This window comes from Melozone crissalis, unplaced genomic scaffold (assembly GCF_028551555.1).
Source record: "Melozone crissalis strain CALT ecotype California unplaced genomic scaffold, PUWL_Pcris_2 ptg000018l_1, whole genome shotgun sequence".
NCBI classification, from domain to species: Eukaryota; Metazoa; Chordata; class Aves; order Passeriformes; family Passerellidae; genus Melozone; species Melozone crissalis.
Window position 1 is genome coordinate 39,169,351 of NW_026535796.1, and position 288,358 is coordinate 39,457,708.

The window sequence follows — 288,358 nt, forward strand, 5'->3', positions numbered from 1 at the left end:
TGGGAAGGAACTGGGCATGAGCGCCCACGCCCTTGTGAGAGTCCCGCCTGCCAAGGCAATGCAGCGCCAGGGCAGCGGCACCGTCACCTTGTGAAGGAACGCAGCAGCAGGCACGGAGGTAGAGTAGCACACAAAATATCCAGAAGGGGAAAATGAGAGGCAGCAGATGAGAGATGATCAATATCAGGAGCATAGGCAACCGTGTTAGTGGGGAGGTCAGAAAGAAACAGGAAAACCCCAACACTTGAAATACAAATGAAAGATCAAAGAATAGATGACTTTGACATGAGAAGGGTAACGATAAATAGGTGGAGAGACTCGCTAGCTTGAATACAGAACGAGGAATACATGAGTGGAAGAAATATATTAAACCACACCTTCACATGCAAGGTGCAAAATTGCACTACTTGAGTAGAAAGGAAAGGAAAACAGAGCCAAACTTCTCACAGTTTTATGTATATGCTTGTTGCACTAATATCCCTTTGTTTAAAGCCTTCGGATATAAGAAATAAACCTACAAAGCTTTGCACTTAGAAGACACAGAGATCTTGGGTAAGAGTTTAGATTGTTTTCTGTGTTGCTGCCTAGCCTGCATATTTGCTTGTTACTCAGCAGGAAGAGTAGAATGAATGCAGTTACATGGAAGAACAATCCTGCACTCTGACCTTACCTCCCACAGGCCTGACAGTGGCCTCATCAGCCAGTGGGGCAGGACAGGGGCCATCCACACCAAAGACATTAATGCTGATCTCAGAAGAAATGTCTTACCACCCATTTGGACTGAAAACTTTCACATTTCTTAGAATCAAGTATTCCACTAACAGCAGCTGTTCCTTTCAGTGTTTTGCAATGCAACATATCGTATCAGCAGCCTATTAAATGTGGGGATTAATGCAGCTATAGAACAGTTGAAGTAGGGAGGAACAGTCTGCACAAACACCATTCACTGTGACCAGTTCTCCTATAGCTTTCAGTTGTGCCTAATTCTTTTCTACTCTCAACAGAAAGAAGCTATACTGAGCATTTGAAGGGCTGACTACAACTCTTGCATTAATCATCATCACTTTTACAGTACTCAGAAGAGCTTTACTACTTTCTAAATTCAGTAACATATTTCTCACATGGCTCGAGTAGTAAGAAGCAGTTCCCAAAAAGTGAAAGCAATGGAATTGAGATTGGATCTGTGGAATAAGGAATGAGATGAGGCTTTCTATTGAATTTCACTCCAACACTGTCCCACGTTTTTCCTCAACCTTGTAGTCCTGGACATGCATTTTTTCAGCCAGATGTAGAACTTTTGCAATCACTAGTTTAGCCATTGTTTGGAAGGTTAACACTGGGATTTGCCTGTGTCCCCTTATCTGCACACCATTGCCACCTTCAGTGCAGGAGCTCTCAGGGGAAAATTGCTTTAAAACAGGATGATATTTCAAGCAAAATCAAATCAATAAATTATTATTCTGTTGTAGGAAGAGTGAGGGCTGTGTTCTGAGTGTAAGTTAGAAATCATCAATATTAATAGTAGGAACAGTGTGTCAGGCAGTATAACAATCATGAAAACAGCTCATGACTCTCTTAATATACTCACAAGGAAAAAGCTATTTCTGTATTTCTGAAGATGCAAAGCCTAACAGTAGGTGCATCCCAATTTGGGTTTCTACACAAATTGTGCATACACATGCATCTAGAGTCACAAAAAATCCCAAAACCAACCAACCAACCAACCAACAAGAAAACCCCCAATACAAATCCATTAGGGGAATCTAGTGCATTTGGTAAAAAGAGAACACTGAAAAAATTGGGTTCATCGTAATACATAATGTAACCTTCTGGAACAATCACCATTCTCCATTTCATTGTATTTTGTGGGAGAAGACGTAGTGGAATTACAACAGTTTAGATGCAACATGGCAAGATAATGCAGTGTTATTCACACATGGCATATTCTCAGCAAAGTGAGAACCTCACTGTGAATCAACCCATAGGCAGTGACTTCTCACAGTTAGCAGATCTGCTACAGCCTACAGACCAAGAGGTGACATGCATTTCATTCAGCTACCCATCTAAAGAAATGTGTCACTGTATATAATTGTAATAATGTTCTGGACCATTTGTATTCTGGTAATATAAAGGCAAAGAAGAGTTTATGTGGTTTGGGAGCTATAATGTATCTTAGAAGATAACATATCTTCATGCTGAAGAATGGAAAAATGTAATGTATATTAATTTCATAAGCTAACATTTGCAGGTTGTCTGCAGGCAGCCTCCTTTATACATTTACATTTTGAATGAACATTTCCCTCAAGCCTTTACCGGAGTAATTCAGGAATGCACCCTTACAGCTCTAAACCAGCTGCAGTTACTTCTGTATGTAATGCATAGAAAAGCCTTGAGATTTTCTGTTTAAAAGGAACAATATAAACCACTAAGTATTTTTACATCTTTACATTGTATTTGTCTATAAATATCTCACTTAATAATCCTAATCTGCCTTTTTACTATATAAACTAATGTGATGTGGGCAATATCTAGATCCCAGAGACTTAACATTATTGAACAGCCAGATAAAAATTGCTTGCATTAAAAAAGGCATGTACAACTCTGATAAGCAGTCTGAAAGCACTCTGGGTATTTTTTCCCCTTCTTTTTTCATTATCTCAAAGAAATAGTTTCACAAGTTCCCAAACTTGTACTTAGGCAAGCAATTCTGAGTCAATGACAGTTAGGTAAACATCTAAATATCTTGCAGATCTCTTAAGCACACATCTCCTAATGCATCAGTACTGTAACCAAGCTAGTGGAATTAAAGGAAAGAATTTAGCAGAGCACTCTATTGGGCAGCGTTTTGAGTAAAGAAAGATGATGGAATGAAGGCTCTGTCACCATCATAATTCTCTATGTGAATTACAAATTTGTAATGGTGGACTCCACTGTCAACAAGTTCAGAAGTAGTGCACAGGTGATAATTTGACATACACATAACTGTAATTATCATTTTGCTTGATAATATTACACCTATTATTCCAGCAATTTATTTAATACTAAATCTTTGCATAAAACCACTCTCTCCCTCAACTACCACAAACCTCTATAAATTATACATGCTAGCAATTTCATATCACTTTATGGTAGAATAGCATCATCTTTTAATTATAATAAATATCTCATTCTTGATTTTTTAGCAGTCGAAAAAGAATAAATCACAGAGGCCCTTTAATTTTTCATTTTGTGCAAGAACAGAAACTTATACCTGTCAATTTAACCTCATGCCTCAACATTTTTTTCTGACTTCCATAATGCTCTTTGTCTTTTTTATCTTCATTCCACTGTCTTGAGAAGCAGTGGTCAAAACTGAATTAAACACAGGTATGTTCATTAAATACCTATTTCAACTTTATCTAATTAGAAAGCAAATTTTTTTTGCACTATGCTCAGTGCTTTTAAACATAATATTGCTTCTCCAATATCTGGTTAAAGACATTCACTCAAGGTAAACTACAGAAATGCTGGAAACCTATTGTTTCCCCATTTCTTGCAGGAAATTGCCAAAAACACTGAAGGCAGTAATCACTTAAGTTGTGACAAGCTCTAAAACAAATGAGGTGATATTTAGCATTTGTCTTTTAAACATATTTTTTTTAATCTTCAGAGTTGTAGCATATTCATAGCACATAGAACCTCGTTGTGCTTCACTGACTTGGGATGGATATTTAAACAAGTGGGTTTTTTCTTTGGTTATCCAACTGATTTTGAGATACAGGGACTAGGACTTTGTGCATGAATGTTCTCTAAGATTGCAGTTCATTGTCATGAATTTTCCAAAATGAGTAATATTTCAGTTTTGGCTTTAGGGATGATGTAATTAAAACAAACACATAGTAGTAGGAGGAAATCCAGCTGTTGCCACCATTGGGTACAGAACAGTCTGCCAGCTGATGCCATCTTTAGAGCTGGAGAGGCTGCCATGGGAACTGACAACAGAAAACCAATATAGCTATACATTTTATTTATGACAAATGAGTTTTCAAATCAGTAACACATCAGCAGTCATAACACAGAAAACATGAGTTAGTTGCCAGTAATGTATTCTTCAAAATCTTCTGAAATTCAACAGAAATGGCTAGTCAAATCTTCAAATGAAAATTGCCAGTATTGCCCACTCCCCTGCAAAAAAAAAAAAAAAATCCAATCTTATTTTATTTTGACTTTAGTTTAATTTTAACTCAAACATTTTTATAGGCTCCAAAGTCTTACAAGGAGCCTTGCATTCAATTCCATTTTATTTTGATCATGAGTGCTTTGTTTTATATGTTATCTTCCTTCTCAGACATTTTATTCCACCTCAAAAATCGCTTCTGTCACTAAGACCAAGAATAACTAGGGCTACTTAAAACTTGCATTAAGCTTTAATCAGTCAAGCAACTTGTGTCTTAAATTGCTATCTCTGAAACTCCTTTTCTTATGAGATGTGATTAGAACACATTGTTTAGAATGAAATTATTACATCTGCAGTAAAGTGAACAGTAAAGAAATTCTTTTCCCATAACTTTCACTGAGGTAGAAAGAACCTCCTAATATTTTCTAATCCATGGTATTAATGTATAATGTACTGGGTACTTACTGAAGAGTCTGTTGCCTTGTGGTTGTCAGGTGTCTTAGCCCTTCACAGATGAAGGTCCTTATCTATCAGACATAGCAAGATTATCAAGTTTCATAACACAACAAAGATTCTCCAGAAATCCTTCCATAGTCCTGAACAAACTGAAAAGAGAAAACTTGGGAGAGAAACATGGCTTGCCCAAACAAAGCAACCAAGCTCAAGGGGATATTAAATAGCTGGAAAACTCTGAACACAATATAGTTTAGAAAGGAGGAAAATTAATCAGGTAGGGAGGGGCCTGTTGGTTTGACCTCAGTACTCTTCAAGGATTTGTTTTAAAGAAAGCAAAAATAAAGAACTTGCAGAAGTAATCACTAAATGCAATAAAACCCAATAGGTTTATTAATCAAATAGAACCTGAGGGGTTTTTAGATGCACTTAGCTAAAAGGCACACAAAACATGTTTTCTTTATAGGCAAACTACAAGGATTGAAGTTATTAGTGATGATACTGGAAAACCAATCCTGAAAAACTTTTGATACTATCATAGTATATTCTGTAAAATAGCTAGTTGTACAAATTATGGGGTGTGGGAATTACAGAAACTTAAAGGTATTGCCAATATATATTGTGATTTGAAGAGTACTTACTAATACTGCAGATTTGTGTGGTACAAATTAGAAAAAAATTGGTATTAGCAGTATTAAGTGCAGAAGCATGCCTTGGATGAGAAAGAAGAACTGCTGTTATGAAAGGCAGATGACACAGGAAGAATGGGACATAGGAATATTAAATGAGCATGGAAAGTTTTAGAAAATAAAATTTATTTCAACCAGGTTGAAATTTCTAGCACAGATCTTACTAGAACATACGAACTGGTGGAATGGGAATGCTAACTTCTGAAAAGTGAACAGAAGAGCATGAGACTGATTCCACCTGAGACTACTACACAACATTAACTGCATATACACTGATCAGGAATATAAAGGTTTTGTATTCCTCTATGGAACTGAATTTTTGAGCAAACTTTTAAAGAGGGCTGCAAGAGGAAATACATGCAACTTTCAAGACAGAGAATAATCAGCTTATAGAAGAGATTTAATGATGATGTCTTTTATTAAATAAATTGTTATAACACAAAAGAATTTCCATCCTAATTGTGCTTTTCTTTCTTTCTGTATTGTAAAAGTGATTTGCTTACACAGACTAAATTCAACTTCTTCTAGTCTTATGTGGAATTGCTAGACTCCACTACAGATATTCATCTTTAATATTAAAAATAACAGGCCCTACTGGCTTCTGTGACATTATCTTAGGGATAAAAATTATTCTGTGTTAAGGTCTCACCCATATAATGTAATCTGCAGTTCTGATATTTATTATTCAAAGGATAGATGTAATTTCTGTTCCTGTTGATCATAAGCATAGTGCAAAAAGGCATGTATCAAAAATGCAGACAAATGCAGTAACTCCAAATGCTTCCATTTTTACTACCAACTATGAATTAAGGTGATTTGGACTGAAACCTACTGAGGCACCCAAATTGCTCTACACAAGGTCACACGTGTCACTGACAAAGCTATAAATAGACCCTGAGCATCCTGGCCCTTGGGCCTGTGAAACATCCATCAAACTGAAGCTCCTTTCTTTTCTGATACATTTAACATGTTAATGAACAGAGGGGGCAAAAAACAGTGTATATCAAATTTTAAACCAGTAAATGTCAGGTTCTGTCTAAATCAGAACATTGGGTATTCCTGAAATTTTATGATGTCAGTAAAAATATGTAGGTTTAGTGTGTAGTAGATGTTTTCCTTGGAACATAACTTTTAGATGAAAGGGAGTCCTAAAGAATATAACAGAAAGTATTTACAGTAATTTTTCCAAAGATTTTTTCTTAAGTATTAATAAACTAAAATTATTCCATAGAAAAATTACTCAAAGTCTTTCATTGCAGTAGTTAAACTGCACACATTCCATTTTGTTTCTGGCCATTTTCTTGCCTATTGCTTTCTTTCACACATAATTGGAAGTTGTTAATATGACTATAATTGCTATTACTTATGAAACTTTGCATGCCTGCTATTTTTGCTATTTTCTTAAGCTGTTTCCTTCATCTTCCAGTTTGTATAAACACACAGGCTTTAATGAAGTTAATGTGTAAATATTACAGTACTTTTTTATGGATAAATAATACCCCCAAACTCTTCTGAGCAGGAATTTAAGTCCATTTCTAGTAAAACTGCTTTTCCCACTCATGCAGATATTGAAAATTATCAAAGGGCTTTGAAAAATCATAGTATATCTGTGTCTCCTTTTGTAGAAAATTCTAAAGATACCCTTGAGAATTTCTCTTCTTGACCTTGACAAAGCTGGAAGAACTCTCTTTAGCACAAAGGATCCCATTTATTCAAGCATGTGTATGGATTAGTATGTTGCCATGTAAGCCTGATCATGCTGTAGTAGAAAGTGGAGGGGCCACACAAAATGCCACAATGACATCCTTCTGTCTGCCTGACATGGGCTAAGGAGACATAGATGATCCATCCAGCCTAAGCAGGAATAGCTTCACTGAATTTACTGCAGTTGTAGCATTTATATATGTCTAATCTGGGTCATAAGTTTCTGATCTTCACTGAAATATTTTTTTAAAAATCATTCTGTCTCTCATTAATTAGTATGAGTAAGCATTTCTATGTATCACAGTAGGTAAATCAATTAGAAAAAAAATAATTTCTTTTGGTCTAGACAACTCAATTATGACATTTACATGGGCTTTTTTCCCTTTAAAATTCCAATATATTTCATTAGTTATGCCCATCTACATTCTTTAATACCTAAATGAATTAAAGTAATGAGAAAAGAACAGCCCTCAGTAGTCAGCTCTACTAAAGGACAGTTTTTCACCTAGAAGCCTTCCATCTGCACACTTGCATGGGAAGAGTAGATAAACAGAAAATGACACAATAAAAGGACAAATATAAGCAGATTCTGAGTCACCCAAGCTACTAGATAGTGCATTACAGCTGAGAATAATATCTCATACAATTTATACAGGTTTCTTCCTTGACACATCTAAAAATAGACTTGTATGACAGTATAGATGCCCTATAAAACTCTGTAGAGATCTAAAAAGAAAGAATGGCTGTATAGTGCACATCTGCACAGCAGCTTCCTGAAGGAATTTTTGTAGCAGTTATTCTATAAATGCTGCAGGGGAGACTTTTCATTCTAAACTGATAAATTTTATGGAAGTTTAATACTGCATTCATAGAAACTTTACATCATTATATATTCCCATAGTTGCCCTCTGATTTTAGGCTAGCTCCCTTATTGCATTCTAAATCACAAGGTATTAAAAACTATAATTTTTAAGATATGAATCTTCTCCTCTGAAGTTTTTTTGCATCATCTTTCCCACTGGAGCCCTAGCTTTGCTACAATCTATAACTACTGCTGCCATACAGAAAACAACAGAACAACTAAATGCATTGCCATGAAGAAAGCAAAGGAGTCTGCAGCCCTGCCAAAACACATAACTCTCCATCATTTAGAAAGCTGCAATGATATTTCAAGACTGTACATGATTTTAAATAACTTAAAGAACCACATGACCAAAGAACATGCAGCAAACACAAGACAGAAAAGAACTTACCATTCCTCCTGGAAAAGTAATCCTTAAAAAAAATCCAAAATAAATCAAAACAAGCAAATAACATATTTCAGTAGCTATTAAATCCTTTTTTCCCCTCACACCAGTGTCTGAAAGCTACTTCAGTTGTTTCAATACAAGAATTTCCTAAGTAGGTAGCAAAAGAAAACTGCTCAGCCAGTCTGTTTAAATGCATTTAGAAGGTACCACGTCCTCTAATCTTTCAGGTAAATGTTTTTATTTCCACACAGTTGTAGGGGAACAGACTTCAAGGCTGATGTCTGAATGTGCCAGCTGGGAATTGCTGTGACTCAGTGACAGCCCTCTGAGAGCTGCAACGAGGGACTTGGAACACTGACACAGAGCCACAGGCAGGTGACAATCTGCACTGAGATAGGGCACTTATGCCAAATAAATACTCAAGTAAACCCAGGAGAATTATTTCCATGATCAAGTACACATTGTGATGAATTTAGGACTGTTCTAGAGTACTCTGTGAATAGAGTGTGCTATCTTGTTGGGCTGTTTCCTGCCTGCATATGTATGCTCATTTGACTGCTGTAAGGAAAACCAAGCATAAAAGAAAATCAATGGCTTGAAAGAGGAGGACTCTCCAAAGAACTGCAGATTAATTTTCCAGGGTACACACAAACTATTTTTCCAAGAAAGCCAAATCCTACAAAAGCAAAGTTGTGACATTATAAACAGATCTCTTTCCCAAGTGAGCAGGTAACTGTTTGAGATCCTGCCAGACACACCATCTTTTTCAGACGAATGGAAACTTGTCTGGGCTAAGCATGCAAAAGTGGACATCTCATGGGGTATTTCCTTTTTTTTGGACATATTTCTCTCTGTGTTGGTTTGTTGCTGATTTATGAGCTGAACATTTTTAGAGCAGTTAGGTGTCTACACTGGATGATGCAGAGGGCAGAAGTAATAGACAAGGAGGCAATTGTTCCCTAAGTCCATGCCAGGGTGGGAACAGACGCTCACCTACACTTGCAAATGTGACTCTCATGTTCCTGGTGCTTTCCTTCCCTCCCAGTGAAGGCACATTTTAAAACCATGTTCTGTTGTAATGCATCCTAAGGAAAAGGGGAAAATTCCTGCTGCTGACAAACAACAACAGTGATTGCCATGTTTCCTGTTTTCAGATTGGGAAAGGATGAATTTTACAGGTTCTCACATGTTACTCTTCAACAGTGGTAAGATCTCTGCTGTGATCTATGTAACTTATTTTTGTACTTTTTTGAGCAGATCAAAATCCAGAATTGATTCCATTTTTGTTAAGGCTTTTTTGATGTTGTTGTTGTTTGATGCATATTATGGTACTTAATGTGTACACCATTATAAAATGGCATTACTTTTTAATTACACTCAAAATATATATACTCTCACAGACCAAAGGAGGCCAAAAGCCACTCAGGCCCATAAGTGAGACCACTTAGAAATACATAAAGCTTTGGGATGTGTTGGCACTGGTGGTCAAAAATTTCAGAGACAGGATAACTCTATGATGCTGTAACTGCTGACTGAAAGGGAACAAATGGAAATCTCTACATTCCCTCAGCGTTGCCTAGAAACCAGGGGAATATTTCTAAAAATGCCTACTTACATTTATGTGTTTTAATTATCTATGTGGTGGGAAAAGCATAGGAATAAATAAGGAAGAGACTATGAGAAATCTGTCATATGGGTTTGTACAGAACAGCCTAACACTGTATGTTGAGTACTACAAACTGAGTATTTGGGAAACTTATATTCAGAAAAAGAAACAAACAAAAAAGTCTTTTGAAAGTCTAGAAAAAACTATAAACAGGTTTATTTTGGGGTATTTTTTGTTTTGTTTTTGAAAAAGCAGAGACAAGTGTTTTCTGTGACATGATCTCTGTAGTAGAGAGTATTACAGCCAACCACATAGAGGTGAGAATCTTGTACACTTACTTTTATTCTCTCCAGTATCTTCAGGTATCTGAAATGGAAACTGTTTAAAGACTATCTCTACCTTTAAAATCTACAGATTTAACAATCTGAATTGTATCGAAGTATAAACCAGAGGTTTATACTTTTGTGTTTCAGAGGCCCTGAAACACAAGAACAATGGTAAATAATTTCCTGAAGCCCTTTCCCCAAATCTCTAATTTCACACACAATCTGCTTCAGAGAAAAAAAAAAAAAAAACTACCAAAAATAAACAAAATAAAACAAAACAAAAAATAAAACCACAAAAAAAAATTGACAAAAGCTAACAAACAAACAAAACCCACACAAAAACTCTTTGGATGGTGGTTTTTTTTGGTTTTGTAGCTTTTTCCTGGCAGATATTTTCCAAGAGATTGACCTCAAATCCAAGAGACATAAAGGAAAATGACAAAATGCTATACAATTATTTTGATTTGACAAGAAAGTAAGGTGCTTGTGACCTTATGGTTGACAGTAGTTGAAATGCCACAGGAACTGACGCTTTTATATAAAAAGCAGTCTGAAAGAGAGAGGGCCGCCTGAAGATGGAGGACCAGTGAGTTTCCAGGGTATATATTTCTTTCCCTGACCTCTCCCAGACAAATTTGACACCAACTACATTTAAGGAAGATGTAACAGAAAACAAACTGCCAAAATGATAACTACAACATGAATCACAGAAACTAAGGCTACATCAAAGGAGTACTTCATAATTGGTACATCTAAAATTAAAAGGGACATCACAACATTCAATAGTCAGAACCCTACTGAAGAGTTTTTTTGAAGTATTTGGTAGAGTCTACACAAAGTACTGGGGCAGATAAACTACTGATTTAAACCAGCATGTATGTTTGTGTGACCAAGTGGGAACATTGACTGAGGTAGAAATAAGGAAGAAAAGTTGTTTTTAAGTAACATCCACTTGATTTTGCTATGATTTTGAGCTACATTCAAATGAATTTTTCTAGCATGTAAGGAAGTGTAGCAAATAATATAAAACACTGTCTTTAGCCTATAATTAATACTTATTTCTAGATAGTGAAGGGGAATGTCCTTCCATCTGGGACAATGTGATCTTGTGATGTGTTAGGTTATGGAAGGGACTGCAGTACTGCTGGCTGGTCAGTGAGAAAAATCTTCACACAAAAAGCACAAAAACCCTCAGAGATTTCCCTAATTAGTGTGGTGGTGTTCGCAGGGGTCCCAGGACGAGAGAAGAGACGAGGACCTGATTTCATGTTTCAGAAGGCTTATTATTTTATGATATATATTATATTAAAACTATTCTAGAAGAATAGAAGAAAGGATTTCATCAGAAGGCTAGCTAAGAATAGAAAAGGAATTATAACAAAGGCTTGTGACTGACTGAGACAGTCCGGACAGCCGGGCTGTGATTGGCCATTAATTGGAAACAACCACATGAGATCAATCACGGATCCACCTCTTGCGTTCTACAGCAGCAGATAATCACTGTTTACATTTTGTTCCCGAGGCCTCTCAGATTCTCAGGAGAAAAAATCCTAAGGAAAGGATTTTTCATAAAACATGTCTGTGACAGATTAAGGAAAATAGCAACCTGTCAGACAAACTGTAAATATCACCCTATTGCTTCTTCACAAAGTTCAAATTCAGCATATCGGCATGCATACATTAATCAGTGATGGGATCAAAGGCTGCTTTTTAAAAGGTTATTTTGGGGTTCATTTTTAAGGTGCAGTTCGTTTTCAAAGACATTGAGATTAACTTCTTCAGTGTAAAGCACTGGCAACGCTCTAGGCTCTCGCTTTGTTACTCGTTCTCTCAAATATCAGTAAATTCCTCCGGGGCATTCATTATTCTTCAACTTCCCGTCAGGTTCCGAGGAAAGGCTTGGTTGCTGCGGGCCCGTTACGGCCGGGGACAGCGCCTCCCCGCTGCAAGGGCGTTTCGGGCCCGAGGCCCCGCCCGGCCCGGCCCAGGCCCCGCGCCGCCGCCGCGCGCCCGCCGCCATGGCAACGCCGAGCGGGCCCCGCCGAGCGCCGCCCGCCCGCGCCGCGGGACGAACCGCCGCAGCCGCCGAGCCCGGCCGGCGCCGCCCCCTCGGGCCCGGCCGGGAGCATGGGGCTGAGGATGCAGGGCGGCAGCAGGCGGAGCCAAGGTGCGGGGGGCTCGGTGGCGGCTGCGGGAGGAGCGGGGAGTGCCGGCCGCGGCGGGGCGGCGGCCGCAGCCCGGGGGACGCGTTGCCTTCCGGCCTCCCCCGACCCTGCCGGCCGTGGGGGTGCGGGGCGCGGCCCGTCTCGCCCGGGACTGGGGGCAGGCGGCGCCTCCGCCTTCCCCGCTGGCGTGTGTGAGTGAGCACGGAGCCCACGGAGCCGGGACGGGGCCCCACGGAGCTCGGGGGCCGCCCGAACTGCGGGGCTCGGGGGGATCGCGCCTCGCTCCTGCCCTCGCGGCCGCCCCGAGCGCTGCCGGCCCGGCCGTGCCGCGCGGGGAGCCGGCGGGGCAGGGAGCCGGGTGCCGCCGCTCGGGCAGGGAGCCGGCAGGGCAGGGAGCCGGCAGGGCCGCGGGGCAAGGAGCCGGCGGGGCAGGGAGCCGGCGGGGCGGCGGGGGAGGGAGCCGGCAGGGCCGCGGGGCAAGGAGCCGGCGGGGCAGGGAGCCGGCGGGGCGGCGGGGGAGGGAGCCGGCAGGGCGGCGGGGGAGGGAGCCGGCAGGGCAGGGAGCCGGCGGGGGAGGGAGCCGGGTGCCGCCGCTCGGGGAGGGATACGTACGGCCCGGGACTGGCTGTAATCCTCCCAGAGTCGGGCCTGGAACTGTGCGCGCTACAGCCGTCTCCCCACGGTGCCTCCTTACGGTACCGGCATCGAGTGCTGCTGGGGCAGCGCTTCAGGCTGCCGGGATTTCTTTGCCGGCATCTTTTCTTAGTTAACTTTCGTCTTCTCCAAAGCTGTTATTCATGGGTTATATTGGATTGTACTCTGTGTGTACAGCGTCCCACGGTGTTTAGCTGTAGATCAAAGTGTTTTGGTTTGGTGGGATTTTAATGCGAGTGTAGTTGAAAAATAAAAGACTCAGAAGTTTTGAAGGTCCTATAAAGTGATTCCTTACCCACATTTAGCCATCCGTGCCCTGTTCCTATGAATAGTCCTAGGGGCACTTGTCATTCATGATAAAAAAGGGTGCAAACATGCGAAAATGCTTGCATGAGCCAACTGTGGCTTTTGGAAAATACCTAAAATATTTTGAGGTATAAACTTGATTACGTGCATAATGTAAAACAGTGGTAGGAATTATTCAGTGCTGCGTTGTAATGTCAAGATCATACATGGCTGCATAAAATCAGAGCCATTTGAGATAACATTAGGCTGTTGTGTTGTATCTCAGTGTCAGTTCCAATCTTTGGAGACAGTGACAGATGCCACTTCAGAAGATGTCTGATATCAAAGTAGAGTTTGAACATAAATTATAATACTATATAGGAATATAAAATTCAGAGCAAAAACTAGTATCTTGTACACCAAATTTTTATGCTGTCTTACATAATATGAAGAAAGTTTTATGACAAATACATCCTTTTTCTGACTATTCTTGCTATTGTCAAAATGCTTCTATAGACAATCAGAAAGCATGCCAATTGTTGACTGTGAAAAGAGAATAAGTAGGAGTCAAGATCTAAATTTCATTCAGGTTGCAGCAAGCTTTACCTGAATGACTTCTGTTTAGCAAAAAAAGTTCAAAAGTAGGGAAGAATTACTGTGTGTCTGTTAAATTGGGAAGCCATTGCCTGTCTGCATAGGAGGTCACAATGGAGGCAGAATTGTGTGGCTGAACAGTCCATGTGGGGGTTCTCAGGCTCCTTACAGAGAGCAAGGATTAGCACAGGCAGACAGACAGACTAATACACTGAGCTGAGCGGGAAATCTGTGTGCCTGAGCAAACTTGGCAGAACAGCCGCTGGGTTGCTTGCAGTTCATGAAAGGAGGAAAGCACATCATATTTATGGTTTCCCAAAAGAGTTGTATCTAAAACATTAGTACAGAGAAAGTGGGATACACTATTCCATGTCCTGGTTGTATGCCATGCAAAGTTTCTTGTTCAGTCTTAGCCTCATCATTTTAAAGAACCAAAATGTGGCGCTTGTTTGTATCAGGCCTTGTTTTGTCTAGCGAGAATACTGAGAAAATAGATATATTTTTAATATATCAGAGTATTTAGGATTTTCGTGTAGGTCTTGTCAAAGTTCAAATAAGGCTGAGATTTTTTTACCCTCCTAGAAATACCAAAGAATTAATCTGCTGTGTTTTTCCCTAATTCCAGGTATAAACCTTGAAGTTATTTACTGTTGTATTTTCAGGAGTTAATATACTCACAGTTAATATACTCACAGATTTGTAGTATGACCTCAAATAATCTGAATACTGTAATTTTAAACCAGCTTTGTTGCTTAAATCCAGTCCCCTGCCTTGGGCTGTTTAATGCCCATTGCTGTTCAGGTATGTGTTCAGGAACAGCAATACCTGACAGCACCGTGCACTTACTGTTAATCAAGGACACACATTTGGGCCACTTCTGTCTGACAGCATAAAGTGGGGCTGAGTGGGGAGCTCATCATTACTGCTGCATGGAGGCTGCTGTTAGCTTTAGGCAATTTGCACAGGATTTTAAAACAAAATTTAAATGCTTCACATGTTCATAGACAACGTCATCTTATTTAGATTTTTTCTTGCATTGTAGGAAGTCTTTGCATTAATCTGACTAGAGCTGAAAGGGTGTTAACACAGAGACTTGTGAACTATTTTTTTTTAAATTCTTTTTTTATTTATCACTTGAACAAATAGCTTATTAAATTTACTAAATTCTTTTTTTGGTAGCACCAGTTTTTAGAAGCTGAAATTTCCTTTGGCCAACAAGAAAGATGGAAAATTATCTAGTTATGTCTTCAAAGAAGGAAGGACATTTACAAGTTTTATTTGAATCATAATAATTTTAACTGAAATTACACACTGATTGGGTGAAGAGTCTGATACCCACCTCATCACAGCCTCCTTCCAGGTAGTTGTAACAAACTGACATAAATTCATTTTCTTTTGCCTGCAGTTCTTATCACAGTTGTGCTACTGACACACACAGCTGTTTCTGCTTTTGAAGTGTGAATAGAGCAAGAGTTTGCATACAGAACTTTGCTTGCTGAAGCCTATTGCTAGAAAAATTTTAACAAATATTTTTCCAGAGTTATGTAATCAGATATGACTCGAGGCTACTGTATTATTTAATTAGGTTCCTTAAATTTTTCAGAGGAGGGTTTGACTCTTGAAATACAATTTTGGTTGCATGGTTTTAATTAATACAGAATACTCTAAGATTATTAATTCTAAAGGTCTGAGAGACCTAACTCTTAGGTATTGAGAGTATGTGTATAGAAGAGCTTTTGTGTAATCCAGCATAGTAAGTGTATAAATAGCACCCATCTAATTAATGGCTTAGGAGGTTATGTATAGTGCTGGTCAGGAGATGTATAATTTTTATCATATTTTGCCTGTGACACTAATGATCCCATGCAGAATTCAGATGGAAAATTTGGGACTTTATTTCATAATTGGAGTGTTGTGATTTCCTGGGTCTCTATTCTTTGAGTTTTGCTTTAGGAAGTTTAGATAATAATGACTATCCTTTCTGCTGGTGATTTCTGCTATTTATTAACAAATCTTAAATGAGATTATTTTAAAGATGACTTCACATGTGAGGCTTTATATTCCCACGACTGATAAGTAAAACCAGAAAGGGGTCCAAGAGGCTTTTGTTTCACTTGCATGAACAGGAAAGAAAATACAGGTGGGATTATGACATGCTTGTTTTGCCTCACTGTAACTTTCAAATAAAATGGAGCAGTATCTGCATTCAGTAAGTGGCTAAATCTAAAGCCATGTTTGAAGGCCTCTCATGGTTGCATAGGTGCTGCAGAAAAGCAGTGGAGACTTGCCATGTTTGCCCCTGTGTTCTTCACCTAGAGAAGGAGTCTGTGAGTGGGTCACTGCTCTCTGCTGGCCTTTTTGTCTAACCACTTCTGCAGCTGTTTGCCACCTTCACCCATCTGTGAATAAACTAGGAGCATTGGTATTACCCAGGCTGGGCAGGAGAAAACCCAACAAATTAATGCACATTTTGTAGAGAAACTCATTCTGTTCTGAGTTCATTCCCAGATATGTAAGTAGAGGGTAAGAACCAGGCAGCCAAGGATAAGCAACCAGAGAAGCTTAAACTAGATGAGCAATTGTTCCTGTAGCACCTGGTCGGCCACAGCTGAGCAAGTAGGGAGTGTTTGAGGGGAGGAATGGCCACAGGTAAGGAAGAGGCAGCAAATTGGGGATATTGAAAGGAGTTTAGGGGGGATGGTACAAAGATGTAAGCTACATGAATAGGAGGCCTGGCCTCATTAGTAGTACTAACAGAATATGGGGGGTTTTTGAGTATATTGTGCTAATGTGAAGGGAAAACAGTTAAAAATAGAAAAAATTAGTTTCTTATTTAAATAAAGTTTAAATCCAATGTGGATTTTCATAACTAGGTTAATCTTTTAATGTACTCGGAGCTATCATCTTTCCTCTGTGTATTTCTGTGTTGTATTCATATATACAAAAATCTCTGTAGCATAAAGAATTAATGGATACTCTGGTTTGATAATTCTCCTAGTAACAAAAGGCAAGGAACATGTATTTCAGGTTATAATTCAATTCTTTAAGTATGACCTTGTCAGACATATTAGATAAAATTCTTAAAGGAGTTTCCATCACTGCTTGAAGTAATTTCGGATTTCACAGAGATTATTTAAACCAGTTTTGTTCTTTCCTCAGCATGTGTGCAGCATTAGTGTTGTTGTGTACTGTTAGTTGTATAGAGTTAGCAGAGTTAATTCATAGCAGGAAGCCCACTGAAGAGGTCATAAAACTGGTTGGTAGAATAAGGGTGGTAATGGCAGACATCCTTGATGTGTATGAAATTCACAGCACAAACCGTCTGCATGTTGTTGCCTGAATTACTCACTTGTGGAAAGGTGTCTCTTTAACTATTTCTGGTTTAGAGCATTGAGATATTAGGGAAGTAAAAAAGGAAGAAAAAGAGTAGGCAGTTAAAGAAGCAAGAATAGCAAACCTTTATAAATCACTGCAGTAGCCGGAGTCTTTGCAAAGCATTTGTCAGCTTGGGTCCTTATCAGTCTCAGAGGGATCAAATGCCCAAATCTCTTGCAAATGATGCAATTCTAGTCTGTTAGAGGCAGAGGTGTTTTGCATTGCCAGCTGAGAGGAGGCCACTATAGAGCTAGGAATGCAAGAGTGCTGGAGCCCCCAAAACCAAACTGCTGCACAGAAGGGTCAGTATTGACAGTGATAAGCATATTCTTCTGGAACAGCTGGGGAGACCTGAGGTCTAAATCCACCTGGGGCTGAGGGTTGTTTGAACCCAGGCTAAGGTCTGGGAGCTGCCTGCTGGAAATTACAGTGTTCACAGGTCTCTAGATAAGGTTTGATGTCTTGTAGTGCTGGATTTAGATGCCTATATCCAATATCCCCTCTAAGATCTCTGTATTTTCATGGATTATCTTTAAAGTAGCAAGTCTTGATGGGTAAGGGTAGCATGATAGATTGCTTTATTTATTTAATTTTCATTTGCTATGACTGAAGTACATGTTTGTTATAAAAATAGTAAGACTAATACTTGTGTTTAAAATCTTTTCTGGGAGAACATGGTAATGAAAGACTGGGCTTCTTTCCAGTATGTATTCACGCTCCAAATCTGAAATGGCTTTGTGGAAAAATCATTTCTATAAATGATGCCTATCCACTAACAACCAGGAAACAAAATAAACTGCTAATTTTTATAACTTTTAATACTGTAAAATCAGAAATTAGGATAGGATGCATTTTAAATTAAAATAAAACTAGAATTTAAACAAATATCTTTCTGTTTTCTTTGGAATAATGTAGTTATTACTTACGTTAGATACCAGCTGGAAAAAATATTAGAGAAAGCTGTTTTAGTTTTTTCTTTATTGTTGCTTAGTGTCATAGAAGGATCTAGAAGATCAAATAAATTTTTAGAAGTATTTCATTTGTTTGCTGTCTGTACTTTAGGAGAACACAGTATGAAAATCCTAATTTTATATTCAGTGAGGATGGTCCACTTATATCTATAAGGAGATTTACGTTTAGATCAGATAGTTACATGTGTCATATATCAAAGATTTTTTTGGAGTTATCCTCCCATTGTTTGGTTTATATTTGATTAGCTGTAAATTACTGAAAATCCCACCTTCTTTAAAATTCTCTTCATATATCTAAGCCTTCAGTTTGTTTCTGCTGTTGTGCAAATAACTGAAAATACAGCTGGAATCTAAATAAATACCTGTTCAAGGGAAAAGACAGCCTGAAATGATAGCTGTGAAACTTTTGACCATTAGCACTTTCTGCCTTCAGGAAGGTAAAAAGAGCCTGCCCATACCAAATTCTCCAGTTTCTTCTCTGACATTAGCAACATGTGTTTTCACCATAAGAGTGATTTCTGTGCCGTCTCTATGTCCATAGTCCAAGTAGAGGATATAGAAATGTTCTTTACTTTTCCCGACTGACACTTTTTGACAGCTTTTTTCACCTGTGAAATAGTGATGCCAACTCCTTTTTTCCTCTCTGCTCCTTCCCCGGGTACAAGCCAGGTACAAATGAATTGTAAAGGACCGAACCAGCAGACAGTTTTTCCTGTAGAATTTCCGCTGTGCCATCTGCTGGTGATGCAAAGCAAGTGAACCTTGTAAAGTCCAGTCTTGCAGTGCTGAGCAGTTGTGTGTCCAGCTGAAGACATAAAAAGCAACAGGTTTCTGAGTGTCCCTGATGGTGTTTAATGTGGGACAAAGTCATTTAGCTTACCTGAAGAGAATCAATTGTAGAGAGAGCAGTGTCTGTTTTTTTTTAAAGTGATCATGTTTGCCCTTCTAGGATTCTGTCACATAAGGGTGAGTCAGTGGTACTGTAAGCATTTACCTAACAATACCACAGATTCTTCCCTCTGGAATTATAGCCAAGCTCTGAAGCACAAAAAGCAGTAGAATATTTAGGTTATTTAAGCAATTGTAAATGAAACACTTCTGATTCCCAGTTGTCTGCTGTAATCCAGATTTCAGGTATATATGCATGCAGGTTTTTATCACTAGAGAAAATTCTATCAACTAAAATTTATAATCTAATATTCAAGTCCTCCCAAAGACTTGCATTCTTCCAACAACTGCATGTTGTAAATTCTGGAAGTCATGGGTTTCGGGGTGGATCCAGCTAGACTGTGGATACATTACTGTATGTAGTAATGTATGGTAGAGAAATAAAATATTTTAACAGGACATAAATGCTTTATTGGAAAAGGTTTGCAGTCATTGTGAAAACATTCTGAATCTAATAAATATAATAAATGTATGTTGGAATTTTAATATTTGAAAAATAATTTATTGTTTGTCCATATGTATCTCAGTTTAAATTACAAACTGAGATAAGGAAGAGTTGTGCCATGAGGGGAATGAGCCATTTGAAATCGATACAGATGAGCAGGAGTGTTGTCCTTTGTATTTAAAGATAACAGTAAAAAGTTAAACAAATTGCAGGATAGTGTTGAAAAAATCTCCAAGAGCATTTTCTTCTTTTTTTTTCCAACTGCTGATCTGGCAACTTCACAGCAAAAGAAGTGAGAGTGCTGTTACTGCAAACACCACAGCTACTACTGTAAATACACAGAAGCCTGTACTGTATAAAGGCTGGCTTTTCAAAGTATGAAAGTAATTCAAGATTGCCCTTGTATTTTCTGTGCTTTGTAAGAAAGGTTGAATCTGTTGATCCAAATTTAGTATTATTTCACAACAGGGGAAAATTATTTTAATTTTTTTCTTAAGATATTTTTTATAGCCTCCTATACTAGCAGTAGTCATTCAAAATTTAGTACAGTATGGCTTTTTTATAAGGCCTTGAGTAAATAATGTTAAAACATTGTTAAATGAATGGTTTGTTTTGCTGCAATCTCTGCTAATTAATATTTAAGACACCATGTTCACCATCTTGTGCAACACGCTGTTGAACTTAAATACAGAGTTACATACCATGGTAGTTATATATGTAATTGCAATAGTACTTTACCAATCATGATATAACAGTGGGAAATGAAAAAGAAGCCCTGGAGAGCCAGGTGCTGGGCATGCAGGAGGTGAGCTGTGAGAGGTGGAATGAGGGGCTGTTGCCATGTGTGGCATGGCTGTCACCATGGCTCCCTGCCCCCTGGTCAGTTTGTAAAGGTAAACAGCCTTTATCACCCCAGCTGAGGTTACTGGGAGGAGATTCCTGCTCATACTGGGAAGGTCCAGTGCGCTTCTTCATGGGCTGAAAGGGGGAAAGCCAGAGGTCAGCAGGAGCAGTAGAGCAGTTGAGTTACCCACTTCACCTGCATGGTGGTTGCAGAGCCTTGAAATGACAGCTGAGAACTACAGTGGGGATGGGAAGACCACATGGACTTTGATAGTTAATAGTATTAAATTTGTAGAACTTGTCTGTACAGTTTTAGAATTGATGTTAAGTAAGTGTGGTTGGTATACTTACCCTGTTAAAAACATCCTGTTTGTTTTGGTTACATTTTATATAGCTTGAATGCCTTAAAGCAATGCACTGTATGCACTAGTATTTGTAGTCCTGGCATTTCTCCTGTCCAAATTTGTTCTAAAACAAATTTGTTCTAAAGCCAGTTTTTAAATCTTAGGTTGCATGACAGCCGCAGGTTTTCAAAGAGGAGATGCAGATCTTTTAATCCACGTTCTCTCAGTTTCCAGAGCAACTGGTTGTTTAAGTTTTAAGAATCTCCGCTTGTCTGTGGAATTCCCAGTCTATCAAAGTGCCATGAACTTTGAAACAAACTAGAGGTTAGCATAGAAACAGAATTGTGACTGTATCTCTGTAGAGTTTAATGACCAGTGTTACGTTCAGACTAAAGTGTTCTGATGGTCTGTTCTGCTGTTTAGCTCACTGAACCACTGAGAGCGCTATCATTGCATCTTGGTGTTTAGATTAAATTATTTAACTACATTAATAGTTCAGTGATTATAAAATGATTGAAGAAGATTTTGAAGAACCATTCTTGCATTTTTTGGAGAAAGACTTTATCTAGTCTATAAAAATATGCGTGGGGATTTTTTTCTAACTTTGGTTTTTGTTTCATGTTTAGTTAAGATGAATGAATGCTCAGGTCTTGTCATTCCCAGATGTGGTCCAGCAAGTCCATTTAAAGGACACTTAAGTAATAAAAGTAATGGTAAGTAACATGTACTTTCATCAGGTTGACTTGGTTCCATTTATGTGAATTCATTGATTTTGTGCTTAATTTTTTCTTAAAACTTCTGTATCAAGCTTATTTGGAGTAGTTTAATAGTACTTATGTTTAGTATGCATTACTGAAAATACTTTCAAGGAGTTAGTTTTACCTTGACTTTACTGCTGACTACAAATTGGTAGCAAGATGAACAAATATATAAAGATCTCCCATCTCTGTTAGCTGTAATATACTTATATATATAGACATATATATATAGATATGTTTACCACATTAAAGAACCCCTGAAGTTAAATGCATTCCTTTAGAGCCAGTAGTTTACATGGGCTAGTTTGTGATTCTGTGCTATACTGACACCTCAGACACCTTTTTTTCTAAAAAGAACATAGAGTGAAGAACAGGAAGTTTCCATGTTAACATTTTTGTAGTACAATTTCAGCTACTTTTGCAGCTATTTATTGAATTAATGGCTCATTGAGGAAAGAAAAAGGAGACATGATGATTTCGTGTGATAGTAACTGATAAAAAAAATACTGCCTTTGAGCAAAGTTAAACAGTGTCTTAAAGTTTGTGAGTTTGAATTGCAGTTAATAACTGTTTAAAATTGTAGTATTCTTTTGCTTGCCTTTCCAATGTTCAAATGTATTTTAATCTTACAGCTTTCTGCATTTGCTCCTCTCGAAATCTAGCTAGCCAATACCTGATCAGAGATCACATGGTGGTTCATTATAACAGAGTTCTTGCAGCCAAAGGTAAAAATGTGCATGTATGAATGAACTGTCTCCCCCTAAATTTACCTCAGTCTCTCAGAATAGCCTCATACCAAGATGGGATGACTGGATTGTAGAAAATTGCTTTTTCTTACCCATACATGTGTCAGCAAGGAGAGATGGTTTCTACTTAATAATACTTATGTATGATTGAGATGGGAAGTCTTGTATGAAAACATTTTCCTTAAATGTTACCAAAGATTCTACCTTAATTTTAGAGCACTTTGTGCTGTATTGGCTTCATTCTGCTTTTGATGAAATAATGAATTATGAAATAATAGGCTGAACTGAAGGTCATAGTGACAGTCATAACAGCAAATATACAGAAATTATTTTAGGAATGAAGGCAGAACATTTCTACTTAAACTCAGATCACAATGTCTTTTATTATTTTTATTTCAAAAACTTAATAATCTTTTGTTCATCTTGCAATGAATAGTAATAACAAGTTCTAATGACTGTGAAAATTGCCCTGTGTAAATGAGAAAATCATGTTACTGACAGAGTCCATCCTCACAACTACAATACTCACAATGTTATGTCTCATGACATTCTCAGTATCCTCAGGGATGCAGGTAAATGCTATCAGAACAAAATGTACAGAAACCTTTTGAAAGGAGTCTTCATTTAAGTGATGATTTTTCCTTTAAATATGTGTTTTACCCAGAGAGCTTTATCTCAAATCCTGTGGCCATATTAATGACAACCTAATACTTTAGGTACACAGTAACTAGAATATTTTAAAATAAACAATTAAATTAGTCTTTTTCTGTGTTGGTTTGTTACTCCATTTTTCTAGCTATCACATATACTAAGTAAATATTGAGTCACTCACATTTGGTGTTTTTCTTATTTTCAGCAGCTGTAGACACTTCATTGCCCAAAAGTAGGTTGGCCAGCATCAAACGTAAGTATTTGTTATATATTGATTCTGCAAATGCTGCTGTAAAACTGACTTAGCAAAAGAGCCAGTGAAGAGTAACAATAGCATATAACCCTTAACTGAGCATTCATGTGTCTGCTTGTTTATTCAGCTTTCACATCCTCCTTCAGCTACTTGGAGGTAGCTTGAATCTGCATCAGTGGAATGCTGGAGAGATGGATCTGGGCTGGCAGGGATTAGCTGTGCTTAGCAGGACACTTCATTTGTCAATGGCAAAAGTGTCTCAACTGCAAGAGATAGGATAATCTTAAGTATATGGTACAAATGCATAGCAAAATCGTGGACCTTTCTTAACAAAAACCTTTGAGGATTTCTCTCACTGCTCAATGTGTGCATGTAACTGCTGTCTTTTTTCTGACCTGCATTACTTTATATGCTGCTCCATCTGACTAAGATTCCTTCACAAATAATAAGAAACTCTGCCATTTAGGCTGAAAGTTTTGTAGTTATCAAAGAGGTAATTCCATGAGAAACACCTACTTCCAAATTCATCATTTCTGGTCTCACTGACTTCTCAGTATTTAAAGTTAATACCACCCAGGTATATCTTGTTCAGTTTCTGCACTATCCTTATAAATTCTAGGTTTTTATAATAAAATTTAAAATTATTTCAATTTTATTTCATACTTATAATTAGAGTGACTGCATTTTTTCCCTGCAGTTCTATGCATTGTTCATCAAGAGATACACATTTCTGTACTGTAATGACCTTGCAACCAAGTGTGACATGTTCAGGTGTTGAGCTCAGTGCAAGGTACCATTTGAAGAGTCTCTGGTAAACCCTGGAGAATCATTTTTCTTCCTCCATTGTTCTGTGAGACAGATTACATGGAGATGACAGCCAATAGCTCAGACAGGAAGAATGTTGCAAATATGCTGAGGAAGAAAAGTAATAAAAAAGGGTTTTAGAATATTTTCAAAACAATTTCTTCTTTCTTGCTCAAGATGAGACACGTGATTTAGCCAGGCACAATTTTAACTTCAATGTGGTTGAATATCAGCAGTATCTTTAGTGTCACTGAGGATGAGGGGTTTACACCTTTATTCTCACAGTAGTTCACTGTGAGTAGTTCTCTCAGTGGTATGTCATTGTTTTAACTGAAGCTTATTATTACTTTTTTCTCTTTGTGTTCTTTGTGTAGTTATTGCATTCCAAATAAAGTTTCTGTTCCCCCTCTATTTCAGGATTTGGGCAAGAGGGTAAATTTAGATCAAAATTATAAGATTTATTAATAGCATAGAGTTACAAAACAGAATTCCTGCAGATAGTGTTAAAAAATACCTCCTGAAAATGTGCTTTATGTACTGCTAGAATAGCAGGTGAGTATTTCCCTTTGGGGTTGTTGCCATGCATCAGTCATTAGTGTTTAAGAATCAAACATGATACTGTAGTTGGCATTCTCCCTGGCCAACTGAATGTGTTCTGTCCTTAAAGTGGATTTAGTTTCCACTGTTCTTTTCCTGGTATCTTAGCTGGCAGCAAGGCAGGCAAGGTGCCATGCCCCTGGGCTAGCAATGAGCATGTTCCTGTGTATTCGATCAGGCTTACTGACTTAAAATAGTTGTTAGAATGTGAAACTTCTTGAAATGTGAAACTTCTATGTTCAGAATTAGTCCAAGCATGTTGATTGATACCAGTGGCCATTAGAAGCCTGTGGTTGTGAAACTTGTGCCAGAAAACTTGACAAAGGCTATGCCAAGTAAGACAGCTGCTGCTACACATGCCTGGTTTCTAACAGTACTAACTTTTCAACCCATATGTTTAGAGGTTTTTCCACGAGGCATATTGATAGTACATCTTGAACTTGGTGATTAGTGTGCTTAGGAATGCAGGTCTCTTTGATACTGGGGCAGGGGGAGAAGAAGAAGAAGAACAAATATTCTGAGAGGTTACCCACCATAGATCTATTCTAGCCTGGTGGAAGTTGAATTCTTGGAGAGAGGGCAGTGAGAGAAAGGGAGAGGTAACAATTCAGACTGATAGTAATGTTGGTTTTCCACCCTTTAAAGGGGTGAAGTTCTAGCAAAAATATTAAGAATTAGATATTTTTATGTAATTCTGTATTTAAATGCTAATTTTTCCCATGAACACATATATCTTTACACTTTTTGCACTTTACCTTATGAAAAAGAAGAGATCTATGAAAAGCTGTTTTACATGTTTTGTTGTTGCTGCCATTTTACAAGAAGCTTTCACAAAACCACCCTATATCTCTTTTTGTTCTGTTAAATCCTGTCCTTAAGTATGTATTTCTGAAAATGAAAACTGTAAGCGACTAAAATAATCTCTTTAAATTCAAACACTCGGGTAATTCTAATACCTCTGTTATGTCTTTGGAAAGGTGTCCTAATATATTTATCAAGTCTGAAATTTAGTGAGCAGGAAAACTTATAGAAAAATTTTTTTATGAATCTGTACTTTTAACTGTAGTGATTTTACTTTTTTCTCCAGAAGTTATTTACTGTAAAGTTTCTTCTATAATAAAGGTGTTGGGGTTTTTTATGAGGTAATTAATTTTAGATATGTACATCAAAAATACATTTTTCACAACTTGTAGTTGTGAAAAGACTTTAGATCATCTAGACTGACATCATGAGTTAAGCAAACCAGAAGTTCAATCCCGTTGTTCTAATATGAAACTTAACAGCCATATTGAATGTGGTAAATAAAGCACATAAACAAGAAAAGCCTGCAGTCTTGACTTGTGAAAGTCAGTAAATAGAGAAAACGTAACTTCCTTTTGTAGATGTTTCAGTAGTTACTCATCATAATTACTGAAAATGTGTCCTTGATCTTTATTCTAATTTACCCAGCTTTACCATCTGTTTGCTGGTGGGGAGGATTGTTGTTTTTATACAATTGTCCATCATTACTCAGGATTACAAAATAGCCATAGCATACCAGAGAACAAGAGTAAGATTATGCATTTCACTTATTTTCAGCGTTATCTCAGTACAGTGTGTCTAAATTGTCCTTGTGGGCCACTGGGGCCAGTGGTACCTTGAAAACAAAATCACTGTCAGGGGCCACCTAGAAGCCTGCTGGACCTCTCTAGGGTGCACAAATGGAGGTTTACCTGGGCAGGTTTAGATGTGCCCTTCAGGGCTGGTGCAGCATTGCACAGGTTGTGTGCAGTCACTGTTGCAGGCTGCTGTGTTCTTCATGAGGCTGACAGAGGTATGTAGGAGATGTCTGCTGGATGAGGAGCATCAGAGGTGCATGGATTTGGGATAATCCAGTGCTTCTAGCCTCTTCTGAAATGCCTTTGAAGGATTCATATCTCACTGCTAGGCTTTATTTCCAAGTCTTAGCAATGACCAGGTTTCACTATTAGTACCTTTGCCAAGTAGTATCAGATTTCTGGAGTACAAACCCTCTTATAGCTGTTACTTTGTATTTGATGCAGGCAGGGCTTTACTATGAAGCCCTTAATAAATGCTTTGTCACCCTTTTTAAGGTGATTCCTCCCTTGTTTGATGAAACAGTGCTACTGATACCTGATGTAAAGAAGGACTGCAAAATCATCTCTTAGAGTTATGAAAATTAAAATTTCTGTGTTTGACTTATAAGGAACCTGAACTTCATAGCTGGTGGCAAAATTCAGTTTATATTTGATAAGATCTCACCCCAGGTGCTTAAATTATGATGTACTGGAAGTTCATGTAGAGCTAGGAAACTGATAGTAAAAATTCTTAGAGAAGAAAGTGCTTGCTTGCAGAAGTAATATCACCAACTGATACACTGGACAGTTTAGTTATGGTCACTAGGTACTTCAAGCTCAGCTGAGATGTTTGTATGATTTATGTAAAAAAGAATTCAAAAGGGAAACAATAACTCCAAGTGTGTTATTGCAAAAATAGCTCATATAAAAACACAGTAGAGAAATTCTGAATGTTGGATAATTCCTTTGAGATACATTGTTCTGTAAGCTGAACTCAATTTACATCTTACTTTGTATTTCATTGTTGCCATCAATTATTTACATCAAAAATGAAATAACTTGAAGTTTAACTGCAAGCTGTTTTGTGATGTGATAAATTTAGCAATTGGAAATTCAGAGCAAAGGACAACCACTGACATTCCAGATCATAGTGTCCAAGTGCAGAGCTTTCAAACTGACTAGGACTGTGATATATATGATTAGTGTGTGTCTTCCAGATTTATGACATTTGTTTTATAAGTCTTGAAATGCTGCTGCAGTCTAGACTTACAGCAAAAATAATTAAGCCTATAGAGGGAGTATTCTAAAAGGGAGGTAAAGTGATGTGATCTCTGCTTTGAAGTGTGATGTACTCTGGGAAGAGTATTTGCCTAGGCAAAAGTGACAGATTGATCAGTGTCTTATAGGTGTCTCTTTATGAGGAGTGCTACAGTTTAACATCTGAAATTCAGTCTTTCTTATGCTTCCTTTCACTGACAAAAAAAATAAGAGAATGGATTCATGGAGTTGTTGCAATAAGGTATGGAATGTAGGTTCACAGCCTGAATTTGTTTGATCTACAGAATCACTAAATAGTTTATATTCTAATACTTTTTCTCCTACTATACTATGAATCTGTGGGGTTTTGAGCGCTGTAGTTAATGAGATACAATTAATCTTTAAAGTTCTCATAAGATTTTTAAAGGGACTCATTATTTGGATTTACAAACTATTATTTTATTGCTGCACATTTTGTCTTCCCCTTTTAAAAAGATAAAAAGATAAGATAAAAAGATAAAACCCAGTAATTTTCTTTTTTTTTTTTTTCATTTATTTGTCACAAGATATTTACTATTATGTACTTTTCCCATATTTAACTCTGCATATGTGACATGTTCCTGGAGCCAGTGTTCAAATAAAAGCTACTTGCAGTGAAACTGTTTAGGTATCTGTTAACAAATGCAGTTTATGTTTACTTTCTATTAGTCTATGACAGTATGCCAAGGGCACTTCTTTCATATTTAATTTATGGACCTCACTGAAAGCTAAAGAAGCTTTATATCTGTAATGGGTTTGAAGCAGAAGATAACTTAAACAGTGAGCAATGTTTTCAATTAAAAGCTAAATCTCTCTTCTGAAATTGGATGTCTCTTGAATGCTGGTCTCTTTGTTTCTGTGTTTAATATATTTGCACTGCAACACAAGTGGTTATATATGACAGCCTTAAGTATCTTCAGCTCCTCTTAGCTGTAATACTGTAATTAGTGCCTCAGAGTTCCAGGCAGGTTTTCTATCTGGCTTGGAGTCAAAGCATAAGACTGGATTCTCCTGTCCTTGCATGGGTAGTAGAGGACATGAACTAAGGAGAGGTAGGGCAGCCTGTTTCTGCATTTGTGTTACTTGCTGACTGCCTTAGAGCTGTCCTAACTTACCTCCAGCTGTTTACATCTGCATCAACTCTTTTTAGAAGGATCTCTCTATCTCTTACTTTGCTGGTTTCAAAATTCCTAGCTTTTACCACAGATCTAGCCTGAAAACTCCTGATTTGGCAATAAGATAAGCATATTACTAGAGTTTTCTGACATTCTGTTTTGCATGTCTGTGCTGCCTTTCAATACACAAGTGACTTTATGGATTTTGGAGCACACTTAATGAATGGATTAGCTGAGCTAAGCTCACTGTATGGCAGGTGTGAGGCAAGGACTCCACATTTGCCCTGCAGGGGATGGTAGTCCCAGTGGGTAATTCTGATATCCCAAGGTAGTCTTAGCTGGAATCCTTACTGTTCTTTATTCTTGGGCATAAGCCATGCTTTGGGTGAAATGTCACAGCACCAGTCCTGGAGGAGATTTTTAACAGCTTTGAATGCCAGTAGTAAAGGCTTCCATGTATGCCAAATTTCACAGTTACTCCTGTGAAGAGCAGAATGAGGACAACGTGGGAATTCTGTTTTGCAGTAATGTTCACACTGCTTTGCACTTTCCCCAGATACTCCTGTTAAGCCATGAGGTGAAGGTGGAACATGCAGTAAAATGTTAAAGCTTGTATTGTCGTGGGCAAACCCACTTTTCATCTAAGCACCTGAGTGTAAGGAGTTTGCTGTTTCAGACACCTACTCACCCTTACCCATACTTCTGTATGTATTGCATTTTTGCTTTGTAGGGCTCTCATTCACCCATTGTTTCTCTAGATATTTGTTCAATCAGCCATCACCATTTTACCTGAGCAGTAGGCAAGATGTGAGTTTTTGTAGCCTCCATGGATGTGCACACACAGACACGCTGTATTGGCCCAGAATAAGTAATTATTTATCTCAAATATATGAAATGTCTAATCTGTAGCTAATTTTTAAGTGCTTCCCTGTAATTTTTAAGACAAACACAATTAGAAATAATACTAATTTAGAACACACACAGTAACTCAGTATAGAAAGAAAAACATTCAGTTTTAATTATTTAATGGTACAGCATATTTTATCATTCTGTTAAAATGTATATTTTTAATTCAGAGTTGTATAATGTAGCATTTGTTAACTTCAGCTAATTTTTTCCCAGTAATTTAAGCAGTTTCATATTGGAAGTATTTAATAGCATATGATGGATAAATCAGCAGCCATAAAAGAAATTGCTCTATACTTTACATATCAATTGTAAGAATTAAAAGAAAGAGGGAGTTTCCTGAGCAATGAGAGCAAAGATTTCACATCTGAAAGATTAAATTCCATCTTAAAAGGGGATTAAAATGTTTAAATGCAATGAATGCACTTACTTAAATATTTCCTGGAGAGTAATATGTGTGTAGGGTACAGAGATGAATGCACTTTAAAGGTTGATTAAATGTTCTCAGATTGCTGTAGGTCTCAGCTGTGTAGAAGAATGTACCACACCAATCCCTGAAGTTTTTTACATTTCCATGCATTAAATATAGTAGTGCATGTGCAGATTGGGGTCTCCCAGAGTATGATATAAATATATTATGAAACCAGAGAAGAAATCCTCAAAGGCCTTTGTGTGTCTCTATCAAACAAATGATTCATACACTTGGATATGTGTTAAATGCATGAGAAAATTTTCATTTGGTATACAGACTTCAAAAGTGTGTTTGCTTAATTTTTCCCTATTTGGGAATTAAATTATTAATTTTTTCATCAGCCTCACTGTGATTTTTCAACTTTGCAAATTTTGAGTGTTTTGTTCCAGTTCTGGGCAAACAAGACATCGAGGTGCTGGAGTGTATCCAGACAAGGGCAACGAGGCTGGTGAGGGGTCTGGAGCACAAGTTCTGTGAGGAGTGTGTGAGGGAGCTGGGGGTGCTTAGCCTGGAGAAAAGGAGGCTCAGGGGGAACCTTGTCACTCTCTACAAGTGCCTGAAAGGAGGCTGTAGCCAGGTGATGGTCAGCCTCTTCTGCCAGGCAACGAGCAACGGGACAAGAGGACACAGTCTTAAGCCATGCCAGGGGAAATTTAGGTTGGACAGCAGGAAGAATTTCTACATGGAAATGGTTGTCAAGCATAGGAACGCCCTGCCCAGGAAGGTGATGGAGTCACCACTTCTGGAAGTGTTTAAGAAGCAACTCAATGTGGCACTCGGTGCTGTGATTCAGTTGGTGAGGTGGTGATTGGTCAAAGGTTGGACTCACTCTTGGAGGCTTTTTCCAACCTGAATGATTTTGTGTTTCATCTCTGAAAACTGGCTGCTCATAATCTGCCAAAACTTTGGACTATATTGTGTAAGATTTAGGTGACTGATGGCAAACTCACACACAGAAAATTTACCTGTCTTTGGGCTACTTTATCTGATTACATAGATACCTGACTCAACTTTCTGCACTGCAGAGGAGGTCTGGGACTGCAGACCAGTGTGGACTGATAAAAATACCCAGCTTGGATCTGACAGTAGCCCTCTCAGAGCTGGCCTTCATTTTTTCTTTAAAAAATTTGCTTGTCCTGCCCTGTATTTCTGTATTTAGGAAATTCAATGTTGTAAGTGTGGATTTTTTTACCAATAAACACAGGGGTTTTTGTGAAGTACTGGATGAGAGTACAGTCAAAGGTGTCCTAGTTGTAAAAAACTGATAGAAAGCTTATAACTTTTTGAGCAAGATGCTCTGTTAGCAATCCTGATCTTGGAAGTCTTGTATGCTGGTGTTTGTTGTGAGGTAAGAAAATTTCAAGAAAGTTAAGGCACAGCTTCAGCTACCAGTATGCTCTACTAATAATTTTTCTTTTAAGAATAGACATAAATTTTGTAACTGCTGTGAGTTGGAAGTGGAATGTATCTCAATAGTCTGACTTTACTGAGCAATTGGACACCACTACAGTGTTTTCAACTCACTTAGGGAAACAAAGAATATTTCAGTTTGGATCTGACCAACTTTGTCTCTTCCCGAAGTTGCTGACCAGCAAAGAAGAGAGAAACTGAAAAAGAAGATAGCCAGGTGTAGAGAGAAGTTAACTGTGTGTGAAGCTGGCTCTCCATCCCATCCAAGAGACAGAGGAAAGGCTCAGCCATCCTCTTCTAGAAAGGTATGTATTTTAATTCTGTTTAATGGATACTATCATGTACTTCCCTCCCATAGTAACAGCTCATCACTGCTGTGCAGCAGTGAGGGCTGGCATCTTTAAAGCAGCAGAAAGTAGACAAGGATCTTCTGGCATGTGCCCAACACTGAATGCATGTCTTGACCTTCTGACAAAGATGTCAGGTATCTGGATGAAGAGTGCTTGCAGTAAATACAAGGTCTAATTGCCCATGAATTCTCTTGCTTTCACCTCACCTGAAATTCCTGTCCTCTGTCACTCCAGAGCTTTGTACCATTTCCTAAGGCAGAGCTCTTTTACCTCTGCCCTTCCAAGCAGAAGTATCAGGAATCTTCATTTTTTTTCTCAATGAAAAGTCCTAGTTGGTAATACATTTTTCTCTAACAGTATATTAAATCATTCAGTTGCATTTCTTGAAAGCAGAAATAATGCTTTCAGGACCAAAATATGCCATTCTGTATGTATATATTCTGCTTATATGCATAGACTCACCTAGTTTGACTGGCATTTCATGAACCTATGTGGTGTATATTTCTAACTAATAAATAAATATGTAAATAGCACAATAAATTACATTCTTGTTCATCACTGTAAATGAGCAAATGCATTTTGAAATAGAATAATGACTTAACTCTGTGATTCTAACAGCATAAGCTTCATACATTGTTTAAACAACTGTGAAGCCAGAGGACATTCCCAAGTAGTACAGCAAGCACTGTCAGTTTCTTTCTGTGTGACTGATTTTTGTAGCAGGCAGCCTCAGTGTGACCTTATTGCAGTGCAGAGAAATAATGCTTTGAAATTCAATACATGGCTCCTAGTTATGGATGAAAGCACAGGCATGAATAAGAAAAGGGAGGAAATGGGATATTTAAATCTAAATTTTATTTTTATTAATACCATTTTTGTCCTTCCATGTTATTTTTTTGCAAACTTGGAGCAGGCAAAGTTCTTTAAATTCTTTCATTGCAAAACCAAGTAACCTGTCTCTCTTAAATACTGCGTGAACTCCCAGCTTTAAAATGAAAGGATGCACTATAACAAAGTGCAGCTTTTTTCCTTTGTTTTTCAAAATAAGATTTTCTAAAATTCTACCTGAATTGAGCTGGCCATGAGTAAAAGCTCTGATTTGAACAAGACTTGGTATTTCATATCTCCTGTTCAAGTAATCCTATTAATAGGCATTTCTGGCTGCTAATGATTTTTTTAAAATAAATTAATCCATGCCAAAAGTCAGTTGAAGGAAGGGTGCTTCGTAGGAGGTTAAATTTTCTCTTTTAATCATTTGAAGTGTGCCTTTGCCTTGACCTTTCAAGATCTCTTTCAGCCTGTTTTTTTGAGATTTTTTTTTCTGAAGAATGAAAGTTGTGGCCATCTGCTTGTGCATATGAAATATAGATTAGGAAACACCATTAACTGATTCTAGTCTCTTGTTAATTTTGTATGCAACGCACATGTGACTGTGTGAAATGCCTACTGAAATGCTTTATATTTAAAAATTTATTACACTCTTATGATACCAGCAATCTGAACATGTCTTGTGCTTAAATTAATTCTGTCATAATGGAAGATGTCAGTGACTAAACAAAGCAGAAGAACCTTCTGAGCATCAAAGAAAGTTGTTTTCATTAGGAATATTCAAATTTCCTTTCAGACTTCATAGTGATAATCACCTCTTGTGCTGGTTCTTTGAATTAATGCACACTCAGTATTACTCCTTCTTGATAACATCACAATATTTGATAAAAGTAGGAACCTACTACATTAAAGAATTGGCAACCACACACATGCACAAAATGAAAGAGTGTACCAGGACCATAGTTTTGAAAAACAGTGATCCCAGGATACAAACTGAATATATTTATAGAAGGTCCAATTTGTTCACATGTTTTTATGAATTTTCTGTAAAGGCAGCTTGTCACTTCCTATAGGAGAGTTTTGCTCTATCCAGACAGCAGAGAGCAGGTGCTCAGCTGACTTAGAGCAATATTTAAATGGCTTTCTCAAGTTACAAGAATCATACACTCATTTATTGCAAATTTGCAGCTTCTGTATCCTGACAGTGCAGTTCATAAGGCATCTCTTTGATCTCATTTTATAATGGTATATGAACTATTCTATTGGAAGACGTTTTCATACAAGAACAAGTTAAATTCAAGATTAAACTAATCTTACTGTAATTTCAGTGACCCCAGTGAGAGCTGCCTTGGACCATTTATGTGAAAAAGTATTTAGCAACCTTTCTTTTCAAAGTTTGGTTTTTATAAGGCAGCTGATACTTTAGTGACTTTTGAGCTGGAAAACTAAACTTCTTGTAGAAATTAAAAGTAACTTATAGAAAAATCTGGATTCTTTCTTTGTGTTACTACTTTTGCCCATCAGATGACAGCAGGATGCTTTAATGTATTTTTACTGAATTTTCTCTTCCACAGAGTCCATGAAAATTCAGAGGTCCTCTCTCTACAACCTTGTTGCAAAATACTGCTCAGTTTACCCCAGTTTTGTGACTAATAAAATTGAAGCATAGATACATACGTTATGAAACTTTTTTAAGGAATTGCTGAAATGTATCATTGAGTAGATTTGCATCTTTCAAAACAGATTGTACTTGGTTGAATTAACAGAATATAAACATATATTGATAAGCAAGATACAAGTCAAGATTTTTTACTCCAAATTACATTAGTTATAGTTCTTGATAGTTCTAACAGCTAAAGTTCATTTACTGTACTAGAATTTCTTTAAAATTTTATTTGAAGAATAGAACTAAGTATATTTTAATAAATTTGCTATTTGTAGGCATGTTTTTGGTCTTTTGTTTTTGTTTCCTACTTAAACATCTGATGTTTTTAATGGAAAACAGAGCAGCAAGTGAGCACACTTTCTTACTTTTTTTTTTGCAACACAGGATAATTTTCTAAAAAAGAGACAAATTGCAGACAAACAGCATTCTCTGACATTCCTTAAAATCTTTTGAAGTGACATTGTTCCTTGTTCATGGTATTGTTTCTTTGCCTACTTGGAGTGTACTTCTCCCTGTTTGAGTGGTAAAGTTTTGCCTCAGGATAAGGGCTTTGACAGACATTCTTTTCTCAGTGTTTGGATGAGTACATCTCACAGCTGGCGCAGATGCAGCTTTGGGTTGCAATTCTCTCTAGTCACGAGTGAGCTACTTGGTCTGTTCTACTTATGAAATATTTGAGGAGAAGAAGATAACTGCCCTAAGCTTCCTCATACATAAGGAAATTAGGATATTTCCATGTCAACCTTGTGCTTTTTTCTTGTTTTGTATCAACTCAACTGCTTCCGAGGAAGGGAGCGTGTAATTTTCATGAGGTGTAGGTAAATAATTGGCTAATATAACTTCATATCTTTTCATAATAATTATTTTGCATAATGCAGGGAAACAGTTCTTATATGCTCACAAATGCTTCTACAATACAATTTATATTGCAGCTCAATGAACTGCTTTAATCACTGAGAGTAAAGCATTTACAAGAATTAAGCTGTTTAGAATATACACTGAAGGGTATGGAATTAGCTTTTATCTATATAGGTGGATGCTGAAACTTTCCAGTCTTATCTGTTTTCTATAATGCTGAGCTACCACTGCAACCACTTTATATGCAAACAATCACACTGGTAAGCCTCATTATTCTGCTTGCTAACACAGGCATTTGTTTGGCATTGTAACTGCATGTTATCAGTTCAGCATTTAATTATGCTGTAGTAGTAAAATGCAGTTCACTCACATGGGACACCATCAAGAAGAGCATATTTTGCCTCAGCTAAGTAAAAGAAAACTTTTTTGCATTACGTACCAGCAACTCTGGATATTTAGGGCTACTGGAATAGTTGAGATAGATCTTAGTGATGTGAGATAAAATTATAAAGGAAATATATGGTATGATGGCAGTGTGATCTGTGACTTAGTTTTCACAATGAAATACCTGCATTTTTAATATTCTTGTAAATAGCATTTACTGCATGGGACAAAATGTGTATTCATAATAATTGAGCTTTAATTTAAAATATTGTGTTTGAAAAGAAAAAGAATGAAATAGTGTAGATTTTAAGCAATAAAAGTAGCAGAATTATGAGAAACTGGAGCATTTATACAGTAAGAGTCTATTGCTAAGAATTTCTAGAAACACCTTTTTTAGGGTTGAATGTTAGAATAGAAAAATCTTTGTATATTTACAAGCTATACTACCAATTATATAGGTTAATATACTACACTATATCTTACTGGTATACTAGTAATATATTACTATCTTACACTATCTATTTGTGGGTTACAATGTCATGAATTTTCAATAAATGCATAAAGATTTCCAGTTTTAGTCATTGGGGTTTTTTTTCTCCATGCTCACCCCAGTAGGAAACTCCAGAAGTCTCAGGACAAGTATTGATTATCTTGCAGAATCTCCACATGCACTTTATTTTGCAGTTGTTTTTGTGAAAAAATCACACATCCAGCCTTCAATCCAAATCTTAATCAGCTGATTATTTTCAAAATGTGTTCTTGAGGATTTTCTCAAGGTTTATATTGTGCTCAGGCAATGCAGCCCTATTGGAAATGTACTGGATCTGTATTTCTGTCTTACTCCCTCAAAGCAGTTTCCACATAGCTTAATTGTGAGATCAGGATAGGCTACTTGGTGAATCTGTGAATCTTCTCAACTGGCATTGTGGTTGTATGTCATAAATAAATGTCACAGCACATGTACAGGTCATACCATACTGCATCCACCCTTTCTCAGGCTTCCCATGGGGCACATGTTCCTTCAGTAACTTCAGTAATGTAATGCTTCTGCTTAATAGTTTTTCCTTGGCTGATAGAAGTATAATAGAGATGAATGAAACACATCTGGAAATCATCTTCCTTTTCTTCCTTTTGTCACTGCAGAGGTTATGGTCTGTACTGGTGCCTCCTTGCCTTCCTGTTCCTTGTTAGGTGGTGGAGGTACATGAACAAGTTAATTTCTGTGTTAGCCTATCTGAACTAAACTTCAAGTTTGTTAAAAACCTCAGATGGCTTAGAAATTTAATTTTCTTCTTTGGAAACACCTCTACTTGTATACATTCTCTTAACATCTTACAACAATTTATTGCTGATGATGTGGACCTATATGAACTGCCCTAGTGTTAGGAAAGTATGATAGTAATTTTAGAAAATTAGCTGTAGTCTTTGAATTGGGTTTTCTCAGATTTTATAATTCAATTGTTGTTTGGCCTTGCTGATTGCATGGCATAGCAGTGAGATTTTCCAGAATAACACTATCCTCAGCTTGTCTCCCTCACTGTTGCACTGTAAGTCCTGTCTCTGGGAGTTGCAGTGCTAGACAGTTAGAGTACACACAGTGGGAGTCATCTCTTCTGCATCACACAATTGTTGAATTTCATACACAGTTATATGTGTGGATGCAATAAATTGGTTTATACAAAATTTTGTTTGCTGATAGGCTTCTGGTTTAATCTTCCAGTTCTGCAGCATGCTTGCCCATGGAGATTGTAAAGTGTCATACATGATTTTCACTAATAGACAGAATATTCGGTGGGTGGCTGTATCCTAGGTAGGAAAAGAACATACAACATCTCTTTCCATAAGGTGTTTCAGACACATTGTAAAGCAAAATTAGTTGTCCAGGTATTTATGCTTTGATATTGCAAGTTTTTCAAAACTTTATGGCTGAAATAAAATTTCTATTTAATTGTTCATTCTAATTTAACAAAACAAACAAAGAAATGACCAAACCAAAAAAAAACTCCACCTTAAAATATCACTTGAATTTAGTTGTGTTTCTGTCTTATTTGTCTTTGCCACAGTGTCATAATACAATTCTGGAATAATCTTGAATTTTTCAGCATGGGATAATTATGGGTAATGTCTGCCTTAGCTTGCCCAGGTGGTATGAACAGGGGGGAATATTTTAACTGTTCCAAATTATTTGACTCAGTGGAATGATTTCTTGACTTTTAAAAATTTATTGATTAAACTCTTGGTTTGATGTAGCCATCAATATTCTGTAACAGACCACCAATGTTTTGCTACTGAAGTAAACCATTTCTTTATTACTCTTATTTCCACTGACTAGGTTTTAAAATCTGTTAGCACTGAGGCTCTAAGATGGTAATTCCCAGTTACCAACTGGGTAGCTCCCAGTAATAGCTGGGAATACCATCATAAGCAAAGCAGGTAACTTGCAAAGCAATCAGAGGTTGTTTTATTTTTTCCAGAGTGCCTTGGAAGCAGAAGATGGTGTCTCAGCCTCTGCTGGGCAGGCACAGTACCTCTCAGGAGCAGCATCTTCTCACGGCGAGGAGTGCGCGGTTCACTCCGGCGCAGGGAAGTGCGCCAGGAAGCGCTCTCGGCACGCAGCCGGGGGCTCGTACTCCTGCCTGTGCGTGTCACGGGCCGGCCGGCGCTCCGTGCTGCCCCGCAGCCACTCCATCGAGAGCTTTGTCAGCGTTGTTGGCTGTTCCCAGAGCTGCCATGGAAACCACCTCCAGGCCAGCGGCGGGGACCTTCTAGAGCGGCACTCGGAGTGCTTCACCAAGAGCCGGAAGCCTTTCACTCCACGCACATTAATATCGGATGCTAAACCTTTCCTGTCAGACTACAGGTTTTACACTCCTGCTCAAAGGAGGAGGAGATGTCACCACCACCACAGATCATACCTTGTGGAAGCTCAAACACAGACTGATATGACCAGGTACAGAGAGTGAAGTTTTATTTTGAAGCTCTGGAATTTAGATGTTATCATAACATCTTCATAAAGGCGAGATGTTTTGTTCTCATTACATTTGCATAAAACCAGAATAATTATACTGATGTCTTACTAGAACTTACAACTAGAATAATTATTCTAGATGCACCTTAGCAAAAGCCAAAAAAGAATGTGATTTTCCTTTTTTCATTGGTGTATTTTCCTGTCTTCATTCTGGAACAACTGTTTTAATTTATACAGATTGGATACAAAGTGCCACTAAATTCAAACTGTGGAATCTCTCATCTGCTGAGAATAATCATTCCCTCTCTCTTCCCTATGCTCTCTGATGTATAGTTCTGTCTTGTAAAGAATTAACCAATATAAGAATGCAAGTAGTTCCCACTATTGTCTCTGTAGTCTCATGCTTTCCAGTCTGTTAATTAATGCATCATGCAAACATCTTTTTTTAACTCTTGATTGCCACTCTTCGTTGTTTTTTTAATTTAAATACCTTTGTACATACCCTGTATAAAATACTTGAAACAAAATTAGTGTCCTCTTGCATTGAACTTCTTAGCAAGTTGAACAGTTCTGACTTTGTTTCTACCGATACTACCGTGTAAAGAGAAATCTTTTCCCTTTTGTGGCCTCCATGCCTGCATGTCCAACTCCAGTTTTGTCATAGAATAAATTAGGAATTTCCTAAGACTAGAATTATGGTATCTTTGACTCTGCATTGCAATTGTAGATTTTCTGTCTGTGGCTTTTCTATTTTCCTGGCGCACTTTTAATTTTAGGATCATCTCCATTCTTAATTCTGAACAATTATTTTGAATAGTTCAGTTATCCCCTGCTAATATGCAGCTAAAAACTTGTATTGGATCACCTGTCTGGCAGAAATTTTCTGAACTGTTTGGTACTACAGTCTTTTGAGGCCGATGAGACATTTCCACAGTGGCACTGCTATTCTCATCCTACATTTTTTGAAAGTAGTCTACTTGGGAATCTAATGCCTCTCTAAATTTTGTAGCTTTCCACCTGAAGACAAAATGCCTGTGAGAAAAGTTGTGAGTGAAAAGCAGAAGGTCAAGTACAAGGTAATGATGCATCTCTCAGTCATCTGGGTACTCTTCCCACCACCATCACTGTGGGGCAATGCACTTCATCACTGCCACAGCAGTGAGCAGCTGATTCAGGTGTTCTTCTCTCTATTGCCATGACATTACTTAGTTCCATGGAGGAGAGAGAATTTCAGAACACTGAGTGGAAACTATAAGAAAAAACACTGAGTCACCTGAAGAGATCTCTTTGATTTTATTTTTTTTTATTGTTTCTATAAGTGCACTATCAAATATCTGCTAAGGTCATGGATAATTGGTACATGGCTTTCCAGCAAAAGGTGTCCCATTTGTCTGTTTACCCAGAGTTTCTCAGAAAAGATATGGAATTTCTAGGGCTGCTTAATCACAGAGAGTTGTTAGATTCATTTTAATGGTGAAATTTGCTGTATATTTGCACTGATAATAAAGATTTTTGTTTCTGTGTTGTAGGCTGAAGATAAAAGATATACTTTGGATGAGCCTGAGAGAGGAGTAGATAAAAGATATACCTTGGATGAGCCTGAGAGAGGAGTAGATAAAAGATATACTTTGGATGAGCCTGAGAGAGGAGTAGATGATTTTCAACTCTCCATCCCAAGGTGCCTGATTTACAGCAGGAGGGAATATTTGAAATGTCCTTAGCTGGTCCTTAGGCCATAAGTCTTCACTAGCATTTTTCTTTGTATCTTCTTCTCATAGAACTTTTATTGGGTTTTTTATATCAATAGCCTTTTCCAACTTCAGAATTCATTCTTTTCTTGTGATAAGTTCAACTGGGAAGCCAATTAAGAAAGAGAGCTCTGAAAAATATGAGCATTTTTGTCCGAATTGACTGATGAGACATTAATACAGTTGTTAGTTCTGTACATCTGAGTTCACAGACTGTTTAGTACTATAGCTAAATACTGCATTGCAGGAGCATTTCCCACATCTTTTTCTGAAAACTTAATACTGGGATAGCTGTAATACAAGAACAGTGCTGGAAATCAGGCCAGAGCCCAAGGGCTCCAAGCTGATTCTCCTCATTGCTGACCTAAGTGTCCACGCATGACTCGCTGATTTGCTCTCTGGCCTTTTCATACAAAGGCATTTTTATCTGAGGTAAAAAAATGTACTCTGAGCTAAAAAAGCATTCTTACAGATAACAGAGATTGAATAGCATCTGGAGTATCACCAAGGTCTTCTGAGCACTGCATCAATGGAGGTGGTGTAATACTCCTGAACTGTAATCTTTCAGGTTTCAGTGCCACCAGGGGATTTTGCTCCTGGAGCAGGGTTTAGGGGTGTTATGGTGGGTTTTTTGTGAAAGGGAATCATATAATGACACTCCATGGCTCCAGAAAAAAAGTAAATGTAAGGTAGTATAAAAGGGATTTAGAATGTTGTTTTTGTCTTGCCCCCTGATTTTCTGATTAGAGAGACATCATGGTGTCCTCAGAAGTCTTCATCTTCACCAGAGAGAACTGACGATGCTGAGTAAGTATGCTTTCAAACCATTTTTCTTCTCATTTACAACATCAAACTAGAAGGCTTTCCTCAAAACTGATGAACTTGAAAAACAAAATACTTTAAAAAATTTATGTGAATCAAAAAACAAAGAAAATTTATTTTATCTTCAGAAGATTGTACAGTGCCTATAGTTTGTTTGCATTTCTTTTTAGGTCTGTAATCTCTGAAGCAAATACTGGCAAATGAAGCACCAAATTGAAAGGCATTCTTACCACATTTCTGCACTGAAATTTGATGAAAATTAGTAGAGTTTTGAGTTATATTTAGAAACACTACAAAGCTTCATCAAGTGGCCTTGGAAATGTCATTTAATTCTTTGTGCTTTAGGACAGCCTTGTGTATGCCTAACTTAAGGCTTATAATAAAGGTCTCAAATACCAGCTGTAGGCAACTTCCTTGACTACAGAGGGAACCAAAAATATCATCTTTAGGCACAATAACAAATTGTATATAATGAAAATAATGCAAGATATATTCAATTTTTTATTTTCTGTTTATTAAGACTGGAGAATGACTCAGAGTTTGATTGGATGCTTTGGGAGACTTAGAAAGATGCTGTGAAAGAGAAACTGAAATATTTTCTTTTGGGGTTTTCTTTCCTGTTGTCTTTCAAGCAGAACTCCAGACGTTTTTACTGTCCAATTTAGAGTAATTGGCATCAACAACTCTTTTAGAGGTACTAAAATAGAGATAAGAGGTGAAAGTCACATCTCACACTAAGATTTTATCCATCAAGGAGATATGTTGAAATGAGTGGATGCTGCAAATAAGCAGTTAAATCCTTTTCGGCTTCCATTTACAACCAGGAATTTTCAGAGAAAATTCTCTAGAAGCTCCTTTGGAAGCCTATACCCAGAGCATCAAACTGCAATTGTTCCCTTTTTTCCCAGTTAGCTCCCCTTTCTTGAGTGCAGTGCAAGTTCTGAACTCTTGCCAAGATTCACTGATTCCCTCGCTTGGGATCTCTCTGCTAATTTATTCTCCAGCAGAAAGTTAGCATAAAGGCAAAGCCCTGTGACCACCTTTCTAACAGTCTCATACTTTACAGTTTTTTATTATCCTGATTGAACAAAAGGTTTAGCTTGTCGTGATAGCCTTACCTTTTATGAAACATAACTGCTGATGTAAGAACTATAAAATCTTCTTAATGACCTTTCCAGTGAAGGTGATTAAACCTACTAAAATATGTCATATGTGTTTCTATGGTAGAACATTTAACATTGGGGTTTCTATTCTCCCTGCAGAGAAGAGGAGCTTTTGTATTTAACTTTCATTGAGGAAGTAACAAATGAAATTCTTCAATTTGGCATATTTTCTAACAGGTAGGTTACAATTGTTTTCAATTTTGCAATGCTATGTCAGAAACCCATGGACTCCATGAGTAAGGGAAGTAGTGATTAGTAATAATGTCTTTATACACACATATACACAGTTAGCCCTTGCTTTTGTTTTGTTTCCTCTTCTTTTTGCTTTATGTAAGAAAGAGGAACTAGGAAATACCTTTGGGTCATCGACTTTGATCTGCTGCTATGTACCATGAGATAAAAGCTTCTGTAAAAACTGACCTGGAACCCTAGGTGGAAAAATACTAAGAACTCATTTTAGTCTGCAACATCTGTTTTGTTAAATAAACTGAGTTACTAATCTTTTACACAACAGGTCCTTTGTCCCCCTTCTGTCCTTCCAGTTCCAGTATGAATTCAGTCTTCAACATGAGTTACAGGGTTACATTCTCTTGCAGATAAAAGTTCACCAACTGCTAAATCAGAATTTTTTTCAATATGATACTGGTTCTTTCTAATAAAGAACTCTCTATTTATGCAAAAAAACCCATTGCAGTATTTCTATACATACACAGAATATATATACAGAATCTTAACCCATTTTTGAAAATCTGCATTCAAGGCAGTCTAATTTCATATATTCTGATCTTGCTTTGGGTTGATAATGTTCCCAACTGGTTTTGCTATTCTGTGTGCACTTATTTTTTTTTTTATATGTCAAGGCTGTCAATAAGAATACTAAATACACCAAGTAAAAAAATTCATCTTCAAGAAATTTTGAGAGCAGTCTACCTCTGGCTCTTTTACAGTAATTTTTTCTTCCACTAGAACCCTTCTTACACAATTTTTTTATAATTTCACATGTAAGCTAGATTAAATTCACTTGACTTTCTAGAATTCTGTTCCAGTGACTGTGTACTTTAGTTGTCACAGAACACTTTCTTTACAGAATCTTTTTTCTCATTCAGCCTAAGAAATGGAAGAGAGCTCTCAGGACTGAGTATTTTTCTCTGGATTTTTTTTTTTTTACTGAAGCTGGATTTTATTCATTCTTTTTATTTATTCTTGTGCATAGCAGCCAAGAGATTTTGGATGCTTCAGCAGGCCAGTAGAGTCACCACTGGATTGGAGCACATAGGCACACCAGTTGTACTGCAAGTCACCCCACAATTGCCATGTGCTGCCCAAAGCCATGTCTGCCTGCTGAGCATGTGTCCAGTGGGTTGCTGACTACAGGTAGTTCTCTTTGTGACACAGTGGAATAGAAACAGTCTTAGAGGTGCCATTCAGCTAAGAAATGGAAATAAAAACATACTGTCATTAGGTTATGTACATCTGTTAAAAGTTGGTTTTCCTCCTGTGAAATAATTTGATTTCTTATTTACAGGGTTCTGGATCAACTATTTAAGTTCCATATAGAAGAAAATAAGAACCGCCTTGATGAGGTATGTGCTGCCCTTACCGTAGTCTCTGCATATGGTTTAGGTGACATTTCCAAAGAGCTGGGCAAAGGCACGGGTATATTGGAGGGTAAAGGTAACCAAAATATTCAGAATACTCAGTGGGGAGCCTCTCTCTCTCCATGAATGAGATCTGTTCACTCATGGGTCACAGCAGATCAGGAGTCACAGGTACTGTGACAATGAATGGACAACAGTCAGTTCAGTTTGGTGACACTCAGTGTTTCATTTACTCACTTGATTGGAAGCAGCCTCCCTTTCCTTCTGTCAGAGTCCAGCCCTGTGTGAGCAGTGCTCAGGTGCCATGGGGCTGGAGAAGTGTCACCCTTTTCCTCCCTCACCCCTTAGGGCAAAATGCGCCAGATGTTGGAAGTGCTGAAATCAGACCTTGGCTGCGACCAGGACAGTGACACAGAGCAAATCCATGCAGATCAGGAGGCCTCGGGCCCACTGGAGCAGCACAAGTGTGGTACAACAGAAGAGCCTGAGTTTGACAGTAAAGGTCACAGGCTGAGGAAAGCTACAAAAAATGAAGAATTCCTTGAGAGCAGGGACTTGTCATCAACGAAACCACACCATTGTCGATCAGTGTCCTGGAGCAAAAGGACAAGGGAGACGCAGGGCAAGGAGGACTTCTCAGAAGATACCACTGAAGTGATGGGTGCTGGGAAAGAGTCTGATTTCTGTGGTGTGGTGTTTGAAGAACACCCAGACACTTCACCCACCTGTGAGGCAGCTTCAAATTGCTTTGGTTGTTGCAGTGATTATGACACCAATAAGGAGCTTGATGAACTTGATGGAAACTTTGCAGAGGCCCTTCACATTTCACCTAAGTATTCATAACTGTACCCAAAACTTACCTGTTAAACAGAGATAGAGCTCCTTCTGTGGTGAACTGCCATTTGTCAACCAATAGTAAATTGTTAGGTTTATTTTCAGTTATTTCTGTTTAAATACTGGTACGATCTCTGTAGCAGGATACTATTAATTGGGCATTAATCTCTGTGTAAATTAGATCTTAAAGGATAAAGGGTCAGTTAAGGGTCAGTTATCAGAAGAATTTTTTGTATTTTGCCCATAATTGTATAACTCAAAACAAACTTGAGAATATTAAAACTAGATTTATATTTTTAGAGCTGTAATAATAAGTTATGAAATATTTATTGATTTAAATAAATTAATTGATAGCGCATTTATGATCCTGCTATAAAGATCTGAGATGTTCTAGTCTGCAAGAATTCAACAACTTAACATAATCTTAACATCAAACTATGTCCTCTTCTGGAATGGACAAGCAGTTCCACCATGCAGTGTGCTTTGTTACCATTTGCAGAAGCCCATCAATGAAAAATCAAACTATTTAACAAGAAGAAAATCCAAATTTTAACAGATCTATGTAGATTAATGGCTGCAGTTTTTTATTTTTAGTTCTTTACTAAATGCAACTGCTAAGTTCAATTTCTTGCACTGATGACAGCCATGGCATAGCATTCTGCATCAAGCTCTGGTTTTGGAAAATGATTGAATTGCTTACTGTTTGTTGACTAGAACTGTGTAGAAGAAAACACATCAGGCACCTCATACAGCAAATGGAAAATAGGTGGTGTATTTTCTGGTTTAAGTTTAAATTGAAGTTAGTGCATGCATTGCACGAAATCAACCCAAATGTCATTGTTTAATCAGAGTACAGCTATTACCTGACATTCCTGTTGCTGCAGAATGAGTTTAACAGGTTCTGAGGAAATGCTGACAAGTTACATTGTCTTGTTGTAGGTGAGGAACTAGGAGAAGTCTTAGGAACCTGGATTAAGCCTGTCCTCTGATATCTCCTAGGGTCAGTTTCTAACCTCCTTCCTCCAAAAACAAGCCCAAGCTGTGCCAGTCCTTACATAACAACTGCCACCACCTGCCTCCCCTGTGCCTTGACCAAAGTCTGTGACTCCATCAGCCAGATGACCCATTGCAGCTTAAAGGAGCTGAACAGACACAGACCACTGCTTCACTTAGGAAGCATAAACTTTTAGACAAAAAAGAAATTTCAAAAAACAGCTAAAGGAAGGCAGTCAGAGAAAAACATCTGGCATTATCACAGCACTGCAGTGCAGAGCACAATTTCAAAGAAAGCAAAAGGCATTTTCCTGGGTGCCTTGTCCACAATAATAAATGGCACTTGTTGACAATGAAAGGAGACAGAGTTTATTTTAGCCAGGTACATGTGGCTGGGCAGATGGGCACCAGCCTTTCATCTGCCACGCTCAGTTGGTTGCCTTGTAAGCCTGGCCTGCAGCGTGAGTGCTCTGGCTCACTGAAAAGCAGGTGAGATAATGTGAGCACTTCCACATTCCCCCATCAGAGCCTGTCTTGTTGAAAAGATGTGACCACAGGGCTGAGTCAGTGCAGTGCAGGGAGGGTTTGTCCCTGCACAAGTGATCACAGACCTCCTCCCATCCTCAACTCCCTCTCTATTCCTTACCCAAGGGAGCTGAACAGAAAGGATGCCCTAGGAAAACTTGTTTCTAGTCTATGAAGAATTCTGTCCCACAGGGACCGGTTCAAAAGCTAAAGAACATGGTTTGATGCATACAAGTATAAAGCCTCTTTGCTCCTCGGCCAGGACTTCACCCACTCTTCAGGCCCTCCATTCCAAGTTCTCCATTCTTGGTCAATAATAGGAATTTAGGGGTTTTTTCCCTTCCTATCTCTACACTTGTGACTTGTACATCATAAAAAATGTCACTCAGCAAACTCTGGCTTCTGGTCTGCATGAGTCTGATTAAAGATTAGTAAGAATTTCACATTCAGATTTCACATGCAAAAATACTTTAGGAAAATCACAGAAAGACTCTAGTGATGACATACTCATTTCCTGTAATACAAGTAACATAAAAACAAATAAAAACCTTGACCATATTTCCTATTGATGAACTGTCTCAACATCAATGACATTTTTTTCTGAGTAACTTTTTTTTCTGGGTAACAGCAACTTAAAAGAGGAAAAAACTTGATTAAGAGAGACCTTTCACAAAGAAAGCACCTGTCTTCCTAAACTGTAAGTGTGAACATTTATTGGATTCACAGTGACATGTCTGTTAAAGAAGCAGAGAATTACACACCCCAATATCCAGCAACTGGAGCAGTGAGTCCAGTCCACCAAACTGGTTTCTCTCATTGTAGAGGCACTCCTATAAGATAGGCACTCCTATAAGTAGGGAAAAAACATTTTAGATAGATGCTACCTGTATAAAATCAGTTTATGTGCAAATCCAAGAGCAAATTCAGGCTGCCTTGGATTTAAAACTTTCTCTCTTCTATTCACATTTACTTTTAAGATAGTGCTTAAAATGTAAGTTGTTTAAAGACCCTGATATGCAAGCCTGACCCACAGCACTGTTAAGATTAATCAACACTGCAAGGTTTGGGGATTTTTCTGAGGGTTTCAGTTGGTTGGGTTTGAATTTTTTTCTCTTGTCAAATTTTACTTTGTGTTGTTCTCAAGTCTTGGCACAAGCAGTAGCAGAACAGGGCATCACACACCATTACATGCCTGAATCTTAAGCTTGGGAGCAGTCAGCAGCAGTGATCTGCAGTGTAAAGATTTTTTCTGCCCAGATTCATGTGGGTCATGAGTACACACATCATAACATCAATGTTTTTTCAGATAGACAAAAGCCTGCTAGTGTTACTTTGCTGTAACAAAACAGCCCCTTGTCTATAAAGCTATAGTTTTGTCATCACTGCTCTTTGCTTCAAAGGTAGGATTCTGTTTATTTACAAAGCAAAGTAGGGATTTTGGTCATTTGAAGTAAAGATTAACAGGATCAGAGAATAAAGGTGCTCACATGTCTTAGGGCTGACCAGAAAACAACCAGCTTTGAGCCATCCTTTTATCCTTGATCCACCCAGTGTTTAAAGCTCCTACAGAATTTTCATCTGCTTAGCTGCAGAATGACCTCAAAATTTTGTTTCTCTGCATTTCTATACACTTTAACATTTATAGCTATGCAAGAGTAGTTGTAAGAAGGATGCAGCTCAACTGACAGCATTTAATGATTCAAGTACAAATGGCTCCGCTGGACAAAGGGGAAAAAAGGCGCTACTTGTTTCCTCAGCAATGTTTGGGCAATGTTTATGAGTAAGAGAACTAGAACATCAGCATAAATAAAAACTAGTCCCAGGAGTTTAATTTGTAGCCCCTAAGGCAGGCTGTTCCATCGTGGTGACAGCACAGTTTCTAACCAACAAGATGTTCTAATAATGTCCTTTAGTGCACAGCTGCTGTTCTGGTGTCTGAGTACCCCGGAGAGGCAGCAGCCCCAGGCCACAGCCTGGAATAAGTAGAAATAGCAATGGAGAATGAATGTTAAAGAGAATACAGGAAGAAAGGACTGGCAAAAGGCAAATTGTTGCTGGTTCCATATTTTAAAGTGAGGCCTATTACTGGCTAGAACACGGGTGCAATGTAGAGATTGAGGTGCCACTTGTTAACATTGGCTTTCAAATGTATTTTACCTTCCTGTGTATACCTAATGCATGATACCAGCTTTGTATCATAGAGCTTGTATCTGAGACTTAAAAATTTATGCAAAGGGGAAAAAATACAAAATTGGAACTCAAGGTCTACTTCAGTATCTCACTTTAATTTTGGACCACCCAAGGCAGGAGCATACATTGATAAGCAAGTGGAGGGCACTGCAGCTGTGGGATGTTCCAAAACCATCATTTTTTCTCTGGCCCTTCCCAGGCACTTACCCTGCTGTTCTCAAGAGCTGACACCTGGTATGTACACAGATTACAAGGAACGGAACAGCAACCAGTGATTTTAACAAAAATCATTTCTCACTCTCCAAAACAACCAAACCAGATACAAGCAGTCCAATCTTCCTGTTTCCTTTAGTGAAATCTGCTTCATTCAGAAACAACCACCTTCAGTTTGTATTCCAGTAGTAAAGCAAGTCATATGCAAACAGGTGAGCAGTAAATTAATCTGCCCCAGCCACTGCCCCAGCACGGTCACAGCCAATCAAGGGATCCAGTTACAAAACCTGTAGCAGGTCGTGGGCCAGGGGAAGCTGAGCATGTCACAGGGATAAAGCATCACTGGGAAGGGAAAAAGCTGAAACAGCAGTTGCAACTAGCTCAACAAATCATCTGAGTTGTAGAACACCCACCTTATCTCCATTTTAAAGCCTAGGAGGAACTCCAGGGCAGTTGAGGAGTAGCAACAAGAATTGCTATTTCAATTGAACGGTACCAAAATGAAGGATGAAGTACTGTGCATGGGACTTTCTGTTCTCTGTAGAAAGTCTCCAGAATATCTGGGTTCCTAATGGTACCTTTTAGCTCACCCACTAAGGTAATTCTAGCTGACAGCAAGGGCCAGGAGGTGTGCCCCACAGCCAGGTGACAACACACAAAACTTCACTTGCATTCATCTTTGAAGCCGTGACACTGGCCTGCAAAAAGCACAGGCTCTCAACCCAACACCATGTTTTAGGCTGGAGGAATGCCAGACTTCCCCACAGGCACCAACACAGGCTTGCTGCTCTTGTAGATCTTTAGCACACACAGGTTCCTCTGCAATCTTTCCAGCCCTCCCACACTGGGGGAATGAAATCAGACCTTGAGAGGGCAAGGAAAGGCTACATAAATGGAGTAGGGAGGCCTCTGAAACCTGAGAGAGAGACTCCAGCAGAGCTCAGGCTGGCAGGCAACAGAGCTGTGCTGTCCCATTCTCGTAGGGGACAGGCAGCGTGATCTGTAGCACGAGGTGCAGAGCTCTCTGCAGTTATCCCAGGAATTCAGCAAGCCTGTAGGACTCCCCTTACAGTATCTGTGTGAGGGCTGCAGCATACCTTACAGCTCACAGCAGCCAGAGACTGGGTCCAGATGAGTAACACAACTGTGAGGTGACCCCAGCTCTTCCCAGTATCCATTTCTCTCACTCATGAGCATGCTCACATGCCAAAGAAGTGAAGACACGTGTTAAAGGCCATCAGCTCTCCTGTCAGCCTGAGAATTCCTCGCAGGACCTCAGAGGTGCAGCCTCTCCAATCAGAAATTCAGCTCAGAGGCATTTGGCACCTTGCTTTTTCCCAATGTTTGACACAAGTGAATCCAGAGATGACACAGATAGCACAGGTTTGGAAGCTGGCTCTGAGGCTTCCCAAAAGCTGGGCACAACATCTAAGATAACAGTGGGTTCTAAGAGAAAGACAGAAGAGCTCCTGAAGCTTTCATCTTGGTTTTCCCTTCCCCAGACACAAGCTTGCATAGTGGCTACTCCCATCCCACCCTGACAGCCTTTATCCTTATACAGGGAGTTTCAGCCTGAGCATCAGTCTTTAAAGGCCCTTGCTATGGGTTTCCATAGGGTGTGTTTCTCCATGGCTCCTCCTCAGTATTTGAACATCTTAGAGTCTCTGTTCAATTCTCTTAATGGTGCTATCTGATCTCCCCAAAGGATTCTTGGGCACATCTCCCCAGCCAGCTCCTTGTTTCTCCCTGTACCTGAGGAAGCAGCAGGAGGTGAGAGCACAGCCCTGCCATGAGACACCCGTGCTGCAGTCTCAGACACACTCCAGTAACAGCTCTGAGGGGCAGGGGAGTGGTAGGCTGAGCCAGCCCATGGCCAAAGTTACCTTCCCAAATATCAGGAAATTCAACCTGAAGTATTTGTGAATCATTTCCTGAATGTCCATTACTCTCAGTTCGGCTTATTTGTCATTATTAAAACACCAGCACTGTGCAGAGAGATAAGGCTGACCTTTTGTCCTGAAAACAGGCTCAAATGGAGCACTGTACTTCCAGCTTGATGGCACATACGCACTGAAAATGCTAAACTCACCATGGCAGCCCTCCTAACACCATGGCACTAAGGACAAATTTGCTCTGACTGCAGGGAGTGCATACACTCAGCAATGCTCCTTATTTTGGGTAGAATGAGCTTTTTTGCAGTGCAAAGCTACTGCATCTGATACCTGTCATTTGGATTCCTTTTGTTCTTCTGGGTGAGCCAGAAACTTCTCTCATCAGCTCCCATAAGTTTCTCATGTACCAAGTCCTGGAGCTCTTGCCCAAGAAAGCTCCTGAAGTGCCAGATGAGCCAAATCCAAGCATCAAGCCGTGTTCCTGTCAACCAACTCTGACTACCAGAAATCTCTAATGGGAATTTTACAGTGGCTGGAAAAAACCAACTGCGGTTTAAAATCATTTGGATTTAGAGGAAATTTAGGTTTCTGAAGATACCTTTGCCAGAGGTCTAAAACCAGTATAAATAATGTGTGATAAAAACTGCTGAATGCTTCACCATAAGCCTCAGGTCCCAGGAAGTCTCATTTTCCTCTTTTGGTTTTGAATCCATGTCTAATAAAAGAGCTTTGCTTACAATGAGCATCACACAGGACATTCCCTGGGACTTGGAACTGCTCTGACAAGTACAGATGGATCTGTGGTTTGTAACTGTCTTACCTTAAGCTGATTAATGCCTTCAAACTGAGTGTACCTAGAAGAAAAAATTTAGCTAAAAGCCTGATTGTTTCAGATGGAGCTAGGTGGACAATGCTCCAAATAAAGCAAAGACAAAGGATATGCACTTGTCCAGTGTGAAGCTATAATGTCCAGTGTGCAATTCTTGTATTCACCTCACAAAGCCTCATCCATGCTGTACCAGGTGTGTAGAGCAAGCTGCTGCATCACCTCCCTTTTTAACTCAATGCCAATTCTAGAATGCAAATAACTTCAGTGCTTGTTGTTGGCAGCAGCTCCAATCATAGTAAGCATACAATCAACTGTTTCTTCTCTCAACATGCTTTTAGAAAGGGTTTTCCAAATTTCAAAGGCTTTTAATCCCTCCTACACTTAAATGTTAGAGGGAAACTGGAAGTTCAGTACCAAAAACAGCTTTAGAAAATGCAAGACATTGTGAAAAAATATGTCAGAGCAGCAGGCACAAGATTTTCCTGCCACAAAGATGACACCTATTAATACTTGACACAAATTTTATACCCAGTACTTGCAGCACATTGAAGAGGGATCACACCTTTGTGAACTGAAGGCAAAGTCCCATCTTAGGACTACACATGAAGAGTAAGTTCTTGGATTTTTCCTTTAATAATGGAACTATAAAAACTCATAATTGCTTCAAATATTTATTTCCATGGCAAAAATAGACTATAATATATTCATTTCACATATATTACATTCAGTAATACAAGCTTTTCTGTCTATGAAACACAATTTATACATTGTTTTACAAACCAATTTCAGTTTTACAAGAATTAAAGCTGGTTTGATTATACATTTTTACAGTATTGGTGGCAAGACAGCAAAAAATAGACATGTTAACCACTAGCTTAGTACTAGAAAATAATACTTCATGTTTGCTACTTTTAAACAAAGTCCCATTAAAATCCTTGCATACTGGCTCAAGTGAAAACTGAAGGAAATGGAGCCAGATCCTGTGTTCCTCTGACACTAAGGACTCAATCCTACAAAACTGCTGACAGGATTTCTTTGCTTTTAATGAATGAAGGGATTCCAGCAGTGTGCAGGAGTGTACATACTTGCTGATTTGCCAGGTAAAGCCTCTTAAATTTCCATCCAAGTGCCCCCAGAACAGCCACAAAAAGGACAGATAAGTTGGGTATTTCAAAGCAACTTAAGCAAGTATCTTTGTGAAGAGCATACACACCATGTCTGTCAGAATTATCCAGCATTAGCAAGGTGACAGACTGGAGGATTTTACAGGGGTTTTCTCCATCAAATTTTCTACCATTCTAAAAATTAATGGCATTTGCAATGTCTTTAAAGTATATTAAAAGAAAGCCTCCTAATTTCACCTAAATATTTCCAAATGGAAAAACAGCATTTAATTCCCTTTATAAAAGTTAGGCACCTTCTGAAACTGCTCATAAAATTAATAAATTAATTTGGTAGTTTTGATTGCTGCATATCTGAACCAAAGAACATTACAGTATCTGCAGCTTTGCTCTTTGACTTGTCACAGGCTGGATATGTTGTAAACTCTGTTCATTAGATTCTTTACATTTGATTTCTAGCTTCGTTCCCTAAGTAAAGCTGAAGAATAGACTTCAACAAAACAAACAAAATAACCCTGGAGGTTATTCTTCACCACCAAACACAGCATGATGTGGAAAATAGCAAAGAATAGAACCGAAGGCTATTTAGCAACAGGTTCTTGAAATGCTCATTGAAGTTAACAAATCCTTTTTTTTCCGCCCAGTTAGATCTTAAGGTAACATGTGACGCCAACAGAGTGCACCAAGTTAGCTGCTCCCAAGCAAGATCATATTGAGAATTTTTGCTTCTTTAACTTTTCTTTTTACAGATACATTTGCAACAGCAGTTTAAGATTTTTTTCCCTTACCTTAGCACAGTGTTACACTGTTTTAATGTCACTGTGTTGCAAATGCAGCACTGCAACAGAACTTCTAAGTACGTGGTAAATTCCACATTTAAAGAGTCTCATTGTTAGCCCAGCCTTAACTTGGTGCAACTCACACCAACTGCAAACGCGTGGCTTCATTCAAAACATAGTTAGAATTTTGAATTATCTCACCTGCATCCATTAGAAATTATCACTGCAAAATTGCAAGTATGCCTATTCCCCCTGTATTTTGTATCTGTAAAACCAGAGACTGTTTGAAAAATCTGACCTTTAACAAGTAAACAGAAATTAAGCTGACAGATTGCATTCAATACATTTGGAAAGGAAGATATGTAAAAATAACAGAGCCTCTGAAAAAGTATTTGGAGTTTAAAAAAAATCACATTTTAAAAAGCCAGTAAAAATAACACCTATGACTACATTCACTTACCCTACCATGCCATGAAAAACATACCATATGACTCAAACCCTGCTAGCAGCTCTACTTTGGATACAAAACATTCCAAATCCTCCTCCAAATCCCTTTTGCCACTCCTCACATCCTCACTCTCTACGTCCAAAATTTTGTACTTGCACAAGAGAATTTCTTTTGAACTCTCATCTACTTTTCCTTTGAACGCTGTACTTTCCTGTATGCATATTCCTGCTGCATTCTTTTGGTTAATTCTTGTAATCTATATTTGAATTTAAAGCAGAGGTGCATATTCATGCTTCAAGGGCTCAAGCTTTCATTGGCAGTAAGCCCATGCTAATTCCTACAGTATCATGAAGAACTGCAAGAATTTTGCATCTTGCAGGGCTGGACTCTGGCTTTCCACAACTTTGCCCTATCAGAAAAAAACCCAACCCTAAACACTAAAGCACTGAGTTCTTAGCAACTGAAGCATTGATTCTTTCAAATTGATAGTTTGAACTATTGAAATAGAGTGATGGGTTCACTGTTTTTAAATCCCAGGGATTTAGTGATGCTATTGATATTAAAACTGAGGTTTCATTACGCAGCTATGATAAACAAACCTGCAGTTTCCAAATTTGGTCCAGAAGCCATTGAAATCTATGAGCCACTCAACTTCAACAGCTGCTCCAGCACAAAACATGCAGCAGCAGCAGCTGGAGCAGCAGCCTCAGCCTTACTTATTACATTTAAAGGAGCCATTCTGGAGAAAATTGCTCCAAGCGTTGCCCATTTCAAAAAGAGATACACAGGATTACAAGAGAAGCCAAATGTAAAATGTCAAGAATCTTTTCCACTTTAGTAAAAATTTGTTTTACTTTTATTTGTTATTACTGTATTTGCCTTTTTTTCTAAATGTTGGTGATAACTTAGAGCAGCTTTTCATCCATAGAAATACAGGAACACTGCCTTGGTCACCTTCTTTGAATTAAATGTATTTCTACATAGAAACTGTAGCATCCTGCACCTTGTGTGACAGGTATTCCAATGAGTGAAATAAAGACATAAAGCTTTTCCTGCTCTTCCTGAGGGGCAGCAGAAAAGGGGAGCACTGCTGTGCAGGCTGCAGAGGCTGTGCCAAACTCACCTTGCACCTCAGAGCTCCTCCCTCACCAAACAGGGCCAGGAGGGGCTGCAGCCTAAAGTTATCCCAGCCAAGTCAGTGGCATCTTTGCAATGGACAGGGCTCTGACTTTTGCTTCTTAGAGAAGAGGTTTTTGCCCAAGACTACAAAGATTCACTGGCCAAAAAAAAAAAATCTCTCACCAGAACAACCAAGAAAGAAACCAAATATGCAGATGTCCTCGCTACAGTTTGTATGTCCTTCTCCTGTCTCTTCATATAATTTGATCCTAGAAAGCATCTTCTACCTAGTCAACAAAAGACCATCAAATCTGTCTCTTGACAGTATATAGCACCTTTATTTGTCCCTGAGAGCTCTGACATCCCTAGAGATCAGCATCATCTTTGCCAAGAATTCTTCATGCAACTTGTCTTACTAAACAAACTATTCAAATCTTGCATAATCATCTGATTTCATCCCCATAAAAACAGATACACATTTGGCAAAATTGGACAGGCTTTTAGAGAAATTTTAAGTTTTTTGACAAATAAATCCACCTCTGACTCACACTGTGACTGGATTTGGACAGTGGATATTGTTATAACATCCAGAACTTGATGAAGCACCCAGCACAACTACATGTAAAAATGCATCCCTTTTCAAGGCTCAGAACAAAAGTGCTAAAAACTGAATTGTCTTTTATAAGTTAACTGAAAGTCTAAACAATGGTTTAAAAAATAATTTTTTTAAGAAGGTTGTGAAGTTTAATTTCATTTGGTATCTAGAAGAGAAACTGCTCATTTTCAATGCTCAGTCAGAGCCATATGCTTATAAACAAAAGCAATCCTACAGCGTTCAGTAAAAAAACTCACATAAAGTCAAGCCTAATAAGGTCAAGTCTATCACTGCAAAAACAGACTGCTGATGGACAGAACTGGAGGCTGAAGGGGAGGAGGTAGCAGTGGTACACTGAAAAAACCAAGACTGTGACTACCAGATTTGAGCAGAGCCACCTCTAAAATGAACACAATTTCTTTTAGCTAAACATAAAAATAAGCTAAAAGACACACATTTCCTCACCCACCTTAGATAATCCCATAAATACTGGATTAAATTGCTTGTTATTACTGTTCCTTTTAATGCCTCAGAGCTGATGTTCTGTCTCAGAAACTGCTGCTTGAGGTTCTGCTTGTCCATCATGACATTAAAACTGCATCTATCAGGTGACAAAGACCACAGTGCAAAGTTAAGAAATGGAAAAGGTACAAGCTACATTTCAGAGCCTGCCCTCCCTTTCAATAACATTTCTGCAGATAGAAGTGAACTGTGGCAAAAATTAACAATGTTTTTAAAACCGGGCATGATAAAAATAGCTAAGTATGTTTGCTTCTTTCAATACTTCTGTCAACACAGATATGTCAGATTGGTAAGTCTGCAAGGTTTATGTGTAAAGAATCTGTCTTCAGCAACTGGTTTCCTCTGGACTTCCAGTTTTATGTTTGGCAATTAACAATTCCTAGGCATTTTATATAAGAACAACGTTTCTTTTCCCTAGTCTGAAATATTCAATCTAACTTATACTGAGAGTACAACAAATCAGACTGCTTCCAAGCAGACCTGAAAGCACCAGATCAATATTGTGTACCTAAAAGAATATCTTTTGTACAAAATGATATATTATCTCAATGCCATTTGGACCATATGTTTAACTTCATGGAAGCAGCTTATTACAAAGGAAATTGAGGCAACCTATTTATAATACTTAATTCGTGTTCTGGGACACAACTATTGTTTTGAAGGAGTTTTAATAGTTTCCAAACCCTTGTTAGAGCTCAGAAAAATAACAATTTCAGCACTAATAAACCTGACTTTTAGTTTCATTTCATTTCACTAAGCAGGTATCAAGGGAAATGTACATTTAACCATGCCTGCAGAGTGGTCTACTATACAGAGTTTTTAATTAAACCAGACATCAAAAAATTCTCACTCAATTTGGAACAGGGATTTTCAACTCAGCATCTCAAAACACTTTGACAGGCAGCTAAAACCACACTGTCCCCACTGAAAACCACAGAGGATTATTTAGGGATATCATCATTTGACCAGTAGTCTGTACCTGCCTACTTCAGGTCCATGCCCAGCCACTGACTCAGCCACTTACACAGCCACTAAATTACCCCCATCCCCAGTGCTCCCTCTAAGAGCTCTTTTCTGCAATTTCTCAAATGTTCCTCATTGCAACGCTGCACAGCATTAGCAAAATTTGCTCTAGCACCAATAAAATAATCTGGAGGATTCTACAGAAAATTCCAATGCTTTACTGGCTTTCTTGGCTGGAACATTAACTTTTTTTAAGGTCATCTTTGCACTGTATAAACCAGCAATCATAGCTGCCACACCTCCTCCATTACACTTCAGACAATCATTTCCACTTCACCACTCTGCACCTTCTTACTCCCATTTTGGTTCTCTCACTTCATCAACTTAAAAAGCTCTTCTTAAAATAACAGGTTAGTAATGGTATATTACCAAATGAAACAATGCATGATTATAGTCTCTATATTTAGCTACATAAATAACAGAGCAAAAAAAGTGCTTAAAACATTTGCATCCGCTTTGATTTCAGCCAGTAAAATCAAACTGTCCTCTAAATATATGAATAATACTGAATATGTACTTTCTCTCATCCATTTGTTTCCAATAACCTCACAGATAGTTAAAATATTTTTCCCCTGCCTGTTGCAGGAAATGCCTCCTCTGAAATGAAAGTTATCAACAGTTGCCATTATCTTTCACTTTCACTATCACATGGCACTACAGCTAACTACCAACAGCTTCCCTAGGACTTTCTGCATAATTTTTGAAAAGTTGGTTCAAACATTGTCAGTCTTCTCCTATGAAAATATTGTTATGTTTAAAAGTTTTCTGTTGTGGTGGTTCATTTTCTTTTAAATTTAAAAATCCCAAATATAAAAATAACTGTTCTTAAAGCAACCGCTTAAAATATCTAAGAGCTGCTCATTTTGCTAAGTAAGCCAGAGGAAACCAAATGTTCATTTTAAAAAATATAGATGTATTGTTCTAAATATAAAATTGAAAGCAGAATCAAACTGCATAAGACCTTGACATTCCCAAGGGGCAGGTTTCTGACCCCATCTGCACCTACAGATTTTAGTTTTTGCACAGTCAACAATTATGTTTCAAAACATAGTGTCAGTAAAATTGTACTATATACCTCCATTCCATAAGATACTTATTTTGCTCAGAGTAACACCACTCTAAAGAATGTGTGCAAGTACTACAGAGCAGTACAAGTAAAATCATTCCTTAATGTGACTGTGGCTGAACATGGGAAGGATTCAGTCCAGCCAAGATCCTGCTGTGCAGGGACTGTTGCACTGACTCGCATTTAACAGTCCCATGGCAGCCCCAAATGGTAACTCTGGGATCCATCAGTGAGGAAAACACCAGTGAGAACAGGTCTGGACAACTCCAATTTTCTTTCTGTAAACTCTTGCAGAGTCTCTTAGGAAGTGGCAGGGGTTAGATGAGTCTGGAGCTTTTGAGAAACTGAATGAGAACTCCGTAGACGAAAGTGTACTGCGAAAGAGTCTGCACCATCATCATCCTCTGCTGCCTCAACATATCCAGCACGCGTGGGATGTCCAGCATCTGCACGAAGGGAACAAAACATTACAAGTGACTAGTGAGAAAGGAAAATGGCTTGCATTTTCCCAGCAGGAGGTTCAGAGCAGTACCTTAGTCATCTAAGGACAGAGTCAGCTGCTCTGATTTCATATCTGACAATTCATTGCCCCTGCCTGCAGTAGGGACTGCACTACACCACTGACCATCTGGGAAATGTGCATAATGGGAAAGTTACCTGTCTCATGGGGTATTGGTCTTCACAAATCTAATGGCTGAAAAAGTCTGTTACAGTGTTAGGAGAGGGATGCACAATGAAACAATAAGTTTGTTGAGTTTCACTTGACATATTATATTATATATTAAAACAGCTGTCCACTTCTGGCTAGAAGTTGATAGGACTGATTTTATTCTATTAAACTACCACATTGTCCTCTACTGAGACTGATACTGCAAATACACTGCACTTAGGAACAAAATAGTAACAAGTACAGAGACTGGCTACAAAGCATGTTCTTGAATATTATCGATTCTAATAAAGGCAAGGAGCAGTAAAGTCAGGATGAAATCCTGAAATATGCTCAGTGGGCTAGGGCATACCTTGCTCTACTCAATGACTAAATATCTTAGGGAGTCAAGAATCCAAATGAGCATTCCCGAGCCTGGTGTGTATGTGGGCAGCTCTAGAAGATTATTAACTTCTGCTGAATTCCCAAGAGCCATTTCTAGCACAGTTGTAAGGCCTTTCCCAACAGCTGCTCAGATGAACAGCCATAACTCATTCTAGGCAGGTTATTTATTGCCCCTTCCAGTACCTGACATGATCTGAAGCGGCAGGAAGAAGAGGAGCTCACCTCGTTGTGTTCCAGGCAGGCGATCATGATCTCGGCCAGGATGACCACCCCGGTGCGCCCCACGCCCGCGCTGCAGTGCACCAGCAGCGGGGGGTTGGCGCTCCGGGGCTCGGCCGTGCTGTTGGTGTGCCGCCGCACCGACTGGATCTCCTCCAGGTACGCTACACGTTCAACAGGACACTAATCAGTCATTAGGAGAGGAAGCCACACAAGCTATGCTATTGTGCTGCATGACCACCAGAGAGTAGTAATTTAACAATGGACATGCCACAGAAAAAGGATGCATTGTACAAATCACAAACCCTCTCCCCAGTTTTAACATCAGCCATCGGAAGATGCATAAAATGTAAAACAACTGCAACACCACAGAAGTAGGAGCCCATTGTGAGTTATACCTGCCCCATTTTTTAGCTGCATTCTCGTCACATTAGGTGCAGAAGTCATACCCCAACCATAGCAATACAGACGTACAAGGATCATCTAGCTTTTGAAAGGATTTCCTTGCCTTGTTCTCCTATTCCTACTAAAGACAGCTACGGCTGCAACATACTCGAATGCGTAGTATGCAGTGCAATTATGTTTTATTCTATATGGACTTCTGATAAATTATTTGATTTAGACAGAAAGAGTCACTTTAATAAATTTGTATATTCCTGCAAAAAATATAATTCAGTATCTCTTGCTGGTGTGAAGAAACCTTTTACAATGGAATGCTTGGCTTACTTGTCCAAAGTTACTTCATATGGGCAGCCATTTCAGAAGGTATTAATAGAACACCAGAAACCACACCCCAAACCAAAGCTATTAAGTACTACTTACATAAAAATCCCTTTAAATCTTCTGGACAGCCATGCTCTGGCCAGTCAGTATACTGCAGATGCCAAACCGTTCTCTCCTGTCCTGTGAGCAGATGTTTAATCTTCAATCCTGTCGTTGCGTAGCAGCCTGAGTCGGTGCGGAATCGCGTGGTAATCTTAAATCTTCCATATGTCACAGTGTTGTGTCTTGAACCAAGCCGTGGCCAGTATCTGAAGCTTTTTTCTCTCCCACTTTCCTTAAAAGCAGAACACTTGCTTAACAAGAAACCTAAGAGCATTCATACAACTAATGTTCCTGTAGTAACAACTGTATCTCTCCTCTACTAAGCAGTACTAGCAAGTTACAGCCTCTTACTGGGAAAACCAACTTTCCATCAGAAAGAGCTTGCAAATTCATTTTTCTGCCAAAGGAATCAAGACAGAAAGGGGTCACTAGAAACTTATCTTCAATCAGTCTAGTTGGTGGAAAAAACATCCCCCTCCTCTAACAGATTATAAAAAAAATCATTGTTGAATTTCTGGGAGAAACCTGACTCAATTTATACTCACTTCCTCTGCTGTCACCATAGCTATGATGGCAATCCCTTGTTCCCAGATCATCTGCCAGAAATCCTGACATGTGTTTTGCAAAGGGCCCTGCGTGGCAATGTAATCCCACTCTATGCCACCAACAGAGATCTGTGAAAACAGACATTAGATTAGTAATTATTGAAAACCCTCTCCCCAGTTCTAACATCAGCCATTTGAAGATGCACAAAATGAAAAAAGACTGCAACACCACTGAAGTAGGAGCCCATTGTGAGTTATATCTGCCCCATTTTTTAGCTGCATCTTGTCACATTAGATGCAGAAGAGCCACAATTGTACAGGTTCATAGCTAAATAAATGTATTTTATATCACAAGCTTCATGTCAAACTGAGAAAATAAAATTGTATTTCTCCTTTGTGAATTTGAGGTATTTTAGAAAATTCATGTTTAGAGAAGCTTTCTACTCTAGTGCCGTAAATATTATTACTGTACTAGTTGTTCTTTCCTGAAAAAATATTATCTTGCTTGAGAAGGATCAATATTTGTGAATGTAGCAGAGAAACTATGATGCCATGTCAGTATACAAACAGATTTATTAAAAAAAGACAGCAACACAAGTGCTGCTTTGACAATCTCAACTCTTCTCATAAAAAACAACTGTAGTTGCACTTAGAGCAGATAAATGTACTGAAAAATGAACTGCCTTCAAGGTTCTTGAAGACACCCTTCAAATTCTTTTAAACAGAGCTTAAAGAGTTAAGGATGGGGAAAGACGTCAGCTGAAGGCTTTGAAAAAGCCAGTTTCCCCCTGGCTCTGGTTCTATCCATCCTAAAAAGCTTAAGCTAGGAGCAAGCCTACTGCCCATAGTGGATAGTCTGAGAGTACAGAAAAGGAAGAAACAATGCAGCTCAAAAATATCACAGTCATTGCAGAGGAACCCAGTTTGCTTTAAACCTATTTGCCTCTTTAGCTCTGGGCAGAATGGAGATGCCTCTTGTTAGCAGCAATCCCCAGAGAGGGAACACAGAAAAGCAAAAGTAGATCAAATCAACACAGAATCAAAATGCAGAAGATCCCTCCAGTAATTAACCCTCTATTATTCTAGGTGATTAGGAAAACAGGTTCCTGCTTTCCCCAAAGAAACCCTAGAGAAGAAAAGAAAGAGAGAGAGATGGAGGGATTATCACTGATTTCACCAAACCAAAAACTGATAGGCAGATGCATTTTCAGCTGCACGTGAGCTGGGAAATTTCTCTCCGAGAGCATTTCTCTCACCTTGATATGGGATGCATTGATGTAACCCGTGTTGTTTTCTTTGGTTGGGACCAGCTCCACCCTGGTGTCATCGTAGGGAAGGACGTCCTGGAAGCGGTTCCTCTCGGCGTTCTCGGGCAGCCGGGCGATGGAGCACTCCCCATCCCGCAGTCTTTTCTTCTGGACGCGCTCGTACTCCGTGAACACCATGCCCTGCTCCAGCCGCTGCTCCAGGGCTCTGCACTGCAACACAGCACACAGCCAGGCACGGTCACACTCTGAGGGGAGCCTGTTTACACAGAGAGCTCGTGAAATGTAAAATGGACACATTTTCTTCTCCTCCATACTTCTGCAAGGCTTTTCCAGCTATTAGTGTTTCCACAAGCATACCAGAATAAATTAGAGGCAACCCTAACCAGCAGGAATTTTGTTTAAGTGGCAACTAAGCAACCTGTTATACTTCACTAGGTCACAAAGTTTTATTTGGATACTGCTGGTAAAGGAAAGATTACTTCATGGTTTCTGTAAAGACAGCCCATCTGGGGAGAAAAAAATTGACCAACCAGACAGATATACCATACTGCATGCTGCTTCAAATACCTTTGATCCACCTGCTCAATAGAGCAGCTAGGTGACATCATTTTAAAGGTGTCCTGTAACCTTATAATAAACACAAAAATAATAATAAAAAACCTCACAAACTTAGTTTTTTGGATGGAGGAAAACTATTAGAAAACTTCATTTTTGGATCGAGGAAAAGTATTAGAAAAAAATCTAGATTTATACTTTAACTGCAGCAAGTTTCTAAGGCAGAAAAGCTGCCTTAGAAACTTGCTGCAGTTAAAGTGTAAACCCAGAATTTTTTTCTAATAGTATAATTCAATCTTCTTTATTTAATAAACTACTCCCTCCTCCCCTTTATTCTTCCGAAACCAAGTTGTTTCTAAATCATAAGACACTTCTGGAATTTCTGTATCGCTCTGCCAACAATAAGGAGGAATAATATGTAAGATTTCAGCCAGAAAATTTCATCTATGTCACATGTCCCCAGATTCTTACAGCAACTGCTCTGTGGTATCAGGTCATGGAAGTGTCTTATATCAAGTAAGTATGCCAAATGTTACAGAGGAAGGTGTAAACTTCCCTCATATGCAATTTGCACAACAATACATCAACTGCACAAACTCATTTATTATCTTTAGGCTAAACTCACATATTTAAACTGACAATAGCATGAAGCTGAGCATTTTTTTGCTAGTTTTTACTTCTACATTTTTTTATCCTGACACAAGCTGATGGAGTCTTATATTTCTCAAATAATGATCCTCAAATTCTAGAACCTGCTGTCATCTCATTGTTCTGACATCCTCTACTGAGTTTAAAATTTCAGCACATCAAACAAGTTCTATCTATATTTTTTGGGCTCTACCTGAACAAAACAGATAAATACAATCCGCATAAGTTGTATTCTGGGGACGCAATTTAACTGCAAAACTACACCTCTTACTCAACTGCAAAACTCTAAACACCATATGAATTATTAATAATTGCAAATAAAATAAATCTCACACTCAGAATTTTAAAATTCACACCTTTTCACTCTGGAAAACCCAAAATTAAGAGAGAAAGCAGGATGAGTTGCACAAAAAATATATCAGTAGGTACTAGTTAATTCATTTCCTGTATGTTCAAAGGTAAACTACAATTGAATCACTATCATGTTAAAGAAAAATCTGAGTTACACCCAATACTTCTAGCAATGACTTGTCAACCTGGAATCTTTTTATTTTGTTTCTCTTCTCAGCATTTGAGTTGCCTTAATATGAAGCATTTTACAATCAATAAAATGTACCATTCATAGTCATGTAATTTGGAAAAATTGCTATTGTAAATCAAGCATTAAAAGACTTCAACATACTCGCTCATCATTTGTTGCTCTTGTTGATTCTTCCTTCCCCTCATCTGGCAGAGGCATCCTAGTCAATGCCAGTCCATTTAGGGCAGCTAGCTTCAGAGGCCCCATTTTTTTTGCATCATTTTTATTCTTTTTCATACCCTGCAAAAGAAAAGCTAAAACTTGTAAATACTCATAAATATCTGATGAAGTTATAAAGCAGAAACCAGATGAGTTCAACTAAGCAAAAGATCCTTCTCTGGCCCCTTATGTGAACAGCTCTGACCTTTTTCTTTGATAAGCACTGCAGTGAGAGATTAGGGTGGTGGGACTACATTCCTCCAGGGACACAGCACAGGTCTGTCTTCATTCCAGACAGGTTAATGAAACTGCATGAGAATGACAAATATTGTTCTCTACAAAGCTCACCACTGAGGGTGTGAGGTGGCAACTGCAGATACTTAACATTCTTGAACAGACCTGGGAACGTTTCCCAAACCCAAAAATACATAACAATGATTCCTTACTAGACTATTCGGTTTGCAGGCACTTTTCTTCCCTACAATCAGGCAATGACCATATACCTTTAAGATATTTGGTTGTAGTTAAATGTTTTACTAAGTTTGCAACACACTTGACATACAAAACATGAACACAGAACTGCAGACAGATTTGAGTCCTGGACTGGGCCACGAATCTAAATTACAGAATTACCATTAATTATTTGGTGAAAAATATCAAAGGGGGATTTCTATGAAGGAATCAATTCAAATTATTCCTTTAAAATGGGTAAGAGGAAACTTCATCATTCCTGCCATTGCTAAGTTTAATTGTTAACAAAAATACACAGAACATATGAGCACATGTGCTGCTTGAATGATAATGCTTTCAAAAGTTCAATGGTGGTAAGAAATAGGAAGACAAACCTAACAGGTTGAGACTGCATTTAAAAGTGAAGTGAACACAAACACAACAATGAAAGTTCATTGAAAAGCAAAATGTGCAAGCATTGGTTGGGGCCAGCTTTGTAACTAGGATATTCATCTCCATTGTGAACACAGAAAGGTAATGTTCTGTATTATGCAACAACACTTAAATGTTTCTGAAGCAGAAACTAAGTTACAAACACTTGAAATGAAATTTCTGATATTAATTTAATTTAAAGGTTGACAGGAACATGCCACAACTACGTAACTGTCAAAAGGAAAAGCAAGGTCTGATTTTGGTAGACACATTACTGTCTGAAAATGTATCTTTTGGAGAACAAACAGTAACTATTTCAATACATAGCTTTTGCATAGGTTAGTTTTTGCAATATCTGCTATTACCACAGAAGTACAGTTTATATAGCAGTTCCCCTGCAGTCCAGCTTGTGCAGAAAACTATTAGACACTAACTCAGGTATCAATCAAATTTAAAAGGCAAAATAATAATATAAAATGGTCTTCCTCTATTAGCATCTGAAATCTGCCACAAACTGCATAAAACTGAACAAAATTTTAAAGTAAAGTGGGCACTAAGGAGTGCCAGTGAAATTGTTCATTCCACACAGACTTTGATGTTTCTATGAGGTGGGAATTACTGAAGAGGTGAAACTTGCAGTTTTTCACTATTTATGGTGTCCTAAGATTGGAATAGGAGAAAGAGATATGGCAAACAAGAAATACCTTCAGTGGGATAAAAACAGCTTGAAGAGAAGCAAAAGTGAGAGGATGTGAAAAAAGGAAGGCATGAAGTAAAGAAGAAAATGATGCAAGGAAAGAATTTATTCCTTAAGGTGTCAGGTTCCCTCTTAGGTCAGAAGAAGCAGGTAAACAAATTTTTTAAAAAGTAAACATTTCAGCTACATATCATTTTGCAGTGAGAGAAAGATAAGAAAGTTGAATAGAAAGAGTTGCTTCTGCTCCGGATAAGAAGTAGGGCAGAATAGGGATCTAGAACTGATTTTAAATTAGCTCCTTCTAAAGTTCCTAGTCAGGTTAGGTTTTCAGATGGATAGAGACTGCACAGCTGGATTTGTGTGAGTGGATTAAGCAAACAGAACTCAGACATGGCAGAGAAGGGACTAAAAGACAGCTAAAGTTAACCAGGGAAACAGAAATACAAAGGTCAAGCTTAAGGTGGCTTTAATTCAAATGCTTTAAAAGCATCTCAGACTGACTAAAAGAACCCCAAACCGCAAACAAAAACAACCAACTGCTACAGACAACTCAAAACAAGACAAATAGTATCGACTTACACCTAGAGGGGGAAGGCCTTCCACAATATTCTTCTTCCCAGACAAAAGATCGGACACGGGTCTCTTCTTTACTGAATCTTTCCTTACTCTGTATCTGCCTGATGTTGTAAGATCAGATTCTGACATAGATGGAGTAAGCAGTCCTTCCCCTCTTCTCTGTACCTGGCCTTCTACTAGTAAATGAACAGGGCTCATATCTTTCATTCTCTTCTCTGCCTCTGTGATGTGTAATTTAGGCTCAAGGATATGCAAAGGGCCAGCAGATGAAGCAACAGAGCTATAAGGGTAGTTCAATACTGAATCATGAGAATAACCTCCCATAACAGATGAAAGCTGGGTTTGATCTTCAGGGAGAGGAGAAAGACTCGTACTGGCCTTATTCTCTTCTTCAAATTCTTCTTCTTCCTCACTACTGTGAATCAGCATAGTGGCATCTGAAAGAGTTTTCTTGTGATCACAGTTCACACATTCTTCTTGCTCACCTTCTTTTTGTTTCGTTCTCTCCATCAGAATGTTGGGCTGTGATCCTTCTGAGATAACTCTTGGAAGAGCCACATCTGCTGCAGAAGCTGACATGGTCCTCTCTTTAATTCTCATTCCTTCAAAGCTGGGAGTCAAGCCAGCTATTTCAATACTGTTCCTTTTCTGCAGCTGAGCGTGGCGTGCCGATGTCAGAGGTTCACTGACCTCCTGAAGGGAATGAGCCACAGGCAGGCTGTCCTCCTGGAACGTCTGCACAGAGTGGTGCACTCGCCTGGTGATGAGATCCGGGTTGCTGCTGCTGATGTAGATGTGCCGGGAAAGGTCAGGAGTGCTGTTGGCAGGCCTGGGGTACGGGTACGGCGGGGGCGGGCGATAGACTTGAGTCTTCATTATGTTGGGTGCTGGGTAATCCTGGGACTGCAGCTGCACATTTGTCAGCTCAGGCACACTGACTGCCCCAACAACTGGGCGCTTTTCAGCAGGATAGGGGTAGGGGGATTGGCTATGGAAGCTGTAGTTCAGGTTAAATGGATAATGGTTAGACTGTGGGGCAGCAAAGTGGGCATGCTCTCGAATTTCAGGCTGACTGTAAACTAAGGCATCGGGCCTGCTGTAAGCATATGTGTTGCTGATGTTAAGATTTCTCATTGAATGACTCTGCCTGTCTGTGTGCACCATCCCCCTGTTGAGCTGTCTCATCACAGTCTCATAGTCCGGCGTGGGACGGTAGGAAGGTGGTATTAGTGCACTGTGTCTGTGTGATGGGACATAGTCAGTTCTGAGCACATCACTTCCAGTAATGCTTGGGTTAGAGGACATGGGGGATGGCTGCAAGTAATGCTGTGGATTGTTCAAGGAGTTTGTGCTGTGTGCACTATAGACACTCCCATTGCGGATCCGACCGCTGTAGTCGTGAGGGGCTCTGTCCAAGCTAGTCTGAGAGTGACAGTAGTATCCGTTCTGATTGCTCACAAAGAGGTTATCTGAAAGCAAAGTGTAACAACAATCTTTATGTCCAGGACATCAAACAAAGTTATCCTCTATTAAGATAAGGCAATGTTTGAGATTTTTAAAACCTCAGTTATTTTTAGCTATGTATTGAAATGTGAAGGAAAAAAACCCAAACCAAAATCCCAGCTTTTCTGTTCTTGTTGATACCCAAGGTATATACACCAGAATAGCGTATTATATTTATTTCAATCATGTAAATCCCTACGAGAAAACACCATCTGTTTATGAATTACTTTCCTCTCTTTAGGATAGGCTTCCTAAGTTTAAGTCCAAAACAAACAAAGTTCATATCAATCTTAAGCCACACCACTGAAAAAATTAATGTCTACGCTAGGATTTGCACTAATGTACTCAGTTTGAACAGCAAAGAAAGAAAGAAAGGGAAAAAAAAAACACAACAAAAAACCAAAACAAAACAAAAATACCACCAAAACCCTAAAAACAGCCCCAGACAAGCAGACAAAACCCCTTGCTCTTCTCTCTTGTACTCCTTCAGGATGTATGTAGGCATAGCACAAGACCTCAAAAAAAACAAAATTAACTTTTCTCCAGAAATTTTGAAGGCAGTATAAACTACCCCCATATATTGTTCACATATATATACACCTACACTGTAAAGAAAATGTTCCAACAGTTTATACATCCAAGACATATTTAATAATTTTAATTACTACTTCATTGGATGTACAATTTGCCAGTCTTCAGATTAAGCCATTGCTGTAGATGCCTTCATGATTTAAGTGTTTGAGTTCACCAAAATAATTGCCACAATTATGTTAATGAATTTGCTGAAAACCAAAAATTGTTTTATGAAAAGATGTTCAAAAATAGGACACTTGTAGTAGTGAGTACCCAGCAATACTTACAACACTAAACTGCAAAGAATTCAGTTACATTCTGAATGTAGCTGAATACCTGCATTTCATTTAGATTTGTGTAACTGTTATGATAGAAAATGTGCTTATTCCCTTCCCAGTGAGCTGGCCTTTTAGAGTGCTATTTATCCAGCAGATTTGTAGGTCTGGAAAGTTCCTATCAAAGTTGAGGAGATTTTGCAACAGATTAGATTCAGCCCTTCAGGGCAGCAACTTTGTTAATTAAAGACACAATGTGTAACAATCAAAATAATGAGAGTAAGCAGCCATGACTCTTCTGTAAAGTGCTAAGATAAGGAGTCTAAATAGCTTGAGAATGTTAGGGTTTGCTTGGGGTTTTTTCTTTCTTTGTTCCAATCAAATATATACCAAGTCCATAACCTGCAAACTTCTTTAGCCTTTGAATTCCTCAACACCTTGTAATCTAGCAAACTTAGACAATTGTCTCTCTTCCTGCATTCTGGATTTAACTATTTTTTAAAATTTTTTAGTTGTGTGAATTGTCTAGGGGAAATCTCTTTGCAGCTATTAAGACCAATATTGACAATGATCTCACAATGCCTTAACATACCAGTTTGATACATGGACCAAAAAAAGCAATGGTCAGCTTAAACACACACAACACCTCAGTCTACAGTTGCTGCACATGCTATCCTAACCAGAACTGCCCATCTCCCATAGGAGAGCACGTGGAGGAGGAACAGTGGAGGAAACTCTGGGTGTTTGGCCTGGAGTAAAAGAGGCTCAGGGAGAACCTTTCTGCTCTCTACAGCTTTCTGAAAGGAGGGTGTGTTTGTGTCCTCCCGGGTAACAAGCGGCAGAACAAGAAGAATGGCCTCAGGGAAGTTGCATCAGGGGAGTTTTAGATGGGATATTAGGAAATTTCTTCTTGGAAAGAGTGGTGAAGCATTGGAACAGGCTTGTCCAGGGAAGAGGTGGAGGCACCATCCCTGGAGGTGTTTAACAGACTGGCAGATGTGGCACCTGGGAACATGGTTTAGTGATGGATTTGAGAGTGCTGTGTTGATGGCTGGAATTGCTGATCCTACAGGTCCTTTCCAGCCTAAACAATTCTGTGATTCCATGACTGTATTTCACATTAGCCTACGTGTCTAGAGTAGCAGCAAGCACCTCTATGACTGTTCTAGTACAAACCTACCACATGTTCACCTATTAATTTATTCAGCTATAGCTAAAATAGCTACACATATAAATTAAGTTTTTACCTTCTAAAATTGTGTAGTGTGGCCATGGACTTAATGAACTTACCTTGGGAAGTTGCATATGGTTCACTGTAATGACCATTGTAATGCAGCTGAGGTGGTGGAGGCATCATATAAGGCTGAGGCTTAGGCTAAGAAAGCAAATATCTTACTGTTACTTAAAAACTGATTATTCATTTTTAAAAAAATTACTGAATTTTTTTTAATACATAATGTATACCACTGTGAATATATATATAATATTATATATAATACTATACACATAGTAATAATGCTTATATTGTATTGTATGATAATATAATATAATATTATATTATATTATATTATATTATATTATATTATATTATATTATATTATATTATACAAATAAACACATACAAAGCCTTAGTCTTAAACCATTTCTCTAAATCCGCAATGTAAATTTGTCCTTTGAGGTGATACAAAAAATAATTTAAAAACTAGGAACAAAACCTCAAAATTACACTGCACTAACCCAAGACTGTATCTTGCCATCTGACATCTAAGAGAGTCTCCTAGAGACAGTGTTCAAACTGAAACCAGAAGTGTTTAAAATATTTTTCATTGCAATTGTTTTAAGTTCACTATTTAGATATTACATAGCAGCTCCTCCTACAAGTCAGAAACAGTTCCTCACATACTAGACTCATCTTTTTCACTGCTAATTTCATTTCTCTAAGGGGAAGTAATATTTGACTCAAAGTCAACTGAAATCCATAAAAATGCAAACATAAATCTGTTTGCTTTCCTTACCATGGACATCCTGGATGAAGATCGTCTTCTAACAGGATTCACTGTAACTGGCTGAGTTTGTCTACAGAAGGAATTTAATGATAAGAAATTATTCTTAACAATAGCAAGACCTATTTAAAAAATCAGAAAGCACTCCCAAATTCAATTAAAAGTCACTCTTAAATCACATTTCTGGGAGGCAGGCATGTGTTAGTCTTCAACATGAGCCTCAATAGGAAAGAGCTCTGTGCATTAGCCACCATCAGAAAGCAAAATCAAAAACCCAAGATCAAAAATATCTCAGTTAATCTCCTGTTCTACAAGCTGCCTGTTCTAAAAGTCAGACATAAAACTGTTTGGGGACTGTAACATTACAAATGTTACACCATCTGTAAATCATTACTATAATGCATTAGCATTTGTATGTTCTAACATTGATGTTAATGGAATGAATTTTCATAATTTGTTGGATTGGCTCCAGGACAAAGTTCAGAAGTCTTAAGTTCCTTTTCCCCCGACCCTGTGCTCTGCATGTCATAGCAAGACAGGTCAAAAGACAGCATGATACAAATGCAGGAACAGGTATTTTTTAGTGAGAAGGATGTTTTTAAGCTCACCCTTTGGGAAGTGAAGGACGAGAAAGGATTGGAAAGCGTGGAAGGGAAAGAATGAGGGAAGATTTCTGAGAGCCCTCCTCAGGTGGAGAGTCCAAGGAGTCTCTAAAGACAAGGTATGTACAGATTTAGAAAAAAAAAACCGTGAAGTTGATACCGGCATGCAAAAGACAGTTTTCAGCTAAGGACCAGATGACAAGAAATCTTAAGAGAAGAAATAACCAGAAAAGTTTTTTTGAAGACTTAACCTGACATAAAATCACATTGTGGTTACAATAAGTAATCCTAGAGACAGACATTTAATATAGAACTACAGCTCTGACATTATTTAGACAGAAATGCACAAGTCCCATGAACACACTACTTCTACCAATGCTTCTTATCACTCTCAAAAGACAGACAAGTTTACAAGCTTTGAGGTATGAGGTTTATTCTATTTCAAATTTATGTTACTTCTCAAATAAATTAGCATTAAACACGCTAATGAGTCATCTGTGGCACAAAATACTTGATTATCTTTCCACTGGCCTCAGCAGATATCAAACATCTATCTTCCCATGTATGAAGAGGAGTGAAACATATGGGAACCAAGTTTTTCCAATGATAGACTGTTCACTGTGTCTAATTCTCTACACTTTGACTGAGGAAACTAAACTGAAGGAAAACTGCTCTAGTAAAGTAGCTCAAATTCCAGCCATTAATTTACAAGTTGGCGGCCAGCCCATTTAAATTTAATTTGATGAATTGTATTAAATTTGCTTTGCACTGGTGCTACTTGAGCTATCCAGATTCCATGGATACCTAAAGAACCTCATACCTCTGAGCTGTCAATCCAGCACATTTCAGGAGTGCTTCACATACACTGCCCGCCCTTTTAAAGCCTCTAGTGTCCTTTCAGAGCAGCTCACCCAAACACAGGCCAAAACCCTGCTGCTTCCAGCAGCTCACCAGCCACAGCAATATTAGACCCCAAAGCAACTGAAGTCTCTCACAGCACTGTGATCCAGAAGCAAAGGCCAAACATTATTACTTATGGTGAGATTTCAGCACTTAATATTGTCTTCTGTTGTAAATCACGAAGTATTTCAAAAACTGGTGGTAACTATCTTCTCAAAAAGTATTAAGAAAATGAACCCAAGTAATCTAAAAAAGACAGTAAAGACTTTACAGAGGGAGTGGGAGATTTCACTTCCCAACGAAAGCTGCAAGGGCACCAAGAGTTCTGCTAATGTATTCTACTTACAGGCTGCATTTATTTAGTCTGTAAAATTTGTGTCTAGCCACACACATCCTCCACACATATTTTGCTGTTTCCATATCTTCCTGCCAAAAAACAAAACCCAATATTTGCATTAAGTCAAACATTCATACCCTTTACTTGCTTTCAGAAAAGCCACTGAATTTTTTAAGATTAAATTACCATTGACCGACTTAATTTTAATGTAACTTTATTAATGTCATCAGGTTTTCCCTAAAACTCTACTTTGCAGAACCAAATATACACTCTAGTCTAACAATTTTCCTAGACTTATGAAATTTGAAAGTAGAAGCCTTTTGTTCAAGATACTTATTAGCTGTAACACTAATACAATTTATAGTTTAGGTAAATACAATAAGATTGTCAACAGCTGCTCTTTGACAAAAGCAACTGGTAGATGCTGAATAAAATGAATTCTGCAAGGAATGCCATGGCCCACTCCAGCAAAGCTCTAAGGCTATATTTATCTTTAATTGCCACTGACTCAAGTCAAAAAAGCATGCCAGAAATTTTGCTGGAATGGATGAACATTTTTTATGACCACATAACTGGACACTTCAATGTACTCAACATAAAAAATCAAATTTTTAATGCCTTCCCATGGAAAGCTGGCCAAAGACAGTGTTATTACATTTGCCTCACTCATACAGCTCAAAGATGCTAAATATATAGATAGTAGGTTTTAAATTATCAGTCTTAATTTTGGGGTTTTTTTAATGATGACTTAGAGAAAAAAAAAAAAAATGTACTCACAGTTTGGAACTGAATTGTCTCTTCTTTGTTTGCCAGTTCTAATGCGAAAAAGGATTTATTGTGGGACATGTTGGCAATATCATGCCACCTGCAGACAAAAGGGACAGGATATGACTGGACAAGCTCTGATTTTCAAACCTCAAAAAATGCAACTGCAAACCAGAACCACCATCAAGAATGTGGATAAAGAAGAGGGGAAGAGGAGGGGCAGACACTGATCTCCTCCATCCCATGACCAGTGACTGGAGTGAGGGAATGCCCTGAGGTTGAGTCAGGGGAGGTTTAGGTTGAATATCAGGAAAAAATGTTTCACCCAGAGGGTGGCTGAGCACTGGAACAGAATCCCCAGGGCAGTGGGCACAGCACCAGCCTGACAGAGTTCAAGAAGTGTTTGGACAATGCTCTAGGACAACAGGGTGTGATTCCTGGGGCGTCCTGTGCAGGGCCAGGAGCTGGACTCCATGGTCCTGATGGGTCCCTCTCAAGACACTATTTGCTATAAATCTATGATTTTGTTAAATACTATTTTATGATTCTGTGAAAAAGCTCATTAATCTATCTGAACAAGTTGTAGACCATCACTTCCATACCATTAACAGCTGCTGAAAAGAAAACATGTATGTGACTAACTCTTGGTAAGATGTAAATATGAACAGTAAGATTATTACTTGTCTTCCATTTGAAATTCTTCCAATTATTGCAAAAAAAAAATCTAATTTAGACAAATTTAGTCATCAGTAAATTATAATGTCCAATCTGCTTGAAACCAAACCCTACATTCCAGGGAGAAAAAAATCAAACCTCCACTAAACAAAGCCTTTAAGGCATTATTATGGATATTTTCTAGAACTCCTACCCATTGACAGATGAAAAAAATTTAGATTGCATGAAATATATTTATTCTTCTTCTTTTTAAATGCAAATTTAGCTTGAACCATTAGTATTATGTTAGTGTAAATAAAGTCTGTATCATAGATTTATTAAAAGAATATTCTGCAGTAAACAAACACATCGAAAAAGCATGACCTGCATATAGGGCTGTCTCTAAAGGTGTTTATATGATTCCCATTTTCATTACACAGAGGTGTCTGTTGGCATTTTCCATAGCTATTGCCTCATGTATATATGAGGTAGAGAAACATTAATGTCTCCTTTCTGATGTAGAACAAAAATCCCTCAAATTTAAGGCCTTGGTTCATAAGCCTTTGTGGGAACAACTATGAAATTACCAGCATAATCCAGTCTTTGTAAATCACACTAATGGGTCATTTGTCTGTGCTTTACTGCCACCCAAATAACATGATATTGCTACCCATGATGGAATTGCCCATAGTCATGCAACTAACAAGCAAAAAAGCAGAAAAGTGGATCCTGAAATTGGAAAATAAATACTTTCTGATGCTTCCCAATGTGCAAATTTTTCCCATGTTTACAGACCCTGCATGCACAATTCCTTGAGAATTTATGTGAAATGCATGCACAAAGCTTTATTCCTCTCCCTGTGCATTTGGTAAGTACAATTGTTGCTTAATGCTGTAGGAAAGCAGAGCAGACAATTAAAAAGAGCGCAGCATCAGCTTTCCTATCACAGCTGAGACAGAAATTCTTCTGAAGGACATTTAACAGTTGTGAATTTCTAAATCCTGCTAAACAAAACTACTGACAGAAAGAAGCAAAGCTGCCTACTTCCTCTAATCCCAGAAAATCACCAGTAGTGAAGTTTCAGCAACTGCTGGACCATAGGATTTCAAGATTTCTGTTCATATTCAGTCAAAAATTCAATCCTAGAAGATAAAGTTCACTAAGAATAAATCCTTTCTTGCTTTAATAAAAACTAAATTGTTGAGACTCATTTTATAAAAAATCTCTTTTTTTTTTCCAATTTATTCTGAATTCTGCCCAAAGATGCCCAAGCAACAAATCAGAGTCAGTGGGAAGCCATTTTATGTGAAGACTGAATTTTAAGGGTTTAGGTAAGTCAGAGCTCTGTCTACAATTTATAAGAACATTCAATAATAAACTAAAACAATGTATGAATCCAAAAGAATAAAACATAATCATATAACTCTCCACATATAATATATGAAAAGAACTTCTGGGCAATTTCACAAATCAATATTTGTATATGAATTGATGTGACAATCTCAGGATATAAGATGCCCTCAGTGCAGAGAATTTCTCCTTTTTGATTCAATAAATATTTTGCAATGTAACTGTATATTAAATATTCATGTCTTAGAATTAATCTGTCTTAAAGAGATTCATTTTGCAGTTACTGCATTGAGAAATTCTCAATGGCTTCAGTATTCATTGTAGCATGATGACTACAAGATTGTGTTCAGGTTTATCAATGCATAAATACACATCATATCTAAGAGTCATTGACACTTGTGAGAAACAGACTTAAAATGTGAAATTCACTAAGACATTTATGAAAGAACAATACTAACCTAAATACAACAGGAGGACGACCATTTTTGTGTTTCACAAAGATACCATCAAGACATGCTCCAATGAATATGTCACTTCCTTGGCTGTCCTGTAAAAAGTTGCAAAAAAAATTATGCAAGTAGAGAAAAAAGTCTTCAAAAGCAAAGTTACCTAAGAAAAAATTGCTTTTATTAATTCTGGAGCAGAAAATTATGGGTGGTTTGGGGTTTGGGTTTTATTTACTTTTGGCAGGAAGTAACCACTCTAAACTGGGAGAAAAGGGCAATTATACAAAGATCAAAACCTCATTTACCTTGGCAGGATAGGTCTCTTCACCATAGCCCTCCATTCTTTCCACTTCTTGCATATATAACATTTCTGCATCAGGAGGAGTAAGGCCTCTACAAATAAAAAAACAATCAGCTAATACTGCCACTAAGAAAAAATAATCTTTGTTTTACTCTGAAGGACAACGTCAAAGCTTGAAAAGCATCCCCAGGACACCCAGGCAACCATCAAATTGTGCTGTTTCTATCTGTACCAACGGCTGATGCATTTGGCTCAGCCTCAGAATCAACACTTCAATTCTAATAACTTCTTTCTCTCTGGCACCTTTAGGGATAAATGGCAACAAAGACTACTAGTGAATATTGCCATCTCTACTAATGGCAGACAATTATCACATTCTTGATCAAATCCAGCTCTGTCTCCACATTTCCTCGCTTTACCAGAGGCACACATGTTCAAGACATGAATGTCTTCTACATTGCTATAGGGAAAAGAGGAAGTCTGGCACTTTACATTTCAGAAAAGACAGTTTCATCTTCTAAATGCTGACTATTTTACTGTAATACCTTGAAAGCATGAGGACAAGATCTGTAGGTAAAGGCAGAATTCTTTATAATTAGTCCAACTGACAAAGACAGCTTTCTCACAGACTTGCAGTAGTTTCACAGGGTTTAAAAGCTTGTGTTTACCTACCCACCAACATACCTCAGTTACCTCACAAAAGGCATAATTTCTACCTGAAAAATCCTGTCATGCTCATTGTTATGTCTCTCAATACTTTTTCAATCATAAATCTCCTAATTTCTTCACTTTTTCCTAACATCATGAAGATTAAGTTTTCTTTGCTGAACTTGAGCCAGGCAATCTTGTACCAAGTGCATTTTAAACATAAGTGCAACTGCAATTTTCAAATTGTTGTTTTAAAACAATGCAGGGGAAAATATTCAGTATTACTCACATAGTCACAAACATTTTTCACTAATGAACTGATACAGAGAACACAACTTTCTTTTGTCCTGGACTATTGCACCTTAGCCCCCTTCTACCTAAGATCATAACTGTACTTTCTGGCACAGTTACTGTCTCTGCATTTCTCCTGCCTTTAATATTTCCCAAAGTTGTTTATCAAGAAACATTCTTACTGGGGTCAGAAATTCACATGAACAAGAGTCAGAAACATGATACAGGTGAAGTCACACCTATTTAATTGTGTCCCGTATTCTTTTCAAGATGAATGCTCTAATTTATTTTACTAAATATTCTGTTCCCTTTGTCATTTTCATTCAGCAAAAGCTCTTGTAACTTTAATACAGATGTATCAGAGAAAAAACTCATTCAAATGGGAAGTGAAATTAGTCCAACTGCATTTCAAGATTCCCAACTTTCTGAGCTACAGAAGCTACTGAAGACTGAAATTAAGCATTGAAGAGCTTTAGATATGTTACCTGTACTTCTGATGTAACAAGGCAACTTTCTGTGTTGCTTCTTCCAATATTTTTTCTTCTTGTAGCCAACCCTTAAGATAAAATAGCATTTGTGGAATGAAATGCAAAAAAATTCTACAAAATCAAATGGTTATAGTTTCTTTACACGTGCTGCAAATCAAGCCTTGACTCTAGCCTTGGAGCTTAGATGCTGTAATATGCACAAGTATACCCCAAAAGCATAAGCACTGTTTTGAAGTGGTTTTACTCTCTCTCCTATTTGTACCTTAACCTTCTTTTCAGTGTAATATAAAATAAAATTGAAAAGATCTTACTACATCTTTGTTTCTGTGTAATATAAGGTGTCATATCTCACTCCAATCTCAAAGAAAACCTTTACTTAAATTTGACAGCCCAGGGAGCAGTAAGAAAAATGGATCATGGAGGTTTCCTAAAAATTATCTGCATTTACCAATTTTAAGAAGGATTTAAATTTGCCAATTTAGTAATTTAAAGGCACCAATTTAAAGAATGTACTTACCACTGGAAACAAAGCAAATCGTTGTAGAAACTCCTGAGATTCATACTGATCATAGTCTCCAAAATCCGCTAAAAAAAAAAAAAATAAGTCTTGGATTCAAACACTTTTAACAAAATTATTCAAAACCCAACTAATTGCAGCAGGACCTCCAAGTAGCCAACCTCCATCCCACTGAACTGTAATCATAAAGCAAAACAACAGAACAAACCAACCAATAATGTTTATAATGTTTAAACCCATCTTTTTACCTTGTTCAGAATGATTGGTAACACTCCTTGTGGATTGAGAAGAAATGATAAAACAATGAATTTGGAAGCTCTTTCTATGAAAAGGGAGCACCTCTGACACACTACACCAACACAGCTCTTGAATTAAAGCAGTGTTTAGAACTAACCTATTGTACAGATTTTAAATACAGATCATTCTTGAAACAGCAAGCACTGCTTCTGCTCATTCACCAGCTAAAATTACTAAACCTACCTGGTATAAGCTACTTCAGTAATGGAAGCATATAAATTTAGAACCTGTGCTTTTTTTGAGGTATTTTTTCCCTGTGTTATCAACATATACAGTTCATCTCTTATACAGGAGTAAGAAATGAAGGTGAAAGATAAAAGGATGAATATTTTCCATCTGGAAAGAGGGTTATATTGAAAGACTTCTATAAACAACTCACTTGAGCAGAGAGATGTTTACATTGTCCAAATAGATACAAATAACACAGCAAGATTTTTTCAGTTGAAGGCCATTAGAACCTGGCTTGGATTAAACAGATTCACTGTTATATAAACAAAGTATTAAAACAATTTATCCTACTCCACTGGTAACCACATTTTCAAGAAAATATAATCACCATCTTTATTGAGATGCAACCAATGCATATAACTAAATACATTTTAAAAAATCTTTGTATATATGTTGTATATACTGCCAGTGATTTAAAGTCCTGTTCAATTTTGGCAGTTTTACAATTGCTGTTAGATGTACTGAAGTGGCATTCACTGTGAATTATATACAAATAACAGTATACAAACACACTAAACACAGCTGTGGCCATTACAAACTTTTGGGAGATTCAGTATCAGACAAGCACGTTGCAAGGAACACAAACATGATTAGTGCAGATCAGATACAGCCTCACGACTGGTGTAGACTCCATCCCATCTGAGCCTGGCCAGGAAAAATGAAGCTGCCTTTTCATACAGGTATCACCTGTATGAAATGTGTTTTCAGGAGTGCTTTGAACGCAAGAACTGCTAACAGTCTTGCACACTAACTTGAAATATTCTTACGTGATAGGAAATTTTGGATAAAAAGTAGAAATACAAGTACATTCAAAGTTGCTTATTTATGAAGATATGTCAGAATAAAGAGTCTTCATTAACAGGAACAGAGGAAGGGTTTGACAGCTGAAGCCTTTGCCTCCAAAGGACCTCCAATGTCTAATTCAAATCCAGCTCCTTAAACTGCATGTTAGATGCCCAGGTACATCTCTGAAGAGTGCAGAGAAGTTCAGAGCCACTGATCCAACTGCTGATCTCCTCAGCCCATATGGCAAAGTCCAAAGGAGCAAACTTCTTTTATAACTTAATGAATTGGATCTCTTGAGTGGCATCAAGAGAACAGGCAATAGAAAATATATCCCTAAAGCTTCTAATGCAACATTAGCTAGTTGGCACTATTTCTTACTTACCCTGAACTGCCAAACCAGCCAGATGTATTGCTTGTTCCAGTGTGCAAGGAATGTTGCCTTCCAAGATATCTTTCTTTAATTGCAAGTAATACTGATACCTACAGGGAAAAAAAAAAAAAGAAAAGAAAAAGCTAACATGGGCTTCTTAATTTTTAAGAGAGAGTAGAAGACTATGCCTGCATTTCCTATTCCTCTCTGCATTCCCCAGTTTGAGTAGACGGTAGTCTTCTTCATCATTTGGGCTCACTACTTCAAGGCTTTTTCAAACTCCTGCCTCCCTTAACTTTCATATATCATTCTAGAATCAGTGATCTTAAAGAATCTCTACAATTTCTATCTACTACCAAACCCTCTTCTCTTTTTTTTTCCTCTTCCTTCCTTAAAATTTTTGTTAGTGTCTCTTTAAAACATTCAGTAAACTGCTGCTGGGTTGCTGCATTCTCTTCCAATAGATCTAACAATGTACATTCCCTCAATCCCAGTAGGGATTTTCATTTCTGCATTACAATTTCTGAGTACATTTTGTTCTCACTTTCAAGGCACTTTTTTTTTCTTTTAATCTATGCTTCTCCTGCATCATCTCTCATACATGCAGCCACTACTACCTGTACTGTTTGTCCACAGTCTGAGCCACTATGTGCCATATTTTTTCAGCCTCTTTCAGTCACCCGCAGAACTTTATATCTGGAGCCCCAAACACTTCAAAATTGCCAGTACAGCTACACCAACTTGGCCACAGAGGACATTTGTCCTCTATAAATCTAGTTTTAAAAAGTTCTTCCTCATATTGTATGTTAACTCTGGTAAAGTAAGGTTATTAATAGTGAGAACATGGAAGTATGTGCTGTAATTCATAATTCATTCAGTGATTAGAAAGGTCAGGTAAACTCCACATAAATTTTATTCATGTTATGGATAGCTCTCTTCCATCACTGCTACTGCCCTGTTAAATACACTGATAATTTATAAATATTGTTTAGAGTCTTGGGCATTCTACTACAAAACCCCAGTATATCATATGACAGTACACAACACACCCAAGAGCAGCTGGAACTAAACTCAGACCTTCAAAAAATGGAAAAGATAAAGCCCAAGGCATTTGGGGAATGAGTCTTCCCAGTCAAGAAGCAGAAGGTAAGCTCTTTCCATAGAACTGCTATTAACACTACCTCAACAGAGCACATCTCTTTATCTCTTTTTAGCTATAGCATTTCCTGGTGTACATTAAACATACAATTTGCTTGAACATATTCAATCTCATTTATATCAAACAGGCATGAAAAAATCCACAGATTTCTGAGACTAACCTAGACTCCTACTATCAAAGTAAGTACCGTCCTCTAAGACACGAGCATAAGACTGGCACATAAATTCCTGCTTTCTACCAGGTAGCACACTGCCAAATTTTTGTTAAAGCTCTAGCATAAACACCATATTCTTTAAATAAATACCAGAGAAGGCTTTTTAAGGTTTTTCAGGTAATTTAGCTTCCCAATGCAACACCTCGATCTTACTCTAATGTATTCTAGTAAACCAACACAGAATCTGAACCAGAGATTTTTGAGCCACTAAAATTACCAAGAAATAGCGCAAAAGTTTAGAGTTTAAAAAAACCCTCCAAAAATTACACATAAACCCAAAAACTAAACCTGCTAAGCACTGAGTAGTAACAGCAGCACCAGTGTCTGCACCAAGAGGTCTGCAACTGGTGACCCTGAAAAGCTTTCTCATCACAATTAGCAGGAAAGGTGTCTGGCAGGGTATTTCAGGAACAGTTTCATGTAACCACAGAATAAATTAAGATGAAAAGGACTCAAAGCAGGGCCAACTTAAAGTTTTAGCTTAAATGGGTTAGTTAACACAAGCACATATTTTTGAAATAACAATACTTGTTTGTAATCCAGCTATGGGTTTTGTACCCAATTGCCAATTTAAAATAATCCTTAAATCAGAACTGTACACATTAAACCATTAGCAGCCAATGTACAGGCCCATAGGAATAACTGGCTAGTATATATATATACGCTCAATTTTACTTTTCCCCCTGCAAGGCTGCAGGGGGAAAAGTAAAATTGAGCATATATATATATACTAGCCAGTTATGTATATGTTTCTACTGTGAAACTGGGGAACATCACATTTATGTGATGTTCCCCAGTTTCACAGTAGAAACATATACATAACACCAGAACTAACATACTAACATCCATATTTATGGCTCAGTGATATGCCCAAAAAAAAAAAAAAGAAATCATAAGCCAAAGTAGCCTGTAATGCCAATGTACTGTACTAGAAGAACAGAAAGTACTGAAAGCAAAACAAAGAAAGCATAGCTTAATAAAATCTGCAAGTGCTTTGTTCAGGATAGATATCCATGAAAGCAACATATGGATCTTCAAAACAAAACAAAACAAAAAAAAAAAAACAAATTAAAAAGTCAAGCAAATTCAGAACAAATTCAAAAGTTAATGAAGGGACTAAAACAATTAAAAGACTGACCATGCAGGTATGCCTGTTACTTAAAACAGGTTTGAGCAGATTCCTAAGATCACAAAATAGTTACTTGCTTGCTTAGTTTATCACATATTTTAATGATTCCAAAGATAAATTAGAATACAGTTTGAACATAAATTCCGCCTAAAATTGTCTTCATTTCTATAAAGGTAGGGGAGTGGAAAGCAGACAACCTTTAAATAAACTATACATTTCAGAATGCTGAGAGCAAATTTGTAAACACATAGAAGTTTATAATATGAGGTTTACCTGGTAATCTCCTGCTGAAGCTGAGAAACAGTAGGCACATAGAACACTACTCCAAAATACACAGTTGGCTCCAAGGCATATTTGTCCAGCTGCTTTTTCAGAGGCTTGTCCAAATCTACCCATCTGCGCTGATTCTGCTTATTATAATACCAGAGACTGAAATAGGTAATCTGAAAAAGAGGTGTTTCAATGATGAAAAAAAGTTAATATTGTGATATTAGATAAAATATACTGTATGAAAGTCTTGCTACTTAGAAATAAATGTTTTAAAGCACTGAGCAAGGCTATGGGTTATTGAAAACTTCAGGAACTGCAGAGACATTTGCCATAAAAAGCAGACATTACCTCCAGCTAACCAACCCAGGTACATAAGGTCCCCCACCTAAAACAGTACCAGAACTACTCTTTATTTGGAAACAGTTCATAACTCATAACTCAGTTGTGGCCATTCACAGATGCTAGCAGTAGGCATTCATGTGTGACAGGAAATCTAGGGGAAATGGGGCAGGCAAATGGAAAATGTCCTGGGACAGCAGTAGGGCAAAGCAAGGCTCCTCTGGGGACCTGGTAGGCTCCCAGGGGATGCTGAAGGACAAAAGAGCCCAGGACAGAGTGCTGTGGTTGTTGCACACACAGTCAGCCATCAGAGCTGTAGGGAAAATCTGAAATCCCATGAGTGGACTCTTCATCCTGTTTAGACTGGAAACTAAGATGTGTGTACAAGAATTTTCAAATGTGTACATGGGCGAGTTTTGCAGGAATGTACTGAAGTGGCCTTTTTCTCCTAAGAGCTGTAGCTCCCCAAAAAATTTCAAATCTGTTCTCCACAATATAAAAATGCTAGAGCTTTTGGGAAAACAGCAGTAAATACTTTTTTTACTAGGGAGGCAATTTTTCCATGACTAGTTGACAGAAATGATTGATTTAGAGAAATCATGATAAATATTCCCTCTGCTTTATAAAAACTCTATTAAAAACTTTGTGTTACTTAAAAATGTCTGAAAATATCTAACTAAAAATATTGGATTAAAGGTGTTGGCAGTTCTACAATTTCTAAATACCTTAACATTTATGTAGCAAGGACTTGGAGAATTTTCATGTAAATACCTACAGACCTAATTGGTAATTCTTAACATTCACTTATCTCTCTCCTTCAGTTAAAACTCTTCTAATTATGATATCTAGTTTTGCTATGATAATGACATGAGTATTTTCCAGTCCATATCTGTTGGCTGGATCAGAAGTGAGCTAAATAAGTAAGGTGGGAGCAGATTTTAGTCAGTTTAAACATAGTGGAGAAATTTAAATTTTTGTGGGTGACTCTGCAGTATGGATTTAGAACTGTACTGTGGAGCAAGAGAAAAATGCTCTGATCCAGACTCCTTCTGAGAGAGTCTAATAAAAATGAGGTTGTGTTGCTCAAGATGCTGTCCAGTGGGATTTTGACCTTCCAGGGGCGCCATCCCCCAGTCTCTCTAGGAGGTCTGTTCCAGTGTACTCAGTATTTTGTGTTTTGGCTTGGTCAGGAGTGGCCCACTCAGGCAAGATATCATCCTGCTCTGCTGTATCTGCTCCTTTTCCTGCTCGTACAGTGAGCCATGCATACACTTTAATGAGCTCAGCTTTTGCTGGGCAGCTGTCCTGTGCTCCTTCAGCATCTCCCATGAGCCTACCAGGTCCCCAGAGGAGCCTTGCTTTGCCCTACTGCTGTCCCATGTCATTTTCCATTTGTCTTCCCCACTTCCCTTAGATTTCCTGTCACACATGAATGCCTACTCCTACTAAAAGAAATATGGCTCTGAATATAAATAATATAAACAACACATTTGTTATTTCCCAGTCCAGGCACACAAAGTTTGCTGACACCATAAACAACATTTTATTTCTATTCTTCAATCCCCCAATCATTAGGTGACCACCATCACCCCACAAGGCTATTGTGAAGACAGTATCTTCAATCCCATAAAGCACTAGGGGAAAAAACCCCAACAGTAGAACCACAGAAACACCATTACAAAAGAAATATCATGTTCACTGCAATATCATAAGATAAAAAGGATAAAATGTACTGAATGACTGACTCCTTCTTGCAGACTGAGTAAGGAAAGGAATGTGTGTAAAAAGGTGTGTTTCTCTGTCATCCCAAGACTGTTAACAGCATGCAAGCAGTCACAGGAGCCAAAGTCAGACCAGGATGCTGACATTCTGCTCTGACCCAGCCCAGTTCTCTGACAGGACAACCACATCAGCCTCGGGCTGGGCACTAAAATGTGGAACCACAACATTCTGGGCAAGGGCAATGGCCATGGCAGAGACTGGGAGCAAAGGGTAAGAGCTACAGCTGAAAGACTTCTATAGATGATATCACACAAACATATTTGTAAACCAACTGAAAATACACCCAAAAACAAGTACAGCAATTGTTTGAATAAACTCACTTGCAGCCTTGGTGTACTTAAACCTCACAGAAGCACAGATGTATAACAAAGGTGAAGAGAAGACACCACAAACATTGCCACTGTTTCAAACTCTCTGATGTAAAAATACTCCTGGTTCTACGCCCTGAATTTAAACTGAATGTATAAACTATTTTTAAGGCATGATGATCACTTGAGTTGATCTATTTCTTGGAAACATTGACCACTTTTTCTTGCCTACACACAACTGAGTATAACAGACTAAGAAAAATGTTTCCACATTTTAAAATATCCTCTGGAATCCAGCGTATCTTTATACAAGCCATGCAAAATACTACAGACCAAAGCTGGTCTTCTGACTTCTATGCAAACCTTTCACTTCACTTCAAGGGCAGAATTTGATCCTGCGAGTTTTCAGAGGAGCTTATGCACCCTGGAATATTCGCACTGATTAAAATAGAACCCACTTTTATTCATTGCTAAAACATTTTATTATTAGCAGCTCAGGACAACATCCAGTGCTAAAAAGAATGTCATGACATAATTCTTAAAATATGTTAAGCTGTTAAGATTAACACTACTTTGAGGTTCGTTTATTTTAGTGACTTATTCATGACCCAACCCCTCTGAAGAAAATCAAACAGAAATAAAAGGAACATATAATTTCTGCACAGTTAATTTTTACCTACTTGCTTTCTGACACCAGAGACAGTAAATATTTTTGCATAAAATTTCAAGAGCTATCAAGAACACAAAAGTACCAAAAGCCCCACAAGTATCCACAGCTCACAAGCTGGAGGGAGTGCCTTCATCATTGAGGTCACCCAGACTTCCTCAGCTAAGCAGAAGAGTTTCTCCAGGTATGAGTGCCACAAAACTACATTACTGCAGGTGACTACATTAGATCCTCTGGCATGATGTACAGTGAAAGTCAGAGAAGTGGGGCTGATCAGCCTTAGAAGAGATACAGTAAAATCTTACTGTGGACTTCAATTGCCTAAGAGCAGGACGCAGAGAGAGAAGATAGAGCCAGGGTCTCCTTTGAAGTAATCACGGCACGTATGAGAAGCACTGGGGACAAACTGCAATGTGGGAAATTCCAATAGATCAGGAAAAAAATTTCACAACAAGGCTAGCCAAACACTGGAACAGATAGCCCAAAGAGGTGTCAAATCTCTATCCTTGGAGGCACCTGGGTGGTAAACCCAGGCAACCCCTGAAGCACCTGATCCTCCTGAGCACAGGTAGGACCGCGCAACCCTTGGAGGTCCCCTGAGGCATGGCAGTGTTCAAAATTTACTTCAACCTTACATATTTAATAATATATTTTCCAGGTTATTTCCATATTCTGTACTATAAATCTTACAAAATATGTCATAGATTACCAAGAGACTGGTCAATACAGTGCCTTCTAATTAATGCATTTGGTTACCTGCCTCAAGGGCACCCGAGGAATTCCCATCCTAAGATCTGAGGCAAAAAATCAGAAAAGACAAAACAGTAGTAGAAGAATGCAGTCAAAATGTGTTTCCAGGCTTTTCCTCTTTTACACTGGCTTTACCTCTTTTACAAACTGTAAGACTTCCCTGATCAGAATGCTGAAAACACCTTTCCTTATTGAAGGAGAAGCACTGCAGTCAAACTCATAAAATCCCAGTTAGCCCAAGGGCTCCACCACATCTAGCTTTATTATATGCTTGGATACAGAACAGCCCCTGCTATCAGGACAGCACAGTTGAAATAAACCACATGCAGGAGGACTGGGTATCTTGTACTAAGCACAACTGGCAGATACCAAGTGAAAGTTTTTCCCTACGCCCAGTGTTAAGAGCTACAGAAGGAGACAACAGGCCTTGAAAATTCTCCAGAAACTCCATTTTTATCACAACAGACAACCTCCTCCACCTCCTCCTTTCCAGTCTCTACCTAAAAAAGGACTTGGAGCAGCCTGGACCAGCCAATGTACAATATCCAAGATTTCCTGGAAGTGGTGGAGAAAAAAACATCTGTGACTCCCATCATGTAGCAGCCACTAAGGAGAAAGTTGCACTTCTCTAATTACTACCATGACCAATTCTTCTGGCAGAAATAGGAGGATCACTGACATAAATCCCTCCCTTTCCCCCCACATTGAAGCTATTTACTGTAGGGTACTTTTGTCTATACCGTTTTTGTTGTCCTAGCACTGACAAGCTCTTCAACTGTAGCTGTAGGAGGGAATATTTAGCAGAGTAGCTATATGAACAAAGAGACAATTTATTCTTAAATCTTAGTTCTTTCGTAATGGAAACTTTTTTCCAACACTCACACAATTATTTTCTCCTAACTACTCTAATATGGATTTCTCAAATGCTATTTAAACAAAGTAATTGCCAACTACAGCTTAAAGCAAAACAGAAGGGATAAAAATAAATAAGCAAATCAATATATTGCAAGGTAATCTGATGCATTCTAATTTATTCTAATGAAACACTGTGCAAATCACAATACACTGTGTTTATTCAAGATATTTGAAGGGTGTGAAACAATCTTCTTACAGGCATACTCATCAGGACATGACAAAGGTAAGCTGACTGATTTACAAGCTAAAGAGCCATACCTTCCTATTGCACAGAAAACATTATGTCCAAGGTAAATTATAACCTCTGGCAGAGATAAGTCAGTTATCAACATAGCTCAGCAATGCATAAATATACTTTTTTGAAAAAAATCATGTTACTTTTGTTCAAGGCTCTGAGAAGGATGAACTCACATAATTGCTTTTGACTTCACCTTACACATCAGTGACATTAGAAGAAGTATCATGTTCCCATTCATCAGAGGTTTAAGTTCTGATTGGTTTACTAAAAGGAAAAGCCAAATTTCAAAAAAGTCTAAAAATACTAAACAATAAGCTAATGCCTTTGCTTCAGAAGTAAAGAAAACATCTTCCGTCAAAATTGGTATAAAACTGTACAAAATTGATATAAAACTGACATGATGATAAACAAAATGCAATTAAGTGGCATATTCAAATTCTGACTTAACTTTATAAAAATGCTAAGGAAATCAGGGGCAGGGCTTCCTAATTGCCACTATTGTTTTCATGGAAAAACATGTTGTGCTGCTCAGTATATGACTGACTGCAAGATTTACCAGAATGTAAATCTTCTTTTCTTCAGAGGAAGGAAGAACTACAATAATTGAACTGAGGCAGTTACTGATTTTTGCCTAACTGCTCTGTCCTTCAATTTGCCTTGGTTCCTAAATTACAATTATCACAATCTTATAACTAATATTTATTTTACATGGATTCAGATTTGCTTTTCAATAAAGCAGCACCTTTTAAACTAATCAGATTACACATGGAAGACTGTCATCCTTATACATATTTCTCCATGTCAATTTTTCCTTTCCTAATTATAAGGAAAATCTCGTTGAGAGAGGCAACCACAGAAATTCAACTACAAGCACTGCTTCTCCTCCCTATTTCTACAAGCATCAGCTAAAATGTTGTCAGACTTTGATACAAGATATAAACATAATTATGTTCATGATCCCTCCGTCATGATGTGGCCCAACTCTCATTTGTCAGTCAATATGGTTACTGATACATAAAGGCATAAGAATATTTATGGTTGCACTTGGTCTGATTTTAAAAACACTCTTTTTATATGCAAAATACATTTAAGAAACCACCACAATGAATTAAAGGTATTTTTTTGTGTTTTCTCCAAAGGAGAACTGATGTTTTAGAATTCAGAGCAAAGTTTTACAGCATAGTTCAAGCATTTCCCAAGCACTGTTTCAGAACTTTGAAGTTATTCAGGATCCAGATAACCTTGGTTCCTTTTCCTCTGCCTGTCCAAAACAAACACAGGAACTTCCATATGCACAACACATACACTCCACAGAAGTTCCCTGCCATTGGCTCTTATTCTTGTACTCTACCACATATCTGTAGTTAAGTCAGACTCTGCTTGTACACAGTAGCAGAATTTGCCCCTTCTCTCTGGTTTAGAAGTGCTGTGGTGTTTAGAAAACAACATCAACAACAAAAAATCAACAAGAGAAAGACACCAATTATAACATCTCCTGCCAAACCTAGCTAGCTGATGTACTAATGTAGCTATATTACAGTGTTTAAAAAAATCTCTATATTTTCAAGGATTTAATTTGCATACTCATTGCCTTAGATGCAAGATAAGTACTGTTGTACATACTTTTTAAGGTAGTTAACCAGCAAAGATCTCAGCATTTTTTCAAAACTTGTGATTCCAGACTGGTTTTCTGTACCACCCTTTTGCATAAATCATGTTTGGTTATAGTTCTCTCATGGGATAAAAGACAGATTGTTCTGCAAAGGTAAGTAACTTATGTTCACTATTCCCTTTGGCTTCTTTCCCCAGTTCCTCAGTTTAAGAGAGCTGGATTACATTCTCATGCCTGATGAGTCACATTCTAGGAATACCAGAAGATACTCAGTTTAATGAATTCATTTCACTTTTCTATAAAGTTTACCCTTCCGTAAAAAAATAAAGTTGTCAACATATGTAAATCTTCCTAAATGCTAACTATGTGTCCATACTAGTATACAACTTGGAAATTGACAAGTACTAATTGGAAAATCAAAAGAAAAACAGTGTTTAGCCATGCAATGCATAATTTGAAAGTTACTTATTTACATAAAGATCTGTTAAAACAAATATCTTAAAAGATGGCACACCCTTAAAAATAGTTCAGTTCAGCTGTCCAGATTCAGTAATTCCAGACTATACCAGAGAGAAAGAGGTATTTACAAATGTTACCACTGAATGTGTAAAAAATGGTAGAGATTCCCCTAATGCCTCATGCAGTAAACTGTTTTGAAGATGCTTGGGAACTGCTTGTCCTAGTTGTGGAGCCATATACAGTAATCTGAAACTGATACCTTGGATGTGAGAATGGTCCCCAGCCTCAGTATTTAAATAAACAGTCATACTTTCATGTTGAACACTTAGAATTCGACTTCATGCTCTAAGGCTGTTCAGTTAACTAAAAATAGGCAACTTCTTACAGAAATACTTTATACTTTACTGCATCAAAGACTAAAGTTGTTTTTGGAGGTTTAATGAAAGTGCTGAACACATTTTTCTTTCTGAAAACTCTCTACTGAGCAAGCCATCAGGAGTGATCCAGTACCTGCTTGGCAAATCTGACTATTTAAAGGCAGAAAAACTTTTTCTGAATGCAAGCTCTGGAAAGTAATTTATATCCCTACTTTCCATTCCCTTTTATTGCAACACATTTTCCTGCCAAAATAATCCATGCAAGAATGCATGATTGAAGGAATCTGCTCAGAGTTCAATAGTGTACTGTCAACTCCCTTATTCTGATATATGATCCTTAATTGAGGGAATTGCTTCTCTTGCTCTCTTTTTTTGTGTGTGTTTGTTTTTAAACAGATATTTAGGAGTGGTTCCAAAGAACGAGATAATGAAGAATAGCTGAAAAAGCTGCATTTCCAGCACTCTGTGACTGATTCAATAGAAGCTAGTAGTCATCAATCAGGAAGACAAAGCCTTTGCATTTTGCAAACAGTAAAAATTCTATACTTTCTGTGACTAAGAAGTTACATCTGAAAGTAGACAGATAAAATTGACAAACTCCATTCACACAACAATAATTAAATTCTAAATATATGATATCTGATGTGTAAACACTAAGGCTACAAGCATAGCTAGATTCTCCTTTTGTTAGGAGAAGAAATATTAAAAAAATAAGGCATACCCTTGCAAAGAACTGCATTTTCCAAAATAACTGTACACTAAAAAAAAACTTGGAGACTCTACAAGAATGCATATTGCAATTGAAAACAACCACAATAAACAAACCCTTATGGCTTCACATCTATTTTGTTTCTTATTATTCTTTAAACAGAAAGAATAAAAAGCATTTTTGAAAACAAATGACTATATATAACATTTCCCACTGAGGAATCCTACAGTAAAGCATGCTTGCTAAAGTAATAATGTTTGCAGGATTGACTTCTAAATATATTTGCTCAATATTTGAGCAAAGTTACCAACAGTTGCCACTGCTTGACAATAAAAAGGTAATATTTCAAAGGATCATAGTTATAAATGCAAATATTTATTACTAATTATTTTCACAGTTACTCATATTTTGGTTACCTAAGTCCAGGGTTTTCATGTATTTGAATTCCATAATCAAAAGGTCATTCTATGGCAGACCACATAACAGAACAAAAGGGTATTTTTCAGAACAATGTTAGCAACCCTAAACTTGTATCACTAGTTTTCTCTCTCCTGCCCCCCAGAAGTGCACATGCTTTCATAGTTCAATGACTTCAAAATCAACTAAACTAAACCTTGCAGACTCTAGGGGGAAATGTCAGTTCACCCAGGACTGAGAGCATTCAAATACTGCCTTCAAACCACCTGTGCTCAACAATTTTATAAAATAATGACATTGGTTCATATGTTGGTCATCTATGTAGATTTCTCTGAACATTTCAAAGCTTAGCATTTCAGAAAGAATTCACTCAACACAGAAGATGTAGAAATAATCATTAAATGTGTGGAAGAGTAAATTTCAGTTCCAAAAACATTCTTTAAAATACCAAGTAAGGAGATTTTGGGGGGAAACAGGTTGAGCAGATATTTACATATTCAACCACCACAAACCAAGTCTCTCCATTAGGCCAGCACTCAATCTATATGACTGTGTATGAGCTCCAAGACAGTGTCTGCCAATATATTTGTGGTATTTAAACAAGCAAGACAAACAGTTGGTAACTGGTACACTTATCACATTTTGTGCTTTAGATTCTTTTTAGAGCACTAATACATCAGAAAAAAAAAATACATGCACACAAATAAAAAGCTGTCTTATGACTCAAGTCTTGCTGTAGTTTTTAATCATGTTGCTTAGGTAGAAATTATTTTCTTCCTTTGTGGGTTTTTTAAGTAGAATTTTCAGCAATGTCATGTTTAAAAAACACTTGCTGTGGTTTTGCTGCATTCTAAGCTTTTATTCACTGATACTTCTCACATTTCCTCCCCTTGGACATTCCCTAAACTATGTAACAACTTTAACAACTGTTTAGGAGCAACCCAAGTCCCCATAAAGACCAGAAGGTGAAGAAACAACGGGAACACAGGACAGCTGCTCCAGTAGCTGATCACCCTACATGGCAAGGAGTTACCACATAGCACCAAAAACTAAAGTTACACCTTCACTTGACAACTCACTTACCTCCCGCAATTCAAGCCTCTGAGCCACTGCTTCCAGACTTTCCTGTCCTGTGCTTTCCACTGACAGTGTGAACTCCACAAATTCATTGTTGAGCAGCTGGATACGAGCCACCAAGCAACTCTTGCTGGATACTGTGTAACGTCGAGTTCGTTTCAATTTTAACCCAAAAGGAAGAGGCATCTTCTTTTCCCCCCAGAGATGGTTAGTGATAAAGAGCCACTACCACTGAGACCTTGAGAGGCGACGAGAAGGCACCTCCTCTCAAAAGGTAAGGAGCTGTAAAGTCTCCAGAGATCAACCAGCAGCAGCAGTATCCATTAAAGCCAAGCAAGTTTTCCACCAAGAGACAAGGAGAAGAGACATCCACTGGAGTCCTAGTAAGGAACGAAAGAGAAAAATACAAGAATCAGAAAAGGTTTGACTGAAAAGGGAATGGTAGCATGGGAAAAATAACATGTATATTTTTTTCTAAATCTAAATAATCAGCCTACCTTTCCAAAATGCAGGGCTATTATGTATTCAAATAATGAAATAAGTACCAGAGTTTCTGGTTTTTCCACAAATGACATTGGGTTTTGGCAAGTTGATCTCTTTTTTTTAAACTCACAAGTGAATAATGAATCTTAATCATGCGTGACTGCAGTGTCTTAAAATAAGTATTTATAAACTGAATCGCTATTTAAATAAAATATGTTTATGAAATCTGAGTTGCCTAAGGTATTTGTAATACTGAACAAAGACGTTTTCTTTATGAGCAAATCCAGCAAACTGGCTTGTTTTTCAGAGCGTTGTGCAGCCTCAGCCACTATCTGCTGTTGGATTAAACACAAAATCAAGCCCCATAAATGATAAAGGGGAAACAAAGAAAGGCAAGGGAGGCCTTAAAACTCACACCTTACCAGACAATTAAAGTGCAATTCCTTTAATCTTCCATGGATTACAGCAAGTTGTACTGCTCATTCCTTATGCTAAACTCCTGTATGATGCTTCAGGTTATGCTTTGCCTCACCAAGACAGTATGCGAATTCTGAGAACCTTTTATTTCCTAATTTTCCCTTGAAAAACATACTCTTACCCAGACAACAGGTAGCCACCCATCTCCCCGCTTTTTGCAAACACCTTCATGCATCTTCTCCTGTCACCTCTATTCCATGCTTTGCCTTCCTCCTTTTCCAAGTGTCTTCTAAGCACACGCAGCCCAGTGTGTGAAATGTGTCACAGAGTCACGGGCAGGTCTGGGCTGGAAGGCTCCTTAGCTGGGTCAGGGATGCCATTCCCTCAGCGAGGTGGCTGTGCCCGGGCTGGGCTGGGCTGGGCTGGGCTGTGCCGGGCTGGGCTGTGCTGTGCTGGGCTGTGCTGTGCTGGGCTGTGCTGTGCTCTGCTGTGCTGTACTGTGCTGTGCGGGGCTGGGCTGTACTGTTCTGTGCTGTACTCTGCTGTGCTGTACTGTGGTGTGCCGGGCTGTGCTATGCTGGGCTGGGCTGGGCTGTGCTGTGCGGGGCTGTGCTGTGCTCTGCTGTGCTGTACTGTGGTGTGCCGGGCTGTGCTATGCTGGGCTGGGCTGGGCTGTGCGGGGCTGTACTGTGGTGTGCTGGGCTGTGCTATGCTGGGCTGTGCGGGGCTGTACTGTGGTGTGCTGGGCTGTGCTGTGCTCTGCTGTGCTGTACTGTGGTGTGCTGGGCTGTGCTATGCTGGGCTGGGCTGGGCTGTGCGGGGCTGTGCTATGCTGGGCTGTGCGGGGCTGTGCGGGGCTGTACTGTGGTGTGCTGGGCTGTGCTGTGCTCTGCTGTGCTGTACTGTGGTGTGCTGGGCTGGGCTATGCTGGGCTGGGCTGTTCTGTGCTGTGCGGGGCTGTGCTGTGCGGGGCTGTGCTGTTCTGTGCTGTGCGGGGCTGTGCTGTTCTGTGCTGTGCGGGGCTGTACTGTTCTGTGCTGTGCGGGGCTGTGCTGTTCTGTGCTGGGCTGTGCGGGTGGCGGCGGGAGCGCCCCCCTAGCCGCCCGGCCCCGCCGCGCTGCTGCCCCGGCCCCGGGCAGGAGCTCTGCCCCTGCTCCTCCAGCGGCAGCGCCGCCCCGACGGAACGGGAATGAAAACAAACGCCTACTTCTCTTCTTGATTTTTTTTCCCCCCAGGCTGGCATGTATTAGTAGCATATATTAAAAGGCACGATTTGATTTCTGAGGACTCTTAGGATGACCAGACAGGAGGAGCGTGAGGATATGTGTTTCTTTGGAATGGGGGAACAGGAAGAAGTAGTCTTCCTAGCACACCTGCTTTTAAGCTCAAAGGAATAGCTGTAAACACACAGAAACCACATTCTCTTCGGACACTGATATACCCACCTAGAAACTTATCCAACGTAACCACAAACTTTTTAGGCTAAAAACCCCATATCAGACTCCCTACTCCCCAGTCAGCAGCACTGCAAAGAAGAGAGGAAGGTGGAAAGACATTAGAGGCCTACAATGGAAAGAAAAAGGAGGCAGCACAGCATTTTTTCTCAATGACATCTTTGCAACCCTCCAAGAATGACCAGAAGCATATTTCATGACCTTGTTTGTGATAATCTTAAAGCAGTTCTACACAATCACCGTCCTCAACAGATACCGCCTAAAATCTCAGCTGAATGAGAAAACAATCCCCACCCAAACACCAACAAATTCGGTTTTGGGTGTAGCTGTAGAAGAAACAACAGATAGCAACAGGTTTCCATGAAAAATTTAGGGATGCAGAGGGAATCCTCATGTTATTACTCCCTCTGCACTTTGATCCTCCAAATCCAGCCCTGCTTGAACAGCATGCAGGGAATGCTCTACAGACAGAAGCTTTTAGCTCCCTGTCCACTGCCAGCAGCGTCTTGCACTGGGTTTATTCCTGACAGAGTAACTTTTAGCTGGCTGACCTTAGCTCCTGTCCCCGAGGTCCATTTTCCAATACATTCTTTGCACAGTTAGGTGTCTTCTTTGCTGCTACAGCAATGAGAGAAACCAATTTACTCCTCTCTGAAAGCTACAGTCAGAAATGTAGAAGTGTTTTAATCCCAGGTTTTATGGAGTACCACTGAGTACTCCATAAAAGTACTCCATTGAAAGTGAAAGACTTAAAGACTTTCAATCTTTTCTGTTCATATCAAGGGTTAGAAAAGTATTTTAAGAGCATGGGGGGGGGGGGGGGGGGAACCCCAAAAAACAAAAATCACTAACCAGAGGCTAACCTGACAGGTGAAATTTCCAAATCATCTAATGCTGGCATGAGGCAGCCTCAGACTTTCAGTTATTTCACTATGCAAACAGGTAGCAATGCAAACATAGGAAGGAAGTTTAGAGCAGAAGTTTCAAAAAGTGCCAGCCAGGAACATTCTCCAGGTTCTGATCTGTTGTTTACACTGAATGCTCCACTGAGCATTTACCCTAAATTATTTCATTTTTGTACGCCTGACATAATCTTCATGACTTCTGTAACCCATTTATAACAAGAAAAAGTCAAGTAATTAACTTCCAGACCATGTTATAAAGGTCAACTAAAAAAAGATTCCTCACATACAATTGTGTAGAACTAAGGCAAGTTTGCTGAATAGCAAACAAATGGGATATCATTCAGTATCTTCTACTGCTAGCCATGTGTAGTTCTTGCAAACATTGCTGGTTTTATTCAACAGCTGTGCATTCTGCAGTCCTAGGTGTTCTCAAATTTGTCTGCTGCATTACTTTAAATTCAGAACTACCTACATTGTTTTAAGCTACTTTAGCAAAAAAACTCACGGTTACATACTGCCAGGAGTTACAAATCCAACTGACGACCTTTACAATAACAAGCTTTTATTTACCAAGCCTGGAATTTTCGTGCAACAGCTAGCAATGTCTTTAGTAGCCAAACTTTGTACCTTTATACTTCAACAGCAACCTGTAGCTTCAAAAGCGCTATATTAGAATTTCAGCAACAGGGCCATGACTAATGTGTGATTACTGAGCACTGTGGTATCTTTCTCCTTTACCTTCACATCCTACTCCCCCCTCAATTATTACCATTTGACTTTATAATTTTTTTTTAAATAGTCTGCATTAATCACAGTAATCAAAAAAAAAGAGCAACATATCATGGTGAAGTAGGGTTCCTATTACTTCACATTCTTGAAATACATATATTTTTATTTCACAGATATTTGGGAGCCAAAAAAGTAATCAAAATACTCCACCCTCTCCTTGTTTTACCAGTTAATCTTTGACATGACTCTCGGACTATCGGAGAGAGCAGCGGTAAGCGCATATCTCAAACTTAGCCCATCTCCAGAAGCACAGTCCCATTTACAACCATTTACTTTTCAAAAAGTAAGTGGCTGAAACTCTTCAGCCTTACAGCACACAACAGAGATCACCCGCTATGTGTTTACCGTGCCCGCTGTTTTTCCCTTACCTTGCACCGCGATCCAAAGACACCGGGTCTCCTTTCACGTACGTGTAGCCGATAAAAACCCCGAGCGCTCCAAAGCTGCTTCTGCCGGAGCCATCTCATCTGTATTCCTCGGGAACTGACTTACTGTGTTCCTCCCGTCCGAAACAGCTGCTAGCTCGGCTAACCCACCTTCTTCTCAGATCACTCATAGTGAAAACATTCCTCACTTCCTGTCTCAAAAAACTTGCTCTGGATATCATTCCACTGGGTAAAGAGCTGGGGGGGTGGAAGAAAATACTACAACAAAATAAACCTGTGCCAGCCGGCTCTTCGGGCGGCCTCTTTCATGTGACGCTGTGCCGCATGAGCGCAAATTGCGTTCTCAGAAATATTTTCGAATCGGCCGTCCCTGGGTGCCTCTGTGTGTGTGCATTTAATTTCTTTTCCTGGAGGCGTTCCCCTCGCTCTATCCATGCGGAAGGATACGCTGAAAGAATTAAAGCGAAGGCCCGTATGCTTGTAGCCCATTACCTCAGAGAGTTGGAATGCCTGGCAGGGAGAATGTCAGCAATGAACAGCTGCTTCTCTGGCTACAGGGGCACTACACAAATAGGGGTTACAACAAATAGCAGGCAATCCTTGCTTTTTTTAATCATATGATCATTTATTTTAAGCCTTTCCAATTAAGGCAAATGTCTTACCAAAATTCTGTTGGTGTTGTTTTCATGCAGCTTGGAAATATTTTCAAGGTTTTAATCCCTGTGTGCTTTATCAAATGACCTATGCACATACATTTATGTCCTTGCAAAGCTTCAGCTGTTAGTGAGATACACAGAAAAAAAATGCAGACTAAAGGCTGATCTTTCAGCCTGTCTGGACTTAAAAACTCCCAAAGGTGTCAGTAGAAATTATACCCTTAAGAACAGCTGTCTTAGCAAGCTTTAAATGCGTATAAATTCAGGACTATTTGTAGTGTTTAACTAATACAAACACCACAAGAGGGGCTGTGCTCCAGTCTCACAAGTCTATGAAGACCTCCTTGTGTTTGTGTGCATGTGAAATCAACAATTGTTGTACACAATTTGGAATATTGGCTCTCCACATTGACTGCACTGGGCAAAAATTTATACAAATTTGGAACCAGTCAGGGATGAGGAAAAAGGTAAGTGAGTATGTGAATGCTGACTAATAACTGTAAAACCTAGAAAGTGTTTTGGTAATGTGAAGTGCACAAACATGCTACTGTCTGAGCAGGTCCAACCTGCAGGTCAACTATGCAAATAGCAAGCTGCTCACGAGGGCACTAATCTCAGCTGAAATATGTAGGTAATTTTGTACTAGAATGAATTCTTCTGAGTTATCCCTCCTGATCATCTTCTCTGAGATCAGAGTATCACTTTTTTATTCCCCTCCACACATCAGCCATAATTATGGTGAGCAGTCCTTAAGCAATATATAAACCATTAGTTGGGGGAATCTTATGTTGAGTAAAATAAACTAACCTTGAACTAACCCAAATAGATACTCTTTGCTAAAGGTGTCTGCTAGAGGACAGAACTGCAGTTACTTGCTGGAGAAAACTGACTGATACAATGTATGAAAAATCCAAGTCATGAAAATTCAGGTTTACAGAGGCAACCCCTCCTATTTCTAAACAATTCATACTGGAAACAAAGTCTCAGTTCTCATATCTGTCACATTTCCTATTCTAATTCTTCATCACACCCTTTTCCTGCCTGATCGCCTGCCTAGAAATTGCATTTATTAGACCTTCCCTGCCTTTCCACAGCTGCATTTTCCTTCTTTTCTTCTTCATTAAAGACAACACCTCATCTTAAAAGAGGCACCTATGACACTGTCAATATGTTCCTTTGCAGCTTACATCTCCTTTTGAAGCTCATCACATTTGTATTCACAAATATTTTTTTCTTCTGCTCTTTCCTTCTTATAACCCCAGTTTTTGCCAAAACTTTGTGGTTTTCCACACTTTCTCCATATTGCCCCACCTCATTTTTTTTAATCTCACCACCTCTGTATTACCTGCTTTGCTCCAACTATTAACTCTAATGAAAGGGACAGAGATAAAGGCATCCATGAACATGTTATGGACTCTGGTAAAGACACATCAATAAAATGTAGAGTGATTACCTGAGGGCACAGTTCGGAGCTTCTGCTTCCCCATTTAAGCCCCAGCCAACACTCACAACATTGGTGGTTCTTGACCTCATCTTTGCTGTACTCTTTATTCTGTTTTTGAAGTTTATGTGAGGAAATTAATAATATCCCAGAGCAGAATTTTGCACCCTTTTTTCTATAGGTGCAAGGGAAAGTTTCTGTCCACTGGGTTGAAGATAGCCTGCTACTTTTTTTTTTTTTCTCAGAAAAAAGAAGACATCCTCCCTTCTGGGACAGGTTTTTGGAGGGTTGGTTTGGTTTTTTTAACTTGGTTCAAACATGTGATTGCAGCTTGAATGTATCAGGCAATAGGTGGAAGTTGATGCAAATATTCCCCTTATTTCAATTCCACAGGAACTCTCCAGCATCTGGTCTTTGTATTGACTTAAAGTAAAACAGAAAGTTGGAAGCAAGCCAAACAGGAAGCAGAATCAGGCAGCCTCCAGGCAGAAAAGGGGTATGCAAGTATATACTCCTCAGCCTAGTGGAAAGCTACCCATTTGTGATAAAATTCCAGCAGGATAACCCGGAAACTGCTAGTTAAAGGGGCTTTCCCACAGTGCTGAAACAACGAAGAAGTCTTGTGGAAAAATATCTTAATTTACACCATGAAAAATAGTAATGTCATGAACTGAAAAGTCAAAATACCTCTAATTCTAAGTCTGAAAGCTGTTCTCTAAAGAAATTCACTTTATTCGTCATGTTTTGGTTCTGAAGCAGTCCTGTTTTTTCATCATTCTATTTCTTTGTGAGAAAGCAAGAGATGGCTAGGTCTTTATGCATCATTATATATTTTTGATGGTAGTAAAGAGGAGTGCTAGAAAAATGACCATACCATATGTCTATTACATGCTTGAAGCCTGCAATTTCATGTATACAAGATTCATGTATACAAGATTCATTTTTACTTAGAAGGCACTGTAAGGTGTTGAACATGTTCTACTAAGTAACTAATTAAGGTTATAGAATTTTCCTATTAGAAGAAAACATGCAGTTTTCCTACACAGAATGTAGTGCTGAACTTGAAGAAATGAGCTCCTGCTATTAGTTGCAAAGGAAACTTTCCTCAAACACAGTAGCTTTTTGTAGAGTAAATCCTTTACTGATTAAATAAAATTAATTCTTGTTTCTGTACTGCAATAATTATTTTTCTTTTTCCAATACTACAACACAGTACAACATAATTGAAATATTAAGAAAGCAAAATGTGTCTCTTAAAGGTTAAAATGGAATGGTGTAGTTAAACTGATTTGTTATTGGTTCTCTCGCGCTGTAACACCAGTGGAGTCAGGCAAACAGCTCAGATCATTAGCAATAATTAGTGTAAGCTATCTCTGTATGATGTTTGATTTATATTAGGAACAGTGATGTAGAAAGGGATTAATACAGCTGTTAACTACAATGCCTGGAGTTTATTTTAATCAGTGGAGTTACTTGGAAAAGACCCTTTATCTCTAGGCTGGGCTTTCTATAATACGACCACTCATTAAACCAGCTGAAATGAATCCAAGGCATTGGTGCAAAAGATAAATTGTTTGCCTCAAATATTACTTCTTTTTTGCTTACTATTATGCTTACCTTGTAGGCTTGTCATCACATCATTCTTCTCTCCTCTGTAACTAATCCCTTGTAGCAGTAAGAGATGCTTGTAGTGGGTGTAGATGTCTGTGCCGGGTGTGTGTGGTCGGTTTTGGCAGTGGAGAGGCTACAGGGGTGACTTCTGTGAGAAGCTGCTGGAAGCTTCCTCCATGTCTGATAAGGAAAATGTCAGCCAGCTCCAGGATGGACTCTCCACTGGCCAAGGCCAAGCCCATCAGTGGCCCTGGTAGCACCGCTGCGATGAAGGGTAGAAAAGTTATTGTGCACAAGCAAATTTCAGCCCGAGAGAGGAATGACAATATACGATAGGAACAGCTCTGCAGAGCCAAGGTCAGTGCAGAAGGAGGGGCAGGAGCTGCTCCGGGCACCAGAGCCAAGATTCCCCTGCAGCCCGTGGTGAACACCATGGTGAGGCAGCTGGGCCCCTGAATCCTATGGAGGTCAACAGGGGAGCAGAGATCCACCTGCAGCCCATGGAAGGAAGACCCCACGCAGGAGCACATGAATGCCTGGAGGCAGTGGATGTGTGGGAAGCCCGTGCTGGAGCAGCTCCCAGCAGGACCCATGGCCTTGTGAGAGATGAGCCCACGCTGGAGCAGGTTTGCCACAGGGACCAGTGACCCTGTGGGGGAACTGTGGGGACAGCCTGTTCCTGAAGGACAGACTGACTGTACCTGTGGGATAGGGACCCGTGGCGAGGCCATTTGTGAGGAACTGCAGCCCGTGAAGAGGATTCCCACAGCAGTGAGTATGCAGCCTGTGTGGCAGAGTGTTTCTGCTGGGAGCAGGGAGAAGGAAACAGTGTCAGAGCAAACAGGTGATGAACTGACCCCAACCCCCATTCCCCGGTGTTGGGGGGAGACAGGCAGGGAATCAGAAATAAAATTAAATGCAGGGAGAAGGAAGGGATGCCGGGAAAGTGTTTTAAGACTTGGGTTTATTTCTCATTATCCTACTCTGTTTTGATTGTTAATTAAACTAATTTCCCCAACTCTGTTTTATCCATGACAGTAATCAGTGAGTGAGGTCTCCTGTTCTTGATCTCTATACATGAGGCTTGTTGGTCTATTTTCTTCCTCCTGCCTTGATGGGGAAAGGAGGTGATAAGAGGTTGTGATGGGGACCAGGAAACCTATATAGCTGTCGTGTGACATTAAGAGTTACTTGAATACTTTTTATATAGCTATACCATAATTTATTAGTTTTTTAACAGATAACAGAGTATTCAATTTGTGTAATTCCCGAGAAAGAGCATAATATAGGAACAACCCCGCAGTTGTGTTCCGGCATTCAGAGTTACGCGCTTCCCTGTGGGGCGGCCCGGAGCCGGCCCTGCGACTCCTCAGCCCCGGCTCCGCCCGCCGCTCCCCCCGCGGCCCCGCCGCGCTGCGGCCGCCGCCCGCCAGGGGGCGGTGCCGGCGGAGGCCGCGCGCAGAGCCCGAGCGGCGCTCGGTACCCGCGCGGGCGGCGGTGGGAGCTGGGCCCGGGGCCGCGGGGATCTGGCCGGAACGGACGGGGGCGGCTCGCCGCGGCCATGGAGATCGGCACCGAGATCAGCCGCAAGATCCGGGTGAGACAGAAGCAGCCGGGTCGCTCCCTCCGCCCGCGGCAGGAGGCCGGGCCCGCGTGTGGGGCAGGCCCGGCCGGCGGCTGAGGCACCGGGCTCCGGCCGGCCCCCCCGTCACTGCTGCCGGCCGCGGGGTCCTTCGGCCTCGGGACTCCCCGGGAGGGCGGGAGCAGGAGAGTCGTTTTTGTGGGAAGCGGAGTGGGGGCACCCCTGTGCCCCGACGGGCAGCTGCCGGGTGCCGTCGGTGTCCCGGGGCTGCCGCTGTCGCCCTGCAGAGCCCGGCCGGCCCCGGGGCTGCCCGGGGGGCGCGCAGCTCGGCCGGGTGGGAGCCCCCGGTACCGGCAGGGCCTGTCAGCCGCTCACACTCGGCGGTCACCGTTTGGAAATCCCGGCAGGTTTCTGTTTCCCTGCTGAGCTGGGAATTACCTTTTATCAAATCAACTTAGATTTTTAGGTTTTTTTGCACTTTATGAGTCCGGGTGGTCTCTGCTCAAAAAAGGCCAGCTGGGACGCGGAGGTTGGATGGTAGCGCAGGCACTGGTCTGTACGGTAGAGAGAGTGAGATTCCGTTACTCTGCTGTCAGCCCCTCGCTGTTAGAACGTTCCTATCCTGAGAGTAGAGAGTAGGAAAAGTTTAACATGTTAAATTAGTATGCTCAAACAGTAAATGAAAGAAACTTTGCTAAGCCTCCCACATCTTTAAAGTTAGAAATACTTTGTTGATCCATCCCTTAAACAATATTTCATTATTTTTTAGGGTGCTATAAAAGGAAAGTTACAGGAGCTGGGGGCTTATGTTGGTAAGTTTTGCCATGTGTTCAGCAATCTTTAGATCATTTTTGTTATGTAGGAAAAAACCCAGCTTAGCTAATGGAACTTACTGTTACCTGTGTTATTGCATACAGAAGCCTTAAGCATGAGAAGAAATATCTGAAGTGCTGGACTAGTGAGAAAGAAAGACATATACTTGACAAAATATTATAGTAAGCATAAGAGGAAGCAGTAAGTGAACATCAGTATATGAAGAACTAAAAGAAAACAACTAAGAAGTCGGTCTAATAATCTTCCCTTTTATAAATGGTGGCAAGGGATTTGAAAGAAAAACAAACCATGATGTGAATATCTAAGGAAATTTCTTTGAAGCATTAGGAGAAACATTATATAAAGCAAGAGCCTTGGAAATACAGCAGCAGGTAGCTGTGACCACTCTGAGATGGAATCAGTCTTTCTTAGGCATATTTTTAACAGCTCTTGAATTCAGAGTGAGGTGTCTGTTGAAATTAGGAGGGAGGACAAAGATGAGTGAGTGGCTTAGGAAATTAAAAGGCCAGGTCAGAAACATTATGTGGGACAAACCTTTAAAATGAAAGAGCTGTGTTGAGCTAATTCTGTTGAAATACATGTATCTGAATCTTAGAGGCAGGGGGAGATTTTATTTTGGCTTGTGGCAGGAGGGGTGAGCCATGTGAACATCTGTGGTCTTATGGGTTTGTTTTTTCTGAACCTTGGAAGAAATGGGTGTTGCACTTCAGAGCAGCTCTTTTCTGCAGCAGTAGAAGTTGGTAACTTAACACAGCATTCTGTTGGAAACAAAATACCTCAGTCCTGAAACTGCATTGTTGTTGTCTGTCATGCTTCTTGGATTTCAGGTGAAGAAAAGGAATTGAAAGCATAATTTAGTGATCCTGTGAGTTGCAGGGCCAAGTTCAAAGTTTGTTTGAGCCCAAATTCATCTTCTTTCCTGTTTTAAGGGAGGCATTGTATTTATGGAAAAATTTATGGACAAATGTATTGGCTCCATAGAAGGGAGTTACCTATGAGCTGATATTCTGAACTCAGTTGGTGCCTAGGAACCATGTTTAGAACTTTTTAATTGTAAAATCATCTTTTTCACCATCTCAAAGCTTTTTAAGTAACTAATTTTTTGTTGTTTGGTTGGTTGGGGTTTTTACCATCATTCCAGGTTTCAGTTTCTCAGTCCTTGATTCTTTGCTTTCCTCTGTATTTCTGAAATAAAAGTCTTTCTTGTCTCTAATACTGAGATGCTGGTAGAATACTAGCCATGATTGATTCCAGCTGTGACTCTTCTTTCTTTGTTTGCCTTCTGTCTCTGTGTTCAGAGGACAGGTTTCCTGTATTCCCTGGACCAGCAGACAATGTCTGCAGTTTCTTCTCAGTCAGCTTCTGAACTTCTTTAAATAACTTTGTATTCTTTATTGCTAAGTCTGTCTTGCCTTGGCCTCTTTTTTCTTTTTAAACCACTGTTTCCAAACTTCTGTGATTTTTCAGGTTTCTTTTCTTGACTAGAGTATTTTGAACAACTTTTAAAGTAATCTTTTTCAAAAACTGTCCATGTCTTCTTTCAGGTAACCAGTAAAAAGTTGGTTCTCCATTATTCTAGCCTCTGCACAAGAACCATGCATTCTTTCTTTCTGTACCTGCTAATTCTTTTCTCTTGAAAACTCTTCTACAAAAAGATGTTTTGAAACTAACTTGCTGTGTAGAGCTTACAAAGGAAATATTCATGTATTTAAAGCAAGATGAAGTAAGTTAATTCTTCATCAGGTAGGAAATTTTTCAAAAGGCTGTAGTTCCACGTGCAGTTTAAGTTGGCATAAGCCAACTAAATTACTAAGTTTCCACAGTTACTGAGAAAGTAGTAACTTACAAAGTAGTAACCTCCTTCTTCTATCATACTGTTACAGGTAATTGTGCTAACTTATGCTTTTATCTATACTTAAAGTATCTTCTTTACTTTATCATGTGTTGAACCGCCTGAAGAACTTATGTTTAAAAGTAGCTTGGCCAGTAAATAAAATTCATTCTAAGGTCCTAGGTCTGAACATTGGTCCGCCTTGTGCAGCTTGTAGTTTGCAGTGAAAAAGAAACCCAAACACAAAGCAACAACAACAAAAACTGAAACAAACAAAAAGCCCCCAAAAAGAAGTGAGGGTTTAAGCTTGGAATGGGTTATGTTCAGCCAGTTGAGTAGTGGTAGTGCAGGTACAATGTGTGAATTGTGTTTTTGTAGTCTAGGGGAGAGGGAAATTATTTACAGTGTACATAGGTATAGAAGAAAGGCAATTCCTTTCATTTGGATTTTGATTTGTATTTTTCATTTTTTAGGTCTTTTTAGTGTTGTGTTCTGTCTTAGCTTGATTAAATAAGCACAGCTGTATCAGTACCTTGATTCAGATTCATAATTTGAGGTATTTCCCAGCTGTTTGCACTTACTATTGTTATGATCACATGATGCCATGGAGTGGGATTGGAGAGCATGAGATGTTTGATTAAACTAAATTGAAGTCAGTGCTCAAGAAGCACAACTAATGCCTTTGAGCAATAATTGTGGCAGAGGCCAGAGCTAGGCCAAAGCAAAATACCAAACACCAAACTCCCCATACCCTTAATGTGGTGATGTTGGGCTCTAAGCACCTTCCTGTGCATTCTGAGGAGTGGGAGTGCCTTGTATGCAAGGGAATGGATTTCTCACAGTGTATGAAATTGCATGTATTAGAGAGTAGAAGTTCAGTCTTGAGCTTGCTGGGATTTGTTTTATTTTTGTAGGTAGAAAATGTGGTAGTTAAATCTGGAAGTTAGTACAGTTTTGATTTGTTCAATGCACATATCAGAAATGGATATTTATTTGTTTAGTTTCTGTAACTAAAGGAAATTTAACAAGGGGAAGGTGCTGTATTTGGCAATATTTGAGGTGATGAATATTGTAGATTTTTTTAGTTTGCTGGTATTCAAGAAAAAGGATATAGGCAGCGGAATGGCTTTCTTTTATTTTGTTCTTCTTTCCATTCTGTTTACTCCCTTTTTAAATACACTGATCTTCAGCTTATGCTCTTGTGGAGCTGAGGGTCTTTTATTCCTTGCTTGTAGATGAGACTTGTATTGAATCTTATAGGAAATGGAAGACTTGTTAATTTGCTTCCCTAATCCTCTGCACAGTCTTTATAGTAAGATAGAAAGAAAATGGTTACTTGTTTAAAGATGTTTGTTATGTCTTCCATGATTTATTATACTTTAAAACAATGTGTTTCTCTTTCTATTAGATGAAGAGCTCCCTGATTATATTATGGTTATGGTGGCCAATAAGAAGAGTCAAGAGCAGATGACAGAAGACCTTTCCCTTTTCCTTGGAAACAATACTGTCAGGTTTACTGTCTGGTATGTTTGCAAGCTGCTTGTCACACTTCTTATCAGTAGTGCACGACTGCTTTCTATAAGTGACACCTGACATTTAAAAAAGTTATTTATCTTCCCATTATGTAATTTGTATTAATAATAACTTCTACTTTGCATGTCTAATAAGTACATTAGTTTTAGTCTGTCAGCAGTTAGGCTTTTGAGGTGATAGTTAGATGGAAAAGGGCTGGAGGACATTTTTGTTTATAGGCCAGTCAGATTTGTAAATAAAGTGCTCAGATAAGTAGGGGCTGTATGTTGACTTAAAATTATTCCTGCAAAAGCCCCTGTGAGCATGAGAGCATTGTTCACTGCAGTTAGATGTGAAGGACCAATCTGTTTGCTTTTATGCTAACAGTGCTTCAGGTTGCTGTGCATGGGAATTACTATATCAGGGCAGATGAGCAGTGGATCTAATTCTGTGTGCTGTCTTTGACAAGGCTTAGCACCAAATGCTTAGGTATTCCCACCTCTCAGGCTATTTATTTATTACCACCACCCAAATCCAAAACTCCAAAGTAGAACCTCAGAATTACTGTGAACAGGACAAGTTAGCAACACTTCAACTCTGCTGTCAGCTCCTGACAATGTAGATTAATTTATTCCATGTTGCATGACAAATTTAGGCATTATATTTCTCATGCATTTTCTAATACTGAATTTATTCTACAGTAGAAACCTGTAAGTAAATCCACATTTCAGACATTTGACTCTAGTGATTTTGTTGCTTTCAGAGTTATGTATTTTTTCAAGTTAATCTTATTTCTGAATCTCCTACCTGATAGAGCTTTGAAGGTCATTATTTGATTTTTGTGTACATGAGAAAAATACTACAATTTTTTCTCTTTTTCAGTTTGCTTTCTTTGACATATTCATACTGACATTACATTCTGTTCCAATATTTCTTCTATGTAATTGCTTCCTATGAGTTTTTCTGTTATTGAATAGCAGAGAGAAACATTTTAGAAGTTGGCTATGTTATGAAATCGTAAATACTGACAAAAAATGAAAAATAGTTCCAGCTATTACAATTCACTGTATTAGCTATTTAAACTGATGGATTTTCAGGTGATAATGTAACTTGTGTGGATGTAGTTTGATTTTACTTAGGTTTCATTTTTCTCCTGGCATTTGTCAAAAATATAATAGAGGAGTACAATTAAGCATGTACCTTTTTTTGAAAACTGCACTGGCATTTCTTTGCTGCCTCTTGTGGCCTGCCTAGGTGCAGCTTTTGGGTTTCAGCGTATCAGGAAATCATACAGTTGTCTTTCTCGTGGTAGTTTTGGGAATCAGATGAATGAAATTTACACAAGTGGATGAGGATGTAGCTCCTGTATTATGGTCTTGACTGAATCCTGATATACAGTAAAAAATAGTGTAGCAGAAAACACTTTCAGGGCTTTGTAAATGAAATGAAAAAATAATAAATATGTAGAGAAAGCAAATTTCATCAAAGAAATCAAGATCATTTTATATATTTATATTTTAAATGATGTATTGACTATATGCACATATACCACCAGCTGGTTCTGACACCTGCTTAAATTTTAAACATAGTGACTGTTTTAACCCTAAGTCAGTATTCTTCAGTATTCTTATTTTATATATATATATATATAAATACAGTGCTAAGACCTGTGAATAAGCTATAAGGGAACTGGTGGAAAAGTGTTACATAGCATTGTAACTGTGAGTTTTATATGCTTTTACTTCTTCTAAAGGCAACTCGGAATGTATATGTTCTTAAATGTTGGTGAAATGCAGTACTCAGCAAGATCTGCCTTCCTTGGTTTGTCTCTAGCTGGTAATTTTGGGCCGTCTGGCAAAAGTTTCACAGCAATTGTGACAAACCTGGCAATCCTGCTGGTTGGCCACCACTTCTTACCCTGACAAAGTGTCAGATCAGATATTCTGAGGTCAGTGTGAAAACTGATCTGCATCTCCAGAGCTCAGCTGACAAGTGTTCTGGTGAAAGCTCACAAGGAGAACAAGTATAAGCCTTCATTATACCCACATGCAGCCTTTGCAATTTGTTCTTGTCCCTTAGCTCATTTCAAATATTCAGCCAAAATTATAGACTTGCCCATTATCAGGTTTAAATTCCAAGTAAGATATGAGTTTAAGTGTTGAGGTTTTTTTCTTTCTTCTCACTGTAATACCTGTTTATTTTTGAGCAGCCTTATTGTATTAAAGCCACATAATTTTTTGTGTTACTTCAGCTTAGTGCCTTTTTCACAGGCAAAGGGCAGATTTGGTACTTGGCTGAGATATTTTTGCTCACCAGCACATCTCAGAGAGTATGTTGGTATATACAAAGCATGGTGGGAGAGTCCTGAGAATCTTACATACTATGTATATATATATGTATATATATATATATATAACAGTTATATACTGTTTGAGTTTGTATTTTCAATTATGTTTAACTCTACTGTGTAATTAAAGTTTCATATACAAAGTAAAATTTTAGGCTATGCTTTAGGCTTCTAACTTAGGTTTTTTGAATCAATCTTTTTGATACTTAACTCCATTGATTGTAGTGAAAAGTGGATAGTACTGGCTTTGAATAACTAAATGCCAAAAGTAGATGATGTGATGAATACTCTGCCTGCATGTGCATGACATATTGGAGGCAAGGTACTTCAAGCCTCCCTTTTGAGGTTAAACATACTGTGGTTGATGGAAAGTAAAGTCTTAAGGGTGGAAAGGCAGTGGGTTTCCAAAAAATGATCAGTTTCTGTCTATCTCTAGACAGATATCTCTGTCTTTATCAGTCTGAATGTAAGTTAAAGTTTTTTAATTCTCTTTTTTCTCTTTTGCTTCCTTCCCTGTCTGCTGTCTATTTCAGGCTCCATGGTGTTTTGGATAAGCTGCGATCTGTGACTACTGGTAAGTAAGAAAATTAAATTTTGAGTGAAGAGAGGCTTATTTTTTCTGTGCAGTATTATATGTCTGAGTTGTAAAAATATCTTGTCTGTTTCGTTATTTTTTTGGTTCTGTGGTTTAATGTAAAAGTGAAAGGTACCTGTCTCCACAGAACCAACCAGTGTAAAATCTTCAGAATCGAATATCTTTGAGAGCAACCTGCCTCCCAGCAAAAGCAGCTCATGTGTGAGTGATGAGAGGAGACGGGAGGATATCTTGCCCCCTCTTGCAGTGTCAAGCACTCGGACTGAAAGAAATGACTCCAGAGTTTCAACCAGCTCACAGGAGCAGAGGAATGCTGCTTCCAGGTGAGGCTGCTGGCTACTTCCTAATACACCTTCAGACACCAGTAGTTGTGTGAGTGTAATAGCCATTCTAAAGAGTACAGCCACTTGGAAAGATACAAGTAATTTTGAAGAGTGAAGCATTGCTACAATTTGTTGTACAAAGAAACATTAAATCAGAACTCAGTTCTTTAAGCAACGTAGCTCAAAGATTAGATTAGGGCTTAGATTAATTACCCAAACTGAAAAATATCAGTGTGTTAAATTTGTATAAACAGTACTACATTAATGATTCTTGATTAAAAGACAATTCTCATTTTCCAGGACTTGACTTGCAGATAATAGTTGGTGATTTCTTTTTTAATCAGGCAGTCTTGCGAAGATGGTTCTGCATCCCGCTTAACGTCTACGGTCAAGCCTCTGAGGGAATTGTCACCTTCTGAAGCTGTTATTGACATTAAACCTGAACCAGATGATCTAATTGATGAAGACCTAAACTTTGTGCAGGAGAATCCTTTGTCACGGAAGAAACCCATTGTGACTGTGACTTACGGTTCCTCTCGTCCCTCGGCCGAGATCTACCGGCCCCCAGCTGTCAGGAGTGCAGATGGAAACGTTCATGTGCCCAGATTGTCTCAGCAGGGCAGCCTGCAGGGGAGCCGCCAGTTAGACACACAAGGCTGCAGGTCTCTGGAAACAGGCCAGCTGTGCAATCCAGAAGCATTTGGCAGCTTAGCAGAAGGTCACAGACCCACCTCCAAACTCGGTGCTGATAAAGTGGGCAGTGAGGTTGGTACAACCTTAACTATTGCGAAACTCTATTCTTGTTAGGAACCTGAATTGCTATGTATGCTTCAGTAAAATCTTCACCTCAGAGAAATCAAAAGACTTCTGTCACTGGTACCAGGTTTGAGATTTCATCCTTTGAGTCCACTGGTAAAAAGAGATTGCATAATTTGACATCATTATCTGAGAGCTTGCTGCATTTCAGGGTTAATTACCATATTCATCTTCATGTCATCCTGACTTGGACTAACAGGTTAGCACATTATTGAGGTTCATATGATGAATCAGAAATTATAATTCTGATCTTAAGCTCATTGAATAAGCGATATGTATATAGCCCCAGCTTTACACAGTCTTGTAAATCAGGATTTTTGGCACGCTGTTTATTAACCCAGATACATTGATGATGATGAGGATTATTATTACTATTCTCTTTAGAACCATGTCAGTTAAGAATTCTTTGGGATGGATGTTGGACAAGGATAAACTAAAAGATGATTGCTGCCCTAAGTACTTTGGAGGCCAAGCTAAGCCAGTCAGGGTGGTAGTCCTAGCTGATAGACTATCTGTGTGAATGAAGAGCCTTTTTTGAGAGGAATGAAGATAGTTATGGCTACTAATGTTGTAATGATTTTACAAACCCTGTGTTGCAAGTGCATCTATGTTTATTGCAGCTCATAAAGTTCTCTGTCTTTGCCACTGCTTAATTCTGTATAAAGGATAATGAATTTTACTTGGAAATCTAGAATGCTTTACAAAGATACATTCTGGTGTCTTAGTTTTTGAGAATGGAGAAGAGCAAATGAGAATATAGTGATTTATTTAATGTACATAAATCATTGATCAATGTCAGGAACATCTCACCTTGGAAAGGTCTTGTGATACTTTTCTTCTGTTACTCTTGCATGAATAATGTCTAGAAGAGACAACAGGGACCTTGCACTATCTAAACTGGACCATTCTGACTGTGTGTAACAATTAGCATCCTTTGAAATATGTAGTTTTCTTGCTTAAAATGAGTCGTTACACCTGTCTGAAATTAGAGTTGATACAGAGGAAGAAAGTAATTTTTACTGATTGCACTTTCCTCTTTCAGTCTTTCAACATACTCATCAGATGAGTGCTATAAATTTCTTTGGAAAACCCTGGTTTCCTGTAGGCGTTGGATAATTTTTCTGTACTTGAGAGATTTTTTTCTTATTTTTTCCTAAGTGGTGTTTACACTTTCATTTCCAGTGAGATGTTTCAGTGTAAATGTGTCTGATTTTCACATTACCCAGAGCAGTCACTTGTCCAATTGGAAGGGAAGTTCTCCATCTCCTGGCTCCAGGTGGAATTGCAGTGCTTTCTTTGCTGGTTTCTACTAAATGAGCCGTTTTGCCTGCTCTGTGCGTTGTAGGAGGAAAACTCCAGGAAGAGACGGCTGCCTGTTGTAAGCTCGGTGGTCAAGGTGAAAAAGTTCTGTAATGATCGAGAAGATGAAGAGGAAGAGGAAGACTATGGATTGCGAACAGGAAGCATCTCCAGCAGTGTGTCTGTGCCTGCAAAGCCAGAAAGAAGGTACTGAAGATCTCAGTGTTTGAGTTTTCAAGAATTAATATAACAAATGAAAACTTTGTAAGTGGGGAAAATCAGTTTGCACTTTCAAAAATTGACAGACAAAATTTAGTAAACAATTTTAGTATTTTTTTTACTATCTCACAACTCTGTGGATGAGATGCCTGTTTATGCCTATGATTTTGTAACCTCTTTTCATTATTGCATGTAAGATGCAATAGAGTGTGATTTTTTACATTATTTGGGTGAAGCTTACTGGCAAAAGAACATGAATGTTGACATGTTTCATACCAGGTATTTATTGTGGTAAAATGATTTTTCAGTAATTTGATTTATTTTCAGGAATTTTTTTCAAACCAGTTATCACTTGTTCTTTAAGGTGATTTTAGCTTTTCAAACAGTCTTCAGAGGTTTTTCCCTTTTTTCTGCTCCCTAATTCTATCCAAATGTCAGGCATTAGTCAAAATACATACCTTTTGTATCTGATATTTAACAATAGAGTAAGAGCATATAAACTAGAGAAGAGATGGTTCTACTGACCTACAGTGATAGTTGCATAAGATTTATTGTAAGTTAATATACTGTATTTAATTTATCTTCAGTTCCACAGCACATTGGTCTGATTTAAGATTCCTTACTGTTGATGTTAAAGACAGGCAGAAAGCCTCTTTTTACAAATAATATGTTTTTGATAGAGTCATTCTAATTATGCAGCTGGATCATATTTCTCAGGATGGCTGCATAGTTATTGGTGCCAGCACAAACAGCAAGAGATAAGTGGTGGGCAGAGGTGGAAAGAAATTAGTACAGAGAGTGCCTTTCATATGTAGCATGGTTTTACAGCAGCTTGAGAGGTGAAATCACACATCTGGACTTCCATTTTTTAGAGCATTTTGTGGATCCTCATCTTCTGAGAAAATAGATTAACTGAAAACTGTTTTGGATAAAATAATTGTAGATGATTTCTGTTAATATATTCCTGTTGAAATAACTGTCTTTAACATGGATACTGTTGCTGTACAATCCGTGTCCAATTAATTTTTTTTATTTCCTTTAGGCCTTCGTTGCCGCCTTCAAAACAGGCCAATAAGAACTTAATACTGAAAGCAATCTCTGAAGCACAGGAATCAGTTACAAAAACAACCAATTATTCCACTGGTAATTAGCATTGATTTTGCTTGTGTTAATCTGTGATATTTCCAAATTCTCTTGTATAAATCCAAGCTAAAGAAAGCACTTGGAGATAAGACAGAATGCTAAATAGCAAGTCAGTTATACTTGAGGGATTTACTGTGTCCTGTTTCATTGCATTGATGTTCAGTGATGAATTATAAAAACATAAATGAGGGAGAGGGTCTTTTTGAACCTAAGTGATCCTATGAATCTGCTGCCATTTCTTTGTTCTATTCTATTTGCAAGCACTTCAGCAAAGGGTAGCTAGCATCATATGAAGAGACATATTGATGATCCATGATTATTTATATGAAAGATGGAAAAGTGATTTCAAAACTCTCAGAAAGTACCATGTTAATTATATGTAGAAGTGGATGACTGAATGCTTTGCTGTTGTCACTGTAATCCTTCTCATGCTGTTTTGTCTTACAAGTAGGAGTTCCGAGGTGCCACTCAAGGTGCTCTGTGCACATGCACAAATACACTTGAACAATAAAAATTTTACAGGTAGCCAAAGGTGCTTTTTGTGGAGACAGATGCTTGGGGATTTTGTGTGTGTGTAGGAATTTGTGAGAGTTATTTTAGCACAATATGTCTAAAAGCAGTACTATTGTGTGATCGGGTAGTATGTAAATGATTTACCATTGTTTCTCTATTTAAAGTTCCACAGAAACAGACTGTTCCAGTTGCACCGAGAACTCGAATTAGCCCAGAAGAATCACAGTTAGAAGTAATTCATGTGCAAAGCAGACTGCCTGTTCTGAGTTCTCAGCTTCAAGTAGAAGAGTCAAAGGAGCAGACGGTTGAAGAAATTCAAGGTCATCTGATAATATTTTTCAAGAATTTATACTAGGGAATATCATTTTACCAGCTGAGCAGAGAAAAGTAAAGGAATGCTTTTAATTTTTAAATCTGCATCAGAAGTTGCATGCAGAACTGCCCTGAAGACCATGCAGCTTTCAAAAGCATGGCTGTCAGATAGATCCATGTATCCAAACACACACACAGACAACCTCAGGGGATTTAATCAGTAAGCAAAGAATGTTACAGCTCTGTGGCATGTCACTGAAGAATAATTTTGCATAAGCACTTACATTTGGATAGCTTCTCTTTTCCTCATCCTTTGCATATTTTCCTTAGTATCTTGTAGGAGTAATTCTGTCACAAAGCTTAAGTGAGAGTGAAGATACTCCAGAGTATTTGGAACAATTTTCCAGCATATGAAGTCTTAAAAGATTCTTTCAACACATGGTTTCCACACAAATGGTTATAGTGTTTTATTTTTCAGTTTAAATATAAGAATACTCTATTTGCTCTTACAGGGCAGCTGATACCAGGCTAACTGTGTCAGCTTTGGTTTTTACTTCTGTTTTGAATTTCCTAAAGGGCATAATACTTAAAGGCAGTCAAAGTGCCTTTTCAGCATGGTTTTCTTATAGACGATGGGGGATTGTCTTCGTTAGTCACAAGGAATCATAGAAGTAAGGCAGGAGAAAAAATATTTCTGTAACAAGTACTTAGTTGATACTTGCTAACTGTTTAGATATTTGGATAATGAATCAAATTTGGTTTTGAGTAAGATTTTTGTTACATCATTCTATGATCATTGTAAAGGAACGGTAAATATTCATTATTTTAAAAAGATTTTTGCAGCTGCTTATTCCTAATATAAATGTATTTGGAATCTTTCTGCCACCTCAAAGTATGTGAGAAAAAGTTTTATCAGCCTTTGAATTAATGCACAGAAAATAATTATGCTAAATATTTTCACTCTTTTGCCATTGAAATGGAAATGGCAACTTGCTTAGGAAATGTACAGAAAGCAAAATTAAATTTTTAAGCCATATCTCAAATGTAGAACAGTGCTGCTCTGATTTGCTCTTTTAAGAAGATTATAAAGTAGTCCCTTGCTACTTGCTTTCCTCTGTGTGTGTTTTCTAAATGGCCAACTCTTCTACAAATGAGGAGGAGGAATTTGGCCTTCATCAGTTGCTGTGCCCACAGACCTCATTTGTACTGAGCAGCAATTATGGGAACGAGTAGTGTCCTACAGTGCTTAGATTTTGCCATGTTACTGTTCCTGAAACAGTGGGAAAAGGGTTCATCATAATAATGAAAATGACTTTTAAAATGTTAAAAGTGTGAATGTTTTTGTTGTTGATTTTTTTTATCAAAAGAATTAAGAGAGTGTGCCTCAATTCTCTAATCTATAGTTTCATGTTGACATGCTGTTAAATATGCTTCTTATTGCTGTTTTTTTTAGGAATTGAACAAAAGGAGCTCTCTTGTCGGCTTCAGATTGATCCTATGATTGAAGATGCCTTGCAAATGTCTCAGGGTTAAGTCTCGTTATCTTTTATTTTCAAACCTAATATTACTGGCCATTGAATGTTAAGATACTCCTTTTCAATTAATTATACTGATTTCTACAATTACCTAGTTTCTGCATCTCTAAGGAATGAGTGCATTACATTAGTAGCTGTTCAGAGGATGAGAGATTTAGAGGGGGAGGGGAGTTGTACCCTGTTCAATGCTGTTTCAGCATAGCCATTCCACTTATAAAATTTCCTGATCTGACCTAATATGGCTTATGACTTCTGTGGATCCACCCCTGTGAAATTAACAGGAAAGTAAAAATGTTTACTGGAAACTACTGGGAAAAAATTAAAACAAAGTAAGATTAGCTTCGTGACCATGTAAATTGATATTAGAAATATGCTATAAGAGTACAACTGCCACCTTATTTTACTCTTTTCTATGTAATGTTCTCCCAATGCAGATTACTGTGACCCAGAGTCTCTGGTGCACTCAGATACTCGCTCGTTCATCCTGAAGAAGCCCAGGCTGTCAGAGGAGATGGCGCCACAGATTCAGCAGCTGGGGAAGAAGGGCACAGAGGCCGTGCGAGTTCACTCAGCACGTCTCATACAGACACGGTGAAAAGCTACTGCATTTAGGAGGGTTGCTAGTCACATTGCTTGTTTGAGGTTTAGATGGAGCCATTTGGTCAGACTTGTGCTTTGTCAGGTCAGTCAGGAGGTGTGAAATCATGCAAAATGGATTGACTTTGAATAGTAGAAGAAAAAAAGCAGGGGCAAAAAGCCTCACAGGAATCCCTCTCTAGGAAAATAATTGTAGGGTCAACTGTAGCTTGAGCATGTCTGATTTGCAAGAAAGAAGAAGGAGCTGAAAGTACTGCTCTTCTGTTCTGATTTCTGAAATCTTAGTCAAGTAACCATTTTGCTTAAATTGCCTTTAGTTTTATACCTGTTTCACCCTTGGATTACATTTCTTAAGAAACATCTTTATTTAAACACAATATTGAGTGTGGTGAATCCTGGACAATGATTTAAGGCTCCTTACTGGAGAGTTTGACCAGGAGAAGCTTCAAGTTCATGTCAGCTTCAAACAAAGTTCCAGGTAACAAATAGTCCTACCTGTTACAAGTTAAAGCCACTCTGAACAGCATGATGAACTTCATCACCTGGGCTGCTGTGCTTGAGAATCTGCTGGTGTTTCCTTTCTGTGAGTGGCTTTCAGCAGCCTGTGTTAATTGAAAACAAAACCAGTACTGAGCCAACAAATCCAAAAGGATAACCTGGCAATATCACAATTGAAAGCTGTGACTGTGCTATAGGAGAGAGGTACATTTTTGTATGTGAATAGTCAGTTTCTGACTGCTTCAGTCTGAAAGTTCTAGCTCACGATGATATTCATGTTCTGGTTTCTGTCCTCTTAAAGGCATTCTACAGTGTAGTTGCTTTTAGCCTCACTTCATAGGGAAGCAAAGGTTATCCCATTGCTGGTTGTCCAAGATGAGAACTCCACAGTTCTCCAATTCTTAGAATCACTTGTCATTCAGGAAATCCTTCAGGTGAAATGGATGGGATGGTGAAAGACTGGAGAAAATGTATGTGTTCCCTGTTTTAATGCTGCTTCTTATCCATGCTGACTACAGATACAGGACGCTAGGCTATTGGTGTCTGACCTTTTAGTCTGGCTGAGTGTCAAGGTTCTTAGTCTCAGTATTGCAATTCTCTCATCCTAGTTCTAAAAACTTTTACACCACTTGTTTCATAATGTGCTTTTCAGTAATTTTGAGGAGACACGTTTGGTGTGTTAAAAGGTTTGTAATTCCAAGAGTGGTATTTGCTCTCTTTTTCTGCCTCAAAACTGCAAATTCCACAGGATTGACTGTTTGTAAATGAGTTTTTGGATCTGTCTGTTGAGCAGAATGCAGCTAACTGAACTTGTACCTAGAGCTGTAGTTCTTATTAGTGCCTCAAGGGAGACCAGAAGTCCAACTGCTAACTGGAGTGCATTACCAGTAATTGCTAAAAGAAGGTCTGTTACTGCTTGACTCCCCATTGATTAGCTTGTACTACTTTCACTCACTACCACAGCTCACATTCACTCAAATGTCTTGAGTCAGAAAATGTAAATTTACTGCATTTCTTTGTTTGACAGAGACCAGCTTGCACAGCCAGAGAAACCTGCTAGTCCCAAGTTCATTGTGACCCTGGATGGTGTGCCCAGTCCACCAGGATACCTCTCTGATCAGGAGGAGGAAGAGATGTGTCTAATGGAAGGATTGAGGCCAGTTACCCAGCACATGTGTGCTGGCAGAGGATTGAAAGGTCTTCGAGCACAGCACATGCAGATTGTAACCAGGCAGCTGGAGAACTGTGATGGTAATTACACTGACCAACAGGGTGTAACCTTGCCTGTTGCCTGAGCATGGCTACACCTCCTGGATATAGAAACCAAAGTGGTGGTGTTTATTCTTCAAATTAGAGCATTTTTTAGGCAAATGCAATCTGGGAGTTCATCTCTTCAGAAGCCTTTGTCTTGGAATATTAGAACAATTCGGCACATGGTAGTTCTTGACACATCTCAGTATTGGTAAAAATTTTGTTGGGTTTGTTTAGTTGGTTGGGTTTGTTTGTTTTGGGTTTGTTAGTTTGTTTGTTGTCTTTTTGGTTTTCTGCAAATGTAGTTGGTCTTCATTGTCAGAAATCTGCCCTTCTGGTTGACCTGTTATAATTTGTCCCTGTGATGTTACAGTTAACACACTGACAATGCCTTGAACCTTTAACTATATGTCAGATGGTATTCATGTTTCTGTCAAGGGTTGTGGCACCAGAAGGAGCCTGGTAGTGTAAGGTGTTGGTAGAGTCCAGTGGCTAGCACCTGAAAGAAGAACTTAACAGTGCGTGATTTTACAGATTTTTCTATATTTTCTTTCTATATTTCTTTTGAATAACATAGGAACTTGCTTGCTGAACCACATGCTTGAATTGTTTAGAATGCTGACATGGTGATAAAAAACACAGAGGCTACAGTTCTGTCATAGGCCTCTTGAATACATGCCTGAGGGCTGTGCTTGCATTCATGTTTTTTACTTAGCTTTCTTAAGAAAATAAGGATCTTTATTTAATGTAGTAGCAGTGTGTCCAAATTTCTGAACTAAATAACGAATACTGTTTGGTGCTGTACTGAGAACCCTTAAATTGCATGGATCCAGCTGTAAATGTGTAATGCAAATATGAGAGCACCATAGCAAAAGATCTTTTATGTCCTTTCAGTTCCCTGGCTGCAGAAGTACTGCACATATCAGGCAGCCTTAAAGATTAAGGGAATGTTGTGTATTCATGCACTTTACTGGCACAGAGAAACAGAGTACTTCTTGCAAATCCATGCTTTGCTGTGTGTAGCCTCAGACTCCTCACCAAAGCTATTTGGTAGAGGAGCGTGTTGCCAGCACAGTCCTAGCTCTTTTGAGGATTCCTGTGAATTTTCAGGGGTGGCACTGGAGCTCACACACAACCAGATCCTTGTGGAAGTGATCTGCATGAGCCAGTGTGGTCCTACTACAGGATGGCATTATTTGGCTGTGGTGGGTTGCAAGGAGAAGGCATAAATGAGGCTAAGGATGGAATGAAGCTGGAGCAATTTGTGTCATCAGTGGGATCAGAGAACGAAGTCTAGGCAGTGCTGGAAAACTTTGAAGAGCCAAAGGTTTAGGCAGATTTGGGAAAATAAGACAACAGCAACCTATGTACAATTGTCTGAATTTGGAGAATAAGGTTTTATAAGCAATTTAAATAGGAGAAAGTCAAAGTCCCATGTTCCTGTAAGGGTAGTGAAGGTGTGGAATGTTTCAGCTTAGAGTTTCTTAAAATACTTTTTGGATTAGAGTCTGGGTTCAGGTAACTGAAGTGTCTTAACAAATTACATAGAAGTGGTTCTCTTTCAGTATATGCCCCCATAATAATAAATCTGATTATCATAAAACTTGATTTTTAGCTTTCATCTCTTGAAATAATTTTCTAGAGTAAAAAATGTCTTGGAGAAACATGGCTATAATTAACTCATGCTCAGCAGAGCAGTCATAATTCAGGTTCAGTTGGGATCATTGCCTGTCTGTCCAAGTCTTAAAATCAAAATTCAGATTGAAAAGGAAAACTGATTTATTTTGCTTGTAAACAGTGCTAATTTGATCTTTTATGATCAAGCTGCCAAAAGGCAGCTGTCAGTCTAGTATTATGACTTTCCATTTTATAGTTTTGGAAATTTTCTTCAGAAATAATGATGTACTAAACTTTTACTGTCATAACTTTTTTGATTAAGAGAGAATAGAAGTACAGTGTATTTTGATTATGCTAGATTGTTTACACCAAGTTGCATGTAGAATTATAAAGGTCCCAGCTTAGGGTTGTTTTTTTTTCTTCTTTCTTACCATCCAGTGGAAATGGAAGACTTAAGTATGCTACAAAAGCAGGAGAAGGTGCTGGAGCGCTGCAAGTACTGGCCTGCCTGTAAAAATGGGGATGAATGTGTGTACCATCACCCCACACTACCTTGCAAGTGAGTAGTACAGAGCTCATCCACTTGCTATGCTATTTTGATTTTCATACCAGAGCTGCAGACTTCTGCTCTGTGTCAGAAATATTCCAAGGCAGCACAAACCTGTCAGGACAGGATCAGAGCTAGATTACCACACTGTTATTCCTTCTGTTTTCTGCCCCTCTCCCAAGTGTCAGGACACAGGGATGGCTGCTGACCCTTGCAGAAGAAAGCTTTAGTTTACAGTACAGGCTGGCGTTCATGAGTTGCTTGAAGATGCAGGAATTAGCATCTTAAAAGAATAGGCACTTTTCTGCCAGCTGTTACAGTGCTTTTGAAGGTTAGGTTATCTTAAGTAGTAATGCAGTGATTATGGGTTTTAAATTTGAAAGAGAAGGTGAACTCTTGAATGTGCCCTGTGCCTTTGACTTCTCTTCCATAAGCAGGAACAGTCCAGGAAAACAGTGCCTGTTTTGAGGTAACTCTTACCAGATTGGGTAACTTCAGTTACTTGGACAGATGAATTACCTTATAAATTCTGGTGTAACTCAATTCAAAATAAAACTCTTCAGAGAAAACTGAAGGAGACTGTGTTACTGGGGAACACTGCACCCCTCTCTGGGGAAGGTCTGATTTCACATTGCCTTTGCCACTCTGCCACACAGTTGGAGGGACATGTCCTGGCTTGCACCAAGGAGTTTGGGACCAAACTGCCCTGAGAGTGAGGTGGTTCAGTTGTTCACTGCATGGAGGGGGGGTCTGCAGGAAGAGCAGCTGAGTGCAGCTGGGTGGGTGCACAGCTTGTGCACTACACCCTGTGCCCCACTTGGGAAGGAACCAAGACATGCCCCAGCCCTGCTGCACCTCTGACTTTCATGTGCAAGAGATGTTCAGGGATTTTGCTCCAAGTATGAGGTTTTGACTCAATTTCTTTTCCCTCAGAGTTTTTCCTAACTGCAAATTTGCTGATAAATGTCTGTTCATCCATCCAAACTGTAAATACGACGCAAAGTGCACTAAGCCAGACTGTCCTTACACTCATGCCAGTCGACGAACCCCCCATCCATCTCCTAAACCAGGTGAGCACATCTTGTTTTCTGGGCTTTCAATGATAGTGCTGAAGGAACAACAGTATTTTTGGAAGCAGAAGCTGATAGTGATGAATTTTTTTTTTTTTCTTGAGTTAAAGTAATTTTCTTACAACTCTTAGTGCAAGATGAAGAATAATAATCCAGTGCTACTGCAAAAACTGTTACCAGAAAAATCCTCCAACGCTTTTATGCAGGAGTTCCTATGAGAGCTGTTCAAGGCCAAAGTGGTGACTTGCATAAGTTGTCTGTTTCTCTGAAGGGATTAGCCAGCACTGCAGTTTTGCTCAGATTTTTTTCTTAAATTGGACACATGTTGTACCAAGGCCTTGTGACACACACTGAAAACAGTCTCCTGCCTATGAACATTTTATTCTTTAATGCCAGTGTAGGAGTGAAGTTAGTGTAGTGATGAGATGACTTTTGGGATGAGGTTACTTGATGAAGGCAGTAGCTATGTTTGATATGGGTTGGTGTTGAGCCTTTGAACCATGCTGAGGTGCAAGGACTTTACTGCATGATCTTCTGGAAGTAATTTAGCCCCTAGTCACAGTTCATGCAGTTTGTAACCTTGCCAGACCCCAAGCACAATGTGCTTGTCTCCTGTATCATTTCCAGCAGCTCCTCCATATTCCTGGAAAGTGCAAAACTCTAACAGGCTTCCTGCTGTCTAAATTTAACATCTGAGATTCTCTGCCTACCAGAATCTCTGTGATGGGAAGAACTAAGTTAAATGATTACCTGATAGCCTTGTTTTACTCCAGGATCTCCTAACTGCATTGGGAAATGCTGTTTTTATTTCTTGCTGAATTTTGGTGTAATATAAGATGGAATTTTTAGCAGAAAGATTGATATATTTAAGGTTGTGCAGAGCTGTCTTGAAAAGGCAATTTATTCTGATCCAGACTCACTTCCTGTTCTTTTTGTTTCTGCTGTTAGCACCCCTGCCCACACTGTCCGTACCCTCCAGCAGTCCGCTGTGCAAGTTTTTTCCAGCTTGTAAGAAAATGGAGTGTCCATTTTACCACCCAAAAGTAAGATATATCTCCTGTCTTCCTTCCTTTCTAGAAAGAGACTTAAAACATGCTACTTTGGGACAGGAAATGTTACTAGGATTTAACACTTTTTTCTTTACTGTTCACATTTTGACTTTGCCTTATAAGAAGAATACACAAAAGTAGTGATTTAAGGAATTTGGAAAATTATACTTTCAGTTATCTTTCTACCAAATGCTGCTGGGGAGCTTCAAACAGGACAGAACTCTTCAAAATATACCCAGCCAGGATGCTGGGGGCAGAGAGGAGCCTTTTGGGAAGGAATATGTCTCAAGACTCTTGACTCTTCCTTCAGATATGCTGCAAAATACAAAAACTTTAAAGATTGCCCAGTTACCCTAAAATTTATTAATGTAATCTTTGTACCACAGGAGTCTATTACTTGGCTACTTGTATAGAATTGTGTCCCTGCATGTAATGCCAGGAGGTGTAGTGCTTTTTCCAGCCCTAATAATGCCAAAATACCCATGCTCAGATACTATTAGCCAGATACTCTGGCTTTTCTCCCCCCTCAGGTAATGCTGTGTCATGCTCCCAACTTGTACACAGAGATCAATTTAAGCTGAACTCTGTAAACTCTTGCGAGCAAAGGAATCTCCACCAGTCAGTGCAGTGGCAGTTTTGGAGCATGAAATTCATAGTTGGTCCTTCTTGAAAAGGATTTTTTGTCACTGGGTTGAGCTGGTTGCCCTGGTGGAGGCAGGTGTTGGCTCAGTTGCAGGTGAGAAGTGTGACACAGCAATACCAGGGTCACAGTGCAGCTCAGCATGTTCAGGAGTTCAGGCAGCCAGCACTGAGCAGCCTCTTCTGAAATACTTTTGGTTTCAGCATTGTAGGTTTAATACACAGTGTACAAGACCAGACTGCACTTTCTACCATCCCACTGTTGCTGTACCTCCACGCCATGCCTTGAAATGGACTCGAACTCAAGCCAGGTGAGAAATACTCTAAACCTAACCAAGAAAAATAAAAGGTATGTTATGGCATTACTAATGTAGTTTTTCTCACAGAAGTAATGTGTGAGAGGAACAGCAAAGATGTATGAAGAAACATACCCCTTATGGGCAGCTTTCTTTTGAAGACAGCCCTGTGCTGTTGTTTGGTAGTAGTTGTATAAACATTAACTAATGTGATGCAAGCCTGATAAACAGGTGCCCTGCAGCTGAGACACAGCAGTCACTGGAATCCTGACCTGGACAGGGCGGTGTTTTCTGAGTTGTAGCTGAATAAAGCTGAAGATCCTTTTACCATTGTTTGATCTTATGTCTAAGCTGTCTTTTCCACAACAGGTTCAGCTGTTTTCTTGGAGTGTTTCTGGCAGAGCAGCTCCTTCCTGTCCTCTGCCTGTGCTTTCATAAACAGTAGCGGACTTCCCAAAGCTGCAGCTATGGGCCTGCCATAAAGGCTCATGTGGTTTAATGGTCCAATCCCCTCTGCAAAGGTTTTAACCATTACAGGGATGGGGCATGGAGCAGTTCTCAAATCATCTTTACAGAGGGGCAGAATTGCTTCTTATGGAATTGTTTTTTTCTTCCTCCTCAGTGAGTGAATATGATACAGCCTGGGACTGAGCTTTGCCTCCTCTGGACAGTAGAGGACAGGAGGATCGACCACCAGGACACAGGATGCTAGGAAAGACTCATACATTTTGGACTTTGAATATACATTGTTTTCATAAAACGAGATTGATTGCATACTTGAAATGTCTCTAATTTTCCAAGTTTGTAAGTTTGGACAATTTTACATTTTTTTTACGCTGTAAGAAAAAAACATCTGTGTAAGAAAAGTTTTAAGTTCCATTAAAAACCTTCAAAGCACATTTTGTGTTCTGTTTGTGTAATGTTCCTTGTTTAAGGGTTGGTGTGTTGAAGAATAAAGTATGGCAGCAGAAGCACTTAGAAAGCTTATTCCTGTGTTGGGATTGTACTGGAAGTACTTTTTGAGCAAGTGTTTGGTACAGTGCACATGGCTGCACTGCTGTCCCAGCACCCAGGGACTGGGTAAAGACAAGTGCTTTGTCTTTTGGGTGTTGTTCAGTGCAGTGGTTTTGTCACAGTCCTTCTGCTCTTTAAAATGGGGACAAAAAGACAAGGGAAAAAAGCAGCTTTATAAGCCAGAACAATTAAAGAATTATTGATACTGTTCTCCACTTAAAAACCCTATGAATTGCCACTTCACTTGAAAATAGATACTCTGAGATGTCTCCATTTATACCCAGAAGAAAGAACCCTGAACTTCTAAGGAATTCTTTTTTCCTTCTGTGCACACTGTGGTTTTCTCCTTCTAGAAAAATAATGCACACACATGCCCATAAATACTGTTCAGTGTTATTAAAATGATGAAAAGTGTTGAACAGTAACATAAATGCACTTTTTTATTAAATCTTTTTTTATATTTTGGGGAACTACATTTTCACAAAAATATACAAAAGAATTTCTTTTTACAAATATTTACATTCAATATCAGAAAACAATGATAGCTACATATTTTAAACTTAAATTTGACAAATATAGTCTTGAATTCCGAAACTTAACACTCCAGGAAAAGTATTTTTAATTTTTTTTAAATAAAGTACTCAAAGTTCATATTCAAATTTTAAAAAATCTTAATTAATGCAAAAATCTGACATTTAATTTGTATATATATATATATATATATATACTTTAAATAAACATACAACATTGTTACAGGAATTAGATGTTCATGGTGGAAACCAAAATGGAGTACACTTAAACCCATGATCCATATAATATATGACCATACCTTTGGACTAGTTTAAAATACCTTTTTTTCTTTTTTTTTCTTGTTAAAGCAAGAGGGATTATCTGACACACTCCATAATGAAACAACAAATCTGAACAGACAACCGCATTTTAAGCTTAAAGAACTACAGTAAAATATTTTTGTGAGGTGACCTGACAGGGGGCTGGAGAGGAGAGGATGTGCTCTGCTGTTGCACAGAGCACTGCTGGAATGGGTTTCCAGATGAAAGACTGCAAAGAACATTATTTTTTCTACAGAATTTCCCAATGCCTTCCTTAGCTGTCCCTTGCAGAAACAGCTGCCACCATGAAGCTATTTTCCATGTGAGATGAGGAGACAATTTGTAAGGGCAGCAGAAGACCAGGACCATCTCCATTGCTGCATTTCCACTGCTGTGCTGGGCTGTCACCAACCCACAGTGTTCAGTGTGAGAAAAGCTTTTCCTCTGCTAAAAACAGTGAACAAACCAAGCTACAAAGCTAAACTTGCATTTTTTTTAAAAATTAAATGATTCTAATGCATTTACTTAGTTTGTTACATTTTCAAGTTATCATTTTGGGCTGGAGTGTATTCTAATATGGAATTTTACATTAAAAATGCTTTAGCTTGCTTCACAAATCAGTAATGCAGCTTTTCCATTACTTTATTCTGTATACCTGTAACTGAACTAAAAAGCAGAAATTAAGCTAATTACCAGATACTGCTTAAAAAAAAAAAATCAAGCTATTTTGCACCTGAAACCACAACACTAGGGTACATAGTAGCAAGAAAAGGAAAAACAGACCAGAAATGTGTGAAGTACTACCCAACAGCACCATTTCACAAAAGTACAGGAAACCATTTTTATTTCATGCAATGTGTGTCTGTGTTCATGCCTGGAGTTCCTTTAGAAAGGATATTTACTGGATTCCAGAAGAATACAGTGTCACACATGTCCTGGGTGCAAATGGTGGTTGAAAAAATCATGGTGTTATGGCAGTACCACTTCCAGCTCCATTGCATGGAGAGGTCCATGGAATGGATCCAGTGGATTCCCCCTTCTCCCCTGTCTCAAGAATTTGCAATTAAGTTAATAGAAAATTAATTTTCAGCAACAGAATGCTCAGGATTGGCTTTAGTCATTACAAATGACCACCAGCAAATCTGTGGTTAAAGTTGGCCTTCTCAGCCACTGCATTGGAAAAATAAACTTATTTGGTGGCTGGGAGGGGGGAGCTGGGACAGGGGCTTCTGTGGGAAGGAGGCAGAGTAGTAAGAGCCAAAGCTAATGAAGGAATAATGGAGGATATTACATAAACATGTCCTTTTTTACCCTAAAGGCTTACAATCCTGCAGAGGACTGAAACTAAAATACCCCTCCACTACAGCCCTTTTTCAGTATCCACCAATGCAACGGTTAGCTACAATAATTTACATTTTATTCTTATGGCCTCATCCTCTTCCTCGGCCTCACTGAGAGCAGCTGAAGGCAGCACCAGCTTTATGAGCACCACACACAATGGGACAGTGGCAATTGTCCCTTCATCTTAGAAAACTGCTAAAGCACAACTGGCCTTAATCCTCTTGTTTCACACACCCATTATGTGGGTGCCACTTAGTAGTTAAGTGGATACAACCTGCTTTCCTTTACAAAAAGTGTGAGTCATACAGATCACATCACTGGAACATGACAATACTTTGGGGGATAGCATTATAAAACAAAAAACATTTGAGGTTTTGGTTTCTTTCTGTTTTTCAATAAGCCCTCACATGACATCACTGCCCAAACTAAGCAAGATATGTGCTGGAAAGGGCAAAATCACTTTGTAGGGTCTTGAAGGTATCCCACAAACAGCAATAGAAACAAAGGAAACACCTACGATGGCTTCTGGAAGAGAAACCAAAACATACCAAGCAATAGGAACATCCTGCCTCTCATGTCCCAAACACAACTGCCCTCTTGCAAGTGGAGAAGGATCAGTCCTACTATTCATGCACAAATTTTGTGTTTCTTACAAAGAGTTGCTGTAAGTCCAGTTGTCTAACCAGCACCTATAATGGGCTTGGATTGTTTTTTACATGAAGTTTACCATAATTATTTCCCTTTTTAATAATGGTTTACTATGGGATAAAATAAAAAATTTTGTACTGATTTATTTCTCTGATATATACTGATTTATATACTCAGATGTATTTGTTGGGTCTAATTACATTCACCTGACTACCTCTATATTTGAATGCCCATGGCATGGAACCACTGAAGGAAAATTTGGCTCAGGTAGGATCTGAACCACCCTCTGCAGATTCCTCTGGCTGTCACACCTTGAGTTAAATGTAGAGCCCACAGCTTTCATGTCTGTCATCTTAAATGTTGTGAATACCTGGGAACTGAATCAAGAACTGCTGAATAGGAAAGAAATGAGAGGCATTAATTGCAACAGCTTGGTTAAGAAGAGTTTTCTGAAGTATAATGTTTCTTTGGTTTAATATTTTTTATTTGAATAACATTTCCAGAAGAGGCCTATTAAAACAATCCAGGTTTGGTTTAGGTAGAAAGATAAGTAGCCTTTTAAAATACATCCTTCAACTCTTTTGCCTGAGCTCTCAGTACTACAGAGCACTTCTGTCTTTACAGCACTTTCTTTGTTCCACTGTATCCAGTGCAGCTGTGGGTAACTTGTGCTTTGCTGCTGCACCTCAGCTCTGAACAGGAGTCCCACAGGTAAGGGAGTGGGAGTGGCTGCATCTTCCCAAAAACAGAGCAACCAAAATTCCCTGCAGCCTTTCCCTGAGCACTCTGCTGCTCTCCAGCCCTTACACTTCCCAAGCAGCCACTGGATGCTTCCCACCTGAAACAAGATGTTGGCCACTCACCACCACCCATGTCACTTCTTCCATCTTTTGCCTTTGCCTATTTTTGAGTGTTCCTTTCTCTGCTTTCCTTTCTTCTGCCTTTTCTCCATGTTTGTTCACTGGTTTCCTGTTACTGCTTCTTCCACCCTATGTTTACTGGTTTCCTGTTACTGCTTCTTCCACCCTATGTTCCATAATTCCAAAAATCAGAGGAAATTATAAGCATTATGGAAATTAGAAGAATTGCTGACTGTCGTCATGCTAAGACCTTATGCCTTTTGTTGTTTTGTTTTAAACAGAAGGGTGGAGAAGAGAACACACATTCTGTGATTTTTTTCCACTTCCTTTCCAAAGAAGTAGTGAATGAGTTGGATTGCTGATTTCACACTTAACAAAAAAAACAGGTCAAGGTATCAAGGTTGTGACGGGTTTACTGATAGTAAACGGAGAAAAGTATGGTGAGTGTTGACCTGTTCTAGCATCAAATAGACTGAGAAAACCATCTAATACTTCTTAGATGCAAATGATTTTGGCAAGGAACCTTATTGTGGCTTTTATGCATATTAGACACCTAAAACTATTCTGTTTGTATTTCTAAAAGGAGATATCTCGAGTTTAAGTCTGAAGTCAAAGCTAAGTGAAGAGCAGAAGGCAGGACCAACAAAATAAATGGGTTTGGTGTAATCACCCAACAGTGAATGGCATGAAGAATGACAGCAGGCTTTGGCAAGCACATGGACCTATCCACATGAGGAGAAATCAAATGCTGCTAAAAATTTTAGAAAAACAGAGCCAGTTGCAAGGAAGCATAAAAAACCACTCAGAACAAAAAAGCACACAAATGCAATGCAATTAGGGGTGTTTACATCACTGATGTGGCAATTCACTTTGTGATTTGCAGTGTTACTTCCCCTTCTGTAGGGTCTACAGGATGCTCCTCTTTGTCCAAAACATTGACAAGATGACTTCTCTATAGCTTATGTTAACAGAATTATTAAAAAAAACCACTTTCAGGATTAAGGCTGGTGACTGACACTGACAATGAAACAGGGAACATGCCACCTTGCCCAATTAAATGCTGTATTTGAAGCCAAGATCCTTTGCTGGTGACACTCTTACAGCTTGCCCAGCACACTCAGCCCTGGGCAGGACCCCAGGGCAGGGGAGGTGCTGCATGGCCGTGCTCAGGGTGGCTCAGGGGCACTGGGGCTCTTGGCAAACTTTCCTTCAGCTCAAACAGTGGGCTCAGGTGCTTCAGGCAGCAGCTGAGAGAACTGGATCATGGTTTTAAACTAAGCCACTCCTGAATGCTATCCAAGTCCTGCTCTTGGTACTGAAGTCCTTTGTTTTGGTCTTGTTTAAGACTGAGGAGATGTCTCACCTGCTGGACCTGCTTTCTGATGGCACAAGTGCAGGTTAGCATTAACCTGATTGCACTATGGCAACTTTCAGTTCTAAATGTGTTTATTTTTTGTATTTCCTTGCTCCTAGGGGCTGTATTTTCATTATTATCTTTTTTTTTTCTAATTATGTTTATTAGCTTTAAGTGCATAATTATTTTATTAACTGAAATGTTATTTTTACTCAGTTCTCCAGTTAATATATTTTATTACCAAAAATATTGCTGACTAAAGATCCCAAAGATGTACGTTTGCTGCTAACCAAAAAGACAAGCTACAGTAAAAAATCATCCACTGTAAGTTATTAAATTATACGAAGACCTTTTCCTTCCCCTTCCCTGGTGCAGAAGAGGTTTTCTCCAGCTTCAGGCAAAGCCCTCCTGCTCTCAGTTCTCTCTGATGCTTCCACATGAAAGGCTGTCACTGGTCCCTCCACATTCCAGCTTCTTCCCTGACCTATTCTACAGGGTTCTGTCCTTCTCTGACTTCTCAGTGGAGCATTCAGCCTCGAGATCCAGTGCCTATCAGAACAGGCAGCCTGTCCCCATGTACACATGCTTCAAGCATGGGTGGCAACAATTAGCAAGTTACTACAGTAGCATTTAATGTAAACAGCAAATGAGGCACAGTAGCAAGCACCATCACAGACAAAAAGACCAAAACCACCATAAAGCTGCCAGCTTGGGCCATGCTGACAGCCAGCTCTTCCCTTCAGCAGAGAATCACAGCTACAGTATGCTCCAAACTGCGACCGAGGCTCTGCTCACTCTCCTCAGCATTTGTGACCATTCCCAGCTGGCTGCCCCCATTTTTACCCGGCAAACCACAGAGCAGTTTTACCAGGGAAAACACTGGCTACCAATGCAGGCTGCAGGAGGAGGAGAAACAATGCTGGCAGTTTAGTTTTTAAAGAGCTCCTAAGCTTCCAGCTCCCATGCCAGCCCTTTAGAGCAGCGGTGAGGTTTGGAGGAGAGTGAAGCAGGGAGACCTGGAGGCTGCAGCCCTCAGCCCGGTCCCTCCCACCCCTTGCTGCTCATCTTCAGCTCTGGTGTGGCCTTTGGGATTCCTCAGGGGAAAAGCACCAATGGACAAATTATCAGTGGAGAGGCACAGCATTCATGAAGGACATAGCGGGAGGGAGGAGAAGAGGATCAGTGACAGGGATTGGAGGAACAAACCCTCTCGATCCACACACCTCCTTCACTGGGGGAAGGCCTACAGAAGAGCTCGCAGAGCCTAGGGTTTTGTGGGGAAAACTCAGACAGAAAAATATGGACTTTGATCTGGCAGTCTGAGCAGGACAGACTATGAGTGAGCTCTTGAAGGTCATCCATCTTGATCCAACAAAAGGCAACTTTAAAATAGAGGCAGGACAAATCTTACTTCAAGTGCGAAAGTCCTGCGCAGATGTGTTTAATAAGGGATAGAATCACAGCCATAAAAGAGCACACTGCAAACAATTTCCCTAGTAAAGAGAAGATATAAACACCAGAGACTAATTTTCACGTACAACAGACAGACAGGAAACAAGGTTATGAGACACATCAGGTCTAATCACAATTCTCATATGCAATTCCCCTAAACTCAAAAACATTACTGCCAAAATCTCCCTGTATACTCATGACCAAATCCTCAGAGTTTTTGCTCCTGTAGAATAGCAGCTGCATGACTGGCAAGACTTTGCTAAGAACCAGCATGCTGAGAAACCTGATAACTGTTTAGTTCATCAACTTCTTTAAAATAAATATTCACTATAGATTGATATATAAAATATATTACCTAAGACAGTTGGGTAACCAGTTTTGTATAGCACATAACAAGGAGAGCACAAAAGTTTGGCTCTGTAACTTTTCTCCTCCTTCTCTTCTACCTGCAAGCCCTCCCATTCCTTCTGTAACCAACATGCACACAAGATGATTACAAGAAGAAATGAGGCTTAATTCTTTTTCATCTGGCATAAGAAAATGCAAGAGTTGAAAAACACCAAAGCCTCTTGACTGACCTAAACAAGTGCCACTGTCAAAGCAATGCTGGCTTACACAGAAAGTTTTCTGTGCACAGCAGAATGCCACAATGGAAGCAGTGCTGATAATTAGTGATTTTTGATCCCTGCTATATTGCATGAAAATTAACTATCTGTAATGTTTCTCTATGGCATGATTTAGACAAACAGTTGATGAAACCTTCCTCACTTGTACCCAAAACACAGCTTTGTTCAGGATTTTATTATCACTGAAATGTTTTTCCAACTTAGAATCTCAGTTATGTTGCAGGATAGAATAAATGCTCGAGGCGACAGCAGGTCCATTCAAAGAAGCAGATGATTGGACATTTTTACAGTCAGAAGAGAAATCTGAATAGAGACATCTCCCAGCTAGTCCTAACTCTATTAAAAGTTCAAATGTATAAAATATAATGCTCAGAAAGTTCTCTCTGAATCTCCCCTATGATGCTGAGAAAATAAAATCAATTCATATTGCTCTGAAATTCTATTTTTGCCACTGCTGACATCCCAAACTTTATCGACAAGAAGACTACAAAATCCTCACCCTGGTCCTCATTTCCAGCAGAGAGGCTCACAGCCCAGTCAAGTAACACAGCAATAATCTCTCTTCCACTGAGAATACTTTTATTCACAAGGCAAAAATTGGAGTTAGACTTTTAGGTAGTGGGCAAGGCACTCGCAAAGTGAGCAAATCTATTTTTGCTCATAGAACTAATTTAATGTTTAAGTGCAACAAAAACACTAAATTAGCCATGAAGATCATGCATATCCAACGGCTTTCACCAGACATGACTGTGACCCAGGCCTCTAAATACAGAAATATTTCAGTCACAAGGAATCAACTCTATTATTTTCTGCTTCATCAGATATGATGTTTCCCTTTGACCAGCCATAGAAATATAATTTCTATTATAATAATTAAACATTTATTAAAATACTATATATTTAAGAGTTAATATATGGTCTCTCTCTGTAATAAAATATGGAATACTCTTTTTATCTATGCTATTTAGATCTCAAAACTTAAAGGAAAAACATTCATGCTGAAAATAGATCAATGTACAGCACTAGGTCAGAAATAGCATCTCTTGATTAAAACCCCAAGAACTTGCTGTGAAACTGTACATTGATTAACAATTCGCTTTTCCCTTTCATCCACATATTTTGTTTTCAACATCTGGCAGTGAGTGGAATACAAACCCAGATTATCTGACACTGAAGCAAAACTAGCAGCCTCAGTGTGTCCATCCTTCTGGCAGACTCCAGGTCCCGTCTGTCAGAGACAGACTGCTCTGTGTCTCGGGTCATTTCTTACACATGCAGGGCACAGCAGAATGTCACATTGCAATCCTGGGTGTTTCATGCCTGGTACTTCATGCAGTTTCCTCTTTGCAAGTCTCCATGTCTCTGTCAATGAGGCATATGCACACACTTCCAAACAAATAAGCTGTGTTTTCAAAAAGATATTAAATATGAGATATAGAAGACTACAGTGTTCTTAAAAGAAATGGCTGACACAGCCAAAAGAAATTCCTATTAAAAGTATGATGTTCTGAATATTCATGTGAACATTCTAACTTATTAAATATTAGCTGTTCATATTAACATTTGGTATATTTATTTTGTCACAAATATGTTTTCCTCTGTGTATGAACAGGAAAGCAAGCACATGGACAAAAGGTTGAAGGCTGAATTCAGCTTTGCACTGCTGGAGACTGTCCACGTGCAGTGCTGAGCAGATTGTGGCAGCCATGGCTGGAACACCTACCTGCAGTCGTCCCCTCCAGCACTGACCACGTATCTGTCTCCACTTGTGAATCGAATATTCGTTAAGTGGGCAGAGTGACCTAAAAATCGTTTGTGTTTTGCCTGGAAAAAAACCCAAACAACAGAATGAGAGAGTCTTAAATATTCTGTACCCTCCTAAATCAGAACAGGCATGCATGTTTTCATCTACCTTTTTATTTCATCACATACTTATAATGTTCAAAAGTTATATAGGTTAGCAAATGTGAAAAATCTCCTGAAGGAGAACTACCATTGAGCTATAATGCAGATTAAACTGTCAGCCAATAAGAGAACAATTGCAAATTGGAAAGAATGCTCAAGATAACAAAAAAATATTAAATATATCTTGTCACATGACTAACTAATTGTTTTTCAGTTTTAGGAATTTTACACAAAACTTGGAAAAGTTTTGTGTAAAATTCCTGACACTGAAAAACAATTATTTTCATTGCAACTCTGTGAGCAGTTTACCCTGTGCAGTCTCAAATCCTGATAACTAACAGTGAAAACAAATTTAAAAACCATTATAAATTAAAATTATAAAAACCAGTGAAACAATTCAACAGTGTTAGTGAAAAATATGTAAACTTTTCATCCATGAAGATCCACAGATGGGACTAAAATCACCATCTATCTTCCTCATCTATCAAATGGATCAGAGATGTGGAAATTACTAAGGGCTTTGAGACTTTTCCTTAGGCAGGCACTATGCTAAAGCAGACTGGCAGACAATATCAACACCTTCAAGAGGTTATAGCAAGAGCTCCTGCACAAAATGGTGGGGAAACTCTGATGTGGAGCATGCCATGAGACTGTGGAGATAAGGAGGTACTAAAAAGCTACAAATTTAGAGAAGAAAATATTTCCATCATATGTCTTTTAGAGAAACAAGACAAGATCCTAATATCAACAGTATGTGTAACCATGCAAAAACAAGTTCTTACAAATTTTTCAGGACATGGAAAGTCAAACAGTTTGACCATGCCAAAATCATCGCCTGTTACGAGATTGATTCCCGAGTGAGAGACACAAGCACAGTTCACATCAGCTTTTTCAGCATGCCTGGACCAGATTCCAATTACTTCATCCCCAAGAACACTGAAACAGAAGACCAAGAAATTATTTTGAAAACCACTGCAAAAACAAGAGTCAGGTAATAGAAATCAGATCTCATATTCTAACTGGTTCTATAAAAATGCAACGTTTACATTTTATTTTCACACATGCATACCTTACATAGCTTTTATTCTGTAATTAATTTTTGAATAATTCCATAATTGCCCCCCTGTGTACTGAGGGAATGTGCTCTGTACTGCCTTTTGCTGTGCTGCATTTAGGGAGCTGCTGCCAGAGCAGATGGGTGAGTTAAAAGAAAACATCTGACTGAAGGGATTAAATATACTTTTAAATAGTAGGTGCTTCTCCTGGAAGTTCCAGGTGTTCTAACAGGTGTAAATACATGAATCATTTACCTTGTCCAAGTAGCCCAAGTTATTCTGTCAATCACAGCCTGGTCCACAAGCTGCTTTCCTGAAGGCACTTCATACACTTGCCTTTTGTAAGACCCCGTAGAGACCTTTGAGGTGACCACAGAGAATTTACAATACATTAACTTGTTTCAAGAGATGAAAATATAATTCCAGAGGGTTTTGAAAAGCATTTTTGTGACAGTTACTTTTTACTCCATAGAGTAACAGCTATCAAGAAAACTTAGTCAATGAGTTGAAAAATCTCAAAAATCTATACAAGCAGAAAGCAATAGTGAGAAAGCATAAGGGATCTTAACATTTAAATGTCTAATTAGTAAAAGATAACTGAAACAACTCACATTTTGCATGTATGTGTTAGTGCATTAGTATATACAAATAAGGCAAAATAAATTCCTATCTTTAAAACTGACACACAGGTGTTTTCGTCTCAGGCTGTAAATATTGATTTGATAATAAGAGAAGCTTATTTCTCTTTTCCGATGCAGATAAAATATAAAAGGTATATTATATTTAGTTTGCTTTTATTTTAAGAAATGTCTTCAGCCCTCCTATAGCTGGAATTTGTAACACCATGACTTTGGTGCTGCTCCACAAAGTCTAGCACTAAAATACCTGTAATGCCATCATTGCTGGTCAGAGAGACAAAGAATTTATAGATCCTCAGGCCCTGCAGAATGACAGACTGTATCCTTTCTCTTGTAAGATAGCCCATCAGCATCAGATGTTAAAAAGCAGGGAGACACATCACAGGAGGTTTGAAACCTGGCTCTCATTTCTTGGCTTATTTTCTGTATTTGATCTCCAGGAAAACTGTTCAAAACTAAAAGCATCCACTTACCACTACAACCAAGTAAGTCTAGTGGCAGCAGCATACTCCAACACTTAGCTACAAAACTTAGAAGTTGTCAAAGGAGAATATTTGCAGAGTATCTGTCACAGGTATGTTTCCCATTCAGTACCTTGAACCATTAATGACTGATACCTGGAGATAAGAGCTATCAGCAGAGAAGTCCATCTGGATCACAAAACTTGGGATATCCTTGCAATAGCTGATCCGATTTAGCGTGGGACCCAAAGTCAGATCATAAAAATCCACTGCATTCTCACTGGAACCAACTGCCAGGTAATGGGAATCTGGGCTAAACCTGAACAGATAAAAGGGTTTCATGAGCAGAGGCTGGCACTTACAACAGATTAGAATATTTGAGAAGCGCAGAAATTTGCATTTCAAGTCTCTGCTATCCAGAACTGGAGGGATGCAGAGCATTCAGTCTGCTAAGCAAAATAACTTTTGAAATTAAATTTTCAGAGAATGCATATCCAGCAGAAGGTGGCAATAATTTTGGTACAGATTACACACATAAGTGAACTGGTAACATCTCTTGAAAAACTCTGTTCATGATCTGATTTCATGACCCCCTCATGGTCTAACAACTGGTGACATCTCCCTGATGACTCTGACTCCCTTATGCTATACTTACAAAGTTAAAAAATGGAAAACTGAAGTGCTCTAACTGAAGAAAAGTCAGAACTTCTAGATGAAATGTACTGAATAAAAAGATGTAAATTAAACCTTTTGTTTCCCCAATGTAGCTTTGCACACTGGTTTCTTTCTTCCAGTTTTTCTTTCTAGTTCTGAAACTCTGAAACTCAGTTCCTGAGCTGAACAAATCCCTCACAGCCACTTGTGTTACTGAGGAAGTTTTATTTCTATTGTCTCTGAAACATACCTTGGGACAGGTGTTCAACTCCAGCAACCCCCTGACTCCTAGCAGAGCTCTCCTGCAAGGTCTCTCTTTGCTTGCATTTCTCTCCTATCACACTTTGCTCTCCAAAACTTTCCTTAGCTGATTACAACCAATTTATCTCATACAAGAAACAGCCTTTTCCTCCACACAGGAAACAGAAACAAAATTTTACTTCTAACTACTGTCTAACAAACACAACAAAGTGCAAACTGACAGACTGGCATTTCCATTATCTCACAATCCAGTCTTCATCTCTAAGTGTCTGATCTCATTTTACCTCCTAGGAGTCCCTTCCCTCAAGCATGTGGATCACACCATACCCTCACAGTGTCACTGGCAAACCTGCTGAGGGACTCAATCCCACTGTCCCTGCTGCCACCAAGATGTCCAACAGTGCCCATCACCCCTGGGGAACACCACTCCACTCTAGAGTCCACACCCCTTGTTGTTTTGACTGATGCTATCTCTTATCTCCATGTACCTCCTCCCCTTTCTTTTTTATTCCCGGTATAATCCCACAAACTCCACAATTCACTCATTGATTCCAGCTCTCTGAAATATCATTGCAATGTTTCCCAGAACACAGAGTTGAATTTTTAAAAAGCAAAGTATTAGAGATTTCTAGCATACTACAATAGACCAGGAATAACATTTTCTGACCTGATATCTTGAATTGCTGATCTTCTGTCCCTTTTCTTCCCCCAAATTTTTAGAGAGGTGACAAGCAGGATAATAAATTCTCCATTTTTCATGCCAATAGCTACCATATCACCTTCTGGGCTGTAACAAACAGTACGAGCTGCATGTCCTAAGCTGACTTTGTTCAGCATCTTCTGTGAAGAAATAAAAACCCAGAATAGCAACTGTTACTATTTGTCCATATTTTAAAAGCATCTTCTGCTAATAGCTTGTTAACATGCTAACAGCATTACATGGATAATTTTCAGAATACAATAAAAAACAAGTTTCAAGTCTGCAACAGCATCACAAATCTATTTTTTTCTCTCTAAACAAGTATTCTCTAACACCTACCTTTTCAGCAATATCCCAGAGTCTTACAGTGCCATCTTCTGCAGCAGAAAGGAAAAAGTCTCTGGATGGATGTGTTGCTAGGCCCCAGATGGGTCCATCCATATGACCATTAATTAGAATGTTACATGCAGCATTTTTCTCTCCAACTTCAATTATTTCAGCATTTCTTGTCCCAACAAGAATTTTGCCCTTAAACAATAGTGAAAGAATTATCTCCGATCAAATACATTAACATCTCATGATGAACAGTAATTAAAATATTATCTAGAGCTTTAGTTCTGTCAAGAAAGTTTCCTTAAGTCAAGTTATTAAATATTCAAAGAAAATTTATTTTTTAAATTCCTCTGAGTTATTAAAGTACAGAGCTCTGTAGATATCATGATGCTGGCTGAGTTAGTGCTTGTCATTTGATATTTGATATCAAAGTGTGAAAAGAAAATAGAAAATAAATTCTTAATTAGTCTTCAATAAAAATATATATGGAATATTATCCTAAGAATGAATTAGGTCTCACAAACTAGATGTTTTTCTGCCACAATACCAGTTGCAGACACCTTCGAGCTTAGCCTTTAATTTCAAATGCTAGCTAAAAGAGAAAGCAGAACTAATTTATGTGATACTCAGAAATCCACCCCAAATGATGAGCTGTACTTTCCAGCCAGGCAGTTTGCTTACCTTGCCCCTGCAAACAGAGCGAACGCAGTCTGTCAATTGTCCTGTCTCTAGTCTGAAGGCACGACATCGTTTCAGCTCCTGGTCCCACAGCTTGACTGCTCCTCCTTCCTTTGAACTGTGAAGACATCAGGAAGAACCATGAGTACAACAGCTGCCACAAAAAGGACAATTAATGGATGAAAGAACTACATTATTTAATGCACTGCACTGCAAATGAGGCATTTTAGTACATTTTAAATTGTTAAAAGACTCTGTTTGCCTGAACAGTTGATGTTAACATGCTGAGCCTCACAGCTCAGAAAAAAAAAAAAAGATTCCAAATCCTCACTATTCTACTTTATAGAACAAGTTGAAAGATGGGTGCTGTTCAGCTTAGTCTGAATGAGTAGCTCTGAGGGAATCTGTCTAGCCAGAACAGTTAAGCAGTTATCTTATAGTCAGACAGGCAGAGATTTTCAACTTAGAGCTGAGAGAAACATAAAAGGTATGTATTTTTCTTCTGTGAAATAAATGACAGATTATTTTCACTTCTGTGAAAATGTCACTGTTTTCACTGCTGCAAAATAAATTACCCAGATATAGCAGATACAACTGGTAGGTATTAATTATGCAAACACTAAATATATTTCCCTCCCACTTGCAAAAAAACTCCTTGTATTTCAGTACAGAAAACAATGAAATTATAAAAGTTTCTAAAAAGAAGATAATGTTTCTTGAAGCAGTGATAAATCTGGCATCTTTAGTTGAGCTGGGACATGTCTTGTCTGTCTTCAATCTCCCCTAACAGAAACAGAAAAACAGAAAAACAATGTTCCACAATATCAAGCTGCTTCTGTTACAGCTTTGATTACTGAATAATCTTACTAAAGAACTTCAGAATGTTTAATCACAATTACTGATTTGTACTATTATTACTATTATTATTATTATTAAAAGAACTATAATGAATTATAAATTGGTACTCCTGGCAGTAGTATATTCTTTGCTTCCCACTAGCACTGTTTTGACACATGATTGATCATTATACTCAGCACGAAGATTTTGCCAAAATAGGCTGGTGAACTGCAACTAAGGCAGGAAAAAGCATACAGTGCTCCTAAATGAAAATTTGTTTTCCATACTGTCAATACTTCTTTTTCCCACAAGAGATGAATTCTGGGTTCTTGTTGTTATTCAATACTATTTGTTTCAGGTCAAATATCAATGATTAAGAGCCTCTGAAGCTAAGTGGTAGAGAGAATACCCTCCAAATAAAATCACAACAACATTTATAAATAGTAGAAGGAAATATTTCAAGCACAGAAGTAAGTTTTTAGTTGGGTCTGAAAATATAAGTGGCCTGTGTCCTGCCAAATGGGGCACTATCATGTCATCAGATGGACTGTATTACAGCTGAAGCTTTTGCTTATCACTAGGAAGGCATAAAAAAAATTTAAATGCTTGAGGAGATATTTTGCTTGCAAGCCCAGAAAGAAAGAATCTTGCTATATCTTAGATTTGAGAGAGGACAGCTTGCCTCTGCCATCATAACTAAGCAGATATTTCCTTTGAAAGAAGTTGTGCATCACACTGCTATAAAATTTATGACTCATATATTCAATCACAACTGTGCAAATCCCTTGGGTTAACAACCTCAGTACATCTTCAGTGAAAGAAGTAACCCACAAGGACTAGGTAACTTTCTAATGCTTAAAGCTAAATGGCTGCTGGAGCTAGAACATCTATAAGAAAATCTAGAAAGTCTAACCATTCTATGATTCTAAATTTCAGACTAAATGCTTTCTCTTATAATAAATGGGGAAAATAGCTGAGTTGAAGCTCATATGGGATTACCTCCACTTTGGAGGTGGTGGCTGCTCTTTTCTTAATACCTATCAGGATCTGAAAGGGACTACTCTCTACCTTTAATATCTCAAATAGTGTTGATGGGATGAATCCAAACCATTTTTAAAGTGAAAATATGCATGCAGAAAAAAAAGAAAAAAGAAGACTCACGGCCTTTCCTTGCCTCCTGTAACAATCAAGCCATCCCTCAGGGTGGTGTACATGGTGAACACAGGTCCATTGTGAGCCTTGGCCACAATTCGTATCAACACATGATCCTTCCAAACACAAACATCTCCACTGATAGTACCTGTAAATGTCAAGTTATTCTGAAAAGGGGAAAAACATACTCATCATCTGATTCTGAGCAAGGTAGGAAGAAAAACATTAAGAAATCAATACCATTTGCATTTAGAGGCTAAATTGCTTTTATTTGCTGCTGCAGAAGAGGAAACTGTGGGGCTGAACAAGCTTCTTCTGAGACAAAATCAAGAAGAGAACTCCCAGAACTGCTCCCTACAGAAATATGGAAAACCCCCCAGGTTTGGCTTTATTCACTTTGCACAGCTTTTCACAAAACCCCTGGAAGCTCTGCATCCTCCAACCTCACACCAAACTTCAGGCCACGCAGCATACAGCCTGTCTCTTCCTAAGAAAGTTTACAGAGGTTTCCCAAACCCCTGACTAATGCCTGGGTTGGGCACCAATAAGTTATCATTTGGAAAATATCTTAGTTTTTTGTAAGACCTTCATATAAATCAGAGAGACACCACTGTGTAAAAGAGATACTGTAGCAAAATAAGGCAACCATAGCCCAGTTAGAGTTTCAAAGATCAAAATCAGTGTAAATTCAGTTTGGACCAAACAGTCAGATGGTCAAACAGGACAGAAATGCAGACAATCAAAGCAAAGGACCACTTCACAAAAGGAATCTGTGCCTTTCTGCCCAGCTGAAGATATGAGTACTGCTCATGCAGAGCAACTCCAGACACAGCAGTGCTGTGGAACTTTGCAAGATGGCCTGCACATGCCCCAAAACCCCCAAAGCAAAAGAAACCTCTAATGCAGTTGCCTAACAGCATCTGACATTAATGAATGCCCCAGGACAGTGCTGCTCTCTAATCACCCATGAGTAGTAGCACATACAAATGACAAAACCGTCACTTTTGGGTGGGCAGAAAATCAACCTCATTTCTACTGTTTGGTTCTTGCACTCTAAACTCAGTTTTGTTTTACCTGGATTAAATAACAAGCAGTTTGTTATCAGTTCAAGGCATCTGTGGTTTTTTTCTAGAAAACATACAAACCTGTAGCCTTTTCTACTATAAAGAAAGCTGGTAAGTATTAGGAATGCTCAACTGAGTTTAGTAAAATAATTTATATACTCATTAACCAGGTTATAAAATCTCACTGAACTGAATAAAGGCAGAAGGGTAAAAAAAGTTTGGTTCCATGCATTTTCAAGTGGTTTGTTGAAGTACGTACCGCTCCAAAAGCTACAGACAGCATGGTCTGCATGCGGGCATCTTCTATGGAGCTCAGCAGCCCTTTTTTACTGAGGAGAGCTCTTCCAGCCAGTGTCCAGAACCTTACATGTTTTACTCCCACAGAAACAAACTGTGTATCTGAATCTGGCCTGAATTCTGCTACAAATATACGCTGGTTATGACCAGCTCGGCTGGCAATTTTGGCACCTGGCAGAAAGAAAATGGACATTTTGACTTTGCTGAGAAAAATACACATTTCTGGTTAAAAATATTAAAATAATTTTGACCCATATGAAGATTCCTCAGTTGGGATCCTTAGCTGCCATTGTGAATGTGTATCAACCCTTAAAGATGAACACAGGTATGTTCTGACCACACATCCTTCATCCTACCTAAGATTGTATAAGATGGACATTGCATCCATCCCCACAGGATCTATTAGACAAGCTATGAAAGATCACTTGTTATTAACTTAATAGCTGATATTTAAAATTCTGACAGTCACTAGTTATCAACAGCAATCCCCAAAGAGAGAGGAAGTAAACCTCTAAGACTAGAGAATCAGCTCCATAATCTGGGCATGGCTTTGTCAGGCAGAAAGGAGACAAGGAAAGGAGCTCAAATCTCTTTAGCCTAAATCAGAAATATAGATCAAAGCTGATCTGAAAACATGTAGCATAGCTTAAGGCAATCATTATATAAAATGCACAGAGGAGTTATCCTGGCACCCTATCTCTGCAATTTGCAACTTTTGGGAATAATTTCAGGAGTATGACAACCTAGGCAGTAATCAGACTTTAGAGAAGAATAAAGTAGTAGTGATAATAATGATGATGATGACAGTTTTCAAGAAATCCCTACATTATTCTTACTGGAAATCAGTGAACTATCCTGATCTTTACACAATAGTTTCAAAGGAGATATATTCAGCAGTCACTAGAAAGGGTAAACACATCTATTTGAGATCTTGTTGTACAGAGCATAGTGCACAGCATTTATTTAATAATTTTTGATCGGCTGATGCTTTAAAGTTACACTTGCTCTTGACTCAAGCCAACATACCTCTAACAATGTAAACACCCTCTGCAAAAGCAGTATCTTTCCTACCTTCCTGCCACTTCCAAATGGTAATGGTGTGTTCAGGATCCAGCCCTACGGACAGCAGCAGTTTGCCAGTGGCACTGAAGCTGACGGAGCAAACGCCCTTGGAATGGTAGCACCGCAGCACCGACAGCGTCTGCTTGTTCATTGCATCCCACACGTGAATAGAAGGAGCTGTAGCTACACAAATAGAAAAACACGCCATTAGTAGTCATTTTGAAAATGTGTAATGATTTACTTATTGAAGCAGTTAATACTTTTTTATAAGACAAAATTGCTGTGATCAGATGGGGGAAAAGATAGGAAAGAAAAGAGATTTTGGCCTCCATTTGGAAAACAATTTATGACAAACAGGATCATTATGTAGGATGAACAAGTTGGCTTTATTACATTACCAGAGATGCTAATTTGTTGCTTAACTTGTTATGGGACTTGTGAAGCACAGCAGAAGTTTTAAAAGCAAGAGCTGTCTTCTGTTTTTCTCTTATTAAAACATAGAGCACCATGCTAACTCAAAAACCTTCATAAATAAAGCTGCTCATCAAGAATGTAACCTCTCCACAGGGCTTTTGGACAACTGATGGCTACAGAGAAATCAGTTTACAGTGCAGGGCCAAAATCTCCTTTCTACAAAATGGCCACCTGTCCAAAAGTCTTGCCTTCTTAGGAGAACATCAGCTGAATCGTCAGCTTGCTTACTGACATAGAACTATGGTATTGAGTCTGCATTGTTTAGACTGCGAGCTCTCTGAGTAAAAAATGTCTTTCCATGCTACTAATGTATGTGATCATCTCTAACATGATGACAGCTGGCTTTTCCCAAATGCAATGCCTGCTCAAAAGATCTTGCCATCCACATATATAGTTTACAACCTCTGAGCAGCATCTAAGGCATTTCCAGCATAGTAAGATTCTCAAACTTCTTCACTTCTGATCTCTAATATATTTGACTGCAGAGTCCTAAGGTTACTGGTTCTTGCCATAGATCCAGATTTACATAAACTAAATTCGCTTTTGGATTAATGCTTTGTGTTTCTAATAGATGAATCTAGGCCCTCAAAGGCATACATGTGATGGGAAACATTAGGCACAGGGACTTAGGCAAAATTTCAGCCACATGAAACTCAGTTTTTGAGCACAATTCCACAGCTGTTCTGAAACAGTCTGAGAACATACTTCTGAGAAAATAGTTCCTCATTTCTTTTATTTCCCATTTGAATTTCCTCTCATGGCAGCAACAAGATGTTATCATTACCTTTCGAGAGGTACCACAGCATAGTATGGCCATGCCATTAAAACAGAAAGGGCAGGAGTTGACAGCAACTAGCACTTCCCAAGAATTGTCAGCACACTCCTTGCTGTTCTTACAGGAAGCTGAGGGAAGGGAAAGCTTTATTATGGCTCTGAACGGTTTTTCACTCTTCAACCCTCCTCTTGGTAAAATTCTCTATTACCCTTGAATAGTGCACCTGCTGTATAACCTTGGCCAGAAGTTTTCTTTTGGGTGGCAGATAGAAATTCTCACCAAGTTTTTCTGAATAAGATCTGACAAAATCATTCAGAGCAAGATCTGCAAGACAGAGAACATGGACTCTGAGGTCCTTCCATGTGATAGAGTCCTTCTGAAAGGACTCTGTCCTGACACTGAATCCTGCCTGTGTACTCAACACTTTCATAACAGAGATGTTCTAAGGCATCATCTCCTTCTGGGAGCAGTTAGACAAAGCTACCATGGGCTGGCAGGACAGAAAAAATCTTTAGTAAGGTGGACCAAATCTACACCAAATAATTAGGAAACCTTAATTACCATTCCAGCCTAGTACAAACACTACTGCTACAAGAAAACCTGCATCACTGTAGACAACTGAAAATTTGAACTAGAAAAGCAAAAGTTGTTGGCAAGGATGCCAAAAGCCATCAATAAATTTTAAGTAAAATTATTCAACTTTCCAATGAAAGCAGGCAGCAGCTTGGATTCCAGACTAATGGTTCCAGAAAGAAGAAAAAATTTAAGAGTGCTCGTTTCAGGCATTAACAACAGAATTTAGTAATATACACAAGCTCAAACTGAAGTTGCAGAAGGAAGAAGGCACATGAGACAGGGAAAGTGTCCAGCCACCCTAAACAGTACTATAGATGTTCTTTCATATAAATATCCATATCATCATTGCTTTTTTAAAATACAGGCTAGAAGTGTGAGAAAAAGTACCTATACTCTTCCTGCCATCCTTAGAGCAAGCACCATTTGCCATATTTAAGAAAGTCAACACACATTAAAGATGTCAATGTACATTTGTTCTTACAGAACACGCTTTAGATCCACATAAAGATTATTACACTTTCTATTACACATGACCACATTTATGCATCTCTGAAGATTCTTCACAAGACAATTATGGCTACTCAACAATGAACTCATTCGCACATGATGGTGATGAGTTTTAGAAATCACAGTTGAAAAAAAACATATTAATAAAAAATATCTCAGTCAAGACTGTCAAAATGTCAAAGATCCAAAATGATAGAGGAAAAATTAAATTGACATCACAAAAAGCATTCTGGATCAATGGTAATAACTGCATGACAATTGTACATAAATGTGAAAGGTGATTTGTTTTTTCACTCAGTCACCTAGGCCTCCTCAGTAGAATTTAGCTTAGAAATGCATGTTTAAAATTACACTCAATTGAAGGACTAAACCAAATATTGTCAGCCCCAACATGTCTACAAAACTGGCAAGCATACCCAGGAATGCTACAGCAGCAGTATGTATTAGAACTCACTAATCACTAAGCAGCAAGAAGGGAATATGCTTCAACAAGACTAGTTTTTAAGCGTGCTCTAACATTTTTAATTTTTCTATATTTACAGTATGCTGAGCTGTTTTGACTTCTATTCAGTGCTGACAGTAATATGACTGATACATGGGATTTAATAAACTAAAAATGAATTCACACCACTTATGGATCTAAAAAGCTGCAGATGGCTACTAGATAGACTAACTACACCTGAAGATGTCAAAATTTTGTTTCCCTTACCTGACATATCTGCTGAGTCTCCTGTAATGGAAAAGCAGCAGAAAAATAATTAGATCAGAAATAAGATAAGTGCTAAAGAAAATATATGCCACATTCAGTGTAATTTCTGAACACACACCTTGATGTCATCTTTTTGCATTGCAGCAGCACCAATATTGCTGTTAAAGATGAGTAATTACTGATAAAAGGAGGTCACATCAGAAATAAATCATAGAATGAATATATTGAATGAATGAATATCTTTTGATTTCCATTTCAAGCTACAACACAAAAATCTAGTTTTGGTGTATGTTAGGTCGCTCTCAGCCAAAATAAATGAAAAACATATTTTTTCATGTCATTGATATTTGAAAAAAATAAGTGAGAAAAAATATTAAGAAGTAGCATGTGCGTACCTGAAGCTTCAATAAATCTTTTTAAATCATGATGGTGACACAATTTGTGCCAACCATATGAGTAGGAAAAGTAGCAGCAGTTCTTTATAGAGTCTATACACTCCTCAACATCCCTTCAAAATCAGAATATAAGTGCTGTTTTAAGATATTTCACTTCCATTTAATTTTCTGCTTAAAAGTATATGTAATTTCTAAGTGTCATCTGCCTCTGATTGGTATGCCTTAATCCACATTACAAAACAGTTAATAATTATTCTACTGCTAATTGATGTAGAAATGATTAGGAAAATAAAAAAAGGATTAAGTCCTGTGTTTTGTCTCAGGTAAGATGAACACTGTAGAAGAAAAGTTTTCACATTCCTCCACTACAGAAAGGCAAACAGGGACGGATTAAGAAATATGATGAAAAAGCAAATTCTTAAAGGCAATAAAAGGTTTGTAATTCTGCAAATGTTCAAACCATAGACAAATATCTGCTAATGATTTTTTCCATTTAAATAATCTCCATTAAAAATTTGTTTTAAATTATGTGAGGCAAGAAACTCACCAGGAAAGAAAGTTATTTTAGCTAAGAGGCTACTATTATCAATGAGTCAATTTTAATGAGACAGGCACCTAAAAATCCAAAAGACACAGAAAAGCAGGTAATAAACTCTGCAGAACTGATTTTATTTATATGAAACTTCTAAAACAGACCTAAAGGAAAGAAAAAGTTATTTAAGTTATTTTGGCTGAAATCAAATGAGAGGTTTTTTTTGTATTCTATGCTGTGAAGAAAATAACGTGGGTTTGAATCTGCCGAAAACCAACAGAAGATATGAAAACTACAACCAGATTGTAGGGCTACAAAAATCACTTCTACAAAATCTAGAAACAGCAATTTCTACCAGCTATGCCAATGCAAAATGTGGGGATTTTTGTTCTTTTTTTTTTTTTTAACCTGGTTAGTTCATAGACCTTTATGTCACTATGAAATATATGTACCTTTTCCCTCTATATCTCAGTTTATCTGTAGGGAACCCCATTAGGGTTTTGGTTCTGCCTTTAATATTACAGCTATAACATATCCAACCACCAAGTAGGTATTATAAATCTATCTGATGAGGTAAAACCTACATAAGACTGACATGTATTCTAAGAAATGAAGGTTAGCTCTATTCAGCTTCTTTGGAAGGGCAGTGACTCTTTGGAAGGTCTAACACAAGCTGATAGTTCAATACAACCAGACTAATCTAATGGGGCTTAAGATTTCTGAAAAAATAGTTTTGATAATACTCCAAACAAAAGATAAGTTTAATCTTTCATGCCTCAATATTTTTTGTCATCTTCATTCAATTACACTCAAAGGAGCATATATAAAGAGGACAGGTAACTGAGTAACACTCATACAAACGGAGATAGCATAATCAAATATTTTATGATTTATCATGAATTTACAAGGTCCTGATTGCATGCTGTTAATTCTTTTTACAAAAATACAAACATACCTACTTGGCCAGTTGCCACTATGTTGGTAAACTTGGGGTGCTGATTCACAGTGAGGCACAAAATATCATCATTGTGTTCCTGGTAAAATGACTGAGAGCCTAAAAATAAGAAAAAAATAAATCAAACCATAGCTCAACTTTAATTAAAACATTTATAGACACATAGACATGGCTAATGTTTGAAAATTTCATAGTATTTGTTAGAAAACAGCATTATGGTCATGTTGCATTTTGAAGCTTAAAACCAGAAAACAGAAACTCCACATTATTTATCTGAACTTCAACACACAGCCCTCAGTAACTCCAGACATTTCCCTCAAGTTTTCCACATGAAGTTGCTTAACTATCTTCAAATGGCATTGTGTACTTTTTTAAAGGTCTAAGCTATCTTAACTAACTGGGTTATTGTGAAAGAATATACATGATACAGATGACTGAAAAGAAAACCAAATCAAAACGTTAACTTGTTCTTAGAAAAAAAAATTACAATTATTCCATTGTTTAGCTCTTTTTGTTTCTGTGATCATTTCAACATGCAAATTTCAGAAAGCTAATACCAAAAAACCCAAATCTTCACTTCCTTAAAGCTCAGCCTCCAGGAACATTTCAGTACACTTTTTTGTTTATATAGCTATTATGAATATTCTCTACAGACTGAAATTTTAGGAACAAATAAATTTTTTTTCACATACTTTTACAATAATTGAAGTATATTAATTACTTTATAAACTGTAACTCCATGAGTGTGAAGAAACATTTTCCCTCCAGTGGGTTTTCTCCTACCTGTTGCCACATTATACAAGATGCCAACAGATGCAGTGTGATAAATTACATCAGCACCATCATTCAAATAGTGCACGTTGTTTCTGCAGTCCTTGCCTCGGTACCCAAATACCAGCTCCAAAATTAGGTCCTAAAAAGATATTCACATCAGTAGATTGAGCAAACCTTAAAGCAATTATGAATTTCTTAAAGCAGTTATGAATTTCACATTCTTCTGTATGATTTAATTTTTTTAATTATGTCCTTTTGAAGTAAGTGACATTCAAGGCAACAGAAACTGGGCTGGTGCCTCCCCTGTCAGTTTACAGAGCTGCTCATTCTTGTCACACACAGCTGTGTCACCCTTTTCCCCTCTCAGGGGGATGCTGCAGAATGTGCATATAGTACTCACAGCCATATATATACACTGAAAGAGATACTCATACACATGAACATAAATAAAATGCAGTGAAGAATAAAGTTATTTTAATGCAGAAGACACTAAGAAACAAAGAATGACAAACACTGGTCCACAATTTAATTCCAGCCAGCAACTAGAAACCCAAATTACAATCTAAAACTTCTAGAGCACTGATGTCAAAAAGCCGTTTATTATGCTACACCAAATATTTTGCAGAATCAACAATATTTGGATTGGTAAAGAACGGCAAGGTTAGATGAAATTTTCACTTCAGATTAATCAAAAATTGGTATGTTTATTTGCAACTGCCATGTAATGAAAAAACAGGTGCCAAAGCTAAACTCATCATTAATAGAATTTTTAAAATTATTCTTAAAATCTTATCATGATGAATTTAAATGGAAGTTTTCAAATAAATTCTAAGAAGATTGGAATTTAAAAATGCTTAGTTTTATTAGCAACAATACACCCTTTAACAATCCAGTTATTTATACAAGGCACCCTGCTTTCTATAGCCAGTTCTAAGATTTCATGATTACTAAGAACTGAGTTATACTCCATTTTATTTGCAAGAAAAAGAAATAGTCTTTTTTTTTATTCACAAGAAAAAATTATTCCCCACTTTTTCTACTCTTTACCTACTATTCAGTATTTCCACCTTTGATATATTTAGAATAAAACAATCATTTAATGCGTTCACAGGTGTGTCAGTTTCTGGCAAAACAAAATCCTAAAGGAAGAAGAGAAAAGCACCCTTTTTCTTACCTCTATGGGTCTCTTTTTTTTCCCCACATTGTTTGTCTGCAGTTTCTCCGGCTGAGGCAATGCCCTACTAACTGGAGGTCTGAAACAAAGAACTGTGAATAAGAGAAGGCTGTCCGTCACCCATTCCATGCTAACAGCAACCTTCCAACCTGCTAAGGCTTTGGGAAATCTTACAGCCTGTCCTACTCAACTCATATGCATATTCATCTTCAAAACAGAAATGTCTGTCAAAGGAGAAGGACAAAACCTAAAAATCCCCTGTTTAACATGCTAGGTTCTCTAATTCTTCAACAATCCATGGGGCTAATGCAAAAGCTTGTTTTAAAATGACTGAGCACTTTTAGAATCTTCTTCACTTTTTCAAACTATGTTTTTAAGGTACTTTCATCTTCTCTGCAGCAATTTTGCTGAAGAGAGGCATGGCTGATTAATCTAATAATGCCTGTTCCCACATGCCTTCAGCAGACCCGTAAGTTTTCCTATTTTTGTAATAATTTGTAAAGAACTCTAGAGGCACCTGCCCATCCACTCCTACATCAACTGAGATGTGATGTTTATCAAAGCTTAGGTGGAAAATATTTTCCAGAAGAAACCAAGACCATGCAAATGCAGGAGTAACTACCACAACCTATGTTCCACTGCTCTGAATAGCCCAGATTTAATTAAGATATGTTTAACAAATATTAGATATGTTTAACAAATATTCATAACATCTCTCACATTACATTCAACTGTACCTGTACAAAGAAAAACAAACAAATAAGCTTTATTTATTAAATATATTCAGCTATTCCTAGTAATTTGCAGGAGCATTGATTATTGATTCCATAGATACAGTATTTGTGGCTGTGATAACAATCCTTTCAGCTTGATCTTTAAGAGGAACAATTTAGTTTAAAATAAATTCTATGTATAATTCAGTGATATCCAGACTAATTAGTCCAGTAGGCAGTGTGATACACTAATATCAAACATGAAGCAACAGGTTGCTATTTCCTTTTTAGTATGAAGTACTTCTATTCCTTTTTAATATGAAGTACTTCTAATTTCATCTCTGATCTTGAGTGATGACTTTGATTCAAAATAATGACTGTATTTTCTCAGAATGATAGAACATGATTTGTTTGTACACTGTGTAGTTTGAAGGACACGTGAAAAGCATTTTTTCAGTTATTCTAATAAAATACCATTTTCTTGGATTTATTTCTTCATTGTTTCTGCCTAACTTTAGAACAAATGTCAGGCATTTGTTCATTTGATCACTCCAGCGTAGACGTCTTTGAAAGACTTTATGTTTTTAATTTCTCATTTGTCATGGACAATTCTGCAACAGTCTCATCACTATTCCTCTAGAAATTACCAAAACATAGCATTAAAAGCCCTTCTTCCACTTGTCAGCCTCATACTTGACACAGAGCACTCAAACCTCATCTCTTTCCTCTTCTCCTACCCTGGCCCTAATTAACTTCTGTCCCTGAAACAAAGAGGGAAAAATGAGTTGGAGGGAAAAAAAGGGAAAAAAATTAAATACAGCAGAAGAACATATTTGAGATTTGATGAAAGCAGTAGAAATTGAAAGGACATGATTCCTCTTATAGAGGTTTACTTTACTGGAACTTAATATTTCCCTGCTGTTTGGTTCTAAAATATGACATTTTTTTTTAACATTTGCTGTCTGTAAATCCCTTGTGATAGAAAGGGAGAAGAGGTAAAACAATCTCACATTTCACAACTGCCTGAGAAGACCATCTATACTTAAAGGCTCTACAAATACAAATAAACACAGGTTGATATCATCCTTAAGTAATCATGAGAGTACCTTCATACATTACCACTCAACAGAATAAAGTGAATGTATATAGGTCAGGAAAGCTTGAGAACTTTCACTCAGCTGCATTATCTCACAGGTCACCTAAACAATTTCTCTAAGGATCTGGCCAGGAAAGGGTAATTCTGTACTGATCGAGAACAGTGGAACTGGACTGCAAATTACAAGCATATATGGACTCTCTCCCCAGTTAAGTTTCAAGATAACAACTTCAGGATTGAAAAACAGGAATGCTGAAGGATATGAGAATACGTTTTCCAAGTAATTTTTTGAATGTGTGAGAGCTGAAAATATTTTTAATTTGTTGTGTAATGTGCAGCAAAGTGACTAATGGCATATAGAACACACAGTGGTCATACACCTGCATGCATAACTTGCTGCATGCTCAAAAACTGTGTGGAAAAGATGGGAAAGAGAGCATGAATAACATGTTGGGATGAATTCAGGTATGGATAGGGTCAGCTTTAGCATGGGGAAGGAGAATTCCAGCCATCTATCATAGGGGAAATAAATACCTCAATATTGGCAATTTATTTTCAAAATTAATATATATTTGGTGTATGTATTTTAATATTTCTTGTTATGAAACTATAAAAATCAAGTACAAGCGTTTTGAAGTAGTTTCTGAAACAAAAAAGTATCTTGTTCACAGTTTTAGACATAGCTTAAATATTACTGCCCATTTTTGTATGATGTATTTCATTCCATATTTTCCTTGTTGTTACTGAGTATCTAAAGTTACTAAGAGAACAAGGAATGATTTTTTTGCTATACAGCATATGTAAATTACCACCAATTATTTTAGTTCTGTGGTAATTTATAACAGTGTGATTTACAATATTTATTTCTGTTTTAAAAACACAAGTATTATTTTGGGCACTATTTGATAGGGCAAATTACAGTAGTTGGCAAAAAAGAAAAAAAAGTCCCTTCCTGTGCAGGGCAACAGAATTCCACTTCATACTTAGGGGGACTTGCAGAGAACTTAGCAATTGATTTTGCACTCTTCAGCATGAAGTGTCTTACTCTGCCCTCCCCAAAAGGTGTTGACAAGCATGAAGTAGAAAATTAATTTTAAGAGCAAGGAGGAATTCTTTCCATTTCTCTTGGCAAGTTCTTCAAAGTCATTTGTGAAGCTTCACACAGGTCTGGTTTCCATTAGAAGACAATGAAGGCTGGTAGTTTTTAAGTACTGCTTCTGGACAAAAAAATGACTTATAATTATTTCATGTGTTCTGTGAGCAGTAAGAGCCAGTTTACACTCACTAATGCAGACAGGGAATCTGACGCTCAAACAATTCAGTAACACATGCACCTTGGCAAATCAGGTGAGTGTCAAATCATCACATATAAAACAGTTGCCCACCAGGGGGCTGGAAAAAGTACTAATCTTTGTACTTTAATAAGTATTACTGAAGAATACTACTTGTGAAACATTGGAAAGTATAATAGTGCATGGAGTTGGAGTTCATATTAGTAGGTAAAATGAGCATCTAGCTCATTGTATGAAATAGAACTACAATGCATATATTTATATATCAGATTTTTCATACAGCAATATTCTGAAGAGTGATAGGTGCATGTTATGGCACCCAACATGACAGATGGCTTTTTAAGGAAAATGGGAGGTGGCAGTAAAAGATGAACTAGATAGGAAAATAAAAGCATTACCTGGAACCTCTTTTCAGCAGCAGATGGGAAAGAGAAAAGGATTACTTATACAAGTTTGGCTAAAAGTTAGGTGCCAGTGAATTATTTGTATAGATAATTATTGCTGACTTCCTGGTTTGTATACTCCGTTTTACAAGGGGATGAGTCACTTCATAGACTAGATAAATCTATTATTTGTATATAAAACTCCCATTCACTTAAATGGGAATTACGAACATGTGTTGGCATGAGAATATAATTCTTTGGGATAACTCTGCTGTAAATAGAGAAAAAAAGCAGAAGTAGAAAAAAAATCCCTCTGAACTATACCAAGTGTTCAGAGTCAGCAAACACAACACCTGAATAACTCAAAGAAAGGCTGTGCAGGTTTAACTTCCTGAAATAAGCTGATGGATGGAACAGTCAACTTGCTATTAAAGACAGATGTCCAAGTTTAGTCACAAAAATACATTAATTTATACTAAAATAAAATTATCTCAGCTAACCAGAACATGTGGGGTACTGAGCACTACTGATATGTACTATTTTTTCATACTTAATTCAGTTTATGTTTATTGAAGACACTTTGCACTGGATAGGTTTCCTCAGTCATGTATGATGGAATACTCCTATTATTTGGCCAGCCAAAACCCCTTATTAATAATTAAAGCATATGGGCATGTACAGATTATTTCCTAATATTTGTAGTATGCATGGGTACCTTACAAGAGTTTGATTAGCTGGTACACTTCCACTGGTTTGAGAAGCTCTTTCTTTAAGAGCCACTAAACAACTTCACTAGGTGAACACTAGGTTAGTTTTTCTCACTTATAAATTAAGCAAAATAATTTAGGGAATTATTTAGGGAAAAAAATCCTGAAAATTAAGAACACAATGTTAACAACTCACCAATTTACAGATTGATTTTTTTCCCATTCTGAAAACAATGGATTTTACTGGATGTCTTCTAATTAGTTTGAACTTTATTTTTCAGTGCAAGATTGATGCACTATTTATTCATATAGGAAACAGCTAAACCTTTCCCACAATAAAATCCAAATGTAGCTTGAACAGGCTTTGCAGTCAATAGCATGCAATTCTTCAAATTAAAATACTTCCAGATATTTTTCACAGTAAAACAGTGAAAAATAAACTGAAAATTTATTTAAAATTAACTGAAATTTCTGGTTATTTAATTTTGAGATCTCTTGGTACAGCCATTTTTCTGTAAGGTACATTAAACACAGCATTGCCCCTTTCACAGGCACAAATAGCCAGCTTCAGGCAGTATAAGAACAGAGTAAGAATGGAGCATTATCCTCCAGAGGCATCTCCCAACCTTCAGTGCTGTGCAGTTCAGGGAGCAGCAGAGTCAGAAGCACTTTCAAAATCAACCATGATAGACTTTTTTCTGAGTAATTTACCTAGCACAAAAACATACTAGGAAAGAACACTTAGCAAAGGATAGAAACAGTTTTCAAGTGTGTTTTGTGCTGCTGAGTAGCCATAATGTTATTACACAACCAAATTAGACACACAGTACACATCTTTTCACATTAAAATATTACCTGTAAACATTATTATTCAGAAATGATAAATAATTCAAATTACCAACCTAAGTGCTGCCTCACAGCAGTGCCATTTTGTGTTTCCAGCAGAACTTAAAATAAGTACTGCAATTTCAATGATATAGCTGGTAATTTCACTGCTAGAGAATACTATATCATTAGTAGAGCGGGCAGTTAGCACTGCAAGCAAACCTTAAACCAATTGAAATAAATCTGGAGTTCCAGTCACAGAGGCAGCTCATTCTGCAGGTCTGAAGGGTGGTCTGACAGCCTAAGGATTTATTGTGCTGCCAATTTAACAGCATGTTTTTGCATGTGCACATGGTGTAAACAGAGCAGGTGCAGAAGTTGATAACCTCATGCAGGCACCTACACCAGAGCCTGCTGCATGAGCAGGATGGGGAGCCAGCAGCTCAGACCCTCAAGCAGCACGGGTGCACTGCCAAAACGCTGCAGCCAAGGCAGGGGTGCTCCCTGCACCCCTGAAGCTCCATCAGCTCCAGCCGGGTGCTGCTCTCACAGAGTGCAATGTGCTCACTGCTCTGCTCCAGCCTGAACCTCCAAGTGTGTGCTGCAGACATCCACAAACCCCTGGGCAACACCTCTGGCTCTGGCTAAGGGAAGTCAAGCTGTTCCTTAGCCTCCCCCAAAATATTGAGGAAAGGAGGATGAGCTTTGATCACCTCCTCCAAGAACACTCTACTCTTCACTCACATCAACTCAGAGTGAGAGTGCACTTATGTTTTGTCCCTTAACCCTCTTCTACTTATTGACATGCTACTATTTAATAGTAAAGAGGTAAATCCCTCACTTCTGTTGCAAATTGTAACTACTTTTCCAAGCAGCTGAAGTTATTAAAATCCATTTAATCCTGGACTTCAAGTACATGAACTTACCTTACTACCCCCTGCCTTCATGGGAAGCAAAAATAGAGAGTAGCAGAAATAAAATAAAAATTAGTGTCTATGACAGATTTCTGAAACATTTACCAATCTTATACAATATTAACATCAGAACAGAAGTCAAAATACATACAGTAGCCACAGTCTGGTTTTATTGTTCACCAAAAAGAAGTCTTTGAAGTTTTAAGGCTCCAAACTTTTCAACAATGCAGGTAATGGAATTCTTTTATGATCTTTTTTTGCATTCTGAATCACAATTTAATTACCTTACTACAGAATTAATTCTCTTAGTAATTTATCTGAAACTGAAAAACACAATTCACTCAGCTTCCAGAAACAGCTTTTGAAAGAAACACAAGAGGCTTACAATTTCATTAAAAGAAAAAAAAAATCTTTAATCAAAGCTTTCATGCCATGCACATTATTTCTTTTTGATTTCCACATCAAGTACAACTAATTAAAAAAGAGAGACCATTTCTCATAAATGCAAGACAGGGAACCACAGCTTTATACTGTGGTTATCCCTGGTTTATCCCTGGTTATCCCTGGTTTATCCCCCCTACAGTAACACAACTTAAAAACAAAAAATGATATGAAACTCCCACCAAAGTCACACTGCATTTCTCAACAGGGGTATCACAGACCTGCCCAGCTTCACTGTGGAAAGAGGCTTGAGCATTGCCACAGAACTCCTCACATTCCTGCAAAACTTTCCACTTCCCCATTTCCCCTGATCCTCTCACCCCCTTATACCCTGCTGTTTTCCTCACTTCCCCATCTTCAGTATCAGCATTCCCCAAATGCTGTATTAGGAATTCCTCCTTCCTTTTTCCTCACATATACTGTCCACATCAATTTGGTGGACAACAAACAACTTTCAGGGTCCCATGCTCAGCTGCAGATTCTACAACAGATAACATGCTAGAGGTTATAAATTGTTTCTGTCATTTTGCATCTACTTTATTTTCTGGGTTTATTGCAGTCTGCTCCCCACCCTATTCTCTTCCAAAGCATACAACAGTGAACCAAGATCTAAAACTAATACTCTAAAGCAACCAATTCCATTTTCCAAGATTCATTAACAAAAACTGCAGAACCACTGTGGACAGAACTTTTCAAAGAAAGGTAGAAGTTAAGTGAAAACTGAAGCAATGCAAGGAGCAATTAGAATTTAATTCAGAGCTGTTCTTGGCAGAACCAAAAACATTAGAGCTGTCCTTCACTAAAACAATTGTACAGGTTCATGCCTATAATGCCATCACTAACTACCATTCCGTATTTCAGTTTCAAAAAAACATATTATTAAACACCAGCAAATAAGTCAATCATCTCAAGGAACTCCCCAAACATAAAAATATGCATACATAGTTTTTAGTCTTTTGTGCTGTATGAAAAGAGGTTCAGCCTAGTCCTTTGGGTCACCTTTCCTTTTTTCTTCAAAGAAGTATTTAGATTCTTTTTATACATATACTTTTAAGTTGAGAATCATATATTCCAATATAATTTTGTTCTACTATTGTATTTTCACATTGATTTCTTGGCTAGAATTGTAATTTAGTAATTACCTTTCATCTAACGTTGGCTCCTTTTGCTGCAGATGAGGCTTAATTCCAAACATTGGTCTAATGTTTGTTGATAAGGCTTTGATGGTGTAATTAATTTCATTTTCCCTTGTCACATCACTGTCATAACCTAACAAAACCAGAGGGAAGAGTAGCAAACCAAAACAAGGTACAAGAACAACCACTTAATTTGTGCAGATTTCAACAATGTACTAGATTACAAAAACAATTATAGCATCGATTATTAATAACATAAATACACAACAGAAAGAAAGTAGCTGGGAATCATGAACATTGTTAATAAAAGGCATTCAAAGAAAAAGAATTCCCTACCATATCTTTGTGGAAAAAAAATTATTAATGAGTCAAGGGACTTCAAAAGCTACCCCATTTCTGCTTGGTTGGCCTTAACTACAGTCACTAACAAAGAACCTCACTACCTGACACCTGCTCTTAAGACCTGTAAGATTCAGTGCCTGGTTGTTCTCAATTTCAGGATCCATCCATTACCATGGAATCTATAGGTCTGCACGAGGTTCCTACACAATGCTAAGGGCCAGCAAGCCACATCAGGATGATGTTTACTATAGCAAAATAAACATGTTGGAAAAGTTAAGTTGTGACAGGGCTGTTAATTACTCTCCATTACTTTGTTTTTCCAAAGATCAAAACTACCAATGCCAACAATGTGATGGTGAATACTTCTTAACTCTAACTGAATTAATAGCAATTGACCTAGAGAAACTTTTGTGGATAAAGATGTCAATGTCTTTTCTTGTAAATCTTCACACATCTCGCTCTCTTTTAGAGTACTTTTGAACCCACAGCTTAAGAGGGCTCTGCGTAAAGCAGCAGAGGCTTGGGGAGATCATAGGGCTAAGATGTTCTAACAGGTCTCAAGCAGAGGCTGAACAGAAAGTCTGAAGATGGCAATTTTTGACTAAGAAAGTTAAAAGCTGACAAGTCCTCCTATAGGCAATTAAATTACTCTGTGTATTCTTCAGTACTTTTGAGAAGAAATACAGTGATTAAAAATTCTTTTCCAATGAATGTTTAATATGTCTTTAATATTTAATGTATTTCTTTGGTCATTTATCTCGTTTTAGTGACAGCTGAAGTTAATTTATTACACAGAACTATTTAATGAGTAGCAGTGATAGTTTAAAAATTCTTGAACACTGAGGAATTGACAAGGACGAAATGCACACTTGGGAGAAAACAAGTCTGGAGGCCATAAATTCTTGGAATAGTAACATGAAAAAGAAAACATAAGTATGGAAAAACCAGCAGAAGTTAATGCTACAAAATAGAATTAACACTTTATAACTACTGATATTGTGACCTTGAAATAGGTACATAAACATCAGTCTACTTCAGTGTCCTATGTCTCCATGTTATGGAAGCAGATGCTACAACATCAACTATGGTCTCACATTATACAGATTTCAATATAATTTCTTAAGAATTGGTGACCAAATTCCAACTGTGATGATTCTATTTTAAACATAGATTTTGGGTAGCTATGTATAATTGATGCTTAATATTCTTCATTTAGAAGATATCAAGAGTTTCTTTATGTACTCTGATTCAAAGCAGTAACTCAAACACTTCATTATCATTTTCTTCACAGCAGTTTATCAAAACCAAATTTTATTTAACATTTTTGAAGAGTATTTGCTACTTAAGATAGAAGCAATCCATAAATTATTTCTAAATTTTCAGCTTTCCATTAATAAAGTCTTCTTGAAATAGCACAATCCAGCTAGTTGTGTAAATTATTACTGACCTCCATCTTCTTCAGAATCCAGATCAGACTCCTCACTGTCACACTGCCTGCTGTCCCGATGTCCTTCCATCTCATAAGTCCACAGCATCAGGGAGGTGTCAGCTCCCCCCACAGTGACCAACAAACTGTCGTCGTAGGTCCAGCGCACGTTTGTCACATGGGTGCTGTGAGCAACATACCGCTTAAATTTCCCAAACTTCCCCTGGAAAGGGGAAAAAGAAGGCAAAGAGCAAATTTACCCAGTCTGCCAGACAAAACTGAAATAAATTGCCTGCACAATGGCATCATCTTAACTTCTTCGCAGTTCCTGCTTCAGCTGTTTTGTAGTTCACATGATTTTAACACATGATTTGCCAAGTGCCCCTCCTACAGCAACTTCATGAAATGTTAACTTTATCTTCATGTCAAGCATGAAAGAGTTAGTCTATAAACATATTCCAGCAATAAACACTGGATCACTTTTTCTAAGAGAGACAATAATCTGAGCTGGAATAAAATTCACATAGAATATTTTGAGTCAATACTTGTGCACTGTTACTATCCTTAGCATAGCAACATTTCAAAATTGAAGACACATTTTCCACCAAATATACAGGAGAACAGGAGGTACTTGAAGAGCAGTAAAAACACAATGTACTTCTGGAATGGCTTTTCTATGATGTGTGATTGAATACTATTAAAGGTCTTTGTCTTAGAAAAAAAATTGCTAATATTGGAAAGAATTAAGGTCCTTAAAATCAAAAATGCAATGTAGGTGAAAAATACATGTTGATTGCCTTCCAAAGCATTCTCATTCTTAAAGTTGTTCCTATTCATTTGTCACAGTCAGCAGCAGGACACTGCATGAGATGGCTCTGCAGTCTGACCTGGAATGATCATTCTTACTCACTGGAAGTTTCATGCACTGCAAACTGCAATGTAACACTAAATGCTTTCTTTGATCAAAATGAGAAAAATATTAAAGCATTATTTTCTTCTGAGTGATGAATTTTCGCAGTTTTAAAAAGGCAGATTTATTAATAAATACTTTCCATAAACAGCTGAAAATTACTTACTTTAGCAGGGTATCGAAACAGTTTCACAAATCCAAAATCATCTCCTGTGGCTAATACTTTACTGTCACTAGTGAGGCATGAAGCAGTTACATCTGTGACTTCACCAATTATTGGCCAGATCCCTTCACAGCAAGAGCCCAAAACACTTGTCCATGATGCCCAGCCAATCTTTTCTACCTACAAAAATGACACATTTGAGACAAAGAATACTTCTTAGGCATTTTTCTTCCACATCCAATTTCAAGAAAAATTCCTTGCATTGAAAGATACATCACATCTAAAAGACAGTATTTAAATATATTAATCAGTTATTTTTTTGCCATTCAGAATTTCATCTGAGACCTGTAATTTTACCTCTATGAACTTTCAATTCCAAAACTTAAATAAGTATTTTGAAAATTTTTACCTTAGCTGCCCTTTCAGGCTAAAGAAAACAAATTATGTTTTCCAACACTGCCTTTCAATGCCATGGAAAATATAACTTGGAAATTATAAATTTTTGCTCTCTGCCCTATGACAATGCTCTGTATCTGAGAAAACAAAAGAATTAAAATATACTAGTCTTGCCTATATGTATTATGTAAACTGTATTTCATTGTTCTATAAAAACAAACATGAAGTTTTCTATAGCAAGGTTTAGTAATCTGCAATAGGTTTTCAAAGGTGTTTAGGTACCAGAAAAGACACACAGAAGTCTAGTGAGATGTTCATTACTAAATCAGCCAAATGTCTGCTTCTTAATAGAAGAGAAAAATGTGAAATCCTCTACATATTATATTATTTTAAAAGTTTAAAATTACAGTTTTATGCATCATTCCCTCTTATGTAGTATAGGTGGCTGCATAATAAGTTTAATTTGCAAGCAAGTTAAGAAGGCAGTACAGTTCCTCACCTCCAAACTTGGGATAGTCTGCTTTTTCCCCCGAGGGGCTTCAAAAAACAGCTGCTCTTTAGCACCAGTGTTGACTTGCAAAAGTTTCCCTATAAAACATATGACATAGATATTGTCTGTTAACATAGGAGATTCCATTTTGCAGAAGGAAGAAAGAAAAGTTAGCTTAAATTTTTTATTGCTAACAGCATTACATCAATTATTTGTTTCTATTGGAAAAAACTGCACACATAAATAATGGATCTGGAAGTATGGTCTTCTAAAGAAATCTAAGTCCTTTGGCCCCTTAAATTCACAACCCTTTCTCCTCTCTTTGAAAACTCTATGAATGCATCACTTTTCTCTCCTTGTTATGGCTGTCCCATCAGATGGTAGACAAAATGCACTGGATGTAGTTCAAAGCTTGTTTATGATTACTGGCTGCTGATGCTCTTGGGATGGAGCAGCACAGATGCTGCCTGGCCACAGGCTGATCCCAAGCAGATGACTTCTTTACAGCTTTTTACTACTTCATTTCTGAGGAAAATTCTCACCAATGCTTTTCAAAATCCTCAAAGGAAGCTAACTTACAACATTCTTTCAAAATAAATCAGACTCTGTCAGAAGTTTTTATATAGAGGAATAAGAACATGAACAAATAGATTGCACAATTGCACAGCCTTGCCTTTTAATGAAACAGGACTAAATTTAGCTTTTTAATTAATCACATATTAATACCCTGGAACAGAGGAAATCCAGTATTTTTGCTATGTGACAAGGATATGTACTCCTGAGCTACAACCACATTGTAAAGTATTTTATTAAAGGAGTAGAAACATGGAATCATAGAATGTTTGGGGTTGGAAAGGACTTTAGAGACCACCTAGTTCCACCCTCCTGCCACTAGACCAGGTTGCTCAGAGTCCCATCCAGCCTGGCCTTGACCACCTTCAGGGATGGGGCATCCACAGCCTCTCTGAGCAGCCATTTCCAGCGCCTCACCACACTTACAGTAATGAATTTCTTCCTTGTATCCAATCTAAACATGCCCTCCTTTAACTTAAGGCCTTTCTCTCTTGTTCTATCACTAACTGCCCTTGTGAAGTCAAAAGATAAACAGGAAGGATTTTTTTAAAATCCAAACAAACCAATAAATAGAGACAAACCATTTTACTTCAAATTGTAAAATTTCTAAATATGTGGCAGTAAAAACCACATACAAAAATATGTATGTGGCAGTAAAAACCATGGGTTTAATATTTATTTGGATGCTGTCAGAGCATACTCATAAGCTGAAAAATCAAATCTGCCAGTGATAACACAAATCCATACTATACATGCTCTTAATTAGTCTATAATATAATCAGTCTTCCAGTTCTTTTTACAATGAATGCAGCTTACCTCTTATGTCCCAGTCCATGTGTGTGATATAGCTGGAAGCTCCCTTGCAGATTCCTACTCTTTTACTGCTCATTACATTGTAAATATCTACAAAGTTGTCACAGGATGCCACAGCTAAGTACTTTCCAGCCCCTAAAACACATCAGTACAAGCACAAAATATTTTTAAAAAATTTTAGTGATCTTTGTATTAAACACAAGTAAATTCTGGAATTTAGCCCTACGCAGTTTCAAATTCTTTGATATCAGCTTGCTAATCTATACATATTCTCTGGCAAACTGATTTTCATATCACATAATGAAACATAAAACTATGGTATCATTACATTTTCAAACAATAAAAACCATTTGCTGAAATTTTAAGCATTTATGGTATTCAGAGAATGATAAAGCTTAGGGAACCAGAAAGTAATGTTGTAGGGGAATTGGTATCAGTAATTTGCATCAAATTTCTCCAACAGATGAGTATTTTAACTAAAGTAGGCTATGCATTTTGAGTTCCTAAAATATGAGATATAATGATGGGAAAAAATACCTAGCCTCACTGAGAGTGCTAAGGGGGGAAAAATAGAAAAAAAAAAGTTGCAAGATGTTTTTGACACATCAGTTTCAAGTATTCTTATTAGATAAGAGAAACATCAGTGATGTGCCAAACTTACGCAGGTTATAAAGAGTAATCCTAGGGAGCTGCTGGATATTCACTATTTCAAACTGGCTGTTGTATTCAGGAGGTCACTATAGGCAAACATATTCCAATAATCTCATCCTTACACAAGCAACACAGGACTTCACACCATGGTCTTTTAAAATGTTGGTATTAGTTTTACTGATCTATTTTTTACATCTAAAAGTACTACAAATCTTCACTCCTTTTATCTCTTATGTGATAAGTCTTACTTGAACAACCTTGGTATTAAAATTTTCATTTAAAAAAGAAATCACTCACCAGGAGAAAATCTGATTTCTGAAATAACATCTTTCCTATGCTGGAAAGAGACCAAATCCTCCAGGGTATCTGCATTAACTATCAAAAAACTTCCATCATTGAGACCAACAGCTAATGCTTTTCCATCAGGAGAAAAGCAGCAACATCTGCCTCCTATGAGAAATAAAGAAATTGCATTCAGATACATTTACAGTGCATTATCCTTCTTTCAGATCCATCTTTCCATTAGTAAAGAAAAGCTAATATTATCCTAGAAAACTTCCAAGGAAGCTTTCCATATGCTGCCAAAATAATTTCCAAGCTGTGACAGCACACAAACAGGTACACAGGCCCAGAATGTTAGAATTTTCATCTTAATAGATATCTGCTCTACATCAGTAATACAGATTAATCACTATGGTCTGTATATTTCTAACTTGATCTCCTTCCTTGTATCTGGTGCTGCCTGATTGTTACCATTTGCTCTGATAAGGAGAACAGGAGAACACAGCTGGAAAAGACCATCTGGATTCATAGAATTCAGTCATTTGCTATCACAAACAAGACAATAAGTCATAGAATCCTTCCAATAAACACGTCAGTGTTGTTTGAAAAACAGTTTTATTTCCAATTTAAATTTATGTATGGTCAACTTATATAGATTTGTTCTTGTGCCAGAATTTTCTGTTAACTTACATATTTTCCCCTGCTATTTGTTCGTCTGATTAACCTGTAGACAGCAATCCTTTACTTAGATGGCTTCACCACAAGGCTTTGCATTCATTATCCTGTAGTTCCTTTCACCATTTTCAACTTTTAGCTTAATTGCATTCAGCTGAACACAGATGAGAATTGCACACCAAAAATATCCTGATTTTTGTCTTGTAATTTACATGAATATTGCACCATGTCTTGGGGAAAATACCTCACTATCACATGTAATTGTCATTCAACAAGATGCTGAGCCTTCTGTTCAAGTTACCCCTGACCTACACAGACATTTTTCTCACTGTCACTGATCTGCCTTTTATCATTAACAAGTTGTATTTCAATTCCATTAGTCTGCAAAAGCATACATCTTTTTCTGTACAGTACACAGGAACTTTTTAAGATTGCCAAAACATCTCAAAATGTGTATCATCAGCAAATAGTCATCAGAGACTTTTTTTGCCAAAAGTACTCAAACATATTAAGAAATATCAACTTTAAGACTTGAGCAGAGTTCACCAACTAGAAACTTTCTTGTTTAATCCCTGCTTATGTGAGCTTGTAACTCTTCTACATTCACTTTGCCAATCTAAATAATCTTCAATTAAGCTTCCCATTATGTTTGAATCAAATTGCTGAATGCCTAAGAGATAAAGCCCACTGTATTCTTTTATCTAGCAAAGCATACATAGAATTAGAAGCTTGTCAGGGCCAGTCTCATCTAATCCTGAAAAATCACCTTATATGAGGTCACTTAAAACAGATTTTCTATCTGTCAAAATAGAATTTATTTATATCCTAAACAACAAGTGAAAATTTTATGATTTCTCTTTTCTTGACATTCCAGATCCTTCAAACATTCACAAAGAAAATTACAAACATTTATTCTAAGATTTCTTCCAAAAAATTCTACATTCAAAGTCTTAAAAAAGCCTTGGAATATTATAAGCAACATAGCATTTATGTAATTGACTCAATTTTATTGTTAATTCACTGACTTAAACAAGTTGCAATTGCAAATAATCTAAATAATCTTCAGAACAGCACTACATAGAATTATTTGTGCAGATTCATTAGCTTAAGGGCTACATAACTAGTGAAGATAGCATTAATAAAAAAATTTGAGCAAAGAAAGGAATTTATTCTGTTCTCAAGTCCTGTTTTCAAAACATTCATAATGCTTGTAAATGTCAATTGCATCAGTAAATATTTTTTCATACTAAGCATCTTACCCTTTTTCAATTTGCGAACAGCTAACATACAATGGCTAGGAGATAAATCCCATATTCTTAAGGTTTTGTCATCACTTACAGTGGCACAAATGGGTAAATGAGGATGAGTAGCTAGACCCCAAACTTCCCCCTCCATGTGACCCTGAAAAAACACAATTAATCAGATTTCTTTTTATTTTAAATTGAAATATTAAAGTTAAAAAAAAAAGAGAGAAAGAATATGCATTTTTTAGAGGATAATAAATATCTGAATAAAACCATAGAACACCTGGAAAAATTCACTCTGCTACTTGTGCAAAATTTTAGTAATTTGTGCTACAGAAAGCTTCTGCAAAATAATCCTCATACACATGTCAGTGGCAGGGACAGTGGGACTGGGGGCACCCTCAGCAGGTTTGCAGGTGACACTGTGTTGAGTGGAGCGCCCAGCAAGCTGCAGGGAGGGCATCCCACCCAGAGGGGCCTGGGCAGGCTGGCAGGTGGACCCCTGCCATGGAGCCCACCAGGGCCAAGTGCAAGGTCCTGCATGTGGGTCAGGGCAACCCCAAGCACAAACATAAACTGGACACAGAATGGACTGAGAGCAGCCCTGATGAGAACTTGGAGGTTTTGGTGGGCAACAAACAGGACATGAGCTGGCACTGTGCACTTGCAACCCAGAAAGCAAATTGGATCCTGGGCTGAATCAAAAGAAACAGCAGCAGCTCAAAGGAGATGATTCTGTCCTTCTATCCCACTCTGGTCAGACTCCAGTTCTGCGTCTGTCTCTGGAGTCCGCAGCACAGGAGAACATGGACCTGTTGGGATGGCTCCAGAAGAGGGCCACAGAAAGGGTGAAAGGGCTGGAGCACCTCTCCCATGAAGTCAGGCTGAGAGAGGAGGGGGTGCTCAGTCTAGAGAAGGCTTCAGGGAGGTCTTGTCTCAGCCTCTTCTTAAAGGGGGCTGATGAGAAATAGGGGAACACTTTTTAGTTAGGTTTAGTAAGGTGACAGGACAAGGGGTAATGAGTTTAAAGTAGAAGAGGGTAGATTCAGACTAGATAGAAGAAAGAAATTTTTTATGACGAGGGCAGTAAAACTGGAAGTGCTTGCCCAAAGATGTTGCAGATGCCCCATCCCCAGAAACACCCAAGGTCAGATTGGATGGGGTTCTGAACAATCTGATCTATTTGAAGATGTCCTTGCTTACTGCAGGGGGCTTGGACAAGATGACCTTTAAAGGTCCCTTCCAACTCAAACTATTCTGTGAACAAGTTTTTTTCTTTATATTAGGTTCTAACATTTTCTTTAAAAAAATACAGTTCTTTAAGTATTGCACTGGCCACTTAGAAAGGAGAAAGGAGAGAGTCCAGAGATTTTTACTTAACTATGAAAGACAAAAAATATGTTGATGCGATGTAAAAATCTGTTTTAAAAATGCAGTTATTTGGTATGACAATTTTTTTTTACATAATTACAAGTAAAATCTCAAAACAAACAACAAGGAGACAACTTTTATTTAGTACTCAAGAGAAGTTAATAATGAATTTGGAGGAAGATCCACTATTTCAGACAGTTTTCTTATTTTTTCAAAAAATATCTATAATCTTGGTCTGTTTGGAAGGATAAACCCATTGAACAAACTAATAATGAAATTCTGTGTTCTGTCTGGCTCATTAAGGAGTCCTACTGATCTAGTCTAACTAAAAGTGATAGTAACTTATTAACTTCATTAATAGTTATAGTGCACAAGTCTTCACTTGAGAAATAAATCATATTAGTGGTATGACATATTTGAGTGCTATTTAACACATACCTGAACCAGCAGAGTTATTGGTCCACTCTTATCTACCTCCAATATTTCACCATTCTTTGTGCCCACTAGAATATGACCGTGTCCTAACGATATGGCACGTATAGAAGGATTATCTTCTAAGAGGAGACCTAGAACATTAAAATGTTAGAAGATAGGATTCTCAATTATGTCTCAAAGAGGATTTTTCACACTTATGCACAATAAAATCTCACTGTAGAAAAATCTCACTGTAGAAAAATCTACTTTCTTACTGTAGAAAACATTGCTGTAAAAAACAACATCTGGATTCAAGTGTGAGGAATCAGCAATACATCAAGAAGTTTAACATGCCTGACTCTGTACATGTTAGTTACCAACTATAACACTATTTACCTCCAATTTTGGTACCTCCAATTCTAGCTTCTTGTAAACAAGCTATGAGAATAAGACGCAAATCTCATTCTCATAATGAGAATTTCATAAAGAAAATCTCATTCTCTTCCATCTCATAAGGGAAGGAGATGGAAGAGAAAAAACTATCCAGAATGAAAATACAGGGAACTGTAAATTAGCATTAAGATCAAAAATAAGTGGTAGAAATGGGAAAAATAGGAATGAAAATGTTCTTTAATTATTTCAAAAGACATATGCGTTTACAGAAAATTAGCTACTCACACCTTGCAAAACTAACCATAATTCCGAATTCCTTCCCTTTTCCCAACCAAAAAAGATCAGACAAGATAGGTCATGATCAGAAATATAAGAGGCTTTTTGCTTACCACTTTAATAAAACAAATCAAAGCAAGAAAACATCTGCATGATAAGAAACAGCTAGATCAACTAATTTAGGCTAATAATAAACTAAATATTATGACCTGAACCCACCAAATGTGCAAACTGACACCCCAAACACACAACTCCAGTCCCAACAGAAGAATTACTTATTAAGAATCAATAAAGCTTAAAAAAATTTATTTTAGTATTCATTATGTCAAATGTGGATTACCTCTTACTGTGGAAAGCAATTTCACAAAGATTTCTAAAGAATGTACTTTAAAAATAGAACAAAACATAGGATAAAGTCTGTGTTACCTTTGGATCCAGGAGCCAGAGCAGCCCTTTTGATGGCATAGGTTTTGAGACAGCGTTCAAAGGTATCATCCCAGAGAGCCACCACCCCATCCTTTCCTCCAGTGACAAATCCCTGGGGGAAAAGAAATAAAGATCACTGGTTATATTTGATTATTATCTTTCCTTACTTTTTCAGAGATTTCTGCCAATACTGAAAATGGTCTATATACAACACTGCAATGCACAGAGGTACAGATGTTAGAGATGAAAGGAACAGGAGCAACAGAATGAGTGATTTCTCCTCCTGATGAAGGCGCCACAGTTCTGTACAGTGCATGTACATGGGCTGGATTTAGAAGTTCTAGCCTGTATGCTTCTACCATTCTAGAAAAATAAGAACCAACATATTATAGTATTTTTCCTTGATATTTAGCCTCCATATCCCTTTGGCATTTCTTCTCATTGCTCAAAACAAAACTTAGTACTGCAAAAATTTGATTGGCAGTTATAATTTTGAAATATATGTGCATTTGAGCCATTCTGTCCTCAAAAATTATATACAGGTATTTAACAAAGCAACGGGTATGGTTAATACTGAAATCATTAGTTCTCTCCTTTGGAGCACTCAGCTCTTGTAGTATGAATAACACATACTGTACAATGCTACTTTTCTGAAATGCAAATATTGGAAGGTTGAGTGACTTGGTCTAACACAGTATAACACCAACATAACATTAAAGACACATAACATTAAAGAAAAAAATAATCTAACTGGAACACTCATGCATATTTAAGTACATGCTTAAAGTTTTTCCTGGGCTAAAAAGAAGCCAAGAATCTGGAGAAAGTACTTAATGATTTGCAGAACGAATTTATCTATTGGTACACAATAATTACACTACAAAATAGTACAAGTATGATCTTCCTCTCTCACAAGCTCACATATTCCATTGGACATACTGATGCTTAAATCAATTCCTGCCATTTTTTTAGTAAGAGCTTATGAAAATTACTGAATAAGGTGTCACTGACCACAGGGGTTTGAGAAACAGCATGCTACATAACAAGAATAAGAAACTGCATAAACACTATTTTGCACTAATGCATAAAACACTGTTTTGAATCTGGACCACACAAGGCTTTTCTGTAATGAAAATAAGGACATGGACTCCTGGATCTGGGAAAGATTTAGCTTTATCATAAACTCTTTGTCCAGACATAAAAAAAAGCAATGAGCAGTTTATTTACTTTTTCCAATGCGTGCATGCTGAACACAGGACCATCATGTGCTTTGACAGTTTTTATGAGAAACACATCTCTCCAAATACACACATCCCCCGTGGAGGTTCCAGAGAATGCCATCTCTTCTGTCCAGCCATACACTGCACACATCATTGTGTCAGTTCTTCCCAATGCACCTATGCAGCCCTTTCTCCCAATTAGTCCTCCTCCTGGTTCAGACCAAAAACAACTCATTAGACATCTGCTTGGAACTATAGCACAAGAACTACATAACCACACCCACAGCAACAAGTCCTTTTCTTTTAGTCCACCCATGCTCCCCAAAAAAATGAGATACAATACTATAGTAAACAGTTATACTGTCAGTAACAGAATATGCTCTAATTCTGAAAAGTGTTCTTACCTGCTCTCCGCCAGAATTTCATGTGTTTAATTCCAACTGTAATCAATTTATCAGGCATGTAAGGATTAATCTTAACAACAAAAATCTTATCTTTGCTTCCCCTGAAATGCAAAGCAAAATCATTTAAATATAAGTGTAACTCTTAATATTTTTAAATAGGGTTGGGAGCAGTTTTTTGTTTTATTTTTATGTATACCTCCTCTATCTTGCTAAGATTTACTTTCAAATCATTACTAATAGTTTATAATGAGGAAGTAGAAAACTAAAGAAGCAACATACTGTGTCCTGTTCTATTTTCATGACTTTTCAGTTTCCAAGGCAGGTGAGTAATTATGTTACTTCAAAGAGGCACAAGGAGGCATTTTCTTTGCAAAAGAAAATGTATTTGCATTAAGTTTGGGTATATGGCATCTAGATCTTTGACAGCTCATGATACTTAAAGGAGTGAAGTCAAAAATCTTATTTTAAGTTTGTTTACCTTGGAAACAAACTGCCACTGTCATTCGCCATTTAGCTGATTTTTTCTGTTTTTGTTAGAAAAAAATTATGCTGCTATTACATATTTGATGGAAATTACAGTTAGTTCTAAAAATGTTAAAACCTTGTGTGTTCTAGATTTCTTACTACGCTTCTATAAAACTAATGCTTTGCTTCAGTCCTACAGTTTGAAAAGCACCTTTCAACTATGTTTGCCATCCATGCAAAGCAATCCTTATAGATTGTTTTTCTTTACTTAAAATGCAGAAGAGCACCCAATCCCTAATTTTTGCTCCTTGTTCAAAAGGGGCAATAATCTTTTATTTTCTGTCCTTTCAGACCACTAGATGAACTAGTAGCTGAATGCATTAAACAGTTTCTTTCCAAACTCACAGTCATCTTTAAAGTACAGATGCTGTTCTCAAAAATTCTAATCAATTCCTTCAATTTGTGAGCGGGAGAATTGAAAAAAAAATAAATTAGGTGAAAGGCAGATAAATATCTTCAGAGAAGCCAAGCTGCCTGGGCTTTGGACAAGTAAGTGGGAATGGAATATCCTTCTTTATCTACATCATCTATTCAGAATTATCATTCTTTAGTGGATAAGAAATTCAACATGTGTTTAAAAATAAAATGGGAGTCAATTAAATTAAACAGTAATAATGGTAGAAAGGGAAGCTGAGACTTTTTTAACTGTACTGCAGAGAGTAATAAATCTTTTTAAAATCTACCTAGAACAATGTTTAGAGTATAAGCACTGAATCCAGACAGAATGGAACAAAACCCACTCACACTACAGCTTTATCTAAAGCAATAGATCCTTAGGAGAAAAGAAAAAGTCAAAGGTTTAAATAACATTACTCACAATTAGAAATAGGATCCTATATTGTAGATTAAAACTATTTAATAAACACATATTAAATAATCTGCATAGAAACAAAGAAACTTTTGAAACATTTAACCTTTGGATGTTACTTAGACTAATTTCCTGTTCAAAGCAGAGCTGAATTCTAAGTTAGATTAGGCTGATCAGGACCCAGGAAGAAAATGGAAGGAACCCTCAAGAAAAAAGAACTCTGCAAAGCAACTGCAAATGACTATTCCAAGAAAGGTGTAACCTCTGATGAAAAAGATCTGAACATGCCATATATCGCCATCTTTAAGAGGGCAAACACAATTGCATAGAGTTTTAAAGAATATTTCAGAACACAGCAATGTATCCTGTGCCATCTTTCCTCACCAGTTGAGCACTGTAATAGTTCTTGTTGACTATCAGACCTTCATTTACTTCTTCCACAGAAAGTTTTTAACATGACATAAATGCTTTTGCCTGCATCAATTAGGTAACAGGAAATGCTAATTTATTAGAGAACTCATATTTTTAAATGAATATATTTTTCTTACTGACATTTGATAGTAAATCTAGGTACAGATTTTAAAACATAGTTAAATTCCTACCTTACTGCTGAAAGTTTTTCTCCTTTCTTCCAATCCCAGAGTACAATAGTGTGATTATCATCTATGCCAACAGAAGCCAACCGTTTCCCATCCGCTAGAATAATACATTTATTATTAAGAGAGTAGATAGATAACTATGTTGCAATAAAAAGAAACCATATTAAAAATATTATAACTTCACAAATATTATAAGAATGTACAAACAAGTAAATAAGCATATGATGTTTTTAGAGGCATGCTTTTTCATACATTTGCTTTTAAACTTGGATGAAGTGTAGCACTTTAAATTATCCTGTCTCAAATTTGAATTTAGAAGCTCTGTGCTCATATTAAATCCCTTGTTCTGTTAGCTGGTGACATAGCTGCACAAAAACGTTCACTACAGGTTGTTCTTGTGAAAATTTCATGTTCACTCTGAAAATCTCTGTTCATTTCTGAACAGGAAAGCACTGAAGCCATATCATGAAATTTGTGAAATGCCCTTAAACTTAGTAGTACTATGAAGTCTTGGAAAAGTTTGACACATATTCTACATAAACTTTCAATAAACAAGCTGTTTGTGCTCACTCTAGATCAATGACTTTCTGACATGTATCCGTTTTTGGAATTGCTATATATCCATGCCAGAATTTGAGAAATGAGATTCATATCTTGAAAAAGGAGAAACCAAAGAAAGAGGCATCAAAAACCTCAAACCATTCATCTTTGCGATCTCACATTGTCGCTGTGAGTTCAGAGATTTTATCCAGGAAATCCAAGCAATTAAAGAATTAATAGAAGTTAGTGGAGCAGAGGAAATTTAATATTGGTAGTGGAATTCAGTGTAGGGGGTGTAAAAATCTCAAGGGATTTAACTGATAGTCTTATGTTAGTTTAAGGCGGAGACAGAGCCTGTGTTTCTGACCAGAACTCCCTGACTGGACTTCCTGAATGTACCAGTGTGCTTTCAACATGGCTTTCAAGATTTCATTTTAAAAGGAAAAAACTGCACACCCAATCAATTTGCTCAAAAAAGCTTCTTACACAGTTGTAAAGCAGACACCACACTCCAGATCTGGGCATCTGCCCTATGCAACCAAACCAAATTCTGAAGTGCTCAGCTCAGCTGTTAAACAGGACAGTAGCTGTTCTTGCATTTCCTATGTGCAAGACTCCAAAGGAGGTTTTTCTAATGAATGTTCATTATAACACAGCATCTCTCTTTTGACATTGAACACTGGAGAATATTTTTAATACAAAATTTGCAGTGTAAAGGAACCCCCAGTTTCTCAGTAGAACTGATTATCTTGTATTTTCACACAGAAAAGGAAAAGTGTAAATAAATAAATAAATAAATAAATACTTATTACCTGAAAAATCAACAGCACAAACACCATACTGGTGATAGCCCTTTAATACTGAGAGTGGCTTTATTGTTTCTGTATCCCAAATGTGTATCGAGGAATCTCGACCAACCTGAAAGTATACATATTCATAGCCATTTTTTTCATTTCTCAGTTATTTTACACAGTTTTTAAAAAAGTATTAAGAATACTTCAAAAAGTATTTGAAAAAACATTACAGTGATAGAATTTTCCTAGTATTACTGTTGTCTGGATGGCAGGATATTATTCCTTTTGCTGCTTCCCAAAGACCATTTCCCAGTTGACTTAGGCACATTAATCACACTTAACTGAAGTCCTCCTATGGTGGGGGAGGGGAGAAAAAAAGCCCTTCATTGATTGCAGTGTAGCATATTTATTCCATCAATTTTTCATCAATCATTCCCTGTCTAAAAATAAAAGGCTATTTTTATTGCTAGTATGTCAGCTTCTCTACGTTTCAGAAATCAAGGTGACTTCTGCTGCTCTCAGGTGTCATTACAAGGCAGATTCTAACACACTGATACCTGTGGCACAAAAATGCACTAGTGTAGGCAACAAACCTGGTAAGAAACACAATATAACTTATTATTTTCAACTATGTACAAAAGCACTATTGGCCAGCCCTTAAAAGATTATTTGCTACTCCAAGGGTTTTGCACCCCACTGCATAAATAAAAGGGTTGCAAAACCAGAATAAAACTCTCTTGCATTAAGGCTCAGCAAAACTAGGATCTATTTCTGGTTTTGTCACAAACTTAACATTAAGTATTTGTAAAGTTTTTCAGAATATCCACTATCAGGAAGCTCTGAACCAGGGTGGTATGAGGAATTTGATTACTGCATTACTTAGTTTCCTCATGTAACATAGTACACAACAATATGGAATGTGTATGTAGAGAACAGCGTACAATGGAGTGTATCTTTCTGCTGATAGCATAAGTTATTGTAAATTCAGGGACGTTTTTATTCACAGCCTTTACTACTCCAAAATTAAATCAACACAATTCTTATATTTAGGACTAATTTCTTAACTGATCCACAGAGTTATGTTAATCTCAACATTTTTCTAGAAATCAGAAGCGTAATAAACAAAAGTTTATTTCTAGTAAAAAATTCAGTTCACGTTTTCCAATTTATTATACAATAACAAGAGCAACAGTGATAAAAATGATAAGCATAAATAAAAAACCATGAAATATCAGCTCAAACCTTCAAGTCCTAGTGTATAAATATTTACCAGAAGAATTGTTTGTTTGAAAACATGACTGAAAATAATTTATCCAAAATACCTATCTAGCAAAAGACAAAATTAACTATTATTAGTATTATAAAATGAATTCAAGCAACATACACTCCTTTGTTGTATGCACAATCAGTACACAGTTTGTGTAAGGAGATGATGAAAAACATAATGCATTAAAATGGAATGCCAGACTGTAACAACAACTGCTCACTTCATACTGTAAAATAGTGAATGAATGCAATGTTAATATAGATAACTTCACAAAGCAAATGCTAAAAAAATACATTTTATCTGCACATTTCCTCCACCTGTTATCAAGAAGCTGCAACATAATGCCGAATAAAATTATTAATCTATTCTTAGTTTTAAATGATTTTCAGAAAAACTATGGAGAATATACTCTTACCATGATACAAATAAATGTAAAAAACACTTCTGCATCAGTATTTTACCACTATTCCATCTGCAACAGAAATGCAGTCCTTCATCCGAATAAATGTAGACTGGATGCTCTTTCCCCAAGACCTTTCTAAATTCAGTAGCAACAACTCAGGATCGTTATTGCAGACAAACATGAGTCCCACCTGGCCTGTTGCCACGTAGTCCTTCAGGGGATGGATGGCAAGGCAGAGGATGTCGTCGTCATGGCCCAGGTAGAAGCGCTGCGTGTTCTGCTGCCGGTTGTACACCACCCCCACGGCTGCCACGTGGTACACGATCTCGCCCGTCTGCGTGTAGAACAGGTTGCTCCGGCAGTCGTAACCCCTGTAACTGAGGCAACAAAAAAGGTTTGTGCACCAAAGCCGTAAACATCTATACTGAAACTGACATAAAGTCATGATGGTGAATTTTGTGCGTGTAAAACTCACGTTACTTACCAATTACCATTTTAGGGTTATAAAATTATGAATATGCTTTCCCATTCTTAAAGGGACACCAATTTATCAATCTAATTTACTACTCAGATGCCAGTACTACAAGCACTAGTTTAAAAGTGGCACTTAATTGTTACTTTCCACAGCTAGTTTAGAACAGAAAGTAATAGCTAGCAATTTTTTCAGACCACATGGAGAAGTTGGGCATGCAAGTTAAGTAAAGTAGAGAATGTCTAAAGTATTAGTTTTGGGTACTTCCTACTGCTCAAAAATCAGGCAGCAAAACATGACAGCTTCTGGAAACTTGATAAGAGTTAAAAAACCCTTTTTTTTACGTAACAGTTTCTTTTTCTGAAGGAAAACCTTTCTGCTTTCATAGTGGTACAGGAACTGGCATGAGTAAGCCAATTCCCAACTAAGGTCTGTACACACTATCTCAGTACACTCATTTCTTCCTAGGTGTGACTAAGACCATGAAGTTACATCCATCTTTCCTTATGTACACAGTGCAACCATATGCACTGGGGAAGTAATGAATCCATAAGGCAGCTGACCAACTTCAGTTTAATGAATATTCCAAATACCACAAATCCATGTTTGTAAACACTAGATCTGTGCATCACTGGAAAACAACAGAGCACATACTTGGAACAGATTTGAATATAATGTATTTCAGTTGGTTCACCTACATTACACACAGTGGTGTTTATGTCATTGCATGTGATTAGAGAAAAATTACTAAGATCAACACACAAAGTTCTTAAACAGTCCAGGTCCACTGCTCCCTAGAAGAAGAATATTGTATTTCATGAACTTGCATCTCAGACTTTTGGAAGATCACGTAATTCCTCCCTGCCCAGTTCTAACCTGTCCAGGTCCCTCCAGATGGCAGCACAGCCATCGGGTCTGCCAGCCTCTCCTCCCAGCTTTGTACTGCCTGCCATACTGTGAAGTCCAAAGTTGGATCTCATTAGATCACAAAAAAAGAGAAGTGAACTTCTTAAACCGGTGAAAACTGTGATAGCATAGAAATAAAGCATTTAAATAGGACTCCCTTCAACTCACTGTTTAGATTGGTATTCACGGGCAGATTCTTAATTACAGATTTGGTCCTAGTCCAGCAACTTTTCAGCAGCTCCTGAATTACTGTCCCTTCAAGGTCTCCAGCAGAATCTCTCCCCACAGTTGATCTGAGGCTCAGCTATGTCTGCTGCCTGCTCTTCTCAAAGTGACCAAAAATTTAGACTCAGAATACAACTGCAGGCTCTTCAGTCCTGCTGTGCCCTTCCTCCACCTACATCCTTCACTAACACCCTTCCCTCACAGCAGCATGTGCAGATGTTGGGAAGCTGATTTCTGCCTAACCCAGAGTGCTGTCTGCTTGCAGCCTTCTCAGATATACAGCCACTAGGTTTTTGAGGAGCAGAATTTTTTCAGACCACATGGAGAAGTTGGGCATGCAACATGTAGTTAAGTGAAGTAGAGAATGTCTAAAGTATTAGTTTTGGGTACTTCCTACTGCTCAAAAATCAGGCAGCAAAACATGACAGCTTCTGGAAACTTGATAAGAGAAACAATTACCTATAGAAACTATGAAGAAAAAAAACAAAAATAACATATCATAGTATGTAACATCACCATTTTAGGTACTTGGCAACACTCTGTGAGGGGCAGGGATTATAAAGGCAGGCACAGTGCCAAAGAAGATACCGGAACATATTGCTGCTCAGACATCATTTTCCTGTGCTTCACTCTGCACTGTACTCTACTAAACATGCTAGATTTTTTTTGCAAGCAAAAGTAATTTTTAAAAAAGGTCAAATATTCACCCTAAAGGAAAATATTAAAAACACAAACAAACAACAAAACCCAACATCTAGGAAAATATGCATGCTGAAAGAAATACTGGACATTGAGGTATTTCTTGCAAGCTTAGCAGTCACCTATAAAAGTAAGAGGTGTGAAGCCAGCAAAAGGGTTTTAGTTCCTCCTACACGCAACCCAGAAACTCAGAATTTTCCCAGCTCCTCAGAACAATTGCCTATATACCCTAAATTAAACCTAGTGAAACTGAGTACATCAGTCCCATGTATCACAGGACTACTCAAAATATCCAAAATGTATCTAGGATGCGGGAAAATAGTTCTTATTATTCATAACTTCTTGTGATAGAAGTTAATTTTCGTTAATTTCCACTAGTTATTACAAGAATTAGTACAATCAATTTTTTACAATTAGAATACAACATATTTTGTCAAAATATCAAGCAGTGCCAACAAAGACTCTTTGTCACCACATTAAACACATTTGGTCTTTCCCACGGGCCAGTTTACTAACTCCTTGACAATAAAGGTACTTTTTACCAGAGGAAAAGTGATGGGACTAAGTTAAACAGCAATGAAAAGAAGCATATTGCAATGTAGAAGATAATTCCTCAAGAATATTCTACACTGTTCCAAAATACTTACATCTCCATATTATTAAACCAATTTAGAACTGAGATTACTAGCTAATCTCTGAAAAAGCATTAAGAGAAATAATTTATTCACATGCAGAAAACAAACCAAAGAAATTTACGAGGCATCTTTCTTAGCAACTATAAATTAAATAATAATAAAAGCAAGCTCTGCATTGTAGTTACTGAATAATATATAACAAGGCACAATAAAAGTAAGAATGCATTTTGTCAGAGTTAATTGTCCAGGATTGATTCAAGTTAATGTGACAGTAACTATCAGAAGAAGATGTAGCTTCCTAAGTGGAAGGGAAAAGAAATGGCCATTACCAAAGTCATGAATAGCAGGGTCCGCATTCAATTGGAGATTCAGACATGTAAACATAGTGCTCACATGTTTGTTAGATACATTAACTCCTACATTTTAATCAACACTGTTGCAGTCAACAGAGTCAGTTGAACCTGCAGGGCTGCTCAGCTGGCCAACCACCAGCATTGCATTTTACCTGAGCCAAATCACTCCTCGTGCTCCACTGATTACTTAGACCGAATCTCCAGGGACTGTGATGGAAGTTTAGATATACACATAAAACCATTTCCTTTTGGGCACATCACTGTGAATAACCTGAAGCTGAACCCTACCCACATGTACAAGTTACACATCTATATCCAGCTAACAGGCACCTGCACAAGCACTGTCCTCCCTGGGAAAAGAGTCAATGTCCATTGCTTGACTAATGCTGTAATAGTTTCAAAATTTGCATGTTACTCCTTAAAACATATGTGGGAAGCTTCCCCATGTAGTCCAATCATCCCTCAAAATCTCTAGAAGAACCAAATATCAAAACGAACATGATTGAGAACAGAGTCTTTAGTACAAAGGTGGAGACTTAATTTTTTTAAAAAATGTTCTGCATAGCAGTAGTTTTCTCAAGAGGACCCACTCAAAGGCTATTCCCTCTAGATGCTATTTGCAGGTATTTGTAGGAATCCATGCAAGATGTTATAAGGCTCTCCTTATAGAGCATTCCCATGTCATCTTGAAGCTGCTACCAAATTTGATCTTCTGGTAAAGTTAGTTTATTGAATATCCTGAAATTCAAACTAGATTGTGCTTAAATACTTTGCATATTGAAAAATAATTCTGTGATTCTATGAATATTCAAAAATATAAAAAAAACATTCTTGTGAAATCAACAGCATAGCTCTGAGAGAATACAAGGCATGAGTATTACATGTGCATCTTTATTTCCTGCCAGCAAAAAGAAAGCAAAATAAGCATCGAGTCCAAGAAAAAGGTTCTTCTGATTAGTGCATGTTTCTGAACCACCACCTTGCCAAATACATGGCAGAATTAAAATACAGGAATAATAAAAAAGAGGCCAGATTTGTACACCAATTTAACAAAGTGTGTCTGATCATGACTGAATCAGGTCTCTTAGAGAAAGACACAAGTGACCCTCTTAATAGAAGTTCTTTCCTCATCCATATTAGTCAGAAGCTGCCTCACATACTCTGAATTTCATTCCCTTCCAAAACAGGAAGTAACCAGAGGTTTAAAAGATTTCTTACAGGTTATCAAGAGATTTTTAAAACTTTGTCTTTCACGGCAGTTGACAAATGTAAAGCACAACACTAACAAGCTCAAAAACAAAGAAAAGAGAAAAAGCTTCCAGTTCCCCTGATTTAAAAAAAGCACCACCTCCTAAATTTTCTAGGAACATCCAAGACATTTTCATTGCAGCTAAAGAAAGATGAAGCAAAGCAGACTTCCTGAATCAGAGAATATGCCTATTACTCACTTGGATGTGGGTCACTTTAAAGTTAACAGCCTGGACATTGAGAAAAATCTGTTGTTCAGCATGGATTCTTCATTAGTTTTCTTGATGCCCATAGGGTAACCAGACAGAACTCAACAGGACATTCTACTTCTGGTCATTCCTGGATATTCTGGTCAAGCTTCACTTCTGTTGTGAAGGAAATAACAATAATACCAAAGATCCAGGGCCCTTGCTTGTGCTACATCTTCGTCAGGATCATTTGGTTTTATTCTTAGACCAACCTTTAAAGACTACATACAGCAGCTACCCACCTTAATGCATTCTCTGTGCAGATATCAAAACCTTCAACTGAGAATTTGGGAGCACCAAAAAGAGAAATTAAAAACCCCAGCTCTGTACCAAGCTTCCCAGTTGTCATAATTTTCAAAGCTACTATATGTCTTCTGCAGACAAAATTTCTGAATTTCTGATTTGAATATTAACTATTCTTAGCCAATTACTTTATTAAGCATTGCATGTGGAGCCTACTACAATTGGTAAGTGGCATTATAAAGGCAGTATCAGTTACTTCTCCCTGCATTTAGTTATATCAGAAAAGAAGCTGTATTCCTGCAAAGAGCTTTCTTTCGAGAGGAAAACTTGACTTGCAACGTCTCACTTGAATAAAGGTTTTGGTTTTGCTTTATATCAAGAGAATTTATATTTCTGATCATTATTCTAATGTAGTAACATCTAGTACCAGCTTGCTTTAAAACACCATTATTTTTTCTGAAAAAAATTCTTCACTTATGAAGAATCATGGGAAACTACTAATCCTAAAGATGAATTGTAAGATTTCAAGGATGCATCCAAAAGTAATTCTGCTACTCAAAATAGCACCAAAAAAAGAACAAACTCATTTTTAACATACTTACAAGACCTATTAAGAATTACATTTAATTCCTAAATTAAGAAAGGAACATGTATGTTGTTTCAAACTAGGTACAAACAACTTATACTTTTTTTTTAATAAATCACTGCTAGAAACACCACGTTGTCCAGAACCCAGTCATCCTCAGCTACACAAAGTTTCTGTTCTAGCTATCAAAATCATACATCAAACAGAACTACTGCTTTCCAGATACTGAAAATTATGGGTGAGATTACTGAATACTTTATTTAGTCACTTGTATTTATGCAATAAGTACCAGCCAAAGTTTGACTTCAAATTCACTTCAGAATTCATGTGTAGAATTAGCATGCTGGCATCAAAGCTTTCTATTTATTTAGTGTAAATTTATTTCTGCAGATATAAATAAAAATAGCAAATCATAAAGCAACAATCATAAAAGTCTTTAATCAGATTATTAAATTATAAATACCAGTCTATAAAATCAAACAGTCTGCTTGTATATTTTAAAGAATGCTAGTTTGCATACCCATGAACAAAATGCAGTCTTATACTGTTCCCTGGGGCTCGCTCACGTCTCTTAGAAGCTGCACTTTTTCTTTTTTCTTTGCATTGCTCTTTAAGTTGAGGTAGATCTTCTTTGTAAACCTTTAAGAAAAAGCATACATAACTGAAAAACCCTCCAATACCTATAGCTGGTGACTATATAGTGCAACTTGGTTGTAAATTGCATTCTAGGATTACATGTAATAATTTTTCTCTCTGTTACTATTAATATTAATATCTTAGCTGTAATTTTTAATTCATCATTATATTTTAATAAGTTTGTTCTTTTGAATGCATCAGGTAACAAAAATTCTAAAGGTTTTGCTCAGTTCCCATGCAGTCTCCCCAGTTTTGAGATTTCAACAGTCTTCATAAATGACCAAGTTAAACGCTAGGAAGCTTCCATCTGCCATTAAAACTAAATCTTTACCTGTCGACGATAGGTGATCTGCGTCTCTTGTTCAATTTCAGAGTCCAGCTCTGGAACATCAGACTGATCTGAATCTGATTCATCACTATTAGAATCAACCAGACTCTCTGTCACCAAGAAAACAGAAATAAAAAATTAAGCAACCTAAATTACAAGCCAGAAAGTTTAAACTAACTGCTTAAAGTTTTTGATTTGATAATCAATACTTATGTTAATACAACATAAAATGCTAATAATTGACAGGAACAATTCTGCTGCTAGATAGGAAATAAGCCATAAATATAATAATTTTGAGTGCTGGAGTGAGTTAGTTTTCATTAACTAAAATAATTTCATGAGCTTCAATGTTAGGAAGAAAGGAAAAAAAAGATAATTAAATAATCAGTATAAAGCAGAAACTAAGACTTACACAAAATTAACAAAGGGTCCAAAGAGAAACTTATGTTAAAGCAAGCCACTGATGCAAGTAGAAATTCTTCAAATAGGTTAGGGGGAGGGAAAAAATTATAGATAGGAAGAGGAAAAATTTATTGTCACTGCAGAGAAAAAGGGTAGACACAAAGTTCGACATGTAGGAAGAGCCTATTATTGTTTCCTTGTGCATTTTTCACTGAGAAGTTCAGAACTGCATCTGTATTTATTTACCCGTATGCTAAATATACACTGATACATATTCATCTGATCTGAGCAATTAAATGGTGAAACAGCCTATTTTATTCTAACTATATTCTCATTTCCCCAAAGGATTCTCTAAAGTCCTTTAGGAATTTCCAAGGGAGGCACTCAGTTAACTGTTTTGATTTTAGGAACCTCATGAGAATAACTGTTTAATTAGTCACTAGTGGAAACATGATCTTCATTTTTTCCCAAACACTAAACATCTATATTCTGCTTTAAAAAAAAAAAAAACAGCTATAATTCTTACACTATCATCTAAATACTTCAAAATTTTAAACAATTAGTATAAAACCATATTTTTCCAGTCACACCTGAGCATGCAGTTGTTGTCAATTTAGTAAAGGGTGATATATACAGAACTCAGAAATTCCTATCTATGCTTGAACTTTTAAAATTTTTCTTTGCAAAAGAGTCACAGCAGTGAAGGTTTTTCATACCCTTGCTAGCCTGAACACACAGGTGTGATGGTTTGACAAATGCCAGTGCACAGATTTTTTAAATCCTCACCAAAGATCAATTAATGCCAAACCAGGACCACAGGGTACTGGCAAGTATTAGAAAACTCTATCTGGTGCTTCAGGCACCTACAAAATGTAAAGAACAACAACTGCTGTAATTGTGAAGACTGACAATTTTGAATATTTATTTCAATACCATCACCACAGAATTTTACTTCTCTTTTAGCCTTTTCTTGTGTTTTTTTCAGTTAGTTCCTTACCTTGGGGTGCTATATGAAGATTGTCCTTCAGCTTGCGGTCGGGGACAAACTTCCACTGAAAGACAGAGTGATCAGCTCCCCCAATGGAGACAACCCACTGGTGATCGTGCGACCATCTGACGTTCGTCACGTGAGCAGAATGACCAAGATATTTTTTAAACTTTGCTCCTAGAACAAGAATAAAAATATCCCTCAATATTTGTGAAAGAAATGTTTCAGAAGCACACCCCAGAAAATCATATTAAAGAATGCCTAGAAAAAGCAGTGTTTCATAAAGATATTTTAATTCCTACTGGTATTTTAATCACTAGAAACATCTTTTTGCAGTTTTCACAATTTTTAATGTGTATATAAGATACATTTTTTAATTTAGGTTCCAAAAGATAACAACTTAATCAAGTCAAACACAAGAACAGAAGACATATGACAATGCTGAATGAGGTGTACCAGAGATTTAAAAAATTTCACTGTAATAATTTTATTTTACTTTTTACAAAGTAAAATTATTAATTCTACTTTGAAAAAATACAGTTATTTAAATCATGCATATTTAAGTCTATGAAAACACCCCCATATACATGCTTGTATAGTTATAGCACAAGTTCCCAATGTACAATGGCAGTGCTAAGCACTTCTGACAATTCATCTCCTCCCACGTTTAGCAGTAGAACTGGTAGTAGTAGTACAGCTACATCCAGTCAACGTTTTCATGGCTACATAACCACAACACAGACACTGCATGAGTTACTGAAATTAAGTTCCTAACAGCACTCCATTATAAGTCATCTTTTTAGATCAAAAAGGCTTCATTGTTTCAGAGCTGTTTGAAGAACTTCATTCTACACACCATTCAATTTTAATGCTGGCAACAACTGCATGGATAGGTCTTAGGATAGGTCTTCAACCTTTATGTATTTAAATGAATGTTTTGGGTGTTGCTTTTAAAGACTGGTATTGCCCACATTTTGTTGAACTCTTTGTGAAAAAAAGTGATACTGAAAACCATTTCATTTTCCAGTCTTCTAGTACACTTTTCTTGAATAGTCACAATTTAGAAATATGCATATAATTGAATTTAAAAGGCACTACCTTTTCTTAGACATGGGTACCGAAAGAGCTTTACTATTCCATAATCATCAGCCGTAACCATAACTTGACCAATAAAATTCGCATCCACAGAATTTATATCATTTATATCTGAATATTTGGGCCAGATTCCATTAACTTCAAGGCCAGAAACACAGGTCCATGATGCCCACTGAATGCCTTTCAATTCCTCCTTGTTTGTTACTTCTTTTCCACCTAAGCAAAAAATAAAGAGCCTTTTCTCAATATTTGCTCACGCAATTTTAAAGAATGCAACATTTTTAAAAATTCTCTAAAAATTGAAACCAAGTACAACAGAATTAAAAACTGACTTCTGAAATGGCCCTGATCTAGTATTGCCTATTATGAACAACAGTATCAGTAAGAAGACTTCTCAAGACTATTTAACAGAAGATCACAGTTTTGGTATTCTACAGTTTTTATTATTTCTTGGTATCTGCTTGAGGCTGTGTTGTTTCTTAAATGTTTATCAAAAATACATGCAATTATTCTAAGATAAAGTTCATAAAAAATTCTGTTGCTGAATGATTGTAGAAACTTGGATTATTTAGAGCAAGAACTGAAGAACTCACATCCGGCCACTGCAAATTACTAAAACCACCTATTTTGTGCTTAGACCCTTGTTACATTATTTCACACCACAGCTCTATCTGCAGTGAGATTGATCCAAGGTAAGAGCTGAGGAACTGAGTGAGACCAAAGGCCCATCAAATAGTGACTGTGTGTTCTGGAAAGGCCAGAAGCCAAGGGCTGGAGCAATGCATGAACAGTGCAAGCAAATGTGAAAGCTTTGGTGAGTCAGACTGAACACACACCTACAGAAGGTGAGCAGGACACAATCCACTTCTCAGCCTTTCAGTCACTAATCCATGTAAACTATGATTAACAATAATGTTTATATCCATATCTAAGTCCTGCAGGTCTTGTGCCAGACAACTCTAAGTTCCTGAATTCATTGTGGAATTTCAAGTGTTACACAATTTGATCATTACTTTAAAGTACATGGGAGATTCCTCTAACTCCACTGCCTTTGATAAATTTTTTTTCATAAACAAGGTTTCACAATCCCACATTCTAACATATGAAGAAACTCCAGGTTGAAGGTTATCTTACAACTTCAAATTGCTCCTCCTGTGTCTGTTTGTTACTGTCTAATTAAATTCTCACAATCTTTTCTTACACATCTTCTGCTGCATTCAATGCACAGAATCAAAGTTGGGCATAGAATGAATGAAATGTTTCAGCAGAGAATCATAAAAAACTCCAAGAATCTGTGAATAATGTACCGTGCTAAGCACAAATCTTTATAAATCTGTAAAAGAATGAAGGGACAATATAAAAAGTGGTGATAACACACAGTTACTACAAATAAAAATACTACAAAGATGAGTGAGAAGAATACAGAATATTATGTAAAGAGTGTATACAATAGATAGAAGTCAAACCTTGTGATAAATACTGCCACTGACGTATTCTAAAAAGGACTACTTCAATTTCAAGCTTTAAGATAGCACTATGTGCACATCCTCTACAGAGGGAACTACCTTAATAGAAATTATTTCAAGACTGTGGGACACTTCAGTCAAGTTTTCAAGAAAACTGTCTTGAAAACACTTGCAATAATAGGGTTATCACAAAGTTCCTCACTGTAAAAGCTCTTTTAAGTTGAAATCCTCAGTCTGCTGCATAGTTTTAGACAACCAAATGTCTCTTCTCAGCTACAACATACCTATTATTCCACACACTTTAAAAACCATTCAGTGCAATAAAATAATAATTTATTTAATATCCAAGCACTATAAGAACAAAGCTATTAAGCTATTGCAAAATTTAATTTAAATGCTGCATTTTAATTCTTCTAAGAAAGTGGGAGCAAAAGTTTATTTTTGAGAAACAAAATAAATTATAAGGCAGCATCTCTAGTATAAAAATATATATTGGAAAGAAGACTAAACATATAAGGATAAAAGTATTTCAGGAATTTTGCCAGAAAAATGCTGTACTTACTCAAATGTGGCAAATAATCTTATGAACTTACAAAGCCCTTCATCTATACCCCCATGCTTCGAACCATGCTTTGAATTTGTTGGGGTTTTTTTTTAACAAAACCACTATATGTTATTTCTGTTTTAAGTAACAAATAGCATGATGGCAACCCAGAACCTTACCCGGCATTCTGTAAAAAAGTCTCCTTCCATTGCCATCATTGGTCTGTAAGTATTTACTGTCTGAAGACCAATCCATATGTGTGATGAAGCTTAAGGATCCAACACATTCCCCAACTTTCTTATATCGCTGAACAACACCATATATATCCACAGAGCTGTCATTGGAGCCAACAGCTAGGAAATTCCCATCTGGAGAATATTTGAGTTCATGAATAGCTTCTTTCCTGTCTTTGATATGAACAACCTCAGTCATATCTCTGTAGTATGAAAGAAAGCATGTCATAAGCAGAGAAGAGCCTCATCACACTGTCAACTTCCCAGTCCAAAAAACGAACAAGATTGTGAAATTATATATTGAACCTAACTGTCCTGTGTGCAAACACAACACTGCTGTTTTTAGAGTTGGTTAGGGCTTCATGGAGGAAAAAACAGAAGGAAACAGTGACACAAGAAGGTGCTTCACTGGGTTGAAGGACAGTGAACAAAAGGAACAGTTTGAGCTGGGTTCACAAGAAAATTTCATCAAGTGAATTATGAGATCTTTATTCACCCATGGAAGGAAACTTCACTGACATGAGACACAAATCTCATTTTCCCTTTAAAATTGTGGGATCACAGCAGCACAAGGCAGTACTTGTTTTGTATGCATGATGTGCTGACAGCAGAATTCCAACACATAGAAACAATTTACAAAGTAATGAAAATTTATTTCTTAGTAATTCAAGGATAATTTATAAATATAAAACCTAAAGTAAAACATTTCCTAGAACATTGCCATTCCCTGCAAATAGACCAGTATACTTCTTCAAATGGGTTGTTATAGAACAACACGAACATATGTAGCACACATTTAAAAAATCTGAATATGCTCCACAATTTAAAACAAAAACACAAGTGACCACATGCATGGCCGCAAGAGATCAAAACATTGATAACATATCTATATTTAAGTTCTGTAGCATACCTGACTCTGAGCACAGTGAAAGAGCCATCCTTCATGCCAAGGGCAAGATGGATTCCATCGGTGCTGACGGCGGCACAGCGAATGGGCTCCTCCATGTTGCACCGGGCAATCAGAGCGTGGTCTATTAAACTCCAGATTCTAAAACAAAGCCATTATTTCTCATGTAAAATGGGTGTGCAGCTTTGTCACACATAAGATGAAGCCCTCCATTTCTGCACAATGTTGGACATGTCCCTATTTTAAAATAAGTTTCCACAAGGAAAATCTAAAACATAAGTGTGAATTATGCATATAGCAAGAAATATTCTTATATTTTAATAGGCAGGAATATCTCTAATTAGAAAATGTGGGGATAATTAATTAATGTGGGGATAATTAATTTTGATTTTCTGAATATAAAAAATTATAGCAAATGACAATACATGCTTTTAGACCACTCCTGCAAAAATTCCATTATTTTGCTAATCATTTTTGACAGAAACATTAAATAACAATTAGAGACTTTGATCACTACAAACAACTTTTCCTATTATGAATTCATTACTGATAACTCCTAATAATATTCAAATATATGAGTCTTTATAACAAGGTAGATTACATCTATTATTTAGAATCATATCTGGAATTTGAGAGTAATAATAATATTAATAATTGAATTATTGATTTGCTTAACTGTGTTGCACTAAAGATATTCAGCAAAAATGCCAACACATTTAAATTTAAAGAAAGAAATGGCAGTTTTGAGTGAAAAAAAATAGAGATGAACATGTAGGAGGGAGTAATTTGGTGGGCTTTCCTGAGCATTTATATTCTGTTTACAATGCATGGACTGGGTTTGATGAAATTCACACATTAAAAGTTAATTTGCAGCATTTGGAAAAGTAAATATGGTAAGAGCAAAATGTGTAAGTTTTTATCCCAGTTTTTTTTCATTGCAAGCTGTGCATGCTTAACACAACTCCTGAAAAGGAAAGACTCAAAGGATACTTGTCTCTGAGTGCTCAGTTTAGCCCAAACAAAATGTTTTCAAATTTCATATATGGGGTGTTTTGGGAAATACATACTTCCACTGTATTTTATTACTGAAGAGCACTCATTTCCTGGGTAGCTTAACTGTAGGAGTGCATCAATGCCACATTTTACTAACTTTAAAATGCATACATTTCAATTAGGCTACCTACAAAATGAGTGGATTGCCTAAAATTGTATGCAGTTTAACAAAGAAACAAAATTTAACCTGACTGATCGATCATCGCTTCCAGTCATGGCCAGGGGTTTTGTAGGGTGGACAGCCAAAGCCCAGAGCTCTCCTTCACAGTGCCCCTGCATTAGCAGGAAAGGCTTGTTACGCTCATGCACCACTATTTCAAAAATTTCACTATCTTGTGTCCCAACGAGTATATGGTCTCCTCTCCAGCAAACACTTCTTACAGAGAGACCTGTAGAAGAGATTGTTACTGAGAGATACATCCTCAGAACTTGTAAAACAAAGGTAAAGTAGCAAAAGACAAAGCATAAAAGCAAGAAAATGTCAAGAAGTATCCATATCCCTTCTCTTATTCTTGGATTTACTTCTTTTACTCTTTTTATCTGTTTCATAGATATTGGCATACTTGCCTTTGGAACATGAACTTTTCATGACTGCTTGGAGGATATATATAGGCTATACCAAGCGCTAAGACAGTGGAGTAGCAGGAAATGCAATTAAGAAAATGAGCAAGAGGACAGGTCATAGAGACAATCCTCAGAAGTATATTTTTAAAAAAAAGAGTGAAGGGAAAAGAGTCAGAAAACTCATTTTATTCGATATAAGATTTTTTTTAAAACTACTTGCTCTGCCATGGGCATTTGACAAGCCAAAAGTTTATGGTAAGCATCTGTTATATCAGAAGTAAAGGAGGCAACTGGAGGTGAGAACAAGTCAGAAAGAATGAAACTGAATGAAACAGCTTTCAGCTACATGCATCAGAACTGAGAAGCAGCAGCTGAGTAAATTTAAATTTAAAACAGAGCCACTCTACTGCAGGGCATATTTAAAGTGAAATGCATTCCATCTTGTTGCAATACTTCACAATCTTGGCGGGAATGCCATGTCAATTATACCATACAAAGACTTCACTTGTAATCAGTTATGTATTGACCCTGAGTATCTCATTGCTATCAGACATTCTAACACATTTTCAAATTCTTGGCAAGATATTAGAAAATAACAAAAGTAACTGGGGGTGAAGAAAACCAAATGCCAACAAAAGCAATATTGTAAGTGACACTATTGCTTCAGTACATGTTTGTATTCTTATCCTAAATCATTACAGCAACTGTATCTGAAACACTCTATGTAAAGTTTTAGCATGACATGAACTGTAACTGAAGTCATATTTCCAAGTAAGCAGTGTTTTAAATTTCACAAAACTGTAGATAACATCCAAATAGTTTTAATGAATATTTGGATAACTAGCAAATGAAATTGTTGTACTCCATTGTTTTACACTGTAGATCTCACTGCCTCAAGTTCTCTTAAAGCATTACTGTTCCTTGTTAAAAACTGCTGTGCTCTAGAAACAATACGCATAAAAAAATTAAATCTGTGTCTACATCATCATCATATGTACTGTTTGTAAAAGTAACTGTGACCTTCATACTAGTGGGCATGATCTATTCTATTTCTAGCAAACAGTTCATAGTAACGTACACAAAACAACACTTTGGGTTTTAAAGTATTTTCTTGTACAAAACACTGACAAATTTCCTATGTTATTGGTATAATGACAGCAACAAACTCCTCCTTACCTTTATACCCCTGGTCTGTTTCCCTGAGATCAATCACAGTAATTGGTTTAAAATTTAAGTCCCACAAGCGGACGCAGCCATCCCTGCCACCAGTGGCAAACCCCTCTTCACATGCATTCATGCTGAAAATTCCTGCCTAAGGAGAGAAGAAAGTTACTTTTAACAACATACACAGATTGGAGAAAACCAGTACGCAACTAATACAAGCCTCAAATACAAGAAAGTCAGATATGGAAACTAACTCACAACAAGCAGAATTAACCACAAGTGATAAACAGAAAGTGAATTGCTGCAGGAATGTTTTCCTTCTGATGATCATCATCATGGTGATGCTGCTTCTCATCCCTAGGAAGAGCTTAGTTTCCTATACTCTTGCCTTAGGATCTGGTCCAACTCTGATAAATGTCAGCATGAAGATTTCCCATGATCCCTATTAGGCTTGCTTTAGGGCCTTTGTTGCTAGTACCCAGCTGCTATACAACAATGCAAAAAACATCTGGGATTTTTTTATTTTTTAAACCAAGGATGATTGATTTAAAATATAAGTTTAGAAATAAAACTTAAGAAAAACAATGATCATGCTACACCATTGAAAACTTAATAAAAATTCTTATTTTAAAGGCGAACATCATGAAACCAAACCGAACCCATTTTCTTCAACTCACTTGACACATGTTTTCTTCAGGATAACAAAGAGGCAAAGATGATACATGTAGTATTAAAATAAAGATACTATAGCCACATAGCCACTATATTTGATTTAACATGATACACATCTAAATGGCATACACACTACTGGGGTTTTTTTATTACCTACACAACTCACTAGCCTAATGTTCAGAAATAACTCACACATTTCAGTAAGCAAAGCTACTGAAAGGGCAACTTTAGCTGATAAGCCCATAAGAAGTTTAAAAAATTGCTCTATATTTATTTTAAGTATGTAGTATTCAACTATGACAAAAGTAAACAAGAGACCATTAGAAACAATGGAAGAGAAAATCTGACTCAATTCCTGTCCAAAAGAAAGTAGACCAGCCAATAATATACACGTATCTTCTAAAATATTGGTCTGAAATTTCAGTTTTGTAAAGAAGTAAAGTTCCACTAGTTCTTTAGGTAGCGTCTAGATTTTATAGTAATGAAGCCCATAAACTGCAAAGATCAAAGCAGTCTGCAAAGGAGAGATTGGCTTTTGGGGAAAAAATAGCTGTACACTCACAGAACAAATTAGGATACAATGTGACTTGTAAGAATTCTGGGGTATTCATGACTATTATCTCCTACCAAGATGCTTTTTCTTCTTAAATTACAACTAAGAAAAATATCATAACAGACTGGTCATAATGAAATATGGATTGTGTTTGCTTCTCTAGCATCAGGTTACAAGGACAAAATTTTTCATGTTACCAAAAAAGAAATCTCTCAGCTTTCACAAAAAAAAGAAGCCTACTAGACTGTCAAATGACAATAAAAACTGAAAGACTTGGGTGACAGAACTTCAAATTTTTTGGCATGTCATGGCCATTCTCAAGAAAGAGACTTTTATGACAAGCTACAAGTTCAGGAGCAGTGCGTGTATAAACAGAAATGTAGTGGAATTTTTAAATCATAAGCAGATTAGAAGTCTAACTCTCATTATCTCTAACATCTTGAAAAATCTTCTGTTTCTTTAGGAGCCTAGATGTTTTAGAATATACAGCACAAACTGTATTTGTTTCTCTGCATGTGTGTCTATCCGTTTTGCTGCATTAACCTTTACTATTGTGAGCAGAAGTCTTGTCAGGAGCAGCTGAGGGAGCTGAGGGTGTTTAGCCTGGAGAAAAGGAGGCTCAGGGGAGACCTCATCACCCCCTATAACAGCCTGATAGCCAGGTGTGGTTTGGTCTCTTCTTCCAGGTAACTGACAGGATGAGTGAAATGGCCTCAAGTTGAGAGAGAAGGTTTAGATTGGATACTAGCAAACATTTCTTCACTAAAAAGGTTGCCAGGTATTGGAACAGGCTGCCCAGGGAAGTCCTAGGGGGATAATCCCTGGAAGTGTCAAAAACAGGAGGAATGTGGCACTTGTGGGTAGGGTTTAGCGGTGAACACAGCAGTGCCAGGTTAACAATTGGACTGCAATCTTGGAGGCCTTTTCCAACCTTAGTGATTCTGTGACTCTAGGTGCCATGGAATAAATATAAGCCTAGAGGAATTTCAGCTCATTTTGTACCTTATGCTGAATTCTGTCCAAGTTTAAATCTTTTAAAGCTCTTTTTGGAATGCAATCTTGATAATAGAATTATTTTCTTTTCTCTAATTAACTCTTTCCAAAATCCATTATTTAATTAGTCAGTATTAAAAAAACAATCAGACATTTGGCAATGTGGGAGATGGCGGAATGCTCTGAAGACAAGATCAAGTGGATCCAGCATTAATCTGTTTTCCATTCCACAGAATATCCTTATCTTGAAAAGGACATAGTGGTTGTCAAGGAGATTTGGCAGATGTGCTAGCTCAGTCTCTTGAAATGCAATAGGACACTCTCATTGCAGTCTTTGTGCCACTGGAATAAGAGAACGAGATGAAAACTATAAAAATGCCCCTCATTAATGGGGACTGTAAGCATCTAATGGAAAAAGCTGAGCTTTGCTACATTTCATATAAACGTTAGGTTCACACTTAAAGGGGAAAAGACAGATTTTTTACTGGGGTAGCTGGCCAGTAAACCCTCCACTAAATCCTTCCTTTTAAAAACTGACCAGACTGTTAATGCAAATCAACTTTGGAGTCTTCGTGCTTCTTTAATCCTTCAGGGTGAAATTGTAATCAATATAATTTGATTATTGATGTTTAAAAATCCTCTAGCAGTAATGAAAGGCAAACAATTGCACTGAATTTCTTAGATGCAATTGAATGTAAGCCACAAAGACTGTGCTTCTGAATGAAAATGAAAGGTGTAAATCAAAGACTTCCATCTTTAAACTTATGAAACTCAACATACAGGCTGCATTCTTCTTTTACAAATTCTTCATTACACTTCCTAATGAATGTGAAAATTCTGGAAATAATATCTCAAATCTAGCAACATTTTCTCAGAATGCTATTTCCTGTTTTTCCAACATAACCAGCTGGTATCACATCTGTGTTCCCTCAAATTTAAGAAAAAAATAGTTGAATGAGAGCAAATAAAAAAATAAATGCCCAGATCTACCAGAAATTAGAGTGGAAAGCTAGAGAAGTACAAGAAGAATTTGACAAAAATTATTCCTCCTGCAAGAATACTTAGCCACTACTTGAATCCAAGAAGTTTCCAATACTGAAGCAGCTTATGGTTTCTTACTGCTGCTGAACCTATCTTGCAAAAATCAAGTGTCAGTTTATCTAAATGCAATTGTTTGTATAAAATCCACCACTCCGACTATGCAATTCCTAAAACACATGATGACTGCAGCTATTTGTCATTAGGACCAAGCTTGGAAGATCATATGAAAACTTAGGAGCAACTGACTACTAGTGAGCAACATGGAGAATAGAGACACTGCACCAACACAAAAACAACTCCACAGCCTCCTTTTTACTCCCAGGTACACTGCAGGACACCGAAATGTAAAGCAACACCCATGTTGGGGCACACACCACGAGACAGTGTCTCTCCCAGCACATACTGCACAGTAGGGAAATGGATTGCAAACATTTAAGGTACGTGTCAGTGAGTTTACAGAGGAGAGACACTGCTGTGAAATGTGATCTTCCTGTCTAACAAATCATCCAGAAAAGAGCTCAAAAATGTGCATACTATTATAAAAAATTAAAATAGTTGTCCCCATAGCTCCCATTGGCTAAAAAAAGTGGACATCTTCCTTTGAAGCCAATGACTGGTCTAAGGAGCAAAAGAATATACTGCATGACTTAATGGTCATGGTGTTGGTACATGATACCAGTTTAAAACCATTCATTTAAGTTCATTATATTGTTTCCATCTATATTTAATTAGTATCCAGCACACTGACATAGGCGTGCAATGGTTTTAACAGAGTGCCTGTTATTTAACCTCAAGCTTGTTATTTAACCTCAGTTTCTGACATCAATCCACACAACTTTAATGTGTACCTCTGAAAGACTATCTCAAAATTAATTATTCATCTCCTGAGAAAGCATCTTAGGTACATTTACTATGCAAGGCAAAAGCATAGCACACAAGAATCTTTAAAATATACAGTGTTTAAACTAAGCATACAATTTTAATATCCAAGTAACATCTTGTATATATCTTAATAGCCATGGACTACCTTGAATTTACCACTTATAAGGTGGTAAGTGGAAGTTTCTATAATCTGTTCTTTGCCCTGGTATACAAATAGACATACATATACATATAGATATACATATACAAGAGACAACTATCAATATTTTTTTTATTAGTCAAGGTATTTCTTAACTTCCCAGAGCCAGATCCATCACCTACAAATAACCTCATGGAGTATTACCATTGCCAGTGAATTTATACATGCTTTCATGTTATTGTTTCCTTTCTCTCCTTTAAAATTTTCATTACTAAGATTATAATTTAGGAGGCAAATCTAGAATTGAAGTTTCCATTGTTATCCATTGTTCCCTGCACATGAACTCTGCGCCTTTACTCCTAAACCCTGCTCATTTTCCATCTTTTCCTACTTTTCATTCCTATTTTTATTTTAAGTGAACTCCCTAATCCTCTTCCAACTCTTAACTTCTGTGCTTTCAACTTTTTGTTTCTACTCAAATTCAGATGGAAATCTGCAGGAAACTCTACTTTCCTCTCTGTTGGTATTGCTATGACAGAAAACAGATAATCTGTCTGAATTAAGAATTCTTATTTTGCTTGTTAGTGTTGAAGTTGCTATGTGTTTCTTTGGTTGCTCATACTGGGAGACCATGCCTTATTTTTCACATTGAATTATTTTTAAAATGAAAAATGTTTTTTCAGCTAAGGGAACCACAACAAAGAGAACCAACCTTTGAAAAGAACAGGTTTTCTGTATTAATGCAGACAATATCTTAATAATAACTAATAAATCTGGAGCTGGACTATTTCTCCACATCACTAACATGCTTTAGAAACTGTTTTCCAGTATCTCAGATATCTGCTGGTTATGCTGCAAGAAAAGAATGGTATTTATACAAATAATGAGACATCTTCCTTCAGTAAGATTACAGTTTATGTCACATCTGTTGAGGAGTCATGATGCAGGATGATGAACAGGTATGCAGGGATGACAATTCCAACACTACCACACTGAAGAGAAATTTCTATAAATTCCCTACTACAGTGCACACTGTCCCTTCAACAAAAGACATACACCATAAATCTTGTAGCTTGCACTTGCATTACCTTTGGGCAAGAAGGACACAATTTATAAAATTAAGTATACTAATTTATTAAATTAAGTAGCCACAAAATAGCATGATAATATTTTAGTACAGCTGAAGAGATATTGTCATTCCAAGTTTCCATATGTTGGGCTTAGAGTAGTCTGTCAATATTATCCTTTAAAGTAATTTTTAATTGAAAAACAAGGTTTCATTTTGTTGGAAAGAAGTTTCCATATTTTATTGGGGTTTTTCTTCCCCTGAAATCAGTGAGATTTGTAGTGATTCTAATCTCTTGTAAAAATGAATTTCAAAGACATGAACTAGTGTTCATAACTTAATTTCAGTACTGCAAAGTACAATTCCATTGAGCCTAGATGACAGAGCCAAAAATAGAAGGCTAGATGAGACCGACTCCAAGGTCACCTGAGCTCTGCCATTGATGTTACTGAAGATAAGGATGTTACTGCACTTCAAATTTGATCTTATGGTCAACTCAGAACTGATACAGCACATAAGGGAGTGGAGCAACAAGCTTTCATCATCTTATGTTTATCAGTAGTCATTTCACACTTAAACAGCTGAAAAGCACTGCATTATTCAGAGAAATAAACTGTTGCAAGTCTAAATAGTCCAAGTAACAAGTATGTTAATATGCAGGACAGCTGTCTCCTACAGCACCAACAGAATGGGAGAATATTTTGGCATCAGTTTTCAACAGGAGACTAAGTACACTTTTCCCTCTGGGAATTGAGATCTGCATAGGCAATAGCCAATCATGACAGGAAAACACAGAAAAGAACAATATTGAATACTTATTATGAAGACCGAAACCAGATCTGAAGTTATAGAGCAAGAATAACTCCATACTGTAAATACCCCCTCATATTTCCTGATTCATAATTTGGTCCCTCTTGAATACATTTTATATTTCTACAGATGCATACAGGACAGTATCATTGTCTGGGTTTATCCGTAATTTTTTTTTATTTTATATATACATACACTTTTATGTATATAAAGAAATCTTAAATGCAAAATGTAATCTGGGATACGTTTCACACACAGATATTCCTCAAAATTTATCTTTGTTCATAACAAGAGACAGTGTCATTATACAACTGACAGAATAAGCACTCCAACCACTTTTGAATTATTAGTTCACTCTACAAGCTGCAATCATCCTGAATGTGTATTTCTAAATCTCTGGTAAACCAAGAGTCTGCTTACCACAACTGACAGCAACCTCTCCCACTCACATAAAATTCATCACTTCATCCCCTCCACTCTACCTGATTAAATCAAGAGTGACTCTTGCTCTTCAGTTACAAACACCAGGCCACCCAGTCCAACAGGCCAGTTAAAACAAACATATTCCAACAAGCAAGAATCATTAACTGTTATTAATTTTTATCTAGAATTTTGAAGCTGCAATATCAGGACTCATATGCTTGTTTTTTCACACAATGTTAAATTGCTAAGATTGAAACTTCAAATATTATCAAGACGGTGCAATGCTTTTCAAAACAAAATTAACATTCAACCAGCAAATCATATAGCTTCATAAAGTGACCTTAGCAGTTCCATGCACCATAGGTTAAACCAAACAGAACCTGGTTGGCTTTGTTTTTAAGTCATACTTGCACAATTAGAAGTCAAATATTGCCTATTACCAAATGAGAGGTAATGAGGACTTTCACAGTTTAGTATGTACAAATCAGATTGCAAACCAAAAAGTGGGTTTTTTTGCTGCCTATTTTAATCACAAACCCAAATGCTTTAAAATAACACAGAAAATGTAATTAAAACCTACATAGCAAAATTATAATCACTTTTTATTCATATTAAACATTTCAATTAAAAGAAAGTATTACCAAGCACTTTGGAAAATTTTTGTTAAACTTTCACTGACATGTCTTCACTTTCCAAATCTGTATACTGTTCTCAAAAAATATTCCAATATGACATCATGAGTATCACTGAAACCATTTAGGAACACAGCCAAGGTGACCTTGCTTTGCTCTTTCTGGCTTTCCAGAAATCTACTTAGCATACAGCGTTAATTTAGAAAGGGGCACTTACAGCATGGGCTCCCTGTATTGTCCTGACGAGGTTGATTCCCTTCCACACATAAATATCTCCGTTCAGGGCACCCGAATACGTCACCTCGTCCCTTGCACAGGCCAGGCACAGGATGGTCTGGAGATCACCGGTCTTGCCAAAGACACCACGTTTTGGTGTCAAGGAATTGCCACACAAGCTCCAGAACTGCAACATGAAGTGATTTAGAAATGGTTATTTTGCTAATACCTTAAAATTTAATATGCAGATCTGAAAGAGAAGTACCTTGCCTGCAAAAGAAATCACCCCCTTTTCCATGTCTCAGTTCTCCAGTTTAACAGGGTTTTATGCTATTAACCAACTTTATCTTTCCATAAGATCATCATAACAGAGTAGTTGGGAAGGAATTTTGGGATAACAGTTTTAAATTAAACTAAAATTCTTTCAAATAATAATTTGTGAGTCAGTTGTATTTTCAGTTATTTTTGAAAAGTATTTCATAATAGAATTATCATATCTTTCTTTGATGTAAGACTTTTATGCTGAAAATGGTGCATTTGTACTTTATGTTACTTTATACATTTAAAGATGCCATCTAAGCATGCAGAATTCTGATGAGACTCTATTTGCTCTGTTTGAAGGCAGCTGGTTTTTTTGCAGATGTATTTCCCATCAGAACCACGGATCACACGCAGTAGCCATCTGAGGCAGAGATTTTTAAGAACTTTCTAATAAACCATTTGTGTGAAATTGCAGCAATCACACAAGTGTGAATTCCCTCCTAGGTCACCCAAGATGTATCAATGAATCCTGAACTAAAGACAGACAAAGTCTCTCGTCAGAGCACAATACTTGCCAACTAAGTCTCCAGATAAACCCTGTAGTTTCTGAGATCTTTGCAAAAAAGAAGCACTTGTATATTCCTTTCAAACCCTCCTGTCCAAACATGTAAATGTGCATTGGAAAGTGAAGCTGCTGAAGTAATCCAATGTAAAACATGAAAGCATCACCGCTGACAGGTTATTGTCTCAGCATACAGGAGTTCCTGCATATGTGTTTAGGGAACTGTATTTCACAGCAAGGTGCTCTGTTACCACTAATCAATTCAAAATTCTGAGCAGAGTTCAATAATTATGGGACAATGTAAAAAGTTAGCATGAATAGATTTCTGTACAGTATTTTTGCAATACTGTAATTCAGAAATAAGCAGAAATTACCATTACTGATTAGAGTAACTAGTACTGATTAGACAAATCCCAGTATCATAACTAGTTGTGCTGGTTTGGGCTGGGATAGTTAATTTTCTTCACAGTGGCTGGTATAGTGCTGTCTCTTGGATTTGGCTGAACACAGTGTTGATAATACAGAGATGGTTTTGCTATTGCTGGGCAGGGCTTGCACAGCCAGGGGCCCTTCTGCTTGCCTACTGCAACACTGGTGAGGAAGCTGGGGGTGCATGGGAGGTTGGGAAGAGACACAGCTGGGAGAGGTGACCCCAACTGCCCAAAGGGATATTCCAGATCAAATGGCATCATGCTCAGAACAAAGTGAGGGGAAGAACTGGGGGGAGTATTTGAGGGGATGGAGCTTGTCTTCCAAAGTCACCCTTATGTGTGCTCTTGTGGAGGCGGCTGAACACCTGCCTGTCCCTGGGAAGCAGTGAATTAATTCCTTGGTGGGCTTTGCTTGCATGTGCAGGTTTTGCTTTCTCTATTAAACTGTCTTTACCTCAACCCATGAGTTTTCCAGCTTTTACTCTTCAATTCTCTCCTTAGTCCTGCTAGTGGTGGAGTGAGTGAGCAGCTGGTTGGGGCTTAGCTGCTGGCTGGGGTGAAAACCCCTATGTAGGCTTTAATTTATATTTTTTTTAACTAAAAGACATAGACCATGTTGTTGCTTGAGAAGCAACTACAGTCACTGCATAAATGAAACACCTAGCTCCAATGTGAAAGTGGGTGATGTATCTAAGAAAATTCCTCAATATCAGTTCACATGGAATTATCTATATAACTTGATTAAGTACTGTTACAAGTTGCATAAAATATAATCTGAGAAAAAATACAGTGTTAAAAACATGAAAGTAATTCTTGATATCTGAAAGAACAGGAAGGTGTGGTTTAAAAAAAACACACATCAACAACAATCTCTTGCCTGATCTAAATGACTAAACACCTCTAGAATTCTGAGTTTCCATACTGGTTTCCCAGAGGAAACAGCAGTTATTTTTAAAATAATGTTTCTATTTAGAAAGGCTTTGTAGAGCTTTAAAAGTTGCTCACACATTTGCTTATCTAAATAGATATATTTTGATATCATAAAGACATCTTAAATATACTAAATCACCAATATTAACTTACTATTGGCATAAAGGTCCTCTTAGAGAAGTAGAAAAAAAAGATCATTATTAAACAAGTTATTGGAATTCTCTAACTGACACGCTAAACGCTTGCATGCCAAATCAGACTTATGCAATGTAGCCAACAGATTTAACACTTATTCCAGTAGGCCACTAATACATATTACTCTGCAAGTTCATTGTATAAAAAGCAACACATTTCCCCCACATGGGAACCTCCACACAACAGCAATACAGAACTTTCAAGGTGCCATCTACTGCTGTGATGTGGTAACACAGAAAACTGTGCATGGGAGAAGACAGTGACTTTTGACTGATGTGAAACACAGTTCCTAATCATTGATAATCCTGCTGCAAAGTTAAACCTGAAAAAAGTTCCTTCTGCACAAAATTTGCTACATGGATCAAACAGAGCATGCTTGAAAAATACATTAATTGTCCAAATTATGAATTCTGTAACAGGTACAGAATGCTCCAAATGACAAAGGTACTAACACAAGCAGAGAAAAGAATTGAAAGAAAGAAAAATGCTGCTTCTCTTCTTTTCTCTTTCACTGTCTCCCCATATCCTCTCTAAATGGTAAGAAATGGTTTTTCAGTTCATTTCAACTCTGCAGTGCAGCAATTAATTCATTGTCCAAGATTCAGAAACTTGAGTACCTGGAGTCACCTTAAACATGTGCATCCTGTCCTACACTACTTTGGATTTCAAACAGTGTATTTCAGAGAACCTAAATTTTCAATGATATTACAGCCATTACATACAATGCTACTGACAACTGTTTCATTCCTACTACAGTACTTCTGCCAGGGCATGAATTCTTTGAGCATGGAGGGTCTGTTTTTCAGTATACAGATCTTTTAACGTATCTAGTGTAGACAGGTGTGATTCATGATTGCAGTTCTAAGAACCAATATTGTTCTTACACAAAACCTTACATATTATCATTCTATATTACTTTTAGATTCTATTTTTATACATTTTATAGAGCATATAGTACTGCAGCTTAAATATTTTATAAATGAAGAGTAATTTCATTACCTTGATGTGTTTTACACCACAGCTGACAAGCTTGTTTGGCTGGTATAAATCCCAAGAAATATCAAATATCTGCACAAAAAACCCAAAGGATGTCAGCAGAGATGGTCTTTCTAGCACAGGACAGTTAAAACAGTAAAAACTTCTGGCAAATTAACACAGAGTCTGAAATGCTTCAAATGGATCTATTGGAAAGACTTTTTTATCCTCTCATTCCATATTGAAATTTCAATATACACCCAATATAGTTCTGGCTTTTTTTTTCCCTACAGTAATTAAAACACATGATAAAACAACATTAAAGTTCATTTACAGACTAGAAAAAATCAAGCAATTATTTGCATTTTGATTTCCCATATGGGGATTAGGGTCTAAGAAGTGCATTAATTATGCACTTCTCCTACATGTTTTCAGTCTCAACAAACCATATACAAATAAATATTGAGTTACCCATTTTATTCTAGAAATAAATGCACACATCTTAAATATCTTCACATCTTTTTGCATATCAACCTTTAGGCAAATTCAGTTTCTAAAACAAAATGGGTTTTGTTCAGAAACAGGTCTAGTACATATATACAAACACGGTTTAACAAACTAAAATTGACATTGATGCTCAGACTATTTAGTTGTACTTACTCTGTCTGTATGACCAGGAGCCATTGATAACAATTTTCCTTTTCTCCAGTCCCATACACAAACTGTGTTTTTCGAATCCAAACCAACCGAGACCAGACGCTAAAAGTGTCCAAATTAAACAAATAAAAATAACTCAATATATTCACGAAATCTAAAGCCATTATTTTGAGTGAGTTGCAAAAAATGTGTAACATATTTGAGACAGAAGCAATAGCTCCATTTTGATATAGAAGAAAACATTAACTATATCTTACACCAAAGCTCACATAGATGCATCTTTTCAGGTACAACATCATGACTATAAAGATCTTCTTAGATAACAACATATTTCTGATCTATAGAGTTTAATATATATATAATTCTGTATAGCACACAGGGCAAGCTGCAGTCAGGAGACATTTGCAAAAAAGGAATAATCACTGACCTTAATGAAACTGTATGTTTCATTACCTTTAATTGTATGTAACTTGCAGAATTTAGGATTTATTTTGTAAGTTCAAGAGACACAAAGAAAAAATATTTTCTTCAATCTTCTTGAAAACAAACAAAAGATCAAAAACAATTAAATGTTTTAAAAGTTTTTTGCTTGATTCTTCAAGACCTCTATGAGGAAATATTTCTTTCCAAATCCTTTCTCAAACAGAATTAAATATAATTTTATGAAGTCTTTATTATTCAGAAAGAGGTTGAAGCCATTTACACTGTAAAACTAGAATGGACAAAAAAGATTATTCAAAAAAAATCAAGAAAAATAAAATGTTGAGATCTTCCTGTGCTTTGCAGCTTGTCTTGTCTTGACTGTGAAGACACCTTGCACAGATTTCTTGACACAAATTATTTACTAAATCAGCCACTTGTATTGTATGTGTTAACCAGTCAAAATGCTATTTATCCTATAGAAATTCTCAACAGAAAGACTAATAGGATTCAATTATTAAAAAAAAAAAAAAAAAAAAGCTGAGTGATTTGGCTCAATTTTTAAAGAAAATTAGTATTGCTGTAACATTTTTGCATGAATTGTGCCCTCTTGATGTTGATAAATAAATTTTTTTTAAATCTTTTGGGCAAAGCTTTTTTCACTGTTCAGCAGTTAATACTTACACTCATCAAAGACAAATTTAGCTTCAATTTCTACATAGATTATCTAAGTGAGTTTAAAAAACCAAAACCAAACTCCAACCTTGAATTGTAATCTTTGTTCCTAAAGACAGAGACCAATTCCAAATAACATAATTCCTTTACTGTCTGAAAAGCTCCAGGATTATGAGAAGAAAAATAAACAAGTTAAATACAATTTCTATCCATGCTGCCTATGTATTAATACTACAAAATCTAACCTTTCTATTCCATCTTCGAAAAATCAGGGTATTTCAATCCTAATTTGATGTATCTTGACCTTAAATTAAGAAGGCCATTCAAGTGAGGGAGTAACACAACAAGAACAATGTAGAGAAAAGATATTGCTGTGAAGTAGAAATGAGATTCTAGAAAGAAGCTGACTCTAGAAGCTGACTGCCTGAACAGTGAGAGGTCATTTCAACAAACTCAGAACATTCCTACAACAATTACAACATGTTTTAACAGAGACAAGGCTTTCCTCTTTTGTTCAACACAGCTCCACTTGATACTCTCTTAAGGACAGCAACTGGTCTCTACAGTACATCCTCACTTGAGGGAACAGCAGTAACTAACAGACACTGACCTTTTTAGCAAGCAAAAGGAGCTGGGGATACCACTAAATCTGAGTATCACATTGCAAGGCTGAGTGGGAAGGAAAGAAGTGTTTCATAGACCAGGAAAGCACATCTCCAGAAAGGATTTTCTCAGCTAATACCTTTGCAGCTGCTACCTAACATGTAAATATAACCATTAAATTTTCCATTTCCAATACATCAGTCAAGAAAGTCTCTTTACTCAGAGGAGCTAGTGTCTGGTAAAAACAGTCTCCAATATAGGTAGCAGCTCTGAGGACCAATTTACTACTCAGAAAACGTTCAAAAGCAACAAAATTCCAATGAAACCTTTTTCTTGACTCTCAGATATAGAATACATGAGTCTGAACAAACAACCAAAACGTGGAGAGCCACCAGTGAATCCAAAATGCATGAAAGAGAAGGGGATACTGCCTGAAGGCGTCCAAGGTGAGCAACACAACAGAGCTACCATCACTATGGGCACAAGACATGTCCCTGCACAGGGGAGGGCCACTGTCTCCAGTCATTTGGTCTAACTCTGAACTGTGGCTCACAGACCACAAGAACCTCCCTACCACCTCATCTCCATTCAAAAAGCTTTTGAAGTTATACTTTTCTTGCCAAATGTAAATATTTGGCATTCATTAGTAATACAAATTGATCTTCCTCAACTTGAGAATAAGCACATAGAACCTGAGACAGTACACTGTCTTTTTTAAAGAAAAGCTATGCGACAAGATTTCTAATAGATAAACAATTTATTCAAGTGTTTGAAAAAAGAATATCAATTACATACCTGACCATCTAAATCAAAGGCCAAGCAAGCTATGCCATGTGTGTGAACGTCTTTCAGGACAGATACAGTCTGCACAGTGTATGAATCCCACACACAGATGTATGGTTCCTTCCCAACTTGACCTGTTGCCACCAACACACGTTCAGGGTGCAAAGCAAGGCTGCCAAAAAAAAAGAGATAAAAATATTTCTGCATGACACTTTGGTATTTGCCTAGTTAGTTGCATTACTTTTTTTTCCTTAAAAATTCTTTTACAATATTTTCCTATGGATACTAGATAATAAAAAGTCATTTTGTATCACAGATTCCACAGTAGCTGTGAAATTCTAAATATAGTACATACCATCATCTTTCTTGAATTTAGCCTTCAAAAGCCTTCTAAATTTAAATTAGTTGCAAAATAGTCAATAATTCTCTGTTCCAAAAGTGTTTCCTAAATTTGGTCAGATTTTCATGCACTGAGAGAAATACCTCTTTTCCTTTCTTTATATTTCTTAAAACTCAAAAACACAAACAATGGAAAACAGAAGTTGGTGTTTAACTATCTACACATCAATCGTCAATGGAGAGAGATGCACATCTCCAGAAGTTCTTTATTCCACACAGTATTTGATGTCCTTTTTATGAGAGGACAGCTTCCTGATTGTACAGGAATTGTGCTGATTGTACAGAAACCCAAAGCACACCTAGCTTGGACTAGAGGCAATGACTACACTTCAGATGACTGAACTTAAGAGCAATTAAGATTATCTTAAATGTCTTAAATTTAATATAGAACAATTGGAAATAGCTGGGTTTGAATAATTATTAACTCTCCACATTTCTAGTATTGTAGAGAATTTTGTTTGTATTTCAGTCTTTCAGAGTGCATTTGAGGTTCATCAGAACTGTTTTGCTAAATCTGGGACCAAGCTAGAAAACATTCTAGTCAGCAAGATATTTCTTTGTTTTGTTTATGGCAGCAATCTGTATGGGAGAACACGGGCTCTGAGGACTCAGATTTCATAATACAGAAAAGTAAGAATATATTCTGACAGAAACCCAAAGAAACTACTTGATCACACTCCAAATATACTAGGTAGAGCAGTCCAGAATGATGTAGAAATACCACACAGAAGCCAGGAAGACAAAATTTCCAAAGCTGGCTGTTTAATTTGGCTAAAAAAGTTTCCAACCCTGCTGAATGCCAGGGTAATGAATGATCTTGAGACACTGGTGGACAGAATCACTAACAACACACAGTAAGTATATTTATCTTCTCAAAATGATTTGGAAAGGAGAAAGGCTGAGCACTTTGCAAAGGTAAGATGATCTTTAACTTGAACACAGGCTTTGATAAATAAAGTTCAAAGGGTGGAGACAAGGGAAGTTATAAACAAAAACAGCAAGGTTAAAGCTAACCAGGAAATTACCAGAAAAATCTTCTGATTCAAAAGATGTACACATTTTCTATATACACAAAGAGCAAGAGGAAACCACATTAGAAGACACAATATTTTATGAAGTTAAACTACAGTACACAATACACTTCCATATTTTTCTGTTTTAAAATAGAAGTTCAGTTTGTTGATATTGCTTGATGAGTTCCACATGCAAAACTGAGCAGAATTCCTAACTTCAAAGGTGAAAAGGTAAAAAGCCCTGAACCTTTCCATTTTGCTATGGGAATTTGTACCCTTGGCTACTCCCCGGTTCCCTCAGCGCCAGGACAAAGTAACCAATATTTCCCCACTTGGCTTCACAGCACTTCCGGAGTCGTTTATCTGACAGAGCAACTTCACAATTAAAAAACATTGCAGAAAGGAACTGGCAGCAAAACCTAATCACATTTCAATTCAGTTCTGCCACCTAATCCTGACTAACACCTGCACATCTTCCAGAGCACACAGAGGCAGATGGTGAACTCACAGGACAAAGGAAAAACATCTGGAGGGAAAGAAAATGCTGCATCCAAAATGATCTATTTTTTTAGAATGGCACCACAGAAAGGGAGCAATTAGACCAAATGGACAATAAAGAAATGTAGAAAAGGAAGTTAAAAGAATAAGCAAGTAAAAAGAGACAGAAACTAAGAGGAAAATAGGAAAAACCCAGCAGTCTCATGTCTGATTCCGCACCTCTTCAATCCTGTCCTGATCTGTGCTACAAGTGCATAGTGCATTTTTAGACAAGGAAAAACCACACCACAAGTACAACAAAACACTCACTGTATGTGTATAGACACACATACATGCAAAAGCACCCCCACACCACACCTGAAAAAACAATTTACAGCAACCAAAAATTAGCTCTGCATGTTTTTAATTGAAGCTCAGAGTCTTTAGAGAAACACAATGCATCAGAGATGGAAGGGACAACACTAAAGGCACTACCAAGGGAAAGGAGAACATTGTCCTCAGGCCAAGCATTCCAACTAATTTCATTCAAAGAATATTAGGTGAATACAGAGAAGGCTTCCTTTATTTCTAATTAATAAATGGCAAATAACAACTAATAGCAGTATCACAGTATTAGTTCTTTCTACATCACAATACAAAATACTGGCTTAAACAACTGAGCTCAAATTCTGCCTTGATATGGGATATAGTAAACTGCTAACTTTTCTAGACATTCACTGAAAGAAGAAAATTAATCTACAATAAATATTTTAACACAGCAAGCCCTTTTAAAAAATGCACATATCGTGAATTTCAGGGAAACTATTTAGCAAAGCTGTTAGCAGTGGCTGAAGAAACACCTATTTAAAAACACCTTTCCACATCTTTTCTTAGAGACCAAGGAGTGAAGGACAACTTAAAGTATCACCTGCAGGTATTCTATCTCACAGGCTATCAGAGCAGATCAAAAAGAGAAGCATGGAAAAAGTCAAGGGACTATTTCTGTTACCAACACTAAACGAAGTAACTACTACACATATTTACATTATTTTGACATGAGACATGAATGATAAGACAATGTTTTTCCTTAATAATCAAATCTTGGCTATTATTAATCCCATGGGGAACCATGCAGAATTACAGATCTAAAAATTTTGTGTACTCATGAGAAGTCAAGGATTAGATTCGAATTTTACACAATATGGTGACTCTTTTCAGTTCCTTCATTGGACTGTGAGTGACCAAGAAATACCAATAAGCATAGCAATCAATACAAAAACACAGTGTCTTGATCTAACCTCGAGAGTAGAAGCATCAGTACCAGTCACATCCTTGAGAACATTCTCTGCTAGAACTGCCCTGAGCAAAACACTTTAAATTGCTTCCTAGTGCAGACAGAAAGAGCTTAACTGGAATGGGTGCCCAGAAACAAATAACAGTATACACTTTCCATGCATGGACTGTAGGAACTTGTAGTGTGATGCGGTTAACAGGATCAAACAATGAGTTTGAGCTCTCTCTGGATACTCTGGGTATGATCTTCAACACAACTCTACTGAGGTGTCAAAATCATGTTGGGATGGTATCTGCAATAGCTGCTTGCCATTCATCCACTCAGCTCCTGAGATCAGGCAGAAAAGTATGGCTGTGGTTCAGCTCTAAAGGCAGCTTTCAAATCTCTTAGTGCGGGACTTGTGGGCTTAGGTACCCTCCCTCAAAAATATTCTCTTGCATTTTCTTTCTTAGGGAGAGGAAAGAGATTGCTTAGTGGCATAAAAAGCTCTGCACTCAGAAGAAAAGGACACATATTCCCTTTACAGCACTCAGGAGAGAATTCCCTTTACTATCCTGGTAATGAGAGCTGGTATGACCTCTCTAGGTTAGACTGCTGGAACTGTGCTTGCATCTAGCCCACACTGCTAGACTGTAAACTGGAGCTTGGTTTCCTTCCTTGTCCTTGAAGGATGACTAAGCTGATGAACAAGATACTGCTGCTTGTCCAGAAAAGGAAACAGATATTCCTAATGAGAAGTTCCTCAGGCCTTCTTGTTTGCCTCTGGCCTTTCTGACCTGGGCTCTTCCACAACAGATGTTAGATCTACTCTAGTAACATGTAACATATGTAAGAACACATCCAAAAGGCAAATTTTATGATGAAAAAAAACAGCTATGATGCTAACAAATTGCTAAGTCAAAATAATTTTTAAATTTACTCTAGAACTTGGCACTTCTCAGAAGAGTTCAGAAATAGAAAATTTAAAAAATTGTCTGTCACAATTGCAACAAACCAAATAGCTGGACTTGTAGTGAGCTGAGGTTTCCACCACTGTGTCTGGAAGACAGGTCTTTTCCTAGCCAGATACTCAAACTGGGCTGAAATGCAGTAGTAGAGCTCTAACAGCCTACTGAAAGGCATGTGTTTCTCACTTTAGTACATTCAAGCTCCCCTTTTTAATGCATTCAGGAAAGGTTCCTTCTCCCTTTCAGAGCAATATGTAATCATTCCCCAACATTTTGACCAGATCCATGCACTGTACAAGACCAATGTTAGATTATTATATTAAATACTAATGGCAGCCAATGAAAAAAAATAAAACCTGTCCATGTTGTGTCTGCATGGGATGAGACTAGAGTCATGGACAAGACCCTCCAATTTGTGTGAGGTTTGAACTGGCAGGGAATCCTGGAGGAGAATAGTCAATAATAAACTACTTGATAATAAAAGAAATTAAGATTCTTTTTCATCTTTCCTTGATTTGTGCTGAGCATTAGTAGGCATTGATTAATACAGACAGGCTGCAGACAAGGATACAGTATTAAAGATGATGTTTCCTTAGCAACAATATTGGATGAAAATCCAAGAATATATTCATGTGACTACTCCTGAGCTTCATAAAACTAGGGCACCAGTAAAAATGCACAAAAGAATACTGCAGTAAAATAACAGCATCTTAGATATCTCTTAATTAAGACTTAATTTCAAGTGTGAAATTGTTTCTATGCTTAAATAAAGCAAAATATTTTCATGGTGTGTTTACAGACATTTTACATACACTCGAGAATATTTTCTTATTTGCTGTAATTTATCCATATCTTCCAGAAAGAAAAACAGGGGAAGCTACAAACCATTTCTGTCATACTATTTAAGATCTTAAAGCAGAAAGAGCTGCAATCAGCAAACATCTCTCATCAAAGTTTAAACAGATCAAGTCAGAGCACACTTATTTTCCATAGACCAAACAAAGCAGGGCTCATCATGGAGCACCACTGCCAGCCTTCCATACAGTAATTGCCCCAGAGCCAATAATGTCAAACAGAGCTTTCTGGAGCTTCCTTAAATTGCACAAGCATCCAGCTTCTAAGTAAGAGAGGCTGAAGTGGAGACAGGGACAGTGAACTCAATCTGTACATTGGTCATTCCCAGCTGCAGTTTATCTCACTACAATCCATATTTCCTCCTATTGGATCTGAATGGTTTTAAATTAACAAGAAACATTTGTACACAACCCAGATACTCCTAAAGATTGCTTTGGGCTTCTATTTGTTCCTGAACTCCAAGGAGGGGGCAAAAATAAAAAAAACAGATGTACTTCAAAGAGAAGGAAAGAGTCAGAGAGTGACTAAACAACACTGATGTGAAGTTCCCAAACCATCAAATATGAGAACTGAGTAAAATATTCTGGGAACTATATGCTCCTATATGAAGATGTCCATTTTTGTCTTGCATTGTCATATCCTCCGCTGCTGAGGAAGGGATTGGCTTCAGCTTTCTGGTAAGTCATCATCTCTAGAAAACTGATTAAAAATAAAGATACTCCTCTTCTTTTCAAATACGAATGATTTTGCCAATGCCAACAGGAAAACTCATGCTTTGACTGAGTGGGGGTGCTGGATTTTTACAAATTCTACATGATTGTGACAATCTAATCACCAGGTTTTCACAATCTGAGGAACAAAATTATTTTCTAATATGCCCCTTGAAAAAGAAGATAGCAGAATTACTTACATGTTCCTAGCTAAAAAATCTTCTCACATGAAAGTTAGAAATATCATGTACTCCAGATTAATTTGGAGGTAAATTTGCTAAGATAATGTCCTGCTATTCTTTAATAGCTATTCCTATTAAAGAACTAGTGGTACAATAATGGGACATAGTGGACCCTGATGATAAGTAAGAATCCCACCTAAAAAATATCCAACTGATGTCTTTCCTTACCAGACAATGCACAGACTTGACCAATTAGTTAAACCATTATTACAAATGAAGTGTCAAACATGACTCCCCTAGAACTAGCAGCAAGGGAAAAAAATAAAAAAAGAGAGAGAGAGGAAAAAAAAAGGGAATAGGAAACCAGAAGTGCAGGATCTGTGGAGAGAAGACAGTGCAATCAGTTGTCAGGAACTTGGGAGCAAGTGCAGCTGTTCAGCTCCTTTGGGTCTCTAGATTTGAGGACCCAAAAGAGATCCTTTAACAAATCAGGAAGTACTAGTAAATGGTTTGAATTTGTCAGACACAAAGTTAGAAAGCAGTCCTTTGCTCCTGAGCACATGTGGTGAAAAGCATACAAACCTACAAAATAATCACAGATTTTAAAAAATGCAGTTTAAAATTAAAGTGGAAACATCTATTTCCCATTCTAGCCAGTTGATAAAAAACTACTTTACTAAAAATTATCATGTCATAGACACTTAATAATGGCAAAACTGAGACAAACATGACTATAAAATATGAAAATAATTAATTTCAAATAAATTTTGTAATGAAATACAGTCTAGAAAGCGAAACTAAGTGGCAAAAGTTCTTATCACAATCAAAATTCTGAGCTAGAAATCTAAAGAATAAATTATTTAAGGTCAAAGAAGCATTTACTCCAAATTTTTTAGCCAAGACCATTTCAAATATTACTTTTCAAAGGAAGGTTATTTTGGATGCTTCTGACCATTATTTAACTAAATTAACTTGCTTGACATACAATTTTTTCTTCTTTCTAAATCTTTCACTACTACTAAAACCCTTGGAATATTCCTTTACCTAGTCATTATGATTTGCTTCTTCTCTACAAGATTTAGAACAGTTTTTTACTATTAGATTAACCTTCCATCTATTACTTTTAAAATTTATACTAGATCTTCTAGTATCACACAGAAAAAAAAAATCACAGAATGTACTATTTTCTTTCATATTTCTGAACAAGTATATTAAACAGCAACTCAGTCTTTTTCTCCTATGGGAGAAAATGAAATATTAATGAAAATCTCTCAAAATGCAAGAACTTATCAACTGAATATTTGAGTGGAGTCACAGAACAACTAGTGACAATTTTTGAAAAGTTCTTCTTTAGTACAGAAAGGCTATCCTGACAAGATTAGCAGTTGGCTTAATGTAAGGACTGGTGGGAAGAAGGCAGTGGCAGAGCTGCTATTGAAACAAGCTGAGAGAAGCACAACATTCATTCTGTGCTTCATTACCAACCAAAGAAGCTTTAGAGCAGAAGAAAACAGCATCTTGCCAGCTCTGGACACTGCAGATACACAGATTTCTCCAGGAGTTCTTGAGTATATCAGGCCTGCAGGTGTTCTGCAGGTGTTTGACAGAGGTGTTTTCCTACAGAAAAAAGTCAAGGATATCTCCAACACTCATCACAAATTGGCCATCCAACTTTTTCTGGGTGCATCCAACTTTGCACCAGAAAAGTGAAAGGAACCAGGATACCACTTAAAATTGGGACAACATCTGAACTCTTGTTTAGAAAAAAACCTATAAATATGCTATAGAGGCCACAAAAGGATTTACACAAAAGACCATCTCCTAAAACAAACAAAATCCCCACAGGTACCAGAAATAAAACAGGAAAGAAGCATAGGAAAACTAGAGAATATTAAAGGGACTCAGAAGTCAACATGTAGTTGGTAAGCAATGAAAGATGTCACCCATCTAGGCTCACAAACTTAATTACTGAAAACCAATAAAAAGGAGAAGATGGATAAAGATCATTCATGTGCAGCACTCGCAAGAAAACACAAATCTTCTGCTTAAAAATTATCTTTATCTCAAGAATACTGATCCATTGATTATTCCTAATGAGGAATGTAACGTAATGTAATACTCATAAACACATGCTGTAACCTGCAAAAGATGCAAAATCATGATTATTTATAAATTATTACTGAATAATTTTTCAAAGGCTATTCATTTTTGTGGTATTAATTTATATGGCAGAAGAAATAGTAATTGAAAAAACAGTAAGCAAAAAGGAACCTGTAACTAGATGATATTTGTGTTTTCTAATGTGCAACCTTGATCCAAAAAAAAAAAATCCCAAACCAAACGTTTACTAGCTCTTCAAACATTTCTTTTATTTCCTCAAGTACTCTAGAAGACTTTTTCACTTAAAATGTCACACTCACCACAATAAATCTTCAGGCAATTTCCAAATGCTGTCAGATGCCTTGTCTTGATCTAAGATAAAGCATCATTCACCTTGCTTGCTCTTGTAGAGGGATTATAAGCAGGGAACAGGGATTAGCACAGTTCTAAAAGTCAGGAGAAGGTTTATACTGCTGTCAGCTAACCAAAACATAGAATTAATCCACTCATATTGCATGCAAGCTGTCTTGATAAAATGGAGACATCTCACCATCACAACTAAAATGCAAAGTTTCTTTAAAGTGAATTTTACATTTAAATACATTTTGGTTTTTCCCCCCCCAGTGGTATGTATATATAATATTTGTGTGCACCTTTATCAGAGTCTGACATTTACAGGAGCTTTGCTCTTGAAGTTACCCTATGGTTCAGAAAATTGAAGGGTCACTGTTATTTTTAAAATAGCAACTAGATTTAGTCACAAGAAACATACCACATAAACAGAAAGAATCAAAGCAGCAAAACACTCTTTGAGAACATTGTTTTAAAAACATGTCATATCTACAAATTTCATTCTCAGTTGGGGTAAAGTAAAAAATACATGAAGTAATCAGGAGTGAAATGTATGAGCATTGTGAGAACACAATGACTTTAATGTAACTATGAGCAATTTCTAAACAATTTTCAGCTTTTGGACACATTTTCTTTATTATTAGATCTCATCCTTTGCCTCAATTTAGTTTCTTTTTTTTCACTTCAATTTTTCCCCTGAATCAAGCATTTATTTGCACGTAATTTCATGCCAAATATCTCATCAATATACTTCATATGAAGCCAAAGGAAGTTTAAGGTGTAATACTTGCTATAGTCAACAGTGTAAAAGGCAAATGCAAGGTTTCCCTAAATGCAATCTGTCACTCATGTGGCCAAACCATCAGCGGAAGCACTACTGCAGAGGTACCTCTAGAGCTGATCATTTTGTTGACACTGATGTTATTCTCTCCATTTACTCACTCTGGACACATTTCTTCCAATTCTTGAATTCAAATCCCAAAAAAGGAGCCTCTAAAAATATTTATCAAAGATGACCCCATGAATATTTGAGCAATTAGAAGTTGGATGCTGCTGTTAGACTAGAAGATTTAGTTTTGAATGACTTTTTGGGGATTTTTGTGGAATTTTGGAGGCTTTTTGCTAAAATGGCGTGTGCTTTTAAGGCAAAGTAATCAAACTGACCTTTGCATACAGTTATGAGTCTTGATCCATCCTGTCTGCAGCCCAAAGCAATAGGCGCTGCAAAGGAATTCCTCTGAAAAGGTTTGGAAGATCAAGCAGTGAAATGAAATTAGAAACCTATGAAAAATGGTTGGAAGGATTGTTCCCTGTATTTTCTGAAGTAATATCTGAATACCCAGGGCTGTCATAAAAGAATAGGTATCAGGCACCATCTTACAGAACTTATTCAAAAGACAAGGAGTCCAGCAGGAAGCCTCTCAACAGTGATGAGAATTTCCAGTTAAAGGAAAGTCTTTTGCAACTAGGCTGAGGACAGCTACTCTGAAGAAAAGCTATAGTATTTCTTTGGAGATTTAATAATGCAAGTATCCTCTAGCAACCAGGTAAAATAACAAGGAACACTGCTTTTCTAACTGAAGTGGTCTCACAAAGACATCTTGCTTTAAATGCAGAGTAGCAGTGGTGTCATCAGATGGTGCACACACTGGAATCCTTTGTGGATTCTATCTTTTGCAATATAAAAGATAGGCATCATAAACCTGACTTTAAAATTCTATCCTAGCTTTTGCTACCAAGAGTTAAGGCAATCTTGGCTGATTCTGACCTTTTTTGTGCAAACCAAGCACTGCATTTTCAAAGCCTATTACTATGGTAATAGCTACCAGCTATTACTATTACTATGTAATAGCTAACAGCAATGCAAATAACGACACTGGGTATTTCTTGTAGAAGGGGAAGTCTTTTGTAGCCAGTGAAGTAATCAGAGCAATCTGTGCCCTAATGAAGGTGATTTGTATGTATCTATAACATTCTGGAAGGTGCTTCATTGGTACACCAGGGGAAATTCATACCACACCAGAATCTCATCGGGCAAAATATCTTCACCACACGTATTTTGAAGAGAACATTCAACACCATCTAGGTCAAACATTCAACCAAATTATTAAGATGGTTATGGGAGCTTTCACACTCTGCTACCTAAGTTAATGGAAAATTACAGCTTTATTTTTCTTTTCAAGGTATTTCAAGTGCCCAGTAATTTTGCTTACCATGTGAATGTAGTAAAACCAATAGTTTATGTCAAGTCAAAAAAATAGATTGTGAATAAACCAATTTCCTTGATCATATCATAACAGCACTATAATTGAAGTGTACCTTAACAAACCTAAATTTTAATGTGAGCGTATGTCTAATCTTTATCAGTACAGATTAGACACATTTGCCACTTTTATGAATAATAAACTATTTTCCCCTTAAAGTCATTGATGCTAAACAAAAGTGCTGTCCTAAATCACAAATACAACTCTGCAGGTTGTGTAATAATATTTTGAAAAATTAGGTAAATTCTCCCTTGAAGTAAAAAAAAAGCCCTGGAGATATTATAAAAGGTATGACTAAATTCTATGGATTTTTTAGCTTAATGTCAGTGTCAGCTTAAACTTCGAAAATCCCAAAATGTAGATGACATAAAACAAGATACATCTTTTTGCAATTATTTCAGGTTCTGTTTCAAACATATATCTTTTTTAAAAAGCCAACAATGTTTGTGTTATTAATTACAGTAAAGTCTAAAGTAATTTTTTGATATGTCATACCGAACATGTACACTATGGTTTTCAATCTAAAAAAATTAAAGAGGGATACAAAAATCAACAGTTCAAAATTATTTAAACATGCTAAGTTACTGCCTTAAAAGATTAGGGCAGACCTCAACATTTCTGCAGAAATGCCCCAAAATTTTTAGGAATCAAATATTATTAAGCTTTTGGGTACATTTCCTGCTCTTCTCAGACATTGTCCTAGAGCCTCATGTTGTTGAAATAGTTCTGAGAAAAAGACCCAAGTACCAAATCCAGAAAAGCATTTTCTACAGCACCAAGGCATTTTCCCATTTGAGTATTGACCCGACCTGACCTTGCCTGTGAGTGCTGACAGAATCAGATCAGAAGGTGATGTGACTGCTGGCTATGAAAAGCACAATGCATGAAAGCAAGCTCCTAAGCCTAGCTGCTTGCTGTGTTGATCTACTTTAATCAACTTCTAGTATGTTTTAAATTTTCAGTTCTGGTTGGATATTTTTGGTATTTCTATTAGTGTAGTTTTAATTAGGAAAAGTAAAGTTTTCAGTGGTATGCAGGTGTATTAAACAACAGGCTTATTCTAGCCTCACTTCAAACTGAATTCAGGAATGTTTTTATTCTGTATTCCTAAAATATTTTCATTTTATCAAACTAAATCCAAGAAAAATATTTTTTAAAGATGATGTACAATAATGAAAGTTAAAAAAAAATAAATTAATGAAGTTTCAACACTAAATCCCTCAAAATACATCTTTCAGACAGTATAACATGTTCCAGAACAGGTCTAGAACTACTGAGAAAACTTGGTTTACCTGAAGGAGAAGGCACATAATTTTGTCTTTCCTTTCTCTCACTGATCTGTTTAAGATATGCACCCAAATCTTCCCTTCAGACTTTTAAACATTTGACAATTTGAGACCACTTAGCATGAAAAGCTGGAAAAAGCTTAACTGGGACTTTGCTCTTGAGAACCACAGTATAAAATGATCAGCAGGGTCATCATCTCACCTTGTCCTAGCAATTGCTTCTGCTCTAAGAAATGCCATTTTGACTGATAGACAAAAGATACCGACGCTAGAGGCTTATAGGAGGACTGCTTAGTTTAATTATGACACAATTTAGGTTTTAAGCAATGACTTCTTTCATGGAGGGAAATAAACTGAGAATGCTCACAAAGATCATCTGGAGATGGTAAAGTGAGTTAATTGAGTTGTCTTTAGTATAAACAAACAAAAAAAAAAAGACACCACAAAGGCCCAAAGAAAAGCTAAGGAGAATACATGATTTTTCAGCTGGAAATATAAACTTTAGGGGAAAAAACAGAAATCATTTCCTCAAAATATATTCAGAAAAGAAAAATGCCTTAATGGCTTATTAACAAAGTACAATAGCTTGGTGATTTAACCTGCTCAAGTGATTTGGGTGCCTGTATTTGACCTCTCAGAATGGTACATCACATGACTTAGCATTACATTGCTTTCATCCTTTGAAGCAAGAACGTGGTTTCCTCATCAAGTGCAAATGGAGAATGAAGCCCAGGTGCCACATTTCAGCAGGAACCTACCAGCACACATCCCAAAGCCCACTCTTTCTTACAGAAAATACTGTTAAAGTATTTCATTTCACAGTAAGCATTCTATTGCATACCAAACCATGATCTATAGTTCATATCTAATTTTCTTCAAGAAAAAATAATCTGAGAAACTATTTCCTTAACTAGATTTACATAAAATTATTTTTATGTAAAAAAAAAGAAAGTAATCAATAATGTTTGTAGTCAAAACACTGATGCTTTCAAACTGAACTGCCTATTCTGGAAACTCCTACTGCTCAGCATGGGCCTACAGGATTTATATTTGGTTGAAAAGTCACTTGACTGGTCACTGAGCACCACTGAAAAGAGCTTGATCCACCTATCTTCTTCACACTTTCGCTTCAGCTATTTATCATATACAGGGATCAAATGCACTCTGAGCCTTCTCTCTGGGCCAAATGTTCCCAGGTCTCTCAGCCTCTCATCAGGGGGGATGGCCAAGATTCTTAATCATCTTTGTGGCCCTTCAATGGAGCCTCTTTAGCAGTTCCTCGTGTCTCTTGTCCTGAGGAGCCCAGAATTGCACACAGTATTTATGTTTTAAGTTATTTCTGCAATACTCCAGGGGCAGCCTCACCAGCACTGAGTCAAGGGAAATACTCCTGCCAAGGACCTTCCTTGGGACCTGAGAACAAGGACTGGTTTCCCAACACCATACCCCATAATCCAGGCTGTATGCACCTTGTATGTTTCCTAAGTATCAGACAAGCTACATTTTGAGGTGTTTCTATGCATGATCCATTTCATATTTGAAGCACAACTATAAAATGGATTTTAATCCTGTTTTCCTCCAGTAATTAGAGGCTACAATGGGGGATGACTTGCCTTCTTTGATGGTTATAATTATTGAAGTAGTTTGGGAGATTGCCTTTCTGCAAATGAATAAACAACAAAGTTCTTTTCTACAAAGAAAGATATGGACTGTAGAATTCAAGTGCATACAAAGAATTCCTCACCAGAACACGCTTAATCCAAATGTCTGTCACATTCATAATTCAAAAGACACGAGAAGTTGCACATGATAATTAGAAATCTTTCCTTATGTGGCAACCTAGTATTCATTCAGTTACATTCCCTGAAATGCAAAATACACAACTAATCATTAAATTCCTAGTGAAAATTCACAGATCTGCTGCCAAACCAATTAACAGAATTTCACCTGACAAAAATCTGTAACTGTGCTTAGTAACCACTCATTAACATTTGTGCTTGACTGTCATCTGGAGTTCGGTCAGAAATATACACCATATATTCCAGGCAAGAACAAGACAATAAACCTGACAGCAGATACCCCAACATTCAATTGGTTGAGGTTTTCTGAGAACTCTTAGGTGTCAGACTAGTGGGGGAACACAGAACCTGGAAAGAAAATAACTTCCCTCTATGTTCTTGTGAAACCTGTTTGGCTCTTTTTCTGAGAAAATAGTCTCTTTTGTTCTTTTTTTTTTTTTTTTGATTACTAGAATCTAATGAAAAGGGATCAAAGAGAGGCAGAATGATACAATCTTTACTAAAAAGTCCAACAGCAGGTCATCCAAAGTCATAAGACTGCATAGTTAATGAAAAGAGAGGGGGAAAAAAAGATCTGTTGCCATTCAAAACTAGGATGTGACTAATCACCGCACTGCCAGAATTTCTGCTTGCAAACCACAGCTGACAGGCACACAGAGCAAGGCCTGGACCTGCCTCCCAGAGAGCATTATCTAGGAGCAGTCTTAGAAAGCAGCTGACAGAGTCCAACAATTCCTTAGATGTTGATGGTTAGACTAACACTCAGAGTGTTGCAATAAATACATAAATCAGAGTTGGCAGACAGCACTAACACCAGAGAGAAGAGATGATTTTAGTGGTTTTGATTCTCACTAGAAGCTAATAAATGTTGACACTAAAATGAAATGGTTTATTTTGCCTTGGAATACAAGAACAAAATCATAGTATTTCAGGAAGGAGATAAAATTGAGATTTGAAATACAAAAAGATGGCAGTCTTAAATCAAGTGCCTGAAAAGATCACAGTTTAGTGGCCAGAGGTTTAATTCCTTGGGAAACAAAGTTCAGGTAATCCCCAGAGTTCACAGCAACAAGAAAAATTGTCTTAAGAAAAGCCATGATGTAGACAAGCAAATTAATTTGTTGGAATCAGCCAAACCCTGTCTCCATGAGGACAGAGACAAATGCTTTGCTATTCTTTCCACCTGTCTTGCATATTCCTCTGCTCTCTGTAAACATGCAATTTACCTCTCTACAGTCTTGGATACACAAAGGGGCAAATGACCAAGAGGGGCACAAAGGGGAAAATGACCAAGTTTTAACTAAACACAAAGTACAAGCATTTATTTCTCCTCTGTCTTTGTAGTATAGTATTGGTTAGTTTCTGGTACTAGAACTCCTAATAGTAAAGAATTTCAATGTTTTCTGAATAATATTTTAAGTTATGTTTGCCCTAAAAGCAGAACACTGCATGAGTCCTGGGACAAATGATAGATGATTTCTTCCCCTCAACTTAGTCCAAGACAAGGAAAAATATACAGACTTCAGACAAGAAGGGAAATTCACTTAGATACAGCTTAGAGTTGCTCAACAGCAGAGCCATAAATGCCATTATCAGCAGAGATTCAAGAGTTCTTACTAGCATAAAATGTGCCAGCTACTACCTTAAGCAATAAAACCTACCACAAGCATCTTAATCAAGTAGTCACAGTGATTAAGTTCTAGGAAGAATATACAAAAGCAGCACTATTATTTGCCAGCTAGCTCACATAATGGATATTAAAAAAGTAGGACAGATAACAACTCTTCCTCATTTGTTTCCTTCTGACAGAGAAACATAATTCTTCTTTCTGTGACTGGCACAGTTATGTGGTTGTTTTGTGCCAGCATAAAGGTAATGGTGCAAAAGGAGAATTACAAATAAGTGCTAAAGTCTGAAATCAAGAATCATGGAAAGCAGAATATAAAATTTTCCCAAGTCTACTAAAGCTCTCAAAGAGATGCATTGGTTTAACCTTACGTTTTTGTTTTATTTTCCAATTATTTGGTTTATTATTTCAATTATTTTTCATCAATGTCAGATGAAAAGTTAATTCCCAGTAAAATTCCTGTACTTTGAAGCAAAAAAGGAAAAGATGGTCACAGGAAGGGAAGGAAGGGAAGGAAGGGAAGGAAGGGAAGGAAGGGAAGGAAGGGAAGGAGCAAAAAAATAAATCAAAAGGAAAAATTATTCTACAAGTCACCTTGGAGCATGTCAGTGGTCTCCTTGGAGCACATCAGAATAGACAATTGTCCTAGTGACATCAAAGGCTTTTGCCAGTAAATTGCCTTTTAAAAAGGTGGATAAGTTCAGGATTTCCAATCTTCTCATATAAAAAAAAAATTAAATACACAAATACGCTTTGGCTGGCCCAGACAAATAAGGAGTCTCAACATGAGTATGAATTTTACAGTACGACAAGTTAAAACTCTGAGGGGGCATCTTCTGAAATCTTGATTGAGATCAGATTTAAATACAATCCCCCTAAGGTGTCTCTGAAATGGGAAGATCAGCCAACATCAAAAACCCTGTGATCCTCTAAACCAACAAAATTATGGAGAGAACAAAGTTAAGATCTAACCTGAACACAACAAGACACTGTTTCTTCCTCAGAAAGCAAACCATTCTACAGATCACAAGCTAGTTTGGTGATGCATGAAATCCTAGAGAACACACACTTGAAACCAGTAGCTTTGTAGGAAAAACCTGCATTTTCATTCAGTAATAGTATCTCCCACACATACACAGCCATGCTTGGACAGGGGAACTTTTCTTCCACAAACATAGCAGACATCCAAGTTATGCTGCTGGCAACAGATCAAAGCCAGTCACCTGAGATTTCATGTACAAGATCTTTCTCCTTATTTACTCCTGAAAAATATAAGAAACTCAATTAACTGCACTCCTGAAAGATGCAAATTTCCAAAGTATTTCTGCAGCTGATACTTTCCACATGTGTTTGCATACATTCCTGGACCTCAACCACAAATATATGCAAATGAATAAGAAATGGGAGACAAGATTGAAAACATGTAACTGTATCCTCCAGGATAGTGAGCTAATTTCTGGAAAATAATTCTTAGATGAGATATAAAAAAATCCATAAAATGCAAAAGCTCACCAGCTCACAAGAAAAGTATTTTAAAAAATGGAATACAACTGAGATTGTTCAAATTAAAAAAAAAAAACCCCAAACAAACAAACAAACCACCAAAACAGACTAACAAAAGATGTTTGAAATTATCCTCATTATCCTCTTTTAGTCCAAAAGAGTTTTCAATAGATCTGAGGGACAAAACACTGAAAGAGAGCTTTCTTACTTTTACTATACAGTTAACTGAGGCTGAGGAGTTTGGGGTGTGGACACCACGATTAAAATTAAGATTAGACACTCATACTGAAAACAAATCATGTTAAAACACCTAATCATATAAAAATAATACAGCAGGGTTTCATTTAACAGGGTTTCATTTAACAAAAGCAGATAAAACCTCAAAGCAGAACAAAAACTAAATGCTAGTGTTAGAAATTTCCAATGGAAAATGTCCTATGACTGTCCATTACTCCAATACTGTTTTCTACTACTAAAGAAATGGTCTCTGACTTAAGAACTACATCTTTCCTGGTTGATGTTTACAATTATAATGTCATCCAAAGAATGATAACAATATAAAAGTTCTCGTAATGAAGAGCACTAATAATATCACCATGTAGTGAGAAATATTTATGCTTAGTCCCTGTAGCTATGGAGCTAGGCTCATGAAAGTTTGATTCTTTAAATACATAAGATTTTCAGACTCCAGAACTGCTTTCACAAATTAGACCCCATACTTGTAAAAAGACACTTAATCCTCCCATTGCTTTCACTAAAAAATCCCAAATATCTCAGCATGCACAGTACTTGCTGAGACCGCTGAAGCACAAAATCTATTCATTCTTTTCCAATACAACAGTTGAGTTTATCTTCAGAGGGAAAATTTAGCAACACTGATTACTATATTATATAATCCAATTCCTGTTTTTTGGGCTTTGGGTTTTGTTGTTGTTTTTTTAATATTCGACCTTCCTATGTCTCCTTTAAATATTAAGAACTAACATGTTTAGATACTCAAGTTTAGTCAGCAAAAGTGTGAGATGGCATTTAAATGGTACCACATTGCATTTCAGAGAAAGTAGCAAGTAATTGTGCTATTAGAAATAGCCACACTGCTTTTAAACCAAGCATTCCTCTTTATGCATGCTGATATTTCTGTATAGCTTTTGCATTTAAGAACCATGCAAAATTCTAACTGCATACTTACCATACTTAGAATTATATTCTCGCATCAATACATTCCAGAGCAGAAGAAACTGCTATATTTGAAAGGGCCATGGTATCATTCAAATCAAAGTACATACACAAACCAGACACACTTTCTCTCCAGTTAGCTGACTTACAGCAGATTTTTGTTTGTTTGTTGGGTTCTGTGGGTTTTTTTTTTTTTTTTTTGTTTAGTACTATTCTAAACAATTCTGTCACATTTTAGCCAAATGTAGCACACTGTACCAAAACTGAGAAAGACTGAGCAAGAAACTGTTACCACATGCAAACGGAAAAACTTGTCCGGTTGTAGCTCAAACCATTTAATTCTTCTGCTACAAGAAGTGCTACTGAAACAAGCAGTGTCACTCGGAAGCCCTGCTGAATAGATGGTATTAAATGTGTAATATTACACTGCCGCGACCTCGGAACGAGCGGGAGCCACCGCTTCCCGAGCACAATAGCAAGGTGCAGATCTGGATTTCCCACAGCACCTGACATCACAGGTGGCTAGCAGCTCTTAAGAAAACAGTTTTTCCTGGATCAAAGTGAGAATGTTAAAATATAAAGCAATGCAAATAATAGTGATTCAAACTCCTGACTCAACACCCCTAGTATGACACTCTACCGTGGTACATTGACTACGTTCTATTCACATATCTAGCACCAAAGAGAAATATACTATGGAAGTGACACCCTTCTTAGAAACATTCACAGCCATACTTCAGAGCTATTTAAATTCCTTCCAAAAGATCTAAACAAAGGAAAAAAGTGGCCATGATGACCAAGTTTTCTAGTGTGTCTAAAAGCTTAAATGAAAGACATAGCATCTATTCTGCTCTCTACAGGCAATACCTGTTACTCATGAGTAACACATACAGAGGTATGCCTTGGAGCACTAAGGATCATAAAAACAAATTTTGTACTGTTAAACATTCAAAAAACCTACAAAAGTATCTACTACTAGCTCTTACCCCAATAGGAAGACCAAAGGAAATCAGAATTTAAAATCCATCTGCAATGACACCTACTGTAAGGGAAAAGATTGATGACTCAGGCTTACATCTGCCCTTCATACTCCTCAAATTCTCTTACTGATCTCACAACACCACTAGGCTTACAAAAGCATCCTTGGAGTGGAAAGACATATAAGAAATCATACCAGCACACTTCTTTTGCAGTATCAGTTTATAATTAATTTTTTAATGGACTCAGCACCTGGTAACATTCCCGGCCAAATGAACTACTGAGCTACAGAAGAAGCCGCAACTTCTCAAGAAAGGCTGTTCTTTTAAGATTACCCTAAAAGTTGCGTGAGTTACAGGCAGGCCACTAATTCCCCATGTAATCGTCGCCTTTTAAACACCAGACAAAGGTCTACCTGCTACAGATTAACCTCCTCCGCAGCCCGAGAGCTCCGGGAACACACGCGATTAATGCTTCTCCTCCCGCCGGCCCTTTGACATTCAGGGGCGGCCGGGCACCGAGCGGCGACCCTGGGGCTGCCGCGCCGGGCACAGGCGCCCCTACGAGTTACGGCACCGCACACCGGCGGCAGCGGGGGCCACACAGCGCGGCTGATTAAATCCGACAGCTAAAAGCCATTTCCAGGCTGTTTCTACCCCCGGCGAAGCCCGGGCGGGGGGGGCGGTGAGGAAGCGCTGGCTGTCCTTGATGTATTTCGGTCCGACCCCCGGATCCCCACAGCACCGGCGGGACGCGCACCACCGGCGCTGCCCGGAACGGCACCGGGGAACACTCGCGCCCCGCTCCAGGGGGAAGGGAGGAGCGACTGGGGGACGAGCCGGGCTGTGGGGCCGGGACGGTCGGAGCCCGCGGCGGGATGCGGCCCGGGGGCGCGGCGCCAGCGGTACCTGATGATGTCGTCCTGGTGCCCCAGGTAGAATTTCTGCCGGTGCTCCCGGGGGCTGTAGACCACGCCGACCCCCGCCACGAAGTAGACGATCTCTTTGGCGGCCGTGTAGTAGAGGTTGTTGCGGCACTGATGACCCCGGTAGCCGTAGACCCACTCCAGCCGCAGGTGGCAGCTCGGCGCGCTCCGGTCAGCCATGTCCACCCGCCCCCGCCAGCCGGGTACGGCTCGCTCCCGCCGGAGACCCCGCGGGAAGGGGGCGACGGGCCGGCCGCCCCCTCCGCTCGGCTGGGTGCCCGCCGCGCTAATCCCAGCCCGCCGACATGGATGCCCGCCGCCGCCGCTCGTCCGCCGCCGCCGCCGCCTCACTGAGGGCGCCGCCGCCCGAGCGCTCCTCGCCGCCCCGCGCCGCCAGACATGGCTGCGCTGAGACACCGCCCGGGACGCGGAGCGAGGGCGCGGCGCCGCTCCGGCCCCCCCGCGCCCCGGATGCGCCTGCGCCGAGGGCGGCGCCGTCAGCGGCCGGGCGGGCCCGGCGGGCGGCGGGGGCGACGCGGGGACCGAGCGGAGACCCAGCGGGGACCCAGCGGGGACCGAGAGGGGACCCAGTGGGGGCCGGCCACCGAGCGACGGCAGCGAGCGGGCGGGCGGGAGCGCGCTTCACCACCGCGCGTTGTGGCGTGTCGCGGGGCTTTTCTATATTTACCTTTTCTTTTTTTTTTTTTTTTTTTTTTTCTTTTTTCCCTTCTCAAGCGAGGCTGCGTCTTCTCCCCTTTCCCCAGGCTGAGGGGGGGGGGGGTTTGTTTTTACTGCCCCTTCGGGGAACTTGTCCGTCCCTTGCCTTACCCCCGGCGCAGCGCCGCCGGCTCTCGGCAGCCCCTGGCGCTGGAGGAGTCGCAGCCCCTTCTCCCCGTGCGTGCAAGCTCCCCCCGCTCCCGCTGGGGACCGGCGGCACGCCAGCTCCCTGCCATCCGAGAACTAAATGTCAACTGTAATTTTTAATGACGATTAGTTAACCCTTTCAGCCCACCGCCTGAGTCATGCGCTGCATGACTCCCCTTCAAGCCCTAATTTCCCCATACAGAACTTTTCAGCCTGAGTTCTCAAAGCGTTTGACATGGCAAAGTCTCCACTTTCCGACCTCACGGACGTGGAAGCGACTTCACCGTGCCGCATGAGGCAGCGGCGCCGGGGAACCCCCTGGCCACGTCCAGAGTCTTGGTCAGCAAAACCTGCTCCCCCCAGCTTTGTCACTCGATAGAGTACCGCGCTGGCTAAATAAATGTACAGTACACGATCATGAGAACAGCTTTGTGCTGTAGAGTGGAATTCTGTTCTAAAAGCTCCCGGGTAACTGTCTGGTTTGACAATTTAAAATAACTCGATTTTTTCCCTATTACTTTCAGCACAAGTTTAACTTTCTAAGCGTATTTATTTTATTAGGATTTATTTTTAAATACATTTCTTCATCTTCTTTTGCTCTTTTACTGTATTGTTGCCCATATTGACTGTTCTCCCACAAAATATTTACTCTTAACTAGTGAATTTGTACTGGAGACATTTTTCTGTGCCATTTTATTTTCATTTTAATTAGAGGGAGTTTTTTCTCTTAAATCTTTCTTGCATAAACTTAATATTTTATTAGTCCTTTGATTGTTTTAGAAAAAAAATTCTTTTGTAAAAATGCATGCATTTAAGCATTCCAGTTAATTACCTTTATATTAACATATTTTCACGGTGTAAAACACTGAGAGACAATATTTTTCTCAAGCTCTTACAATGACAGTGTTTGTGATGTCAGGCTCAGATGCAGCTTTCAGTCCCATATGTTTAATGAAAACAACACAGAATGGAAGAGAAATTTGCAGAGAAATTCATGTAGCCTGAAACTTACACCCAAGGAAACTTACCCTTCCATGAAACATACAATTTTACAAATTAAAGAAAAGGACTTTAATCCCTAACCAGGACAAAAATATATATTAACTAAAGCAAATCTTACTCTCAGAAGATCATAAGCAGCTTTTTCTCCTTCTATTTGCTTCCTAAGCAGCTGGAGCACCTTGGAACTTGGGGAGCCATAGTTTCTCTGGAAGTTTCAGGGCGGGTAAGTAGCCAGAGAAATGGACTGGACAATTCCCAACTAGCTTGTCTCAGAACTGCAAAATGAATTATTCTTTTAAATCAGATCTTAACTCTGCATGGCTGCTCTGTGTTGCTATCCCATGGGAAAGGTGCTTAGAGAAAAAGTCTATAATGATGCCTAATCTCATTCTGGAAATTGGATTGATTATCAGCAGACATAGGCATCTGATATATTTTACTCCTGATGTTGCAAAAGCTCATTTGAAAGTGGGAGTATTTTTTCGGTACAAATTAAGAATGTATTCCTTTTCTATTTACTGCCTATATAACATATATTTAAACAGGAATTACAAAACCCCTAATTATAGTTATGGTCTTTAATTTCTTCTACTCTATAAATACATCTTTTTCTTAGATTATTACTTAAAGTGAAATTCTGAATCTCCTGAGATCAAATGTGCAGTATTAACTTCAGTGAAAAATTTGTTAATCTCGTTGTCTTACTTGCAACTCAGAAATTAGAAGAGAGTATTTGGTAGGGGAAAGTAAATAGGCTGTTTTCAGTCACCTGTTCCAAAATTAAAACTGAAGAGAGAAAAAAAACCAAACCAGCAATCAGGAAGAAAATTTAATATGTAACACCATTGTCTCTAAGTGGAAGTTGCAATCATATTTTGTGTAATGAACAGAAGAACCCACATCAGTGCTCAGAAAAACTACATACATGCAGTGTGAGGAGGGCAACAGCTGCACATCACATGCCCCACACTTACAGCCAGCATTTTCTTCAGAGTTTTCAGGAATTTTCTACTATCTCTAAAATGGGGCAATGCCTGAGAGAAAATTACAAGAGGAAAACTATTCATTGTCGTAGTTTATTAACCTTATGCTGATGCACAGGGGGTGCAAGTGGAACTTTACACACTTGGCATCTATTCTTGACAGGAATGGGAAGCAGCGTAGTGTAACAACCTCTTCCTCTGTCCTTGCTCTGTCCATCGTGCCCGCTCGGACACACATCATTCCCTTGACCTCTGGATGCCTCCACCCATATCACTCACCCACAGTGGGCAATCAACGCTTTGGGAGCCCCAAGGCCCCGCACACAGCATCCCTCCATCAGTGTGGCGTTCTTGTATGCGTGCACAGTTACCCCAGAACTCAGCCGCCAGGCCCTGCCGTTCCTCCTTCTCGGTAGCTGCAGAAACCGAGCACGGCCCGAGCTTTCCGAGCGGTTCTGGGGCCGGGAGCATCCCCCGCTCGCTCCCCGCAGCCCGGGAGCGGCGGGACGGGCACGGCGCTGTCCGAGGTGCTGATCGCGGCTGGCAGAACAAGCACACCGGGCCGGGCGGGGCTCGGGGGAAAGGAAATGTCACAGATCGGACAGGGTATTCTGCGTTGGAAGGGACCCACAAGGGTCACCGAGTCCAGCTCTTACATGGATGGCTCATACAGGGTTTGAGCCCACGACCTTGGTGGTATCAACACCATGGCCTGACGGCTGAGCCAATGGCAGGGTCAGGCATGCCTCATTGCCACTATCACTGTACTGGGAAACAAATGACCTTTCAGATAAATAAGACATTTTTTATTCTTCTTCGCAACAGTTTGGCTGTTTTGCCTTAGCTGCCTGTGGTGGTGTTTATATTTTTCCTATTATGTTCTATATATTCCTTCATATACATCACTGCAAATGATGTTTCCTTAGTATACAGTGACACAGGAACACCACCTTCCTAAATGAAATCCCATAAGTAGCATTTTTATGTCTCACAGTGCATACCTATAAGAAAACATACTTCTTAGCATATTGCAAATATATTTACAAGGTATCTTCTCATGTTCTGCTAAATGTAACAAGGCTTAGAGAAGTGATTTCTTAAACAAATGCTCTTGGAACAGCTAATTCCAGAGCACACAAGATGAGGGATTATTCTCTGTTAAGTCCTAAGTAATACAGAGTAGCTGGTTCAAGTAGTAATTATAGAATATGAAAGCAATGAACAACAGTGGCAACATTAATTTCAACATTCTTGGGGATTAAAAGGTCCCAGTCTATTTTGGGAACACAATGTCTGAAAACAATATTCTGCAAAACTAAGAAACCTACTTAAGAGAGAGTAATAAGAATTACCTGCTACCATTTAACAGCACCAGAGCAAACATGTAGGTTCACAAAGGCCTGTTTACTATTGGATAAAAAAAAGAAGTCAATGAAAGAAGACAGCATCACATACTCAAACACTAGATGAGTTAATTCCCCTTCAGAAAAGTGAAAGCTCAATGAGGTATTTTATACCATGTCAGCAACATACTAGATGTAAATGATTAAAACTTTTTAAAGAACTAAGATATTTTATTAAATTAACAACAGAGATTTTTTGTAAGAATAACATTAGAAACAAGAAGGCTTGACATAATCAGTAGGTGAACTGCATCACCAAAAAGCAAAGGAATGAATTAAGGATAAGAAAATAACACAGAAAAAGTTACTAATTTCTTCATATCTTGTCTCAAGACAGAAGAGTCTGGGAAATACAGGATGGGAGTATGTACAGGGTATGGTCATATAAGGAGGATTCTTTATAACCAGGTGTTGGAAAATGATGAGCTAAAGAGCAATAAGCCATGAGTAAATTATACTGTACTTCCAAAATTCTGACAATTTCAAAAGAGTATAGCTGACATTCCTTGAAGAGAAAAATGCAACTGTTTTTTAAAATCATGTACTATGTCAAAGCATCATCCAATTCTGTAACCATTTTAAAAACAAGTTTCTATTATAAACTTGGTAACTGTAACTCTGAATACATGTTTTCTTTTGGTACTGATTGATGAACTCCATATAATGGTTGACATTAAAATATAATAATTATATGTGTATAAATTTAAATATTACAGACATTATTTTTTCTATTTCTGCAAGTTAAATTACACCTTGATAATTATAGGAATTGTATTAATTTGGAAAACATTCGTGTTAGGCACTGGAAGAAACAGGCAACCTTTTGAAAATACAATGAAAATGTCACAATAAAGACAGCAACCAAGGCCACAATACATTTATTCACAAAAATTGAAAATTTATTTAGAAATGCCATTAGGCAATGGTTTCCCAACTTAGGTCTGGCAAAGGGATGAATAAGATAGAAACATTATTGAAATTAAATGAATCCACAATTAGTATAGAAAGCAATAATTTCTGGACATTTGGAAGTGGTGCAAGTACATCAGTGAACAACATCAGCTGAAACTTTTTAGTCTACAGATAATGAAAAAACCACTGTGTTTCTGACTGCCAACAAAGTGACACCAAGATGCATTCTGATGCCTCTCAGTGGAGCACTCAGTTTCTTTCAGAAATGTCACTGTGTTTACACACCATGGGTCTAATCAACATACACACAGCTTGGATCTAAACAGCTTTCTTCAGTGTGCATTTTAGGTAAAATTATGTGTGTACTGAAATTATTCATCTAGGTGATTAGAAGAACTTGTATGAAGACCAGCATTTGACATAGCACAGGACAACCTCAACAAGGTTTAAATGTTTACATGCAGCACAAGGTTTAAATGCAGCACATAAAGGGATGGTAGTCAAATCCCAAGGTATTTTCTATCAGTAGACTTATGATAAAAATATGATTCTGAACTCTTAAAATCAATTCCAACCGTTGACTAATGACTAAATTTAGAATGCAACTTACTTTAAAGTAAGCTATCTTAGGCTCCATTTTATGATATGATCAAAACCAATGTGAAGCAACACCTTTGCCCACAGTCATAATTTTTATACCTGTTTTAAATCCTTTCTTTACAACTAGGATAGTGTAGGAAGATCAACCCCAAAACATGTTGTTAATATTGTTTGGAGAATTAATCAAAATTTCAGCTAGCTGATGATAATTATGAGATTAAAGTTGTGGGGTCAAGCTGACCTCCTTTTACACAGTAGTTGACAAGGTTTTCAAAATACAGTGCACAGTACTGACTTTGCAAAAGGTCTCAAAAAGCTCAGCTGTCAAAAGGAATCATGAAACATCCTAACCATAAGTCTGTATGGCATCTACATAGCATCAACATACAATACTGTAGGTTTATCAAATAGGACATAATTTACTAGCAATGATACAAACTTTCAGAAGAACTGAAGGAAATAAAATATTTAAACATTAAATAAAGTAACAGTGTTAACACTCATAATGGCAAGAAACTTAAAAAGTAACATAATACTATTAAGCAGTGGAATGCAGACCTTGAATTAATTAATTTAATTTTATGACTTCATACTACCAGATTTAGCTAAGCTCTGGAACAGATCAGTTAAGGACTGGAATAGAGTCACACTGCACTTCTGTCAGTCTGCCAACTGAAGTAAAGTAAACCTACTTTTAGGACAGCAAGTAGTTCTTTTCTAGTGCTTCCAATTGTAAAAGAAAATAGGGGCCATAAACTGTTACATGATATAATTTTCTAGCATAACCCACTGTGCACAAGCCTATATAAAGGCTTTATAAACCAGCCACTCTTCATAAAAGTCCACTCATCCTCAAAATAGATCTTTTCCCCACATTTTTGCTCTAAAAATGTTAAATAAATAATAAATCAGACTAAGACTCCTAAAAGGAAGAAAGTAGATTTGTAGGGCACCTAATTTTTTTCTTTTTTTTTTTTTTTTTGTAGGAGCTAACAGGTATATAACAAATGATGATGCTGGAATGGCTTTGTAGTTAATACAGTAGGCTGAGTAACAGGAGATCTGTATTCTCTCCCCTTTGCATCTATATATACAGATATGTATGGCCAAAATATTTATATCAAGATTTCCAGGTATGACTCCTAAGTTGGTATTATTACCAGGTTTCCTACTTTGATATTTGGGATCCACTGCAAATAAGTGTGTTAGTCTAGCTGCTCTAAACTTGAACAGGAAGAAAAATAGTAAAGTCCAAGTATTTTTAAGCTCAACATCCAGTTAATCAGTGGATCCTTTGCAATTTTTTACAGCCTATCCTTCAATAGAAATAACAGGCCAGCCTTTTTCATAGGCCACTGTTTGGGTTTTTATAGCTGCATTGATTTCTTCTAGTGTTATGAACACCAATCTATATTCAGCACAGCATCCAGAGCATCTGCATCAAACAAGAAACAGTGCCTCATATGAAGCACTACAGATAAAAAGAAAGGTAATAATCTCACTTGAAAAGCATCCCATTCATCCTGTACACTGAAGGAGGTGTGAGTGCAATTACAAAGACTGGGTTCAATGTATAAATAACAGAGGACAGACATAAAGTCCTATGAAGGAAGGTTGATGTTTAGGACCTGAACATTATTGCCACCTCATTTCTGTTATCAACTGCTGGAGGATCCTTTTTCAGCTAGACCATGGTAACCATGATTAGGTATCATGTATGATAAGAAAGAAACAGCAGAATTCTTATTTACGATTGCAATAATTGCTATTGATGCATGTTGTTCTCTTGGTTGGCCATAGAATGAAAACTGAAGCTGTTACTACAAATTACTTTCCCAGACAGTGAATCCATGCATCAGAACAAAACTCTACTCTTAATGCAATTTCATTTGCACGGCATCTCCTAATTTTCTACAGTCAGCAAGAAATGGGTTCTACAAACAAATATGTGAACTCAGCTTCAGATGTCAAAATCCTGGCTGAAAATAGCACATATAGAGGGAGCTTCCTCTTTGTGCCCTTCTGCAAATCTGTGTGCCTTCCCTGGGCATGGCCTGATCTGTAGTCCTGTTTGGGGGCTTTCAAAAAACACAAAATAAAACCTGCTCTATGCTCTGTTGTTCTCAATTCCCCTGATACCAAAGGTATCTGATTCATCAGAATGAACCTTTTTTGCATGCCGACTTTCAATATGCCAACTCTTACTCAAAGGTGAGCAAGACATTTCCAGGCAATCTGCAGGTAGATGTGTCACAACTTCAATATTTTTTTCAAGCCCTTGTTAATTGTATTGAGTTGCAAACTACATCTTTGTTCTGTAATCTTGTATCTCAAGAGAGATGAGTAACTGACAGAAGCAGTAGCCTGCATCTAAATGAGTTAGCTACTAAAGGATACAGGACATTTCTCCTCAGAGCTGCCTAAGAAATTTCAAGATATCAACTGAATTTTAGGATCCATTTTTAGGTTCTATTTCTGGTTTTATTGTAAGAATGCACATTCATGAGGAGAGATAAGGCTGTGTGTTATCATTACTTATTCAAGAAATAAGTATGATTGATTGGTGCACAGAGGACTCCCAAGGGAGACTTACAGTCATGGGAGAGAAAGTCACCCCATAGCATCTGTGTTTTTAAAAAGAAAGGTATATTAAGTGTTGATGGGTCCTGTCCTACTCTCTTCTGTTCGTACTTTGTAAGAAGCTAATTCATGTATCTCATGTATCATGTATACTTCTTACAAAGTACGAAACTGAGAATTTCAATATTAAGAGACTGGCAAAGAGACTGGCATTTAAATATTAAGAGACTGGCAAAGAAAATTGATAAAAACATCTGGAAAATGCAAAGCATTTTAGGCATCCCAATCATTTATTCTAGAGGAGTGTATAAAGATGAAAAATATTGAAGACATCTATCCATTCAGAGCCAGTATTCAGTATCAGTTTAAAGTGTCCTTCTTGGCAAAAAAGGAAAAACTATTCAAATAAAAGGTGAAAATGTGAAGCAGATTTAAATCTCTAAGCAACACTTAATGGTGACAAGGTACTGAACAGTTAATTGAAACATGACTAAAACCCAGTACACAGTTATAGTTGTCACAAAACCTATGTTTTTTAAAAAGCAATTATACAAACCCATGTGTTTTCTGAATAAAGATAAATAATAACTCATTCTGTTCAGTAGAGCTCCCTGATATTTTCATCTATAAATAACTATAGTGAGAGTTTTTTTTGCAGCCAATCTCAGGGACAACTAGTTTTCAAATTAAGAATAAATAACAGACAGAAGAGGAACTGACCCTTACTTCTGAATTTTGAATTTTTTATTCTTAGTTCAAATAAATGAAGCTGAGGTTCAAATTACCTATGTGACAGTGATACCATCACAATACTCAAGCTGCAAATAAAACAGCACCACTAAATTTCCTGTCCATTCACAGAGGATGACAACAGTCTCTCAAAACATCCCAGCCAAGGTCAGGTCACCTCTAATACAATGAATGTGCACAGTTATACAAGACAAGCACATGACTTTTCTTTAATAAACCCTGGTAATTTGTGTAGCTATGTCACATACCCATCATTGTCCCAATATAGCACTGACTCAGTAAACATGGAGGAATTCATTGCAGTTGGAGAACATTTGACTGTTATGATCAATTAAGCATTTTTATCTAAGTTAATGGAAAGGACTAACCACTAGACTTACAAAACTTTTGGTAAAAAAATGCAGACAAGCCTATATTGCACTAAAGCCAGGCAAATTCCATGTTTCATAATATCACACAGACACTACTTGTAACATTTTGCATGGCAAAACATTTTTCCACCTAGACAATCTCTCCCAGGATGCTGCTATTACCAAATTCTGATTTTCTTTTCTGTTAATGTTAAACAGGAAAATTACTATTTGTTCTTCTCCTACAAATCAGATACATCTCAGGTATAATTCCCCAAATTAATTTTGTTGAACTTCCCACAAAATTAGCCACTGAAAAGCTATCTTGTGATAGATAACATGTCCAGCCACATGGCAAACCTGTGCTGGAACAGGCTCCTTGCAGGACCTGTGGCCTCATGGAGAGAGAAGCTGGAACAGGTTCATGTTAGGACTTGTGACCCCCATGGGGGACCCACACTGGAGCAGCTTGTTCCAGAAGAACCTGAATATAATTCCTGGCTGTTTAGCTGCCATGCAATTACACTGAAGGGGGACTGACATACAGGGATCTACAAAGAACACAAAGGTAGCCACAGGGACTCTCTGTGTTGTAATCCAGGATTTTAGTAAGTTAGAGAAGTGCAATGTGGCCACCCACGGAGAAAATACTGGTTAGAAGTTCAAATTTGGGGATTTCAATGATCAATATAAATGATAATCCCCATATTAGAAAGCTCAGAATACTCCACCACACAGGAAGGGAAAAGCAGTATTACCAGTGAAAAAGACTTCAGAGATTATATGCAAAGGACCTGTGTGCCAATACCTTTTCTGGCTTCATATATCATGTAGAAACTGAAAAAAACCTCCTTATCTGCAACCAAACAGAGAACAAAAACCCTTTGCAGGGGGTGGTTGGAAAGGAGGAAAATTGATTTTCTTGTCATTTGCAACACTGCAAAAATCTCATTGTACAAAAGCTGAAGATGCATCTTGATCTAATTGCTACCACAGGACAACATTAGTTCAGCTGGATCACTAAGTGCAATGAACACCCTGCCCAGCAGCATAACAAACAAAAATTGCTGCAGAACCATCTTCCCCTTCCTTTTGCTGAGAAGCTACACAGCAGTATCTACCCATCTGACTTTGGAAGAGTGTGACCTTTCCACGGGCTCACAGCTACCTCTGAGCAGCCACCTGCTTCTTTCAAGCATCCTCTGCTCACCCGTGGTCCCCCATGGGCTGCAGGGACACAGCTGCCCCACCAGGGTCTTCACCACAGGCTGCAGGATCCCTGCTCTGGTGTCTGCAGCACTGCTTCCCCTTCTTCTTCACTGACCTTGATGCCTTCATAGCTGTTTCACATATTCCCAGTCCTGACTTGAGCTGCAGTTCTGCAGGCTTTTTCTCCCCTTTTTAAATTGTTATCACAGAGGTGCTACCACCATTTGGCTTGGCCAACTGGGCATAGGGGAATCTTCCAGCAGCTTGTCACAGAAGCCACTCATATGGGCTCTCATGCAAAGCCTCGCCAGGCAGACCCAGTAGACCTGTGCACTGTTCACAGGATGACCAAAGCAAAGCTGTCTATAACTGCTACTTCAATTCAAGCCACTCAGTCCCATATTTGAATAAGTGATAGTCCTGGGACTGCCACTTCTGCTTCTCTTTATACCTGACATTGATCTTGCTAGCCTAGGTATTAATTTCATGCATCTTGGACAAATTGGTAGTTTAGGTGAGACAAAAGCAATAAAACTAGAATGATCTCTTTAAATGGCAACAATATGATTTTATCAATCTTGTTAGTGTTCATCCCTCAAAGATTTTCACACCACAAATGCCACTACTGGTCCAAGCATACCTAGGCATTTTTAATTTTACTTCAGTTGATGGTTGCAATAACCATTTTATAGTACATATAACCTAGGAGCAATTGTATTCTAACTTTCAAACCTCTAAATATCTCAGTCTGATAATATCCTTGCAAAAACTCATGAACTGATAGTCTGCAAGACTGAAAACTGTTGTTCATAGCTATCTGTACGTTACTCAACCATGGCTCTAAAGGACATTTTACCCAATTATGGATTAATGGACTGTACTATTATTGCTTAGGCATTTATTCTAACTCCTCTAGACAACAGGACAGAAAATGACAACAGTCAAGAATAGTTGGTTATTGAAGTCTACTGATGCCACTATCACAGATCAAACTCTGCTTTCAGTCACCAATGTAACAAGCGCACGAGAGGCGCTGGCAGGGCGGGGCTCGGCCAGGAGCTCCGTGCCCAGGGTTGCAGGGCCAGGACCGGCAGGGCTCCGTGGGCCGCACAGAGCGGGGCCGCAACTCCATGCCCGGGAGAGCTCCGTTCCCTACCGCAGGACAGCCGGCCGGGACCGGCAGGGCCTCGTTGGCCGCCCAGAGCCACCTCCCCCGCGGCCCCGGCGCTCCGCCCCAGCCGGCCGAGGCGGGGCCCGGCGGCTCCGCGGCGGCACCAGCGCGGCCCCGCTCGGCGGCAACGCGGCCCCGCTCGGCGCCGGCGCCCGGCCGGAGCTCCCGCGGTGCTCCCGCCGGCGAGATGGGGCTGGAGCCGCTGTTCCAGGCCTGGAGCTACTTCAGGCGGAGGAAGTTCCGGGAGTGCGCGGATGTCTGCTCGCAGCTGCTGGAGAGGCCGCCCGGCGAGCAGGTAGCGGGGCCGGGCCGCGGCGGGAGGCAGCGGTGAGGGGCGGAGCGGCCGCGTCCCGGCTGCCTCGGCGCCCGGGAGCCGCTGTGCCCGCTGCAGCCGCCGGCGGGGCCGGGTGCCGCCGGGCAGCGAGGCAGGAGCGCTGGGCCGCGCCGAGCTCCCGGGGCAGAGGCCGGGCAGCGCCGCCTCCCCGCGCCCCCTCTCCCGGAGCCGGCGCTGCGGCTCCGCCTCAGACACGCCCCAGGGGAGCCCCCCCGGCCCGGCCCGGCCCGGCCCCAGCGCTGGGAGGGGGAGCGGTGCTGCCGGAGAGCTGCCGTGACTGCCGGGGGCCAGGCTCTTCCAAATGCTGAGAACTTTAACGCACTCAGCATTTTGGGAAGTTAAAGAGAGAAAAGTTGAGATTAAAAATCAGGTCTACTCGGGATGTTCCTGTTGATTTTGTACTGATGTTTAGATATCATCGCTGCTGTGTGGACCGAATCACATAAGATTAAGAGATACCATTTTAGCTCAGATCACCTACGAGCCCTGCCTTGGGACAGGAGACATTTGCTTACCTCTCTCTGCGCTTTTTCCAGCTGCAGAGTCTCTGGAAACGTAGGGCATGTTTTTTCAATATCTACATATTTTCCCACCCTTCTGTAAGAGTAAAGGATTTGGGAAAGTTGTTTCTGGATTAATATTTACAAGCATGTAAACATTTTCTTTGCCATATTTTAAAAACAGTAATTGAAAATCTGTAAATGAAAATCTTCATCTTAAGCACTTTACAGTAAACTTCTTAGTCTCAAAGCATCCTATAGACAGATGTCAAAAGAATCTTGAATGCAGTTCTTTTTATCACAAAGGACAAGTCTTTAAAGAAAGCTGCATGGTCACACAATAGTGTAAATATAAAGCACAGTAATTGTTTGAACTGATTTAGGATAGATATTGAAAAGATTCTTTTTTTATGTTTTACACTGTAAGGCACCACCAAGGAGCCATCAGCAGAGACATTTTTAGTGAGAAAGTATTCCAAGAACATTATTCCTGACCCCTAAATGGGACTCAGTATTGCTAGTATGGGACTAGCATTGTTCCACGCTAGTGCTGTATTATTTATATGTATATATATTATTGGGTCTTTATATATGTAACTTTTGCATATGGAAGGACAACACTTGATTTGTGAAAGAAACTCTTGAAATAGCACAAATAACAGGAAATAAAAGTTGTAAATATCATGATGCTTCTGTTGCTCTTAATTTATAAAGTTTTTAATGAGTAAAACATTTTTCAATCTGTGATCCCAACATGGGAATGTAAAGACAAGTGCATTTCTACTCTGTGCTTAAGCTCAAGTATAAAATGGTATTTTATGTCACGTTGGGCACCGGAAAGCAGACAGACAAATGACAACACTTGCAGAAAGTTTGGATTAAGTGAGCTGCTGTGCAGCATGAGGAATACTCAACAGCTTTAATCACTGTGCCATCTGTTCTTATCCTCTTGTCCCATATTCTGCTAAGCATGTGCTTCCCAACCTCTGCAACCAGGCAAAGAGGGATCTTGGAGGAGCAGTAGCCTCTGTCACTGTTCAGGGACTCACTTCTTTGAACAGCATGCATTAGGATATAATTTCAGCTACAGGAGGTGGTGTCCTTTAAAGACATGCCCAGATGGAGTTAAACAGTGACTCTTACAGGTCAGGGCTTTTTCATGCTCAGGCCTTCTCCCTTCTCAGACATGGAATGTAACAGCAAGTGAGTAAAGGAAGAGACCAACATTGCCCAGCTGGAAAGGGTTTTCATGCCTGAAAGAGATGGCCTTTCCTGTGTGAAAGCCTGCACTTTTTTCCCTTCTTGTCTGCTGAGTAGTAGCACCACTCCTGCTCCATTGCATCTGCAGCAGTGTCCTAGAGCTATGGGCTGCTGAAACCAGCTTTTCACAATAGCCTTAGAAGTAGGTGCATTTTTGCCACTACACTTTAAAATGTAGTAAGGAATTTTCTTGACCTATGTCTTGATTTACCACTCCCTGTACATATGGCTTAGTATTCAGGATATGTTTGGATCACAAGTATAATAATGATGATAAGTTCTCCTTCAAGAACTTGGCAAATGATGATATAAAGATCTTAAAAATAAATTTAGTGATGATCCAGTCAATAGTCACATTTTCATACATTTAGAGGCTGTCTTAATTGGTGCAGAACTCTCTTTGAACCCTGTCACCAGATGCAGTAAGCCCTAGGAGGTTTTTAAAGTACTTTGTTGACCTTTTAGCTAACTAGGCATGAATCAGAAATTTTCTTACATAGCAGTATCAAATGCTGTGCCATTATAAATCTTGAATTCTTAAAGGGCACAACAATAAAATCAATGAAGTTTTCATGAAGAGTACTTAGAAAATAACATTGTGATAGAAGAATAATTAGCTGCTACTGGGTTACATCTTATGGAAGATTAATTTTTTTTTCTATAAAATATCCTGTGCATGTCTTCATTTAAGAATTAGAAATATAAATTGTATTTGTGGAATTCACTTCCGTATTATCTCAGGATAAATAAAAACTGTATTTCGTGTGACTGGTATTTGGTCATAGAAACATGTAAAATACTGGTGTTCAGTCTAATTATTTCCTATTGTAAGCAAACAGGCCTTGCCTTCTGTGTTTATAGTAATAGCATGACCCAGAGGAAATACAATCCAGGACTGTCTCTGTTGATCATCCTGATTAGTCACCTAATCTGATTACTCTTTGTGTTCCATATGTAGGATTCAAGGCAATAAACAGAACCCATCTATGAGGCCTGCTCTAGTTTAACAATAGAAAAAAATTGCCTGATATAATTAATAGATATATAGTGGATGTTCTTCCTTTAACTTAATTAATGGTCTTCTGTGAGGATTTGCTTTTGTTCATTCATCCTTTCTTCTCCCATGTTGAATTTTCAGCTGCTATAATTTGCATACTTGTTTTTGTAAGGTCATAATAAAGTTATCGTGATTATGTTTATGGGCATTGAACTTGATTTGAAAAAGCATCTTCGACTGAAATCACTTGCTGGTGCAAAAGACTGTAAGTTTATGCATGAAAATAGTAACACTCAGAGTGAAGTCACTGTTCCTGGATAAAGGTTTGGGGGTTTTTTCTGTGTTTCTGCTCTTAATCATTTGAAGAGCATTTTCAGAATATAATGATTTTAATATTTTGCATGTATTAAATTGTACTCACCTAAAACTAATTGTAGAGTGAAGCCTTATTATAATATAAGGTATGTAATATATTCCCTTTTTCAGGCTGTAAGCATCAAAAAACTTCATTATTCTAAGTATTTTTGGTATTCACATAAACTGACTTTGCATTTTAATATTAAAGTGCCCTCAGTGGATTTAGGGATCTGGATTAAATAGTTCCTTCATTAGTTTTACAATCTTTTGACTTTCAAGGGAGCCTTATATGTGTAAATGAATAATAAATTTGAGCTTTTGTTTTGAGAGATGAGCTTACAGGGCAATGCTATTTGTTAATCCTCTCAAAATCCAGTTCCTGTGGATTACTTGGATGTGTAGCAGCTGCTGGATCCACCTATGTTAAAATATGTTATATTCTAATGTAATTTTTGTTATTCCATACTTTTGCTTAATTTGAGGGTCCTGTCATCTGCTTGAGAGTTATTTAAAATCTAAAGTTATTTCTTGTCAAAAACTGAAACAATGTGTTAGTATGTATGAACAATACATACTCTCACCTACAATTATGAGAATGCAATGGTTTTAGTATTATTGATCAACTATACTTTTTTTGCCAAAATCATGAGGGATGTAATTTCTGAATTTTATAGTAATATAATTGCTCCTACATAAGCAAATTCGTTTGATTTTTAAGTTATTTTTTAAAGTAATGAACAATGCCTAAAGTAACATACACATCTGTAACATCAAGGCATTTTTGTATCAGTGTTGACATAATATTCCAAACTTGTCCTCATTAGTTACTGTAGCACATATGGTATGGAAGACCTCCTGCTGTTCTTAAAACCATCTTCATATGGGCTGTAATGCTCAGACACAATGGGGTGAACAAAATGTAAGCTGAAATATCCTAATATCCTTTATTACTTAGAAAGATGAATAGTTTGGTTTTTTTAGGAAAAAACCGCTATACATACAAGAATTGTAGTAGTTCATTTAATAATTCAACTGAAATGCAAAGCCAGTTTCAGTGCCTTAGTCAGGCCCAGGTACATCACAGTAAACTGAGATTAATCCCTGAATAATGTTCAGTTCCATAGAATACTCAATGTGCAAGATGTGTTATGCATTCTAACAGCAGTGAACAACTTTTTGGTTCCAAATACAATCCTTTAAAGGCCACAAATTCCAGTACAGTACAGAAGGAAGATGTCCTTCACCAGTATTCTGGGTCCCTGCTGTCATACAATGTACTGAGTAAAAATGTTCAAATTGGAAGAAGTAGACCATGCCTCATACTACAGAGGGATGATTTTGACATTGCCATTCTCCTGGTGGGACAGAAGCCAGCTCTGTGTCTTGGCTGCAAAGCAAACAGCAGCAGGGCAGTGCTTGAGCTGGGGGAAGACATTGGTGTGATCTAATAGCAGTCTCTGATACTGATGCATACAAGGAGGTTATCAAGAAAATGGAGCCAGAGACCACTTGCAATGGTGCAGGGAAGTGAAGGAGGCTTTGGCTTGGTATGGAGGAAAACATTTCTCTATAAGGGTAGTCAGCAGTGAACAGGTTGCCCAGTGGCACTGTGCAGCCTCCATCCTTGAAGGTTTTCAAGATCCAATTGGACAAGATTTTGAGCAATCTCAACTGACCTCATAGCTGATCTTACCTTGAGGGCTTTGGACTAGAGACCTTCAGAAGTCCCTTTATAGTCTGAATTACTTGAAGATTGTGTTTTCAGTCCGATGCAGTTGGTTTAACTGTGATAGATTTATACAATGCCAGATATGCAAGAAAATTTTCGCTACCTCTAGGAGCAGAAGTGATCTGACACCACGAAAGACCAATAGTGATTTAGAGAAAGTAACATTCATCTCCCACCTTCCTTGTCCAAAGCTAAAGTAATACATTAGGAAAAACTAATCCCCAGTCCCTGGAAGTGAAGGGTAGTTTAAATATTATGTTAACATGATAATTACACATTAATTGGTGATAAACCTATATTTTTTTCCTGTCAGTATTTACTCAATTTTACTACAAGTTTTCAAGTAGGTGCAAGTTCCAGCTTTTTTACTTACAGTAAACTTCATCTGGTAGCTTTTCTTTTGGTTTTTTTGGGTTGTGCAATAGGCTGTTAGTTTGACATTTATTCCACTTACAATATTACTGTCTAAGTGCAATGAATACATCATTTTAATCATAAAAGTACCATGAAAAAGCCATGGAATTTTCTTTTGTTTTCTTGAGTGGTATCATTGTGATCACCAGCAGCAGCTGAAAAAAGTGTGCAAAAATGGATTTTATTAAGTAGGCATTCTAAAGATGATGGTGTAATAATCTGGTTAATTTTTAGGAGATGTGCATACATCTTCCAAGTTCATTTTATTTTAATCTATCATTTTTCAGCTTCATAATGCTTGCATGTTAATCTAAGGCTAGATTCAGTGGAAGCAAGAAAGCAAAAGTGTCAGAAAGATACACTTACTGCAAATTTACTTTCGTTGTGCAAAACATTGATTAGCTTCGTAATGTGTCTAAGTTGAGATAGTGTAGTAAAATGGAAATCTGGATATATGTGTCAGAGAGAAAATGTTTGTGCAGAATGAGGTCGTCACGGAGTATGAATACACTTGTATTGTTGTTTTTATTGTTTGGCATTTCCATTCCTTAGTTTCTATTTTCTCTCTTTACAGGAGCTTGATTCTGAATACACTGTGTTTCAGGTAAAGTTCTTTCCATGAATTCAATCATTAGATGCAATCACTGGGAAGAATTTCTAATACTCTGAATAATACTTGTTTTGTAGTTATGTCCTCAATAGCATATTTTTGTTGTTGTTGTCATTGGTACGGCATTACTTTTGATAAAGGGAAGATTTTTGATATTTTGAACAGGCAGCTTTTATATTTGATAGAATTTTATTTCTCTCATATTTTTCCTATATCTTTTTTCAGCAGTTCAGTGCTTTCTAAAAGCTAAATTGAATCTACCTTGAACTGAATGACCTTCATCTGCAGATGAGATTAGGAAGAAAACAATGTGTATTCACAGGCAGAACAATGTTTGTGCTCTTAGGACTCACTTTCATGTTTTGTTTAATGCATGGAATGGTGGGCCCCTATCCTGAGCTCTTGCAGCTCAGGCTCACTGCTTACCTTGTGCAGTCTAGTAGCCTTGTAGGTGCATGATGATGATTTGCATAAGTGATGGAAGACTGAGAGTAATTAATTAATTTTCCCTCTGCCCACATTAGCTCTAGATCATTGCAATGGCAAGAATAGTATTGGGCAGGTGATGGCATCTTTTGGCTCCAGCCTACAGTCAGAAGAGATTAAATGCAATGTGAAATGGCATTTTTAAATACAGCTCCCTAACATATTTTACAGGTCTTTACTCCATGAATTCATGCAAGTTGTTTACATGGAGAATGGTTTCACTGAAACACTGCTGGATATCTTCTTGAGTGTAATTATTACCCTTCACAATGTAGTTGTGTTCTGGGGTTTTCATTGTCTATGGAATAAAATTTATTATAATAGAAAGGATTATTGGGGAATACAAGCTCTTGAAAAAGTATGTTACCGTGTTCAGAGAAAACAAAGTCTATATTTTTAATTTGGTTTTTGTACTTTTCAGGATCAAGAAGAAAATACTTGATTCAGTTACAAACTTCACAAAAACGGAGTGAAAAACACTCTGTCACTTCTCTTTCTGGAGTTTAGACTTACATGCTGTATACTGTATACTTATATACTGCATCACATTTCTGTACCTCTTTAATTGCTATTAGATATTGTAAATTTTGTTCTGATTATGAGTTAAGCAAGCTAAATTTGTTATGTTGTGAATATGTGGGTCATCAGAAATTAGCTCCCCTTTCCTTTTCCTATCACATAAATGTCTTTTTATAAAAATGCAGCTTATCTTCATAAGCTCCAGACATGGTGCTTATCACAAAATACAAAATTATCAGTCCCACAAAGAGAAAGCAGATAATCTGTAATCTACAAACAGATGTTTAATTAAGGAATACTGTGATATTTGAATTTTTTGTTGGCTGTGAAGCCTTGGACTAGGAGCTTTACACTGGAAGAGATGCCTAAGGAATCTATTTTTTATGACAGATATTTGCCCAGTAATGACAAAGAGATGTGTTGATTTTAAAAACACATTTTCACATGGTAGTAAGTGGAAAAATTACAATAATACACTTATGCCTATGTAAAGAACTGACCTCAGTTTTAGCAATTAGTGTAGAGGAGTTACTACTTCCAATTTCCAGGAAAAGATCATTACTATGGGCAGATTTTCTTATTTCTAGTAAGAAATTAGCCTGTGCTTGGCTATGCAAGAGCTCTAATTGGAGAATATTACCTGTGGAGACATGGTCATGTTGACTGCAGATATACATGTCTTTGAAAAGAACAGAGTAGCATCAAGGTATTAAAAATTCAACAAACTAAATACTTCATAGAATAATGAAAAGCTGTCTGAGGTGTTGAACATCTAACAGAAATCTCAAAATTAATTAAAGGCTGTCATCCTACTACATAAGAATAAACTAAGAGAAAATAAAGCAAATCTGGATTATGACTGTCTGGCCTAGATTCAGATCATCCTGCTGAATTCCCTTTTCTTCATTCTTGAACAAAAATTTCCAATTGTGGTTGAATCAGCTGGCTGACGTCCTTCTTCTGCTTGGAAGAAAGCACTTTTTAAAAGAATAGTTAAATATTTCAGCATCTTTAGATACACTTTCTTTTTGATTGACACAACTTTGCATAGAAGTATAAGGAAAGTCTAGAGGAAATGACAGAGTGAATGAAAAGTGTCTTATTAAATGATTACTTAAATTATTAAATAAACTTGAGTTTCAGATCTTCTCATACCTCTTCCTTAAGGAACAAACATTTCCATGTGTTTGACCTTTATTTCTATTAAGACAGTCTGTTTCTATTTTGAAAGGTCTCCTTAGCCAATATTAATATGCTTTTCCACCAGATTGCTGTACTCCGTGTTAGAAAGGAAGCAAATCCAATTATTTTGGCAGTGATTTTTACTCTGGAAAAAAACATCTGTTCAATATCTGATGGAAGATCAGGGATTGGTCTTGTGACTTCCTATATCATGCCAGTTCTATGAGTACATTAGAAGCATATCAAATTATCAAAGTGGTTGGACCTGCACTTATACCTGCACAATACCTTTGTTGGTATTTCTATATGGCTGCTATTGATTTTTCTTGTTTTCTTTTTTCTCCCCACTGATTTAGTGTCTTCACAGTCTACACAAAGCTTGTCACATAGGCTGGAGTTCTGCTTGCCTTTCCACACTGCTCCGATTATCCTCCAAGACATACAGTGTAGTAATTTGTCAGTTCAGGTCACTAAAATGGATTTCAATGCTCTCATAATCTGAAATGCCTGGGGTGTATATTTATACAGTGTTTTACAGCTGATGCTTTGAACAAAGGACTTAGTCTCCTTTTATACCTCCAGCAGACAGATGGATATACTCAGCTGTTTTAAGTCAATACCTTATTCAGGCCTAATAAAGCTGTGAAGTGAATAATAAAGAAATGATAAAATTGCTGATTAGATTATTTACTTAGTGTCTTGAAGACATTTTACTTTTTACTTATCCTTATTCAGGCTGCCTGGAACCTGAAAACACGGGCTTTGACAGAAATGGTGTATGTGGATGAAATTGATATGGATCAAGAAGGAATCGCAGAGATCATCCTGGATGAAAATGCCATTGCTCAAGTTGCACGTAAGATTGACTTTCACTTCAATACATTGATTCAACAAGAGCTCTTTGGGCCATCTCTTTCGTCATTTAGAATTGAACAAACTGAGGTAACCTGATACGGCATTTAGTATTGGTAAAAAAAGCATTTTAGATTGTTTTATGGCAATGTTGAGATCCTCCATGTGTTCTTGATGTAGTACTTAGGCCTGTCAGATGAGAGTTCAGACCATGCTCAATTGTGTTTCGTCAGCTTTTCTTCTATATTTGAGGAAATGTAGTGAGGATACAAGTGGTTACTTGATTTTTCCACCAATATGTTGATTTCTTCTACTCCTTTCTGGCTTCTTTAGGCATTGTGGGAAACTAGAGAAAAAATCTGCCCTTAGTGTACTGTGAATTTGATCCATATGCCTGTAGTGTAGTCAAGAGTCAGATACCACCCTTTGGCATCATGTCCTGCAAACATTATCTGAACTGATTTTCTTTCTTCTGCTTTTCTCTACTTAATTTTTCTCTTCCTTCACAAAGCAGTTCTTCAGCTCTGACATTGTTTCTTCTATGCAATTATTTTTCAGCTTCGTCAATTCCCTTTCGAGTGGACAATAATTAGTTGTCTTCCACTACTTTTTTGGCAGTATTTATATTTTTCTCTGTTTCTTTAGTACAGTTCACATGGGAGTTTTTATGTAACTTATTAAGCGTAGCTCTCAACCATGTACCATGCCAAGGAATTCAGTGGAAGAACTGGACATAGACCAGACTGACACTTGAAGTGTTAAAAGCTTTTCTTGTCTGTATGGATGTAGGTAATTGCATATCTATCTTTTTACAGTTTTTAAAATTCTCATTACATGCTCGGTCACAGTCAAGCAGTACTGGAGATGTGTTTATACATTGTGATCAACTAATTATGGATATCTGTCTTAAAATTCCATAGTAATAAAATCTGGAGTTTAATTTGGTTTTGTGTCCCCTGTGGTAGAGATTATCTTCCAAGAAAAATAATTTGATGAATATTATTTAGAAATAAGACATTCTGGAAAAATATATTCATGATATGTTGAAGCTGAAAAAAAGGTGACCTTCTGGATAGTGTGTCACAGATTTCAAAACCAAAGAAAATTATTACAATAGTGTAGCCTCCACTTCTGTATCATTGAGATAAGACTTTGCTATTCGTGCTTCAAATCTGCTAGATGTGCCTGAACTAGTATATAATTTTTCAGAAAGTATAAGAACTTTCCAAAGATAGAGAACTCCCTGCAGTCTTTTGTAAATTATTAAATTTAATAGATTTTATCAGTGTGCCATATCTTTAGTGGGAACTATTAACTATAACTCCACCTGTTGCTTCTTTGTGAACATTTTATGCCTGATACGAAGTTATTTTCAAAGGTATATTTCCCAAGTAAGTAGGTAAATCTGTTATTAAATCATTCAGTGATCTTTTCTTCGATAAGCTGAACAATCTTCTCATTCTAAGCTATATATTTTAATTTTTGAGTTGAGTCTTGAAAGTCTTTTCTTAAACCTTTCTATTTATCCACTTGTCTTTTGTAGTCACCAAACCAAACAATGATCCACTCACGTGCAGAAAACATGTTTTTCTTCTACACCTTGATTTTACTTTCTTTATACTTCTGAGGTGTTCGAATGTTACACTTTTGCATAAAAGGTAAGCGCAGAAATCACTGAACAGAGTGCAAGGACAACAGAGTCGATGGTGTCTAAGGACAGGACCAGAGGCAGTGGGCACAAACTTAAGCTCAGGAGGTTTCTTCTGAACATCAGGAAACATTTATTTTTAACTATGAGGGTGACTGAGAACTGGCACAGGCTGCCCATGGAGAATGTGGAATCTGCCTCCTTAGAGCTATCCAGAAACCATCTAAATAGGGTCCTGGGCAGCTGGCTTCAGGTGTCCCTGCTTGAGCATCGTTGGACCATATGACCTCCAGACCTCCACCATCCTTTGGTTCTGTGATTACTCCACTTGTACACTTGACTTAATAAAAATGGGTGCTGACTGTTTGTGGGCTTTTTCTTTTGCTGTTAAAGTGTGTTAGCCATAGTTGGTCTTGACTCAGGTCTTCACTGTGGCAGATGTTTCAGGATATCCTCCTCCACTAAAGTCATAGTTCCCAAACATTAAACTGTGTCGCCACACCTCTCATATTACAATTGGTATTGTCTCTACTTTGCCTATTAAGCAGTTTAAATCTTTCTGCATCAGTTACATGTCCATTTCAGTTTTACATCTGCCCTTATCTTAGTTTCCAGATTAAATTCTCTTAATTATGACTTTGCTGTCAGTCATGAGTTATTAAATAATTACTAAAGTATATAGGATCCATGGGAAAAAACTACTTTTCTGTGGTTCCTCTTCACACATATGTAATGATATCTTTCTTCTTATAATTTTGCTGTGTTAATTTTCCATCCATCTTGTTTATTAACAAAAATGTCCTAGAGCACTGTTTTGCAGAAAAATCCATTATGTTACTTTTGGACTATTAACACCATTAATTTTCTCAGGTAATATTCTAATCTTGTTTAAATGTGTTACCTTGACAGCATATTTTTCAGAAAGTTGTACTAATTGGCATTATGGATAATCACAGCTATTTCATTAACTGGGGAAATAAAGGAGTCATCTGCAGTCATCACTAACTACTGAAATTTCACTCTTAAATTCTGACGCTTCTAATGGCAACATGCACTGCCGTGGTCTTTTACATCTATTCATAGCTAGTTGGCTTGGGAATTCTCCAAGTAAGGGCTGAGTTGCCTGGGGTGAGGTCAAAGGAAATGTAATCATTCTCCCAGTGTACCAAAAACTCAAAACAATTGTAGTTATTAAAAAACATGTCTGAAAAAAGGAATTTTAATGTCTTGCCTCTTTTATATTACAGCAATAGTTTTAAAAATAGTTCAGAAAGTGAAAGAGTAATACATTTGTCTGCTAGTCTAAAAAGTTGAAAGCCACTTTCCTCATTTCACTGAAGAGTGCCTAGTTACCATGTTAGAAACTCTGCTGAGTGAACTGTCCACCCTTTCTGTTATGGAGTAAAAACTTCAAGATTCATAGGACTAAAGAAGGCAAGTAAGCAATAGAAATCCTGAGGGTGTCCAACGAAAAGACAGATTTTAATTTATTTTAGCACCAATTGCATATTTAGTTGGTTTTGCCAAGAAGATCATGGTTAATAACTTCTTTTGTATTATTTAACTTTAAATACAGCTGTAGTCAGGTGGCTGCTTACAGTTTGTTTTGGGGAAAAAAGAAGAAAGTCTATCAGTTTATCTTCAGTTCTTGTAAATATTTTCAATAAAAGCAGTTCATAAGTACATAGAAAATGCATAGATGAATAACAATGATTTGTCAGTAATTGTCTGTGTCAACTTAAATCTCATTTCTTTCTCTACATAGTAACAAGCAGTAAAGAGACTGCAAGGTATAGATGTCATATGTTTCTTTTAACTGAGTATTTAAAACCATCTCATAGACCTTCACTTAGCAGATTAGAACTGCCCTATCAAATGCCAGTGAATGAAAATCTACCTGCAGGAACTAGTAATTCTTAATGATCCACTGTCAAAACAGAAATATGTGAAAAGGGTTCCTTCATCAGTTTGCCTGGGCTCAGGTTGGTTCAGGTTGGTTTTCATTGATGACCTTTGGGTATAGACGAGTTCACACTCTACAGTGCTCTAAATTGTAAATGGGGATCTTCCCAGGGTCTAATGTCATGAGATAACACTCTCCATCTGCTCTGTAGGTGAAGGTTTAGATTTACTTACTCAAGTCTGGGTGCCAGATAGAAAATATACCATTTCAAGTTAGCCTGGTCTCATTGTTTCAGTAACCTTTTAGCACTGTGTGATGTTTCTAAGATCTTCTTGACAATTTGTCAATTCCAGTAGGCATCCACACAGGCACTTGTTTGCTCCCCCCAGGTGGGATGGAGAAGAGAATGGAGAGGGTGAAAGAAAGAAAACCTTCACAGCATTCATTGTTTGGCAAGTTTCTTGCAAGAGTCTTTCAAATTATCAGTAGTGGAATGCAATATTTGGGGTTTGTCTTCTTTGTTCCCTTAGTTTGAATAAAGAAATTTCTGGCTTACTGTTTATTGTAAAACATAATCATGTTTGAAGTCCTCTGGACAAGGGAGTAATATCTCAAAGTGAAGTGAGAAATGCTCTTATTTTGTAGGACCAGGAACATCTTTGAAACTTCCTGGAACTGGCCAGGGTGGAGGCCCCAGCCCAGCTGTTAGGTATGTGATAGTTTATTTCTTAAAATGCATTGAGTTCAAAATGAACAAATCACTCTGAAAATGAAATGCTTTGGGTATAACTGTTTAAATTCTCTATCAATAAATACCACCTAACATAAGGATAATGTACTTGTCACCTTCAGGCCCGTAACTCAGTCAGGACGGCCCATCACAGGGTTTGTGAGACCCAGCACACAGAGCGGGCGGCCCAGCACCATGGAGCAGGCGATACGAACGCCCCGGACAGCTCTCACAGCTCGGCCCATCACCAGCGCCTCCGGGGGGTACGTGAGGCCGGGCACGGTGAGTTGCTTGCCTCTCTTCCCTGAGTGGGACATTTCTTGTCACAGTATCTGGCACACTGACACTGTAGTTTACTTTAAAGCTGCCTCTAAACTCAAGTTTGAAGGAGGCAAGTGGTTTTAATTTTTTAAATTTTTTTTCAAAATAGAGTTTGAAAATATAACTTCTTGTGCATTTGATAGTCTGGTTATGTAAAGAAATGTGCATAAATTCACAAGTTCACCAGGATTCATATAAATTCCTGATGGGGTCTCTGGTGTCGAGATGACCCCAAGCTGTTAGAAAATCTCTTTTCCCAGCCCTGAGACCGAAGAAGACAGAATTCCTTGGCTCTCATTCTCAAGGTTGTTTATTTTTTCTTATCTAAAGCATTCTTTCTCTGACCTGCCAAGGTCTGTCTGGCAGGTTGGGTTGAGGCACACTGACCGCCTTGGGGCGTTGTTATCTTTTTATAGTAAAAACTACGTGTACTTTATTTATAATAATTTTCCAGTACATATCACCTATGTTAGACAGTTTGTCTCTACTCTAAACCAATCCAAAAGTGCCACTGTCACGGCAGATGATGGAGGCTAAGAAGAAGAAGGAGAAAGACTGGACATGCCCAGATTCCTCCATCTTGCCTCCTGAACCCCCATTCGAAAAACCCCAAAATTCTACATTTTCACCCGGTGGTAAATTCACTATCATTCTATTCACACTCTTGTGGCTTGTACATATTCATACAAAGTTGGTGTTTGTTTTATTTATCCTGGGCTAAAATCAAAGGCACAGGTGTTTTTGACTCCGTGCCAAGGTCTTTGAGCCCCCCGTCAGGGTCTCGAGTCCTCCAGGGCAGAGAACTTTCCTGGATTCCAACAAATTCCAAATTCACAGGATCCTTGAGACAAGTTTTTATTAATGGAAGACCATGTAAAAACTGTGTCACAATTTCACCATAAGTGTCTACTACAAAACAATTGATAAGCATTCAGTGTCTGTAACTTCAAAAGATAAGGAGAATAGTGTATACTAATTTATCCCATTCTATTGGCAAAATTAATAAACTGCAACCAGCATGAGTATGTAATGGTTTATCAACTTAGTTACAAAACAGCTAATAATGCCCCTAGACAAAAAAAGGACACAAATGAGCCCTAATTTTAACATCCCTCATAATCTTCCTCCCACTCATCAACCTTCTAGGGTTACTACACATTCACCCCAACCATCCAACTATCTATAAACTTGGCCCTAGCCTTCCCCCTATGATATTAAAATCACATTAATGGCAAAGTGTGGCATCTTCTCACTTCTGCAGGTAAGAACTAATCTTCCTAAGTATTTCTTGAAGATTTTTTTGGTTATGTATTCCAACTTCCAAGCTACATGCTTAGGCAGTGTATGGAAATAGTGGGGATAGACAGAGAATAAAAAGGAAGAGTTGGTACTGCACAGTAGAGCAGTGAATCTACAAATGTTTTGTTTGGAATTTTGGTGGTTTTTTGTATACTAATAATATTTTGAAAATCTTCAGGAAAAGTGTAGGGGATCTTCCTACTTAAAAAGCTTCTTTTTCCCCCTCAGGCTTCAATGATAACAAATCCAGATGGCCCTTTCATAAATTTGTCTCGACTGAATTTAACAAAATATGCTCAGAAACCCAAACTGGCAAAGGTATGTAACAATTTTAGTTAGTGTTGTGATATCTTTTTCTTGTTTTCTGGTATCATTATGATGTAACTGTACATGGGATTTGAGATAAAAACAATGATGAGCAGTGGTTTAGATATTAACTCCAGAAAAATAGTGTGTTACTCACCTTTTGACAGTGTTTACCAGACTTGAAATTGAAGCTATTTCTAAAGAGGTTATGGTGAAATTATAATCTAGGAAAACATTTGTATGGGAAAAAATGTTCCACTGGTAAATAATTTTGAGCTGTGCATCTAGGAGTGATGAAGGGCAACTAAAAAAATTAAAAAGAAGCCAGGAGCAAAAAACCAGCAGAACCTTCCTTAATGCCTGGCAATGTGGTTCTGTGTACAAATAGATGGCAATCCTGGCCTAAAAATGTTCACAATGTTTGGATTTTTTCTTTGCTTTTGTGGAATGAGTTAAAACCTTTTATGTAAAAGGTACCATTTTTTGTTCAGAATACTTCTTCATTTTCAGTTAAGTTCATCTGATTGACAGCCAGTGAAACTATCTGACAATAGAAGAGGTTTTTGCAGGTTATCCACCCAACTCAGAGGTTTCAGCTCCGAGTGGCAGAGAGTTGAAAGTTGTGAGATTTATCTTGCTTTTCAGTTGAATCTTTCCCCAACACAACCAGTTAGCTGTATGGTTCAACATGTTTTCTGTGTATAGTGTGTTCATAAAAAACAGCTGTTGGGCTGAGGCCAACAGCTCATTTTGCGCAGCGTATCAAGCAATTATTTCTAGGGAGCACAAGGTATCAAACACACCCTAGGGAGTTATATTTGGCTCTCAGCCTAAAGGTGAACAAACCACTATGAATTTAGTCTGTTTTGAGAAACATAATGTTGAACACTGTTAAGAAAACTGGCAGTATCTGATAATGTGCTGGTGGAAATAGCTCTTCCAGTCCAAAACTTTGTTTAAAAGGTTTTCATAAGCAACCAGGAAATTTCATTGCTTATTAAAGCCTGATCTAGACTGGTGTAGGGCATTGCATTTCAGTGTGGTTTTCAAAGGAAATAAATCCTGTGTAATTGCACTGTGTCCTTCCCCCACTGCTTGCATCATTGTCCCTTGGCCCCTTAACCAAACTAGGTAGAGGAATAGGTATCAAATATAGTGAGTTCTAGTCTGGTGAGGTAATCAAAGACTTCCAGACTAACATATGAGGGCAGTTACAAATCATTTCATTATCAGTGCTGAAAAAATACTGCATGCTTTTTGTCCAATTATGTCCTTGCCGGCAATCAGCCAGCAGACACATTTTTATAAATCCATTACAGTCTGGAAAACAGAGGGAATGTAAGAAACCTGGGAAGGATTAAGAAGCACAAGACACATCCATAAAAACTAGGCTTAGTTCTTCTGCTTGAAGACAGCTAGCTTTTAATTGTGCTTGCTAACTACATGCTATTTAAGTAGGTAGGTTAGCTTTCAGAGGAAATATTCTCAACAACAGCTCTCAGGAATGAGAAACATACATATTTTTAACAATTTTGGGGTTTAATTAGCATTTTTGTGGCAGATTTGTCTTCCTTCAATTTCATATGAAAAGAAGCTTAAGCCAAAAAATGTAAATCAACAGTCATAGAAACATCCATAGGCAGCAAGTGTACTTGTCAGTATTATGAAGCTAATTCATTATGACATTAACATTTCACACAGAATGGAAGATCTAAGTTTAAATTTGGAGCTACATGGATTTATAACTTTTTTTTTAAAGAAAGAGCAGTAAGGCTAAAGCCAAAGCAGGAGGTGAGAATGTAGACTGCACTCTCTGTTAAGAATAATTGATTAAAGTTTCAAAACTTTTGAGCTGTCACTTCTCCCAGTGCATAAAGGTGATAAACCTTGCAGCTATTGAATTCACATAATTAGCCAGTCTATTTATGTTTGTATACTAATACCTCCTACATACTTCCTTCTTATGTGTTTGAAGAGTAGCCTGACTGTATCTTTTTTAAAGTTAGATTATCTGTCTGAGGTTTTCCAATATTTTGAAGTATATGGAAATGTGGCTTCTCTTCGACTAACATTAACCATGTTAAAGACTATCCCAGGAAACACCATAGTAGATTTATAAGGTATCATCTGTCACAAGAAAAAGCCCCTGGTAAATCCCAGTTAGCAACTGTTCTCTGGTATGAAGCAGAAAGTTTTATCTTTTTTAGCTTGTGGATTTTTAATAGACTTACTAAGATAACTCTAGATATTTTTATCCTAGTGAATGTTCAGCCACTTAAATCCCTTTGAAGGTCAGAGTCTGTGCATAACAGCAGTAAATTCCTCATGCCAGCCGTGCAAGAAAACATCTTTCTTGTCACTTCAGATTTACACACTTTTACCGAATGCTTCTCTGTTATTGAACTAGAGGAGAAAATGTTCCACTACTCCTTTATTGTCTATTCTTTTCTTATCTACCTATTCTAAGCTCCTTATAAATGTGTTACTATTTTTGATCCTTTAATGTCTTTTAATCATCTGTTTGGAGTCTTTTCTGACTGAAATTAGAAGAAAAGTAGGTTGTGGTTTATTTTCCTCACATGATACGACAATTCATTAGTAATTCTTTAGTTTCCTGAAGGTAAATATTTTAAGAATTTTGTCTAAGAAAACCTGGCAGAAGGGTCATGGAAGCCCTTAGGAGGCTGAGGTCTTGTTCTGTATTTCTTTCCTCATGGGGCAATATTTTCTCCTGGTGTTTTAGAATGAATTAAACAAATTTAGAAAAATGTTCTGTTCTTTTGAAGCAATTAAGACCTGGGATTTGGATGCAGAAGGTCAAGGTTCAACTCAATTGAACCTTGAGTTACTAGCACCCGTTATACATTTTTGGAAACAGAGGCTTCCATTCTCCATTTAGTTATCCAGTATCTTTCAATGTCATTTTATTCACTGAAAATGCCACCCCCATTGCCTGATATAGACTCATCTAATATTCTAGTGCAGATCAACTACAAGATGGTATGACTTAATTAGCTTTATACAGGAGGAAACAAAGCTGCAGTTATTTTGCTGTGTAATTGCTGTGGCCTTATAAGCAGTTAACCACAGCACAGCTGATGAATGTGACTTCTTTAAGCTTTGTTATTATGATGGTTTTTTCAGAAGCGCAGTACTATTAGCATTTATTTATCATTTACAAACAACTTCTAAAATATTTTTTGCCTTTACAGATCCCAAAATATTGCAGAGCTTAAAATATTTTTTCTCCAAAGGCAAAGTTTTTCAGCTTGCATTCTTAATAAACCTGTGTTTAATTTAAGTAGGTTTACCACTATATAAGCACCTGAGTGTCCATTGCAGAAAGCTTTTTTTTAGATCACTGGTTGGTTTTAGAGTTAAGAAGTCATTAAAATTGTACCAGATTCTCAAATATATATTCACTTTCAAGTTACAGCTGCCTTTTATGTTTTAAAGTAAAGTTAAGCACCAAAAATAAGCAGCAATTCTGCTAATCTTTTGCAACAGATTAGGGATTAGGATGCTTTCCTGTGATGACAAATAGCACATCTATAGTTTTTGTCTATTGGAGTCTTAAATGTAAATCTCAGCATTTGTTATGTGTGAATGTAATTGTTTTCCTAAAGAATTAATTTCTGCTTAGCATAATCAAGATTCTATACTCCTCTGAAGGAATATTATCAATTTTTTCTCTTCAAATATGACAATGTTTTAAATATTCTTCCGGCAGGCATTGTTTGAATATATCTTTCACCATGAAAATGACGTAAAAAATGTAAGTAACTCATGTTCCTTTTTCAGATTTTATTATGTATGATTGAGTTATTTATGTCTATATTCTGCTAAACTAAGGATCCAGGTAGAACATCACAAGTATGGAAGTGAAGCATTAATAGTTGTTTAAGAAGGAGAAATCCTTTCTTACAGGGGAGATAGTCAGGAATGAAAATTGGCAAATATCAAGATATGGATTGGTATCTTTTTTGAGAAGCGAAACATTCTAATTCTTGAAAGTGGGTCCCTCAGCTATCAATGACAAGGTCTCTGAATCTAATGAATTCATGTTAAGGGAATTTATTGGAGCCTGAGTGGTAGCTGAACTGCCCGGAAATTCAGAGTCCTGACACTTGAGTCTAAGTTACAAAAGACTGTCCATTAATTAAGGAAGGTGAAAATACCTGACAAACAGGTAATGTTGAACATCACTTGACATTTTTTACTCCTGAGATGATTGCTTATGCATTTGGGTGAACAAAAAGAAAGTGTATTTGGTGAAACTACATAAAAATAAAATATCAATAGGATTTTGGATACTTGTTCTAGAAATGTAAATCTGTAATGCTGAGGTGTTTTGTGAAATCAAGAGAAAGATTATATTGTCCATATGATTGTCTGTAACATTTATTCTTCCAATATTTTCCTAATTATAGTTTTCCTCTTAACCCATCCAAAAGTTTTCTTCTGTGGTTCATATGTTACTGCACTGAATGGGAAAGATCAAGTTTGGGTACATATTGTTTAAGCTTTCAGAGAGTGATAACTGTTGCAGAGGTTTTTTGGCAGTTCACACAAGGAAAAGATCTCTTTATGGAATTAATAAAATGTCAGTATATTTCATTGCTATCTATGTGCACCCAGTTGAAATGGAATCAAAATGTTCAAGTTTTTTTGAAAGAAGTTTATGTCAATAATGCATAGTTGACTAAACAGTTATTGAACTTTCTGCAACACTACTAGCTGGTGTGCAGTTAGATCTGGAGTTAAACTCTCCAGTTAATCAATAACACATACCAAAAATATTTTGCTGTTGTTGACATAGCTCCTAATAATTTCCAAATGTACTTCTATACAAAGCTTTTTAATCTAGTACCAAATTATGAAATCTGTACACTGTCAATTTATTGCATAGCATTCTTTCAAGAGGATTGACTTGTAATGCACTATTAATCCAAAATATCATTGAAACAGTAAGTGCAAGTGTCAGAAATATCAGAGAGAAATTGAAATTAACATTTACATAATCCAATACTGAATATGAAGGAGGTACCTGGGTTTTAGCCCACTAGTAACTAAGAGTTTATGTTTGTTGCTGAAAATCCAGTTCACTAAGAATAAAGGGGACACTTGATATGATGCTACATGTGTCTGCACTTTAACAACATGCAGCCTCTGTAGGCTACACATACATTCATATAATGCAAGTAATTTTTAAAAGAACTCCAGAAAAAAATTGGAAGATGTTTCTGCACTGTACTGCATGTATTTTGAAATCCTAGCTGAGAATCCCAAATCACTGTCTTGCAGGAAGAGTTCTGTATATTTTTTTACCCACCTGAGCCATTTGAATAAATACTTGCAAGCAAAGAGGTGTCAGCTTAATCACCACCATTACTGTGTAATGAAAGAGAGATCAGTGTTTGGTTAATGATTTCATCTTATTGGAAGAAACTATTGCTGGGAATTGAATTCCCACATCACAGAATGAGGTGTCTTTATAATGTAATGTATATCTCTGAAGTGATTTGTTTTAGCTGTTCATTTTGCTTTCTCTCATTTGCTTTCACTGCCTCTTTTCTTATGTGCTTTCTACACCATTTGCAATATAACTGAATTCTCCAAACTGTTCTCCCTTCCTGTTGAACCTCATCTGCATTAATTTTTCTTAAAAAAAAAGAAACACTTTAATGTTTGCTGAAATGTGGCTGCATCACTGTTTATTCACCTCTCCTAGCAATGGCATTTCACAATTTCAATATCTTACATATCCCTGAAAATAATTTGGTCATTTAGGGTTCATCAGAGAAACAGCACATATGTTAACTTTTTAAAGTTTATCTGGCTCTTGCTTGATCACTTGTTAGAACATTCACTGACATCTCTCACATCTTTGTATTTCCTGCTGCTGTGTGATAATGAACTTTCTTAAAACCCGACACTTTTCTACCTGAGATGAGATGAAAGCACTTGAAAGGCTTGGAACCCTGGGAAATTGACTTAAGTTTGAAAAGTCTTTACTTTGGGCTTTCTGCATGGATAGAATACTACTTCCTGCAGTTTTGAAAATAAAACACAAAGCAGTAGTGACAATATCCTTTCCTTGTCACTGTGCTGAACTGGAATAGTCTGTACTGTTCTCATTTGCATTATTATTTGAGAAACAAAGGCAGTTTTATTATTTATCTTCTGTTTCATATTCAACCAGTATATGGAAAGAAAAAAAAAAGACTCAGCAATTTCAGTTGAGAAATGCCATTAATCAGTGTGCATTCAACTGGATAAATAGTGCGAGGAAATTGGTTCAAATTAAAACTAAATATATCTGTAATCTATCAATTATCAGAAATGTGGGGATGCAAGAACAGAGAAGCAGTGAGCTTTTCAGCACTTGAAAATATATTCAAAAGTCTTTTGTCATATGTAATGAAAAATTAAACACTTGTCTGAAGAAAATACTATTTCTGTATCCATTACTGTCCTTGACTTGTTTCTTTTTGAACACATGTACTTAATAACTGACTTTCTTTCCTTTCTTTCCTTGAGCTATTTCTAAAAGCCATTTTATGGGCTAAATGCTGTAAGAGCAGGGCAGTTTCAAAGACTTGTCCAGAAATAGTTCAGCTGCTACTTTTTTCAGTAGACCATGGCAGTGTATTTTGCCATTTTTCACAGGTGGGTAATGATGGCAAAACACTTTGTCCTGAGGAAGCACAAAGATTGTACACTATATACTTGTGACCAGAAGTCACAACCTCTCATTTCTCCTTAGTTCTTCTCAATACTTTGTATTTATACTCTCTGATAGAAATCTATTTAAAATGGAATTATGTCAGATCTACAAAATATAGAAATCCAGACTACACTCACCAAAATAAATTGTGCTAAATTGACCATGGCTTATGTCATTTCCTCAGCTATTTTATAGACTATCTGGTGTTGATTTGTCTACAAATAAGACTTAAGTCAATGATTGTTGCTGGGAAAATTACTGCCATTCAACAGCACATGAAAGAAGCAGCAGATGCTCACTATTGTTTCCATCTATCTAATTTCTAGGTGCACACAATACTCTGTATGAAATTACTGTTTCAAACAACTGTACATTTACCAATTTAATTTTGTAATATAATAGTAAATTGCCACAAGCCTACAGGCTGCCTTACAGCTGGTAGATAATTTGGAAGTCTTAGTTATAATACAGTTTAGCTAAGGGAAGTAATGGTAAAAAAAGAAACTCAGAATCATGCTAAATACATTAAAGAACCTACACTAACTTTCATTCTTTAAAAAAAAATTTTTTTAAAAGAGAAACAAAAAATCCACCAAGTATCAGGGTTTTTAGACATTTTTATTTTCACAAACATAAGAACTGGGAGTAAAGTAAATTTGTTCTGAAAAGCTGCTGAGGGTTAAGATTGTTGTTGAAATGGGCTCTGCATTCTTGAGTATGCTAAGTGCTCTAGACAGTAACAACTTCAGCTCATCAGTATGTCCAGATGATGAGTTATATCCTAAAGTTTATTAAAACTTTCAGGACAAGCAGTGTAGGTTTTGAACTGATATACATATTGCAATCAAAAATCCTTAAAAGGAGATATCAGCGTCTGCCAATTCCAAGTCTATGCTGTTTTTCCCTTTCAGTTATTAATATGACTACACCAATGTCCAGCAACACACAGGAGTGCAGGACAGACATATCACTACTGCTCTTACAGACTGATTTTAAATTAACATGTTGTGCTGATTGAACATTGATTTGTAGTCAAACTGTACAATTAAAAACTCGAATTTTGCAGGAAACTGAAATTTAAATATGCTAGCAGTTCATATTGACATGGCAAGTTGAAAGGTTTTACTTTTAAAAGACTATTTTAGTCTATTTACTAATATTTCAAGGGCCACATTGTCAAAAGATTTTTTTTTTTTGTAATACCAGCAAAAGTTTTTAACTATTAGCACACACAAAGCCTTCCCAGGGAAACACTTCTAAGAAGTATTTGTAACTTTGGTTACAACTTTGGTAGGATTTTTTTTACTGAAGTTATTGTAATCATTTGTAAAGTATCAGAAACAGTATCTTCCTTTCCTTTTTCATTAATTGGAAAATATAAAAACAGGATTAAATTTCAAAAGCTAACTTCAAAATGAAGTCATGCTGTGTTTGTTGATGCTAGTAGAAGACCCCAGGAAGAGTTCAGGATCTGCACCGACAAATAAACTGCTGATGTTACTGTCTGCTAAGCCTAAAGTCTTAGTTCCCATTTTCCAATCGCAGCCAAAATTGTTAGCCTTGCGTAAAACAGTTATCAGAAGCAATTAGGGTACCAGAAAGAAACCTGAATGTGCAAAAGGGATCATTTTCTGAAACTCAGTCCTCCTTCTTGAGCCCTTGCCATCAGAGAGCTCTGAGGAAAGCTCTATGGAACATGGTATTGTCAGTATGATCCTTACCCCTCTGAAGTGGCTGCTCCTGCTGCATTAGAAGCAGGTGTGGTATTGACAGTCACCCACGTTGTTTACACATCTGTAAGTGCAACAGAAGTAACCAATGTTTTACCCTCAATTACTTTCACAGATTTTCCAGTACTGAGACAAAATTGCTTATGTACCTTCCCATGAAAGGACAAATCTGTCCAGAAGGGTATCCAGACCATTTCTGTCTTGAAGCAAGCTTATTCCCCATTATACTTGTAGCATCCAAACGCCCTTTGGGCAATTTGCAAAGACATTGAGAGACAATGGGCAACCAAGATAAGAGCTGCCATCCAAGGTCTTCAAGGATTCCACCTAACTTGAAGAAACAATGAATTCAGAGTTGTAGGTTTACCTGAGTTTTCTCTCTCCTGTCACAGAGGCAGGGACTAATGACAGCTGTCTCTTTTTCTCAGGGACAGCACTGACACAACTACTTATCTTGAATTGCTACAGAAAACAAATTCTTTCATTCTCACAAAGCCAAAGGAGAGGAACGTGTCTAAATTGTCATATCTCCACTGACTTTTCTTCATTATGTCAGATCTAAACCCATTGACTGCTTGCTTCGTTTTGCTAGCAGAAAAAACAGGAACCCGGTGTAGACATAGATGCCACTAAATTGGGCTCTTAGAGCATTTCAATATTCAGATTGATTTTTCCTGGAATTATTAGTTTCTCTGCTACTGAGTGACTGGTGCACAGAACTTTTACATATTATTCCTAATAGATAACTTGTTCCTGAGTTCTGTGGTGTGCAAAATGTTTACCAAAAAAAGCAGGCAAGAAAGGTTGCTTCTTTGTTATAAAAACTCTGAGCTAAAGCTTTTTACCCTACTTCTGATGATATCCTGAAAATATAACAAACATAACATGGCTTTGATATGTTCTGAGATTAAATGAAATTTAAAATAAAAAGAAACACAAGCATATCTATGGTAGGTTGTGGTACAGAAAAGACATATATTTGTTTACTAGAGGTGTTGAAATTATAGCTAAAACATGAAAGGCCATAGATTCTGACTGTGGTGGCTGATCAGAAAACATTGATTAACTTAGCTGCTTTTCCAATATACCAGATGAAAGAGATTTTAGACCTCCACCATCTTCAAAAGATATCTGTTTCTTAGAATATTTCTCTGTTTTCCTGTAATAAAATACTTGTTTACATTATAGACTTTTTAAAGGAAAAAATATTTATTATTGTACATGTTTGAGAGTTTCCAGAAGTAATGGCAACCTGATATTAGCAATGAGATGAAAATTTCTGCAGTATTTCAAACTCACTTATTTCTTCTTTTATTTCTTTACTTTATCTTGGTTTTAGCAACTTTTACTGAAAAAGGATGGGAAGCTTGGAAAAAGTGTTTGTGCTTAAACAAATAGTGTATTCTGAAGTGGCACTGCAGGAGTCTGATCAAAACAATTTTCTGTTTTCTCTTTGATTTAGAAGAAGCTGTTTGGATTGCTTATTTTTATAGGGAGAAATAATGCTTTCAGCTATTTTATGCACTGAACTGTAAAAGTAACAAACAAAAAGCAGTCCTCCACCTCAAGTTAACTGGACTTTTGCTCAACATTTTCTTTTTACAAACATCTTTACTGTGTTTTCTTTGTGTAAACATTAATTTTAAGATGATGGGTTTATTTTGGAAGGCTCTAGATTTGGCAGCCCTTGCCACTGAGTACGCACAGTTCAAGGACTGGTGGTGGAAGGTCCAAATTGGAAAGTGCTACTATAGGTAAGCCATTGTTCATTTCTTTTGTGGTGAGTGATTGTGAGTGCAGAACCTGTACTGCTGAGTGTGTTGGGCAATGCTGAACACTGAGAAATAGCTCAGAAAGTGTTTTGTTGGAGAGTGCTGTGCTTACAGTGAAATCTCCTTTGATGCACAAGGAGACCGCTGCTTGAAATAAAGGCATCCATAGTGAGTAACTGAATTAGTTGCAATTTTGCCTTTGTTAATGGATTTTAAAATAATTATTTGTAAAGTCAGTCAATAAATGCAAAGAACTATTGTTAAAAAAGATCACATAAAATAAATGTTGCAGTATTAGTTTGAGAAATAATCTGTCAATGAGGGCTTCAGATTCATGAAATAATACAGAATAAAATATTCATGTTAGACACTTTCTGCCAGAATTACATTGCCCAAGAAGTACCAGTTAAAAATATGATGAGGCTTAAGGCTGGCACCCCATACACAAGCATCAAATCAGAATAGGACAATGAGAAATATTAGCAATTCTTAAAGCAACTACCCACCCTTTCCTTCTCCTGGGCTCAACTCCATTCCCCGTTTTCTCTACCTCCTCCCTTCCCAGCAACACAGGGAGGACAGGGAATGGAGGTTGCAGTCAGTTTGTCTCTGCTGCTTCCCTCAGGTAAAGGACTCCTCACACTCTTCCCTTCTCCAGCATGAGTCCTCCCCAGGGTCACAAGTCCTGCTGTACCTTCTCCAGTGTGGACTCATCTCTCCATGGGGCCACAGGTCTTGCCAGGAGTATGTTGCAGCATGGGCATCCCGTGGGGTCACAGCCCTCTTTGGGCATCTACCTGCTCCAGCATGGGTTCCTTCACAGGCTGCAGGTGGATCTCTGCATCCTCTTAGTCCTCCATGGGCTGCAGGTCAGGGGCACAGCTGCCTCACCATGGGCTTCAGCAAAGGTTGCAGAGGAACTTTTGGAGCACCTCCTCCTGCTCCTTCTGCACTGACCTTGGTGTATGTAGAGATCTTCCCACAAATTCTTACTCCTCTCTCTGCCTGCCCTTGTACTGTTTTTTCCTCCTTCTTAAATGTATTCTCCCTGCATGTTACATTATTCCATGCTGATTATGGAGGCACCACCACTCTCATGAGTGGGCTCAGCCTTGGCCAGCCGTGATTCCATCTTGGAGCCCTCTGGCATTGGCTCTGTTGCACATCAGAGACATGTCAGCTTCTCATAGAAGCTATTCCTGAATCCCCCAGCTACCAAAACCTTCTCATGCAAACCCAATACATGAGCTTAGAGGTCATTCATGACTTTCAGGATTTTTATGAATCGTGTTATAGAGACTAATGCACCCAAGCAGGTACATGGACTTCCAGGGTCCCAAACTACCTTATGTCCCCATGGCTGTGCTTCTTTGTTTTAGCTGGCTTGTTCTATTTGTGTTTTGTGTTTCTTCAGCAAGCATGTGCTCTTTGGCTGACGGAAACAAAAAGCAATTTATATATGAGAAAGTAGAGCATTTTCTGTTGTTAAAATTGCATGGTCCTCCTAATTTGTAGTTACGTAGCTTTTATAGATTAGTGCAAAATGTTTGACTGTAATTATGCAAAATAAATGCTTTTGAGATAAAATAGACTCCTGTGATGTTCATTCACAGTGGAGATTATCTGTGTGATCTTTGCCATGGGCAAGGAAGTTCTGGTCTGAAGCAGTTTGGGTAGAGTTGAGGCATTAATTGCTCATTTTCTACTGTGTTTTAAGAGCAGGAGGAATTCCTGTGAATACGAGTACGTCATTATTCACCATTCAGCCATTCCAGAAGGCTGCATGAATAAGAGGGGGCTGAAATTAATGGATTTGTCTTTTTTATAATTTTGAGTGGTTATTTTGTTATCTTTAAATAATGACATGTTTTTTGTTAATGTGCACACAAATATGTGGTCATAAAGTGTGCTTTCAGGCAGTTTATGTTTGGTTTAGTTTGAACTGCTTCATTATTTAATAAGCTTATAAGAAATCTTAAAAAAAAAACCAGTAAACAAGTACCTTCTATATGTATCTGTTGTCTCTTTAGGTTGGGATTGTATCGTGAAGCTGAAAAGCAATTTCAGTCAGCCCTTAAACAGCAGGACATGGTTGATACCATCTTGTACTTGGCAAAAGTAAGTCACAGATACATCGTTGTGTTTAAAAGTGTGTGGTCTCCATGCCTGAGGCAATACATGCTAACAGTTGCAGTGGGAGTAGATAGTTTACAAAATTATTTTAGAGCTCCCAGATTTCACAAACAAGATTTAAAAAATGTTCTATGTTACTGGATTCTTTGTTCTAAATTCCAATGAGGATTATGTAGCTAAAAAAATTATTGAAGTTCCAGTATGAAGACCAATGTGGCTATATATGGTCTCCTAGGAAACAAATGCAATAAATCTGTAAATAAAGAGCAAAGCTCAAAATCCTAGTTTCACAAGCAAAATCAAAACAAAGTGAGCTTAAAGGAAGCAATCAGAGACCTTGAAACAGGGAATGTTCTGTCAAAATAAAGGTATTAAAAGCTTTAAAAGAACAAGTGGCACAGCTGAGTCTCAGAACTACTTGTTTACCAGGAGACACATTAGATTCTAAACGTTTTCTAAGACATTCAAGTAAAGGTAGCCTGTGAGAAACTAAAACTGCATTTTTCTTCTGTGTGTCCTAGAAGGAGATGAAACCAGTTGCTCTTTATCAGTTCCCCTTAAGCTCATTGCCACCGGCCTGTCCAAAAGTCATCACTGCTAGTGGATAATTCAGATGTTCATATGTGCTTTACATTTTCTGAGCAATTTATATTTTGTATTTAAATGATCATCATTGCTATCTAGAGACACGTCTTCAGTACTGTGTTTGAAGTTCACTGAAGCTTATTAATTTTCCTGTCTCTATCACAAGTCATTCTACAAAATACATAGGATCACAAATTGTTTGGGTTGGAAGGGATGCCAGTGATCATCCAGTTCCAATCCCCCCTCCGTCCCCCATGGACAGGGAGGCCTTCCACTAGACCAGGTTGCTCAGAGCCCCATCCAGCCTGGCTTTGAACCCTGTCAGGGATGGGGCATCCACAGCTTCTTTGGGCAACCTGTTCCAATGCCTCACTGCCCTCAGAGTGAAGAATGTCTTCTTAGTATCTAATATAAACATACCATCCCCTTGTCCTGTCACTACATGTCCCTGTAAAAAGTCCCTCTTCAGCTTCTTGTAGGGTCCTGTCAAGTGCTGGAAGGCTGCAATTAGGTCACCCCACATCCTTCTGTTCTCCAGGCTGACCGAACTCTCTCAGCCTTTCCTCCCAGGAGAGGTGTTCCATCCCTCTAATCATCTTGCTGGCCCTTCTCTGGACTCGCTCCATGAACTGCACAGAATTATTCAATTGGGAGTGTAATTGGATTAACAAACAGTGATTCATTAGAGGAGATTTGCATCCCCCTACATCAGTACTAGCTCAGGCAGGAGCTGCATTTGAACTTCCACCTCCCACTCTATAGACCAGCTTGCTCAAGTATAAAACGTTGCACAGCATAATTTAGTGTCAGTGGACAGGCAATACAGTAAGGCACAGAGATATGGCTCAATTTAACAGAACTGAAAAAATCAGGCTTGAGTTAAGCAGCCATTAAAAATTAATAAGATTGCATAAAGTTCTGAGGAAATATACTGATACTATGATACTAGTTAGTTTTCCTTATGTTCATTATTGCAGCAGTTATCTGGGTTTTAAATAATATTTTCTTGAAAATGATCTCTCCCTTGAAATGTAGTTTACAAAATATAAAAGACCAAAAGAAGGGAAAAAAAAGTAAGAATCTTTAAAGCAGTCTGTTACAGGGCTTGCAAGGGTCTTCAGGGTGAAGAGAGGCGAGAATCTTGACTTCATGTTTAGAAGACTTGATTTATTATTTTATAATATATATTACATTATAACTATACTAAAAGGAATAGAGAGGAAAGTTCTCAGAAGCTAGCTAAGCTAAGAATAGAAAAGGAATGAATAACAAAGGAGCTCTCTCTGATTTTGTCTTAGAGAGAGCTCGGTCTTGGATTGGCCACTAACTATACACATCTAACATGGGCCAATCACAGGTGCACCTTTTACATCTCACAGCAGCAGATAACCATTGTTTACATTCTTTTTCTGGGGCCTCAGCTTCCCAGAAGGGAAAATCTTAAAGAAAGGATTTTTATGAAAAGATGTCGGTGACAGCAGTCAGGACCTGCTGTGAAGTTACAAAGTATTTCATGACCTAGAAGAGCTAGAAATGGGATATTTTTACAAGAGATAAGAGAGAGACCAAAAAGAGAATGGAGCAATTCTCCTTTTAGCATATAGACCATAATTAGCTGTAGTGCTTTTAAAGAGCAGGTCTCCCCAAAGCAACTGTGAGTAGATGGAAATTGCCCCACCTGTTTTTTAATTTCTTTGCCATTTATCTAGAGAGCAGCTCAACATGTGTACAGAATTGTTGCATAGTGTGATATCACACTGGATATGAGAATTACATTGTAGAGTACTGTGGCTGTGTGGTTTTAGCATCTGAAGTGAGCATCTTTCATGTGAGTTTTAGCATCTTTGGAGTCAGCCTCTAGATAAAGCAATAGAGCAGATTTAAGTCATTAATCCTCAGAAAGCATACTTCATAAACAAAGATAAAAATATAAAAAAGGGGCAGATCTAGGGGAGTTTCACACTATCCATTTTTTAAATTGGATGCATCATTCATGGTTAATGATGTAATTAATGCAGTTCTAATCTACTAAATACCATGCCCTCCAAAACCATTGCTCTTTTATAGATTTTCGCAAGAAGGCATTCACTTTCTAGCTTAATACAGAAAATGTGAGTGACATTAGCAGAATGAGAGTAAAAAATGCCTGTATTTTAACATTTTGCCAATGACCAACTTGGAAAGGCAGTCCCTTTCTTGGAAGACACTCACAGTTGTCAGCTCTTTGATAATTAAGAATGTCATTGAGTGGTCATAGGAAAGAATTCTTTGCAAGTGTCTACAGCAGTATATATCTGTGGGATTTCAAAAAACCAATGTACAGTTGTAATTGTTGGCAGTCAGAAGTCCATGAAGTTTAAGGACAAAAGTACAAATTGGAGGTTTCTCAGCTGTTCAGCTAACACTGATATTTGTTTTATGTTTCATCACAAAAAGGTTGTATCAGGATAGCAATCACAGATTCTTTCTCTTCTTTAGTAGTACCATATATTAGCACTGATTAATATACTATTTCTCCAACAAAATCCTTTTCCACTCAGTGGGAGATAGAGAAATCATTGTAGCCATCTAGTTTCCCAAAGCATGAGTGCAGGGTTTCTCCCTTTGCTGTGGCTGTTTACCATACCCCACAGCAGGAAGGCTTTACAGCTGTACTCTCAGACAGCTGCTGAGGGGGTCCCTATCAACACTGGACATATTGAATGTCCAGTTCTCACACAATTATTATACACATTGCACATTTTCATAATCAACACAGAAGCCAAACTCACAGAGGCAAAACTGTCCTCTTTCCATAGGATTTTGTTGTTTGTGACAGAGGAGGTTGGTTGAGCAGTAAGGAAACTTGAAAGTGTCACTGCTCTGTGCAGTGCAGTCTTATTCAACTAAGTAAAACATTTTGATATTCCAGCATTATCAGCCTGAAGATCCTGTTCTTTCAAGCCTAAACACAAGATTTTGAAAATACATTAAACAAGATGATTTTTTTTTAATTCAAGGTGATACCTTCACCTCAGTGTCAAACTATATGATAATAAATAAAAAGATATTTTAAATTAGTAATATTCAAATTAATCATGTATAGGTAAATTTAATTATTTCAAGTAGCATATTTTATCTTCATTACACAGATTTATTCAGTATTCACTCCATTATTTTCCCTGTATTATTCATCATCTCAGCTAATGGTTTCCTGTATAAATGGAGGTGTCATCCCTTTTATTTATCTCCCTTGTTAAACAGCTGAACATGTATGAAAGTCAGACATTTGACATCTATATACACTTTTTATTTGCTTAGGTGTATTTGCGCTTGGATCAGCCTGTAACAGCTTTGAACCTTTTCAAGCAAGGGTTAGAGCAATTTCCTGGAGAAGTGACTCTTATTTGTGGAATTGCCAGAATCTATGAGGTATGCACCCACTCTGCAATCCTTATAGGGGCCAAATGTAGCAAAGAAAAGAGGCAGTAGTTGAATATAGCTAAGGTCATCAAAACCCAACTGTGCTGATTTTCAGTGTCACTAATGCAAACAGTAACTTTCCACAAAGGTAGCAAGGTAATGTCAGGGGAGCCCTGCAGGCTTATTTGTTTCAGCAATTAATCACACCAGTGAGATCCCATTTGCCCTTGGCATGCAGAAGCAAGTCCATATTAAGTCAAGTTGTCCAGATGTTGTCCTTCCTAGTTTATATGTATTTCATCATACTAAAACTGCTCAAGTCACCAACCAGCAAAATTAAACAGCAAAATAATTAATTTGTCTGTGCTGTTTTTATTAGCACTATGTCTTGTCATTTGTCTCTTAATGGTCTGAGAGCAATTAGAATGTGAATGTTTCTTAGTTAGGAAGTAAATGTTGTACGAAGTAGGATTAGTTATAAAGTACTTTCAACTTAGCATGGTAACCATGTATTTTATATTTTAAAATTGTGTATTTTCATGTCAAATGGTGGATTTCATATTGTTTCTGTGCTGAAAGTTGGTCAAGTGATATTCTAGAACAAATGTTCAAAACAAAGTAATGAATTTTTTTTGTGTTTGTGTCTGTATTCATGCTTGGCATTCTATCCTGTTCTCATCATTCTCATCTAACCCCTAAGCCTTAATCCATTTTCATATTAAATCCTTTTTGCCCTTCAGCAAGAAAAAAACAGCTGCATAATTTTTGGAACCTTTTCTTTCTGAATTGTTGAATAGTGTTTAATATAGATGTTATTTTGCAGAACCAGACAAAACATTGCATAACCCTTTAAGGAGTTATTAAAGAGCAGAATATATTTGACAGGATCTAGTTTTGCACTGACACTTGAATGAAGGATTATAGCTTCATTAGCAAAGATTTGCACTGCAGCATAGGGTTGCTTTTATTATATAGACTCACAAGTGGAATATTTGTATCAGACATCTTAATCAGAGCTTTTCTTCTCAGTCACTAACTTTTGACAGTACAAAGAGTTATAGAAAGTTTTTGGTTTAAAAAAACTGCGTAATTTTTAAAGGGACTGCTTAATTACTATTTCTTTGAACCAAAATAAATCCTCTTTTTTTGTAGCTAAATACACTGTTGGGGTTATATAAAAGCTTATTCTTTAATTATGTTGGGAGCACATTGTATCTACAGCACACAGGTAGAAATTATTCTTATATAAACGTATATATAAGAAGCAAGTTTAATCTTTTAATATTTTTTTTTCTTGTGGGGATAGGTTCTCAGGGCCTTGCACTCCTCAGAAACAGTGCAGTGTCATTTCTAGCAGTGAGTTTACCCTAATTCATCTTCCAAGTAGCACACATCCTAGCATACATTTATATGCAGTACAGTTCTCTTAACTGTCATATCCTAGGTAGTACAAGTTTTGGTAAATTCATAATTCTGGTTTTCAAAGGCACATAATAGTTTTTCATATAATTTTCATTATATTCTCGTTTGTGTTCAGAGCAATTAATGACTTGATTTAAAAAACACTGAAAATAGTTGAGACATTGTCTGGTGAAGTCAGTCTGTTCTGTGTTACCATGCTGGAAACTGACTGCACAGTTCTGGGTGTCACAAGACATTGTGCAAGAAGGGGCAATGTCTGTTGCACGTGGGGCTGCTCCAGCAGGGTCCCCCAGGTCACAGGGTCACAAATCCTGTCAGTGAACCTGATCCAGTGTGGGCTCCTCTCCTCATGGGGCCACAGGTCCTGCCAGGAGCCTGTTCCAGCACAGATTTGCCACAGGGTCATAGCCCTCAGCAGGGTCATCTGCTCCAGCATGGAGCTTCTCCACAGGCTGCAGGTGGATCTCTGCTCCCCTGTTGAGCTCCGCAGGATTCAGGGGCCCAGCTGCCTCCATGGTCTTCATCACGGGCTGCAGGGGAATCTCGGCTCTGGTGCCTGGAGCAGCTCCTGCCCCTCCTTCTGCACTGACCTTGGCTCTGCAGAGCTGTTCCTATCACATATTCTCACTCTTAAATCTGTGCAAAAACCTTCTTTTCCTTTTTAAATCTGTTATATGTTATCACAGAGTTTTAACTACCTTCTCTGATGAGCTCAGTCTTGAGGCCAGCAGTGGGTTCATTCCAGATCCAACTGGCATTGGCTCTGTTGGATGTGGAGGAAGCTCTGGAAGCTTCTCACAGAAGCCACCTCTGTAGTCCCCCTTCAGCTTCCAAACTCAATACAACAGGCTGTCTCTTTTTCTAAAAAATAAAAACCAAATAAATTTCTTGTTGTAGCTGTGGCATAGAGTTAATTTCAGGTAAAGATACTACTAATAAATCAATATGCATTCCTGTCATGGATATATGTGTTGTTTGTGAAGATGCCAGACAGTGGTGTTGAATGGTACAATCAGAGAACTTTAAGAGTATATATAATTAATCTCAGTTGGGTACTCTACTGGGCATAGATAAAGCACTCTGTAGATTAACATTTTAATGAGTTCCACATTAAAAATAGGTGATAAACAGTAGAAGTAATTGGAATTTTTGTTCAATTGTGTAGGAAATGAACAATATCTCCTCGGCTGCAGAGTACTATAAGGACGTGTTGAAACAAGACAATACTCACGTGGAAGCCATTGCATGCATTGGCAGTAACCATTTTTATTCAGACCAACCTGAGATAGCTCTGCGGTTTTACAGGTATCTGTGCTTAGGGACAGGGAGGGAGGGGGAACAGAATATGTGAGAAGGTAATATACAGGTTTGATCTTTGTAATGGAGGAAAAAATTAATTAGGAGATTGGCATAGGAGTAGGAATGAGCATTTGGACAAATGTTACCATAAAATCCGTGTAACAACTTCTGTACATTTTTATACAATGATAAGAACACCACTACAAACTTGAAATCATTAGATGAGGAGTATGTAGAAGTATCAACATAGATTATCATTCAACCAATAAACAAGGAAGGTTCTTTCACAGCATGAGGCAGTTTGAGAACAGTGGATCTTGCCCTCAAATTAAATTGCATACAGAAGGCACAAGGACTTCCTCTGTAGCCCTTACTCCACCTGAAGTGACCAGGTGTTGTGACCACAAAATCCCTGACTTGGAATGCAGGCTGGGCTTCCTGTGTGTTTTACCGAAGGCAGTGAAAAGATAGTGTTAACACTGCTGCTTGATTTTTATTTCAATACAGTCAGAGTGCAAAGGAGCCTGACGTTCCCTCCCTAAGAGCAGATTAAGTCAGCAAGAGCACTATCATCACATTTCTGTTGGACTTGAGCTCTTTTGTGCTGTAAATATGCATAAACAGAATTTTTATAATACATCTCCATTTTAAAAGACACATTAAGCAATATCAATGTGAATCAAAATCTGCTTGATGTGTAAGATTAATATACATTCACCTCTAAATATACTATTACTAATTAGGGCAGTACTGAAGGATGGGAATGAAGCAAAAAATTGAAGTCTTAAGAATTTATAAATTATTATATAAAGTAACTGAAATTATATAAAGTAACTGCAGCAAACTGCAGCTTGATTGATGTTGAGGGATTGGAAAGAGGAAACAGAAAGTCTGCTACATCTGTCTTACAGTAAAGTCAGATCATGTCACCCAGTCAAGAAGACAGAAGTTACTAATTTATGCAGACTTGTGCACAGTTGTGATTCTAATAAAAAATACCTTGCACTGTCCTTCACGAAACTAACAAGTGTAGGACTGTAACACTTGGTTTTTATACCCTCTCAGAATAAGGAGAAAGGAGGAGATAATTTTGTCTTTTAGAGTAGAACTCCTACTTGAAATTAATTAAAAAAAAATAAAACAAATATTTTCTTTCAATCTAGACGGCTCCTGCAGATGGGTGTTTATAACTGCCAGCTCTTTAACAATCTGGGCCTGTGTTGCTTCTATGCCCAGCAATATGATATGACACTATCTTCATTTGAACGGGCACTGTTTTTGGCTGAAAATGAAGAGGAGACAGCAGATGTGTGGTACAACTTGGGACACGTGGCTGTGGTATGAAAAATAATAACCATCTTTCTGAATAAGTAAAATTTATTAAAAATGTAAAAAAATAACTGGGAAGAAGTAATTTCCCTTCTTGGAAATACAAAACTTGATAATGTACAGGGTAAAGTCCAGTACAGATGGAATGTTTATTTGCACTTCAGTGGGGAAGAAGCAGCAAGAGAAAAAACTCTGTACTTTACAGAATGTGGCTTTCTCCTGCTAAAAGATCCTCACTCCCCGCTACCTTTAACCTTCCCATCTTTCTAAAAAAATTACAACATATACTAACCCTTGAAGGCCTTGGCTGCAAAATAAGCTAATCTGACCAAAAAAAAAAAAAAAATTCAAGATATTTTTCTAGGAACTGTTATTTGTTTTACATGGAGAATTAGACTGATTATTTTGTCATAAAAATACACATTCAGCCCCAAGTAGCCAATACTAAAGCACTAAGTAGGTCATTGTTGAGAAGGTATTTTCCTCTGTCTTAAAGGCAGCTAGAGAAATATTGTGTAGTTGTATGATAAACTTTGTTAAATTTCTACACAAATTGTCTTACAGTCTTGCCCATTTTTATAGATGTTCTGCAAGAAGTTGTGTTGGATTTTTCTTTAGCTACATGCCCAGAATAAGTTTGCTAAATGAAGTTTTTGACATGAGTTTTCTAACATGAGTTGTCTTCATTTCCTGATAATAATTTGAGTCAGACACACAACTTTGTTTTGTAGTGCAACTAGGATAAACACAGTAATTTATACTGCCTTAAAGATTGAAATTTGAACTGTTGTGCCTGTATTTTTCAGCATTTGTCACTTTTGATATTTAACCTGATGCTGTGTCAGTGTCAGTCTTAACACTACAATAGTATTAGTCAGCTACTCCATCTGAGGAGTGAATCTTCCTTAACTTAAATATGTGTAGAGACAGAGAAGCAAGATGACTTCCCCTGGAGACATCTCAGTTTTTCTTACCCTGCTAAGACAGTAGCAGATAGCATAGTCTTTAGATGCCACTTTAATAATCCAAAAGTTAAATTAGATGAAGTGAATATCTCTTGAAGCATGGCAGTTTCTGCTGGAGAGAAATGATTCTGTCTAGAGAAAGAATAAGGAAAAAAACGAGAGGATCTGGGAAGAAAGCACATATGCTTCTGGTCAGCATGTTTTTATTGTAATTTGCATTCCACTATGGGTGAAAAGATACTCCAAAAACAAAAAACAGATGCACGTTGTTTCCAATCTTTTCACAAATGAAAACACAGTCTTTCTTTTAGGGCATAGGAGACCTGAATTTGGCTTACCAGTGTTTCAAGCTGACCTTAGTCAACAATAACGACTATGCAGAAGCTTACAACAACCTGGCTGTGCTGGAAATGAGAAAAGGTCACACTGAACAGGTCAGTGCTGGATCCCAGCCTAGGGAGAATGCTTCATTTAGGCATTTTGTATTTAACAAACATGTCATTTCTCTGAGGTGGAGGCATCATGTGAATGTCTAACTTACTGTTACAGGCAGAGGACATGGATGACTATTATACATGTTTCAGTGTATTGTCATGCCATCTCCCATTAAACTGCTTATCCTTTGGCATATCCAAATGAATCATCAAAACAAGCAGGGTTTCCAATAACTTTGCAGTTGTTGAGATGTTTGTTTGTTTTTAATTGATACCCAAAGCAAACCCCATGACTTTGAAATCTTCACTTAAAAGACGACTTGGACTGTATATTCAGTTTATAAATGTAGATAACATACTTTTGTTGGGTGGCAGAAAAGACCAATGAGATTCTCTCTTGAAAGTTGGGCCTTTTTTAGCAAAGCGATCACATTAGAATTCTGTCAGAAAGCAACACATTCTTGATAACCACCTTTGCATCAATAATCTTGGTGGTTCATCTTACCTAATATGAGTATACTGAGTGTATTGTGCTTAGATATATAATTGACATGCATGGTGGAATAAATGTAACCAGTTTTATACCCATGCAGGGAAAATGAATATGTGTTGTTTGGGCAGTTTTGGACAGAATTAATGTGGGCTTGTTTTAGACCTCATGAGAACAAGCTAATTTGATGGATTCATGTATACATCATAGAGCTAAAATAAATTATAAATACCTTTTTTAAGAGCAGATTGTCTTAGACAGAAGTTAACTTTATTCAGATAACCTAGCAATTACCATGGAAACACTGAAATCAACCTAGAACTGGATGTTTCCAGTGACAGATAAACTTTGGGTTTAGTTTCAGTTTCATAATCACTAAATTTTTAGACATTCAATTCCCTAGTGGAGCATACCCTCAATTGTGGAAGTTCTGGTTGCTCATAACTAGCACTGCAGAGCCTTTCCATTAGAATATCTTCCTGCCTACTTTAGTTTTTAGCTTAAAATTTTCAGGTTTTTTCTTGTATCACATGTATAATTAAAAATTGAGATAATTTTGGCAATAAAAATATGCACAGAGCAATAAAAAAGGGCTGATATTTTGCTTATCTTGGCTTTATTTCACAATGATCTTTCATAAGTACTGTTGCATGTACGCAGATTTTTCAGATGTAGGAAGTTTTAATAAGTTCCTAGCTCGGTCTCGCCACAGTTTGTAGTTACTTACACAGTTTATAGTATAGAAACTTTTGTTTTTAAAGGTTTTGGAATTTTCCCCATTAAGTTCTGCATTTTTTTTAGTAAAATCTTTTACAAGTGGACCTTAATTCTGCATTGGATTTACAGCATGAAGCTATACACTCTGATACTTAGAGTATCAGAGTATATAGTTCTCTGAGAACTTAGTTTGTTTTACCTTTTAATGCCTCTATTTTGCTAGTGAGAAAAAAAACCCCCTAATTTTATTTAAATGTTTGAGTGTGAAAGCTGTCATTTATATGATAAAATTTATGGTTTCAGGGATGCTTAAGACAGAGCTGTCAGAGACAACAGATAAATACAGTGGGGTGTTCTTTTTGAGTTTTATTTAATTTACGTGATGTATTGTCCTCAGGGTTTAAAATTGAATTGCTTAATTCAGTATGTCCCAATAATTTTTTTTCCTGACTCAACCAAAAGTCTTTATTCATTTCAATGTTATTTGATTCTGTTATGCCTACACTATTGATGTAACCTTTTTGGAAATGGCTTTCTTAGTAATGACTTAGTAAACATAGGATGATTTCTTTGAAGGATTATGAATATTGCATTAGATTCTTGTTACTCTCTCTCCCAGATGTCACTATATTATTTTTTTCATTTCTCTGTATAGGCAAGAGCTTTGCTGCAGACTGCTTCATCTTTAGCACCTCACATGTATGAGCCCCATTTCAATGTTGCCATACTCTCAGAGAAGGTAATGCATTATCCTGTTCTTGTCATCTAAAAATTGAGCCTTGGTGAGGCAGCTGGTTTTTTAGTGTTATTACTAAGAATTCCAGATAGATAAGACAAAAGAATGCAGAGTGCATAAACTGAAGGAAAATGCTAAATTACATTTTCATTTTAATACCAGTGTTTTCTTTTGAGAAAAAATGAGGCCAACTGGCTATGAAGTAACTTTATAATTGTCCAAATGCCTGGAAGATGAGCAATTCCATCTACAGTCTTTGCAGTCAGAAGCTTTTTCAGAATGTGAAGTGTAATAATATCATATGATTTACTAGTAACGATAGAAAGAATATCCTTTACTAATAGTATCTTACTGATCTCAAAAGGAAAATCTGTTATTCAGCTTTACAGCCTCTGATTTTTTATGTTAATAATCTATTTCATACAGAGTGTCTAAGACACTGTATTAACAGTGTCCAGCATTCCTGTTAATAAGAGAAATTTGTACAAATTTTTTCTTGTTTCTTCACAAGAAAAAAATTGCTTCTTTGCTTGTGCCTACACCTTCATGATTCTGTTATGAATCTGTGTTGTGTGGGCAGCTCCACTCCTACAGATGCTGAAGTACTCACATTAAGAAGGGAATAACCCATTAATTTGTAAGTGTATCCTCTTCATTGTGAAACACAAGACGGTGTTGAATAATTGCATTTCTTACTTACAGTTTGGGGAGTAAATCCTAGTCTGCAGATGTCTTGTTACACAGATTTTGCACAAAGAACTCTCACAGGTTATGGGAGAAGACAGACAGCCACATCAGCCAGGTGTTGGTGCAGTGGGGTAATGGAATCCTTAAATTCAATGTAAGGCCATGGTTTACAGAACATGACTTCTCTGGGAAGGATTTCGGCTTTTTCTCCTTCAGAGAATTCTTGCCACGCTGAAGCTCTGTGTTGAGCGATGCACAAGCAAAAAAGGCTCCTGGCTGTCCATAGCTCTTCCTTTCCCTTTCAGGAGTAATCACTTTTACTAGATATGTTCCCAAATGTTTGGGTTCTTTTTTGCCGAACCCACTTTCTGAGATGCTTTCCTTTTACTTCTTCCAAAAAATAATGCCTATTTAGGAAAAAAGTGAAGTTCTCTAAGTAGTGAACAATTTCTTCTAAGAGCAACAGAGGAGCATCTTTAGTTCTCCAACATTGTTGTGCATCTCTGTGAGGAAGCAGGAAATCACAGTTGTTTTTTTTACAAAGGCCTGATGGGTTGTGTTTTACTTGTTTATACAATAGCACTTCTATGGAGTTTGAAAGCAAAACTTCTATTTTTTTATTCCTCCATACTTCAAGCACTGGGCATGGTGTGTACCTTGTCCATTCTCCAAGAAGTTGGGTGAAATGGGCTATGTTAAGTTGATGTCTTGAATCATCCATTAAAATGGCATTTCTGTCTTTCTTATCCCTTGATGTAAGTGTGACATAATCCTGCCTCCAAACGTCCTTACTCTGACTGTTTGCTCTTTCGACCAGCTGTGCTTAAAATTTGTGAGCACCAGAAGTGTACTGCACAGAATGCAAATAGTAAAAACACTGCAGTGCTTGGATTTTCAAAATCAGCTTGTGTGTTTTTTACAGGTTGGAGATCTTCAGAGAAGTTACACAGCGGCTCAGAAGTCTGAAGAAGCATTTCCAGGCCATGTTGATACACAGCAGCTCATGAAACAGTTAAAGGAGCACTTTGCTATGCTCTGATAAGCAAATTTTTTATTATGTAAGAAGCTAGCCAGAGCAAATGTCCCATATACATTTTGAGAGCACCAGCTCAAAGTAGATGAACTATACTTTATGCATTCCTGTGGCAAAGCTTGTGTTACTTTGAGTAGCAAGAAAAGATTGAGTTTCAATTTCTTATCATCTTAAAAGATAACACTTACTCAAATGCAGCTAGAAAACTTTGCAGCTATGTACACAAGAGATTACAGAAAAGGGGGTTTTTTTCTGGCTTTTATGCAGAAAAAAAGTTGGTTTTAAACATTCCCATGTGACAATCTCTGAAGAAACAGAATAAAAATACTTCCTAACTGATTTTCAAGTTGGCTTTTGATAGTATACTTTCTAAATTAATGTGACGTTTTAAAATTAAAATACTTAAAAAGAATTTTAAATACATATGTAAAGCAAAATGTCTTATATTCCTTGTACTGTATGACTTAAATAAATTTAGTTTGTATGGTTTGTCTCATTTGTGTATGTAAGTTAAATTACATTCTTATTGCCATGAAAATCTGGATTGATAGTCTTAACATTTTGAGAGACTCCACAGAACTGGTATAAAATCACATAAATGCACGTGTTCTTCTCTACCCAGGAAGGAGTTTATTCTGGGTCTCAGTGAGGGAGAAGGCCATTCAGAAGCTTGCAAAATTAAGAACTAATAGTTGAGAACAAGGCTTTGATGGGGTGATTACATGTGCTACCACATAAGCACTATTGCTAAATAAATATTTGGATCGATCTAACTACAGGAACACTGCTACTAACAACAAATGAAAACTTTCTGTCATACTTTGTGTTTTAGCTAAAAGGAATAAATTTGCATGAATTCCAAACCGGACCTTTTTAAAAGACCTTTAAGAAAAGTGGGATGTTAAAGCAATCTGAAATGGCACACCCTGAAACAGACCTTTGAAATCTTTTCATGTTTCTCTGATGTACTAGGGGAATGTCTTAGCTTAATGGGCAACCCTAAACATGTTTATGAATCTTATGAGTCTCTTTTTTTCAGTATTTGTTATTTCTCCACCCTCATTTTTGACAGTTGTAGCTGGTGAAGGTGGATGCTGGGGAGCTTAGAGAAGTGTGCCCACAGGTTCCCCCACAGAGCATTCTGTAGGTGGCAGAAACACTCATTAATTGCTGTCACATGGTGTGAAGTGCAAAAGCGTTATTGGCTGAATAGATGCAGCATCTTTTATGGAATTTTATTTTGTCCATTTTCATTTTATATTATGGGAAATTCATCGCAATCTATTTAAAAGGGAATCTTAGTTACCAGTAATTCTCATTAGTCAAGATTTTACTTACTGCCAAAATGCAAGAATTTAGAGGAAAGTTCCATCATTTGATCTGTGGTATTTATGTCTTTCCAGCTGTCATTACTAAACTTAGAGAGGTACCAGAAAAAAAATTGTCTTAGCAGTTTAAACACAACTGTTGAGAATTTTTGAATGTCATATTATTAACTAGAAGTAATTTTCAAACTGCATAGTAAATAAGCCTATTTCTATATGAACTGGAACAGAAATGAGTAATGTGACTCCAGTTTTTAATCCATTGTGGCTGCTTGATAGTTCCTCCTAGGTGCTTATAGGATGCCACTTACTGTGTTCACTGCTCAGGCTAATGATCTGAGTAACTCTCTTCTAGCAAACAGTGCCCCTTACAGCATGGATCCAAATTCATTGTTCTTATTGGGAAATGTGTGAAGATCCAAAGGGAAAAGGATTATGTGTGTTAAGGAATCCTTCACACAATATACTTGTGCAAATCAGATGTTAAAAAACTTCTCCTTCTCCCCCACCCCCCCCCAAAAAAAAATATACAAAGGTCCAAACAAGGATTAAAACCTTTTAAACTCCCTACTCTGCAGCTTCTGCAAGCCATTCCAAATTGATCCTAGGTTGTGTGTTTTGATTGCCCTAAAAGGCAGCAGCAATTTGCTTTGTGGATCTTTTTGCCCCAAAGCAAGGGTCTGACAGTATGTTTTTCACAATTAGCACAGTACCAATGAAATCAAACGTGGTGATGAGTGCAGCAGCACAGTGCAACAACAGATGAATCAGCAGGCCGTTGGTGCTGGAAGAACCTTTGGGTTTCGTTGTGTGTTAATTGGGAGTGAGCTACAGCAAACGCCGGACCGGCAGCCTGGGGCAAAGCGCCCACGGTCACGGGGGGCGGCAGCGGCAGCAGCGCCCTGTGAGCACAGTGACCCTGGCATTGCAAACAGCACTTCTGGAACACAGAAAACATTTTTTCTCCAACCTCTAGCACAGCTCCATGTCTGACCGGCATTTACAAAGCCTCTTCAGAGTAGAGAATAGAATACAGTTTTAAAAACCCACAGTTTTTTAATCTACAGTGCTAATAGTTCCACAGCAAAGCTGCCTGGAGGAAAGCTCGAAGCAGATGTCTGGGGATTCTTGAAGTTTCTGAGTCCCTGTACAGTTTATGGCTGTTGCCATCAGTTTTATCCTTCATGACCATCCTTCTTGCTTGGGTCTTTCTAATGGATGAATCCAATTAAAAGGTGATAATGTAGGGTTGGGTTACTAAAGGAGTTTGATTCTTCTGCTGGATGTTATAGCCACAGCTGTTATAGCCACAAAATTGTGGCTGAAATGAATCACAATTCACATTTAAGGGTTGTGGATGATTTTGGCTGCAAAAAGCAGCTTCAGAAGTTGTACAGGACAGAGACAGTTTGCCATTAGGTGCCAGTTCAGTCAGTGTATGACTGGATAATTATCCAATTTTGTTACTGCTCTTGCTGCTGGGTTTTTTTCTTTGATTGCTTGCTGTCTTTGAAGACTAGAAGGAGAGATTTTTTTGGGTCATTCAGTCTTATCTCTGGTATGACAAGCCAAGGTTTTTAAGCCAGGAGCTTCTTCTAATGAACTTATTTTGTACTTGAGTAGCTCTTACCTGCTGGAGCAGCATCAAGTTTTGTGAAAGATTTTGTATTTAGTATCTCTCACTACCTACCACATGTTTGTCTTCTTTCTGATGGATGCTTTCAAGCTCATTCATGTCTTTCCAGGCTTAACACACCCTCAATCATTGGGTGCTCAGCGTGGGTCACAGATTAGTACTGAACTGCTATCCCACCATCACAGGGGACAAGAGAGAATGTGGTGAGTGTAGAACGCAAAATGCACCTTTCTCTGCAAATGAGAACAAAATTAAGTTTGTCTTTGTGCCTTAGAAGATGAATAAGGCAGAAGCTAAGAAAATTTGATATTCAAGTCATTTACAAACTTCTATCTCCAGTCACTCTCCAGTAGCATTTGAATTCCTGTGCTGGTAAGGTGGTGTTACTAGTTTCCCTGAATAGCAGAGTTTTTAGAGTTAATGAGTGCTCAAAAACTGCATATACTCAGAAGCATCTGTAAACAGGTTAAATCTGGAAGATATGCCATGAAAGCAATTTTTTTGCAAAATTATCAAGTACACATCCCCTGAATTACGCTGAGTAACTGAAGGAGGTGTACAGGTACTATATGCACTTTCATTCTGTTGATTACTTACAGCAATTGCTAGTGCACAGCCTTCTCCTTGTGTTTTGTTTACTAAAAGGTCATAAAGATTTAGTTGAATAAGATTTCCTATTTAGATACTAAATCTGAATAAAATACGTAAAAAAATCAACCCAATGAGTTCATTGCAAAAAAATCTTCCCAACACATACTGCATTTTGCTAATTGTATATAAGAATATATAAACCCATAAAAACGTGGGAGTTTCACCCATTTCCTGCTTGCTTTTTGACAGGTATTTCCAGTGAAACCAATTATAGTGTGACAAAGATTTGTCTTGAAGCCATTAGAAATGGAACACAAGAAGAAGCAGCAGGATGCAAACCTTGCTCAGCACTATGGAAAGGTCAAAGTCATTAGGAGCCAGGAAGCTTGGTTCCAGCAAGTAGACCACCCCAACTGTTTCATCTTATTTTCAGCTTATTCAGTTTACATAACCATAAAGTAATTGCCAAGATTCTTCATTTCAGCTTTGGTATAATTTTATACTACTATCAGTTCCATATTTTTTTAAGTCTACATACTTTAATAATACCAAGCACCTTTAAAGGTATTAAATATATGAACTAATTATCCTTTCCAGCAATAAATTAGATCATGGTAAACAAGGGTCATCCATCAAGAGACTGGACTAATAGTATGTGAGAAACCACCCAAAAACCAATTTAAAAGCAGCCCTGGACTATTTTTATTCCTGTGAATTGCCATGAACCAACAGTTCAGGCTTCACATAAACCACAGTGTTGTAAAGTGTATGATCACTGACTGTCTTTTTAATTGGTCGATCAAAACAGATGCACATACCTTTCCTAGTTTTCAAGGATGTAATTGTTAGTTCTTCCAGAGATACTGATGGGGGAGGCCCAGTAGAAAAAATTTGATAGCCCCTGACTTCTGCCTGCAGTCCTGCAATGTCTGATGGATAGGCTTAACGTGCTGTCTACTAAGCCTTGATTTATTAAGGTATTCAATGGTAGCTACCTGAATGAATGTGAGATTTGAAATTCAATATAAATCCTGGGAAGATAGGTTAATAAGCAGACAACCACATTTATCAAAAATCTCAGCAGTACAGACCTGGCTGTCATTGTTGCATATGTGGAAGACATCCACAAATAGCCTGTGTCTTTAAGTAAGGGAGTTACTGTAGACAGTGAAGGAAGTAATTCTCCAAGAGTACCTTAGACCCCAGTCTAACAGGACACTTGCAAGGGTTTTGCATTTATCAGACTTGAACTTTTAAGCAATTACAAGTGAATTTCACAAATTTTCAAACCACTGGCATTACGTATGTGACAAGTCTCATACAGCCTACCAGAATAAAACATCTTCTTAAGGGAAAAAATTAGACATACTCAGTCATCTCAGAAAGTGACTCTAATTAAGCTGAAGCTTCAGATGCTCCAATGCCTTTAAAATGAAAAAAAAATCACTACCAGAATAGACACCTTTCCAGTTAGATCAAAACTTAACATTCTTGAAAAAAAGTCTAAGTAAAGACAAGTGATTCTGAAGGGAAAAGAGAGTTGTTCCTTGGGGTAGCCTATGGCTCATGTCACATCATCACCTGTAACTTCATATCATGTTATCTTGGTGAGCACTACTGTGCTGCAACATAAGCCAATGACACATTGTAAAGAAACAGAAGCTGTAAGCAAAATCCCTTCAGGCTAAATATCTGTCATTTCTGGGAAAACATGGTAATTCAGGCACAAATCTCTCGAATGAGAAAGAGTAAGGGGAAGCTGGAAAAGTGTTACTTAGATTGAAAGCAATATTTTCATGTAATACTAAAAGGCACCTTTGGGCCTCTTGGAGTTTATCCCATAGCAGCATAGCCAACTGTGTCAAGATTAGGTTCTGTTCCAACTCAGTATCATTTATAACAATGTACAAACAGACAAACTTTACCCATGCAGGTCTGTTCAAGCACCCTGAGGGAAAGCAGACACTCTTGTTATGTGGGATTCTAAGATGTACAAACTATAAATAAATTCTCCTTTCTCCTCTGGAAGTCCCACTTTAGTTCAGGTTCAGAGAAGCACAGCAGGTCGTTTGACAGGCTTCAAATAGTTTGTGGTGTACCACAAGTCTATTTGTCTTTAATGGCTCCTCAGAGTGCCATGCTCCTGGGAGCTGTGCCATCCTTGTCTTCATGACCATGGATATTTGCATGTCAGTGCTAGGCATTTTCCTGTCCCTTCAGGAGTTCATATCATCAGATGTGGTGAATATAACCAATCTGTTTTAACACTAGCAAATGAGCTAAATACAAGAAAGATGAGGGCTTTTCTCATGCTCTTTTCTCCATGCATATCCATAGCAGGTGTCAGTGATGTGCTTCCCATCACTTGATTATACCTGCATAGTAGAACAATTTTCTTTCATCAATCCTGATTTCAGGAGTTTGTACTAATGTTTTCATCTCTACTTAGATGACAAAACTGCCTCCAGCAGAGAAACTATAGCTATAATAGCCCCTCATAGCTGCTGAGAAACACAAGCACTCTCAGGCTGAGTGCATCTCACCAGGCAGGAAGTCAACCACCCTGTGGTGCTCCCAGCTGCAGTCAGATCTGCTCTCCTACATGGATACGCTTCAGGGCAGATTTTGATTCAGCCTAAAGCAGCTAAAGGTACACATGATATAAACCTCAACAGACAGCCCAGGACCTTGTTTTAAGACTTGTCTTACCCTTAAAGTTGTTAAGAGATGTGGGTGCCCCAACACTTGTCATGTCTCCCAAAGGCTTCAGGGCTGCCACTTGCCTTGGCTGGCACACTGCTGCCACTGAGGAAAGGAGAGAGTTGTCCCCCTCTCCTGGGAGTTACAGCCCAGCTGTGTGGCAGCCTAGTGTAAGAAATTCCTTCAATTTCTGCAGTAATAGTTGCATTTGAGTTTTCTTTAAAACTAATTTAATACTAATTTTAGTTTTCTTTAAAACTGACCTGAAAATGGGAACCATTCTAGTCTCTGTGAAATCCATCCTTGAACCAGACACGATCTGAGATGCCAAGTAACCTGGGAATTGCTAATGAATGATAAGTGAGGTTTCTCCTCTTTTCTCAGATTTTATGACCTAGTTTAATTTTTTCTCTCGGGATGTGTTCATCCTGCCTTGCTGCACTTGCACTCTCTGTGACTTCATGTTCTGTTTTCAGGCAATTTGGTCAATATTACCCCAAAATATTCTCTTCCTCTTCCAGCTACTGAAAGCCTGGCTCTTCCCAAAGAAATGCACTCCTCAGAGAGGCTTCACCTCCATCCACTCGAGCTGTCACCCTGCCAGGGCCAGCTTTGCAACACAGCTACTAATAACTCTGGAAGTTGTTCAGATTTGCCATTTACTTAAAGAGAAATGAGAACAATCCATTTTGTCTGGGCTTGTCATCTAGAGGCTTTGAGTTTGTTCTGTGGATACATTTGGAAAGCAAATAAAACTTCATTTAATTGATCATGCTAATTAACAGGAATTTCATCATTTTTCAGCCTGATAACCTGTATTTAATCTGATGTCCTTTTTCTGTGTTCTGGAGGTTGAGAAGACCACAGCTGTAAACATGAGGAGCATTAACTTCTATGTGTCTCAGCTGCCTCCTGTTCTAACACACTGGAAACTCCAGAACACTGAAAATGTCTGCAGTTTCTACAATGTATAATGAGGATAGAGATTGCCTAGAGTAATCTTCCCTGAGTTCACAGCAGCCCTGTCAAATCACCCCTGCTAAGCATGAGACCTGCTATCTGCGCACCGTCCAGCCCCATCTCCTCCACAGTGCAGGTTCTCTGCAGCAGAGCAGCTCCCCAGGCAGGAGCCCCCACAGCCTGCACAAGACACTGGGGCTTCATCCTGTGGTTCAGAGTTACAGCCATGGGGCAATAATTTCCATATTATTGGTATGTATGACTTACACAGGGCTTCTTCCATGCCATTCCATTTTCTGGTTGACAGCTCTCATGCCTCCTTACATTGTGGCATATTGTCTCTGTGATTGTATCCTTTTTGTCACCCTCCTCCCTAGCGTTGGACTGTCCAAAAGGAGCAGGAGCTAAAACACAGGTACAGGGTGGAGTTCAGTGCAGCAGCCTTTGAACGTGCTAATGGGATGTGAAGCAGGGCTCCTGTGAGCTGAGTGATGCAATCACAGCCACTGAGCTGCCAGAGCAGGAAGGCTCGTCCAAACTGCCTGATGCATCTCCAGAGGTGGCACAAATACTGCTGAGGGTCAGTGGGGATTCCTGAACCTTGCAGAGCTGCGTGAGGCTCCCCTAACAAGTTTTAGTCATATTTGATAAAAAATATCAGGGAGCAATCACATGTTGGGACCACAGAATTTGGTCTAGTCATTAGAATAGAGACCTAGAAAGGGGAGGATGGACATCTGAGGCCCAGCTAGGGCTCCCAGGTTCAGCACGTTGTGCTTTTCTATGTCTCCATTTCCATACATGTAAAACAAGGCTAATGGAATTGTTGCTGCTATTATAATAAATGAATTATTATAATAAATGATTATTATAAATGAATGCATTTTCTGTCAGCTGACCCCATTTTTCAGTGCTTCCACCCGGTGACCACTGACGTTTTCCCATGAACATTCCTCCCTAAGCAATGGTGAGAGGCAGTGTGCAGGGGGATGACAGGACAGAATTCTTACAGGATTTTGTCTTTGATTTCCCTCAGTAACACTCACAAGCACTGAGAATAAAATCTGTGCATGGAGCTGGAGTGCTGCAGGCACACTGAGCTCTCAGAGCTTCTCCTCCTCTTGGACAAAGGCAACATCTTCCCTCGCCTGCCGTCACCTCCCATTAATGTCAGCAAAGTTCACTTGCTGCAGCTTCTGGAAGTGCAAAACTAATGTGCTCCTGAGGAGGGAAATGAGGCCATTTATTTGCCTAATAAGATAATGTTAACAGCGCAAATAGCAAGTCAGGGTTCAGAAAATAGCATTTATTTTTGAATCGTGCAAGAGGTCCTCTTCATGTTATTTATTCACAGGGCCTGAATCAACAGCTGCCCAGACAAAGATATTTAACAAGAGCAAACACAAAGGAGGTTGTTCACCCTGGGCTCCAGATACAAATAGAGAAGAAAGAAGAAAATGTCAAATCTGCATAAACCCTGTATGGCTCCCTGGTGGGTATAAAAATACCTCTTTTGAATACCATATTGAAATTCCAAAAAGTTGAGATAACCTTTTCTTATTTTCAGAAAATATTTCCCTTCTAATCTTAATGTCATGTTTCACTTGCTCAAACTACAATCAAATCCCAAACCCATACCTCATTCTGTTGTGCAGATCTTACATCCATTCTATTTATTCAAAAAACATAAATGTTTTCTTGTAATATCTTTATTACAAAATAGAGAAAATATAGGCTATTGTTCACTCTGAAAATATGTACTGCAGGATGGCAAAATAGCTGCTGCTGGAGACAGAAAACTTCTAAGTGATTATAAATGCCTGATAAAGTAAATAAGATTGTGAAACAAATATAGGAAAAGAGCATACTGCCCCAGAGGGAAAATGTGCTCCCTGGGTAACTTCTGCTTTCATAAGGATACAAGACTTTGTAAAGAAACAAAATAGTTCTGTGTCAAAGAAATTATTCATATGGCCATTACTTGGCATGGACTTCTCTTCATGCTCTCCCACGTACACACAGAGAAAAGAGTTGCCTGTTCACCAGATTAAGAAGAATATCAGAATATTCATTAAATCTTCAGAGAACTTTGGGTGCAGCTCGGAGAGATAAAGAGAGTGTATCACCGCTGGAAGGAGAGGCAGGTAACCTGAGGGGGACTAAAAGGTTATTGTGAGGTTATATCTTGAAGGTATCTTCCAACCTTGATGGTTTTGTGATTCATATAATCCATTTTATGGGCAGGTTTTGCAGCATATATAACCCTCAAGTCAATAGAAGGCTGCAGAACAAGAGCTAACAAAAGATTTCCTGTGAAAAGGATAGTGTTTTGAGAAAGGGAACTGTTTATTTAGTGCAGCTATAATTTATGGTCAGAAAACCCCTTGTGAGAACTGGAGTGTCATCCACCAGCAGCTGGAGTCCTGACAGCTTTTCTAGTGCTATATGAATAGCAAATCACCTGTTGTCACCATCTGGATCTCAGCTCCTGGGGGAAGCCTGCTGGCCCCAGGAGAAGGTGGGCATTCATCATGATCGTCTTCTCCCTGACACTCCCTGGCCCCTCACAGACCAATGCTGGAGACAACTTCCATGAACCTCCTGCTGAATACAGGCAGAACAAGCTCTGGAACAGCTTAAATAGCAGCAACATGAGAAGGAAGCAACATAATTTGACAGGGGGATTTAAAATAGAACAGGTTCTTCCTACCTGCCTCTTTATCAAGAAAGCCCACTACTTTCTGGGGAAGTGTTTAAATGCAGAAATTCATTGCCTCTTTGAAACGTGATCTGATAATAAACACAATTTTGGGAGAAGGAAGAAAAGCTCCCAGTTAAAGTGCAGAACCAAAAATAGCATTCTCTGCCTTGAGGATCTCACTGCTGCTCCCTGTGTGGTGCAGTGAGCAGATGCAGAAGGTACCAAGCACAGAATGCCTTCATGTGGGCCAGGGCAGTGATGCAAGCAAAGGTTGAGATGTGTTTTTTCACAGAAGGATTGCCACTGCCCAATAAGGAGCACAGACATAGGATACCACAGGTACAGTGCAACGTGATTCAATTGCCCATGAGAAATAAAACAAGGCTGGAAGCTGGGAAAAGGAAATGTCTGCCATTTGCAAACCCAAGCAGTGCAGGGGAAAGGAGGGCAAGTCACGTTCTCCTGCATTCACAGGGCTCAGATTATCTTCTCATTATGCTTCCCAAAATACTGCTTCCCACAGCACTCTGCAGTGCAGCCTACAAAAGTGGAAGTAATCTGGGCTGCACAGTTGACTTCAGCTCTGATGGAACACTGGTTGTGTTATGTGCAACGCTCATACTATTGTCAGTGTGCCAGTAAATGTCATTGCTTTTTCTGGGAATATACCAGGTCAGAAAATCATTTGGGGTAGGATTTTAATTTTCCATTGGATTCAGCAGCAGCAGAATGCTTTCCTCGACACGTGTTAGCAGATCAGACAAATCCATCCTTCTGCTTCCCATCAGCACATGGCATAACAGCTTCCAGTCTCAGCAGCTGCAGCTCCCCCATCCATGAGATAAATCAGCTTTTCTGTTATGGCATTTTTTTGCCCCTGCTGTACAGCACTATGATTTTTCAGGTTTCAACAACAGTGGCAGGAATCCTCAGCACCCAGTCACAGCATTGCACTAGGAAATGTTATTTTGGCAGCTCCAAGTTTCAGGGTGATGAGTTTGACAGCCCAGTCCCATGGAGTCAGAGGTGCTGGCTCAGTACCCCACTGAGCAAATCTAAAGACCCCACCGGACCAGACTCCAACCAACTCCAGGACAGACAGACAGACACATGGTCCCAGCTACAGAAGCTAAAACTTGGAAAACCAACCCAGCCTGCCTACCAAACTTACCTGGTGGAATGTCCTCTGGGGAAAATTCCCAGGTATTATATCATTTTTGAACATATCACATTTCAAAGTCTCAGCTCTTTGCTCATCAAACCAACATGGCATAGTTCCTTCACCTACATGGAGTTGTGAAATGAATAATAAATGGATTTGAGTTCATTATCTGAGAGGAGCTATAGAAGTGTGACTTATTTTTAATAATACATAAGTAATAATTTATTTAACATTTCTCTGTATTCCTCATCAGGTTCCTGAACCTGACTGCGCTTTCCTGCTCTATCTGCAAGTTCTCTCATGAAAGCTGACAATAAGCTTCAAACTTTTTTGTTGATTTTTTTTAGGGTAATGAGATACTGTGTCACAGTCATTAAAGTTGTGGCACCTGTGTTGTTAAAAAATAGGATTTCAAGTTTACATGGAACAGGATATGACAAGAAATTAAAAGAATCAAACAATTACTTTGTAAACACCATTTGTTCAACCCAGTAACTAGAATTAGTCTTATTTCTCCACAGTGAGTTTATGCTGTCATGTGGCACAAATACGTAAAATAGACAATTCAAACACTGAATGCTGTGTGCTGCTCTTTCTGCAGAACCAAACTGTGTTTCAGAATGACACAAAAATACAACAAATGTTTATTTAGATGCCATTCAACTATACGAAAGGAAAATATTTTTCCAGGAGAGAAGAAATAAGTAACAGTGTGTCCTCTCTATAATCTGCATTGCAGGGATACATGTCTGAAGTGAAGCAGGCAAATATTCAGAGGCTGAGCCTGATGCAAGCTGGTGGGCTTTGCCAAGTCAAGCACGCAAAGTCCTGAGTCAGCCTCGCCTCCAAAACCAAGCAACTGTAAATAGAAAGCTGTTTGGATCGGTGATATTCTGGGTAATCTGGAGATTTCTGTCTTCTGTAACAGCAAGAAACATCCTGTAGATTTGGTTTCCAATGAAATCTGAGCTTGTTCTCTCACTAATGGCAAGTGGCAGCGCCTGGGGAGCACCAGGATCCCATTGGGTTGGAGGGAACTGTGGCCTGCTGCTCCTAACACAAGCACAGGAGGGACTGGTGGCCACCTAGGCTTTAAATCCAGGTGAGGAGAGGCATGGATGCCACTTCATGGTTTAGCCTCCCTCAAGAAGGGCTATTTGTATTTCCACACACTAGGGATGTTTGCATCTCCATGACTTTTGCTTGGCAGCACTCACAATAGCTACGAAGCTGCAGCTTTTAAGGGAAGCAGTGCCAGAGTCCAAGAAAGAAGCAGCTAAAAGAGGTTTCTGTTACTGGGAGGCACGTATTCAAACTGCTGTCTGCAGGAGGGGTATCTCACAATCCTCTGTCAAAGACTTTGAAGCAGACAGACTCCTTACCTGGGCTTCAGCTTCCCTATAAATGCTCTGGTTTAACAGGGAAAAGGAACAAGGAGAGGAGGATACAGGAGCACAGCCAAACTTCATGAGATTATTCAAATTGGTGTGAGAAGCTGTTCAAAGGAGTCACTTACTGAGGTTGATGTAATAATGCGACAGGAGCTGTTAAGAAAATTATTGTGTTACAAATATATTGTGTGAAAGGATAATGCTTAGAAAATATTTTCTAAGCAAGGCTTGGAAGCTTAAAAATTGTTTACAGCACAACAGCAGTGCTGGAAATAGGAAAAGCAAACCACTGACTGAAGCACTGAAGGTTGCACTGGAAGTCATCAGAAAGTAATTTTTATCTATTATCTATTTACTCATAGGAGCAAAGCAATGGACAGTGCTCTGTGCAGCTTTCGGCTGGGGAGGAATTTTTCTTCTGCTGGATTCAGGGAAGACATTATTTCTGTCATTAAACCTCCAGGTTAGATGTGTGGACATGCTGCTTCTGCCTTTTATCCTCTCCCCTAAAAGAACTGCAACCACCTTTCTCTGTTTCTGTGCTCTTCCTTGCCTTTACCCATAGCAGGGACTTCTTACACAGCTCAGGAAGCACCATGCTGTATTACTCAAGGGGTGTATACAGCCTTTCACACCTGGCTCCTCAGTAGCAACCAAATGACAAATTAAAAAATGATAATAATAAAAAAAAAAGAGAGAGAGAGAGAGAGAAACAGCCTAGGTAAAAAAAGAAAAAGAAAAAAGAAAACAGCAGCTGTTGCCTTAAGAGTATTTTTCTTCCATGCAAGTGTAATCAGAGCTGCAACACGGTTCCCTGGCAGTCTCCGGTAACTGAAGCCAGGCGTGTACCCGTGCCCTGGGCTCTGCCGGGGATGGCACAGGACTAAGCAAGGGTCAAAAGTTTACGGGCGGCCGTGGCTGCGCTGCCGCGTGGAGCGGAGCCGGGTCCCGGGCACGCTCCGCGCTCCGGGCGCTCCCGAGCCCGGCACCGGGAACCGAGCGGGAAAGCAGCCAGCCCAGACGGGGGTTCCAGGGGAACAGGGTGTGGGAGACGGGAACCGAGCGGGAAAGCAGCCAGCCCAGACGGGGGTTCCAGGGGA

The 288,358-nt window shown here is 37.9% G+C and overlaps 5 protein-coding genes across 11 annotated transcripts; 3 read left to right on the top strand and 2 right to left on the bottom strand.

The window, feature by feature from the left end:
• Nucleotides 1-12,257: 12,257 nt before the first annotated feature.
• Nucleotides 12,258-46,863, top strand: SPATA7 (spermatogenesis associated 7). Its single transcript, XM_054275381.1, has 12 exons — nt 12,258-12,351; nt 21,435-21,521; nt 22,199-22,291; nt 23,169-23,216; nt 31,565-31,698; nt 37,954-38,429; nt 39,457-39,523; nt 39,977-40,125; nt 40,943-41,002; nt 42,280-42,357; nt 43,706-43,763; nt 44,127-46,863. Exons 1-12 carry the CDS (start codon nt 12,312-12,314, stop codon nt 44,619-44,621), a joined length of 1,785 nt encoding a protein of 594 aa, XP_054131356.1. The 5' UTR covers nt 12,258-12,311; the 3' UTR covers nt 44,622-46,863.
• A 9,677-nt stretch (nt 46,864-56,540) lies between these two features.
• On the bottom strand, nt 56,541-96,353 carry PTPN21 (protein tyrosine phosphatase non-receptor type 21). Its single transcript, XM_054275431.1, has 20 exons — nt 96,105-96,353; nt 91,695-92,068; nt 82,042-82,211; nt 79,279-79,376; nt 77,586-77,653; nt 77,066-77,136; nt 75,646-75,733; nt 75,353-75,441; nt 72,903-72,990; nt 72,135-72,214; nt 70,895-70,996; nt 70,299-70,359; nt 69,574-69,658; nt 65,936-67,401; nt 63,721-63,858; nt 61,824-62,045; nt 60,568-60,696; nt 60,020-60,254; nt 59,201-59,361; nt 56,541-58,373 (listed from the first exon to the last, which is right to left on the bottom strand). The coding sequence occupies exons 2-20, from the start codon at nt 91,872-91,874 to the stop codon at nt 58,245-58,247; spliced, it is 3,660 nt and encodes a 1,219-aa protein (XP_054131406.1). The 5' UTR covers nt 91,875-92,068; nt 96,105-96,353; the 3' UTR covers nt 56,541-58,244.
• Nucleotides 96,354-101,337: 4,984 nt separating this feature from the next.
• ZC3H14 (zinc finger CCCH-type containing 14) lies at nt 101,338-124,173 on the top strand. Of its 2 annotated transcripts, XM_054276242.1 has the most exons (17): nt 101,338-101,427; nt 102,182-102,224; nt 105,486-105,600; nt 108,470-108,510; nt 108,659-108,854; nt 109,199-109,619; nt 111,016-111,176; nt 112,231-112,331; nt 113,009-113,164; nt 114,610-114,684; nt 115,126-115,282; nt 116,814-117,037; nt 119,093-119,213; nt 120,135-120,271; nt 121,220-121,314; nt 122,164-122,270; nt 122,878-124,173. In XM_054276242.1, the coding sequence occupies exons 1-17, from the start codon at nt 101,392-101,394 to the stop codon at nt 122,882-122,884; spliced, it is 2,193 nt and encodes a 730-aa protein (XP_054132217.1). In that variant the 5' UTR covers nt 101,338-101,391; the 3' UTR covers nt 122,885-124,173. The 2 variants fall into 2 exon arrangements, with proteins under 2 accessions (XP_054132217.1, XP_054132219.1); XM_054276244.1 differs by lacking the exon at nt 102,182-102,224 and having other exon boundaries at nt 101,367-101,427.
• A 3,890-nt stretch (nt 124,174-128,063) lies between these two features.
• On the bottom strand, nt 128,064-222,328 carry EML5 (EMAP like 5). 5 transcript variants are annotated; one of them, XM_054276246.1, is made up of 42 exons: nt 222,044-222,324; nt 202,187-202,346; nt 199,697-199,795; nt 199,061-199,129; nt 195,684-195,869; nt 188,268-188,403; nt 186,715-186,916; nt 185,478-185,615; nt 184,514-184,770; nt 182,328-182,540; nt 181,239-181,406; nt 179,843-179,949; nt 179,396-179,514; nt 173,451-173,637; nt 171,609-171,714; nt 170,260-170,353; nt 168,325-168,425; nt 167,928-168,130; nt 166,701-166,812; nt 165,630-165,757; nt 163,836-163,977; nt 161,917-162,069; nt 160,972-161,103; nt 159,592-159,680; nt 158,700-158,876; nt 157,645-157,846; nt 155,862-155,988; nt 148,349-148,427; nt 147,184-147,313; nt 146,401-146,499; nt 144,519-144,539; nt 141,487-141,660; nt 140,378-140,586; nt 139,064-139,221; nt 137,069-137,183; nt 136,394-136,582; nt 136,022-136,191; nt 134,596-134,758; nt 133,596-133,699; nt 133,068-133,221; nt 132,104-132,204; nt 128,064-131,782 (listed from the first exon to the last, which is right to left on the bottom strand). In XM_054276246.1, the coding sequence occupies exons 1-42, from the start codon at nt 222,238-222,240 to the stop codon at nt 131,746-131,748; spliced, it is 5,907 nt and encodes a 1,968-aa protein (XP_054132221.1). In that variant the 5' UTR covers nt 222,241-222,324; the 3' UTR covers nt 128,064-131,745. The 5 variants fall into 5 exon arrangements, with proteins under 5 accessions (XP_054132221.1, XP_054132220.1, XP_054132222.1 ...); XM_054276245.1 differs by having other exon boundaries at nt 136,022-136,194; nt 222,044-222,323; XM_054276247.1 differs by lacking the exon at nt 144,519-144,539 and having other exon boundaries at nt 136,022-136,194.
• Nucleotides 222,329-234,007: 11,679 nt separating this feature from the next.
• On the top strand, nt 234,008-275,285 carry TTC8 (tetratricopeptide repeat domain 8). Of its 2 annotated transcripts, XM_054275501.1 has the most exons (15): nt 234,008-234,179; nt 240,050-240,079; nt 243,008-243,128; nt 247,321-247,384; nt 247,528-247,687; nt 249,254-249,343; nt 253,062-253,106; nt 259,457-259,542; nt 261,591-261,678; nt 265,579-265,689; nt 268,268-268,407; nt 269,565-269,739; nt 271,007-271,129; nt 272,992-273,075; nt 274,682-275,285. In XM_054275501.1, exons 1-15 carry the CDS (start codon nt 234,072-234,074, stop codon nt 274,796-274,798), a joined length of 1,542 nt encoding a protein of 513 aa, XP_054131476.1. In that variant the 5' UTR covers nt 234,008-234,071; the 3' UTR covers nt 274,799-275,285. The 2 variants fall into 2 exon arrangements, with proteins under 2 accessions (XP_054131476.1, XP_054131477.1); XM_054275502.1 differs by lacking the exon at nt 265,579-265,689.
• Nucleotides 275,286-288,358: the final 13,073 nt, after the last annotated feature.

Coding starts and splice junctions, on each gene's coding strand:
- SPATA7 (XM_054275381.1), top strand. CDS start 12,312: ATGGGGCTGAGGATGCAGGGCGGCAGCAGGCGGAGCCAAG. Junction 39,524..39,976: donor AGCAGAAGGTCAAGTACAAG/GTAATGATGCAT, acceptor TCTGTGTTGTAG/GCTGAAGATAAAAGATATAC. Junction 40,126..40,942: donor TTTCAACTCTCCATCCCAAG/GTGCCTGATTTA, acceptor TTTTCTGATTAG/AGAGACATCATGGTGTCCTC.
- PTPN21 (XM_054275431.1), bottom strand. CDS start 91,874: ATGCCTCTTCCTTTTGGGTTAAAATTGAAACGAACTCGACGTTACACA. Junction 82,212..91,694: donor AGAGGCTTGAATTGCGGGAG/GTAAGTGAGTTG, acceptor CCTCTTTTTCAG/ATTACCTATTTCAGTCTCTG. Junction 70,360..70,894: donor CGTCCTTCACTTCCCAAAGG/GTGAGCTTAAAA, acceptor TTCCTTCTGTAG/ACAAACTCAGCCAGTTACAG.
- ZC3H14 (XM_054276242.1), top strand. CDS start 101,392: ATGGAGATCGGCACCGAGATCAGCCGCAAGATCCGG. Junction 117,038..119,092: donor GCAGCTGGAGAACTGTGATG/GTAATTACACTG, acceptor CTTACCATCCAG/TGGAAATGGAAGACTTAAGT. Junction 120,272..121,219: donor CCATCCATCTCCTAAACCAG/GTGAGCACATCT, acceptor TTCTGCTGTTAG/CACCCCTGCCCACACTGTCC.
- EML5 (XM_054276245.1), bottom strand. CDS start 222,240: ATGGCTGACCGGAGCGCGCCGAGCTGCCACCTGCGGCTGGAGTGGGTC. Junction 195,870..199,060: donor GTGGTGTAAAACACATCAAG/GTAATGAAATTA, acceptor TTCATGTTGCAG/TTCTGGAGCTTGTGTGGCAA. Junction 139,222..140,377: donor TGTCTGTAGCTTTTGGAGCG/GTACGTACTTCA, acceptor TCCCCTTTTCAG/AATAACTTGACATTTACAGG.
- TTC8 (XM_054275501.1), top strand. CDS start 234,072: ATGGGGCTGGAGCCGCTGTTCCAGGCCTGGAGCTACTTCAGGCGGAGG. Junction 259,543..261,590: donor ATTGGAAAGTGCTACTATAG/GTAAGCCATTGT, acceptor TTGTCTCTTTAG/GTTGGGATTGTATCGTGAAG. Junction 261,679..265,578: donor CCATCTTGTACTTGGCAAAA/GTAAGTCACAGA, acceptor TTATTTGCTTAG/GTGTATTTGCGCTTGGATCA.